Below are 258,525 nucleotides of genomic sequence, written 5' to 3' on the forward strand. Positions count from 1 at the left end.
AATCGTATTGAGCGCTTACTGTGTGCAGAGCACTGGACTAAGCGCTTGGGAAGTCCAAGTTGGCAACATCTAGAGACGGTCCCTCCCCAGCGGCGGGCTCACAGTCTAGAAGGGGGAGACAGAGAACCAAACCAAACATACTAACAAAATAAAATAAATAGAATAGGTAGGTACAAGTAAAATAAGTAAATAAATAAATAGAGTAATAAATATGTACAAACATATATACATATATACAGGTACAGAAATATATACAGAAACTCCATCATGTCCATCCACTGAGAGTTTACAGGCCCTTGGAGACGCCCTCTTGTAAGAACAGTAATTACAGTAGCAGATAAATGCCCTTATTATTATTATTATTAGATAATAATAATAATGATGGCATTTATTAAGCGCTTACTAGGTGCAAAGCACTGTTCTAAGCGCTGGGGCGGGGATACAAGGTGATCAGGTTGTCCCATGGGGGGGCTCCCAGTCTTCATCCCCATTTTCCAGTTAAGGCGGTACATATTTGTTTATACATGTTTGTACATATTTATTGTTTGTACATATTTATTACTCTATTTATTTATTTATCTTACTTGTACATATCTATTCTATTTTATTTTGTTAGTATGTTTGGTTTTGTTCTCTGTCTCCCCCTTTTAGACTGTGAGCCCACTGTTGGGTAGGGACTGTCTCTAGATGTTGCCGACTTGTACTTCCCAAGCGCTTAGTACAGTGCTCTGCACACAGCAAGCGCTCAATAAATACGATTGATTGATTGATTGATTGATTGATTGATTGAGAAATGCCCGGGGTCGGGGGGGGAGGGCGGCCCTGGGATCCCAAGAGATTGCATCCATCCATTCAAGTCGTATTTATTGAGCACCACCTGGGATCCCAAGAGATTGCATCCATTCATTCAGGTCGTATTTACTGAGCGCCACCTGGGATCCTAAGAGATTGCATCCATTCATTCAGGTCGTATTTATCGAGCACCACCTGGGATCCCAAGAGATTGCATCCATTCATTCAGGTCGTATTTATTGAGCGCCACCTGGGATCCCAAGAGATTGCATCCATTCATTCAGGATGTATTTATTGAGTGCCACCTGGGATCCCAAGCGATTGCATCCATTCATTCAGGTCATATTTACTGAGCGCCACCTGGGATCCCAAGAGATTGCATCCATTCATTCAGGTCGTATTTATTGAGTGCCACCTGGGATCCCAAGCGATTGCATCCATTCATTCAGGTCGTATTTACTGAGCGCCACCTGGGATCCCAAGAGATTGCATCCATTCATTCAGGTCATATGTACTGAGCGCCACCTGGGATCCCAAGAGATTGCATCCATTCATTCAGGTCGTATTTATTGAGCGCCACCTAGGATCCCGAGAGATTGCATCCATTCATTCAGGTCGTATTTATTGAGCGCCACCTGGGATCCCAAGAGATTGCATCCATTCATTCAGGTCGTATTTATTGAGCACCACCTGGGATCCCAAGAGATTGCATCCATTCATTCAAGTCGTATTTATTGAGCGCCACCTGGGATCCCAAGCTATTGCATCCATAACATTCAGGTCGTATTTATTGAGCGCCACCTGGGATCCCAAGCGATTGCATCCATTCATTCAGGTCGTATTTATTGAGCACCACCTGGGATCCCAAGAGATTGCATCCATTCATTCAAGTCGTATTTACTGAGCGCCACCTGGGATCCCAAGAGATTGCATCCATTCATTCAGGTCATATTTATTGAGCGCCACCTGGGATCCAGAGAGATTGCATCTATTCATTCATGTCGTATTTATTGAGCGCCACCTGGGATCCCAAGCGATTGCATCCATAACACTCAGGTCGTATTTATTGAGCGCCACCTGGGATCCCAAGCGATTGCATCCATTCATTCAAGTCGTATTTATTGAGCGCCCCTGGGATCCCAAGAGATTGCATCCATTCATTCAAGTCATATTTATTGAGCGCCACCTGGGATCCCAAGAGATTGCATCCATTCATTCAAGTGGTATTTATTGAGCGCCACCTGGGATCCCAAGCTATTGCATCCATTCATTCAAGTCGTATTTATTGAGCGCCACCAGGGATCCCAAGCGATTGCATCCATTCATTCAAGTCGTATTTATTGAGAGCCACCTGGGATCCCAAGAGATTGCATCCATTCATTCAAGTCATATTTATTGAGCGCCACCTGGGATCCCAAGAGATTGCATCCATTCATTCAAGTGGTATTTATTGAGCGCCACCTGGGATCCCAAGAGATTGCATCCATTCATTCAGGTCATATTTATTGAGCGCCACCTGGGATCCCAAGAGATTGCATCCATTCATTCAGGTCGTATTTACTGAGCGCCACCTGGGATCCCAAGAGATTGCATTCATTCATTCAGGTCGTATTTATTGAGCGCCACCTGGGATCCCAAGCGCTTGCATCCATTCATTCAAGTTGTATTTATTGAGCGCCACCTGGGATCCCAAGAGATTGGATACATTCATTCAGGTCGTATTTATTGAGCGCTCACTGTGCGCAGAGCGCTTCACTGGGCGCTTGGGAGAGTCCAATACAACAAGGGGCCGGCCGGGCGAGGGGCTACTTACAGCCTGGCTCTTAAGGGGGTGGTGGCCCTGTGGTGGCCACGGGCCCCACCCTCCGCACATCCTAATAATAATAATGATAATAATAATAATAATGATGATGATGATGATAATAATAATGATAATAATAATAATAATAATGTTGGTATTTGTTAAGCACTTACTATGTGCCAAGCACTGTTCTAGGCCCCGGGGTAGATACAAGGTAATTAGGTTGTCCGATGTGGGGCTCACAGTCTTCATCCCCATTTTCCAGATGAGGGAACTGAGGCCCAGAAAAGTGAAGTGACTCAACCAATCAATCAATTGTATTTATTGAGCGCTTACTGCGTGCAGAGCACTGTACTAAGCGCTTGGGAAGTACAAGTTGGCAACATATAGAGACTCGCCCAAAGTCACCCAGCTAAGCGGAGAGTCAGGATTTGAACCCACGACCCCTGACTCCAAAGCCCGCTGAGCCACGCTGCTCCCCCACACAGGCCCAGAGTGATAATGATAGCATTTATTAAGCGCTTACTATGTGCAAAGCACTGTTCTAAGTGCTGGGGAGGTGACAGGGTGATCAGGTTGGCCCACGGGGGCCTCACAGTCATCATCCCCATTTGACAGATGAGGGAACTGAGGCTCAGAGAAGTGAAGTGACTTGCCCAAAGACACCCAGCTGACAAGAGAAGCAGCGTGGCTCAGTGGTAATCAATCAATCAATCAATCAATCAATCGTATTTATTGAGCGCTTCCTGTGTGCAGAGCACTGTACTAAGCACTTGGAAAGTACAAGTTGGCAACATAGAGAGACTCACCCAAAGTCACCCAGCTAAGTGGAGAGTCAGGATTTGAACCCACGACCCCTGACTCCAAAGCCCGCTGAGCCACGCTGCTCCCCCACACAGGCCCAGAGTGATAATGATAGCATTTATTAAGCGCTTACTATGTGCAAAGCACTGTTCTAAGCGCTAGGGAGGTGACAAGGTGATCAGGTTGGCCCACGGGGGGCTCACAGTCATCATCCCCATTTGACAGATGAGGGCACTGAGGCTCAGAGAAGTGAAGTGACTCGCCCAAAGTCACCCAGCTGCCAAGAGAAGCAGCGTGGCTCAGTGGTAATCAATCAATCAATCAATCAATCGTATTTATTGAGCGCTTACTGTGTGCAGAGCACTGGACTAAGCGCTTGGGAAGTACAAATTAGCAACCTACAGAGACAGTCCCTACCCGACAGTGGGCTCACAGTCTAAAAGGGGGAGACAGAGAACAAAACCAAACATATTAACATAATAAAATAAATAGAATAGATATGCACAAGCAAAATAAATAAAGAAATAAATAAATAGAGTAATAAATATGTACAAACATCTATCCATCTATCCAGGTGCTGTGGGGAAGGGAAGGAGGTAAGATGGGGGGGGATGGAGAGGGGGAGGAGGGGGAGAGGAAGGACGGGGCTCAGTCTGGGAAGGCCTCCTGGAGGAGGTGAGCTCTCAGTAGGGCTGGACTGTCTGGACTGTTTGGAAAGAGCCCGGGCTTTGGAGTCAGAGGTCATGGGTTCAAATCTCGGCTCCCCCACTCATCAGCTATGTGACTTTGGGCAAGTCACTTCACTTCTCTGGGCCTCAGTTCCCTCATCTGTCAAATGGGGGTGAAGACAGCCCCACGTGGGGCAACCTGATCACCTTGTATCCCCGCAGCGCTTAGAACAGTGCCTTGCACATAGTAAGCGCTTAATAAATGCCATTATTATAATAAATACGATTGAACCTTCTAGACTGTGAGCTCACTGTTGGGTAGGGGCCGTCTCTCTATGTTGCCAACTTGGACTTCCCAAGCGCTTAGTCCAGTGCTCCGCACACAGTAAGCGCTCAATAAATACGATTGAATGAATGGATGAATGAACGGGAGCTGAGGGGAGGCTCTGAAGGAGTGGTGCTCGCACGCGGGGCTGGAGGGAAGGGGTTCCCTTCTAGACTGTGAGCCCACTGTTGGGTAGGGACCGTCTCTCTATGTTGCCAACTTGGACTTCCCAAGCGCTTAGTACAGTGCTCTGCACACAGTAAGTGCTCAAGAAATATGATTGAATGAACTTAACTTCTCTGTGCCTCAGTTCCCTCATCTGTAAAATGGGGATGAAGACTGTGAGCCCCCCGTGGGACAACCTGATCGCCTTGTAACCTCCCCAGCGCTTAGAACAGTGCTTTGCACGTAGTAAGCGCTTAATAAATGCCATTATTATAATAAATGAAGACTGTGAGCCCCCCGTGGGACAACCTGATCGCCTTGTGACCTCCCCAGTGCTTAGAACGGTGCTTTGCACGTAGTAAGAGCTTAATAAATGCCATTATTATAATAAATACGATTGAATTCTAGCCTGTGAGCCCACTGTTGGGTAGGGACCGTCTCTCTATGTTGCCAACTTGTCCTTCCCAAGCGCTTAGTCTAGTGCTCTGTACATAGTAAGCGCTCAATAAATAAGACTGAATGAATGAATGACTAGACTGTGAGCGCCCTGTTGGGTAGGGACCGCCTCCCTATGTTGCCAACTTGTCCTTCCCAAGCGCTTAGTCCAGTGCTCTGCACATAGTAAGCGCTCAATAAATACGATTGAATGAATGAATGAACTTAATTTCTCTGTGCCTCAGTTCCCTCATCTGTAAAATGGGGATGAAGATTGTTAGCCCCCCGTGGGACAACCTGATTGCCCTGTAACCTCCCCAGCACTTAGAACGGTGCTTTCTTGGCACGTAGTAAGCGCTTAATAAATGCCATTATTATAATAAATACGATTGAATTCTAGCCTGTGAGCCCACTGTTGGGTAGGCACAGCCTGTCTATGTTGCCAACTTGTCCTTCCCAAGCGCTTAGTCCAGTGCTCTGCACACAGTAAGCGCTCAATAAATACGATTGAATGAATGAATGAACTTAACTTCTCTGGGCCTCAGTTCCCTCATCTGTAAAATGGGGATGAAGATGGTGAGCCCCCCGTGGGACAACCTGATCGCCTTGCAACCTCCCCAGCGCTTAGAACGGTGCTTTGCACGTAGTGAGCACTTAATAAATGCCATTATTATAATAAATGAAGACTGTGAGCCCCCCATGGGACAACCTGATCGCCCTGTGACCTCCCCAGAGCTTAAAACGGTGCTTTGCACGTAGTAAGCGCTTAATAAATGCCATTATAATAAATGAAGACAACCTGATCGCCTTGTAACGTCCCCAGAGCTTAAAACGGTGCTTTGCACGTAGTAAGCGCTTAATAAATGCCATCATTATAATAAATGAAGACTGTGAGCCCTCCGTGGGACAACCTGATCGCCCTGTAACCTCCCCAGCGCTTAGAACGGTGCTTTCTTGGCACGTAGTAAGCGCTTAATAAATGCCATCATTATAATAAATACGATTGAATTCTAGCCTGTGAGCCCACTGTTGGGTAGGCACGGCCTCTCTATGTTGCCAACTTGTCCTTCCCAAGCGCTTAGTCCAGTGCTCTGAACACAGTAAGCGCTCAATAAATACGATTGAATGAATGAATGAACTTAACTTCTCTGTGCCTCAGTTCCCTCATCTGTAAAATGGGGATGAAGACGGTGAGCCCCCCGTGGGACAACCTGATCGCCTTGTAACCTCCCCAGAGCTCAAAACGGTGCTTTGCACGTAGTAAGCGCTTAATAAATGCCATTATGATAATAAATACGATTGAATTCTAGCCTGTGAGCCCACTGTTGGGTAGGGACCGCCTCTCTATGTTGCCAACTTGTCCTTCCCAAGCGCTTAGTACAGTGCTCTGCACACAGTAAGTGCTCAATAAATACGATCGAATGAATCGTATCGAGCCTTATCGAAGGCACATTCATTCATATAGTCATATTTATTGAGCGCTTACTGTGTGCAGAGCACTGTACTAAGTGCTTGGGAAGTACAAATTGGCAACATATAGAGACGGTACCTTCCCCACAACGGGCTTACAGTCTCCTGTAAGCCCACCTAAGCCCTCATCTCCTTTTCTCTCACTCGTTCATTCAATCGTATTTGTTGAGCGCTTGCTGTGTGCAGAGCACTGTACTAAGCACTTGGGAAGCACAAATCGGCAACATATAGAGACGGTCCCCACCCAACAATAGGCTCACAGTCTAGAACTCCTTCTGCATCACGCTGATTTGCTCCATTTATCCATTTATGCCCCTCAGCACTTTTTGTACATCCCGTAATTTATTCATTTATTTTAATGTCTGTCTCTCCCTCTAGACTGTGAGCTCACTGTGGGCTTAGTCCAGTGCTCTGCACACAGTAAGCGCTCAATAAATACGACTGAATGAATTGAAAGAGGGGAAGGGGGAGGGAGGCCCAATGAGTAGGTTGGCATTACGGGGGAAAAGTGTGCAATTTGGGATCTAGTAGGAAGTAGGAGAGGAATGAAGTTGTATTGGAAGTTGAGAGAGTGTGAGTATCCTACAGCTGACAGTAAGGAGTTTCTGTTTCATGGGGAATAGGGGCAGGAGAAGCTGGAGGCAGGGAGGTCTGCCCACGTCCTCCCCCTGGCCTGGAATGCCCAATCCCTCCACATATCTGCCAAACTAGCTCTCTTCCTCCCTTCAAAGCCCTACTGAGAGCTCCCCTCCTCCAGGAGGCCTTCCCAGACTGAGCCCCCTCCTTCCTCTCCCCCTCCTCATCCCCCCCCGCCCCACCTCCTTCCCCTCCCTACAGCACCTGTATATATGTTTGTACAGATTTATTACTCTATTTATTTTACTTGTACATATTTACCATTCTATTTACTTTATTTTGTTAATTTGTTTTGTTTCGTTGTCAGTCTCCCCCTTCTAAACTGTGAGCCCGTTGTTGGGTAGGGACCGTCTCTATATGTTGCCGACTTGGACTTGGGTGATGCGTTGGGGCGACGGTTTTTTGGAGCACGTGACTCTCTGCCCCTCGTCCCCCTCTCCAGCCCCCCATCTTACCTTCCCCACAGCACCTGTATATATGTTTGTACATATTTAATACTCTATTTAGCAGCGCGCATGCGCCCTGGAGGGAAGGGGGCTCTTCGATGTATGTACATATCTATTCTATTTATTTTATTTTGTTAGTATAATGTGATGCCAATTTGTACTTCCCAAGCGCTTAGTACAGTGCTCTGCACATAGTAAGCGCTCAATAAATGCGATTGATTGATTGATTGATTGATTGATTAGTATGTTTGGTTTTGTTCTCTGTCTCCCCCTTTTAGACTGTGAGCCCACTGTTGGGTAGGGACTGTCTCTATAGGTTGCCAACTTGTACTTCCCAAGCGCTTAGTACAGTGCTCTGCACATAGTAAGCGCTCAATAAATACGATTGATTGATTGATTGATTGATTGATTGTACTTCCCAAGCCCTTAGTCCAGTGCTCTGCACACAGTAAGCGCTCAATAAATACGATTGAATGAATGAATGAATGAATGAATGACTAGACTGTGAGCCCGCTGTTGCGTAGAGACCGCCTCTCTATGTTGCCAACTTCTTCCCAAGCGCTTAGTACAGTGCTCTTCACAGAGTAAGCGCTCAATAAATACGATTGAATGAATGAATGAACGGGCGCTGAGGGGAGGCGCGCATGCGCGCGCGGGGCGTGAAGGAAGGGGGGGAGGGGAGAAACGGCGGCGGCGGCACGTTCCGCGCAGGCGCAGAGGTCAGGCGGGCTCCAGGGCTCTAAGGGGGCGGGGGTACGTTCCGCGCAGGCGCAGGCGGGCTCCAGGGCTCTAAGGGGGCGGTGGCACGTTCCGCGCAGACGCAGAGGGAACGCGGGCACGTTCCGCGCAGGCGCAGAGGGCAGGCGGTCTCCAGGGCTCTAAGGGGGCGGTGGCACGTTCCGCGCAGGCGCAGAGGGCTGGCGGGCTCCAGGGCTCTAAGGGGGCGGGGGCACGTTCCGCGCAGGCGCAGAGGGCAGGCGGGCTCTAAGGGGGCGGTGGCACGTTCCGCGCAGGCGCAGAGGGCAGGCGGGCTCCAGGGCTCTAACGGGGCGGGGGCACGTTAGACGCAGACGCAGAGGGAACGCGGGCACGTTCCGCGCAGGCGCAGAGGGCAGGCGGGCTCCAGGACTCTAACGGGGCGGGGGTACGTTCCGCGCAGGCGCAGAGGGCAGGCGGGCTCCAGGGCTCTAACGGGGCGGGGGCACGTTCCGCGCAGGCGCAGAGGGCAGGCGGGCTCCAGGGCCCTAAGGGGGCGGTGGCACGTTCCGCGCAGGCGCAGAGGAGGGCAGGCGGGCTCCAGGGCTCTAAGGAGGCGGCGCGCGCCCTCCCGCCGTCCCCTCAACAGCTCGCGCGCGCGCGCGCGCCCGTGGAGCGCGGCGCCTGCGCGCCGAGGGGGCTGTGTGGCTGCGAGCGTCTGACGGGTTCAAAATGGCGCCGGTCGGCCCTGCGTGAGGGAAACAACACCCCTCGACGGAGGAGGAGGACGACGACGACGAAGAAGAGGAGGCCCGAGCGGCTTCCGCCGCCGCCGCCGCCAACGTCCTCCATCTTCTCCGTTTCCCGGGGGGCCGGTCCCCGTTGTGAGGGGGGGCGGCGAGGACGACGACGCCGCCGCCGGTGGTGGGGACGGGGGGGGGGCGGCTCCGCCCCGCGCCGACCGGTGAGCCCCGGCTTTCCCTCGCGAAGTTGGCCTCAGCGGGAACTTTGTTTCCGTCCCCTTTGATTCAGTATATATATATGCATTTGATTAAACATATATATATATATTTGATTAAATATATATATATATATATTCGGTCGTGGAGGGGACGGGACGACACAACGACGACGAGACCCTTCCCCGCGCCTCCCGCCTCGTGGGAAGAGAAGGGGTCGGGCCCCGGGCGGGGGGCGCCACACTTTTAGCTTCTGTTTTGTGGTCTGACGGTACTTATTGATTCTATTTCTTTAATATGTTCTGTTTTGTGTGGTTACTTATTCTATTTCTTTAAGACGTTCTGTTTTGTTGTCTGACGGTACACAGTCTGTTTCTTTAATATGTTCTGTTTTGTTGTCTGACGGTACTTAGTGATTCTAGTTCTTGAAGACGTTCTGTTTTGTTGTCTGACGGTACATAGTCTCTTTAATAGGTTCTGTTTTGTTGTCTGACGGTACTTATTGATTCCATTTCTTTAAGACGTTCTGTTTTGTTTGACGGTAGATAGTCTGTTTCTTTAAGATGTTCTGTTTTGTTGTCTGACGGTACTTATTGATTCTAGTTCTTTAATATGTTCTGTTTTGTGTGGCTACTTACTCTATTTCTTTAAGGTGTTCTGTTCTGTTTCTTTAATATGTTCTGTTTTGCTGTCTGACGGTACTTATTGATTCTAGTTCTTTAATACGTTCTGTTTTGTCTGACCACTTATTCTGTTTCTTTAAGATGTTCTGTTTTGTTTGACGGTACATAGTCTGTTTCTTTAATGTGTTCTGTTTTGTTATCTGACGGTACTTATTGATTCTAGTTCTTTAATACGTTCTGTTTTGTCTGACTGTACTTATTCTATTTCTTTAAGATGTTCTGTTTGACGGTACATAGTCTGTTTCTTTAAGATATTCTGTTTTGTTATCTGACGGTATTTATTTATTCTAGTTCTTTAATACGTTCTGTTTTGTCTGACTGTACTTATTCTATTTCTTTAAGATGTTCTGTTTTGTTTGACGGTACATAGTCTGTTTCTTTAAGATGTTCTGTTTTGTTATCTGACGGTACTTATTGATTCTAGTTCTTTAATACGTTCTGTTTTGTCTGACTGTACTTATTCTATTTCTTTAAGATGTTCTGTTTTGTTGTCTGACGGTACATAGTCTGTTTCTTTAAGATGTTCTGTTTTGTGGTCTGACGGTACTTATTGATTCTAGTTCTTTAATATGTTCTGTTTTGTGTGGCTACTTATTCTGTTTCTTTAAGATGTTCTGTTTTGTTGTCTGGCTGTACTTATTCTAGTTCTTTAATGTGTTCTGTTTTGTTGTCTGTCGATACTTATTGATTCTAGGTCTTTAATATGTTCTGTTTTGTGTGGCTACTTATTCTGTTTCTTTAAGACGTTCTGTTTTGTTGTCTGACGGTACATAGTCTGTTTCTTTAATATGTTCTGTTTTGTTGTCTGACGGTACACAGTCTTTTTCTTTAATATCTTCTGTTTTGTTGTCTGACGGTACTTACTGATTCTAGTTCTTGAAGATGTTCTGTTTTGCTGTCTGACGGTACATAGTCTGTTTCTTTAAGATGTTCTGTTTTGCTGTCTGACGGTACTTATTTTAGTTCTTTAAGATGTTCTGTTTTGTTGTCTGACGGTACTCATTCTAGTTCTTTAAGACGTTCTGTTTTGTTGTCTGATGGTACTTATCGATCCTAGTTCTTTAAGACGTTCTGTTTTGTTGTCTGACGGTACATAGTCTGTTTCTTTAAGATGTTCTGTTTTGCTGCCTGACTGTACTTATTTATTCTACCTCTTTAATATGTTCTGTTTTGTTGTCTGACGGTACTTATTGATTCTAGTTCTTTAATATGTTCTGTTTTGTTGCCTGACGGTACATATTGATTCTATTTCTTTAAGACGTTCTGTTTTGTTGTCTGACGGTACATAGTCTGTTTCTTTAATATGTTCTGTTTTGTTGTCTGACGGTACTTATTTATTCTACTTCTTTAATATGTTCTGTTTTGTTGTCTGACTGTACTTATTGATTCTAGTTCTTTAATATGTTCTGTTTTGTTTGACGGTACTCATTCTAGTTCTTTAAGATGTTCTGTTTTGCTGTCTGACTGTACTCATTTATCCTAGTTCTTTAAGACGTTCTGTTTTGTTGTCTGACGGTACGTATTCTGTTTCTTTAGTATGTTCTGTTTTGCTGTCTGACTGAACTTATTTATTCTAGTTCTTTAATATGTTCTGTTTTGTTTGACGGTACTTATTTATTCTAGTTCTGTAATATGTTCTGTTTTGTTGTCTGACTGAACTTATTTATTCTAGTTCTTTAATATGTTCTGTTTTGTTGTCTGACGGTACTTATTTATTCTAGTTTTTTAATATGTTCTGTTTTGTTGTCTGACTACTTATTTATTCTAGTTCTTTAATATGTTCTGTTTTGTTCTCTGGCTGTAGTTATTCTAGTCCTTTAATATGTTCTGTTTTGTTGTCTGACGGTACTTATTTATTCTGTTTCTTTAAGATGTTCTGTTTAGTTGTCTGACGGTACATACTCTGTTTCTTTAATATGTTCTGTTTTGTTGTCTGGCGGTATTTACTCTATTTCTTTAATATGTTCTGTTTTGTCTGACGGTACTTACTCTATTTCTTTAAGATGTTCTGTTTTGTTGTCTGACGGTACTTTATTTCTTTAAGATGTTTTGTTTTGTTGTCTGACGGTACATATTCTGTTTCTTTAATATGTTCTGTTTTGCTGTCTGACGGTACTTATTAATTGTAGTTCTTTAATAGGTTCTGTTTTGTTGTCTGACGTTATTTATTCTATTTCTTTAAGATGTTCTGTTTTGTTATCTGACGGTACATATTCTGTGTCTTTAATATGTCCTGTTTTGTTGTCTGACGGTACTTATTTATTCTATTTCTTTAAGATGTTCTGTTTTGTCTGACGGTACATATTCTGTTTCTTTAATATGTTTTGTTTTGTCTGACGGCACATATTCTGCTTCTTTAATATGTTCTGTTTTGTTGTCTGACGGTAATAATAATAATAGCAATGATGGCATTTATTAAGCATTTTTAAGCATTTATTAAGCGCTTACTATGTACAAAGCACTGTTCTAAGCGCTGGGGGTTACAAGGTGATCAGGTTGTCCCACGGGGGGCTCACAGTCTTCATCCCCATTTTACAGATGAGGGAACTGAGACCCAGAGAAGTTAAGTGACTTGCCCAAAGTCACACAGCTGACAGTTGGCGGAGCCGAGATTTGAACCCAGAACCTCTGACTCCAAAGCCCGGGCTCTTTCCACTGAGCCACGCTGCTTCTCTACCTATTCTAGTACTTATTTAGTCTATTTCTTTAAGATGTTCTGTTTTGTTGTCTGACGGTACATATTCTGTTTCTTTAATATGTTCTGTTGCCTGACGGTACTTATTTATTCTAGTTCTTTAAGATGTTCTGTTTTGTTGTCTGACGGTACTTATTCTATTTCATTCATCGATTCATTCATTCAGTCGTATTTATTGAGCGCTTACTGTGTGCAGAGCACTGTACTAAGCGCTTGGGAAGTCCAAGTTGGCAACAGATAGAGACGGTCCCTACCCAACAGCGGGCTGTTTCTGTTTTGTTGTCTGACGGTACATATTCTGTTTAATATGTTGTTTTGTTGTCTGACGGTACATATTTATTCTATTTCTTTAATATGTTGTGTTTCGTTGTCTGACGGTACATATCGATTCTATTTCTTTAATAAGTTTTGTCGTCCATCTCCCCCTTCTCGACTGTGAGCCCGCTGTTGGGGGTAGGGACCATCTCTATATGTTGCCCACTTGGACTTCCCAAGCGCCTAGCACAGTGCTCTGCACGCAGGAAGCGCTCCATAAATACGAATGAATGAGGGGACCCCCACCCCCCGCCAACTTGGACTTCCCAAGCGCTTAGCACAGTGCTCTGCACGCAGGAAGCGCTCCGTAAATACGATTGAATGAATGAGGAGACCCCCGCCCCGATTTAGGCCCCCTTTGGGGTGGCCGGCTTGGGTTCCCAAAGCGCTTAGGACGCAGGCAGCGCTCAGTAAGTAGGAGGGAGTGAATGGATTTAGCTCCCCCTCCCCCCCTTTTCTAGATTGTGAGCCCGTTGTTGGTCTCTATCCGGTGCTGGTTTAAGCTCCCCAAGCGATTAGGACAGTGGTCCGCACACAGTAAGCGCTCAGTAAGTAGGGTGGAAGGGATGGATTTAGGCCCCGCTCCCCCTTCTAGATTGTGAGCCCGTTGTTGGTCTCTATCTGGTGCCGATTTGGGCTCCCCAGGCGCTTAGGACAGTGCTCCGCACACAGGCAGCGCTCAGTAAATCCCACTCCTTCTTTTAGCTTGTGAGCCCGTTGTTGGTCTCTATCTGGTGCCGGTTTGGGCTCCCCAAGCGATTAGGACGGTGGTCCGCACACAGTAAGCGCTCAATAAGTAGGGTGGAAGGGATGGATTTAGGCCCCCCCCCCAATTCTAGATTGTGAGCCCGTTGTTGGTCTCCTATCAGGTGCCGGTTTGGGCTCCCCAAGCGATTAGGACAGTGGTCCGCACACAGTAAGCGCTCAGTAAGTAGGGTGGAAGGGATGGATTTAGCCCCCCCCCCCCACCCCCCAATTCTAGATTGTGAGCCCGTTGTTGGTCTCTATCCGGTGCTGGTTTAAGCTCCCCAAGCGATTAGGACAGTGGTCCGCGCACACAGTAAGCGCTCAATAAGTAGGGTGGAAGGGATGGATTTAGGCCCCGCTCCCCCTTCTAGATTGTGAGCCCGTTGTTGGTCTCTATCTGGTGCCGGTTTGGGCTCCCCAAGCGCCTAGGACAGTGCTCCGCACACAGGCAGCGCTCAGTAAGTCCCACTCCTTTTAGCTTGTGAGCCCCTTGTTGGTCTCTATCTGGTGCCGGTTTGGGCTCCCCAAGCGATTAGGACAGTGGTCCGCACACAGTAAGCGCTCAATAAGTAGGGTGGAAGGGATGGATCATCATCAATCGTATTTATTGAGCGCTTACTATGTGCAGAGCACTGTACTAAGCGCTTCTCCCCCTTTTAGACTGTGAGCCCACTGTTGGGTAGGGACTGTTTCTATATGTTGCCAATTTGTACTTCCCAAGCGCTTAGTACAGTGCTCTGCACATAGTAAGCGCTCAATAAATACGATTGATGATGATGATGATACAAATTGGCAACATATAGAGACAGTCCCTACCCAACAGTGGGCTCATAGGCCCCGCTCCCCCTTCTAGATTGTGAGGCCGTTGTTGGTATCTATCTGGTGCCGGTTTGGGCTCCCCAAGCGATTAGGACAGTGGTCCGCACACAGTAAGCGCTCAATAAGTAGGGTGGAAGGGATGGATTTAGGCCTCTCTCCCACTTCTAGATTGTGAGCCCGTTGTTGGTCTCTATCTGGTGCCGATTTGGGCTCCCCAAGCGCTTAGGACAGTGCTCCGCGCACAGGCAGCGTTTAGTAAATCCCACTCCTCCTTTTAGCTTGTGAGCCCGTTGTTGGTCACTATCTGGTGCCGGTTTGGGCTCCCCAGGCGCTTAGAACAGTGCTCCGCACACAGTAAGCGCTCAGTAAAATCCCACTCCCTCTTCTAGATTGTTAGCCCGTTGTTGGTCTCTACCTGGTGCCGATTTGTACTTCCCAAGCGCTTAGAACAGTGCTTTGCACACAGGCAGCGCTCAGTACATCCCGCTCCCCCTTCTAGAGTGTGAGCCCGTTGTTGGTCTCTATCTGGTGCCGGTTTGGGCTCCCCAAGCGATTAGGACAGTGGTCCGCGCTCAGTAAGTAGGGTGGAAGGGATGGATTTAGGCCCCCTCCCCTTTCTAGATTGTGAGCCCGTTGTTAGTTCTGTCTGGTGCCGATTTGGGCTCCCCAAGCGCTTAGGACAGTGCTCCGCGCACAGGCAGCGCTCAGTAAATCCCACTCCTAGAGTGTGAGCCCGTTGTTGGTCTCTATCTGGTGCTGGTTTGGACTCCCCAAGCGCTTAGAACAGTGCTCCGCACACAGTAAGCGCTCAGTAAAATCCCACTCCCTCTTCTAGATTGTTAGCCCGTTGTTGGTCTCTATCTGGTGCCGATTTGTACTTCCCAAGCGCTTAGAACAGTGCTCCGCACACAGGCAGCGCTCAGTACGTCCCGCTCCCCCTTCTAGATTGTGAGCCCGTTGGTGGTCTCTAGCTGGTGCCGATTTGGGCTTCCCAAGCGCTTAGGACAGTGCTCCGCACACAGTAAGCGCTCAATAAGTAGGGTGGAAGGGATGGATTTAGGCCCCGCACCTCCTTCTAGATTGTGAGCCCGTTGTTGGTCTCTATCTGGTGCCGATTTGGGCTCCCCAAGCGCTTAGGACAGTGCTCCGCACATAGGCAGCGCTCAGTAAATCCCACTCCTTCTTTTAGCTTGTGAGCCCGTTGTTCGTCTCTATGTGGTGCGGGTTTGGGCTCCCCAGGCGCTTAGAACAGTGCTCCGCACACAGTAAGCGCTCAGTAAAATCTCACTCCCTCTTCTAGATTGTTAGCCCGCTGTTGGTCTCTACCTGGTGCCGATTTGTACTTCCCAAGCGCTTAGAACAGTGCTCCGCACACAGGCAGCGCTCAGTACGTCCCGCTCCCCCTTCTAGATTGTGAGACCGTTGTTGGTCTCTATCTGGTGCCGATTTGGGCTTCCCTAGCGCTTAGGACAGTGCTCCGCACATAGTAAGCGCCCAGTAAGTAGGGTGGAAGGGGTGGATTTAGGCCCCGCTTCCCTTTCTAGGGTGGGAGCCCGTTGTTGGTCTCTGGTGCCAATTTGGGCTTCCCAAGCGCTTAGAGCAGTGCTCCGCACACAGTAAGCGCCCAATAAATACGATGGAATTACTGAATTTAGGCCCCTCTCCCCCTTCTAGGCTGTGAGCCTGTTGTTGGCCTCTATATGTTGCCGATTTGTACTTCCCAAGCGCTTAGTCCAGTGCTCCGCACACAGTAAGTGCTCAATAAATACGATTGAAGGGATGGATTTAATAATAATAAGAATGATGGCATTTGTTAATAATAATAATAATAATAATGGCATTTATTAAGCGCTTACTATGTGCAAAGCACTGTTCTAAGCGCTAAGTGCTTACTATGTGCGAAACACTGTCCTAAACACTGGATTTAAGGCCCCGCTCCCCCTTCGAGGCTGTGAGCCCGTTGTTGGTCTCTGTTGCCGATTTGTCCTTCCCAAGCGCTTAGAACAGTGCTCCGCACACAGTAAGCGCTCAGTAAATAGGATGGAATGAATGAATTTAGGCCCCGCTCGCCCTTCTGGGCTGTGAGCCTGTTGTTGGTCTCTATCTGTTGCCGACTTGTACTTCCCAAGCGCTTAGTACAGTGCTCTGCACACAGTAAGCGCTCAATAAATAGGATGGAATGAATGAATTTAGGCCCCGCTGTCCCTTCTGGGCTGTGAGCCCGTTGTTGGTCTCTATCTGTTGCCGACTTGTGCTTCCCAAGCGCTTAGTACAGTGCTCTGCACACAGTAAGCGCTCAATAAATACGATTGATTGATTGCTTGATTCCGCACACAGTAAGTGCTCAGTAAATACGATTGAAGGGATGGATTTGGGCCCCGCTCCCCCTTCTAGGCTGTGAGCCCGTTGTTGGTCTCTATCTGTTGCTGACTTGTACTTCCCAAGCGCTTAGTACAGTGTTATGCACACAGTAAGCGCTCAATAAATACGATTGAAGGGATGGATTTGGGCCCCGCTCCCCCTTCTAGGCCGTGAGCCCCGTTGTTGGTCTCTGAGTTTGCCCATTTGTACTTCCCAAGCGCTTAGAACAGTGCTTTGCACACAGTAAGCGCCCAATAAATGCGATTGAAAGGATGAATTTGGGCCCCACTCCCCCTTCGAGGCTGTGAGCCCATTGTTGGTCTCTGTCTGTTGCCGATTTGTACTTCCCAGGCACCTAGTACAGTGCCCCGCACATAGTAAGCGCTCAGTAAATAGGATGGAATGAATGAGGCGAAGCCCCCCGGGAGTTTGCTGCGGTCCTGAGTGGGAGAAGCCATTCATTCATTCATTCATTCATTCAATCGTCTTTATTGAACGCTTCCTGCGTGCAGAGCACTGTACTAAGCGCTTGGGAAGTTAGAGAAGCAGCGTGGCTCAGCGGAAGGAGCCCGGGCTTTGGAGTCAGGGGTCATGGGTTCAAATCCCGGCTCCACCACTTCATCATCAATCGTATTTATTGAGCGCTTACTGTGTGCAGAGCACTGTACTAAGCGCTTGGGAAGTACAAATTGGCAACATCTAGAGACAGTCCCTACCCAACAGTGGGCTCACACTTTAAAAGCCACTTGTCAGCTGTGTGACTTTGGGCGAGTCACTTCACTTCTCTGGGCCTCAGTTCCCTCATCTGTAAAATGGGGATGAAGACTGTGAGCCCCACGTGGGACAACCTGATCACCTTGTATCCCCCCCAGCGCTCAGAACAGTGCTTTGCACATAGTAAGCGCTTAACAAATACCATCATCATTATTATTATTATTATTATTACAAATTGGCAACATATAGAGACAGTCCCTACCCACCAGGCCCGGGCTGCATTCAGTCAGGGGTCTTGAGCGCTAACTGTGTGTGGAGCACTAGATGCCTTCATTTGTTCAGTCGTACTTATTGAGCGCCTCCTGTGCGCAGGGACCTGGGCGAAGCGCTCTGGTCAGGCCACCCGAAGGGAGGGGCCCTCCCCGGACGAGCCCAGCCTGCCATTCATTCATTCATTCATTCAATCGTATTTATTGAGCACTTACTGTGTGCGGAGCACTGGACTAAGCGCTTGGGAAGAACAAGTTGGCAACATATTCATTCATTCATTCAATCGTCTTTATTGAGCGCTTACTGTGTGCAGAGCACTGGACTAACGGCTTGGGAAGTCCAAGTCATTCATTCAATCGTCTTTATTGAGCGCTTAACTGTGTGCAGAGCACTGGACTAAGCGCTTGGGAAGTACAAGTTGGCAACATATTCATTCATTCAACCGTTTTGAGCACTTACTGTGTGCAGAGCACTGGACTAAGCGCTTGGGAAGTACAAGTTGGCAACATATTCATTCATTCAATCGTCTTTATTGAGCGCTTACTGTGTGCAGAGCACTGTACTAAGCGCTTGGGAAGTCCAAGTCGGCAACATCTAGAGACGGTCCCTACCCAACAGCGGGCTCACAGTCTAGAAGGGGGAGACAGACAAAACAGTGTGAGAAGCAGCGTGGCTCAGTGGAAAGAGCCCGGGCTTTGGAGTCAGAGGTCATGGGTTCAAATCCAGACTCCACCACTTGTCAGCTGTGTGACTTTGGGCAAGTCACTTCACTTCTCTGTGCCTCAGTTCCCTCATCTGTAAAATGGGGATGAAAACTGTGAGCCCCACGTGGGACAGCCTGATCACCTTGTATCCCCACAGTGCATTGCACATAGTAAGCGCTTAACAAATACCATCATGATTATTATTAAAACAAAACATATTGACAAAATAAAAGAAATGGAATATATATGTACAAATAAAATAAATAGAGTAATAAATCCGTACATACATCTATACAGGTGCTGTGGGGAGGACTATGAGCCCACTGTTGGGTCGGGACCGTCTCTCTATGTTGCCAACTTGGACTTCCCAAGCGCTTAGTCCAGTGCTCTGCGCACAGGAAGCGCTCAATAAATACGATTGAATGAAATGAATGAGTGAGGGGAAGGAGGTAAGGGGGGGAGGGGATGGGGAGACGATTGAGCGATTGACTGATTGAGCCCTCAGTAGGGCTCCTTCCTCTCCCCCTCCTCCCCCTCTCCACCCCCAAGCTTTACCTCCTTCCCTTCCCCACAGCACCTGTATATATGTATATATGTTTGTACGGATTTATTACTCTATTTATTTATTTATTGGAGAAGCCGCGTGGCTCAGTGGAAAGAGCCCGGGCTTTGGAGCCAGAGGTCATGGGTTCAAATCCCGGCTCCGCCAATTGTCAGCTGTGTGACTTTGGGCAAGTCAATCAATCAATCAATCAATCATATTTATTGAGCGCTTACTATGTGCAGAGCACTGTACTAAGCGCTTGGGAAGTACAAAGAGACAGTCCCTACCTAACATTGGGCTCACAGTCTAAAAGTCACTTCACTTCCCTGTGCCTCAGTGACCTCATGGGTAAAATGGGGATTAATCAGTCGTATTTATTGAGTGCTTACTGTGTGCAGAGTAAATAAATAAATATAAGTAAATAATAAAATAAGTAAATAATAAAAAAATAAGTAAATAAATAAAAATATTTATTTTATTTTGTTAGTATGTTTGGTTTTGTTCTCTGTCTCCCCCTTTTAGACCATGAGCCTACTGTTGGATAGGGACTGTCTCTATATGTTGCCGACTTGGACTTCCCAAGCGCTTAGTCCAGTGCTCTGCACACAGTAAGCGCTCAATAAATACGATTGATGATGATGATGATGCAGAGCACTGTACTAAGCGCTTGGGAAGTACAAGTTGGCAACATATATAGTCCCTACCCAACAGTGGGCTCACAGTCTAATTAAGATTAAGACTGTGAGCCCCTCATGGGACAACCTGATCACCTTGTAACCACCTCGGCGCTTAGAACACTGCTTTGCACATAGTAAGCGCTTAATAAATGCCATTATTATTATTATTATTATTATGATTTATTTTACTTGTGCATATCTCTGTTCTCTGTCTCCCCCTTCTTCTCTGTCTCCCCCTTCTAGACTGTGAGCCCAGTGTTGGGTAGGGACCGTCTCTATATGTTGCCTGCTTGTACTTCCCAAGCGCTTAGTCCAGTGCTGTGCACACAGTAAGCGCTCAATAAATACGATTGATTGATTGATTGATGTCTATTCTATTTATTTTATTGTGTTAATATGTTTTGTTTTGTTCTCTGTCTCCCCCTTCTAGACTGTGACCCCGCTGCTGGGTAGGGACCGTCTCTCGATGTTGCCGACTTGGACTGCCCAAGCGCCCAGCCCGGTGCCCCGCACACAGTCAGCGCTCGCCAAATACGATTGAGTGATCGATCTGGTGGCCGTGGCGACCCCCGGGCCCCGAGACCACCGACCCCCCGGGGCGGGACCGGGAGTTGGAGCATCTGACCGGAGCCTCTCGCCCTTGTTGCGCCCCAGGACCGCGCCCCGGGGCCGGAGGAGGGGGCAGCCGGCGGCGGCGGGACCGGAGGGGGTTCCCCCAGCGCGCCCCCCGCCAGGACCGAGCGATGGAACCGGAGGAAGAGAGGATCCGTTACAGCCAGAGACTGGTGGGAACCGTACGCGACCCCGCCGGGAAGGCCGGAGGGGACGGGTTGGGGGGGGGCGCAGCTCCGGCTTTAATACTAATAATGGCATTTATTAAGTGCTTACTATGTGCAAAGCACTGTTCGAAGCGCCGGGGAGGTTACAAGGCGATCAGGTTGTCCCACGTGGGGCTCACGGTCTTCATCCCCATTTGACAGATGAGGGAACTGAGGCCCAGAGAAGTCAAGTGACTTGCCCGAGGTCACGCAGTTTACAAGTGGCAGAGCCGGGATTTGAACCGGTGATGTGAGCCCACTGGTGGGTAGGGACTGTCTCTATATGTTGCCAATTTGTACTTCCCAAGCGCTTAGTACAGTGCTCTGCACACAGTAATCGCTCAATAAATACGATTGATGATGATGAAGTGGCAGAGCCGGGATTTGAACCGATGACCTCTGATTCCAAAGCCCAGGCTCTATCCACTGAGCCACGCTGCTTCCCATCCCCTCCCGGCCCCGGGGGGAGAGTCCCAAGTGGGACAACGTGATAGCCTCCTCATAATGACGGCATTTGTTAAGCGCTTACAACGTGAGAAGCAGCGTGGCCCGTTCATTCATTCAGTCGTCTTTATTGAGCGCTTACTGTGGACTAAGCGCTTGGGAAGTCCAAGTTGGCAACATCTAGAGACGGTCCCTACCCAACAGTGGGCTCAGAGTCTAGAATCAATCAATCGATCAATCGTATTTATTGAGCGCTTACTGTGTGCAGAGCACTGGACTAAGCGCTTGGGAAGTAAAAGTTGGCAACATACAGAGACAGTCCCTACCCAACAGTGGGCTCACAGTCTAGAATCAATCAATCAATCAATCGTATTTATTGAGCGCTTACTGTGTGCAGAGCACTGGACTAAGCGCTTGGGAAGGCCAAGTTGGCAACATCGAGAGACGGTCCCTACCCAGCAGTGGGCTCACAGTCTAGAAGGGCCCAGTGGAAAGAAACCGGGCTTTGGAGTCACAGGTCATGGGTTCAAATCCCGGCCCTGCTCCTTGTCGGCTGGGTGACTGGCAAGTCACTTCACTTCTCCGGGCCTCAGTTCCCTCATCTGTAAAATGGGGATTAAGACGGTGTGCCCCCCGTGGGACAACCTGATCACCTTGTAACCTCCCCAGTGCTTTTTTGCACATAGTAAGTGCTTAATAAATGCCATCATTATTATTATTATGTGCCAACCACTGTTCTAAGCACTGCGGGGGGTGGGGGGATACAAGCCACCTGTAAACTGTGTGACTTGGGGCAAGTCACTTCATTGTGCCTCAGTGACCTCATCTGTAAAATGGGGATTAGGACTGTGAGCCTCCTGTGGGACAACCTGATCACCTTGTAACCTCCCTAGCGCTTAGAACAGTGCTTTGCACATAGTAAGTGCTTAATAAATGCCATCATCATCATTATTATGCGTCAAGGACTGTTCTAAGCGCTGGGGGGGATACAAACCAACTGTAAACTGTGTGATTTGGGGCAAGTCACTTCACTGGGCCTCAGTGACATCTGTAAAATGGGGATTAGGATTGTGAGGCCCCCCCAGTGGGACAACCTGATCACCATGTAACCTCCCCAGTGCTTAGAACAGCGCTTGGCACATAGTAAGTGCTTAATAAATGCCATTATTATTATTATTGTTACAAGCCGATCCCGTTGTCCCACGGGGGGGCTCACAGTCTTCATCCCCGTTTTACAGACGGGGAACTGAGGCCCAGTGAAGTGACTTGCCCGAAGTTACACAGTAGTAATAATAATAGTAGTGGCGTTTATTAAGCGCTTACTATGTGCAAAGCACTGTTTTAAGCGCTGGGGAGGTTACAAGGTGATCAGGTTGTCCCACAGGGGGCTCACAGTCTTCATCCCCACTTTACAGATGAGGGAACTGAGGCCCAGAGAAGTGAAGTGACTTGCCCAAAGTCACACAGCTGCCAGGTGGCGGAGCTGGGATTTGAACCCATGACCTCTGACTCCAAAGCCCGGGCTCTTTCCCACTGAGCCACGCTTTGCTCAGCGTGGCTTTGCAAGCCGGGCCGTGATTGGCTGGGCGCGCTCCCCGGGACACACACAACACACACAACATGCACAACACACACCCCAGCAAGGAAAGCTACCGAGGCTGATAATAATGATGGCATTTCTTAAGTGCTTACTGTGTGCAAAGCACTGTTCTAAGCGCTGGGAAGGATACAAGGTGATCTCTTGTTAAGTAAGTGCTTATGGGCAGGATACAAGGTGATCACTTGTTAAGTGCTTAACAAATACCATCATTATTATTATCAGGTTGTCCCATGGGGGGGTCACAGTCTTCATCCCCATTTTACAGATGAGGGAAGTGAGGCCGAGAGAAGTTAAGTGACTTATCCAAAGTCACACAGCTGATGATGCTCTGGTTGTTCTCTCAGTGCTCAGAACAGTGCTTGGCACATAGTAAACACTTAACAAAGTGTTAACAACTGTTGCCAGCTGGTACTTCCCAAGCGCTTAGTACAGTGCTCTGCACACAGTAAGCGGTCAATAAATACGATTGATTGATTAACAAAGAGCATCATCATCATTGTGGCTCAGTGGAAGGAGCAGGGGCTTGGGAGTCTGAAGTCGTGGGTTCTAATCCCGGCCCCGCCACTTATCAGGTGTGTGACTTTGGGCAAGTCACTTCACTTCTCTGGGCCTCAGTTCCCTCATCTGTAAAATGGGGGTTAAGATTGTGAGCCCCATGTGGGACAACCAGATCACCTTGTATCCCCCAGCGCATAGAACAGTGCTTTGCACATAGTAAGCGCTTAACAAATACCATCATTATTATTGTGGAGAAGCAGCGTGGCTCTGTGGAAAGAGCCCGGGCTTGGGAGTCAGAGGTCGTGGGTTCTAATCCCACCTCTACCGCTTGTCAGCTGGGTGACTCTGGGCAAGTCACTTCACTTCTCCAGGCCTCCGTTTCCCCTGTCTGCAAAATGGGGATTAAGACTGTGAGCCCCATGTGGGAAAACCTGATCACCTTTTATCCTCCCCCCCCCCCCCCCCAAATGGTTAGAACAGTGCTTGGCACATAGTAAGCGCTTAACAAATGCCATTATTATTATTATTGTTGTTGTTGTTGTTATAGGAAGGGGAAGAGGGGGTGGGCCCGTTGCCTTTACCTTGGTAGAGTCATAATCATCATCATCATCAATCGTATTTATTGAGCGCTTACTATGTGCAGAGCACTGTACTAAGCGCTTGGGAAGTACAAATTGGCAACATGTAGAGACAGTCCGTACCCAACAGTGGGCTCACAGTCTAAAAGGGGGATTCACTCCTTGTCATTTGAGTGTGGAGACCAACGAATTGGGGGCAATGTGGGTGCCTGTATGCTTTTTGGGGTGCCGTTCACGTCCAGATGAGAGTTTCACTGCCTGAAGAAATGCCCCCCACCACAACCATCATCATCAATCGTATTTATTGAGCGCTTACTGTGTGCAGAGCACTGTACTAAGCGCTTGGGAAGGACAAGTTGGCACCACAACCCAACTATGGGGGGCCTTCAAAGCGCCACGAAAGCTCTTTCTCCCATATGGAACTCACCTAGTTCCCCCGGCACGCCTCCTTTTATTTATCCTCCTAAATTTAGATCCTAATTTTTCTTTTTTTTAAAAATCATACCTAATCCCCTTCCCCCCTTTTCCCCCCCCAGAGCCTTTGTTGATTTCCCGAGTGGTCTCGGTGGTCCCAAAACTTCCTCTCTGGGTCTTATTTATTTATTCATATTATTTTGTTAGTATGTTTGGTTTTGTTCTCTGTCTCCCCCTTTTAGACTGTGAGCCCACTGTTGGGTAGGGACTGTCTCTATACGTTGCCAACTTGGACTTCCCAAGCGCTTAGTCCAGTGCTCCGCACGCAGTAAGCGCTCAATAAATATGATTGATTGATTGCGGGTAGATAAAAGGTAATCAGGTCCCCCTCTCCATCCCCCCCATCTTACCTCCTTCCCTTCCCCACAGCACCTGTATATATGTATATATGTTTGTACATATTTATTACTCTATTTATTTATTTATTTTACTTGTACATATCTATTCTATTTATTTTGTTAGTATGTTTGGTTTTGTTCTGTCTCCCCCTTTTAGACTGTGAGCCCACCGTTGGGTAGGGACTGCCTCTATATGTTGCCAACTTGGACTTCCCAAGCGCTTAGTCCAGTGCTCTGCACGCAGTAAGCGCTCAAGAAATACGATTGATTGATTGATTGATTGGGGGTAGATAAAAGGTAATCAGGTCCCCCCTCCATCCCCCCCATCTTACCTCCTTCCCTTCCCCACAGCACCTGTATATATGTATATATGTTTGTACATATTTATTACTCTATTTATTTATTTTACTTGTACATATCTATTCTATTTATTTTGTTAGTACGTTTGGTTTTGTTCTCTGTCTCCCCCTTTTAGACTGTGAGCCCACTGTCGGGTAGGGACTGTCTCTAGATATTGCCAACTTGGACTGCCCAAGCGCTCAGTCCAGTGCTCTGCACACAGTAAGCGCTCAATAAATACGATTGATTGATTGATTGACATTCTGGCAGTGGAAGGGAGAGGGGGGAAAAGTTCAGAGATTCGCACCTGTGTCAATCGGGGCCCTTTGATCCGGAAAGCATTGGAAGCAGGCTGAAGCCCTTATTTTATGGTGGTTTTGTTGGATGGGGAGAAGGATCACTTTTGCATTTCCCACCCTTTTTAAGGTGTTCTGGAGCTTTGTTTCTTCAAGTGGCCATTTCCTGGAGAAAAGGTTCAGGGGGCTGCCACCCAATTGTGCATGATGGTTATTCTGGAGCCCCTGGGGGTGTTGGGTTTTTGTCCTGTTTCCTCTCCCCCCAACCCTTCCCACGCCCTTTGGGAGGGGAGTCTTCTAGACTGTGAGCCCACTGTTGGGTAAGGACTGTCTCTATATGTTGCCAATTTGTACTTCCCAAGCGCTTAGTCCAGTGCTCTGCACATAGTAAGCGCTCAAGAAATACGATTGATGATGAGTAAAGTCCGCGTCAACCAGAGCTCGTTGAGTGTGTGTGTGTTACGTTGTTGCATCGTCCTCTCCCAAGCACATACTACAGTGCTCGGCGCCCAGTAAGTGATCAGGAAATACGGTTGACTGACAGAGTGGGCCCACCAGGCTTGACTCCCCCTTTTATTATCATCATCATCAATCGTATTTATTGAGCGCTTACTGTGTGCAGAGCACTGGACTAAGCGCTTGGGAAGTCCAAGTTGGCAACATCTAGAGACAGTCCCTACCCAACAGTGGGCTCACAGTCTAAAAGGGAGAGACATCATCATCATCATCATCATCATCATCAATCGTATTTATTGAGCGCTTACTGTGTGCAGAGCACTGGACTATGGGTTCAAATCCCGGCTCTGCCAATCGTCAGCTGTGTGACTTTGGGCAAGTCACTTCACTTCTCTGGGCCTCAGTTCCCCCATCTGTAAAATGGGGATTGACTGTGAGCCCCCCGTGGGACAACCTGATCACCTTGTAACCTCCCCAGCACTTAGAACAGTGCTTGGCACACAGTAAGTGCTTAATAAATGCCATTATTATTATTAGAAGAACAATTGGAATGGTGAAATTGGGTCCAGGCTAAAAGTCCTAGCTTTTAGTGTGTGGTCTGTATATATGTCTTTTAGACTGTGAGCCCACTGTTGGGTAGGGACTGTCTCTATATGTTGCCATCTTGTACTTCGCAAGTGCTTAGTACAGTGCTTTGTGCATAGTAAGTGCTCAATAAATACGATTGATTGATTGATATATATGTGTATATATATATATATAGCTTTTAGTGTGTGGTCTATATCTATATATATCTGTGTATATATATATGTTTGTACATATTTATTACTCTATTTTACTTGTACATATCTATTTTATTTTGATTAGTATGTTTGGTTTTGTTCTCCATCTCCCCCTTCTACCATCATCATCATCATCATCATCAATTGTATTTATTGAGCGCTTACTGTGTGCAGAGCACTGTACTAAGCGCTTGGGAAGTCCAAGTTGGCAACATCTAGAGACAGTCCCTACCCAACAGTGGGCTCACAGTCTAAAAGGGGGAGACAGTGAACAAAACCAAACATACTAATAAAATAAATAGAATAGATATGTACAAGTAAAATAAATAAATAAATAGAGTAATAAATATGTACAAGCATATATACATATATATACAATGTATATATGGTTCTAGACTGTGAGCCCACTGTTGGGTAGGGACCGTCTCTGTATGTTGCCAACTTGGACTTCCCAAGCGCTTAGTCCGGTGCTCTGCACACAGTAAGCGCTCAATAAATACGATTGATTGATTGATTGGTCTCAACTCTGCTAGGGGCGTGGGGGGCCCCTTGACCCGGGTGGGCAGGCCCCCCACCCCGAAGCAGGACCGGCCGGTGAGGGGAGATAAGCCGAGATAAGCAACGGCAGCTTCTTCTCCTGGGGCAAATTCTGAGCCGCGTGAATGGAAAGATTAAGGCTTTTGCATACAGACTCCTAGGACAAAGGAAAAGGCCCCAGGCCAGTTAACACACCTGAGGAGCTCCTCTGGGACACCTCTTGTTGATGTTGTTTCAGACTGTTGCGTGGAGAGCCTAGTGCTGCGGCTACTGCAATCCATCAAGTCAATCGTACTTCATAATAATGGCATTTATGAAGCGCCTACTATATGCAAAGCCCTGTCTAAGCGCTGGGGAGGTGACATGTATATATGTTTGTACACATTTATTACATTATTATCTCCTCGCCCCCCTCTCCATCCCCCCATCTTACCTCCTTCCCTTCCCCACAGCACCTATATATATGTATATATGTTTGTACATATTTGTTACTCTATTTATTGTACTTGTACAGATCTATTCTATTGATTTTATTTTGTTAGTATGCTTGGTTTTGCTCTCTGTCTCCCCCTTTTAGACTGTGAGCCCACTATTGGGCAGGGGCTCAATCAATCAATCATATTTATTGAGCGCTTACTATGTGCAGAGCACTGTACTAAGCGCTTGGGAAGTCCAAATTGGCAACATCTAGAGACAGTCCCTACCCAGCAGTGGGCTCACAGTCTAAAAGGGGGAGACAGAGAAAAAAACAACAACAAAAAAACCAAACATACTAACAAAATAAAATAAATAGAATAGATATATACAAGTAAAACAAATAAATAAGTAGAGTAATAAATATGTACAAACATATATACATATATACAGGGGCTGTCTCTAGATGTTGCCAATTTGTACTTCCCAAGCGCTTAGTCCAGTGCTCTGCACACAGTAAGCGCTCAATAAATGCAATTGATGATGGTGATGATGATGACAGGGTGATAAGGTTGTCCCCCGGGGGGGGGCTCACAGTCTTCCTCAATCAAGCAATCAATCAATCGTTTTTATTTTATTTTTTTAATGGTATTTATTGAGCGCCTACTGTGTGCAGAGCACTGGACTAAGCGCTTGGGAAGTACAAGTTGGCAACATCTAGAGACAGTCCCTACCCAACAGTGAGCTCACAGTCTAGAAGGGGGAGACAGAGAACAAAACCAAACATATTAACAAAATGAAATAAATAGAATAGATATGTATAATCAATCATTCGTATTTATGGAGTGCTTACTGTGTGCAGAGCACTGTACTAAGTGCTTGGGAAGTCCAAGTTGGCAACATCTAGAGACTGTCCCTACCCAACAGTGGGCTCACAGTCTAGAAGTGGGAGACAGAGAACAAAACCAAACATACTAACAAAATAAAATAAATAGAATACATATGTTCAATCAATCAATCATATTTATTGAGCGCTTACTCTGTGTAGAACACTGTACTAAGCGCTTGGGAAGTCCAAGTTGGCAACATCTAGAGCCCAACAGTGGGCTCACAGTCTAGAAGGGGGAGACAGAGAATAAAACCAAACATATTAACAAAATAAAATAAATAGAATAGATGTGTACAATCAATCAATCGTACTTATTGAGCGCTTACTGTGTGCAGAGCACTGTACTAAGCGCTTGGGAAGTCCAAGTTGGCAACATCTAGAGACAGTCCCTACCCAACAGTGGGCTTACAGTCTAGATGGGGGAGACAGAGAACAAACCAAACGTATTAACAAAATGAAATAAATAGAATAGATATGTACAATCAATAAATCATATTTATGGAGCGCTTACTGTGTGCAGAGCACTGGACTAAGCGCTTGGGAAGTCCAAGTAGGCAACATATAGAGACAGTCCCTACCCAGTAGTGGGCTCACAGTCTAGAAGGGGGAGAAATAGGGGTTATTTAGTGATGGCATTTATTAAGCGCTTACTATGTGCAAAGCACTGTTCTAAGCGCTGGGGAGATTACAAGGTGATCAGGTTGTACCACGGGGGGCTCACAGTCTTCATCCCTATTTTACAGATGAGGTAACTGAGGCACAGAGAAGTGAAGTGACTTGCCTAAAGCCACACAGCTGACAATTGGCGGAGCTGGGATTTGAACCCCTAACCTCTGATTCCAAAGCCCGGGCTCTTTCCACTGAGCCACGCTGCTTCTTGAGCACTTACTGTGTGCAGAGCACTGTACTAAGCGCTTGGATTTGTACTGCGACAGCCTGTTGAAAAAGCAAGCACCGAAAGGCCCGCTCACGCCCGGCTGGTTTTGGGTGAAGGACACGGGGTGGGACCATTCATTCAGTCATCCAGTCGTATTTATTGAGTGCTTACTCATTCATTCAGTCATTCAATCGTATTTATTGAGCACTTACTGTGTGCAGAGCACTGTACTAAGCGCTTGGGAAGTCCAAGTTCGCAATACATAGAGATGGTCCCTACCTAACAGTGGGCTCACAGTCTAGAAGGGGGAGACAGGCAACAAAACAACACAGTAAGCACTTAACAGATACCACAGTTATTATTACCCCCGAGCGCTTAGTAATAATAATAATAATAATGATGGCATTTATTAAGCGCTTACTACGTGCAAAGCGCTGTTCTAAGCGCTGGGGAGATGACAAGGAGATCAGGTTGTCCCACGTGGGGCTCAGAGTCTCAGCCCCCATCTCCCAGATGAGGTCACTGAGGCCCAGAGAAGTGAAGTGACTTGCCCAAAGTCACCCAGCTGACAAGTGGCGGAGCCGGGATTTGAACCCACAGCACCTGCATATATGTTTGTACATATTTATTACTCTGTTTACTTGTACAAAGCTATTCTATTTATTTTATTGTGTTAATATGTTTGATTTTGTTCTCTGTCCCCCCCTTCTAGCCTGTGAGCCCACTGTTGGGTAGGGACTGTATCTATATGTTGCCAACTTGGACTTCCCAAGCGCTTAGTACAGTGTTCTGCACACAGTAAGCGCTCAATAAATATGATTGATTGATTGATTGGCTGGGGGGAGCACGTGAGGAAGGGGTCGGCGGTAAGGTGGACCAGATCGGGGCATGGCCAGTAAGGTGGCCCTTAGCAGAGCAAATTGTGTGGGCTGGGGTAGGAGAAGGCGAGTGAGCGAATGAGTGCTTTAAATCAATCAATCAATTGTATTTATTGAGCGCTTACTGTGTGCAGAGCACTGTACTAAGCGCTTGGGAAGTCCAAGTTGGCAACATATAGAGACAGTCCCTACCCAACAGTGGGCTCACAGTCTAAAAGGGGGAGACAGAGAACAAAACCAAACATACTGACAAAATAAAATAAATAGAATAGGTAAGGAGTTTCTGTCTGATGCGGAGGTCGGTGGGGAACTACTGGATGTTCTTGAGGAATGGGAAAATATGGACTGAATGTTTTCGGGGAAAAACGATCCAGGCAGCAGAGTGAAGTACGGACTGGAAACGGGAGAGGCAGGGAGCTCGGCAAGGAGACCGGAGTAGTCAAGGTGGGATAAGATTAATAATAATAATAACGGTGGCATTTATTAAGCGCTCACTATGTGCAAAGCGCTGTTCTAAGCGCTGGGGGGGTTACAAGGTGATGAGGTTGTCCCACGGGGGGCTCGGTGGAGGAGGATTGGGATGGAGGAGAGGCCGTTTGATGTGGCAAGAAGGAGATCATCGGTGTCCTTTGAGAGGGCAGTTTCCGTGGAATGAGGGATTGGAGGGGGTCCTGGAGAGAATTAATTTGCTTAATTAGAGAAGCAGCGTGGTTCGGTGGAAAGAGCCCGGGCTTTGGAGCCAGAGGTCATGGGTTCTAATCCCAGATCCACCCATTGTCAGCTGTGTGACTTTGGGCAAGTCACTTCACTTCTCTGGGCTTCAGTTACCTCCTCTGTAAATAGTAATGTTGGTGTTTGTTAAGCGCTTACTATGTGCAAAGCACTGTTCTCACCGTACCTCGTTCTCGCCTGTCCCGCCATCGACCCCCGGCCCACGTCACCCCCCGGGCCTGAAATGCCCCCAATCCCTCTGCCCATCCGCCAAGCTAGCTCCTTCCTCCCTTCAAGGCCCTATTGAGAGCTCACCTCCTCCAGGAGGCCTTCCCAGACTGAGCCCCTTCCTTCCTCTCCCCCCTCCATCCCCCCCTTCTTACCTCCTTCCCTTCCCCACAGCACCTGTATATATGTATATATGTTTGTACATATTTATTACTCTATTTTACTTGTACATATCTATTCTATTTATTTTATTTTGTTAGTATGTTCGGTTTTGTTCTCTGTCTCCCCCTTTTAGACTGTGAGCCCACTGTTGGGTGGGGACTGTCTCTATATGCTGCCAATTTGTACTTCCCAAGCGCTTAGTACAGTGCTCTGCACATAGTAAGTGCTCAATAAATACGATTGATGATGATGATGATGATTTATTACTCTATTTATTTTACTTGTACATATCTATTCTATTTATTTTATTTTGTTAGAATGTTTGGTTTTGTTCTCTGTCTCCCCCCTTTTAGACTGTGAGCCCGCTGCTGGGTAGGGACTGTCTCTATATGTTGCCAATTTGTACTTCCCAAGCGCTTAGTACAGTGCTCTGCACATAGTAAGCGCTCAATAAATACGATTGATGATGGTGATGGTGTTCTAAGCGCTGGGGGGATGACACAAGGAGATGAGGTTGTCCCATGTGGGGCTCACGGTCATAATCCCCATTTTGCAGATGAGGGAACTGAGGCACAGAGAAGTGAAGTGACTTGCCCAAGGTCACACAGCAGACATTCATTCAATCGTATTTATTGGGTGCTTACTGTGGGCACAGCACTGTACTAAGCACTGGGAAAGTACAATTCAGCAACAAAGAGACAATCCCTGGTGAGCACCTTAACATTGACTGTTCAGAACTTGAGCAAGTACAGCAGAATTGGTAGACACAGTACCTGCCCTCAAAGCATTTACAATTTAGCAGGGGGAGACGGACATGTGGGGGAGGTGGGATTCGAACCCATGACCTCTGCCTCGCTCTTTCCACTGAGCCATGCTGCTTCTCTAAAATGGGGCTGTAAAATGGGGATGGGGATGAAGACTGTGAGCCCCCCATGGGACAACCTGATCACCGTGTAACCTCCCCAGCGCTTAGAACAGTGCACATAGTACGCACTTAATAAATAATAATAATAATAATGGCATTTAAGTGAAGTGACTTGCCCAAAGTCACACAGCTGACAATCGGCGGAGCCGGGATTTGAACCCATGACCTCTGACTCCAAAGCCGAGCTCTTTCCACTGAGGCACGCTGCTTAAGTGCTTGGGTCAGCATAGTAGCAGTTTGGAAGAGAGGAAAGGGAGGATTTTAGGGATCACTAAATCTTCACACATCACATCAGCATTATCGTCATCATCAATCGTATTTATTGAGCGCTTACTGTGTGCAGAGCACTGTACTAAGCGCATTATCGTCATCACACTAAATCATCACCACATCCTCCTCATCACAGAAGCAGAAGCAGCGTGGCTCAGTGGAAAGAGCAAGGGCTTTGGAGTCAGAGGTCATGGGTTCAAATTCCGGCTCCGCCAATTGTCAGCTGGGTGACTTTGGGCAAGTCACTTCACTTCTCTGGGCCTCAGTTACCTCATCTGTAAAATGGGGATGAAGAGTGTGAGCCCCCCGTGGGACAACCTGATTACCTTGGAACCTTCCCAGTGCTTAGAACAGTGCTTTGCACATAGTAAGCGCTTAATAAATGCCATCATTATTATTATTATTGTCATCACAGGATCTGGGGACAGATTGAATGAGAGATGAGCCGTCAGGGTTACGGGCTTGTGAGACAGGGAGGTGGTGGTGCTGTCTACAGTGATGGGAAAGTAGGGGAGGGCAGGGATGGAGTGGGAAGGTGGAGTTCTGTTTGGGAAGTGTTAAGTTTCAAGTAGAGACGTCCCGAGGGCAGGAGGAAATGCGGAACTGCGGAGGAGAGAGACCTGGACCGGAGATGTAGATTTGGGAATCATCTGCATAGAAATAGGATTTGAAGCCATGGGAGTAAATGTTTCCCAAAGGAGTGGGTGTAGGCGGAGAATAAAAAGGAACCCAGAACTGAGTCATTCAGGAGTTAGAGAGAGAGAAGCAGCGTCGCTCAGTGGGAAGAGCACGGGCTTTGGAGTCCGAGGTCATGGGTTCAAATCCCGGCTCCGCCAGTTGTCAGCTGGGTGACTTTGGGCGAGTCACTTTGCTTCTCTGGGCCTCAGTGACCTCATCGGTAAAATGGAGATTAAGACTGTGGGCTTTGGAGTCAGAGGTTATGAATTCAAATCCCGGCTCCGCCAGTTGTCAGCTGGGTGACTTTGGGCGAGTCACTTTGCTTCTCTGGGCCTCAGTGACCTCATCTGTAAAATGGAGATTAAGACTGTGGGCTTTGGAGTCAGAGGTTATGAATTCAAATCCCGGCTCCGCCAATTGTCAGCTGGGTGACTTTGGGCGAGTCACTTTGCTTCTCCGGACCTCAGTGACCTCATCTGTAAAATGGAGATTAAGACTGTGGGCTTTGGAGTCAGAGGTTAGGGGTTCAAATCCCGGCTCCGCCAGTTGTCAGCTGGGTGACTTTGGGCGAGTCACTTTGCTTCTCCGGACCTCAGTGACCTCATCTGTAAAATGGAGATTAAGACTGTGGGTTTTGGAGTCAGAGGTTATGGGTTCAAATTCCGGCTCCGCCAGTTGACAGCTGGGTGACTTTGGGCAAGTCACTTTGCTTCTCCGGGCCTCAGTGACCTCATCTGTAAAATGGAGATTAAGACTGTGGGCTTTGGAGTCAGAGGTTAGGGGTTCAAATCCCGGCTCCGCCAGTTGTCAGCTGGGTGACTTTGGGCGAGTCACTTTGCTTCTCCGGACCTCAGTGACCTCATCTGTAAAATGGAGATTAAGACTGTGGGCTTTGGAGTCAGAGGTTAGGGGTTCAAATGCCGGCTCCGCCAATTGTCAGCTGGGTGACTTTGGGCAAGTCACTTTGCTTCTCTGGGCCTCAGTGACCTCATCTGTAAAATGGAGATTAAGACTGTGGGCTTTGGAGTCAGAGGTTATGGGTTCAAATGCCGGCTCCGCCAATTGTCAGCTGGGTGACTTTGGGCAAGTCATTTTGCTTCTCTGTGCCTCGTTTACCTCATCTGTAAAATGGAGATTAAGACTGTGGGCTTTGGAGTCAGAGGTTATGGGTTCAAATCCTGGCTCCGCCAGTTGTCAGCTGGGTGACTTTGGGCAAGTCACTTTGCTTCTCCGGGCCTCAGTGACCTCATCTGTAAAATGGAGATTAAGACCGTGGGCTTTGGAGTCAGAGGTTATGGGTTCAAATCCCAGCTCCGCCAGTTGTCAGCTGGGTGACTTTGGGCAAGTCACTTTGCTTCTCTGGGCCTCAGTGACCTCATCTGTAAAATGGAGATTAAGACTGTGGGCTTTGGAGTCAGAGGTTATGGGTTCAAATCCTGGCTCTGCCAGTTGTCAGCGGGGTGACTTTGGGCAAGTCACTTTGCTTCTCTGGGCCTCAGTGACCTCATCTGTAAAATGGAGATTAAGACTCTGGGCTTTGGAGTCAGAGGTTATGGGTTCAAATCCCGGCTCCGCCAATTGTCAGCTGGGTGACTTTGGGCAAGTCACTTTGCTTCTCTGGGCCTCAGTGACCTCATCTGTAAAATGGAGATTAAGACTGTGGGCTTTGGAGTCAGAGGTTATGGGTTCAAAATCCCGGCTCCGCCAATTGTTAGCTGGGTGACTTTGGGCAAGTCATTTCGCTTCTTTGTGCCTCGTTTACCTCATCTGTAAAATGGAGATTAAGACTGTGGGTTTTGGAGTCAGAGGTTATGAGTTCAAATCCCGGCTCCGCCAGTTGTCAGCTGGGTGACTTTGGGCAAGTCACTTTGCTTCTCTGGGCCTCAGTGACCTCATCTGTAAAATGGAGATTAAGACTGTGGGCTTTGGAGTCAGAGGTTATGGGTTCAAATCCCGGCTCCGCCAATTGTCAGCTGGGTGACTTTGGGCAAGTCACTTCGCTTCTCCGGGCCTCAGTGACCTCATCTGTAAAATGGGGATTAAGACTGTGAGCCCCACGTGGGACAACCTGATTACCTTGTAACCTCCCCAGTGCTTAGAGCAGTGCCTGGCACATAGTAAGTGCTTAATCAATGCCATTATTATTATTATTATTATTATTATTATTATTATTATAGGAGTGGCCCTTGAAAGAGACCCGAGAGGAGGAGAACCAAGAGATTATCCGAACCAAGTTCGAATAATGTTTCCAGGGGAAGGGGGTGATCCGCAGGGAGACTGTGAGCCCGTTGTTGGGTAGGGACTGTCTCTATGTGTTGCCGACTTGTACTTCCCAAGCGCTTAGTACAGTGCTCTGCACACAGTAAGTGCTCAATAAATACGATTGAAGGCAGCGAAAGGTCGAGGACGATTGGGATGGAGTGGAGACCGTTTGATTCGGCAAGAAGGAGATCATGGGTGTCCTTTGAGAGGGCAGTTTCTGTGGAATGAGGGGGATGGACGCTGGATTGGAGGGGGTCATCATCGATCGTATTTATTGAGCGCTTACTGTGTGCAGAGCACTGTACTAAGCGCTTGGGAAGTCCAAGTTGGCAACATATAGAGATGGGCCCTACCCAACAGTGGGCTCACAGTCTAAAAGGGGGTCATGGAGAGAATTGAAGAAGAGAAAGTAGGGAACTCGCTCCAGGAGTTTGGAGAGGAGTGGAAGGAGAGAAAGGGGTGATAACTCGGAGAAGCAGCGTGGCTCAGTGGAAAGAGCCCGGGCTTTGGAGTCAGAGGTCATGGGTTCAAATCCCGGCTCCGCCAACTGTCAGCTGGGTGACTTGGGGCGAGTCACTTCACTTCTCTGGGCCTCAGTTACCTGATGATGGTATTTGTTAAGCGCTTACTAGGTGCAAAGCACTGTTCTAAGCACTGGGGGGATACAAGGTGATCAGGTTGTCCCACGGGGGGCTCACAGTCTTCATCCCCATTTCCCAGATGAGGGAACTGGGGCCCAGAGAAGTGAAGTGACTTGCCCAAAGTCACACAGCTGACAATTGGTGGAGCCGGGATTTGGACCCGTGACCTCTGACTCCAAAGCCCGGGCTCTTTCCACTGAGCCGCGCTGCTTCTCTGTAAAATGGGGATTCATTCATTCATTCAATCATATTTATTGAGCGCTTACTGTGTGCAGAGCACTGTACTAAGCGCTTGGGAAGTCCAAGTTGGCAACATATAGAGACGGTCCCTACCCAACAGTGGGCTTACAGTCTGTTAGGTCCGTTAGGCCATGCCGCTTCTCCCCAAGGCTTTTTGGGATCTGTGAGCCCCCCGTGGGACAACCTGATCACCTTGTAACCTCCCCAAGCGCTTAGAACAGTGCTTTGCATATAGTAAGCGCTTAATAAATGCCATTATTATTATTATTATTATTATAACTGGAAGGAGCCGTGGGGTCAAGGGAGGGTCCATCAGGCCTAGGGGGTGTGGGGGATGGACGGACTAGTCCTGCAGGACACCTTGAAACCTTTGAGTGGATTCACACCCTACAGACATCAATCAATCAATCAATCGATCGTATTTATTGAGCGCTTACTGTGTGCAGAGCACTGTACTAAGCGCTTGGGAAGTACAAGCTGGCAACGTATAGAGACAGTCCCTACCCAACAGTGGGCTCACAGTCTAGAAGGGGGAGAACAAAACCATGCCGTGGACTATATGGTGTTGGGCTCAGTTTACCCCAGGGCCACGAAGGGTTGAGTGTCCCGGAAGGGTCCCCGTGCCGTGTTGTACTGGCCTCCTGTTGTCTTCGATTTGTACATTGCAGAGATGGGGAGGCCCCCGTGGTAACGGGTGAAATGACCCAAACAGTGCTCGGCACCCAGTAAGCGCTCAATAAATACGATTGAATGAATGAATGAATGAGTCCTGTTGCCAGATCTTTGTGGGAGAAGCAGCATGGTGTAGTGGCGTCTAATGCCGGCCCCGCCCCATGTCTGCTGGGTGACCTTGGGCAAGTCACTTCACTTCTCTGGGCCTCACTTACCTCATCTGTAAAATGGGGATTGAGACCGAGCCTCACGTGGGACCGGGACTGTGTCCTACCCAGTTTACTTGTGTCCACCCCAGCGTTTAGTACAGTGCGCAGCACATAATAATACTATTAATAATAATGGCATTTTTAAGCACTATGTGCCAAGCACATAACAAATACCATGATTATTATTATTATTATTATTGGTGCTGGGCTGGTCTTTTTGTGATGACGTTTGTCGGGGTGGGGACAGGGAACTGGTTGCCCAGCTTTGGGGCCATGGAAGGATTTGTACTTCCCAAGCGCTTAGTATGGTGCTCTGCACACAATAAGTGCTCAATAAATACGATTGAATGAATGAATGAATGAGTGCCGGCTCCACCCCATGTCTGCTGGGTGACCTTGGGCAAGTCACTTCACTTCTCTGGGCCTCACTTACCTCATCTGTAGAATGGGGATTGAGACCGAGCCTCACGTGGGACCGGGACTGTGTCCTACCCAATTTACTTGTGTCCACCCCAGCGTTTAGTGCAGTGCGCAGCACATAATAATGCTGTTAATAATAATGGCATTTTTTAAGCACTTACTATGTGCTGAGCACATAACAGATACCACGATTATTATTATTATTGATGCTGGGCTGGTCTTTTTGTGATGACATTTTTGGGAGGGGACAGGAAACTGGTTGCCCAGCTTTGGGGCCACAGAAAGATTTGTGCTTCCCGAGCGCTTAGTACAGTGCTCTGCACACAATAAGCGCTCAATAAATACGATTGATTGAATGAATGAATGAATGAGTGCCGGCTCCTCCCCATGTCTGCTGGGTGACCTTGGGCAAGTCACTTCACTTCTCTGGGCCCCACTTACCTCATCCGTAGAATGGGGATTGAGACCGAGCCTCACGTGGGACCGGCACTGTGTCCTACCCAATTTACTTGTGTCCACCCCAGCGTTTAGTACAGTGTGCAGCACATAAGAATACTATTAATAATAATGGCATTTGATAAGCACTTACTATGTGCCAAGCACATAACAAATACCACGATTATTGTTATTATTGATGCTGGGCTGGTCTTTTTGTGATGACGTTTGTGGGAGGGGACGGGAAACTGGTTGCCCAGCTTTGGGGCCATGGAAGGATTTGTACTTCCCGAGCGCTTAGTACGGTGCTCTGCACACAATAAGTGCTCAATAAATACGGTTGAATGAATGAATGAATGAATGAGTGCTGGCTCCTCCCCATGTCTGCTGGGTGACCTTGAGCAAGTCACTTCATTTCTCTGGGCCTCACTTACCTCATCCGTAGAATGGGGATTGAGACCGAGCCTCACGTGGGACCGGGACTGTGTCCTACCCAGTTTACTTGTGTCCACCCCAGCGTTTAGTACAGTGTACAGCACATTATAATGCTATTAATAATAATGGCATTTGTTAAGTGCTTACTGTGTGCCAAGCACATAACAGATACCACGATTATTATTATTATTATTGATGCTGGGCTGGTCTTTTTGTGATGACGTTTGTCGAGGGGGGGACAGGGAACTGGTTGCCCAGCTTTGGGGCCACGGAAGGATTTGTACTTCCCAAGCGCTTCGTACGGTGCTCTGCACACAGTAAGCGCTCAATAAATACGGTTGAATGAATGAATGAATGAGTGCCGGCTCCGCCCCATGTCTGCTGGGTGACCTTGAGCAAGTCACTTCACTTCTCTGGGCCTCACTTACCTCATCCGTAGAACGGGGATTGAGACCGAGCCTCACGTGGGACCGGGACCGCGTCCTACCCAATTTACTTGTGTCCACCCCAGCGTTTAGTACAGTGCGCAGCACATAATAATGCTATTAATAATAATGGCATTTTTTTAAGCACTTACTATGTGCCAAGCACATAACAGATACCGCGATTATTATTATTATTGATGCTGGGCTGGTCTTTTTGTGATGACGTTTGTCGAGGGGGGGGACAGGGAACTGGTTGCCCACCTCTGGGGCCACGGAAGGAGTGGAAATGACCACCCTAAGGCCTCTGAGCATCAGTGCAGTCCTTCCAGCAGCCATTCCTTCCCCCTCGGAGCGTGATGGGCACGGCGGGCCTCGGCTGGCTGCCAGCCAATGCTTTGGGAGTCGCCCTGGAAGCCGGGGAGCTCCCGGTCGGATGGACCGGAGTTCGGGGGGGAGGGGGGGGGTCTCACCAGGGGAATGGAGGAGACGTTTACGGCGGAGTGATGGACGCTTCCGCAGAGGGAACCGGTTGGAGTTCATTCATTCATTCAGTTGCATTTAGTGAGCGCTTACTGTGTGCAGAGCACTGTACTAATCGCTTGGGAAGTACAAGTTGGCAACACATAGGCGGAGTGATGGACGCTTCCGCAGAGGGAATGGGTTGGAGTTCATTCATTCATTCAATTGCATTTAGTGAGCGCTTACTGCGTGCAGAGCACTGTACTAATCGCTTGGGAAGTACAAGTTGGCAACACATAGGCGGAGTGATGGACGCTTCCGCAGAGGGAACGGGTTGGAGTTCATTCGTTCATTCAGTTGCATTTAGTGAGCGCTTACTGCATGCAGAGCACTGTACTAAGCGCTTGGGAAGTACAAGTTGGCAACATACAGGCGGAGTGATGGACGCTTCCGCAGAGGGAACGGGTTGGAGTTCATTCATTCATTCAATTGCATTTAGTGAGCGCTTACTGCGTGCAGAGCACTGTACTAAGCGCTTGGGAATTACAAGTTGGCAACACATAGGCGGAGTGATGGACGCTTCCGCAGAGGGAACGGGTTGGAGTTCATTCATTCATTCAGTTGCATTTAGTGAGCGCTTACTGCGTGCAGAGCACTGTACTAAGCGCTTGGGAAGTACAAGTTGGCAACATACAGGTGGAGTGATGGATGCTTCAGCAGAGGGAACGGGTTGGAGTTCATTCATTCATTCAGTTGCATTTAGACTGTGAGCCCACTGTTGGGTAGGGACTGTCTCTATGTGATGCCAATTTGTACTTCCCAAGCGCTTAGTACAGTGCTCTGCACATAGTAAGTGCTCAATAAATACGATTGATTGATTGATTGATAGTGAGCGCTTACTGTGTGCAGAGCACTGTACTAATCGCTTGGGAAGTACAAGTTCGCAACATACAGGCAGAGTGATGGACACTTCCGCAGAGGGAACGGGTTGGAGTTCATTCATTCATTCAATTGCATTTAGTGAGCGCTTACTGTGTGCAGAGCACTGTACTAAGCGCTTGGGAAGTACAAGTTGGCAACACATAAGCAGAGTGATGGACGCTTCCGCAGAGGGAACGGGTTGGAGTTCATCCATTCATTCAGTTGCATTTAGTGAGCGCTTACTGCGTGCAGAGCACTGTACTAATCGCTTGGGAAGTACAAGTTGGCAACATACAGGCGGAGTGATGGACGCTTCCGCAGAGGGAACGGGTTGGAGTTCATTCATTCATTCAGTTGCATTTAGTGAGCGCTTACTGTGTGCAGAGCACTGTACTAATCGCTTGGGAAGTACAAGTTGGCAACACACAGGCGGAGTGATGGACGCTTCCGCAGAGGGAACCGGTTGGAGTTCATTCATTCATTCAGTTGCATTTAGTGAGCGCTTACTGCGTGCAGAGCACTGTACTAATCGCTTGGGAAGTACAAGTTGGCAACATACAGGCGGAGTGATGGACGCTTCCGCAGAGGGAACGGGTTGGAGTTCATTCATTCATTCAGTTGCATTTAGTGAGCGCTTACTGTGTGCAGAGCACTGTACTAATCGCTTGGGAAGTTCAAGTTGGCAACACATAGGCGGAGTGATGGACGCTTCCGCAGAGGGAACGGGTTGGAGTTCACTCATTCATTCAATTGCATTTAGTGAGCGCTTACTGTGTGCAGAGCACTGTACTAATCGCTTGGGAAGTACAAGTTGGCAACACATAGGCAGAGTGATGGACGCTTCCGCAGAGGGAACGGGTTGGAGTTCATTCATTCATTCAATTGCATTTAGTGAGCGCTTACTGCGTGCAGAGCACTGTACTAATCGCTTGGGAAGTACAAGTTGGCAACATACAGGCGGAGTGATGGATGCTTCGGCAGAGGGAACGGGTTGGAGTTCATTCATTCATTCAGTTGCATTTAGTGAGCGCTTACTGTGTGCAGAGCACTGTACTAATCGCTTGGGAAGTACAAGTTGGCAACATGCAGGCGGAGTGATGGACGCTTCCGCAGAGGGAACGGGTTGGAGTTCATTCATTCATTCAGTTGCATTTAGTGAGCGCTTACTGCGTGCAGAGCACTGTACTAATCGCTTGGGAAGTACAAGTCGGCAACATATAGAGACGGCCCCTACCCAACAACGGGCATTTACTGAGTGCTTACTTTATGCGGAGCACTATACTAAGCGCTTGGGAAGTACAAGTTGGCAACATATAGGCGGAGTGATGGACGCTTCTGCAGAGGGAACGGGTTGGAGTTCATTCATTCATTCAATTGCATTTAGTGAGCGCTTACTGCGTGCAGAGCACTGTACTAAGCGCTTGGGAAGTACAAGTCGGCAACATATAGAGACGGCCCCTACCCAACAACGGGCATTGACTGAGTGCTTACTTTATGCGGAGCACTGAACTAAGCGCTTGGGAAGTACAAGTTGGCAACATATAGGCGGAGTGATGGACGCTTCCGCAGAGGGAACGGGTTGGAGTTCATTCATTCATTCAATTGCATTTAGTGAGCACTTACTGCGTGCAGAGCACCGTACTAAGCGCTTGGGAAGTACAAGTCGGCAACGTATAGAGACGGCCCCTACCCAACAACGGGCATTGACTGAGTGCTTACTTTATGCGGAGCACTGTACTAAGCGCTTGGGAAGTACAAGTTGGCAACATAGAGGCGGAGTGATGGACGCTTCCGCAGAGGGAACGGGTTGGAGTTCATTCATTCAGTTGCATTTAGTACAGTGCTCTGCACATAGTAAGCGCTCAATAAATATGATTGATGATGATGATGATTTAGTGAGCGCTTACTGTGTGCAGAGCACTGTACTAAGCGCTTGGGAAGTCCAAGTCGGCAACATATAGAGACGGCCCCTACCCAACAACGGGCATTGACTGAGTGCTTACTTTATGCGGAGCACTATACTAAGCGCTTGGCCAAATACAACACAATAGAATTGGCAACACAATCCCCGCCCACAAAGAGTTTAGAGGCTACCCGCTACTAATGAAGTCACTTAACTTCTCGGTGCCTCAGTTTTCTCATCTGCAAAATGGAGCTGGCTGGGAAGCCAGTGGAAAGGAGCAAGCTTGTCCCCGCCCCACCACAACCCCTACCCCTGGGGGACTGGGGCCCAGTCTGGAACTGGAAAGTGGGAAGGGACCAGCTTTTGAAACCGCCGTGAACAGCTGCGTGGGGTGGCAGGGTGGCACCCACCCTGACCGGGCAGGGGGGCCTTTCGGAGAGTGAGACATTATCCCTCATCAGTCGTATTTATTGAGCGCTTACTGTGTGCAGCGCACTGTACTAAGTGCTTGGGAAGTACAAATTGGCAACGTATAGAGACAGTCCCTACCCAACAGTGGGCTCACAGTCTAAAAATCTATCCCTGTCCCCCTCTTTCATGGGGGGGGGGGTCTCGGTAAATAATAATAATAATAATGATGGCATTTATTAAGCGCTTACTATGTGCAAAGCACTGTTCTAAGCGCTGGGGTGGTTACAAGGCGATCGGGTTGTCCCACGGGGGGGCTCACAGTCTTAATCCCCATTTTCCAGATGAGGTCACTGAGGCCCAGAGAAGTGAAGTGACTCGCCCAACGTCACCCAGCTGACAGTTGGCAGAGCCGGGATTTGAACCCACGACCTCGGACTCCAAAGCCCGTGCTCTTTCCCACTGAGCCACGCTGCTTCTCTATAATGATAGCATTTGTTAAGCGCTTACTATGTGCAAAGCACTGTTCTAAGCGCTGGGGAGATTACAGGGTGATCAGGTTGCCCCACGGGTGGGGGCTCATAGTCACAGTCACAGCTAGACTGTGAGCCCACTGTTGGGTAGGGACTGTCTATGTTGCCAACTTGTACTTCCCAAGCGCCAGTGCTCTGCACACAGGAAGTGCTCAATAAATACGATTGATTGATTAATCCCCATTTGACAGATGAGGGAACTGAGGCACAGAGAAGTCAAGTGACTTGCCCAAAGTCACCCAGCTGACAGCTGGCCGAGCCGTGAAAAGGGAAGGTTCCCCTGGGCTGGCTAACTCAGCCTCAGCTCCCCACCACCACCACCACCACCACCACCACCACCACCAGCACCACCGCCGCTCCTCACCCCCTCCCCGATTGGAGAAGGGCAGGTTTTCGCAGCCCTCGTTGGGAGGGGACTATGCGGGGGTCTTGGGGGCCACGCCACAGCACTCTGAGGGGCTTCTCGTGGCCTGCTGCCACGGGGCAAACATCCCCACTGTCCAGCCCCCCCCTACCATCGATCCCTATCTGCAGAGCACGTGCTGAGCGCTGGGGAGGGGGTACAGTGATGATGATGATGATGGCATTTATTTAGCGCTTACTGTGTGTTAAGCACTGTTCTAAGCACTGGGGAGGTTACAAGGTAATCAGGTTGTCCCACGTGGGGCTCACAGTCTTCATCCCCATTTTATCATCATCATCAATCATATTTATTGAGCTCTTACTGTGTGCAGAGCACTGGACTAAGCGCTTGGGAAGTACAATTTGGCAACATATAGAGACAGTCCCTACCCTACAGTGGGCTCACAGTCTAAGAGGGGGAGACAGAGAACAAAACCAAACATACTAACAAAATCAAATAAATAGAATAGATATGGACAAATGAAATAAATAAATAGAGTAATAAATCTGTACAAACATATATACATATATACAGGTGCTGTGGGGAAGGGAAGGAGGTAAGATGGGGGGGATGGAGAGGGGCGAGGGGGAGAGGAAGGAAGGGGCTCAGTCTGGGAAGGCCTCCTGGAGGAGGTGAGCTCTCAGCAGGGCCTTGAAGAGAGGAAGAGAGCGAGCTTGGCGGAGGGGCAGCGGGATTGGGGGCATTCCGGGCCCGGGGGAGGACGTGGGCCAGGGGTCGATGGCGGGACAGGCGAGAACGAGGTACGGTGAGGAGTTTTACAGATGAGGGAACTGAGGCCCAGAGAAGTGAAGTGACTTGCCCAAAGTCACCCAGCTGACAGTTGGCCGAGCCGGGATTTGAACCCACGACCTCGGACTCCAAAGCCCGGGCTCTTTCCACTGAGCCACGCCGCTTCTTCAGAATTTCAGTTTCTCACAGCCAGCACCCCACGGTGGGATTAGAGCCCCCATCCTCTGGCTCTGTAGCCTGCCATCTTGCCTGCTGCGCCACTGAGGGGAGGGAGTGGACGGGATCCCTGCCTTCAGGGAGGTTTCAGTCTAACAGGAGACAGATACTGAAATAAATTACAGGTAGGAGGACGCACTGGAGTGGAAAGATACGGACGTACAGAGATCTCGGAGTCGGGGTGAGGGGAGAACCCAAATGCTTAAGTGACGTGGAACTGTTGAGTTGGCAGCGTGGGGGTACATCATCATCATCAATCGTATTTATTGAGCGCTTACTATGTGCAGAGCACTGTACTAAGCGCTTGGGAAGTACAAATTGGCAACATATAAAGACAGTCCCTACCCAACAGTGGGCTCACAGTCTAAAAGGGGGAGACAGAGAACATAAACCAAACATACTAACAAAATAAAATAAATAGAATAGATATGTACAAATAAAATAAATAGAGTAAAAATATGTACAAACATATATACATATATCCAGGTGCTGTGGGGAAGGGAAGGAGCTAAGATGGGGGGGATGGAGAGGGGGACGAAGGGGAGAGGAAGGAAGGGGTACATAGGGTGGGGAGAGGAGGGCTTAATCAGGGAAGGCTTCCTGGAGGAGACTGGGATTCCCGGACGCGAAGGGGGGAGGGGGTCGGTGGAAGAGAAGACGAGGCACAGTGAACCCCCCCCTTTTAGACTGTGAGCCCGCTGTTGGGTAGGGACTACCTCTATATGTTGCCAATTTGTACTTCCCAAGCGCTTAGTGCAGTGCTTTTGCACATAGTAAGCGCTCAATAAATACGATTGATGATGAGTAGGTTGGCGTGAGAAGTAAGAGCATAAACTGGGGTATGTCAGAGAAGAGAATGGGGAAGTAGGGAGAGAGCTGTTTGAACCCCAGAGCCGGTGCCCAGGATGGTTCTGGAGGTTGGCACAGGAAAAAATCAACTCAATATGGGGATCGGTAAGGGGGAATCAATCAATCAATCAATCAATCGTATTTATTGAGCGCTTACTATGTGCAGAGTACTGTACTAAGCGCTTGGGAAGTACAAATTGGCAACACATAGAGACAGTCCCTACCCAACAGCGGGCTCACAGTCTAAAAGGGGGAGACAGAGAACAGAACCAAACATACCAACAAAATAAAATAAATAGGCTAGAAATGTAGAGGGGAAGAGTTGAGAGTACCAAGGGAAGGTTAGGTGGAGGAGAAGGTTTGGGAGGGAGAACGAGGAATTCCATTTTTGGGTCCGGCGAGTACGGTGTGCAGGCCCGGCATCCCTGCGGAGGTTTTCTGGAGACGGGGAGATGTGAGGTTGCGGAGGAGGAGAGGGGCCGGGGCGAGTGAGGTGGATTTGGGTGCTCTCCGTGCGGAGAGGTGATTGATTGGCAGAGGTGGTAATTGGCGCCGTGGGAGCCGGTGAGCTTCCCCGAGTGAGTGGGGGTAGATTGAGAAATAGAAGGGAACCCAGAATTGAGCCTTGAGGGACCCTCACAGCTACGGAGTAGGAGGCAGAGGAGGAGCCGGTGAAAGACTTGAACTGGGAGGCAACGAAGGCAGAAAAAGCAAGGTTAGGTGGTATCATCATCATCAATCATATTGAGAGCTTACTATGTGCAGAGCACTGTACTAAGCACTTGGGAAGTCCAAATTGGCAACATCTAGAGACATACCCTACCCAACAGTGGGCTCACAGTCTAAAAGGGGGTGACAGAGAACAAAACCAAACATGCTAACAAAATGAAATAAATAGAATAGATATGTACAAGTAAAATAAATTGAGTAATAAATATGTACAAACATATATACAGGTGATGTGGGGAAGGGAAGGAGGTAAGATGGGGGGGATGGAGGGGGGATGAGGCGGAGAGGAAGGAAGGGGCTGAGTGTGGGAAGGCCTCCTGGAGGAGGTGAGCTCTCAGCAGGGCCTTGAAGGGAGGAAGAGAGCGAGCTTGGCGGAGGGGCAGAGGGATTGGGGGCATTCCGGACCCCGGGGAGGACGGGGGCCGGGGGGCGATGGCGGGACGGGCGAGAACGAGGGACGGTGAGGAGATTAGCGGTGGCAGAGGAGCGGAGGGTGCGGGCTGGGATGGAGAAGGACAGAAGGGAGGTGAGGGAGGAGGGGGCCTGGGGATGGACAGCCTGGAAGCCCAGGGTGAGGAGTTTCTGCCTGATGCGCAGATTGATTGGTAGCCACTGGAGATTTTTGAGGTCGAAGAGCCAAAAGGCAGTGTGGCCCTTCCTCTCTTGTTCCTCCCTATTTACCCTCTTTCCCTCCCCTCCCTGCCCCCCTCCTTCCCAGCCTTTAAGGTTCGCCACCACGCCACAGACAAGCCGCAGACGGTTTTTCTTTCGGGGTCAGGCAACTGGTGGGGGATGGAGGAAATCTTCATTCTGGTCACTGGGTGATAAAGCTTGCAAACATCTGATAGAGGAGGAGGTGGTTGGGGGAGAAAATTTGTTTTCCCGTCCTTCCCAGCAGAGGGATGTTATCGACGTTTACAGTTGCTCTGAGACGCCCCATCCTCCCAGTTTAGTTTTTATGGTTGGTTCCTTGCGGAAAAGAGCACTAGCCAAGCAATGATTCTCTACTTTTCATCTCTCTCTCTCTCTCATTGGGGTAGGGACTGTCTCTATGTGATGCCAGTTTGTACATCCCAAGCGCTTAGTACAGTGCTCTGCACACAGTAAGCGCTCAATAAATACGATTGATGGTGATTGGGCTTTGAGATCCACTCTCAACACAGGGCTGGCCTCCCATCCTTTCATCTTTCTTTCTCCTTCTCTCTCTCATTGGGCTTGGAGATCCACTCTCAGATCACAGGGTTGGCCTCTCCACTGTCACAAGGAGGAAAGGCAACTCCCCGATGATTTCCCCGTGGGCCAAGGCCGAGTGGAGACCTCAGTGTCAAACCGGTCGAGACCGTGGCCTCTCGGCGATTCCGGTGGTGTTTCCCGTTGCGTAGCCTCCCTCCTCCCAGCCTAACAGCACTGATGTCCATATTGGTTATTGATTCCTATTCGTGTCTGTCTCTCCCTCTAGTCTGTAAGCTCGATGTGGGCCGGGACTATCTCTGTTTATTGTTACAGTGTGCTCTCCGAAGCGCTTAGTACAGTGCTTCACCTTCATCTCCCCCTCCTCCCCCTCCCCATCCTCCTCGCCTTACCTCCTTCCCCTCCCCACAGCACCTGTATATATGTATATATATACATATATATGTATGTACCTTATATATATGTACCTTCCTTCCTCTCCCCCTCGTCCCCCTCTCCATCCCCCCATCTTACCTCCCTCCCTTCCCCACAGCACCTGTATAAATGTATATATGTTTGTACATATTTTTTTACTCTATTTATTTATTTAATTTATTTGTACATATCTATTCTATTTATTTTATTTTGTTAGTATGTTTGGTTTTGTTCTCTGTCTCCCCCTTTAAGACTGTGAGCCCACTGTTGGGTAGGGACTGTCTCTATATGTTGCCAACTTGTACTTCCCAAGCGCTTAGTACAGTGCTCTGCACACAGTAAGCGCTCAATAAATACGATTGATGATGATGATGATAATGACGTATATATGTTTGTACATATTTATTACTCTATTTTACTTGTACATATGTATTTTATTTTGTTAATATGTTTTGTTTTGTTGTCTGTCTCCCCCTTCTAGACTGTGAGCCCGCTGTTGGGTAGGGACCGTCTGTATATGTTGCCAAATTGTACTTCCCAAGCGCTTAGTCCAGTGCTCTGCACACAGTAAGCGCTCAATAAATATGATTGAATTGAATGAATGAATGAAAAGTGCTCAATAAATGCCTGGCAGAAGTGCAGTGGCGGGGGTGGAGCAGCCGGAAGTGTGCCCAGCATTCATTCATAAATTCATTGAATCGTATTGAGCGCTTACTGTGTGCAGAGCACTGTACTAAGCACTTGGGAAGTACAAGTTAACATATACAGGTGGTCCCCACCCAACAACGGGCTCAATCAATCAATCGTATTTATTGAGCGCTTACTGTGTGCAGAGCACTGTACTAAGCGCTTGGGAAGTCCAAGTTGGCAACATCTAGAGACAGTCCCTACCCAACAGTGGGCTCACAGTCTGAAAGGGGCAGACAGAACAAAACCAAACATATCAACAAAATAAAATAGAATAGATATGTACAAGTAAAATAAAGTAATAAATATGTACAAATATATATACAGGTGCTGTGGGGAGGGGAAGGAGGTAAGATGGGGGGATGGAGAGGGGGAGAGGAAGGAGAGGGCTCAGTCTGGGAAGTCTGGCTCAGTCTAGGAGCACGGGCTCTGGAATCAGAGGTCATGGGTTCAAATCCCAGCTCCACCAATTGCCAGCTGGGTGACTTTGGGCAAGTCACTTAACTTCTCTGGGCTCAGTGACCTCATCTGGAAAATGGGGATGAAGCCTGTGAGCCCCCCGTGGGCCAACCTGATCACCTTGTAACCTCCCCAGTGCTTAGAACAGGGCTTTGCACATAGTAAGCGCTTAATAAATGCCATCCTTGTTGTTATTGTTGGGAAGGCCTCCTGGAGGAGGTGAGCTCTCAGTAGGGCCTGGGAAGGGCTCTTGCCTCTGGCTCCCACGCCCTAACTGTGGGAGACCCTCAGTGCTGGGTCCCTTTCTCTTCTCCATCTGCACCCAATCCCTTGGAGAACTCACTGGTTCCCACGACTTCAATTACCATCCCAATGCCGGTGATTCCCAAATCTCCCTCTCCAGCCCTGACCTCCCCCCCACCCCTTCCCAGCGGGTCTCCCATTTCCTCCTGCCTTCAGGGCATCTCTACTTTGATGTCCCACCTCCAACTTTACATGTCCAAAACAGAACGACTCCACTCCCAGGAAACCCTGGCTTTCCCCAACTTTCACCATCATCATCATCATCAATCGTATGAGCGCTTACTGTGTGCGGAGCACTGTACTAAGCGCTTGGGAAGTACAAATTGGCAACATCTAGAGACAGTCCCTACCCAACAGTGGGCTCACAGTCTAAAAGGGGGAGACAGAGAACAGAACCAAACATACTAACAAAATAAAATAAATAGAATAATATGTACAAGTAAAATAACAAGTCATCATCATCATCATCATCATCATCAATCGTATTTATTGAGCGCTTACTGTGTGCAGAGCACTGGACTAAGCGCTTGGGAAGTACAAATTGGCAACATATAGAGACAGTCCCTACCCAACAGTGGGCTCACAGTCTAAAAGGGGGAGACAGAGAACAAAACCAAACATACTAACAAAATAAAATTAATAGAATAGATATGTACAAGTAAAATAAATAGAGTAATAAATCTGTACAAACATATATCCATATATACAGGTGCTGTGGGGAAGGGAAGGAGGGAAGATGGGGGGATGGAGAGGGGGACGAGGGCGAGAGGAAGGAAGGGGCTCAGTCATCGTCATCATCATCAATCGTATTTATTGAGCACTTACTGTGTGCAGAGCACTGTACTAAGCGCTTGGGAAGTACAAATTGGCAACATATAGAGACAGTCCCTACCCAACAGTGGGCTCACAGTCTAAAAGGGGGAGACAAAACCAAGCGTACTAACAAAACAAAATAAATAGAATAGATATGTACAAGTAAAATAAATAGAGTAATAAATATGTACAAACATACATACAACTTTCCCATCACTGTAGACAACAGCACCATCCTGCTTGTCTAACAAGCCCATAACCTTGACTGTATCCTCAGCTTATCTCTTCCACCACACGTAATCAACCAAATCTTTTCCCTTCCACCTTCACAACGTTGCTAAAATCTGCCCTTTCCTCTCTGTCCAAACTGTTGTTATGCTGATTCAAAGGCTTTTATTAAAAAGAAAGGTATTAAGTGCATACTATGTGTCAGGCACTGTTAAGTGCTGGAATAATAATAATAATAATAATGGCATTTGTTAAGCGCTTACTACTTACAAATGTTCTAAGCGCTGGGGGGATACTTATTTATTATTATTAATTATTATTATTATTATTATTATTATTACTTATTTATTTTACTTGTACATATCTATTCTATTTATTTTATTTGGTTAGTATGTTTGGTTTTGTTCTCTTTCTCCCCCTTTTAGACTGTGAGCCCACTGTTGGGTAGGGACTGTCTCTGTATGTTGCCAATTTGTACTTCCCAAGCGCTTAGTACAGTGCTCTGCACATTGTAAGCGCTCAATAAATACGATTGATGATGATGATGATGATGATACAATGTGATCAAGTTGTCCCACGTAGGGCTCACAGTCTTAATCCCCATTTTTACAGATGAGGTAACTGAGGCCCAGAGAAGTGAAGTGACTTGCCCAAGGTCACACAGCAGACTTGTGGTGGAGCCGGGATTCGAACCCACGACCTCTGACTCCAAAGCCCGGGCTTTTTCCACTGAGCCACGCTGCTTCTCTTGAGCAGCTTCTCTTAACGAATAGTCATTCGTTCATTCAGTTGCATTTAATGAGCGCTTACTGTGTGCAGAGCACTGTACTGAGCGCTTGGGAAGAACAGTTTGGCCACAGATAGAGACAATCCCTCCCCAGAAACGGGCTCACAGTCTAGAAGGGGAGGAGGCAGACAACAAAACAAGTAGTCAGGCATCAGCAGCATCATTATAAATAAATAGGATTATAGATATATACACATCATTAATAAAATAAGTAGAATAAATAATAATGGCATTTATTAAGCGCTTACTATGTGCAAAGCACTGTTCTAAGCGCTGGGGAGGTTACAAAGTGATCAGGTTGTCCCACGGAGGGCTCACAGTCTTCATCCCCATTTTACAGATGAGGTAGCTGAGGCCCAGAGAAGTTAAGTGACTTGCCCAAATGAATCATCATCATCATCAATCGCATTTATTGAGCGCTTACTGTGTGCAGAGCACTGTACTAAGCGCTTGGGAAGTACAAATTGGCAACATATAGAGACAGTCCCTACCCAACAGTGGGCTCACAGTCTAAATGAATGAATGAATGAGCATTTGTTAAGCGCTTACTATGTGCAAAGCACTGTTCTAAGCGCTGGGGGAGTTACAAGGTGATCAGGTGGTCCCACGGTGGGGGCTCTCAGCTTTAATCCCCATTTTACAGATGAGGGAACTGAGGCCCAGAGAAGTGAAGTGACTTGCCCAAAGTCACCCAGCTGACAGTTGGTGGAGCCGGGATTTGAACCCATGACCTCTGACTCCAAGCCCGGGCTCTTTCCAGTGAGACACGCTGCTATACTCACAAGTAGTACGTACGAGTTAATCAGATTGGACACAGTTCATGTCCCACGTGGGACTTAGTCTTAATTCCCCTTTTACAGATGAGGTAAGCGGTGCACAGAGAAGTTAAGTGACTGGGCCAAGGTCACAGAGCAGACCAGCGGCAGAGCCGGGATTGGAACTCAGGTCTTCTGTCTCCAGGGCCTGTGCTCTTTCCATCTCCCCCTTCTAGACTGTGAGCCCACTGTTGGGTAGGGACCGTCTCTAGATGTTATCATCATCATCAATCGTATTTATTGAGCGCTTACTGTGTGCAGAACACTGGACTAAGCGCTTGGGAAGTCCAAGTTGGCAACATCTAGAGACAGTCCCTGCCCAACAGTGGGCTCACGGTCTAAAAGGGGGAGACAGAGAACAAAACCAAACGTACTAACAAAGTAAAATAAATAGACATGTACATGTAAAATAAATAAATAAATAGAGTAACAAATATGTGCCAACTTGTACTTCCCAAGCGCTTAGTCCAGTGCTCTGCACACAGTAAGCGCTCAAGAAATACGATTGATTGATTGATCAGGCCATGCTTATCGTTTCCCTCCTTCCTCTCCCCCTCCTCCCCCTTCCCCCCCGCCTTACCTCCTTCCCTTCCCCACAGCACCTGTATATATGTATAGATGTTTGTACAGATTTATTACTCTATTTATTGATTTATTTTACTTGTACATAGCTATTCTATTTATTTTATTTTGTTCTCTGTCTCCCCCTTCTAGACTGTGAGCCCACTGTTAGGTAGGGACCGTCTCTAGATGTTGCCAACTTGTACTTCCCAAGCGCTTAGTACAGTGCTCTGCACACAGCGCTCAATAAATACGATTGATTGATTGATCAGGCCATGCTTATCATTTCCCTCCTTCCTCTCCCCCTCCTCCCCCTGCCCCCCCGCCTTACCTCCTTCCCTTCCCCACAGCACCTGTATATATGTATAGATGTTTGTACAGATTTATTACTCTATTGATTTATTTTACTTGTACATAGCTATTCTATTTATTTTATTTTGTTAATATATTTTGTTGTCCATCTCCCCCTTCTAGACTGTGAGCCCACTGTCGGGTAGGGACCGTCTCTAGATGTTGCCAACTTGGACTTCCCAAGCATCATCATCATCATCATCATCAATCGTATTTATTGAGCGCTTACTATGTGCAGAGCACTGTACTAAGCGCTTGGGAAGTACAAATTGGCAACATCTAGAGACGGTCCCTACCCAACAGCGGGCTCACAGTCTAGAAGGGGGAGACATCATTTCCTACAGACCACCACTCTCCCCACCTTCAAAACCTTATTAAAATCACATCTCATCCCCCCTCTAGACCGTGAGCCCGTTGTTGGGTAGGGACCATCTCTCTATATATCCCCAAGCGCTTAGTACAGTGCTCTGCACACAGTAAGCGCTCAGTAAATACGATTGAATGAATGAGTGAATCTCATCTGTAAAATGGGGATGAAGATTGTGAGCCCCCCGCCATAGGACAGCCTGATCACCTTGTATCCCCCAGCGCTTAGGACAGTCTTTGGCACATAGTAAGCGCTTAACAGATGCCATCGTTGTTATTGTAGAGAAGCAGCGTGGCTCAGTGGAAAGAGCCCGGGCTTTGGAGTCAGAGGTCATGGGTTCAAATCCTGGCTCCGCCACTTGTCAGCTGTGTGACTTTGGGCAAGTCACTTCACTTCTCTGGGCCTCAGTTCCCTCATCTGCAAAATGGGGATTAAGACTGTGAGCCCCACGTGGGACAGCCTGATAATAATAATATAATAATAATAATGATGGTTTTTGTTAAGAGAAGCGGAGAAGCAGCGCGGCTCAGTGGAAAGAGCCCGGGCTTTGGAGTCAGAGGTCAAGGGTTCAAATTTCGGCTCCACCACTTGTCAGCTGTGTGGCTTTGGGCAAGTCACTTCACTTCTCTGGGCCTCAGTTACCTCATCTGGAAAATGGGGACTAAGACTGTGAGCCCCACGTGGGACAACCTGATCACCTTGTATCCCCCCCAGTGCTTAGAATAGTGCTTTGCACATAGTAAGCGCTTAATAAATGCCATCATTATTATTATTATTATTAAGTGCTTACTATGTGCAAAGCATTGTTCTAAGCGCTGGGGGGATACAAGGTGATCAGGTTGCCCCACATGGGGCTCACAGTCTTCATCCCTATTTGGCAGGTGAGGGAACTGAGGCCCAGAGATGTTAAGTGATTTGCCCAAAGTCACACAGCTGACAAGTGGCGGAGCCAGGATTTGAACCCATGACCTCAGACTCCAAAGCCCGGGCTCTTGCCACTGAGCCACGCTGTTTCTCTGATGACCTTGTATACTCTCCCCCCCAGCGCTTAGAAGAGTGCTTGGCACATAGTAAGCGCTTAAAAATAGACTGTGAGCCCGCTGTTGGGTAGGGACCGTCTCTATATGTTGCCAACTTGTACTTCCCAAGCGCTTAGTACAGTGCTCTGCACACAGTAAGCGCCCAATAAATACGATTGAATGAATGAATGAATAAATGCCATTATTGCATCTCTTCCATGAGGCCTTCCCGGATTAAGCCCTCATTTCCTCTCCTCTCTTTTGCACTTGAATTTGCCTCCTTTTTTCACCCCATCCTCAGCCCCGTGGCACTTAGGGCCATACCCAGTGAGCGCTCAATAAATACGATTGATTGAATGAATATCTTTCATTCATTAATCCCTTAGCCTGTGAGCCCCACGTGGGACAGGAACGGTCTGCCCCAATTATCATGTGCTTTGCCCCAGCGCTTAGTACAGTGCTTGACACATTTGCGAAATGCCAAAGTTGTTCTTCATGTGCTTCTGCCAAATGTTATTTTCTACTCTGCCAAAGACCTAGTACAGTGCGCAGATACTATATTAATTATTATGATGGAAAACATAAATCCGATTGATACCTGTGCTCTTTTCCTTGGAATGTGAACCCCATGCGCTAAGGAATTCCGTCCGACCTGATTATCTTCTTCCTACTGTGGTGTTTAGGACGGGGCTTGGATCTTAACCGGTATATTATTGTGATTTTTTTAATAGGGCTCCGAAGATGGGAAGAGTGGTGGTCTCTGTTGGATAGAGACCACCACTCCATCCCTCTCCATCCCCCCCATCTTCCCTCCTTCCCTTCCCCACAGCACCTGTATATATGCTTGTACATATTTATTACTCTATTTATTTATTTTACTTGTGCATATCTAGTCTATTTATTTTAATTAAACAAGTTTAATTAATTAAGGATGGCATTTATAAAGCATTTATAAAGTTTATTTTTCATTATTACTCTATTTTACTTGCACATATTTAGTCTATTTTATTCTGTTAATAGGTTTTGTTCTCTGTCTCCCCCTTCTAGACTGTAAGCCCACTGTTGGGTAGGGACTGTCTCTCTATGTTGCCAACTTGGACTTCCCAAGCGCTTAGTACAGTGCTCTGCACACAGTAAGCGCTCAATAAATACGATGGAATGAATGAATGAATTTATTTTATTTTGTTAGTATGTTTGGTTCTGTTCTCTGTCTCCCGCTTTTAGACTGGGAGCCCACTGTTGGGTAGGGACTGTCTCTAGATGTTGCCAACTTGTACTTCCCAAGCGCTTAGTACAGTGCTCTGCACACAGTAAGCGCTCAATCAATACGATGGAAGTAATGAATGAATTTATTTCATTTTGTTAGTATGTTTGGTTCTGTTCTCTGTCTCCCCTTTTAGACTGGGAGCCCACTGTTGGGTAGGGACTGTCTCTATATGTTGCCAACTTGTACTTCCCCGGCGCTTAGTACAGTGCTCTGCACACAGTAAGCGCTCAATCAATACGATGGAATGAATGAATGAATTTATTTTATTTTGTTAGTATGTTTGGTTCTGTTCTCTGTCTCCCCCTTTTAGACTGGGAGCCCACTGTTGGGTAGGGACTGTCTCTAGATGTTGCCAACTTGGACTTCCCAAGCGCTTAGTACAGTGCTGTGCACACAGTAAGCGCTCAATAAATACGATTGATTGATTGATAGGAGTTACAGGCCTTAGGGAGGACGTGAGCAAGGGATTAACGGCACGATGCGAGATCCGGGGTCCAATAAGTCGGTTGGCATTGGAAGAGCAAAGGCCGGGTTTTAGTGGGAGACAGCTACGTTAGGAATCAATCGTATTTATTGAGCGCTTACTGTGTGCAGAGCACTGTACTAAGCGCTTGGGAAGTGCAAGTTATTTCCTTTTAGAGACAGTCCCTACCCAACAGTGGGCTCACAGTCTAAAAGGAAGGAAGGAGGGGGAAAGCTGATCGAGTACCTTAAACGCAGTCGCAAAAATTTTTTTAGACTCCGATTTTTTGGACGGGCCGCCGTTGGAGTTGGGGGGAGACGTGTGCGGAGCAATTTTTTTTTTCAATCAATCAATCAATCAATCAATCGTATTTATTGAGCGCTTACTATGTGCAGAGCACTGTACTAAGCGCTTTTTCCCCTCTAAAGTGAACTGTGTAGCCGAGTGAAGTGTAGACTGGAGTGGGGAGCAGGGTGGGCTGAGGCAGGAATCCAGGCCTGTCTCTATATGTTGCCAACTTGTGCTTCCCAAGCGCTTAGTACAGTGCTCTGCACACAGTAAGCGCTCAATAAATACGATGGAATGAATGAATGAATTTATTTTATTTTGTTAGTATGTTTGGTTCTGTTCTCTGTCTCCCCCTTTTAGACTGTAAGCCCACTGTTGGGTAGGGACTGTCTCTAGATGTTGCCAACTTGGACTTCCCAAGCGCTTAGTCCAGTGCTCTGCACACAGTAAGCGCTCAATAAATACGATTGATGATGATGATGATATAATAAGCGCTTGGATCAGCGTGGAAGCTGTTCGGATGGGGAGGAAGTGGAAGTGTCACGGAGGTGAAACCGATAGGATTCTTTTAGACTGTGAGCCCACTGTTGGGTAGGGACTGCTCTATATGTTTCCAATTTGTACTTCCCAAGCGCTTAGTACAGTGCTCTGCACACAGTAAGCGCTCAATAAATACGATTGATGATGATAGGATTGGATGACAGGATGAATATGCGGGTCACACGAGAGAGGTTATTATTATTATTGTATTAAGGTTTTACTGTGCGGAAGCTTGTCTACCGACTGTTGTGTTGTGTTCTCCCATTCGCTCAGTACAGTGAGCAGCAGAGAAGCGGCGCGGCTCAGTGGAAAGAGCACACAGGCTTTGGAGTCAGATCATGGGTTCAAATTCCGGCCCCGCCAATTGTCGGCTGTGTGACTTTGGGGAAGTCACTTCACTTCTCTGGGCCTCAGTTCCCTCATCTGTCAAATGGGGATGAAGACTGGGAGCCCCCCGTGGGACAGCCTGATCACCTTGTAACCTCCCCAGCGCTTAGAACAGTGCTTTGCACATAGTAAGCGCTTAATAAGTGCCATTATTATTATTATTGTGTTGAGTTCTCCCATTCGCTCAGTACAGCGAGCAGTAGAGAAGCAGCGTGGCTCAGTGGAAAGAGCACAGGCTTTGGAGTCAGGTCATGGGTTCAAATCCCGGCTCCGCCAATTGTCAGCTGGGTGACATTCTCTGTGCCTCAGTTACCTAATCTGGAAAAGGGGGATGAAGACTGTGAGCCCCCCATGGGACAACCTGATCACCTTGTAACCCTCCCAGCGCTTAGAACAGTGCTTTGCACATAGTAAGCGCTTAATAAATGCCATCATTATTATTATTATTAGAAGCAGCGTGGCTCAGTGGAAAGAGCCCGGGCTTTGGAGTCAGAGGTCAGGGGTTCAAATCCCAGCTCCGCCAACTGTCAGCTGTGTGACTTTGGGCAAGTCACTTCACTTCTCTGGGCCTCAGTTCCCTCATCTGGAAAATGGTGATTAAGACTGTGAGCCCCCCATGGGACAACCTGATCACCTTGTAACCTTCCCAGCGCTTAGAACGGTGCTTTGCACATAGTAAGCGCTTAATAAATGACATTATTATTATTATTAGAAGCAGCGTGGCTCAGTGGAAAGAGCCCGGGCTTTGGAGTCAGAGGTCAGGGGTTCAAATCCCAGCTCCGCCAACTGTCAGCTGTGTGACTTTGGGCAAGTCACTTCACTTCTCTGGGCCTCAGTTACCTCATCTGGTAAATGGGGATGAAGACTGTGAGCCCCCTGTGGGACAACCTGATTACCTTGTAACCCTCCCATTGCTTAGAACAGTGCTTTGCACATAGTAAGCACTTAATAAATGCCATTATTATTATTATTAGAAGCATCATGGCTCAGTAGAAAGAGCCCGGGCTTTGGAGTCAGAGGTCATGGGTTCAAATCCCGGCTCTGCCAATTGTCAGCTGTGTGACTTTAGGTTACAAGGTGATCAGGTTGTCCCACGGGGGGCTCACAGTCTTTATCTTGGAGAAGCATCATGGCTCAGTGGAAAGAGCCCGGGCTTTGGAGTCCGAGGTCATGTGTTCGAATTCGGGCTCTGCCAATTGTCAGCTGGGTGACTTTGGGCAAGTCACTTCACTTCTCTGCGCCTCAGTTAGCCTCATCTGTAAAATGGGGATTAAGACTGTGAGCCCCCCGTGGGGCAACCTGATCACCTTGTAACCTCCCCAGCGCTTAGAGCGGTGCTTTGCACATAGTAAGCGCTTAATAAATGCCATTATTATCAAGCACTTAGTACAGTGCTCTTCAATCAATCGTATTTATTGAGCGCTTACTGTGTGCAGAGCACTGTACCAAGCGCTTGGGAAGTACAAGTTGGCAACATATAGAGATGGCCCCTACCCAACAGTGGGCTCACAGTCTCACACAGTAAGCGCTCAGTAAATACGATTGAATGAATGAAGGACCTGCGTTCTAATCGGGGCTGCTGTGTGACCTCGGGCAAGTGATGTCCCGTCCCTTGGCCTCAGTTACCTCATCTGGAAAGTGGGGATTAAGATTGGGAGCCCCATGAGGGGCAGGGACTCCGTCCAACCTGATTAGCTTGTATCTACCCCAGTGCTTAGAGCAGGGCTGGGCACGAGATAGGCGCTTATCAAATACCACCATTTGCTCATTCGTTTTTCCTGCTTCAGCGCTTAGAACAGTGCTATGCACATAGTAAGCGCTTAATAAATGCCATCGTCATCATTGTTCTCACTCCTTTTGGACCAAAGAACACGAGCGATTACTGCAGGATTTAGGGGACACGGTGTCCTGGGGTAGGAGTGGTTCCAGACATGCCAGGGGTCCCTTTAATAATAATAATAATAATAATAATAATAATGGCATTTATTAAGCACTTACTATGTGCAAAGCAGTGTTCTAAGCGCTGGGGAGGTTACAAAGTGATGGTTACAACCTGATGGCCTTGTACCCCCCCAGCGCTTAGAACAGTGCTTTGCACATAGTAAGCGCTTAATAAATGCCATCATCATCATTGTTCTCACTCCTTTTGGACCAAAGAACACGAGCGGTTACTGCAGGATTTAGGGGACACGGTGTCCTGGGGTAGGAGCAGTTCCAGACGTGCCAGGGGTCCCTTTAATAATAATAATAATAATAATAATAATAATAATAATAATAATGGCATTTATTAAGCACTTACTATGTGCAAAGCACTGTTCTAAGCGCTGGGGAGGTTACAAAGTGATGGTTACAACCTGATGGCCTTGTACCCCCCCAGCGCTTAGAACAGTGCTTTGCACATAGTAAGCGCTTAATAAATGCCATCATCATCATTGTTCTCACACCTTTTGGACCAAAGAACACGAGCGATTACTGCAGGATTTAGGGGACACGGTGTCCTGGGGTAGGAGTGGTTCCAGACATGCCAGGGGTCCCTTTAATAATAATAATAATAATAATAATAATAATGGCATTTATTAAGCACTTACTATGTGCAAAGCACTGTTCTAAGCGCTGGGGAGGTTACAAGGTGATGGTTACAATCTGATGGCCTTGTACCCCCCCAGTGCTTAGAACAGTGCTTTGCACATAGTAAGTGCTTAATAAATGCCATTATTATTATTATTATTATTTGAGGAGAGGCTTTTGGGCCTCGCCCATCTCCGACTTCTCGGCACCAGGGGCTTCTCCCTTGGCGGTTTCATTCGTTCCATCGTATTTATTGAGCGCTTACTGTGTGCAGAGCACTGGACTAAGCGCTTGGGAAGTCCAAGTTGGCAACATCTAGAGACGGTCCCTACCCAACAGCGGGCTCACAGGCTAGAAGGGGGAGACAGAGAACAAAACCAAACCTATTAACAGAATAAAATAAATAGAATAAATATGTACAAGTAAAAAACTTGTACTTTACAAGTACAACTGCCCTCATTTCTGCTTTCTAGACTGTGAGCCCCTGTTGGGTAGGGACCGTCTCTCTATGTTGCCAACTTGGACCTCCCAAGCGCTTAGTACAGTGCTCTGCACACAGTAAGCGCTCAATAAATATGATTGAATGAATGAATTCTTGGCAGGAAAGCAGGGAGGCAGGCAGGTGAGGGGGTTGGCGCTTTCTCGGGCTGGGGGACGACGCGTGGGGGTGACCCCATCGCCCCCCACCCTCCCTCCTTCCCCTCCCCACAGCACCTGTACATATGTTTGTACAGATTTATTACTCTATTTTACTTGTACATATTTACTATTCTATTTATTTGGTTAATGACGTGCATCTAGCTTTAGTTCTATTTATTCTGAAGACTTGACACCCGTCTACATGTTTTGTTTTGTCATCTGCCTCCCCCTTCTAGACTGTGAGCCCGTTGTTGGGGAGGGACTGTCTATGTTGCCAACTTGGGCTTCCCAAGCGCTTAGTCCAGTGCTCTGCACACAGTAAGCGCTCAGTAAATACGAATGAATGAATGGATGAATCTAGCTTTACCTCTATTTATTCTGACGACTTGACCCCCGTCCACATGTTTTGTTTTGTCGTCTGCCTCCTTCTAGACTGTGAGCCCGTTGTTGGGGAGGGACCGTCTATGTTGCCGACTTGGGCTTCCCAAGCACTTAGTCCAGTGCTCTGCACACAGTAAGCGCTCAATAAATGCGATTGAATGAATGAACTTATTTTGCTAATGATGCACATCTAGCTTTAGTTCTATTTATTCTGACGACTTGACCCCCGTCCACATGTTTTGTTTTGTTGTCCGTCTCCCCCTTCTAGACTGTGAGCCCGTTGTTGGGGAGGGACCGTCTATGTTGCCGACTTGGGCTTCCCAAGCGCTTAGTCCAGTGCTCTGCACACAGTAAGCGCTCAATAAATACGATTGAATGAATGAATTTATTTTGTTAATGATGCGCATCTAGCTTTAGTTCTATTTATTCTGACGACTTGACCCCCGTCCACATGTTTTGTTTTGTCGTCTGCCTCCCCCTTCTAGACCGTGAGCCCGTTGTTGGGGAGGGACCGTCTATGTTGCCGACTTGGGCTTCCCAAGCGCTTAGGCCAGTGCTCTGCACATAGTAAGCACTCAATAAATACGATTGAATGAGTGGATGAATCTAGCTTTACTTCTATTTATTCTGACGACTTGACACCCGTCCACATGTTTTGTTTTGTCTGCCTCCCTCTTCTAGACTGTGATCCCATTGTTGGGTAGGGACCGTCTATGTTGCCAACTTCGGCTTCCCAAGCGCTTAGTACAGTGCTCTGCACACAGTAAGCGCTCAATAAATGCGATTGAATGAATGAATGAATGTTAATGATGCGCATCTAGCTTTAGTTCTATTTATTCTGACAACTTGACACCCGTCCACATGTTTTGTTTTGTCGTCTGCCTCCCCCTTCTAGACTGTGATCCCGTTGTTGGGTAGGGACCGTCTATGTTGCCAGCTTGGGCTTCCCAAGCGCTTAGTCCAGTGCTCTGCACACAGTAGGCGCTCAATAAATACGAGTGAATGAATGGATGAATCTAGCTTTACTTCTATTTATTCTGACGACTCGACACCCGTCCACATGTTTTGTTTTGTCGCCTGCCTCCCCCTTCTAGACCGTGAGCCCGTTGTTGGGTAGGGACCGTCTTATGTTGCCGACGTGGACTTCCCAAGCGCTTAGTCCAGTGCTCTGCGCACGGTAGGCGCTCAATAAATGCGATTGAAATGAGTGATGGAGAGGAAAAGGGTGTGGGGCGGGAAATAGTGAGAGGCCGGGCTTCGGGGCGATTGTCAGCTTCAAGGGAGAGTTGAAAGTTGTACAAATAAAATAAGGAGGGTAATTCATATGTACAAACATATATACTGGTGCTGTGGGGAGGGGAAGGAGCCAAATGAAATAAATAGAGTAATTAATCTGTACAAACATCTACATATATACAGGTGGTGTGGGGAGGGGAAGGAGGGAAGGCGGGTGGGGGGGATGGGGTTGGTTAATTTTGCGGGCTGGGTGGTTGTAGGAGGGTAGTGAGGTAGAAACGGGTAGTGATTCATTCATTCGTTGTCGTATTTATTGAGCGCTTCCTGTGTGCAGAGCGCTGTACTGAGCGCTCGGGGAGTCCAAGTTGGCAACATGTAGGAGGGTAGTGAGGTAGAAACGGGTAGTGATTCATTCATTCATATTTACTGAGCGCTTACTGTGTGCAGAGCGCTGTACTGAGCGCTTGGGGAGTGCAAGTGCAAATGTGTTGCCAATTTGTACTTCCCAAGCGCTTAGTGCAGTGCTCTGCACATAGTAAGCGCTCAATAAATACGATTGATTGATTGATTGATTGCAAGTTGGCAACACCTAGAGACGGCCCCTACCCAACAGCGGGCTCACAGTCGAGAAGGGGGAGACGGACGACAAAACCAAACATGGGTGCCCTGGGGTGGCGGATCAATCAATCAATCGATCAGTCGTATTTGTTGAGCGCTTACTGTGTGCAGAGCACTGGACTAAGCGCTTGGGAAGTCCAAGTTGGCAACATGTAGAGACGGTCCCGACCCAACAGCGGGCTCACAGTCGAGAAGGGGGAGACGGATGACAAAACCAAACATAGGTGCCCTGGGGTGGCGGATCAATCAATCAATCGATCAGTCGTATTTATTGAGCGCTTACTGTGTGCAGAGCACTGTACTAAGCGCTTGGGAAGTCCAAGTTGGCAACATAGAGAGACAGTCCCGACCCAACAGTGGGCTCCCAGTCTAAAAGGGGGATCAGGCCTGCGGGGTCACCCGCCACGAGGAGGGGAAAAGTGGAGAGGAGGAAGAGGGGGAGGAGGTGTTTCTTACAGTGTCCGTCCCCCCCAAACCGTTCCAGCCCGGGAAAGTTCTCCTGGAACAATCCGGCCATTCCCTGGATCGGGCTGAGAAGTCCTTGAGCTCAAGCCCCGCTCGATCCGGATGGGGAAGAGAATTCCCCGGGATGGTGAGCCCCTCCACGGCCCCCCGGAGCCCCTCATCATCATCATCAATCGTATTTATTGAGCGCTTACTATGTGCAGAGCACTGTACTAAGCGCTTGGGAAGTCCAAATCGGCAACATACAGAGACAGTCCCCAGTGGGCTCACAGTCTAAAAGGGGGAGACCGAGAACAAAACCAAACATACTAACAAAATAAAATAAATAGAATAGATATGGACAAGGTCGAAGCTCCTCCGCGGCTCCTGGCATCCGCACCCTGACGGGGCCGGTGAGACTTCAGGCGCTTAGTACAGCGCTCTGCACACCGTAAGCGCTCAATAAATACGACTGAATGAATGGGCAGCGAGCTCCCGAGATGCGCAACGCACCTAAGCGGGCGTGCGGAGCCAAAGAGGCCGGTGCTGTGCTTGCACACGTGTTGCACACTCACACACACACTCAGTGGAGAGACCCCAGGCCTGGGAGTCGAAGGACCTGAGTTCTAATCCCGCCTCTGCCGTTCTCTTGCTGTGCAACTGTAGGCGAGTCCCTTACCTTCTCTGTGCCTCAGTTTCCTCAGCTGAAAAATGGGGACTGAACACTCGTTCTCCCTCCTGCTTCAGTCTGTGAGCCCGTTGCGGGCCGACCGAATGGGCTCGCACCCACCCCGGCGCTTAGTACAGTGTTTGACACATCATCGTAATAATAATGATGGCATTTATTGAGCGCTTACAGTGTGCCAGGCACTGTTGATGATGATGGGAAAGAGCCAGGGTTTTGGAGTCAGAGGTCATGGGTTCAAATCCCGGCTCCGCCAATTGTCAGCTGTGTGACTTTGGGCAAGTCACACTAAGCACTTAGTACAGGGCTCTGCACATAGTAAGCGCTCAATAAATACGATTGATGACGAAGTCACTTCACTTCTCCGGGCCTCAGTTCCCTCATCTGTAAAATGGGAATTAAGACTGTGAGCCCCCTGTGGGACACCCTGATCACCTTGTTACCTCCCCAGCGCTTAGAACAGTGCTTTGCACATAGTAAGCGCTTAACAAATACCATCATCATCATCATAATGGCATTTATTAATCACTTACTATGTGCAAAGCACTGCTCTAAGTGCTGGGGAGGTTACAAGGTGATCAGGTTGTTCCATGTGGGGCTCACAGTTTTAATCCCCATTTTACAGATGAGGTAACTGAGGCACAGAGAAGTGAAGTGTTCTAAGCACTGGGGAAGTTACAAGGTGATCAGGTTGTCCCACGGGGGGCTCTCAGTCCCATTTTCCAGACGAGGCAACTGAGGCCCAGAGAAGTTAAGTGACTAGCCCAAAGTCACACAGCTGACAGTTGGCGGAGCCGGGATTTGAACCCATAACCTCCGACTCCAAAGCCCGGGCTCTTTCCACCGAGCCACGAAATGTCTGCGCTTAACAAGTACCCCGCTGGAGAAGCAGCGTGGCTCAGTGGAAAGAGCCCGGGCTTTGGAGTCCGAGGTCATGGGTTCAAATCCCGGCTCCTCCAACTGTCAGCTGTGTGACTTTGGGCAAGTCACGTCACTTCTCTGGACCGTGAGCCCACTGTTGGGTAGGGACCGTCTCTCTATGTTGCCACCTTGTACTTCCCAAGTTGTACACACAATAAGCGCTCAGTAAATACGATTGAATGAATGAATGAATGAATGGGCCAGTTACCTCATCTGTAAATAATAATAATAATGATGGCATTTATTAAGCGCTTACTATGTGCAAAGCACTGTTCTAAGCGTAGGGGAGGTCACAAGGTGATCAGGTTGTCCCTTGGGGGGCTCACAGCAGTGTAGCTCAGTGGAAAGAGCCCGGGCTTTGGAGTTAGAGATCATGGGTTCAAATCCCGGCTCTGCCAACTGTCAGCTGGGTGACTTTGGGCAAGTCACTTCACTGCTCTGTGCCTCAGTTACCTCATCTGTGAAATGGGGCTTAAAACTGTGAGCCCCCTGTGGGACAACTTGATCACCTTGTCACCTCCCCCAGCGCTTAGAACAGTGCTTGGCACATAGTAAGCGCTTAACAAATGCCATCATCATCATCATCAATCCCCATTTTACAGATGAGGTAACTGAGGCCCAGAGAAGGGAGGTGACTTGCCCCAAGTCACACAGCTGACAGCTGGCGGAGCCGGGATTTGAACCCGTGACCTCTGACTCCAAAGCCCGGGCTCTTTGCCGCTGAGCTCACGCTCCGTGTAAAATGGGGGTGAAGACTGTGAGCCCCACGTGGGACAACTGGATCACCTTGTATCCACCACAGTGCTCTGCACATAGTAAGCGCTTAACAAACGGGACCGTCTCTCTATGTCAATCAATCAATCATTTATTGAGCGCTTACTATGTGCAGAGCACTGTACTAAGCGCTTGGGAAGTCCAAATTGGCAACATAGAGAGACAGTCCCTACCCAACATTGGGCTCACAGTCTAAAAGGGGGAGACAGAGGAAAAAAAAACCAAACATACTACCAAAATAAAATAAATAGGATAGATATGTACAAGTAAAATAGAGTAATAAATATGTACATACATATATACAGGTTGCTGACTTTGTACTTCCCAAGCGCTTAGTACAGTGCTCTGCACACAGTAAGCGCTCAATAAATACGATTGAATGAATGATTGAACGAACGCCCTCGTTCTTACGATAGACTGAGAGACAGGGACTGTATCTGACCCGATCGTCTCGAATCCACGGGGCCCCGACACGGTGTGCGTGTAATAAATACCACAATTAAGGGTTATTTTCGGAGGCACCACTTCCTCAACCTCCCCGCCGTTTTCAGTTTGTCGGTGGTGTTTAGCGCGGCAGCTGTTCGGGCATCCTGCCCTGGGCTGCTCTCCGTCCCCATCCCCCAGCTCAAGTTCCACCCGCTTCGTTCAGCGGTCTGACGTCTAATTAGTTCCAGCGCTCACCGGGCTGCTTTGCTCCGTGGCTCGATGGAAAAATCGATCAATCGTATTTATCGAGCGCTTACTGTGTGCCGAGCACTGTACTGAGCGCTTGGGAAGTCCAAGTTGGCAACACATAGAGACGGTCCCTACCCAGCAGTGGGCTCACAGTCTAAAAGTCTAAAATAAAGTAGTATACCGATGTGTTCTGAAATCACATCCCCTGCGTATTCTCTCATCACCCGGCTTATTTTCCCAATCGATCAATCGTATTTATTGAGCTCTTACTGTGTGCAGAGCACTGGACTAAGCACTTGGGAAGGACAAGTTGGCAACATATAGAGACAGTCCCTTCCCAACAGTGGGCTCACAGTCTAAAAGTCTAAAATAAGGTAGTATAGCCGATGTGTTCTGAAATCATATCCCCTGCGTATTCTCTCATCACCCATCTTATTTTCCCAATCAATCAATCAATCAATCGTATTGAGCGCTTACTGTGTGCAGAGCACTGGACTAAGCGCTTGGGAAGTCCAAGTTGGCAACATAGAGAGACAGTCCCTACCCAACAGTGGGCTCACAGTCTAAAAGTCTAAAATAAAGTAGTATAGCCGATGTGTTCTGAAATCACATCCCCTGCATATTCTCTCATCACCCGGCTTATTTTCCCAATCGATCAATCGTATTTATTGAGCGCTTACTGTGTGCAGAGCACTGTACTAAGCGCTTGGGAAGGACAAGTTGGCAACATATAGAGACAGTCCCTACCCAACAGTGGGCTCACAGTCTAAAAGTCTAAAATCAAGTAGTATAGCCGATGTGTTCTGAAATCACATCCCCTGCGTATTCTTTCATCACCCGGCTTATTTTCCCAATCAGTCAATCGATCAGTTGTATTTATTGAGCGCTTACTGTGTGCAGAGCACTGGACTAAGCGCTTGGGAAGTCCAAGTTGACAACACATAGAGACGGTCCCTACCCAACAGTGGGCTCACAGTCTAAAAGTCTAAAATCAAGTAGTATAGCCGATGTGTTCTGAAATCACATCCCCTGCGTATTCTTTCATCACCCGGCTTATTTTCCCAATCAGTCAATCGATCAATCGTATTTATTGAGCGCTTACTGTGTGCAGAGCACTGGACTAAGCGCTTGGGAAGGACAAGTTGGCAACATATACAGTCCCTACCCAACAGCGGGCTCACAGTCTAAAAGTCTAAAATAAGGTAGTATAGCCGATGTGTTCTGAAATCACATCCCCTGCATATTCTCTCATCACCCATCTTATTTTCCCAATCAATCAATCAATCGTTTTGAGCGCTTACTGTGTGCAGAGCACTGTACTAAGCGCTTGGGAAGCCAAAGTTGGCAACATAGACAGTCCCTACCCAACAGCGGGCTCACAGTGTAAAAGTCTAAAATCAAGTAGTATCACCGACCTGTTCTGAAATCACATCCCCTGCGTATTCTCTCATCACCCGGCTTATTTTCCCAATCAGTCAATCAATCGATCAGTCGTATTTATTGAGCGCTTACTGTGTGCAGAGCACTGGACTAAGCGCTTGGGAAGTACAAGTTGGCAACAACCCCGACTAGCAATTGCACATCACCCACATTATTCAGTCCACCTGTATATATGTACATATTTATTACTCTATTTATTTTACTTGTACCTATCTATTCTATTTTATTTTGTTAGTATGTTTGGTTTTGTTCTCTGTCTCCCCCTTTTAGACTGTGAGCCCACTGTTGGGTAGGGACCGTCTCTAGATGTTGCCAACTTGGACTTCCCAGGCGCTTAGTACAGTGCTCTGCACACAGTAAGCGCTCAATAAATACGATTGAATGACCCTCCCCATCCCCCCATCTTACCTCCTTCCCCTCCCCACAGCACCTGGATATATGTATAGATGTTTGTACGGATTTATTACTCTATTTTATTTGTACATGTTTATTCTATTTATTTTAATATGTTTTGTCATCTGTCTCCCCCCTCTAGCCTGTGAGCCCACTGTTGGGTAGGGACCGTCTCTAGATGTTGCCAACTTGGACTTCCCAGGTGCTTAGTACAGTGCTCTGCACACAGGAAGCGCTCAATAAATATGATTGATTGAATGAATGAATGAATAAATGACTGCTTGGCTCCCCCTGCTGGTCACTGCCGAGTAATAATAACCAGGTGCTAAGCACTGTTCTAAGCGCTGGGGGAGATAACAGGTTAATCAATCCCTGTCCCACATAATAATAATAATAATAATAATAATAATAATGATGATGATGATGGTAGAGAAGCAGCGTGGCTCAGTGGAAAGAGCCCAGGCTTTGGAGTCAGAGGTCGTGGGTTCAAATCCCAGCTCCTCCACATGTCTGCTGTGTGACCTTGGGCAAGTCACTTCGCTTCTCTGGGCCTCAGTGACCTCATCTGGAAAATGGGGGTGAAAACTGTGAGCCCCCCATGGGACAACCTGATCACCTTGTAACCTCCCCAGTGCTTAGAACAGTGCTTTGCACATAGTAAGCACTTAAGAAATACCATCATTATTATTAGTCCAGTGCTCTGCACACAGGAAGCGCTCAGTACATACGATTGAATGAATGAGTGAATGAATTTATTGAGTGCTTACTGTGTGCAGAGCACTGGACTAAGCACTAGATTTTGCCAGCTTGGACTTCCCAAGCGCTTAGTACAGTGCTCTGCACACAGGAAGCGCTCAATAAATACGATTGAATGAATGAATGAATGAATGACCAACTGGCTCCCCCTGCTGGTCACTGCCGAGTAATAATAACCAGGTGCTAAGCACTGTTCTAAGCGCTCGGGGAGATACAGGTTAATCAGTCCCTGTCCCACATAAGAATAATTATAATAATAATAATGATGATGATGATGATGATGATGATGATGGTAGAGAAGCAGCGTGGCTCAGTGGAAAGAGCCCAGGCTTTGGAGCCAGAGGTCGTGGGTTCAAATGCCGACTCCGCCACATGTCTGCTGTGTGACCTTGGGCAAGTCACTTTGCTTCTCTGGGCCTCAGTGACCTCATCTGGAAAATGGAGATGAAAACTGTGAGCCCCCCATGGGACAACCTGATCACCTTGTAACCTCCCCAGTGCTTAGAATGGTCTTCGCACGTAGTAAGCACTTAAGAAATACCATGATTATTATTAGTACACACAGGAAGCGCTCAGTACATACGATTGAATGAACGAGTGAGTGAATTTATTGAGCGCTTACTGTGTGTAGAGCACTGGACTAAGCACTAGATGTTGCCAACTTGGACTTCCCAAGCGCTTAGTCCAGTGCTCGGCACACAGGAAGCGCCCAATAAATACAATTGATTGAATGAATGAATGAATGAATGAATAAATGACCGCCTGGCTCCCCCTGCTGGTCACTGCCGAGTAATAATAACCAGGTGCTAAGCACTGTTCTAAGCGCTCGGGGAGATACAGGTTAATCAGTCCCTGTCCCACATAAGAATAATTATAATAATAATGATGATGATGATGATGGTAGAGAAGCAGCGTGGCTCAGTGGAAAGAGCCCGGGCTTTGGAGTCAGAGGTCGTGGGTTCGAGTCCCGGCTCCTCCACCTGTCTGCTGTGTGACCTTGGGCAAGTCACTCCACTTCTCTGGGCCTCAGTGACCTCATCTGGAAAGTGGGGATGAAAACTGTGAGCCCCCCATGGGACAACCTGATCACCTTGTAACCTCCCCAGTGCTTAGAACAGTGCTTTGCACATAGTAAGCACTTAAGAAATACCATCATTATTATTAGTCCAGTGCTCTGCACACAGGAAGCGCTCAGTACATACGATTGAATGAATGAGTGAATGAATTTATTGAGTGCTTACTGTGTGCAGAGCACTGGACTAAGCACTAGATTTTGCCAGCTTGGACTTCCCAAGCGCTTAGTACAGTGCTCTGCACACAGGAAGCGCTCAATAAATACGATTGAATGAATGAATGAATGAATGACCAAGTGGCTCCCCCTGCTGGTCACTGCCGAGTAATAATAACCAGGTGCTAAGCACTGTTCTAAGCGCTGGGGGAGATACAGGTTAATCAGTCCCTGTCCCACATAAGAATAATTATAATAATAATAATGATGATGATGATGATGATGATGATGATGATGGTAGAGAAGCAGCGTGGCTCAGTGGAAAGAGCCCAGGCTTTGGAGCCAGAGGTCGTGGGTTCAAATGCCGACTCCGCCACATGTCTGCTGTGTGACCTTGGGCAAGTCACTTTGCTTCTCTGGGCCTCAGTGACCTCATCTGGAAAATGGAGATGAAAACTGTGAGCCCCCCATGGGACAACCTGATCACCTTGTAACCTCAGTGACCTCATCTGGAAAATGGAGATGAAAACTGTGAGCCCCCCATGGGACAACCTGATCACCTTGTAACCTCCCCAGTGCTTAGAATGGTCTTCGCACGTAGTAAGCACTTAAGAAATACCATGATTATTATTAGTACACACAGGAAGCGCTCAGTACATACGATTGAATGAACGAGTGAGTGAATTTATTGAGCGCTTACTGTGTGTAGAGCACTGGACTAAGCACTAGATGTTGCCAACTTGGACTTCCCAAGCGCTTAGTCCAGTGCTCGGCACACAGGAAGCGCCCAATAAATACAATTGATTGAATGAATGAATGAATGAATGAATAAATGACCGCCTGGCTCCCCCTGCTGGTCACTGCCGAGTAATAATAACCAGGTGCTAAGCACTGTTCTAAGCGCTGGGGGAGATACAGGTTAATCAGTCCCTGTCCCACATAAGAATAATTATAATAATAATAATGATGATGATGATGGTAGAGAAGCAGCATGGCTCAGTGGAAAGAGCCCGGGCTTTGGAGTCAGAGGTCGTGGGTTCGAGTCCCGGCTCCTCCACATGTCTGCTGTGTGACCTTGGGCAAGTCACTTCGCTTCTCGGAGCCTCAGTTCCCTCATCTGTAAAATGGGGGTGATGACTGTGAGCCCCACGCGGGACAACCTGATCACCTTGTATCCCCCCAGCGCTTAGAACAGTGCTTTGCACATAAGTGCTTAAATGCCATCATTATTATTATTGTTGTTATTATTTATTAAGCGCTTACTATGTGCAAAACACTGTTCTAAGCGCTGGGGAGGGTACAAGGTGATGGGGTTGTCCCACGGGGGACTCACATGGGGCTCGCAGTCTTAATCCCCAATTTACCGGGGAGGGAACTGAGGCACGGAGCGGTGACTTGCCCAAGGTCACCCAGCCGACAAGTGGCAGAGTCAGGATTATACTAATAATATTAATGGTATTTATTAAGCACTTACTGTGTGCAAAGCACTGTTCTAAGCGCTGGGGAGGTTACAGGGTGATCAGGTTGTCCCACGGGGGGCTCACAGACTTGATCCTAGGCTGTGAGCCCGCTGTTGGGTAGGGACCGTCTCTATATGTTGCCAACTTGTGCTCCCCAACCGCTTAGTACAGTGCTCTGCACACAGTAAGCGCTCAATAAATACAATTGATGAAGATGACCGTCTCTATATGTTGCCAACTTGTACTCCCCAAGTGCTTAGTCCAGTGCTCTGCACACAGTAAGCGCTCAATAAATACGATTGAATGAATGAATGAATCCCCATCTTACAGATGAGGTCACTGAGGCCCAGAGAAGTGAAGTGACTTGCCCAAAGTCACCCAGCTGACAATTGGCAGAGCCTGCATTTGAACCCATGACCTCGACTCCAAAGCCCGGGCTCTTTCCACTGAGCCACGCTGCTTCCCGTGATGATGGTATTTATTAAGCGCTTCCTATGTTCAAAGCACTATTCTAAGCGCTGGGGGGATACATGGTGATCAAGTTGTCCCATTTGGGGCTCACAGTCTCAGTCCCCATTTCACAGATGAGGGAACTGAGGCCCCGAGAAGTGAAGTGACTTGCCCAAAGTCACCCAGCTGACAATTGGCAGAGCCGGGATTTGAACCCATGACCACCGACTCCAAAGCCCGGGCTCTTTCCACTGAGCCACGCTGCTTCCCATGATGATGGTATTTGTTAAGCGCTTCCTATGTGCCAAGCACTGTTCTAAGCGCTGGGGGGATACAAGGTGATCAAGTTGCCCCACTTGGGGCTCACAGTCCCAGTCCCCATTTCACAGATGAGGGAACTGAGGCACCGAGAAGTGAAGTGACTTGCCCAAAGTCACCCAGCTGACAATTGACAGAGCCGGGATTTGAACCCATGACCAGGTGATCAAGTTGTCCCACGTGGGGCTCACAGTCTCAGTCCCCATTTCACAGATGAGGGAACTGAGGCCCCGAGGAGTGAAGTGACTTGCCCAAAGTCACCCAGCTGCCAATTGGCAGAGCCGGGATTTGAACCCATGACCTCTGACTCCAAAGCCCGGGCTCTTTCCACTGAGCCACACGGCTTTGGCGGGGGCAGGAAGTTCGGTCCCCGCCTGCTCACGCTCAGCTTTGGCCTTGCCCGGGGACCGCTGCCGAATCCTCCCTCCTTAACGGCTGTCAATCAATCAATCAATCAATCAATCGTATTTATTGAGCACTTACTGTGTTTAGAGCACTGTACTAAGCGCTTGGGAAGTACAAGTTGGCAACATATAGAGACGGTCCCTACCCAACAGTGGGCTCGCAGTCTTCATCCCCATTTTCCAGATGAGGGAACTGAGGCACGGAGAGGTGAAGTGACTTCTCCAAGGTCACCCAACTGAGAAGTGGCGGGGTTGGGATTCGAACCCACGACCTCCGACTCCCAAGCCCGGGCTCTTCCCGCCGAGCCACGCTGCTTCTCCAGTTATAGAATCTATAATTCTATTTCGAGGTAAGTAGAGAAGCAGCGTGGCTCAGCGGAAAGAGCCCGGGCTTGGGACTCAAAGGTCAAGGGTTCGAATTCCGCCTCCATCTGCTGTGTGACCCCGGGCAAGCCACTTCTCTGGGCCTGTTACCTCATCTGTAAATATCTATTCTATTTATTTTATTTTGTTAGTATGTTTGGTTTTGTTGTCCATCTCCCCCTTCTAGACTGTGAGCCCGCTGTTGGGTAGGGACCGTCTCTCTGTGTTGCCAACTTGGACTTCCCAAGCGCTTAGTACAGTGCTCTGCACACAGTAAGCGCTCAATAAATACGATTGATTGATTGGTTAAAATGGGGGTGAAGACTGTGAGCCCCCCGTGGGACAACCTGATCACCTTGTAACCTCCCCCCCAGTGCTTAAAACGGTGCTTTGCACATAGTAAGTGCTTAACAAATGCCATTATTATTATTATTATTATTATTATTATTATTATTATTATTATTATTATTATTATTATTATTATTATTAACGGCCCCGGCCAGCTGATGGAGGCGGGTGTGACCGTCCTTCCTTGTAGCACTAAAGGAGGAGCCAGCCTCAGGCGCCGCTGTGCCCACAGGACTCGTAGGTGGGGCCCAGGGGTGGAGGCGTCCTGCCAGGGCTGTGTGTGACATAATAATAGCAATAATAATTAATAATAATAATAATAATAATAATGATAATAATGGCATTTATTAAGCACACACTATTTCTTCCTTGTAGCACTAAAGGAGGAACCAGCCTCAGGCGCCACTGTGCCCACAGGCCTCGTAGGTGGGGCTCAGGGGTGGAGGTGCCCTGCCAGGGCTGTGTGTGACATAATAATGATAATAATTAATAATAATGATAATAATAATAATGGCATTTATTAAGCACACACTGTTTCTTCCTTGTAGCACTAAAGGAGGAACCAGCCTCAGGCGCCGCTGTGCCCACAGGACTCGTAGGTGGGGCCTAGGGGTGGAGGTGTCCTGCCAGGGCTGTGTGTGACATAATAATAATAATAATGATAATAATAATGATAATGACAATAATAATAATGATAATGATAATAATAATAATAATAATAATAATGGCATTTATTAAGCACACATTATTTCTTCCTTGTACCACTAAAGGAAGAACCAGCCTCGGGCGCCGCTGTGCCCACAGGACTCTAGGTGGGGCCCAGGGCTGGAGGTGTCCTGCCAGGGCTGTGTGTGACATAATAATGATGATAATAATTAATAATAATAATAATAATAATAATGAAATTTATTAAGCACACACTATTTCTCCCTTGTAGCACTAAAGGAGGAACCAGCCTCAGGCGCCGCTGTGCCCACAGGACTCGTAGGTGGGGCCCAGGGGTGGAGGCGTCCTGCCAGGGCTGTGTGTGACATAATAATAGCAATAATAATTAATAATAATAATAATAATAATGGCATTTATTAAGCACACACTATTTCTTCCTTGTAGCACTAAAGGAGGAACCAGCCTCAGGCACCGCTGTGCCCACAGGACTTGTAGGTGGGGCCCAGGGTTGGAGGTGTCCTGCCAGGGCTGTGTGTGACGTAATAATGATAATAATAATAATAATAATAATAATAATAATAATAATAATGATAATAATAATAGCTTTTATTAAGCACACACTATTTCTCCCTTGTAGCACTAAAGGAGGAACCAACCTCAGGCGCCACTGTGCCCACAAGACTCGTAGGTGGGGCCCAGGGTTGGAGGTGTCCTGCCAGGGCTGTGTGTGACATAATAATGATAATAATAATAATAATAATAATAATAATAATAGCTTTTATTAGGCACACACTATTTCTTCCTTGTAGCACTAAAGGAGGAACCAGCCTCAGGCACCGCTGTGCCCACAGGACTCGTAGGTGGGGCCCAGGGCTGGAGGTGTCCTGCCAGGGCTGTGTGTGACAGAATAATAATAATAATAATAATAACAATAATAATAATAATAATAATAATAATAATGGCATTTATTAAGCACACACTATTTCTTCCTTGTAGCACTAAAGGAGGAACCAACCTCAGGCGCCACTGTGCCCACAAGACTCGTAGGTGGGGCCCAGGGTTGGAGGTGTCCTGCCAGGGCTGTGTGTGACATAATAATGATAATAATAATAATAATAATAATAATAATAATAGCTTTTATTAGGCACACACTATTTCTTCCTTGTAGCACTAAAGGAGGAACCAGCCTCAGGCACTGCTGTGCCCACAGGACTCGTAGGTGGGGCCCAGGGATGGAGGTGTCCTGCCAGGGCTGTGTGTGACATAACAATAATAATAATAATAATAATAATAATAATGGCATTTATTAAGCACACACTATTTCTTCCCTGTAGCACTAAAGGAGTAACCAGCCTCAGGTGCCGCTGTGCCCACAGGACTCGTAGGTGAGGCCCAGGGGTGGAGGCGTCCTGCCAGGGCTGTGTGTGACATAATAATAATAATAATAATAATAATAATAATAATAATAATAATAATAATGGCATTTATTAAGCACACACTATTTCTTCCTTGTACCACTAAAGGAGGAACCAGCCTCAGGCACCGCTGTGCCCACAGGACTCGTAGTTGGGGCCCAGGGGTGGAGGCATCCTGCCAGGGCTGTGTGTGACATAATAATAATATAATAATAATAATAATAATAATAATGGCATTTATTAAGCACATACTATGTGCAAAGCACTAGTTCTAAGTGCTGGAGAGGTTCCAAGGTGTCCTGCCAGGGCAGGGCTGCAGCTGGAAAGGAGCAGACGTAGTTGGCAGGGACGTATTGATTGACTTCTAGACTGTGAGCCCACTGTTGTATCCTCCCCAGCGCTTAGAACAGTGCTTTGCGCATAGTAAGCGCTTAATAAATGCCATTATTATTATTATTATTATTATTATAATTATCATTATTATTATTGAGTAGGGACCGTCTCTACATGTTGCCAGCTTGGACTTCCCAAGCGCTTAGTCCAGTGCTCTGCACCCGGTAAGCGGTCAATAAAGATGATTGAATGAATGAATGAATGAATACGTAGCCAACTTGGACTTCCCAAGCGCTTAGAGAAGCAGCGTGTCTCAGTGGAAAGAGCCCGGGCTTTGGAGTTAGAAGTCATGGGTTCAAATCCCGGCTCTGCCGACTGTCAGCTGGGTGACTTTGGGCAAGTCACTTCACTTCTCTGGGCCTCAGTTCCCTCATCTGGAAAATGGGGATTAAAACTGTGAGCCCCCCGTGGGACAACCTGATCACCTTGTAACCTCCCCAGTGCTTAGAACAGGGCTTTGCACATAGTAAGCGCTTAAGAAATGCCATCATTATTATTAGCACAGTGCTCTGCACACAGTAAGCGCTCAATAAAAACGATTGAATGAATGAGTGGATGAATTTATTGAGCGCTTACTGTGTGCAGAGCACTGGACTAAGCACTTGGGAAGTACAAGTTGGCAACATAGAGAGACGGTCCCTACCCAACAGCGGGCTCACAATCTAGTCATTCATTCATTCAGTCGTATTTATTGAGCGCTTACTGTGTGCAGAGCACTGTACTAAGCGCTTGGGAAGTCCAATTTGGCAACATATAGAGATGATTCATTCATTCAATCATATTTATTGAGCGCTTACTGTGTGCAGAGCACTGTGCTAAGCGCTTGGGAAATCCAAGTTGGCAGCACAGAGAGACGGTCCCTACCCAACAGCGACCGACCCAGCTGGCTTCATTCATTCATTCATTCAGTCGTATTTATTGAGCACTTACTGTGTGCAGAGCACTGTACTAAGCGCTTGGGAAGTACAAGTTGGCAACATATAGAGACGATTCATTCATTCAATCATATTTATTGAGCGCTTACTGTGTGCAGAGCACTGGACTAAGCGCTTGGAAAGTTCAAGTTGGAGATGGTCCCTACCCAACAGCGACGGACCCAGCTGGCTTCATTCATTCATTCATTCAGTCGTATTTATTGAGCGCTTACTGTGTGCAGAGCCCTGGGCTAAGCGCTTGGGAAGTCCAAGTCGGCAACATATAGAGACGATTCATTCATTCAGTCTTCTTTATTGAGCGCTTACTGTGTGCAGAGCACTGTGCTAAGCGCTTGGGAAGTCCAAGTTGGCAACGTAGAGAGACGGTCCCTTCCCAACAGCGGGCTCACAGTCTAAAAGGGGGAGACAGAGAACAGAATGAAACATATTAACAAAATAAAATAAATAGAATATGTACAAATAAAATAGAGTAGTAAATATGTACAAACATATAGACATATATACAGGTGCTGTGGGGAAGGGAAGGAGGTAAGATGGCGGGGATGGAGAGGGGGACGAGGGGGAGAAGAAGGAGGGGGCTCAGTCTGGGAAGGACTCCCGGAGGGGCTAGCGTGGCTCAGTGGAAAGAGCCCGGGCTTTGGAGTCAGAGGTCACGGGTTCAAATCCCAGCTCTGCCAATTGTCAGCTGGGTGACTTGGGGCAAATCACTTCACTTCTCTGGGCCTCAGTTCCCTCATCTGGAAAATGGGGATGAAGACTGTGAGCCCCCCGTGGGACAACCTGATCGCCTTGTAACCTCCCCAGCGCTTAGAACAGTGCTTGGCACATAGTAAGCGCTTAATAAATGCCATCATCATCATCGTTATTATTATTCAGTCAGTCAGGCGTGGTCGTTGAGCACTTACTGTGCAGAGCACTGTTTTAAGCGCTTGGGAGAATATGACATAACAGAGTTGGTAGGCGGCGTTCAGGCTACTTCCCCCCCGCCGGGGCCCCTGGGTTCTCGGCGAGTCACAGTCTTCTCGACTGTGAGCCCACTGTCGGGTAGGGACCGTCTCTCTATGTTGCCAACTTGGACTTCCCAAGCGCTTAGTACAGTGCTCTGCACACAGTAAGCGCTCAATAAATACGATTGATTGATTGATTGATTTTTATTTTGGTAATATGTTCTGTTTTGTTCTCTGTCTCCCCCTTCTAGACTGTGAGCCCGCTGTTGGGTAGGGACCGTCTCTCTATGTTGCCAACTTGGACTTCCCAAGCGCTTAGTCCAGTGCTCTGCACACAGTAAGCGCTCAATAAATAGGATTGATTGATTGATTGAAGGAAAAGTTGAAGTGGGAATTTTTCTCCCTTCCCTCCCCCCCGCCCGCCCCGAGTTCAAATTGGACTTCCTCTTCCGGGGGCACCCTCCCTCCGCTCCTCTGCCACCGCTCACCTCCTCACCGTCCCTCGTTCTCGCCCGTCCCGCCGTCGACCCCCGGCCCACGTCCTCCCCTGGGCCCGGAACGCCCTCCCTCCACACATAATAATAATAATAATGTTGGTATTTGTTAAGCGCTTACTATGTGCAAAGCACTGTTCTAAGCGCCCGGGTAGATACAAGGCAATCAGGTTGTCCCACGAGGGGCTCACGGTCTTCATCCCCATTTTCCAGATGAGGGAACTGAGGCCCAGAGAAGTGAAGTGACTTGCCCAAAGTCACCCCACTGACAGTTGGCATTTTATTAAGCGCTTACTACGTGCCAAGCACTGTTCTAAGCACCGGGGTGGTTACAGGGTGATCAGGTTGTCCCACAAGGGGCTCACAGTCTTCATCCCCATTTTCCAGATGAGGGAACTGAGGCCCAGAGAAGTGAGGTGACTTGCCCAAAGTCTCACAGCTGACCATTGGCAGAGCCGGGATTTGAACCCGTGACCTCTGACTCCAAAGCCCGGGCTCTTTCCACTGAGCCACGCTGCCTAACCCGTGATATGGCCTGAGCGTGGCTCAGAGTGGTAATAATAATAATAATAATAATGGCATTTGTTAAGCACTTACTATGTGCAAAGCACTGTTCTAAATGCTGGGGAGGATACAAGGTGATCAGGTTGTCCCCCGGGGGGCTCACAGTCTTAATCCCCATTTTACAGATGAGGTCACTGAGGCCCAGGGAAGTGAAGTGACTTGCCCAAAGTCACCAAGCTGACAAGTGGCGGAGCCGGGATTTGAACCCACGGCCTCTGGCTCCAAAGCCCAGGCTCTTTCCACTGAGCCACGCTGCCTAACCTGTGATATGGCCTGAGCGTGGCTCAGAGTGGTAATAATAATAATAATAATGGCATTTGTTAAGCACTTACTATGTGCAGAGCACTGTTCTAAGCGCTGGGGAGGATACAAGGTGATCAGGTTGTCCCCCGGGGGGCTCACAGTCTTAATCCCCATTTTACAGATGAGGTCACTGAGGCCCAGAGAAGTGAAGTGACTTGCCCAGAGTCACACAGCTGACCATTGGCAGAGCCGGGATTTGAACCCGTGACCTCTGACTCCAAGGCCCGGGCTCTTTCCACTGAGCCACGCTGCCTAACCCGTGATATGGCCTGAGCGTGGCTGAGAGTGGTAATAATAATAATAATAATGATGGTATTTGTTAAGCGCTTACTATGTGCAGAGCACTGTTCTAAGCGCTGGGGAGGATACAAGGTGATCAGATTGTCCCACGGGGGGCTCACAGTCTTAATCCCCATTTTACAGATGAGGGAACTGAGGCCCAGAGAAGTGAAGTGACTTGCCCAGAGTCACACAGCTGACCATTGGCAGAGCCGGGATTTGAACCCGTGACCTCTGACTCCAAAGCCCGGGCTCTTTCCACTGAGCCACGCTGCTTCTCAATGCGCTGGAGGAGGCGGCGGCAGGGCCCGAGATCGGCCCCCAGTACTCTTTAGTGCCCAGTGGTCAGCTCCATTAGAGAAGCAGCGCGGCTCAGCGGAAAGAGCCCGGGCTTTGGAGTCAGAGGTCACGGGTTCGAATCCCGGCCCCGCCAACTGCCAGCTGGGGGACTCTGGGCAAGTCACGTCACTTCTCTGGACCTCAGTTCCCTCATCTGGAAAATGGGGATGAAGACTGCGAGCCCCCCGTGGGACAACTTTATCACCTTGTAACCTCCCCAGCGCTTAGAACGGTGCTTTGCACATAGTAAGCGCTTAATAAGTGCCATCATTATTATTATTGTTAATGGCAGGGAGTAGCCGTGCCTAAAATACACATGTAATAGCAATATATTTTTTTTGTTGTTGTCTGTCTCCCCCTTCTAGACTGTGAGCTCACTGTTGGGTAGGGACCGTCTCTAGATGTTGCCGATTTGTCCTTCCCAAGCGCTTAGTACAGTGCTCTGCACACAGTAAGCGCTCAATAAATACGAATGAATGAATGAATGAAGGCCTGTTCTCAGTGGCCGCTCGGACCCTGCCTTCTCTGGAGTGTGAGCTCGTTGTGGGCAGGGATTGTCACTACTGTCGGACTTTCCCAAGCGCTCAGTACAGTGCCGTGCACATAGTAAGTGCTTAATGCATACGATTGATCGAACTAGTGAATCACCAGGGACTCCGGGGGCCCCGGAACACCTCCGGTGGCACGTTAAGCAGCGCTTAGTACAGTGCTCTGTGCATAGTAAGCGCTCAATAAGTACGATTGATGATGATGCTCTGCGCACAATAAGCGCTCAATAAATACGATGGATTGATTTGGGCCTCGCCTGACCCTCCCCACGCCGCCCTCTCTCTCTCCCCAGCGGGGTACGATGAGGCGACGCTATGAGGACGACGGCATCTCGGACGACGAGATCGAGGGGAAGCGGACCTTCGACTTGGACGAGAAGCTGCACACCAATAAATACAACGCCAGCTTCGTCACCTTCATGGAGGGGAAAGGTCAGTTTGGGGGTCGCGGGGGGGGGGGGGGGAAGCAGGAGGGCTCGGGCCTGGGGTCTTAACAGGACCCCCTTTCTGGGGTCGGCCCCGCGGACGACGTCCGGCGTCGGTTCTCGGTCCCCGGTAGCCCCGGCGTGCACGGATCATCATCATCGTCATCAGTCGTATTTATTGAGCGCTTACTGGGTGCAGAGCACTGGACTAAGCGCTTGGGAAGTCCAAGTTGGCAACATCTAGAGACAGCCCCTACCCAACGGCGGGCTCACAGTCTAGAAGGGGGAGACAGAGAACAAAACCAAACATACTAACAGAATAAAATAAATAGAATAGATATGCACAAGCAAAATAAATAAATAGAGTAATAAATATGTACAGACATATCATCAATCGTATTTATTGAGCGCTTACTATGTGCAGAGCACTGGACTAAGCGCTTGGGAAGTACAAATTGGCAACATCTAGAGACCGTCCCTACCCAACAGCGGGCTCACAGTCTAGAAGGGGGAGACAGAGAACAAAACCAAACATACTAACAAAATAAAATAAATAGAATAGATATGCACAAGTAAAATAAAATAGAGTAATAAATATGTACAAACATATCATCAATCGTATTTATTGAGCACTTACTATGTGCAGAGCACTGGACTAAGCGCTTGGGAAGTCCAAATTGGCAACATCTAGAGACAGCCCCTACCCGACAGCGGGCTCACAGTCTAGAAGGGGGAGACGGAGAACAAAACCAAACATACTAACAGAATAAAATAAATAGACTAGATATGCACAAGTAAAATAAATAGAGTAATAAATATGTACAAACATATCATCAATCGTATTTATTGAGCGCTTACTATGTGCAGAGCACTGGACTAAGCGCTTGGGAAGTCCAAATTGGCAACATCTAGAGACAGCCCCTACCCGACAGCGGGCTCACAGTCTAGAAGGGGGAGACAGAGAACAAAACCAAACATACTAACAAAATAAAATAAATAGAATAGATATGCACAAGCAAAATAAATAAATAAATAGAGTAATAAATATGTACAAACATATCATCATCATCAGTCGTATTTATTGAGCACTTACTGTGTGCAGAGCACTGGACTAAGCGCTTGGGAAGTACAAATTGGCAACATAGAGAGACAGTCCCTACCCAAAAGTGGGCTCACAGTCTAAAAGGGGGAGACAGAGAACAAAACCAAACATACTAACAAAATAAAATAAATAGAATAGATATGGACAAGTAAAATAAATAAATAAATAAATAGAGTAATAAATCTGTACAAACGTATATCCATCTATACAGGTGCTGTGGGGAAGGGAAGGAGGTAAGATGGGGGGGATAGAGAGGGGGATGAGGGGGAGAGGATGGAAGGGGCTGAGTGTGGGAAGGCCTCCTGGAGGAGGTGAGCTCTCAGTAGGGCCTTGAAGGGAGGAAGAGAGCGAGCTTGGCGGATGGGCAGAGGGATTGGGGGCATTCCAGGCCCGGGGGGATGACGGATCAATCTATTTATTGAGCGCTTACTGCGTGCAGAGCACTGGACTAAGCGCTTGGGACGTCCAAGTTGGCAACACACATCCGATCCCATCCCGCCGGCCGATTTAGACTGTGAGCCCGCCGTCGGGTAGGGACCGTCTCTAGACGTTGCCAACTTGGACTTCCCAAGCGCTGGGTCCAGTGCTCTGCACGCAGTAAGCGCTCAATAAATACGATTGATGACGATGATGATTCCAACCACTCATGCCAGCGCCACGACCCTCTAAAATCCCCAACCGGAAACGATTCTGCCCGGTTTTCCGGCGTCTGCGGGGAGCCTCCCGCAACCCCAAATCCGTCTCTTCCCTCCCTTACTCCGCCTTCCCTCCCCGTCCAGACTTCAACGTGGAGTACATCCAGCGGGGCGGGCTGAGGGACCCGCTCATCTTCAAGAATTCGGACGGCCTGGGCATCAAGTGAGTCCTTTCGGGCCTCGGGGGGCTGTCGGGGGGCTGTCGCCCGGCCCCCCGGGTAAGGAGGAACGGGGACGACGGTGGGCGTATCTATTAAAGATATCTAGAGAAGCAGCGTGGCTCAGAGGAGAAGAGCCCGGGCTTTGGAGTCAGAGGTCACGGGTTCAAGCCCCAGCTCCAATTGTCAGCTGGGTGACTTGGGGCAAGTCCCTTCACTTCTCTGGGCCTCAGTGACCTCCTCCGGAAAATGGGGGTGGAGACTGGGAGCCCCCCGTGGGACAACCCGATCGCCTGGTAACCTCCCCAGCGCTCAGAACGGTGCTTGGCGCGTAGTAAGCGCTTGATAGGTGCCGTCGTGATTATTGTTAAGCGCTTCTGGCTGTTTATCCTCCAGGATGCCGGACCCGGACTTCAGCGTGAACGACGTGAAGATGTGTGTGGGTAAGCGGCTCCCTCGGGGTCTCCGGGTGGGCAGGGGTCCGCCGACCGGGGCGCGGCGAGGGGGGCCACGTGCGCGATTCCGGGGGCGGTTGTGGGGCCTTGAATCCCCTCTTCCCTCCTCCAACCCCTTTCCGGGACCCCTAGCATCCCGAGACCCCCGCCCCTTGTCTCCCCGCAAGCCCAGTTCCCCCCTCTCCCCGTCCGGTGCTCCTCTTCCAAACCCCTCCTTTTAGACTGCGAGCCCACTGTTGGGTAGGGACCGTCTCTCTATGTTGCCAACTTGGACTTCCCAAGCGCTTAGTCCAGTGCTCTGCACATAGTAAGCGCTCAATAACTATGATTGATGATGATGATGATGCAGGTGCTGTGGGGAGGGGAAGGACGTAAGACGGGGGGGATGGGGAGGGGAAGGGGCGGGGGGGGTCATTCATTCAATCGCATTTATTGAGCGCTTCCTGTGTGTAGAGCACTGTACTAAGTGCTTGGGAAGTCCAAGTTGGCAACATCTAGAGACGGTCCCTACCCGACAGCGGGCTCACAGTCTAGACGGGGGAGACAGACAACAAAACCAAACATACTAACAACATAAATAGAATGAACATGTACAAATAAAATAAATGAATAGAGTAATAAATCCGTACAAACTTATATGCATCTATGCAGGCGCTGTGGGGAGGGGAAGGAGGTAAGGCGGGAGGGGGGGGGTCATTCATTCAATCGTATTTATTGAGCGCTTCCTGTGTGCAGAGCACTGGACTAAGCGCTTGTCAGAGCCCCCCTCCTGCCCCGGTGCCCCACTCCCCCCCACCGAGCGAAGGCAACCGCCCCGTCTGTCCCGGCAGGGAGCCGGCGCATGGTGGACGTCATGGATGTGAACACGCAGAAGGGCATCGAGATGACCATGGCCCAGTGGACGCGCTACTACGAGACCCCGGAGGAGGAGCGGGAGAAGCTGTACAACGTCATCAGCCTGGAGTTCAGCCACACCAGGCTGGAGAACATGGTGCAGCGGCCCACCACGGTCAGTCTGCCCCTCGGCCCGGGGTGGGGGGATCTTCTCAATCAATCAATCAATCAATCAATCGTATTTATTGAGTGCTTACTGTGTGCAGAGCACTGGCCTAAAAGCGCTTGGGAAGTCCAAGTCGGCAACACATAGAGGCGGTCCCTACCCAACGGCGGGCTCACGGTCTAGAAGGGGGAGACGGAGAACAAAACCAAACATATTAACCAAATAAAATAAATAGAATAGGTATGTACAATCAATCAATCAATCGTATTTATTGAGCGCTTACTGTGTGCAGAGCACTGGACTAAGCGCTTGGGAAGTCCAAGTCGGCAACACATAGAGGCGGTCCCTACCCAACGGCGGGCTCCCAGTCTAGAAGGGGGAGACAGACGACAAAGCATATTAACCAAATAAAATAAATAGAACAAATACGTAGAAATAAAATAGAGTAATAAATCCGTACAAGCATCTATACAGGTACTGAGGGGAGGGGAAGGAGATAAGGCCGGGGGGGTGGGGAGGGGTTAATGATGGTATTTATTCATTCAATCGTATTTATCGGGCCTTGGTTTCCTCATCTTTAAAATGGGGATCAGATACTTACCTGCCTGCCCTCCTTTCATTCATTCATTCAGTTGTATTTATTGAGCGCTTACTGTGTGCAGAGCACTGGACTAAAAGCGCTTGGGAAGTCCCAAGTTGGCAACACATAGAGGCGGTCCCTACCCAACGGCGGGCTCACAGTCTAGAAGGGGGAGACAGAGAACAAAACCAAACATATTAACCAAATAAAATAAATAGAATAGGTACAATCAATCGATCGTATTTATTGAGCGCTTACTGTGTGCAGAGCACTGGACTAAAAGCGCTTGGGAAGTCCAAGTCGGCAACACATAGAGACGGTCCCTACCCAACGGCGGGCTCACAGTCTAGAAGGGGGAGACAGACAACCAAACATATTAACCAAATAAAATAAATAGAACAAATATGTAGAAATAAAATAGAGTAATAAATCCGTACAAGCATCTATACAGGTACTGAGGGGAGGGGAAGGAGATAAGGCAGGGGGGTGGGGAGGGGATAATGATGGTATTTGTTCATTCATTCATTCAGTCGTATTTATTGGGCCTTGGTTTCCTCATCTTTAAAATGGGGATCAGATACCTGCCTGCCCTCCTTTCATTCATTCATTCAGTTGTATTTATTGAGCGCTTACTGTGTGCAGAGCACTGGACTAAGCACTTGGAAAGCCCAAGTTGGCAACATCTAGAGACAGTCCCTACCCAACAGTGGGCTCCCAGTCTAGAAGGGGGAGACGGAGAACAAAACCAAACATATTAACCAAATAAAATAAATAGAATAGGTATGTACAATCAATCAATCAATCGTATTTATTGAGCGCTTACTGTGTGCAGAGCACTGGACTAAGCGCTTGGGAAGTCCAAGTCGGCAACACATAGAGGCGGTCCCTACCCAACGGCGGGCTCCCAGTCTAGAAGGGGGAGACAGACAACCAAACATATTAACCAAATAAAATAAATAGAACAAATATGTAGAAGTAAAATAGAGTAATAAATCCGTACAAGCATCTATACAGGTACTGAGGGGAGGGGAAGGAGATAAGGCAGGGGGGTGGGGAGGGGATAATGATGGTATTTGTTCATTCATTCATTCAGTCGTATTTATTGGGCCTTGGTTTCCTCATCTTTAAAATGGGGATCAGATACCTGCCTGCCCTCCTTTCATTCATTCATTCAGTTGTATTTATTGAGCGCTTACTGTGTGCAGAGCACTGGACTAAGCACTTGGAAAGCCCAAGTTGGCAACATCTAGAGACAGTCCCTACCCAACAGTGGGCTCCCAGTCTAGAAGGGGGAGACGGAGAACAAAACCAAACATATTAACCAAATAAAATAAATAGAATAGGTATGTACAATCAATCAATCAATCGTATTTATTGAGCGCTTACTGTGTGCAGAGCACTGGACTAAGCGCTTGGGAAGTCCAAGTCGGCAACACATAGAGGCGGTCCCTACCCAACGGCGGGCTCCCAGTCTAGAAGGGGGAGACAGACAACCAAACATATTAACCAAATAAAATAAATAGAACAAATATGTAGAAGTAAAATAGAGTAATAAATCCGTACAAGCATCTATACAGGTACTGAGGGGAGGGGAAGGAGATAAGGCAGGGGGGTGGGGAGGGGATAATGATGGTATTTGTTCATTCATTCATTCAGTCGTATTTATTGGGCCTTGGTTTCCTCATCTTTAAAATGGGGATCAGATACCTGCCTGCCCTCCTTTCATTCATTCATTCAGTTGTATTTATTGAGCGCTTACTGTGTGCAGAGCACTGGACTAAGCACTTGGAAAGCCCAAGTTGGCAACATCTAGAGACAGTCCCTACCCAACAGTGGGCTCCCAGTCTAGAAGGGGGAGACGGAGAACAAAACCAAACATATTAACCAAATAAAATAAATAGAATAGGTATGTACAATCTATCAATCAATCGTATTTATTGAGCGCTTACTGTGTGCAGAGCACTGGACTAAAAGCGCTTGGGAAGTCCAAGTCGGCAACACATAGAGGCGGTCCCTACCCAACGGCGGGCTCACAGTCTAGAAGGGGGAGACGGAGAACAAAACCAAACATATTAACCAGATAAAATAAATAGAATAGGTATGTACAATCAATCAATCAGTCATATTTATTGAGCGCTTACTGTGTGCAGAGCACTGGACTAAGCGCTTGGGAAGTCCAAGTCGGCAACACATAGAGGCGGTCCCTACCCAACGGCAGGCTCCCAGTCTAGAAGGGGGAGACGGAGAACAAAACCAAATATATTAACCAAATAAAATAAATAGAACAAATATGTAGAAATAAAATAGAGTAATAAATCTGTACAAACATCTATACAGGTACTGAGGGGAAGGAGATAAGGCGGGGGGTTGGGGAGGGGATAATGATTGTATTTGTCCATTCATTCATTCATTCAGTCGTATTTATCGGGCCTTGGCTTCCTCATCTTTAAAATGGGGATAAGATACTTACCTGCCTGCCCTCCTTTCATTCATTCATTCAATTGTATTTATTGAGCGCTTACTGTGTGCAGAGCACTGGACTAAGCGCTTGGGAAGTCCAAGTCGGCAACACATAGAGGCGGTCCCTACCCAACGGCGGGCTCACAGTCTAGAAGGGGGAGACGGAGAACAAAACCAAACATCCTGACAAAATAAAATAAATAGAATAGATAGGTACAAGATAAATAAATGAATAAATAGAATAATAAATATATATAAACATATATCCAGGTGCTGTGGGGAAGGGAAGGAGGAAGATGGGGAGGATGGAGAGGGGGACGAGGGGGAGAGGAAGGAAGGGGCTCAGTCTGGGAAGGGGCTGTCCAGCGGGAAGCCCGTAGCTCAGTGGAAAGAGAGTGGAAAGCTCCCGGGTTCAAATCCCGGCTCCGCCACTTGTCAGCTGGGTGACCTTGGGCAAGTCACTTCACTTCTCTGGGCCTCAGTGCCCTCATCTGGAAAATGGGGATGACGACCGGGAACCCCCCCGTGGGACAATCTGATCATAATAATAATAATCATCATCATCAATCGTATTTATTGAGCGCTTACTATGTGCAGAGCACTGTACTAAGCGCTTGGGAAGTACAAATTGGCAACATATAGAGACAGTCCCTACCCAGCAGTGGGCTCACAGTCTAAAAGGGGGATAATAATAATGATGGCATTTGTTAAGCGCTTACTATGTGCAAAGCACTGTTGTAAGCGCTGGGGAGGTTGTCCCACGTGGGGCTCACGATCTTCATCCCCATTTTACAGAAGAGGTCACTGAGGCCCAGAGAATAATAATAATGGTGGCATTTATTAGGCGCTAACTGTGTGCAAAGCACTGTTCTAAGCGCTGGGGAGGATACAAGGCGATCAGGTTGTCCCACGGGTGGCTCACAGTCTTCATCCCCATTTTCCAGGTGAGGTCACTGAGGCCCAGAGAAGTGAAGTGACTTGCCCCAAGTCACCCAGCTGACAATTGGCAGAGCCGGGATTTGAACCCACGACCTCGGACTCCAAAGCCCGGGCTCTTTTCCACTGAGCCAGGCTGCTTCTCTTGTAACCTCCCCAGCGCTTAGAACAGTGCTTTGCACATAGTAATCAATCGATCAATCAATCAATCGTATTTATTGAGTGCTTACTGTGTGCAGAGCACTGGACTAAGCGCTTGGGAAGTCCAAGTCGGCAACACATAGAGACAGTCCCTACCCAACAGCGGGCTCACATCTAGAAGTGGGTAAGCGCTTAGAACAGTGCTTTGCACATAGTAAGCGCTTAATAAATGCCATTATTATTATTATTATTAAGCACACTACTCAGTCTAGTTGGCACCCGAGACCGGGGCAGGTGGCTGTTTCCCAGGGGTGCTCACAGGTGCCCATTCTTATTATTAATAATAATAATAATAAAGATGTCATTTTTAAGCGCTTACTATGTGCAGAGCACTGTTCTGAGTGCCGGGGGGGGGGAATACAAGGTGATCAGGTTGTCCCACGTGGGGCTCACAGTCTTCATCCCCATTTTCCAGATGAGGGAACTGAGGCTCAGAGAAGTGAAGCGACTTGCCCAAGGTCACACGGCAGACGTGTGGCGGAGCCGGGATTCGAACCCACGACCTCTGACTCCAAAGCCCGGGCTCTTTTCCACTGAGCCACGCGGCTTCTCTAGAATTCTCAGTCCGGATTTCCAGTCCGGTGGCTTTAGCAGAGAATAATAATAATAATAATAATAATAATGGCATTTATTAAGCGCTTACTCTGTGCAAAGCACTGTTCTAAGCGCTGGGGAGGTTACAGGGTGATCAGGTTGTCCCACGTGGGGCTCACAGTCTTCATCCCCATTTTACAGAGAAGCAGCGTGGCTCAGTGGAAAGAGCCCGGGCTTGGGAGTCAGAGGTCATGGGTTCCAATCCCGGCTCCGCCACATGTCTGCTGTGTGACCTTGGGCAAGTCACTTCACTTCTCTGAGCCTCAGTTCCCTCACCTGGAAAATGGGGATGAAGACTGTGAGCTCCCCGTGGGACAACCTGATCACCTTGTATCCCTCCCAGCGCTTAGAACAGTGCTTGGCACATAGTAGGCACTTAGCAAATGCCATCATTAATTTCGGGGCAACCAAGGGTGCAGTGGCTGGGGTGTCTCCATTCGCGGGGGCCTCACGTTCGCTAATAATAATAATTACGGTAGTGATAATAATAATAATGATGGCATTTATTAAGCGCCTACTATGTGCTAAGCACTGTTCTAAGCGCTGGGGAAGTTACAAGGAGATCAGGTTGTCCCACGGGGGGCTCACAGTCTTAATCCCCATTTTACAGATGAAGGAACTGAGGCATAGAGAAGTGAAGTGACTTGCCCAAAGTCACACAGCTGACAATTGGCAGAGCCGAGATTTGAACCCATGACCCCTGAAGCAGCGTGGCTCAGTGGAAAGAGCCCAGACTTGGGATTCAGAGGTCATGGGTTCTAATCCCGGCTCCGCCACACGTCTGCTGTGTGACCTTGGGCAAGTCACTTCACTTCTCTGAGCCTCAGTTCCCTCACCTGGAAAATGGGGATGAAGACTGGGAGCCCCCCGTGGGACAACCTGATCACCTTGTATCCCTCCCAGCGCTTAGAACAGTGCTTCGCACATAGTAAGCGCTTAACAAATGCCGTCATTAATTAATTAATTTCGAGGCAACCAAGGGTGCAGTGGCTATGGGGGTCTCCATTCACTGGGGCCTCACGTTCGCTAATAATAATAATGGTAGTGATAATAAAAATAATGGCATTTATAATAATAATAATAGTAATAATAATGGCATTTATTAAGCAATTACTCTGTGCAAAGCACTGTTCTAAGCACCGGGGTGGCGCCACCCCATTGGACTCGTCTGTCCTTAATAATAATAATAATAATAGTAATAATAATGGCATTTATTAAGCAATTACTCTATGCAAAGCACAGTTCTAAGCGCTGGAGTGGCGCCACCCCGTTGGACTCGTCTGTCCTTCAGAATAATAGTAATAATAATAATAATAATGGTAATAATAATGGCATTTCTTAAGCAATTAGTCTATGCAAAGCACTGTTCTAAGCGCTGGGGTGGCGATTGAATGAATGAATGAATGAACTCGGTGGCGCGTGGCCTCTGACGGAGCCCCTTGAATTTCCCAAGCGCTCATTTTGCCCGGCTCTTGGGCTCTCATGGGGGCTCCGGCCTTTTCCCGCCTCCCCGGTGTCAGAGGGGAGTGGGAAAAAGACCCCCGGACCCCAAAATGCGGCCGAGCCCCAACGGCTTTGGGGCGCGGGCAGCATTCATTCATTCATTCAATCGCATTTACCAGGCGCTTACTGCGTGCAGAGCACTGGACTAAGCGCTTGGGAAGTCCAGGTTGGCAACATCGAGAGCCGGTCCGTACCCGACAGTGGACTCACAGTCTAGAAGGGGGAGACGGAGAACTAAGTGACACGTATTAATAAAATAAATGGAATAAATATGTACAAGTAAAATAAATATATAGAGTATACATATATCCAGGTTCACGGTCTAGAAGGGAAGTAGAAATAAATCAGCAACATAGAGAGCCGGTCCCTACCCGACAGCGGGCTCACGGTCTAGGAGGGGGAGATGGAGAACAAAATGAAACGTATTGATAAAATAAATGGAATAGATATGTACAAATAAAATAGAGTATACATATATCCAGGTTCACGGTCTAGAAGGGAAGTAGAAATAAATCGGCAACATGGAGAGCCGGTCCCTACCCGACAGCGGGCTCACGGTCTAGAAGGGGGAGACGGAGAACAAAATGAAACGTATTGATAAAACAAGTGGAAAGATATGTACAAATAAAATAGAGTATACATATATCCAGGTTCACGGTCTAGAAGGGAAGTGGAAATAAATCGGCAACATGGAGAGCCGGTCCCTACCCGACAGCGGGCTCACGGTCTAGGAGGGGGAGACGGAGAACAAAATGAAACGTATCGATAAAGTAAATGGAATAGATATGTACAAATAAAAGAAATAAATAGAGTATACATATAGCCAGGTTCACGGTCTAGAAGGGAAGTAGAAATAAATCAGCAACATAGAGAGTCGGTCCCTACCCGACAGTGGGCTCACGGTCTGGAAGGGGGAGACGGAGGACAAAACGAAACATATCGATAAAATAAATGGAATAGATATGTACAAATAAAATAAATAAATAGAGTATGCATGTATCCAGAGGGCTCACGGTCTACAAGGGGGAGACGGAGAACAAAACGGAGCATATTGATAAAATAAATGGAATAGATATGTACAAATAAAATAAATAGAGTATACATATATACAGCGGGCTCACGGTCTAGAACGGGGAGATGGAGAACAAAACAAAATGTATCGATAAAATAAATGGAATAGATATGTACAAATAAAATAGAGTATACAAATATCCAGGTTCACGGTCTAGAAGGGAAGTAGAAATAAATCAGCAACATAGAGAGCCGGTCCCTACCCGACAGCGGGCTCACGGTCTAGAAGGGGGAGACAGAGGACAAAATGAAACTTATGGAATAGATATGTACAAGTAAAAGAAATAAATAGAGTATACTTATATCCAGGTTCACGGTCTAGAAGGGAAGTAAAAATAAATCAGCAACATAGAGAGCCGGTCCCTACCCGACAGCGGGCTCACGGTCTAGAAGGGGGAGACGGAGAACAAAACGAAACGTATTGATAAAATAAATGGAATAGATTTGTACAAATAAAATAAATAGAGTATACATATATCCAGGTTCATGGTCTAGCAACATAGAGAGCCGGTCCCTACCCGACAGCGGGCTCACGGTCTAGAAGGGGGAGACGGAGAACAAAATGAAACATACGGAATAGATATGTACAAATAAAATAAATAGCGTATGCGTATATCCAGGTTCATAGAGTATGCATATATCCAGGTTCACGGTCTAGAAGGGAAGTAGAAATAAATCAGCAACATAGAGAGCCGGTCCCTACCCGACAGCGGGCTCATGGTCTAGAAGGGGGAGACGGAGGACAAAATGAAACGTATCGAAAAAATAAATGGAATAGATATGTACAAATAAAATAAATAAATAGAGTATACATGTATCCAGCGGGCTCACGGTCTAGAAGGGGGAGACGGAGAACAAAACGGAACATACTGATAAAATAAATGGAATAGATATGTAGAAATAAAATAAATAGAGTATACACATATCCAGGTTCACGGTCTAGAAGGGCAGTAGAAATAAATCAGCAACATAGCCAGTCCCTACCCGACTGCGGGCTCGCGGTCTAGAAGGGGGAGACGGAGAACAAAACGAAACATATCGATAAAATAAATGGAATGGATATGTACAAATAAAATAGAGTATACATATATCCAGGTTCACGGTCTAGAAGGGAAGTAGAAATAAATCAGCAACATAGAGAGCTGGTCCCTACCCGACAGCGGGCTCACGGTCTAGAAGGAGGAGATGGAGAACAAAACAAAACATATCAATAAAATAAATGGAATAGATTTGTACAAATAAAATAGAGTATACGTGTATCCAGTGGGCTCATGGTCTAGAAGGGGGAGACGGAGAACAAAACGGAACATATTGATAAAATAAATGGAATAGATATGTACAAATAAAATAGAGTATGCATATCTCCAGGTTCACGGTCTAGAAGGGCAGTAGAAATAAATCAGCAACATAGAGAGCCGGTCCCTACCCGACAGCGGGCTCACGGTCTAGGAGGGGGAGATGGAGAACAAAATGAAGCATATGGAATGGATATGTACAAATAAAATAGAGTATACATCTGTCCAGGTTCACTGTCTAGAAGGGAAGTAGAAATAAATCAGCAACATAGAGAGCCGGTCCCTACCCGACAGCGGGCTCACGGTTTAGGAGGGGGAGATGGAGAACAAAATGAAACATATGGCATAGATATGTACAAATAAAATAAATAAATAGAGTATGCATATATCCAGGTTCACGGTCTAGAAGGGAAGTAGAAATAAATCAGCAACATAGAGAGCCGGTCCCTACCCGACAGCGGGCTCACGGTCTAGAAGGGGGAGACGGAGAACAAAACGAAACGTATTGATAAAATAAATGGAATAGATTTGTACAAATAAAATAAATAGAGTATACATATATCCAGGTTCATGGTCTAGCAACATAGAGAGCCGGTCCCTACCTGACAGCGGGCTCACGGTCTAGAAGGGGGAGACGGAGGACAAAATGAAACGTATCGATAAAATAAATGGAATAGATATGTACAAATAAAATAAATAGAGTATACATGTATCCAGGTTCATGGTCTAGCAACATAGAGAGCCGGTCCCTACCCGACAGCGGGCTCATGGTCTAGAAGGGGGAGACGGAGGACAAAATGAAACATACGGAATAGATATGTACAAATAAAATAGAGTATGCATATATCCAGGTTCATAGAGTATGCATATATCCAGGTTCACGGTCTAGAAGGGAAGTAGAAATAAATCAGCAACATAGAGAGCCGGTCCCTACCCGACAGCGGGCTCACGGTCTAGAAGGGGGAGACGGAGGACAAAATGAAACGTATCGATAAAATAAATGGAATAGATTTGTACAAATAAAATAAAGAGTATACATGTATCCAGGTTCATGGTCTAGCAACATAGAGAGCCGGTCCCTACCCGACAGCGGGCTCACGGTCTAGAAGGGGGAGACGGAGAACAAAATGAAACGTATGGCATAAATATGTACAAATAAAATAAATAGACTATACATATATCGAGGGGAAGGAGGGGGCTGAGTGCGGGAAGGCCTCCTGGAGGAGGTGAGCGCTCAGTAGGGCCTTGAAGGGAGGAAGAGAGCGGAGGGAGGGGAGGACCGGAGGGGGGGGGCGGGGGGCGGCAGGGCTCCCGGCCCCGTGACCTCTGACCCCCGCCCTCCCCCCCCCCCGGCAGGTGGACTTCATCGACTGGGTGGACAACATGTGGCCGAGGCACCTGAAGGAGAGCCAGACGGAGTCCACCAACGCCATCCTGGAGATGCAGTATCCCAAAGTGCAGAAGTAGGCGTCCCCTCCCGCCCCCGCCGCCGCCGCGGGGGCACGGGCCGGGCGGCGAGGCGAGCGAGGGCGCCGGCGGCGGGAGGCCCCCTCACCCCTCAGCACCGCCTCTCTCCCCGCCAGGTACTGCCTGATGAGCGTCCGCGGCTGCTATACCGACTTCCACGTGGACTTCGGCGGCACGTCCGTCTGGTATCACATCCACCAAGGGGGAAAGGTACGGCAGCGGCCCGTGCCCCGACGGGACGGGTTGGGGGCGGAGGGGGGGGGACCCTGGGCAGGCTCTTGGGGGGGCCGGGGCCGCGGGCGAGGGCCTGGGGGCGGCCAGGCTGTCCCAGAGGAGGGGACCGCCGGATTCGTTCGTTCATTCGTTCTTTCAATCGGATTTATTCACTCATTCAGTCGGATTTAGTGAGCGCTTACTGACCAGATTCATTCATTCAATCAATCGGATTCATTCATTCATTCCATCGGATTTAGTGAGTGTGGATTTAGTGAGCGCTTACTGACCAGATTCATTCACTCATTCAATCGGATTCATTCATTCATTCAATCGAGCGCAGATTTGGTGAGCGCTTACTGACCAGATTCATTCATTCATTCAGTCGGATTCATTCATTCATTCCATCGGATTCAGTGACGCTTACTGACCAGATTCATTCATTCCTTCCATCGGATTCATTCATTCCTTCCATCGGATTCGTTCATTCATTCATTCCATCGGATTTAGTGAGTGCTTACTGACCAGATTCGTTCATTCATTCAGTCGGATTCATTCATTCATTCCATCGGATTTAGTGATGCTTACTGACCAGATTCATTCATTCAGTAGTGACGCTTACTGACCAGATTCATTCATTCCTTCCATCGGATTCATTCATTCCTTCCATCGGATTCGTTCATTCATTCATTCCATCGGATTTAGTGAGCGCTTACTGACCAGATTCGTTCATTCATTCAGTCGGATTCATTCATTCATTCCATCGGATTTAGTGATGCTTACTGACCAGATTCATTCATTCAGTAGTGACGCTTACTGACCAGATTCATTCATTCCTTCCATCGGATTCATTCATTCCTTCCATCGGATTCATTCATTCATTCCTTCCATCGGATTTAGTGAGCGCTTACTGACCAGATTCATTCATTCATTCAATTGGATTCATTCATTCAATGGGATTTTAGACTTTTAGACTGTGAGCCCACTGTTGGGTAGGGACTGTCTCTATATGTTGCCAATTTGTACTTCCCAAGCGCTTAGTACAGTGCTCTGCACATAGTAAGCACTCAATAAATACGATTGATGATGATGATGATTTAGTGAGCACTTACTGACCAGATTCATTCATTCATTCAATCGGATTCATTCATTCAATGGGATTTAGTGAGCGCTTACTGACCAGATTCATTCATTCATTCAATCGGATTCATTCATTCAATGGGATTTAGTGAGCGCTTACTGACCAGATTCATTCATTCATTCAATCGGATTTAGTGAGCGCTTTACTGTGTGCAGAGCACTGGACTAAGCGCTTGGGAAGTACTTAATAATAATAATGATAAGCGCTTACTGACCAGATTCATTCATTCAATTGGATTTATTCACTCATTCAGTCGGATTTAGTGAGCGCTTCCTGACCAGATTCATTCATTCATTCAGTCAGATTCGTTCATTCATTCCATCGGATTTAGTGAGTGCCTACTGGGCAGATTCATTCATTCATTCAATCGGATTCATTCATTCAGTGGGGTTTAGTGAGCGATTACTGACCAGATTCATTCATTCATTCAATCGGATTCATTCATTCAGTCGGATTTAGTGAGCGCTTACTGACCAGATTCATTCATTCATTCAATCGGATTCATTCATTCAGTCGGATTTAGTGAGCGCTTACTGACCAGATTCATTCATTCATTCAATCGGATTCATTCATTCAATGGGATTTAGTGAGCGCTTACTGACCAGATTGATTCATTGTCGGATTTAGTGAGCGCTTACTGAACAGATTCATTCATTCATTCAATCGGATTTAGTGAGCGCTTACTGAACAGATTCATTCATTCAATCAGCCGGATCTAGTGAGTGCTTTACTGTGTGCAGAGCACTGGACTAAGCGCTTGGGAAGTACTTAATAATAATAATGATAAGCGCTTACTGACCAGATTCATTCATTCATTCAATCAGATTTATTCACTCATTCAATTGGATTTAGTGAGCGCTTACCAGATTCGTTCATTCATTCAGTCGGATTCATTCATTCATTCAGATTTAGTGAGCGCTTACTGTGTGCAGAGCACTGGACTAAGCGCTTGGAAAGTACTTAATAATGATAAGTGCTTACTGACCAGATTCATTCATTCATTCAATCGGATTCATTCATTTATTCCATCGGATTTAGTGAGCGCTTACTGTGTGCAGAGCACTGGACTAAGCGTTTGGGAAGTACTTAATAATAATAATAATAATAAGCGCTTACTGACCAGATTCATTCATTCATTCATTCAATCGGATTTAGTGAGCGCTTACTGTGTGCAGAGCACTGGACTAAGCGCTTGGGAAGTACTTAATAATAATAATAATGATAAGCGCTTACTGACCAGATTCATTCATTCATTCAATCGGATTCATTCATTCAGTCGGATTTAGTAGCGCTTACTGTGTGCAGAGCACTGGACTAAGCACTTGGGAAGTACTTAGTAATAATAATAATGGCATTTATTAAGCACATACTATGCGCAAAGCACTGTTCTAAGCACTGGGGGGGGATACAAGGTGATCAGGTTGATTATTATTAGGGGCTCAGCTCAGGGTTTAGGCGAATGCCGTCATTATTATTATCATTATTATTATTAGGGGCTCAGCTCAGGGTTTAGGTGAATGCCATCATTATTATTATAATGATCATTATTATTATTATTATTAGGGCTCAGCTCAGGGTTTAGGTGAATGCCATCATTACTATTATAATTATCATTATTATTATTATTATTATTAGGGGCTCAGCTCAGGGTTTTAGGCGACCTTATTGCTGTGGTTTCCCTCCTGAAGTGGATGGAAAGTCTTTTAGTCGTTTAGACTGTGAGCCCACTGTTGAGTAGGGACCGTCTCTCGATGTTGCCGACTTGGACTTCCCAAGCGCTTAGTCCAGTGCTCTGCACCCAGTAAGCGCTCAATAAATACGATTGATTGATTGATTGATGGGAAAAATCTCTGCTGGCTCCTAAAGGGGGAGAGATGCTCCTGTTGTCCGTCTCCCCCTTCTAGACCGTGAACCCGCTGTCGGGTAGGGACCGGCTCTCGATGTTGCCAACGTGGTCTTCCCAAGCGCTTAGTCCAGTGCTCCGCACAGAGTAAGCGCTCAATAAATACGAATGAATGAATGAAAACTTTCCGATAAATGCGATCGATCGAATGAATGAATGAAGGAAGGAATGAAAACTTTCCAAACTGAGCTTTTAGAGCAGTGCCGAGGCCCCGGGCGGGGACTGGCTCCCCGGAAAGGAGGCTGGGAAGTTGGCGGGGCCCCCGGGAGAGGGGAGTGGGGTGGCCGCCGTCGTCCTCCCAACCCTCCGGGCTCCTCCCTGAGCCCGGCCCGGCCCGCTCGGCGGGAAGAGGAAGGGCCACGGCCGGGGGCTGGCGGGGCAGTTGCCGGGAGAGTCGGTCCCGCTCCCTCAATCAATCAATCAATCAATCGTATTTATTGAGCGCTTACTGTGTGCAGAGCACTGGACTAAGCACTTGGGAAGTACAAGCTGGCAACATCTAGAGACGGTCCCTACCCAACAGTGGGCTCACAGTCTAGAGGGGGGAGACAGAGAACAAAACAAAACTTACTGACAAAATAAAATAAATAGAATAGTTAGGTACAAGTGAAATAAATAGAGTAATAAATGTGTACAAACATATATACAGATATACAGGTGCTGTGGGGAAGGGAAGGAGGTAAGGTGGGGGGGATGGAGAGGGGGATGAGGGGGAGAGGAGCGCTTACTTTGTGCAGAGCACTGGACTAAGCGCTTGGGAAGTACAAGCTGGCAGCATAGAGAGACAGTCCCTACCCAACAGTGGGTTTCACAGTCTAGAAGGGGGAGACAGGGAACAAAACTAAACATACTAACAAAATAAAATAAATAGAATAGATAGGTACAAGTAAAATAAATAAATAGAGTAATAAATATGTACAAACATATATACATATATACAGGTGCTGTGGGGAAGGGAAGGAGGTAAGATGGGGGGGATGGAGAGGGGGGCGAGGGGGAGCGGAGCGCTTACTTTGTGCAGAGCACTGGACTAAGTGCTTGGGGAGTACAAGCTGGCAACATCTAGAGACGGTCCCTACCCAACAGTGGGCTCACAGTCTAGAAGGGGGAGACAGAGAACAAAACCAAACATACTAACAAAATCAAATAAATAGAATAGATACGTACGAGTAAAATAAATAAATAAATAGAGTAATAAATATGTACAAACATATATACATCTATACAGGTGCTGTGGGGAAGGGAAGGAGGTAAGATGGGGGGATGGAGAGGGGGACAAGGGGGAGAGGAGCGCTTACTGTGTGCAGAGCACTGGACTAAGTGCTTGGGAAGTACAAGCTGGAAACATAGAGAGACAGTCCCTACCCACCAGTGGGCTCACAGTCTAGAAGGGGGAGACAGAGAATAAAACCAAACATACTAACAAAGTAAAATAAATAGAATAGATAGGTACAAGTGAAATAAATAAATAAATAGTGATAAATATGTACAAACATATATACAGGTGCTGTGGGGAAGGGAAGGAAGTAAGATGGGGGGGATGGAGAGGGGGACGAGGGGGAGAGGAAGGAAGGGGCTCAGTGTGGGAAGGCCTCCTGGAGGAGGTGAGCTCTCAGTAGGGCCTTGAAGGGAGGAAGAGAGCGAGCTTGGCGGAGGGGCAGAGGGATTGGGGGCATTCCGGGCCCGGGGGAGGACGTGGGCCGGGGGTCGATGGCGGGACGGGCGAGAACGAGGCCTAACGGTGAGGAGATTAGCGGCGGAGGAGCGGAGGGTGCGGGCTGGGCTGGAGAAGGACAGAAGGGAGGTGAGGTAGGAGGGGGCGAGGTGGTGGATGGCCAGCCTGGAAGCCCGGGGCGAGGAATTTCTGCCTGATGCGCAGATTGATTGGGAGCCACCGGAGATTTTTGAGGAGGGGAGTGACACGCCCAGAGCGTTTGTGGCCAGAGACAATCCGGGCAGCGGGGCGAAGTAGGGACTCCCGCGCGGGGGGCGGCGCGGTGGGCGGCCGGGCCGGGCCGGGCCGTGCCAATGGCTGTTAACGGACTGGAGGTCTTCAACTCACAGGTCTTCTGGCTCATCCCCCCTACAGCCCACAACCTGGAGCTGTACGAGAACTGGCTGCTGTCAGGGAAACAGGGAGACATCTTCCTGGGGGACCGGGTGGCCGAGTGCCAGCGCATCGAGCTCAGGCAGGGATACACTTTCGTCATCCCGTCAGGTGAGGCCCGCCGCCGCCGCCGCCCGCCGGAGGGTGGGTGGGGGCCGCCGCCGCCGCCGCCATGGCCGCCTGACGGGCTCCTCCCGCCCCCCGTTTCCTCCCCCAGGCTGGATCCACGCCGTCTACACGCCCACAGACACGCTGGTGTTCGGCGGCAACTTCCTGCACAGCTTCAACATCCCCATGCAGCTTCGCATCTACACGATCGAAGACCGCACGCGGGTGAGGGCCGGGGCCGCCTACGTGGCTGCTCGCCCGGGAGCCTTCCTGGGGCGCTCCCCTTCCGCCCCTGTGTCCGCGCGTTGGCGGGGCGGGGGGCCTCGGGGCCCGCCGCCCCTTAATAAGAATAATAATTCGAGACTGTGAGCCCACCGTCGGGCAGGGACCGTCTCTCTGTGTTGCCAACTTGGACTTCCCAAGCGCTCAGTACAGTGCTCTGCATGGCTCTCTCCTTCCGTCCTTGTGTCTGCACATTGGCGGGGTGGGGGGCCTCGTCTGTCCTTAATAAGAATAATAATTCAAGACTGTGAGCCCGCCGTTGGGCAGGGACCGTCTCTCTATGTTGCCAACTTGGACTTCCCAGGCGCTCAGTACAGTGCTCTGCATGGCTCTCTCCTTCCGTCCTTGTGTCTGCACGTTGGCGGGGTGGGGGGCCTCGTCTGTCCTTAATAAGAATAATAATTCAAGACTGTGGGCCCGCTGTTGGGCAGGGACCATCTCTCTATGTTGCCAACTTGGATTTCCCAGGCGCTCAGTACAGTGCTCTGCATGGCTCTCTCCTTCCGTCCTTGTGTCTGCGCGTTGGCGGGGCGGGGGGCCTCGGGGCCCGCCGCCCCCATCAGACTCGTCTGTCCTTAATAAGAATAATAATTCGAGACTGTGAGCCCACCGTCGGGCAGGGACCGTCTCTCTTATGTTGCCAACTTGGACTTCCCAAGCACTCAGTACAGTGCCCTGCATGGCTCTCTCCTTCCGTCCTTGTGTCTGCACGTTGGCGGGGCGGGGGGCCTCGGGGCCCGCCGCCCCGTCGGACTCGTCTGTCCTTAATAAGAATAATAATTCGAGACTGTGAGCCCGCTGTTGGGCAGGGACCGTCTCTCTATGTTGCCAACTTGGACTTCCCAGGCGCTCAGTACAGTGCTCTGCATGGCTCTCTCCTTCCGTCCTTGTGTCTGCACGTTGGCGGGGTGGGGGGCCTCGTCTGTCCTTAATAAGAATAATAATTCCAGACTGTGAGCCCGCTGTTGGGCAGGGACCGTCTCTCTGTGTTGCCAACTTGGATTTCCCAGGCGCTCAGTACAGTGCCCTGCATGGCTCTCTCCTTCCGTCCTTGTGTCTGCGCGTTGGCAGGGCGGGGGGCCTCGGGGCCCGCCGCCCCCATCAGACTCGTCTGTCCTTAATAAGAATAATAATTCCAGACTGTGAGCCCACCGTCGGGCAGGGACCGTCTCTCTATGTTGCCAACTTGGACTTCCCAAGCGCTCAGTACAGTGCTCTGCATGGCTCTCTCCTTCCATCCTTGTGTCTGCACGTTGGCGGGGCAGGGGTCCTTGTGGCCCGCCGCCCCATTGAACTCATCTGTTCTTAATAATAATAATAATAATTCTAGACTGTGAGCCCGCTGTTGGGCAGGGACCGTCTCTCTATGTTGCCAACTTGGACTTCCCAGGCACTCAGTACAGTGCTCTGCATGGCTCTCTCCTTCCGTCCTTGTGTCTGCACGTTGGCGGGGTGGGGGGCCTCGTCTGTCCTTAATAAGAATAATAATTCCAGACTGTGAGCCCACCATCAGGCAGGGACCGTCTCTCTGTGTTCCCAACTTGGACTTCCCAAGCGCTCAGTACAGTGCTCTGCATGGCTCTCTTCTTCCATCCTTGTGTCTGCACATTGGCGGGGCGGGGGGCCTCGGGGCCCGCCGCCCCCATCGGACTCATCTGTCCTTAATAAGAATAATAATTCTAGACTGTGAGCCCGCCGTCGGACAGGGACCGTCTCTCTATGTTACCAACTTGGACTTCCCAGGCGCTCAGTACAGTGCTCTGCATGGCTCTCTCCTTCCGTCCTTGTGTCCGCGCGTTGGTGGGGCGGGGGGCCTTGGGCCCCGTCGGACTCATCTGTCCTTAATAAGAATGATAATTCCAGACTGTGAGCCCGCTGTTGGGTAGGGACCGTCTCTCTCTGTTGCCAACTTGGACTTCCCAAGCGCTCAGTACAGTGCCCTGCATGGCTCTCCCCTTCCGTCCTTGTGCCTGTGCATTGGCAGGGCGGGGGGCCTCGGGGCCCGCCGCCCCATTGGACTCATCTGTTCTTAATAATAATAATAATAATTCTAGACTGTGAGCCCGCTGTTGGGCAGGGACCGTCTCTCTCTGTTGCCAACTTGGACTTCCCAGGCGCTCAGTACAGTGCTCTGCATGGCTCTCTCCTTCCATCCTTGTGTCTGCACGTTGGCGGGGCAGGGGTCCTTGAGGCCCGCCACCCCGTTGGACTCATCTGTCCTTAATAAGAATAATAATTCGAGACTGTGAGCCCACCGTCGGGCAGGCACCGTCTCTCTCTGTTGCCAACTTGGACTTCCCAAGCGCTCAGTACAGTGCTCTGCATGGCTTTCTCCTTCCGTCCTTGTGTCTGCACATTGGTGGGGCGGGGGGCCTTGGGGCCCGTCGGACTTGTCTGTCCTTAATAAGAATAATAATTCGAGACTGTGAGCCTACTGTCGGGTAGGGACCGTCTCTCTATGTTGCCAACTTGGACTTCCCAGGCGCTCAGTACAGTGCTCTGCATGGCTCTCTCCTTCTGTCCTTGTGTCTGCACGTTGGCGGGGTGGGGGGCCTCGTCTGTCCTTAATAAGAATAATAATTCCAGACTGTGAGCCCACCGTCGGGCAGGGACCGTCTCTCTATGTTGCCAACTTGGACTTCCCAAGCGCTCAGTACAGTGCTCTGCATGGCTCTCTCCTTCCGTCCTTGTGTCCGCGCGTTGGTGGGGCGGGGGGCCTTGGGCCCCGTCGGACTCATCTGTCCTTAATAAGAATGATAATTCCAGACTGTGAGCCCGCTGTTGGGTAGGGACCGTCTCTCTGTGTTGCCAACTTGGACTTCCCAAGCGCTCAGTACAGTGCCCTGCATGGCTCTCCCCTTCCGTCCTTGTGTCTGTGCATTGGCAGGGCGGGGGGCCTCGCCCCATTGGACTCATCTGTTCTTAATAATAATAATAATAATTCTAGACTGTGAGCCCGCTGTTGGGCAGGGACCGTCTCTCTCTGTTGCCAACTTGGACTTCCCAGGCGCTCAGTACAGTGCTCTGCATGGCTCTCTCCTTCCATCCTTGTGTCTGCACGTTGGCGGGGCAGGGGTCCTTGAGGCCCGCCACCCCGTTGGACTCATCTGTCCTTAATAAGAATAATAATTCGAGACTGTGAGCCCACCGTCGGGCAGGCACCGTCTCTCTCTGTTGCCAACTTGGACTTCCCAAGCGCTCAGTACAGTGCTCTGCATGGCTTTCTCCTTCCGTCCTTGTGTCTGCACATTGGTGGGGCGGGGGGCCTTGGGGCCCGTCGGACTTGTCTGTCCTTAATAAGAATAATAATTTGAGACTGTGAGCCCACTGTCGGGTAGGGACCATCTCTCTATGTTGCCAATTTGGACTTCCCAAGCGCTCAGTACAGTGCTCTGCATGGCTTTCTCCTTCCGTCCTTGTGTCTGCAAGTTGGCGGGGTGGGGGGCCTTGGGGCCCACTGCCCTGTTGGACTCATCTGTCCTTAATAAAAATAATAATTCTAGACTGTGAGCCCACCGTCGAGCAGGGACCGTCTCTCTCTGTTGCCAACTTGGACTTCCCAAGCGCTCAGTACAGTGCTCTGCATGGCTCTCTCCTTCCATCCTTGTGTCTGCGCGTTGGCGGGGCGGGGGGCCCTTGGGGCCCGCCGCCCCGTTGGACTCATCTGTCCTTAATAAGAATAATAATTCGAGACTGTGAGCCCACCGTCGGGCAGGCACCGTCTCTCTATGTTGCCAACTTGGACTTCCCAAGCGCTTAATACAGTGCTCTGCACACAGTAAGCGCTCAATAAATACAATTGAATGAGTAATGCCATTTATTAAGCAATTACTCTGTACAAAGCACTGCTCTAAGCACTGGGGTGGCGCCACCCCGTTGGACTCGTCTGTCCTTAATAATAATAATAGTAATAATGGCATTTATTAAGCAATTACTGTATGCAAAGCACTGTCCCAAGCACTGGGGTGGGCCACCCCGTTGGACTCGTCTGTCCTTAAGAATAATAATAATAATAGTGATGCCATTTATTAAGCAATTACTCTATGCAAAGCACTGTTCTAAGCGCTGGGGTAGCGCCACCCCTTTGGACTTATCTGTCCTTAATAATAACAATAATAATAATAGTAATAATAATGGCATTTATTAAGCAATTACTCTATGCAAAGCACTGTTCTAAGCGCTGGGGTGGGCCACCCCGTTGGACTCATCTGTCCTTAATAACAATAATAATGATAATAGTAATAATAATGCCATTTATTAATTACTCTATGCAAAGCACTGTTCTAAGGGCTGGGGTGGCGCCACCCCATTGGACTCGTCTGTCCTTAATAATAGTAATAGTAGTAATAATAATAGTAATGGCATTTATTAAGCAATTACTCTATGCAAAGCACTGTTCTAAGCGCTGGGGTGGGCCACCCCGTTGGACTCATCTGTCCTTATTAATAATAATAATAATAATAATAATGGCATTTATTAAGCAATTACTCTATGCAAAGCACTCTTCTAAGCGCTGGGGTGGCACCACCCCATTGGACTCATCTGTCCTTAATAATAATAATGGTAATAATGGCATTTATTAAGCAATTACTGTATGCAAAGCACTGTCCCAAGCACTGGGGTGGGCCACCCCGTTGGACTCGTCTGTCCTCAATAATAATAATAATAATAATAATGATGGCATTTATTAAGCAATTACTCTATGCAAAGCACTGTTCTAAGCGCTGGGGTGGGCCACCCCGTTGGACTCATCTGTTCTTATTAATAATAATAATGGCATTTATTAAGCAATTACTCTATGCAAAGCACTGTTCTAAGTGCTGGGGCGGCACCACCCCATTGGACTCGTCTGTCCTTAATAATTATAATAATGATAATGGCATTTATTAAGCAATTACTCTATGCAAAGCACTGTTCTAAGCGCTGGGGCGGCACCACCCCATTGGACTCGTCTGTCCTTAATAATTATAATAATGATAATGGCATTTATTAAGCAATTACTCTATGCAAAGCACTGTTCTAAGGGCTGGGGCGGCGCCACCCCATTGGACTCGTCTGTCCTTAATAATAATAATAGTAATAATGGCATTTATTAAGCAATTACTGTATGCAAAGCACTGTCCCAAGCACTGGGGTGGGCCACCCCGTTGGACTCGTCAGTCCTTAATAATAATAATAATAATAGTGATGCCATTTATTAAGCAATTACTCTATGCAAAGCACTGTTCTAAGCGCTGGGGTAGCGCCACCCCGTTGGACTTGTCTGTCCTTAATAATAATAATAATAATAATAATAACGGCATTTATTAAGCAATTACATTATGCAAAGCACTGTTCTAAGCACTGGGGTGGGCCACCCCGTTGGACTCGTCTGTCCTTAATAATAATAATAATAATAATAATAATAATAATAATAATAATGGCATTTATTAAGCAATTACTCTATGCAAGGCACTGTTCTAAGCGCTGGGGTGGCGCCACCCCGTTGGACTCGTCTGTCCTTAATAATAACAATAATAATAATAGTAATAATAATGGCATTTATTAAGCAATTAATCTATGCAAAGCACTGTTCTAAGCGCTGGGGTGGGCCACCCCGTTGGACTCGTCTGTCCTTAATAACAATAATAATGATAATAGTAATAATAATGCCATTTATTAAGCAATTACTCTATGCAAAGCACTGTTCTAAGGGCTGGGGTGGCGCCACCCCATTGGACTTGTCTGTCCTTAATAATAGTAATAATAGTAATAATAATAGTAATGGCATTTATTAAGCAATTACTCTATGCAAAGCACTGTTCTAAGCGCTGGGGTGGGCCACCCCGTTGGATTCATCTGTCCTTAATAATACTACTAATAATAATAATGGCATTTATTAAGCAATTACTCTATGCAAAGCACTGTTCTAAGCGCTGGGGTGGCACCAACCCTGTTGGACTCATCTGTCCTTATTATTAATAATAATAATAATAATAATGTCATTTATTAAGCAATTGCTCTATGCAAAGCACTGTTCTAAGCGCTGGGGTGGGCCACCCCGTTGGACTTGTCTGTCCTTAATAATAATAATAATGGTATTTATTAAGCAATTACTCTGTGCAAAGCACTGTTCTAAGCGCTGGGGAGGCTACAAGGTGATCAGGTTGTCCCACGGGGGAGCTCCAGGTCTTCACCTCCATTTTACAGATGAGGTCACTGAGGCCCAGAGAAGTTGTTTAATAATAATAATGATGGTATTTGTTAAGTGACTCGCCCAAGGTCACACAGCTGACGGGTGGACGAAGGGCAGCCCGCCCGATCCCCAGGACTTGAGCCCGTTGTGGGCAGGGAATGTTACTGTAGCATGGCTCAGTGGGAAGAGCCCGGGCTTTGGAGTCAGAGGTCCTGGGTTCAAATCCCGGCTCTGCCAGGGGTCAGCTGGGTGACTTTGGGCAAGTCACGTCACTTCTCTGGGCCTCAGTGACCTCATCTGGAAAATGGGGATGAAGACTGTGACCCCCCCCTGTGGGACCGCCTGATCACCTTGTAACCTCCCCAGCGCTTAGAACGGTGCTTTGCACATAGTAAGCGCTTAATAAATGCCATCATCATTATTATTATTAGGGAATGTAACTTTAGCGTGGCTCAGTGGGAAGAGCCCGGGCTTTGGAGTCAGAGGTCCTGGGTTCAAATCCCGGCTCTGCCAGGGGTCAGCTGGGTGACTTTGGGCAAGTCACTTCACTTCTCTGGGCCTCAGTGACCTCATCTGGAAAATGGGGATGAAGACTGTGACCCCCCCTGTGGGACCGCCTGATCACCTTGTAACCTCCCCAGCGCTTAGAACGGTGCTTTGCACATAGTAAGCGCTTAATAAATGCCATCATCATTATTATTATTAGGGAATGTAACTGTAGCGTGGCTCAGTGGGAAGAGCCCGGGCTTTGGAGTCAGAGGTCATGGGTTCAAATCCCGGCTCTGCCAATGGTCAGCCGGGTGACTTTGGGTGAGTCACTTCTCTGGGCCTCAGTTCCCTCATCTGGGAAATGGGGATTAAGACTGAGCCTCCCGTGGGACAGCCTGATCACTTGTAACTTCCCCAGCGCTTAGAACGGTGTTTTGCACATAGTAAGCGCTTAATAGTCTTCTAGCCTGTGAGCCCACTGTTGGGTAGGGACCGTCTCTCTATGTTGCCAACTTGCACTTCCCAAGCGCTTAGTACAGTGCTCTGCACACAGTAAGTGCTCAATAAATACGATTGAATGAATGAATGCCATCATTCTTATTATTACTGTACTTTCCAAAGCGCTTAGTAGAGTGCGCTGCACACAGAAAGCGCTTAATAAATACAACTGAAAGAATGACTGAATGAAGAGTTGGGGTGAGGAGGTCGGGACCAAAACCCCACAATTAATTATTGTGTATATACCTGGCTTAGTAATAGTAATAATAATAATGATGGTATTTGTTAAGCGCTTACTATGTGCCAAGCACTGTTCTAAGCCCTGGGGAGGTTACAAGGTGATCAGGTTGTCCCATGTGGTGGGGGGATCACAGTTTTAATTCCCATTTGGCAGATGAGGGAACTGAGGCCCAGGGAATCAATCAATCAGTTGTATTTATTGAGCGCTTACTGTGTGCAGAGCACTGTACTAAGCGCTTGGGAAGTCCAAGTTGGCAACATCTAGAGACGGTCCCTCCCCAGCAGTGGGCTCACAGTCTAGAAGAAGTGAAGTGACTTGCCCAAAGCCACACAGCTGACAGTTGGCGGAGCCGGGATTTGAACCCATGACCTCAGACTCTTTCCACTGAGCCATGCTACAACACTAATAATAATAATAATAATGGCATTTGTTAAGTGCTTACAATGTGCAAAGCCCTGTTCTAAGCGCTGGGGAGGTTACAAGGTGATCAGGTTGTCCCACGGGGGGCTCACAGTTTTAATCCCTGTTTTCCAGATGAGGGAACTGAGGCCCAGGGAATCAATCAATCAGTCAATCAGTTGTATTTATTGAGCGCTTACTGTGTGCAGAGCACTGTACTAAGCGCTTGGGAAGTCCAAGTTGGCAACATATAGAGACAGTCCCTACCCAACAGTGGGCTCACAGTCTAGAAGAAGTGAAGTGACTTGCCCAAAGCCACACAGCTGACAGTTGGCGGAGATGGGATTTGAACCCATGACCTCAGACTCTTTCAATCAATCAATCAATCAATCGTGTTTATTGAGCGCTTACTGTGTGCAGAGCACTGGACTAAGCGCTTGGGAAGTCCAAGTTGGCAACATGTAGAGACAGTCCCTACCCAACAGTGGGCTCACAGTCTAAAAGGGGGAGACAGACAATGAAACCAAACATACCAACAAAATAAAATAAATAGAATAGATATGTACAAGTAAAATAAATAAATAAATAGAGTAATAAATATGTACAAACATATACATATATACGGGCATATATACTGATATATATATATATATATATATATATATATATACACCACTGAGCCATGCTACAACACTAATAATAATAATAATAATGGCATTTATTAAGCGCTTACTATGTGCAAAGCACTGTTCTAAGCGCCGGGGAGGTTACAAGGTGATCAGGTTGTCCCACGGGGGGGCTCCCAGTCTTCATCCCCATTTTCCAGATGAGGTCACTGAGGCCCAGAGAAGTGACTCGCCCAAAGTCACAGAGCTGACAGTTGGCGGAGCCGGGATTTGAACCCACGACCTCCGGCTCCAAAGCCCGGGCTCTTTTCCACTGAGCCACGCCGCTTCTCGCGGCCCAAAGAAAGCGCTTAACGGATTCCGCGATTATTGTCACTGTCGTCGTGTTAAGTGGACTTCATCGTCATCATCGATCGTATTTATTGAGCGCTTCCTGTGTGCAGAGCACTGGACTAAGCGCTTGGGAAGTCCAAGTTGGTGACACAGAGAGACGGTCCCTACCCAACAGTGGGCTCACGGTCTACTGTGAGTCTACACGGACTTTCTGTCTTGGATCCCGAGTCCAGCCCAGGGAAAGGGCTCCGGAATGGGCGGGCCGGAGGACGCCCCGCATCCCGTCGGGAGCGGCCAGCACACGGGGTGGGGGGAGAGACGGAGGGGGAGAGAGTCGCCCCCCCAAGCTCCCCGGGGCTGAGCTTTAGAGATAATAATAATAATAATAATAATAATAATAATAATAATAATGGCATTTATTAAGCGCTTACTATGTGCAGAGCACTGTTCTAAGCGCTGGGGAGGATACAAGGTGATCAGGGTTGTCCCACGGGGGGCTCACAGTCTTCATCCCCATTTGACAGTTGAGGGAACTGAGGCCCAGAGAAGTGAAGTGACTTGCCCAAAGTCACCCAGCTGACAAGTGGAATTTGAACCCATGACCTCTGACTCCAAATAATACTAATAGTAATGGTGGCATTTGTTAAGCGCTTACTACGTGCAAAGCACTGTTCTGAGTGCTGGGGAGGATGCAGGGTGATCGGGTTGTCCCATATGGGGCTTACGGTCTTAATCCCCATTTGACAGATGAGGGAACTGAGGCCCAGAGAAGTGAAGTGACTTGCCCAAAGTCACCCAGCTGTCCAGTGGGATTTGAACCCATGACCTCTGACCCCAAATAATAATAATAATAATGATGGCATTTGTTAAGCACTTACTATGTGCAAAGCACTGTTCTGAGCGCTGGGGAGGATACAGGGTGATCGGGTTGTCCCACATGGGGCTTACAGTCTTAATCCCCATTTGACAGATGAGGGAACTGAGGCCCAGCGAAGTGAAGTGACTTGCCCAAAGTCACCCAGCTGACCAGTGGGATTTGAACCCATGACCTCTGACCCCAAATAATAATAATAATAATGATGGCATTTGTTAAGCACTTACTATGTGCAAAGCACTGTTCTGAGCACTGGGGAGGATACAGGGTGATCGGGTGGTCCCACATGGGGCTTGCGGTCTTAATCCCCATTTGACAGATAAAGGAACTGAGGCCCAGAGAAGTGAAGTGACTTGCCCAAAGTCACCCAGCTGACCAGTGGGATTTGAACCCATGACCTCTGACCCCAAATAATAATAATAATAATGATGGCATTTGTTAAGCACTTACTACGTGCAAAGCACTGTTCTGAGCACTGGGGAGGATACAGGGTGATCGGGTGGTCCCACATGGGGCTTACAGTCTTAATCCCCATTTGATAGACGAAGGAACTGAGGCCCAGAGATGTGAAGTGACTTGCCCAAAGTCACCCAGCTGACAAGTGGGATTTGAACCCGTGACCTCTGACTCCTTATAATACTAATAATAATGATGGCATTTGTTAAGCGCTTACTGTGTGCAAAGCACTGGTCTGAGTGCTGGGGAGGATCGGTGTTTACGGTCTTAATCCTCATTTTACAGATGAAGGAACTGAGGCCCAGAGAAGTCAAATGACTTGCCCAAAGTCACCCAGCTGACAAGTGGGATTTGAACCCATGACCTCTGACTCCAAATAATACTAATAGTAATGATGGCATTTGTTCAGCGCTTACTACGTGCAAAGCACTGTTCTGAGCGCTGGGGAGGATACAGGGTGATCGGGTGGTCCCACATGGGGCTTACGGTCTTAATCCCCATTTGACAGATGAAGGAACTGAGGCTCAGAGAAGTGAAGTGACTTGCCCAAAGTCACCCAGCTGACAAGTGGGATTTGAACCCGTGACCTCTGACTCCTTATAATACTAATAATAATGATGGCATTTGTTAAGCGCTTACTGTGTGCAAAGCACTGGTCTGAGTGCTGGGGAGGATCGGTGTTTACGGTCTTAATCCTCATTTTACAGATGAAGGAACTGAGGCCCAGAGAAGTCAAATGACTTGCCCAAAGTCACCCAGCTGACAAGTGGGATTTGAACCCATGACCTCTGACTCCAAATAATACTAATAGTAATGATGGCATTTGTTCAGCGCTTACTACGTGCAAAGCACTGTTCTGAGCGCTGGGGAGGATACAGGGTGATCGGGTGGTCCCACATGGGGCTTACGGTCTTAATCCCCATTTGACAGATGAAGGAACTGAGGCTCAGAGAAGTGAAGTGACTTGCCCAAAGTCACCCAGCTGACAAGTGGGATTTGAACCCATGACCTCTGACTCCAAATAAAAATAATAATAATGATGATGGCATTTGTTCAGCGCTTACTACGTGCAAAGCACTGTTCTGAGCACTGGGGAGGTTACAGGGTGATCGGGTGGTCCCCAGGGGGTTTACGGTCTTAATCCCCATTTGACAGATGAAGGAACTGAGGCTCAGAGAAGTGAAGTGACTTGCCCAAAGTCACCCAGCTGACCAGTGGGATTTGAACCCATGACCTCTGACTCCAAATAATACTAATAGTAATGATGGCATTTGTTAAGCGCTTACTATGTGCAAAGCACTGTTCTGAGCGCTGGGGAGGATACAAGGTGATTGGGTTGTCCCACATGGGGTTTACGGTCTTAATCCCCATTTGACAGATGAAGGAACTGAGGCTCAGAGAAGTGAAGTGACTTGCCCAAAGTCACCCAGCTGATAAGTGGGATTTGAACCCGTGACCTCTGACTCCAAATAAAAATAATAATAATAATGATGGCATTTGTTAAGCGCTTACTATGTGCAAAGCACTGTTCTAAGCACTGGGGAGGATACAAGGTGATCAGGTTGTCCCACAGTCTTAATCCCCATTTTACAGACGAATCAATCAGTCGTATTTATTGGGCACTTACTGCGTGCAGAGCACTGTACTAAGCACTAAGATGTACTAAGATGAAGGAACTGAGGCTCAGAGAATCAATCAGTCGTCTTTATTGAGCGCTTACTGTGTGCAGAGCACTGTACTAAGCGCTAAGATGTACTTAAGATGAAGAAACTGAGGCTCAGAGAATCAATCAATCAGTTGTCTTTATTGAGCGCTTACTGTGTGCAGAGCACTGTACTAAGCGCTAAGATGTACTAAGATGAAGGAACTGAGGCTCAGAGAATCAATCAATCAATCATCTTTATTGAGCACTTACTGTGTGCAGAGCACTGTACTAAGCGCTTGGGAAGTCCAAGTTGGCAACATAGAGAGATGGTCCCTGCCCAACAGCGGGCTCACAGTCTAAAAGAGAAGTCATCATCATCATCATCAATCGTATTTATTGAGCGCTTACCGTGTGCAGAGCACTGGACTAAGCGCTCGGGAAGTCCAAGTTGGCGACATAGAGGGACGGTCCCTGCCCAATGATGATAGTAAGTAATGATGATGATTGCACATAGTAAGCGCTTAACAAATGCCAACATTATTATTATAGAGAGATTATATATAGATATATATATAGATAATAATATATATTATTATAGAGAGATTATATATAGATATATATAGATAACTATATATATTATTATATTATTATAGAGAGATTATATATAGAGATATATAGATATATTATTATATAGAGACGGTCCCTACCCAACAGTGGGCTCCCAGTCTAAAAGAGAAGTCATCACCATCATCATCAATCGTATTTATTGAGCGCTTACCGTGTGCCGAGCACTGGACTAAGCGCTCGGGAAGTCCAAGTTGGCAACATAGAGAGATGGTCCCTACCCAATGATGATAGTAAGTAGTGATGATGATTGCACATAGTAAGCGCTTAACAAATACCAACATTATTATTATAGAGAGATTATATATAGATAACAATATATATTATTATAGAGAGATTATCATCATCAATCGTATTTATTGAGCGCTTACTGTGTGCAGAGCACTGGACTAAGCGCTCGGGAAGTCCAAGTTGGCAACATAGATGGTCCCTACCCAAGGGTTATAGTAAGTAATGATGATGATTGCACATAGTAAGCGCTTAACAAATACCAACATTATTATTATAGAGAGATTATATGTAGATAACAATATATATTATTATAGAGAGATTATATATAGATATATATAGATAGCAATATATATATTATTATAGAGAGATTATATATAGATATATTATTATATCGAGACGGTCCCTACCCAACAGCGGGCTCCCAGTCTAAAAGAGAAGTCAGAGAAGTGAAGTGACTTGCCCGGGGTCACACAGCAGACACTGTGTGTGGGGGGGGGGAGCCGGGATTCGAACCCACGACCCCTGGCTCCGAAGCCCGGGCTCTTCCCAGCGAGCCACGCTGCCTCTCCTGTGACGGACGTCCCCGGGCCGGGCGGTGACGGTGACCGGCCCATCCCTCCCGTCCCTCCCGTAGGTGCCCAATAAGTTCCGCTACCCGTTCTACTACGAGATGTGCTGGTACGTCCTGGAGCGCTACGTCTACTGCATAACCAACCGCTCCCACCTGACCAAGGACTTCCAGAAGGAGTCGCTCAGTATGGGTGAGCCCTGCCCCTCATGCGTTCGGCCGTATTTATTAATAATAATAATAATAATAATAATAATGGCATTTATTAAGCGCTTACTATGTGCACAGCACTGTTCTAAGCGCTGGGGATTTATTAATAATAATGATAAGGATGATGGCATTTATTAAGCGCTTACTATGTGCACAGCACTGCTCTAAGCGCTGGGGATTTATTAATAATAATAATAATAATAATGACATTTATTAAGCGCTTACTATGTGCAAAGCACTGTTCTATGCGCTGGGGATTTATTGATGATGATGATGATGATGATGGCATTTATTAAGCGCTTACTATGTGCAAAGCACTGTTCTAAGCGCTGGGGATTTATTAATGATGATGATGATGGCATTTATTAAGCACTTACTATGTGCAAAGCACTGTTCTAAGCACTGGGGATTTATTAATAATAATGATGATGATCGCATTAAGCACTTACTATGTGCAAAGCACTGTTCTAAGTGCTGGGGATTTATTAATAATGATGACAATGATGATGGCATTTATTAAGCGCTTACTATGTGCAAAGCACTGTTCTAAGCGCTGGGGATTTATTAATGATAATAATAATGATGATGGCATTTATTAAGCGCTTACGATGTGCAAAGCACTGTTCTAAGCACTGGGGATTTATTAATAATAATAATAATGGCATTTATTAAGCGCTTACTATGTGCAAAGCACTGTTCTAAGCGCTGGTGATTTATTAATGATAATGATGATGATGGCATTTATTAAGCGCTTACTATGTGCAAAGCACTGTTCTAAGCGCTGGGGATTTATTAATAATAATGATGATGATGATGGCATTGAGCACTTACTATGTGCAAAGCACTGTTCTAAGCGCTGGGGATTTATTATGATGACGATGATGGCATTTATGAAGCGCTTGATGATGATGATGATGATGATGGCATTTATTAAGCACTTACTATGTGCAAAGCACTGTTCTTAGCGCTGGGGATTTATTAATAATAATGATGATGATGATGGCATTTATTAAGCACTTACTGTGTGCAAAGCACTGTTCTGAGCGCTGGGGATTTATTAATAATGATGATGATGATGGCATTTATTAAGCGCTTACTATGTGCAAAGCACTGTTCTAAGCGCTGGGGATTTATTATGATGATGACGATGATGGCATTTATTAAGTGCTTACTTGATGATGATGATGATGATGATGGCATTTATTAAGCGGCTACTATGTGCAAAGCACTGTTCTAAGCGCTGGGGATTTATTGATGATGATGATGATGATGATGGCATTTATTAAGCACTTACTATGTGCAAAGCACTGTTCTAAGCACTGGGGATTTATTAATAATAATGATGATGATGATCGCATTAAGCACTTACTATGTGCAAAGCACTGTTCTAAGTGCTGGGGATTTATTAATAATGATGATGATGATGATGGCATTTATTAAGCGCTTACTATGTGCAAAGCACTGTTCTAAGCGCTGGTGATTTATTAATGATAATAATAATGATGATGGCATTTATTAAGCGCTTACGATGTGCAAAGCACTGTTCTAAGCACTGGGGATTTATTAATAATAATAATGGCATTTATTAAGCGCTTACTATGTGCAAAGCACTGTTCTAAGCGCTGGTGATTTATTAATGATAATGATGATGATGGCATTTATTAAGCGCTTACTATGTGCAAAGCACTGTTCTAAGCGCTGGGAATTTATTAATAATAATGATGATGATGGCATTTATTAAGTGCTTACTATGTGCAAAGCACTGTTCTAAGCACTGGGGAGGTTAGAAGGTGATCAGGTTGTCCCACGGGGGGCTCCCGGTCTTCATCCCCATTTTCCAATTGAGGGAACTGAGGCCGGAGAATAATAATAATAATAATGATAATAATAATAATAATAATGGTATTTGTTAGGCACTTACTATGTGCAAAGCACCGTTTTAAGCACTGGTGGGGGGATACAAGGTGATCAGGTTGTCCCACGGGGGGCTCACAGTCTTCATCCCCATTTTCCAATTTAGGGAACTGAGGCCAGAGAATAATAATAATAATGCTGATGGTATTTGTTAAGCGCTTACTATGTGCAAAGCACTGTTCTAAGCGCTGGGGAGGTTCCAAGGTGATCAGGTTGTGCCACGGGGGACTCCCGGTCTTCATCCCCGTTTTCCAATTGAGGGAACTGAGGCCAGAGAATAATAATAATAATGATGGTATTTGTTAAGTGCTTACTATGTGCCAAGCACTGTTCTAAGCGCTGGGGGGGGATACAAGGTGATCAGGTTGTCCCACGGGGGGCTCACAATCTTAATCCCCATTTTCCAGATGAGGGAACTGAGGCCCAGAGAAGTGAAGTGACTTGCCCAAAGTCACCCAGCTGACAGTTGGCGGAGCCGGGATTTGAACCCATGACCTCTGACCCCAAAGCCCGGGCTCTTTCCACTGAGCCGCGCTGCTTCTCTGCTTTATTGAGCGCTTACCGTGTGCAGAGCACCGGACTAAGCGCTTGGGAAGGACTCAAAGATCCTCCATCCCCACCGCCTTACCTCCCTCCCCTCCCCACGGCGCCTGTATAGATGTTTGGACAGATTTATTACTCTATTCATTTTATTTGTACATATTTATTTTATTTTGTTAACATGTTTCGTTTTGTCGTCCGTCTCCCCCTTCTAGACTGCGAGCCCGCCGTCGGGTAGGGACCGTCTCTCTATGTCGCCAACTTGGACTTCCCAAGCGCTTAGTCCAGTAAGCGCTCAGTAAACAGCGCTTAGTCCAGTGCTCTGCACACAGTAAGCGCTCAATAAAGACGATTGAGTGAATGAATGAATTTAGACTGTGAGCCCACTGTTGGGTAGGGACCATCTCTAGATGTTGCCAACTTGGACTTCCCAAGCGCTTAGTCCAGTGCTTCTGCACACAGTAAGCGCTCAATAAATACGATTGATGATGATGATGATGATAACTGTCTCTATATGTGGCCAATTTGTACTTCCCAAGCGCTTAGTCCAGTGCTCCGCACACAGTAAGCGCTCAATAAATACGATTGAATGAATGAGTGAATTTAGACTGTGAGCCCACTGTTGGGTAGGGACCGTCTCTATATGTTGCCAATTTGTACTTCCCAAGCGCTTAGTCCAGTGCTTCTGCACACAGCAAACGCTCAATAAATACGATTGATGATGATGATGATGACTGTCTCTATATGTTGCCAATTTGTACTTCCCAAGCGCTTAGTCCAGTTCTCCACACACAGTAAGTGCTCAATAAAGACGATTGAATGAATGAATGAATTTAGGCTGTGAGCCCACTGTTGGGTAGGGACCGTCTCGATATGTTGCCAATTTGTCCTTCCCAAGCGCTTAGTCCAGTGCTTCTGCACACAGTAAGCGCTCAATAAATACGATTGATGATGATGATGATAACTGTCTCTATATGTGGCCAATTTGTACTTCCCAAGCGCTTAGTCCAGTGCTCCGCACACAGTAAGTGCTCAATAAAGACGAATGAATGAATGAATTTAGACTGTGAGCCCACTGTTGGGTAGGGACCGTCTCGATATGTTGCCAATTTGTCCTTCCCAAGCGCTTAGTCCAGTGCTTCTGCACACAGTAAGCGCTCAATAAATACGATTGATGATGACTGTCTCTATATGTTGCCAATTTGTACTTCCCAAGCGCTTAGTCCAGTGCTCTGCACACAGTAAGCGCTCAATAAATACGATTGACGATGACTGTCTCTATATGTTGCCAATTTGTACTTCCCAAGCGCTTAGTCCAGTGCTCTGCACACAGTAAGCGCTCAATAAATACGATTGATTGATTGATTGATTGAATGAACGACACGTCGGCCACAGATAGAGACGGTCCCTCCCCAACAGCGGGCTCACGGTCTAGAAGGGGGAGGCGGACGACAAGACAAAACACGCGGACGGGTGTCAAGTCGTCAGAACAAATAGACGTAAAGCCAGATTCATTCATTCAATCGTATTTATTGAGCGCTTACCGTGTGCAGAGCACTGTACTAAGCGCTTGGGAAGTCCAAGTTGGCAACATACAGAGACGGTCCCTCCCCAACGGCGGGCTCAAGGTCTAGAAGGGGGAGGCGGACGACAAGACAAAACACGCGGACGGGTGTCAAGTCGTCAGAACAAATAGACGTAAAGCCAGATTCATTCATTCAATCGTATTTATTGAGCGCTTACTGTGTGCAGAGCACTGTACTAAGCGCTTGGGAAGTCCAAGTTGGCAACATACAGAGACGGTCCCTCCCCAACGGCGGGCTCAAGGTCTAGAAGGGGGAGGCGGACGACAAGACAAAACACGCGGACGGGTGTCAAGTCGTCAGAACAAATAGACGTAAAGCCAGATTCATTCATTCAATCGTATTTATTGAGCGCTTACTGTGTGCAGAGCACTGTACTAAGCGCTTGGGAAGTCCAAGTTGGCAACATACAGAGACGGTCCCTCCCCAACAGCGGGCTCAAGGTCTAGAAGGGGGAGGCGGACGACAAGACAAAACACGCAGACGGGTGTCAAGTCGTCAGAACAAATAGACCTAAAGCCAGATTCATTCATTCAATCGTATTTATTGAGCACTTACTGTGTGCAGAGCACTGTACTAAGCGCTTGGGAAGTCCAAGTTGGCAACATACAGAGACGGTCCCTCCCCAACAGCGGGCTCACGGTCTAGAAGGGGGAGGCGGACGACAAGACAAAACACGCGGACGGGTGTCAAGTCGTCAGAACAAATAGACGTAAAGCCAGATTCATTCATTCAATCGTATTTATTGAGCGCTTACTGTGTGCAGAGCACTGTACTAAGCGCTTGGGAAGTCCAAGTTGACAACATAGAGAGAGAGTCCCTCCCCAACAGCGGGCTCACGGTCTAGAAGGGGGAGACGGACGACAAAACAAAACATATTAACCAAATAAAATAAATAGAATAAATATGGTCAGCAGCCTCGGGTTCATTCAGTCTTTCATTCAGTTGTATTTATCAAACGCTGACGGTGTGCAGAGCACTGTACTAAGCGCTTGGGAAGTCCAAGTTGGCCACATACAGAGAAGCAGTGTGGCTGGCTCAGTGGAAAGGGCCTGTGCTTTGGAGTCAGAGGTCACGGGTTCAAATCCCGGCTCCGCCACTTGTCAGCTGGGTGACTTTGGGCAAGTCACGTCACTTCTCTGGGCCTCAGTCACCTCATCTGTAAAATGGGGATGAAGACTGGGAGCCCCCCGTGGGACAACCTGATCATCCTGTAACCTCCCCAGTGCTTAGGACAGTGCTTTCGTTCATTCAATCGTATTGAGCGCTTACTGTGTGCAGAGCACTGTACTAAGCGCTTGGAAAGTACAAGTTGACAATCAATCAGTCGTATTTATTGAGCACTTACTATGTGCAGAGCACTGTACTAAGCGCTTGGAAAGTACAAGTTGACAATCAATCAGTCGTATTTATTGAGCGCTTACTGTGTGCAGAGCACTGTACTAAGCGCTTGGAAAGTCCAAGTTGGCAACGTAGAGAGACGGTCCCTACCCAACAGCGGGCTCACGGTCTAGAAGGGGGAGACGGATGACAAAACAAAACATATTAACCAAATAAAATAAATAGAATAAATATGGTCAGAGGCCTCGGGTTCATTCAGTCTTTCATTCAGTTGTATTTATCAAACGCTGACTGTGTGCAGAGCACTGTACTAAGCGCTTGGGAAGTCCAAGTTGGCCACATATAGAGAAGCAGCGTGGCTCAGTGGAAAGGGCCCGGGCTCTGGAGTCAGAGGTCACGGGTTCAAATCCCGGCTCCGCCACTTGGCAGTTGGGTGACTTGGGGCGAGTCACGTCACTTCTCTGGGCCTCGGTCACCTCATCTGTAAAATGGGGATGAAGACTGGAAGCCCCCCGTGGGACAACCTGATCATCCTGTAACCTCCCCAGTGCTTAGGACAGTGCTTTCGTTCATTCAATCGTATTTATTGAGCACTTACTATGTGCAGAGCACTGTACTAAGCGCTTGGAAAGTACAAGTTGACAATCAATCAGTTGTATTTATTGAGCGCTTACTGGGTGCAGAGCACTGTACTAAGCGCTTGGAAAGTACAAGTTGACAATCAATCAGTCGTATTTATTGAGCGCTTACTGTGTGCAGAGCACTGTACTAAGCGCTTGGAAAGTCCAAGTTGGCAACGTAGAGAGACGGTCCCTCCCCAACAGCGGGCTCACGGTCTAGAAGGGGGAGACGGACGACAAAACAAAACATATTAACCAAATAAAATAAATAGAATAAATATGGTCAGAGGCCTCGGGTTCATTCAGTCTTTCATTCAGTTGTATTTATCAAACGCTGACTGTGTGCAGAGCACTGTACTAAGCGCTTGGGAAGTCCAAGTTGGCCACATATAGAGAAGCAGCGTGGCTCAGTGGGAAGGGCCCGGGCTCTGGAGTCAGAGGTCACGGGTTCAAATCCCGGCTCCGCCACTTGCCAGCTGGGTGACTTGGGGCGAGTCACGTCACTTCTCTGGGCCTCGGTCACCTCATCTGGAGAATGGGGATGAAGACTGGGAGCCCCCCGTGGGCCAACCTGATCATCCTGTAACCTCCCCAGTGCTTAGGACAGGGCTTTCGTTCATTCAATCGTATTTATTGAGCGCTTACTGTGTGCAGAGCACTGTACTAAACGCTTGGAAAGTACAAGTTGACAATCAGTCGTATTTATTGAGCGCTTACTGTGTGCAGAGCACTGGACTAAGCGCTTGGGAAGTCCAAGTAGGCAACATCTAGAGATGGTCCCTACCCAACAGTGGGCTCACAGTCTAGAGGGGGGAGACGGACAACAAAACGTATTAACAAAATAAATAGAATAAACATGTCTAAATAATTTTTTTGCACATAGTAAGTGCTTAATAATAATACTGATAGCATTTATTAAGCAGAGGGCTAGTAAATAATAATTAATAATAATAAATTATATTATATGTTTTGATGTTATTAATAAATTATTATAATATTATTATGGCTTAATAAATGCCATCGTTATTATTACTATACAGAGATGGTCCCTACCCAACAACAGGCTCACAGTCTAGAACGGGGAGACGGACAACAAAACAAAACAAAACAAAACATGGAGATGGGGTTCGTGGGTAGGGGGGTGCCCCCTCCACTTGGGCCCTGCCTGACACCTCGCGTCAGGTGCCTTTCATTTGTAATAATAATAATAATAATAATAATAATAATGGCATTTATGAAGTGCTTACTATGTGCCAAGCACTGTTCTAAGCACTGGGGAAGTTACAAGGTGACCAGGTGGCCCCCCCGGGGGCTCCCAGTCTTCATCTCCATTTTCCAGATGAGGTCACTGAGGCCCAGAGAATAATAATAATGCCATTTATTAAGCCCTTACTATGTGCAAAGCACTGTTCCAAGCGCCGGGGAAGTTACAAGGTGACCAGGTGGTCCCATGGGGGGCTCCCAGTCTTCATCCCCGTTTTCCAGATGAGGTCACTGAGGCCCAGAGAATAATAATAATGGCATTTATTAAGCCCTTACTATGTGCAAAGCACTGTTCCAAGCGCTGGGGAAGTGACAAGGTGACCGGGTGGTCCCCCGGGGGCTCCCAGTCTTCATCCCCGTTTTCCCGATGAGGTCACTGAGGCCCAGAGAATAATAATAATAATGATGGCATTTATTAAGCCCTTACTATGTGCAAAGCACTGTTCCAAGCGCTGGGGAAGTGACAAGGTGACCGGGTGGTCCCATGGGGGGCTCCCAGTCTTCATCCCCGTTTTCCAGATGAGGTCACTGAGGCCCAGAGAATAATAATAATGCCATTTATTAAGCCCTTACTATGTGCAAAGCACTGTTCCAAGCGCTGGGGAAGTTACAAGGTGACCAGGTGGTCCCATGGGGGGCTCCCAGTCTTCATCCCCGTTTTCCCGATGAGGTCACTGAGGCCCAGAGAAGCGAAGTGACTTGCCCAGTTCTTTGCCCGTTTTTTGGTCCCGACTCACTCCCCCGAGCGCTTCTCTTCCCCACAGCACCTGTATATATGTGTATGTGTTTGTACATATTTATTACTTTATTTATTCAGCACCTGTATATATGTGTTTGTACAGATTTATTACTCTATTTATTTATTCATTTTACCTGTACATATCTATTCTATTTATTTTATTTTGCCAGTATGTTTGGTTTTGTTCTCCGTCTCCCCCTCTTAGCCTGTGAGCCCACTGTTGGGTAGGGACCGTCTCTATATTGCCGACTTGGCCTTCCCAAGCGCTTAGTACAGTGCTCTCACCTCACCTCGCCCCCTCCTCCCTCCCCTCCCTTCTGTCCTTCTCCATCCCAGCCCGCACCCTCCGCTCCTCTGCCGCCGCTAATCTCCTCACCGTCCCTCGTTCTCGCCCGTCCCGCCATCGACCCCCGGCCCCCGTCCTCCCCCGGGCCCGGAATGCCCCCAATCCCTCTGCCCCTCCGCCCAGCTCGCTCTCTTCCTCCCTTCAAGGCCCTGCTGAGAGCTCACCTCCTCCAGGAGGCCTTCCCACACTCAGCCCCTTCCTTCCTCTCCCCCTCGTCCCCCTCTCCATCCCCCCATCTTCCCTCCTTCCCTTCCATACAGCACCTGTATATATGTATATATGTTTGTACAGATTTATTACTCTATTTATTTTACTTGTACATATCTATTCTATTGATTTTATTTTGTTAGTGTGTTTGGTTTTGTTCTCTGTCTCCCCCTTTTAGACTGGGAGGCCACTGTTGGGTAGGGACTGTCTCCAGATGTTGCCAACTTGTACTTCCCAAGCGCTTAGTACAGTGCTCTGCACATAGTAAGCGCTCAATAAATACGATTGATGATGATGATGATGATGCTCTGCACACAGTAAGCGCTCAGTAAATACGATTGATTGATAGTACAGAGGTCAGCGCTCGGGAACTAAAAACCGGCAGACTGAGCGTCTCCCTCTGTGTCGGGCGCAGACCTAGAGCTGAACGGGCTGGAGCCGGGAGCCGCGGAGGAGGAGGAGGAGGAGGAGGCGGCACCTCGAGTCGGGCGCCTTTTATTTATAATGATAATAGTAATGATGGCATTTATTAAGCCCTTACTATGTGCAAAGCACTGGTCTAAGCGCTGGGGAAGTTACATGGTGACCAGGTGGTCCCAGGGGGGGCTCACAGTCTTCATCCCCGTTTTCCAGGTGAGGTCACTGAGGCCCAGAGAAGAAGAATAATGGCATTTATTAAGCCCTTACTTTGTGCAAAGCACTGTTCTAAGCGCTGGGGAAGTTACAAGGTGATCAGGTGGTCCCCCGGGGGCTCCCAGTCTTCATCCCCGTTTTCCAGATGAGGTCACTGAGGCCCAGAGAATAATAATAATAATAATGATGGCATTTATTAAGCCCTTACTATGTGCAAAGCACTGTTCTAAGCACTGGGGAAGTTACAAGGTGACCAGGTGGTCCCCTGGGGGCTCCCAGTCTTCATCCCCATTTTCCAGATGAGGTCACTGAGGCCCAGAGAATAATAATGATGGCATTTATTAAGCCCTTACTATGTGCAAAGCACTGTTCTAAGCACTGGGGAAGTTACATGGTGATCAGGTTGTCCCCCGGGGGCTCCCAGTCTTCATCCCCGTTTTCCAGATGAGGTCACTGAGGCCCAGAGAATAATAATAATGGCGTTTATGAAGCGCATACTATGTGCAAAGCACTGTTCTAAGCACTGGGGAAGTTACAAGGTGACCAGGTGGTCCCCCGGGGGCTCCCAGTCTTCATCCCTGTTTTCCAGATGAGGTCACTGAGGCCCAGAGAAGCGACTTGGGCAATTCTTTGCCCGTCTTTTTGTCCCGATTCACTCCCCCGAGCGCTTAGTACAGAGCTCAGCGCTCGGGAACTAAGAAGCGGCGGGCTGAGCGTCTCCCTCTGTGTCGGGCGCAGACCTGGAGCTGAACGGGCTGGAGCCGGGAGCCGCGGAGGAGGAGGAGGAGGAGGAGGCGGCACCTCGAGTCGGGCGCCTTTTATTTATAATGATAATAGTAATGATGGCGTTTATTAAGCGCTTACTATGTGCAAAGCACTGTTCCAAGCGCTGGGGAAGTTACAAGGTGACCAGGTGGGCCCCCGGGGGCTCCCAGTTTTCATTCCCGTTTTCCAGAGGAGGTCACTAAGGCCCAGAGAATAACAGTAATAATAATAATGGCATTTATTAAGCCCTTACTTTGTGCAAAGCACTGTTCTAAGCGCTGGGAAAGTTGCAAGGTGATCAGGTTGTCCCACGAGGGCTCCCAGTTTTCATCCCCGTTTTCCAGATGGGGTCACTGAGGCCCAGAGAATAATAATAATGGCATTTATGAACCCCTTACTATGTGCAAAGCACTGTTCTAAGTGCCGGGGAAGTTACAAGGTGACCAGGTGGTCCCATGGGGGGCTCCCAGTCTTCATCCCCGTTTTCCAGATGGGGCCACTGAGGCCCAGAGAAGCGACTTGCCCAGTTCTTTGCCTGGTTTCTTTGTTCCGACTCACTCCCCCGAGCGCTTAGTACAGAGCTCCGCGCTCGGGAACTAAGAAGCGGCGGGCTGAGCGTCTCCCTCTGTGTCGGGCGCAGACCTGGAGCTGAACGGGCTGGAGCCGGGAGCCGCGGAGGAAGAGGAGGCGGCGGCGGCGGCGGCGGCGGCGGCGGCGGCGGAGCGGGAGCCCCGGCGCCCCACCACGCGCCGCACCCAGCTGCTCCCCGTGGCCAACGGCGGCGGCCGGCTGGACTGCGAAGAGCTGGGGGGCCGGGCCTGCCGGCCCCCCAAGAGGACCCCGTCGGCGGACTCCTCCCCGGACTCGGCCCGGGGCTCCCCGAACGGGCGGGGCTGGGACCCCCAGGGGAGCCCCCGCAAGGAGCGGCCGGTACACCTCACCCACTTCGAGCTGGAGGGGCTCCGCTGCCTCGTGGACAAGCTGGAGGCCCTGCCGCTGCACAAGAAGTGCGTGCCCACCGGCATCGACGACGAGGACGCCCTCATCGCCGACGTCAAGGTAGGCTCGGCGCGCCGCCCCCGCCGCCGCCCTTTCCCCTTCTCCGGCCTGCGGGAAGCCCCTGGATTCATTCGGTCATTCAGTCGTATTTATCGAGCGCTTACCGTGTGCAGAGCACTGGACGAAGCGCTTGGGAAGTTGGCAACATAGAGGGAGCCAGGCGGTCATTCATTCATTCATTCAATGGGGGGCACCTGGATTGTTGCGTCACCCCCGACTCCCGGCCCCGGCAGCGGCTTCCCTTTCTTCTTCTCCGGCTTGCAGAAAGCCCCTGGATTCATTCGTTCGTTCAGTTGTATTTATCGAGCGCTTACCGTGTGCAGAGCACTGGACTAAGCGCTTGGGAAGTTGGCAGCATAGACATAGGGGGAGCCAGGCGGTCATTCATTCATTCATTCATTCATTCATTCAATCCCCCCACTCCCGGCCCCGGCAGCAGCTTCCCTTTCCTCTTCTCCGGCTTGCGGGAAGCCCCTGGATTCAATCGTTCGTTCAGTCGTGTTTATCGAGCGCTTACCGTGTGCAGAGCGCTGGACTAAGCGCTTGGGAAGTTGGCAACATAGAAGGAGCCAGGCGGTCATTCATTCATTCATTCATTCATTCATTCATTCAACGGGGGACATCTGGATTGTCGCATCGCCCCCAACTCCCGGCCCCGGCGGCGGCTTCCCTTTCCCCTTCTCCGGCTTGCGGAAAGCCCCTGGATTCATTCGGTCGTTCAGTCGTATTTATCGAGCGCTTACCGTGTGCAGAGCACTGGACTAAGCGCTTGAGAAGTTGGCAACATAGACATAGGGGGAGCCGGGCGGTCATTCATTCATTCATTCATTCATTCATTCAATCCCCCCACTCCCGGCCCCGGCAGCGGCTTCCCTTTCCTCTTCTCTGGCCTGCGGGAAGCCCCTGGATTCAATCGTTCGTTCAGTCGTGTTTATCGAGCGCTTACCATGTGCAGAGCACTGGACTAAGCGCTTGGGAAGTTGGCACCGTAGACATGGGGGAGCCAGGCGGTCATTCATTCATTCATTCAATGGGGGGCACCTGGATTGTCGCGTCGCCCCTGACTCCCGGCCCCGGCAGCGGCTTCCCTTTCCTCTTCTCTGGCCTGCGGGAAGCCCCTGGATTCAATCGTTCGTTCAGTCGTGTTTATCGAGCGCTTACCATGTGCAGAGCACTGGACTAAGCGCTTGGGAAGTTGGCACCGTAGACATGGGGGAGCCAGGCGGTCATTCATTCATTCATTCAATGGGGGGCACCTGGATTGTCGCGTCGCCCCTGACTCCCGGCCCCGGCGGCGACTTCCCTTTCCTCTTCTCCGGCCTGCGGGGAGCCCCTGGATTCAATCGTTCGTTCAGTCGTATTTATCGAGCGCATACCGTGTGCAGAGCACTGGACTAAGCGCTTGGGAAGTTGGCAACATAGACATAGGGGGAGCCGGGCGGTCATTCATTCATTCATTCATTCAGTCCCCCCACTCCCGGCCCCGGCAGCGGCTTCCCTTTCCTCTTCTCCGGCCTGCGGGAAGCCCCTGGATTCAATCGTTCGTTCAGTCGTATTTATCGAGCGCTTACCGTGTGCAGAGCGCTGGACGAAGCGCTTGGGAAGTTGGCACCATAGACATAGGGGGAGCCAGGCAGTCATTCATTCACTCATTCATTCATTCAACGGGGGGCACCTGGATTGTCGCGTCGCCCCCGACTCCCGGCCCCGGCGGCGGCTTCCCTTTCCTCTTTTCCAGCTTGCGGAAAGCCCCTGGATTCAATCGTTCGTTCAGTCGTATTTATCGAGCACTTACCATGTGCAGAGCACTGGACTAAGCGCTTGGGAAGTTGGCAATATAGACATAGGGGGAGCTGGGCGGTCATTCATTCATTCATTCATTCATTCATTCAATGGGCCGTTCCGACCCCGGGGGGCACCTGGATTGTCGCATCGCCCCCCACTCCCAGCCCCGGCGGCCACTTCCCTTTCCTCTTCTCCGGCTTGCGGGAAGCCCCTGGATTCATTCATTCAATTGTATTTATCGAGCACTTACCGTGTGCAGAGCACTGGACTAAGCGCCTGGGAAGTTGGCAACATAGACATAGGGGGAGCCAGGCGGTCATTCATTCATTCATTCATTCATTCATTCATTCAATGGGCCGTTCCGACCCCGGGGGGCACCTGGATTGTTGCGTCGCCTCCCACTCCCGGCCCCGGCGGCCGCTTCCCTTTCCTCTTCTCCGGCTTGCGGGAAACCCCTGGATTCAGTTGTTCGTTCAGTCGTATTTATGGAGCGCTTACTGTGTGCAGAGCACTGGACGAAGCGCTTGGGAAGTTGGCACCGTAGACATAGGGGGAGCCGGGCGGTCATTCATTCATTCATTCATTCATTCATTCAATGGGGGGCACCTGGATTGTCGCGTCGCCCCCGACTCCCGGCCCCGGCGGCGGCTTCCCTTTCCTCTTTTCCGGCTTGCGGGAAGGCCCTGGATTCAATCGTTCATTCATTCGTATTTATCGAGCGCTTACCGTGTGCAGAGCACTGGACTAAGCGCCTCGGAAGTGGGCAACATCGAGAGACGGTCCCTACCCAGGGCTGAAGCAGGGCGGGCTTCCCCCGCACCCTCGGTTGGGTCCCTCTCTCTAAATGCCACCCGAGGGCCGGGCAAAGGCCAAGTCAATCAATCGATCAATCAGTCGTATTTATTGAGCGCCTACTGTGTGCAGAGCACTGGACTAAGCGCTTGGGAAGTCCAAGTTGGCAACATCTAGGGCTGGTCCCTACCCAACAGTGGGCTCCCAGTCTAGAAGGGGGAGACAGAGGACAAAACCAAACATACTAACAAAATGAAATAAATAGAATAGATATGTACAAGTAAGATAAATAGAGTAATAAATCCGTACAAATATATATACATATATACAGGTGCTGTGGGGAAGGGAAGGAGGTAAGACGGGGGGGATGGAGAGGGGGACGAGGGGGAGAGGAAGGAAGGGGCTCAGTCTGGGAAGGCCTCCTGGAGGAGGTGGGAGAGCGGGAGCGCGGTGTGTCCGGCGGGAAGTCGGGGCCGGCGCATCTCCGCGGGCATCAACGGGATCGCCGCGGCTCCTTGCGGAAGTAGGAGCCATTGGCGGGAACGGACCGGGCAACGGAGAGGTGACTCCCAAACCCGGACAGCAGTCGGGCATTTGCGTCACTCAGCGGTCACGTTAGAGGGCACGGGTTCAAATCCCGGCTCCGCCGCTTGTCGCTTCACTTCCGTGTGCCTCAGTCGCCTCGTCTGGGAAATGGGGGTTAAGACCGCGAGTCCCACGTGGGACCTTGTAACCTCCCCAGCGCTTAGAACAGCGCTTTGCACGTAGTAAGCGCTTAACAGATACCGAAATTATTTATTGAGTGCTTACCGTGCGCGGAGCGCAGCGTCGGCGCGGCCAGGAGGGGCGTGGATTGGGAAAGGTCCCCCCGGCACGTCGGGAACGGGGTCCTCGGGACTCGGTTTCCCACGTGCGCGGGGGCCGAGGCGAGGTCGGAGCCGGCGAGTTTCCCCGGCGTAGGGAATGTAGCTTAAATGTCGCCCACTTCCGAGGCGCTTAGTCCAGTGCTCTGCACACGGTAAGTGCTCAGTAAATACGACTGAATGAATGAATAACATCTGTCCGTCTCTGTCACTGAGGGGAGCCCGGGCTTTGGAGTCAAAAGTCACGGGTTCCAATCCCGGCTCCGCCGGTTGTCAGCTGGGTGACTTTGGGCAAGTCACTTCATTCATTCATTCGTATTTATTGAGCGCTTACTGCGTGCGGAGCACTGGGCGAAGCGCTCGGAAAGTCGAGCTCGGCAACAGAGACGATCTCTGCCCACAACGGGCTCACGGTCTAGAAGGAGGGAGAGAGACATCGAAAGAAGTAAACAGGGATCAATAGAAATAAATAGAATTAGTGATATATACACATCATTGATGTAAATAAATAGAATTATAAATACGCACATATGTAGAAGAAGCGTGGCTCAGTGGGAAAGAGCCCGGGCTTTGGAGTCAGAGGTCACAGGTTCCAATCCCGGCTCCGCCACTTGTCAGCTGGGTGACTTTGGACAAGTCACTTCAATCAATCAATCAATCAATCAATCGTATTTATTGAGCGCTTACTATGTGCAGAGCACTGTACTAAGTACTGTACTTCACTTCTCTGGGCCTCAGTTCCCTCATCTGGAAAATGGGGATGGAAACTGTGAGCCCCCCGTGGGACCACCTGATCACCCTGTAACCTCCCCAGCGCTTAGAACAGTGCTTGGCACATAGTAAGCGCTTAATAAATGCCATCATTATTTTGAGGAGTAGCGTGGCTCAGTGGAAAGAGCCCGGGCTTTGGAGTCAGAGGTCGTGGGTTCAAATCCCAGCTCCACCAACTATCAGCTGGGTGACTTTGGACAAGTCACTTCACTTCTCTGGGCCTCAGTTCCCTCATCTGGAAAATGGGAATGGAGACTGTGAGCCCCCCGTGGGACAACCTGATCACCTTGTAACCTCCCCAGCGCTTAGAACAGTGCTTTGCACATAGTAAGCGCTTAATAAATGCCATCGTTATTTTGAGAAGCAGCGTGGCTCAGTGGAAAGAGCCCGGGCTTTGGAGTCATTCATTCATTCATTCATTCATTCAATCGTATTTATTTATTTTTTTTTAATGGTTAAGCGCTTACTATGTGCAAAGCACTGTTCTAAGCGCTGGGGGGATACAAGGTGATCAGGTTGTCTTACGTGGTGGGAGCTCACAGTCTTCATCCCCATTTGGGGATGGGGTTCAAATCCCGACTCCCCGCTTGTCAGCTGTGTGACTTTGGGCAAGTCACTTCACTTCTCTGGGCCTCAGTTCCCTCATCTGTAAAATGGGGATGAAGACTGTGAGCCCCCCGTGGGACAACCCGATCGCTTTGTAACCTCCCCAGCGCTTAGAACAGTGCTTCGCACCTAGTAAGTGCTCAATAAATTCCAAACGCTTTGTCCAGTGCTCTGCACACAGTAAGCGCTCAATAAATACGTTTGATTGATTTGGCAGATGAGGGAACTGAGGCCCAGAGAATAATAATAAGAATAATAATGTTGGCATTTGTTAAGCGCTTACTATGTGCAGAGGGAACTGAGGCCCAGAGAATAATAATAAGAATAATAATGTTGGCATTTGTTAAGCGCTTACTATGTGCAGAGCACTGTTCTAAGCGCTGGGGAGGGGGGGATACAAGCTGATCAAGTAGTCCCACGGGCTCACAGTCTTAATTCCCATTTTCCAGATGAGGGAACTGAGGCGCAGAGAAGTGAAGCGACTTGCCCAAGGTCACCCAGCAGACAGGTGGCGGAGCCGGGATTCGAACCCACCACCTCCGACCCCAAAGCCCGGGCTCTTTCCGCTGAGCCACGCTGCTGAGCGCTTACCGTGTGCGGAGCACTGTACTAAGCGCTTGAGAGACGGTCCCGACCCAACAACGGGCTCACGGTTCTAGAAGGGGGGAGGCGGATGACAAAATAAAAATAAAAACGTGGACATTCATTCATCATCATCATCATCAATCGTATTTATTGAGCGCTTACTATGTGCAGAGCACTGTACTAAGCGCTTGGGAAGTACAATTCATCCATTCATTCAATCGTATGAATTGAAGGGGGAGACGGACAGCAGGACAAAACATATAAACCAAATAAAATAAATAGAATAAATACGTACAAATAAAATAAATGAACAGAGTCATAAACCAAATAAAATAAATAGAATAAATATGTACAAATAAATAAACAGTCATAAATCCGTACAAACATATATACAGGTGCTGTGGGAAGGGGAAGGAGACAGCGCTCAGAACAGTGCTTTGCACATAGTAAGCACTTAACTAAGTGTTAACAACTGTTGTCAGCTTGTACTTCCCAAGTGCTTAGTCCAGTGCTCTGCACACAGTAAGTGCTCAATAAATACGATTGATTGATTGATAGAAAGCGCTTAACAAATACCAACATTATTATTATTATAAGGCAGGGGGGATGGGGAGCGGATAATGATGGTATTAGTTCATTCATTCATTCAGTCAGTCGTATTTATTGAGCGCTTACCGTGTGCAGAGCACTGTACTAAGCGCTTGGGAAGTCCAAGTTGGCGGCATCATCATCATCATCAATTGTATTTATTGAGCGCTTACTGTGTGCAGAGCACTGTACTAAGCGCTTGGGAAGTACAAGTTGGCAACATCATCATCAATCGTATTTATTGAGCGCTTCCTGTGTGCAGAGCACTGGACTAAGCGCTTGGGAAGTACAAATTGGCAACTTATAGAGACGGTCCCCACCCAACAGTGGGCTCACAGTCTAAAAGGAAGCAGTGTGGCTCAGTGGAAAGAACACAGCCTTTGGAGTCCGAGGTCATGGGTTCAAATCATGGCTCCACCACTTGTCAGCTGTGTGACTTTGGAGTCCGAGGTCATGGGTTCAAATCCTGGCTCCACCACTTGTCAGCTGGGTGACTTTGGGCAAGTCACTTCACTTCTCTGGGCCTCAGTTCCCTCATCTGTAAGATGGGGATGAAGACTGTGAGCCCCCCGTGGGACAACCTGATCACCTTGTAAACTCCCCAGTGCTTAGAACAGTGCTTGGCACATTGTAAGCACTTAATAAATGCCATTATTGTTATTATTATTAGAAGGGGGAGACGGACGACAAAACAGAACGGGCGGACAGGTGTCAAGTCGTCAGAAAAAATAGAATTAAAGCTACATGCACATCATTACCAAAATAAATAGACTAGGAAATATGTCTTTTTAGACTGTGAGCCCACTGTTGGGTAGGGACTGCCTCTATATGTTGCCAATTTGTCCTTCCCAAGCGCTTAGTCCAGTGCTCTGCACACGGTAAGCGCTCAGTAAATACGATTGATGATGATGTCCAAGCCCAATAAATAGAGTAATCAATCAGTACAGACCTCTATGCAGGGGCTGCGGGGAGGGGAAGGAGGTAGGGCGGGGGAGAGGGAAAAGGGGGCTCAGTCGGGGAAGGCCTCCAGGAGGAGGTGAGCGCTCTAATAATGATAATGGCATTTATTAAGCGCTTACTATGTGCCAAGCACTGTTCTAAGCGCTGAGGGCTTTGAAGGGAGGAAGAGAGCGGAGGGAGGGCAGAGACTCCTCACCCTGGGCTTCCAGGCTGTCCATCCATCCCGTCGCTCCCTCCTCCCTCCCGTCCCTTGTGTCCTTCTCCATCCCAGCCGGCACCCTCCGCTCCTCCACCTCCGCCGCTAATCTCTTCACCGTCCCTCGTTCTCGCCCGTCCCGCCATCGACCCCACTCGCTACCCTCCCTGCCCTCTCTAAGACAACGCTCCTCCTGTCACCAGCGCCCCCCGTCATTTCTCCCCACCCTCCTACCCGCAGCTCGATTCACTGTCGTGCACCAGCCCCTCTGCCCCTTCTGCATCCATTTATTATTATTATTATTATGATGGTTATTGTTAAGCATCTCCATCCCAGCCCGCACCCTCCGCTCCTCTGCCACCGCTAATCTCCTCACCGTCCCTCGCTCTCGCCCGTCCCGCCATCGACCCCCGGCCCCCATCCTCCCCCGGGCCCGGAATGCCCCCAATCCCTCTGCCCCTCCGCCAAGCTCGCTCTCTTCCTCCCTTCAAGGCCCTGCTGAGAGCTCACCTCCTCCAGGAGGCCTTCCCACACTGAGCCCCTTCCTTCCTCTCCCCCTCGTCCCCCTCTCCATCCCCCCGTTTGACCTCCTTCCCTTCCCCACAGCACCTGTATATATGCATATGTGTTTGTACATATTTATTACTCTATTTATTTATCTATTTTACTTGTACATATCTATTCTATTTATTTTATTTTGTTAGTATGTTTGGTTTTGTTCTCTGTCTCCCCCTTTTAGACTGGGAGCCCGCTGTTGGGTAGGGACTGTCTCTATATGTTGCCCACTTGGACTTCCCAAGCGCTTAGTACAGTGCTCTGCACACAGTAAGCGCTCAATAAATACAATTGATGATGATGATGATGATTGGAGGCCTTCCCAGACTGAGCCCTTTCCTTCCTCTCCTCCTCATCCCCCTCTCCATCCCCCCATCTTACCTCCTTCCCTTCCCCACAGCACCTGTATATATGCATATATGTTTGTACATATTTATTACTCTATTTATTTATCTATTTTACTTGTACAAATCTATTCTATTTATTTTATTTTGTTAGTATGTTTGGACAAATCTATTCTATTTATTTTATTTTGTTAGTATGTTTGGTTTTGTTCCCTGTCTCCCCCTTTTAGACTGTGAGCCCGCTGTTGGGTAGGGACTGTCTCTACATGTTGCCAGTTTGACCTTCCCAAGCGCTTAGTACAGTGCTCTGCACATAGTAAGTGCTCAATAAATACAATTGATGATGATGATGATGACCCCCGGCCCACGTCCTCCCCCGGGCCCGGAATGCCCCCAATCCCCCTGCCCATCCGCCAAGCTCGCTCTCTTCCTCCCTTCAAGGCCCTGCTGAGAGCCCACCTTCCCCAGGAGGCCTTCCCAGACTGAGCCCCTTCCTTCCTCTCCCCCTCGTCCCCCTCTCCATCCCCCCATCTTACCTCCTTCCCTTCCCCACAGCACCTGTATATATGCATATGTGTTTGTACATATTTATTACTCTATTTATTTATGTATTTTACGTGTACATATCTATTCTATTTATTTTATTTTGTTAGTATGTTTGGTTTGGTTCTCTGTCTCCCCCTTTTAGACTGGGAGCCCGCTGTTGGGTAGGGACTGTCTCTATATGTTGCCCACTTGGACTTCCCAAGCGCTTAGTACAGTGCTCTGCACACAGTAAGCGCTCAATAAATACAATTGATGATGATGATGATGATTGGAGGCCTTCCCAGACTGAGCCCTTTCCTTCCTCTCCTCCTCATCCCCCTCTCCATCCCCCCATCTTACCTCCTTCCCTTCCCCACAGCACCTGTATATATGCATATATGTTTGTACAGATTTATTACTCTATTTATTTATCTATTTTACTTGCACATATCTATTCTATTTATTTTATTTTGTTAGTATGTTTGGTTTTGTTCTCTGTCTCCCCCTTTTAGACTGTGAGCCCGCTGTTGGGTAGGGACTGTCTCTACATGTTGCCAATTTGTCCTTCCCAAGCGCTTAGTACAGTGCTCTGCACATAGTCAGCGCTCAATAAATACGACTGATGATGATGATGATGACCCCCGGCCCACGTCCTCCCCCTGGCCTGGAATGCCCCCAATCCCTCTGCCCATCCGCCAAGCTCGCTCTCTTCCTCCCTTCAAGGCCCTGCTGAGAGCTCACCTCCTCCAGGAGGCCTTCCCACACTCAGCCCCTTCCCTCCTCTCCCCCTCGTCCCCCTCTCCATCCCCCCATCTTACCTCCTTCCCTTCCCCACAGCACCTGTATATATGTATATATGTTTGTACATATTTATTACTCTATTTATTTTACTTGTACATATCTATTCTATTTATTTTATTTTGTTAGTATGTTTGGTTTTGTTCTCTGTCTCCCCCTTTTAGACTGTGAGCCCATTGTTGGGTAGGGACTGTCTCTATATGTTGCCAATTTGTACTTCCCAAGCGCTTAGTCCAGTGCTCTGCACATAGTAAGCGCTCAATAAATACGACTGATGATGATGATGATTTCGGGCCAGGGGGAGGACGGGGGCCAACGGGACGGGCGAGAACGAGGCCCGGTGAGGAGGCGAGCGGCCTAACCAATAGCTCTGGAGCCACGGGACGCCCTTTCGTTCATTCAGCGCTTAGAACAGTGCTCTGCACATAGTAAGTGCTTAATAAATGCCATCATTATTATTATTATTATTATTATTCATTCATTCACTCGTATCTATTGAGCGCTTACTGTGTGCAGAGCACTGGACTAAGCGCTTGGGAAGCCAACCAGCGGCTCCTGGCAGGCCAGGGGCCGGAATGTCCTGGCTCTCCCCTTCCCGCCACCCCCCAAGTCCTCCCGTCCACCCCCGGGCCTCCAAGGCCCGAGGGCCTTGGGCGAACACCGGACAGAGGGGCGCTTAGTCCAGTGCTCTGCACACAGGAAGCGCTCAGTAAATACGACTGAATGAATGATTGGGCTCGGCCGTCGGGGTGGGGGCCGGCCCACCATCTCCGTACGTTGCCGCCTTGTCCTTCCCAAGCGCTTAGTACAGTGCTCTGCACGCAGCAAGCGCTCAGTAAGTACGATTGAATGAATTCCCAAGCACTTAGTACAGTGCTCTGCACACAGGAAGCGCTCAATAAGTACGATTGAATGAACTCCCAAGCGCTTAGTACAGTGCTCTGCACACAGGAAGCGCTCAATAAGTACGACTGAATGAATTCCCAAGCGCTTAGTACAGTGCCCTGCACACAGTAAGCGCTCGATAAATGCGATTGAATGAATGAATGAATCCCCCCACCCTACCTCCCCACAGCACCTTTATATATTTGTACGTACTTATTACTCTATTTACTTATTTTATTTGTGCGTATTTATACTATTTTATTATTAATAAATAATTCTATTTTATTTGTACATCTTTATTCTACTTTATTTTGTTATTAATAAATAATTCCATTCTATCATTTACTCCATTCTATTCTATTATTTATTTTATTTTATCCCCTGCCTCTAATTCATTCATTGTCGTATTTATTGAGCGCTTACTGTGTCTATACGTTTGTACGTATTTATTGCTCTATTTCATTTGTCCATATTTATTCTATTTATTTTATTTGGTGAATATGTTTTGTCGTCCGTCTCCCCCTTCTAGACCGTGAGCCCGCTGTTGGGTAGGGACCGTCTCTATACGTTGCCAACTTGGACTTCCCAAGCGCTTAGTCCAGTGCTCTGCACTCAGTAAGCGCTCAATAAATACGATTGAATGAATGAATGAGGGAGAAGGGGTTGAGAGAACAGTGCTTTGCACATAGTAAGCGCTTAATAAATGCCATCATTATTATTATTATTTAGAGAAGTGGGAGGTGGCGGCAAGAGCCTCCGGGCAGAGCGAGTTGAGGTTCCGGGGAACTCGAGAAGAAGGCCAAAAGGGAACAGACTCGCCGGCCAGAAAGTCCCAGGAAATGAGCCGTCACCGCCCCCTCAATCGGTCGTATTTATTGGGCGCTTTCTGTGTGCCGAGCACTGTACCATTCATTCATTCAGTCGTCTTTATTGAGCGCTTACTGTGTGCAGAGCACTGTACCATTCATTCATTCATCCAGTCATCTTTATTGATCACCTTCTGTCTGCAGAGCACTGTACAATTCATTCAGTCATCTTTATTGAGCACTTTCTGTGTGCAGAGCACTGCACCATTCATTCATTCATTGTCGCCTTTGTTGAGCACTTTCTGTCTGCAGAGCACTGTACCATTCATTCAGTCGTCTTTATTGAGCCCTTACTGGGTGCAGAGCACTGTACCATTCCTTCATTCATTCAGTCATCTTCATTGAGCGCTTTCTGTGTGCAGAGCACTGCACCATTCATTCATTAATTGTCGCCTTTATTGAGCGCTTTCTGTCTGCAGAGCACTGTACCATTCATTCAGTCGTCTTTATTGAGCACTTTCTGGGTGCAGAGCACTGTACCATTCATTCATTCATTCATTCAGTCGTCTTTATTGAGTGCTTTCTGTGTGCAGAGCACGGCACCATTCATTCATTCATCCAGTCGCCTTTATTGAGCACTTTCTGTCTGCAGAGCACTGTACCATTCATTCAGTCGTCTTTATTGAGCACTTTCTGGGTGCAGAGCACTGTACCATTCATTCATTCATTGTCGTCTTTATTGAGTGCTTTCTGTGTGCAGAGCACTGTACCATTCCTTCATTCATTCAGTCATCTTTATTGAGCACTTACTGTGTGCAGAGCACTGTACCTTCATTCATTCAGTCATCTTTATTGAGCGCTTTCTGTGTGCAGAGCACTGTGCCATTCATTCATCTATTGTCATCTTTATTGAGCGCTTACTGTGTGCAGAGCACTGTACCATTCATTCATTCAGTCATCTTTATTAAGCGCTTACTGTGTGCAGAGCACTGTACCATTCATTCATTCATTCAGTCGTCTTTATTGAGCGTTTACTGTGCAGAACACTGTACCATTCATTCATCCAGTCGTCTTTATTGAGCGCTTTCTGTGTGCAGAGCACTGCACCATTCATTCATGTATTCAGTCGTCATTATTGAATGCTTTCTGTGTGCAGAGTCCTGGACCATTCATTCATTCAGTCGTCTTTATTGAGCGCTTTCTGTGTGCAGAGCACTGTACCATTCATTCATTCATTCAGTCGTCTTTATTGAGCGCTTTCTGTGTGCAGAGCACTGTACCATTCATTCATTCATTCAGTCGTCTTTATTGAGCGCTTTCTGTGTGCAGAGCACTGTACCATTCATTCATTCATTCAGTTGTCTTTATTGAGCACTTTCTGTGTGCAGAGCAGAAGCAGTGTGGCTCAGTGGAAAGAGCCCAGGCTTTGGAGTCAGAGGTCATGAGTTCAAATCCCGGCTCCGCCAATTGTCAGCTGTGTGACTTTGGGCAAGTCACTTTACTTCTCTGGGCCTCAGTGACCTCATCTGTAAAATGGGGATTAAGACTGTGAGCGCCCCATGGGACATCCTGGTCACCTTGTAACCTCCCCAGCGCTTAGAACAGTGTTAGAGAAGCAGCGTGGCTCAGTGGAACGAGCCCGGGCTTTGGAGTCAGAGGTCGTGGGTTTGAATTCCAACTCCGCCACATGTCTGCTGTGTGACCTTGGGCAAGTCACTTCACTTCTCTGAGCCTTAGTTACCTCATCTGTAAAATGGGGATTAAGACTGTGAGCCCCCCGTGGGACAACATGATCACCGTGTATCCCCCCAGCACTTATGCTCTGCACATAGTAAGCGCTTTATAAATGCCATCATTATTATTATTATTATTCATTCAGTCAGTCATCTTTATTGAGCGCTTTCTGTGTGCAGAACACTGTACCATTCATTCATTCCGTCGTCTTTATTGAGCGCTTTCTGTGTGCAGAGCACTGTACTAAGCGCTTGGGAAGTCCAAGTTGGCAACATAGAGAGACGGTCCCTACCCAACAGCAGGCTCACAGTCTAGAAGGGGGAACAGTTTATTAAGCGCTTACTATGTGCAAAGCCCTGTTCTAGGCGCTGGGGAGGTCACAAGGTGATCAGGTTGTCCCATGGGGGGCTCACAGTCTTCATCCCCATTTTCCAGATGAGGGAACTGAGGCCCAGAGAAGTGAAGTGACTCGCCCCAAGTCACACAGCTGACAATTGGCGGAGCCGGGATTTGAACCCATGACCTCTGACTCCAAAGCCCGGGCTCTTTGCACTAAGCCACGAAACAAAATTCGGTCGTCTTTATTGAGGCTTACTGTGTGCAGAGCACTGTACTATTCATTCATTCAGTCGTCTTTATTGAGCGCTTTCTGTGTGCAGAGCACTGTACTAAGCGCTTGGGAAGTCCAAGTTGGCAACACATAGAGACGGTTCCTACCCAACAGCGGGCTCACGGTCTAGAAGGGGGAGACAGACAACAAAAAACATATTAACAAACTAAAATAAATACAGGAACTTGGGCGTGTGCAATGTCAGTTAGTACTAATAATTATAATAATGGTGGCATTTGTTAAGCGCTTACTACGTGCAAGGCACTGTTCTAAGCGCTGGGGAGGATACAAGGGGGGCTCACAGTCTTCATCCCCATTTAACAGACGAGGTGACCGAGGCACAGAGAATTCATTCATTCATTCAATCGTATTTATTGAGCGCTTACTGTGTGCAGAGCACTGGACTGAGCGCTCGGGAAGTCCAAGTTGGCAACATCTAGGGACGGCCGCTACCCAACAGTGGGCTCACAGTCTAGAAGGGGGAGGCAGACGACACAAAACACATTAACAAAATAAAATAATTACAGAAACTTGGGCGTGAGCAATGTGAGTTAGTACTACTAATTATAATAATGAGTTTGTACTACTAATAATACGATGGCATTTGTTAAGCACTTACTGCGTGCAAAGCACTGTTCTAAGCGCTGGGGAGGATGCAAGGTGATCAGGTTGTCCAAGGGGGACTCACAGTCTTCATCCCCATTTTACAGATGAGGTAGCCGAGGCACAGAGAATTCATTCATTCATTCAGTCGTATTTATTGGGCGCTTACTGTGTGCAGAGCACTGGACTAAGCGCTTGGGAAGTCCAAGTCGGCAACATCTAGAGACAGTCCCTACCCAACAGCGGGCTCACAGTCTGGAAGGGGGAGACAGACAACAAAAGACACATTAAATAAATTAAATTTATTATTTAATAATAATTTAATATAAATTAAATTAAATTAAATAAATACGATTGATGATTAACAAAATAAAATAAGTACAGGAACTTGGGCGTGTACAGTGTGACTTAGTACTAGTAATAATAATAATGGTGGCATTTGTTAAGCACTTACTACGTGCAAAGCACCGTTCTAAGCGCTGGGGAGGATACAAGGGGGGCTCACAGTCTTCATCCCCATTTAACAGACGAGGTGACCGAGGCACAGAATTCATTCATTCATTCAGTGGTATTTATTGAGCGCTTACTGTGTGCAGAGCACTGGACTAAGCGCTTGGGAAGTACAAGTTGGCAACATCTAGAGACGGGCCCTACCCAACAGCGGGCTCACAGGCTAGAAGGGGAAGACAGACAACAAAACTAAACATACTAACAAAATAAAATAAATAGAATAAATATGTACAAGTAAAATAAATTCCTTTATTCATTCATTCAATCGTATTTATTGAGTGCTTACTGTGTGCAGAGCACCTTACTAAGCGCTTGGGAAGTCCAAGTTGGCAACATCTAGAGACGGTCCCTACCCAACCGCGGGCTCACAGTCTAGAAGGGGAAGACAGACAACAAAACTAAACATAGTAACAAAATAAAATAAATAGAATAAATATGTACAAGTAAAATAAATTCATTCAATTGTATTTATTGAGCACTTACTGTATGCAGAGCACTGTACTAAGCGCTTGGGAAGTCCAAGTTGGCAACATCTAGAGACGGTCCCTACCCAACAGTGGGCTCACAGTCTAAAAGGAGGGAGACTGACAACAAAACAAAACATATTAACAAAATAGAATAAATATGCACAAGTAAAATAAATAAATAAATAGGGTAATAAATCCGTACAAACATATATACATATATACAGGTGCTGTGGGGAGGGTTAGGGTTAGGGAGGGAGAGAAAGGAGCGCTTACTCTGTGCCAAGCACTGTTCTAAGCCCTGGGGAGGTTACAAGGTGATGAGGTTGTCCCACGGGGGGCTCACAGTCTTCATCCCCATTTTCCAGATGAGGGAACTGAGGCCCAGAAAAGTGAAGCTTCTCCAGCAGCGTGGCTCAGTGGAAAGAGCCCGGGCTTTGGAGTCCGAGGTCATGGGTTCAAATTCCGGCTCCACCAATTGTCCGCTGTGTGTCTTTGGGCAAGTCACTTCACTTCTCTGGGCCTCAGTGACTGCATCTGTAAAATGGGGATGAAGACTGTGAGCGCCCCATGGGACAACCTGATCACCTTGTAGCCTCCCCAGCACACAGTACAGTGCTTTGCACATAGTAATTGCTTAACAAATGCCATTATTATTATTATTATTATTATTATTATTATTATTATTATTTGGAGTCAGAGTCATGAGTTCAAATACCAGCCCTGCCGATTGTCAGCTGTGTGACTTTGGGCAAGTCACTTCACTTCCCTGGGCCTCAGTGACCGCATCTGTAAAATGGGGATAAAGACTGTGAGGCCCCCCATGGGACAACCTGATCACCTTGTAGGCTCCCCAGCACTCAGTACAGTGCTTTGCACATAGTAATTGCTTAACAAATGCCATTATTATTATTATTATTATTATTATTTGGAGTCAGAGTCATGGGTTCAAATCCCCGCCCCGCCGATTGTCAGCTGTGTGACTTTGGGCAAGTCACTTCACTTCCCTGGGCCTCAGTGACTGCATCTGTAAAATGGGGATGAAGACTGTGAGCGCCCCATGGGACAACCTGATCACCTCGTAGGCTCCCCAGCACTCAGTACAGTGCTTTGCACATAGTAATTGCTTAACAAATGCCATTATTATTATTATTATTATTATTTGGAGTCAGAGTCATGGGTTCAAATCCCGGCCCCGCCTATTGTCAGCTGTGTGACTTTGGGCAAGTCACTTCACTTCTCTGGGCCTCAGTGACCGCATCTGTAAAATGGGGATGAAGACTGTGAGCGCCCCATGGGCCAACCTGATCACCTTGTAGCCTCCCCAGCACACAGTACAGTGCTTTGCACATAGTAATTGCTTAACAAATGCCATGATTATTATTATTATTATTATTATTTGGAGTCAGAGTCATGGGTTCAAATCCCGGCCCCGCCTATTGTCAGCTGTGTGACTTTGGGCAAGTCACTTCACTTCTCTGGGCCTCAGTGACCGCATCTGTAAAATGGGGATGAAGACTGTGAGCGCCCCATGGGCCAACCTGATCACCTTGTAGCCTCCCCAGCACACAGTACAGTGCTTTGCACATAGTAATTGCTTAACAAATGCCATGATTATTATTATTATTATTATTATTATTTGGAGTCAGAGTCATGGGTTCAAATCCCGGCCCCACCGATTGTCAGCTGTGTGACTTTGGGCAAGTCACTTCACTTCTCTGGGCCTCAGTTACGGCATCTGTCAGATGGGAAGGAAGACTGTGAGCCCCCCGTGGGACAACCTGATCGCCTTGTAACCTCCCCAGCGCTTAGAACAGGGCTTTGCACATAGTAAGCACTTAAGAAATACTATTATTATTATTAATTATTATTATTATCATTATATGACACATTTCCTGCCCCCCAACAAGCCTACAGTGTAGGCATAGTCCCCTTCCCTCACAGGGGCGTCCAGTCTCAGACGGAGGGAGGGAGAGCAGGCATGTAATCCCCGTTTTTACGGATGAGGAAACTGAGGCCCAGAGAAGGCGAGTGACATCCTCAAGGTCACACTGCTGGCTGAGTGGACCTTGGGACCCAGGTAATAATAATAATAATAATAATAATAATAATAATAGCATTTATTATCATCAATCGTATTTATTGAGTGCTTACTATGTGCAGAGCACTGTACTAAGCGCTTGGGAAGTACAAATTGGCAACATATAGAGACAGTCCCTACCCAACAGTGGGCTCACAGTCTAAAAGGTCTAAAAGTCTAAAATGTATTAAGCGCTTACTATGTGCAAAGCACTGTTCTAAGCGCTGGGGAGGATGCAAGGTGATCAGGTGATCCCAAGGGGGGCTCACAGTCTTAATAATAAAAATAATGATGGCATTTATTAAGCATTTACTATGTGCTGAGCACTGTTCTAAGCGCTTGGGGAGGTTACAAGGCAATCAGGTTGTCCCACGGGGGGCTCACAGTCTTAATAATAATAATAAAAATAATGATGGCATTTATTAAGCACTTACTATGTGCCAAGCACTGTTCTAAGCACATGGGGAGGTTACAAGGCAATCAGGTTGTCCCACGGGGGGCTCACAGTCTTAATAATAATAATAAAAATAATGATGGCATTTATTAAGCACGTGCAAAGCACTGTTCTAAGCGCATGGAGAGGTTACAAGGCGATCAGGTTGTCCCACGGGGGGCTCACAGTCTTAATAATAATAATAAAAATAATGATGGCATTTATTAAGCACTTACTATGTGCTAAGCACTGTTCTAAGCGCTGGGGGAGGTTACAAGGCAATCAGGTTGTCCTACGGGGGGCTCACAGTCTTAATAATAATAATAATAATAATAATGGCATTTATGAAGCACTTACTATGTGCTAAGCACTGTTCTAAGCGCTTGGGGAGGTTACAAGGCAATCAGGTTGTCCTACGGGGGGCTCACAGTCTTAATAATAATAATAATAATAATAATGGCATTTATGAAGCACTTACTATGTGCAAAGCACTGTTCTAAGCGCGTGGGGAGGTTACAAGGCGATCAGGTTGTCCCACGGGGGGCTCACAGTCTTAATAATAATAATAAAAATAATGATGGCATTTATTAAGCATTTACTATGTGCAAAGCACTGTTCTAAGCGCTGGGGGAGGTTACAAGGCGATCAGGTGTCCCACGGGGGGCTCACAGTCTTAATAATAATAATAAAAATAATGGCAGCATTTATTAAGTGCTTACTATGTGCAAAGCACTGTTCTAAGCGTGTGGGGAGGTTACAAGGCCATCAGGTTACCTCACGGGGGGCTCACAGTCTTAATAATAATAATAATGATGGCATTTATTAAGCACGTGCAAAGCACTGTTCTAAGCGCATGGAGAGGTTACAAGGCGATCAGGTTGTCCCACGGGGGGCTCACAGTCTTAATAATAATAATAAAAATAATGATGGCATTTATTAAGCACTTACTATGTGCAAAGCCCTGTTCTAAGCATGTGGGGAGGTTACAAGGCGATGAGGTTGTCTTATGGGGGACTCACAGTCGTAATAATAATAATAAAAATAATGATGGCATTTATTAAGCACTTACTATGTGCAAAGCACTGTTCTAAGCGCATGGGGAGGTTACAAGGCGATCAGGTTGTCCCACGGGGGGCTCACAGTCTTAATAATAATAATAAAAATAATGATGGCATTTATTAAGCACTTACTATGTGCAAAGCCCTGTTCTAAGCGCGTGGGGAGGTTACAAGGTGATCAGGTTGTCCCACGGGGGGCTCACAGTCTTCATCCCCATTTTCCAGATGAGGGAACTGAGGCCCAGAGAAGTGAAGTGACTTGCCCAAAGTCACCCAGCTGACAAGTGGCGGAGCCGGGATTTGAACCCATGACCTCTGACTCCAAAGCCCGGGCTCTTTCCACTGAGTCACGCGGCTTCTCTAACGTTTGGAGACAGTCCCGACCCAACAGTGGGCTCTATCAATCCATCAATCGTATTTATTGAGCGCTTACTGTGTGCAGAGCACTGTACTAAGCGCTTGGGAAGTCCAAGTTGGCAACATAGAGAGACGGTCCCTACCCAACAGTGGGCTCACAGTCTAGAAGGGGGAGACAGAGAACAAAACCCAACATATTCACAAAATAAAATAAATAGAATAGATATGTAGAAGTAAAATAAATAAATAGAGCAATAAATATGTACAAACATCTATACATATATACAGGGGCTGTGGGGAGGGGAAGGAGGTAAGGTGGGGGGGATGGAGAGGGGGACGAGGGGCAGCCATGCTGCTTCTCTAACATGTAGAGACAGTCCCTACCCAACAGCGGGCTCCCAGTCTAGAAGGGGGAGACAGAGAACAAAACCAAACATATTCACAAAATAAAATAAATAGAATAGATAGGTACAAGTAAAATAAATAGAGTAATAAATCCGTACAAACATCTAACAAACAGAGAAGCAGCGTGGCTCAGTGGAAAGAGCCCGGGCTTTGGAGTCAGAGGTCACGGGTTCAAATCCCAGCTCCGCCAACTGTCAGCTGGGTGACTTTGGGCAAGTCACTTCACTTCTCTGGGCCTCAGTGACCCCATCTGGAAAATGGGGATGAAGACTGAGCCCCCCCGTGGGACAACCTGATCACCTTGTATCCTTCCCAGCGCTTGGAACAGTGCTTTGCACATAGTAAGCGCTTAATAAATGCCATAATTATTATTATTATTATCTAGACATATATGCAGGTGCTGTGGGGAAGGGAATCAATCAATCAATTGTATTTATTGAGCGCTTACTGTGTGCACAGCACTGGACTAGGCGCTTGGGAAGTCCAAGTTGGCAACATATAGAGACAGTCCCTACCCAACAGTGGGCTCACAGTCTAAAAGGGGGAGACAGAGAACAGAACCAAACATACTAACAAAATAAAATAAATAGAATAGATATGTACAAGTAAAATAAATACATAAATAGAGTAATAAATCTGTACAAACATCTATACATATATACAGGTGCTGTGGGGAAAGGAAGGAGGTAAGGCAGGGGGGATGGAGAGGGGGGGAGGGGCAGCCACGCTGCTTCTCTAACATCTTAGAGACGGTCCCTACCCAACAGCGGGCTCCCAGTCTAGAAGGGGGAGACAGACAACAAAACCAAACATACTAACAAAATAAAATAAATAGAGTAGGTATGTACAAGTAAAATAAATAAGTAGAGTAATAAATATGTACAAACATGTATACATATATACAGGTGCTGTGGGGAAGGGAAGGAGGTAAGGCTGGGGGGGGATCAATCAATCAATCAATTGTATTTATTGAGCGCTTACTATGTGCAGAGCACTGTACTAAGCGCTTGGGAAGTACAAATTGGCATCACATAGAGGCAGTCCCTACCCAACAGCGGGCTCACAGTCTAAAAGGGGGAGACAGAGAACAGAACCAAACATACCAACAAAATAAAATAAGTAGGATAGAAATGTACAAGTAAAATAAATAAATAAATAAATAAGTAAATAGAGTAATAAATATGTACAACCATATATCCATCTATACAGGTGCTGTGGGGAAGGGAAGGAGGTAAGACGGGGGGATGGAGAGGGGGACGATGGGGAGAGGAAAGAAGGGGCTCAGTGTGGGAAGGCCTCCTGGAGGAGGTGAGCTCTCAGCAGGGCCTTGAAGGGAGGAAGAGAGCGAGCTGGGCGGAGGGGCAGAGGGATTGGGGGCATTCCGGGCCCGGGGGAGGACGGGGGCCGGGGGTCGATGGCGGGATGGGCGAGACCGAGGCCTAACGGTGAGGAGATTAGCGGTGGCAGAGGAGCGGAGGGTGCGGGCTGGGCTGGACAAGGACAGAAGGGAGGTTAGGTAGGAGGGGGCGAGGGGATGAATGGACAGCCTTGAAGCCCAGGGTGAGGAGTTTCTGCCTGATGCGCAGATTGATTGGTAGCCACTGGAGATTTTTGAGGAGGGGAGTGATATGTCCAGAGCGTTTCTGGACAAAGATAATCCGGGCAGCAGCATGAAGTATGGATTGAAGTGGAGAGAGACACGAGGATGGGAGATCAGAGAGAAGGCTGGTGCAGTAGTCCAGACGGGATAGGATGAGAGCTTGAATGAGCAGGGTAGCGGTTTGGATGGATGGAGAGGGATGGAGAGGAAGGGGGGCAGCCATGCTGCTTCTCTAACATACAGAGACGATCAATCAATCAATCGTATTTATTGAGCGCTTGCTGTGTGCACAGCACTGTACTAAGCGCTTGGGAAGTACAAGTTGGCAACATATAGAGACGGTCCCCACCCAACAGCGGGCTCCCAGTCTAGAAGGGGGAGACAGAGAACAAAACCAAACATATTCACAAAATAAAATAAATAGAATAGATACGTACAAGTAAAATAAATACATAGAGTAATAAATCTGTACAAACATATATACATATATCCAGGTGCTGTGGGGTAGGGAAGGAGGTAGACTGTGAGCCCCCTGTGGGACAACCTGATCACCTTGTGTCCTCCCCAGTGCTTAGAACAGTGCTTGGCACATAGTAAGCGCTTAATAAATGCCATTATTATTATTATTATTATTATTATTATTATTATTATCTAACATCTAGAGATGGTCCGTACCCAGCGAGTGGGCTCCCAGTCTAGAAGGGGGAGACAGAGAACAAAACCGAACATATTCACAAAATAAAATAGAATAGATATCATCATCATCATCAATCGTATTTATTGAGCGCTTACTATGTGCAGAGCACTGTACTAAGCGCTTGGGAAGTACAAATTAGCAACCTACAGAGACAGTCCCTACCCAACAGTGGGCTCACAGTCTAAAAGGGGGAGACAGAGAACAAAACCAAGCATACTAACAAAATAAAATAAATAGGATAGATATGGACAAGTAAAATAAATAAATGGAGTAATAAATCTGTACAAACATCTATACATATATACAGGTACTGTGGGGAAGGGAAGGAGGTAGACTGTGAGCCCCCCGTGGGACAACCTGATCACCTTGTATCCTCCCCAGTGCTTAGAACAGGGCTTGGCACATAGTGAGCCCTGAACAAATGCCATCATTATTATTAAGAGAAGCAGCATGGCTCAGTGGAAATAGCCCGGGCTTTGGAGTCAGAGGTCATGGGTTCGAATCCCAAACTCCGCCACATGCCTGCTGTGTGACCTTGGGCAAGTCACTTCACTTCTCTGGGCCTCAATTCCCTCATCTGTAAAATGGGGATTAAGGCTGTGAGCCCCCCGTGGGACAACCTGATCACCTTGTATCCTCCCCAGCGCTTAGAACAGTGCTTGGCACATAGTGAGTGCTTAACAAACGCCATCATTATTATTATTATCATTATCTATGATGCCAATTTGTACTTCCCAAGCGCTTAGTCCAGTGCTCTGCACACGGTAAGTGCTCAATAAATATGATTGATGGTGATGATCATTACTTGTACATATCTATCCTATTTATTTTATTTTGTTAGTATGTTTGGTTTTGTTCTCTGTCTCCCCCTTTTAGACTGTAAGCCCACTGTTGGGTAGGGACTGTCTCCAGATGTTGCCAATTTATACTTCCCAAGCGCGCTTAGTCCAGTGCTCTGCGCACAGTAAGCGCTCAATAAATACGATTGATGATGATTGATTGATTGATTTTTTAGACTGTGAGCCCACTGTTGGGTAGGGACTGTCTCTAGATGTTGCCAATTTGTACTTCCCAAGCGCGCTTAGCCCAGTGCTCTGCACACAGTAAGCGCTCAATAAATACGATTGATGATGATTGATTGATTGATTGATTGATCTTTTAGACTGTGAGCCCACTGTTGGGTAGGGACTGTCTCTCGATGTTGCCAATTTGTACTTCCCAAGCGCTTAGCACAGTGCTCTGCACATACTAAGCGCTCAATAAATAGGATTGATGATGATTGATTGATCTTTTAGACTGTGAGCCCGCTGTTCGGTAGGGACCGTCTCTAGATGTTGCCCACTTGGACTTCCCAAGCACTTAGCCCAGTGCTCTGCACATAGTAAGTGCTCAATAAATACGATTGATGATTGATTGATTGATTGATCTTTTAGACTGTGAGCCCACTGTTGGGTAGGGACCGTCTCTAGATGTTGCCAGTTTGTACTTCCCAAGCGCGCTGAGTCCAGTGCTCTGCACACAGTAAGCGCTCAATAAATATGATTGATGATGATTGATTGATTGATTGATTGATCTTTTAGACTGTGAGCCCACTGTTGGGTAGGGACCGTCTCTAGATGTTGCCAATTTGTACTTCCCAAGTGCTCAGTCCAGTGCTCTGCACATAGTAAGTGCTCAATAAATAGGATTGATGATGATGATCATTACTTGTCCATATCTATCCTATTTATTTTATTTTGTTAGTATGTTTGGTTTTGTTCTCCGTCTCCCCCTTTTAGACTGTGAGCCCACTGTTGGGTAGGGACTGTCTCTACATGTTGCCAATTCGTACTTCCCAAGCGCGCTTAGCCCAGTGCTCTGCACACAGTAAGCGCTCAATAAATACGATTGATGCTGATTGATGGATTGATTGATCGATCTTTTAGACTGTGAGCCCACTGTTGGGTAGGGACTGCCTCTAGATGTTGCCAACTTGTACTTCCCAAGCGCTTAGCACAGTGCTCTGCACATAGTAAGCGCTCAATAAATACGATTGATGATGATTGATTGATCTTTTAGACTGTGAGCCCACTGTTGGGTAGGGACTGTCTCTAGATGTTGCCAATTTGTACTTCCCAAGTACGCTTAGCCCAGTGCCCCGCACACAGTAAGCGCTCAATAAATAGGATTGATGATGATGATCATTACTTGTCCATATCTATCCTTGATCATTACTTGTCCATATCTATCCTATTTATTTTATTTTGTTAGTATGTTTGGTTTGGTTCTCCGTCTCCGCCTTTTAGACTGTGAGCCCACTGTTGGTTAGGGACTGTCTCTAGATGTTGCCAATTTGTACTTCCCAAGCGCTCAGCACAGTGCTCCGCACAAAGTCAGCGCTCAATAAATACGATTGATGATGATGATGACGATGATCTATCCAGGTGCTGTGGGGAAGGGAAGGAGGGAAGGCGGGGAGGGGGCGGGGCTTCGGGCCGGCCAATCAGGGGCGGGGCTCGGAGCCGGCCAATCAGAGCGGGAGGGGGCGGGGCTTCGGGCCTGCCAATCAGAGGGGAAGGGGCGTGGCTTCGGAGCCGGCCAATCAGGGGCGGGGCTCGGAGCCGCCCAATCAGAGGGGGAGGGGGCGTGTCCGGGAGCCGGCCAATCGGGGCGGGGCGCGGGGGCGTGGCCGGGAGCCGGCCAATCAGGGGGCGGGGGGCGAACCGGGTCTCCCGCCCCGGGGGCGCTGCAGCAGAACGGCCGGGGCCCCGCCCGGCGGACGGACGCGTCTCCCCGCCGCTCCGCTCCGCGCCGCCCCCCCCACCCCCCCCCCCCCCCCGCACACCGACGGACCGACGGGGGACCCCCCACACACACACACCTCCGCCTCCGCACCCCGGGACACCCCCCCCCCCGCCGCCGCCGCCGCCGTCCTCCTTCCCGCCCTTTTCCCTCCCTCCCTCCCTTCCGCTGCAAAGCACTGCTGGGAGCTGCATGTGCGTGACGCAGCAGCATTGTTCGCCGACGACGCCCAGCAAGCTCCCGGTTCCCCCCCCTTCCTCCCCTTCTTCCTCCTCCTCCTCCTCCTCCTCCTCCCCCCCCCCCCCCCCCCCCCCCCACCGGCCGCGGCGCGACAAAGGACCCGACGGGGCCGACACCGCCGCCGCAAGGTCAGCCCGGGTTGGGGGGGATGGTGGGCTGGGGGGGTGGGGAGCAGGCAGGAACACACACACACACACACACACACACACCCGGGGCCCACGTGGCGCCCACACAGTCACCCCCGGCCTGGCGCTCAGTCAGTCAGTCAGTCGATTTAGTGAGCGCCCAGAGCACCGCCCTAACCGCTTAGGAAGGAGAAGCCCTTCCATCAGCCGTGCACAGCACTGCGCTAACCGCTAAGGAAGGACGAGGCTTTCCATCAGTTCTGCTGAGCGCTCCCTGTGTGCACAGCACTGCGCTAACCGCTTAGGAAGGACGAGGCCTTCCGTCAGCTCCACTGAGCACTCACTGTGTGCACAGCACTGCACTAATCGCTTAGGAAAGACGAGGCCTTCCGTCGGCTCTGCTGAGCGCTCCCTGTGTGCACAGCACTGCCCTAACCGCTTAGGAAGGACGAGTCCTTCCGTCAGCTCCACTGAGTGCTCACTGTGTGCACAGCACTGCCCTAGCCGCTTAGGAAGGACGAGGCCTTCCATCGGCTCCGCTGAGCGCTCACTGTGTGCACAGCACTGCGCTAACCGCTTAGGAAGGACCGTCAGCTCTGCTGAGCACTCACTGAGTGCGCAGCACTGCGCTAACCGCTTAGGAAGGATGAGTCTTTCCGTCGCCTCTGCTAAGCGCTCCCTATGTGCGCAGCACTGCGCTAACCGCTTAGGAAGGACGAGTCCTTCCGTCACCTCCACTGAGCGCTCACTGTGTGCACAGCACTGCGCTAACCGCATGTGCACAGCACTGCGCTAACCGCTTAGGAAGGACGAGTCTCCCCATCGGCTCTGCTGAGTGCTCACTGTGTGCACAGCGCTGCGCTAACCGCGTGTGCACAGCACCGCCCTAACCGCTTAGGAAGGAGAAGCCCTTCCATCAGCTGTGCACAGCACTGTGCTAACCGCTAAGGAAGGACGAGGCCTTCCATCGGCTCCGCTGAGCGCTCACTGTGTGCACAGCACTGCGCTAACCGCCTGTGCACAGCACTGCACTACTGCTTAGGAAGGACAAGTCTCCCTATTAGCTCTGCTGAGCGCTCACTGTGTGCACAGCACTGCGCTAACCGCTTAGGAAGGACGAGTCTTCCCATCGGCTCTGCTGAGCGCTCACTGTGTGCACAGCACTGCGCTAACCGCTTAGGAAGGACGAGTCCTTCCGTCGGCTCTGCTGAGCGCTCACTGTGTGCACAGCGATGCACTAACCACTTAGGAAGGATGAGTCTCCCCGTCGGCTCTGCTGAGCGCTCACTGTGTGCACAGCACTGCGCTAACCGCCTGGGAAGGACAAGGCCTTCCATCGGCTCTGCTGAGCGCTCACTGTGCGCACAGCACTGCGCTAACCGCCTGGGAAGGACAAGGCCTTCCATCGGCTCTGCTGAGCGCTCGCTGTGTGCGCAACACTGCGCTAACCGCTTGGGAAGGGCAAGTCCTTCTGTCAGCTCTGCTGAGCGCTCCCTGTGCGCACAGCACTGTGCTAACCGCTTGGGAAGGACGAGGCCTTCTGTCGGCTCTGCTGAGCGCTCACTGTGCGCGCAGCACTGCGCTAACCGCTTGGGAAGGACAAGCCCGCAGCCCACGTGCCCACACCGCCCCACACTCACTCACCCACTCGCCCTGTCCCTCACGCCCACCCCCAGAGACACCCACTCAGACACCCCCCCACAGAGACACACACACAGACACACACTCACACTCCCACAAACAGTCCCCACACTCACCCACTCGCCCTGTCCCTCACGCCCACCCACAGAGACACCCACACAGACACACACTCACACTCCCACAAACAGTACCCGCCCTCTCCCTCACGCCCACCCACAGAGACACAGAGACACACACCCTCACTCCCACAAACTGTCCCCACACTCACCCACTCGCCCTCTCCCTCACGCCCACCCACAGAGACACGCACACAGACACACACTCACACTCCCACAAACAGTCCCCACACTCACCCACTCGCTCTCTCCCTCACGCCTACCCACAGAGACACACAGATACACACCCTCACTCCCACAGTCACCACACTCACCCACCCACTCGCTCTCCCTCTCACACCCACCCACAGAGACACACAGACACCCATAGAGACACACAGACTCACACCCTCGCTCCCACAAACAGTCCCCACACTCACCCACTCGCTCTCTCCCTCACACCCACCCAGCGACACACACACACACTCACACTCCCACAAACAGTCCCCACAATCACCCACTCGCTCTCTCCCTCATGCCCACCCACAGAGACACACAGGCGCACACCCTCGCTCCCACAAACAGTCCCCACACTCACCCACGCGCTCTCTCCCTCACGCCCACCCAGCAACACCCACAGACACACACTCACACTCCCACAGACAGTCCCCACACTCACCCACCCACTCTCTCCCTCACGCCCACTCACGGAGACAGACACCCACCCTCGCTCCCACAAACAGTCCCCACGCTCACCCACTCGCTCTCTCCCTCACGCCCACCCAGCGACACACACTCCCACAAACAGTCCCCACAATCACCCACTCGCTCTCTCCCTCACGCCCACCCACAGAGACACACAGACGCCCACCCTCGCTCCCACAAACAGTCCCCACACTCACCCTCTCGCTCTCTCCCTCACGCCCACCCAGCGACACACACACACTCACACACCCCACAAACAGTCCCCACACTCACCCACTCGCTCTCTCCCTCATGCCCACCCAGAGACACACACAGACACACACTCACACTCCCACAAACAGTCCCCACACTCACCCACTCGCTCTCTCCCTCACGCCCGCCCACAGAGACACACAGACACCCACCCTCGCTCCCACAAACAGTCCCCACGCTCACCCACTCGCTCTCTCCCTCACGCCCACCCAGCGACACACACACAGACACACACTCCCACAAACAGTCCCCACAATCACCCACTCGCTCTCTCCCTCACACCCACCCAGAGACACACACAGAGACACACACTCACACTCCCAGAAACAGTCCCCACACTCACCCACTCGCTCTCTCCCTCACGCCCACCCAGAGACACACACAGACACACACCCTCGCTCCCACAAACAGTCCCCACACTTACCCACTCGCTCTCTCCCTCACGCCCACCCACAGAGACACACACACACACACCCCCACAGAGACACTGACACACACACTTTCCCACAAACAGTCCCCACGCTCACCCACTCGCCCTGTCCCTCACGCCCACCCACAGACGCCCACTCACACCCTCGCCCCCACCGACAGCCCCCACACTCACCCACTGGCACAGAGAGGCTCACAGACGCGCGCACCCACCCACCCACCCCCGGGGACACACGACGCACAGCCACACACCCGCAAGCGGTCCCTCCCACGCTGCGGCTTCGGAGCAGAAGCCCCCCCCGCTCCCCGGGTGCGCCGCCATAGCAACACCGAGTAAATAAAGCCCACCCGCCCGCGGAGTCGTTGCCCCCACCGCTCGCCCAAGGTCACCCGAGGGGCCCGGGCACCCGGAGCTGGGCAGCGGCCAGCCCGGAAGGACCGGCCGGCCGCCACGGCCGAGAGCCTCCGTTGTCGGGGCGCGCGGTGTTGGGGGCCCCGGGCCCGCAGCCACCCTGCGATAAACGCTCGGGACCCCCAAGGCGCCCGGGGGTAGCGCTGGGAAAGGCCCGGAGACGTGCCCGGTCCTCTTCCTCCTCCCGGCCGGTGAAGGGGGTGGCCAGTCCACACTCCGCCTCCGCGCGGGGAAGGGACCCCCACCCCTCTCCATCCCCCCCGCCTTACCTCCTTCCCTTCCCCCCAGCACCTGGATAGATGTCTCTCTGTTTGTACGCATTTATTACTCAATTTATTTCACTTGTACATATCTATTTTGTTAACATCTTTGGTTCTCTGCCTCCCCCTTCTAGACTGTGAGCCCACTGGTGGGTAGGGACCGTCTCTCTATGGTGCCAACTTGGACTTCCCAAGCGCTTAGTACGGTACATGCTCCATAAATACAATCATCATCATCAACATCAATCGTATTTATTGAGCGCTTACTGTGTGCAGAGCACTGGACTAAGCGCTTGGGAAGTACACATTGGCAACATCTAGAGACAGTCCCTACCCAACAGTGGGCTCACAGTCTAAAAGGGGGAGACAGAGAACAAAACCGCCCTTCCCCACAGCACCTGGATAGATGTCTCTATGTTTGTACGCGTTTATTACTCGATTTATTTCACTTGTACATATCTATTTTGTTAACATGTTTGGTTCTCCGTCTCCCCCTTCTAGACTGTGAGCCCACTGTTGGGTAGGGACCGTCTCTAGATGGTGCCAACTTGGACTTCCCAAGCGCTTAGTACGGTACACGCTCCATAAATACGATCATCATCAACATCAATCGTATTTATTGAGCGCTTACTGTGTGCAGAGCACTGGACTAAGCGCTTGGGAAGTGCAGATTGGCAACGTCTAGAGACAGCCCCTACCCAACAGTGGGCTCACATCTAAAAGGGGGAGACAGAGAACAAAACCACCCTTCCCCACAGCACCTGGATAGATGTCTCTCTGTTTGTACGCGTTTATTACTCGATTTATTTCACTTGTACATATCTATTTTGTTAACATGTTTGGTTCTCCGCCTCCCCCTTCTAGACTGTGAGCTCACTGTTGGGTAGGGACCGTCTCTAGATGGTGCCAACTTGGACTTCCCAAGCGCTTAGTACGGTACACGCTCCATAAATACGATCATCATCAACATCAATCGTATTTATTGAGCGCTTACTGTGTGCAGAGCAGAGCACTAAGTGCTGAGAGCTCACCTCCTCCAGGAGGCCTTCCCAGACTGAGCCCCTTCCTTCCTCTCCCCCTCTCCATCCCCCCATCTTACCTCCTTCCCTTCCCCACAGCTACCTGTATATATGGATATATGGTTGTACATATTTATTACTCTATTTATTTATTTTACTTGTACATTTCTATCCTATTTATTTTATTTTGTTGGTCTGTTTGGTTCTGTTCTCTATCTCCCCCTTTTAGACTGTGAGCCCACTGTTGGGTAGGGACCGTCTCTATGTGTTGCCAATTTGTACTTCCCAAGCGCTTAGTCCAGTGCTCTGCACATAGTAAGCGCTCAATAAATACGATTGATTGATTGATTGATTGATACAGATTGGTAACATCTAGAGACAGTCCCTACCCCGCAGTGGGCTCACATCTAAAAGGGGGAGACAGAGAACAAAACCAAACCTACTAACAAAATAAAATAAACGGGATAGATTGTGCGGCGGCCCGGGCGCCTCCGTGGGGACCGGGCCCGCGCGTGCCCCGCCGCCGGTCCCGCTCTCCTCCCCTCCCTTCTCCTTCTTCCCCCCCGCAGGTCCTCCTGGAGGAGCTGGCCAGCAGCGACCCCAAGCTTGCCCTCACCGGTGTCCCCATCGTGCAGTGGCCGAAGAGGGACAAGGTGAGCTCCCCGGGGGCGGGGAAACGGGGCTCGCGCCGCGAGGCGCTCAGTAAATCGCCCCGGCCGCGGGGCGATCGGGCCCCACGTGGGGACCGTTCATTCGGTCGTATTTCCCGAGCGCTCACTGCGTGCAGGACGAAGCGCTTTCGCGGCGGTCGTTTTTGCGGTCCCCCGGGGCCGAGGAGGGAGGGGGGCCGACCCTGGGCCCGGCCCTGACCCGCCCTCCCTCCCTCCCGCGCCTGCTGTTGCGGCTCCCAGCTGAAGTTCCCTCCGCGGCCCAAGGTGCGCGTGCCCGCCATCCCCATCACCAAGCCGCACACGATGAAGCCGGCCCCGCGGCTGACCCCGGTCAGGCCCGCCGCGGCGGCCTCGCCCATCGCCTCGGGGGCCCGGCGCCGGCGGGTGCGCTGCCGCAAGTGCAAGGCCTGCGTGCAGGGCGAGTGCGGCGTCTGCCACTACTGCCGGGACATGAAGAAGTTCGGGGGGCCCGGGCGCATGAAGCAGTCGTGCGTCCTCCGCCAGTGCTTAGCGGTGAGTGGGCTGGGGTTGGGGGGGGGGGACGGGGGACCGGGGCCGGTCCCCGGGGACGGCCCCGCTGAGCCCGCGCCCCCCGCAGCCCCGGCTACCCCACTCGGTGACGTGCTCCCTGTGCGGGGAGGTGGATCAGAACGAGGAGACGCAGGACTTTGAGAAGAAGCTGATGGAGTGCTGCATCTGCAACGAGATCGTCCATCCCGGATGCCTGCAGGTGAAGGGGGGGGGACGGCGGGCGGGGGTCCCGGCCGAGGTCCGGGGCGGCTCTTAGCGGCGGAATCGGCGGCCTCCGCGGAGACCGAAAAACGAACCGTCGCCGGCATCGACGCGGGCACCTTCGGCGCTCGGGGAGCGCCGTGGCGGTAGACCTGTTCGTTCGTTCGATCGTATTTATTGAGCACTTGGGAAGTCCGAGTTGGCCGCATCTAGAGACGGTCCCTACCCAACAGCGGGCTCACCGTCCGGAAACCCACGATCTCGGGAACTCGCGGGCCGCCGAGGGAGACGGGCCCGCTGCAACCTAGGGAAGTCAATCAATCAATCGTATTTATTGAACGCTTACTGTGTGCAGATGACTGGACTAAGCGCTTGGGAAGTCCAAGTTGGCAACATCTAGAGACGGTCCCTACCCAACAGCGGGCTCACCGTCTAGAAACCCACGATCTCGGGAACTCGCGGGCCGCCGAGGGAGACGGGCCCGCTGCAACCTAGAGAAATCAATCAATCAATCAATCGTATTTATTGAGCGCTTACTGTGTGCAGAGCACTGGACTAAGCGCTTGGGAAGTCCAAGTTGGCCACATATAGAGGCGGTTCCTACCCAACAGCGGGCTCACAGCCTTCTAGAAACCCATGATCTCGGGAACTCGCGGGCCGCCGAGGGAGACAGGCCCGCTGCAACCTAGGGAAATCAATCAATCAATCAATCGTATTTATTGCGCGCTTACTGTGTGCAGAGCACTGGACTAAGCTCTTGGGAAGTACAAGTTGGCAACATAGAGAGACGGTCCCTACCCAACAGCGGGCTCACAGCCTTCTAGAAACCCACAATCTCGGAAACTCGCGGGCCGCCGAGGGAGACGGGCCTGCTGCAACCTAGGGAAATCAATCAATCAATTGTATTTATTGAGCGCTTACTGTGTGCAGAGCACTGGACTAAGCGCTTGGGAAGTACAAGTTGGCCACATAGAGAGACGGTCCCTACCCAACAGCGGGCTCACAGGCTTCTAGAAACCTACGATCTCGGGAACTCGCGGGCCGCCGAGGGAGACGGGCCCGCTGCAACCTAGGAAAATCAATCGATCAGTCGTATTTATTGAGCGCTTACTGTGTGCAGAGCACTGGACTAAGCGCTTGGGAAGTCCAAGTTGGCCACATATAGAGACGGTCCCTACCCAACAGCGGGCTCACCGTCTAGAAAACCATGATCTCGGGAACTCGCGGGCCGCCGAAGGAGATGGGCCCGCTGCAACCTAGGGAAATCAATCAATCAATCATATTTATTGAGCGCTTCCTGTGTGCAGAGCACTGGACTAAGCGCTTGGGAAGTCCAAGTTGGCCACATATAGCCACGGTCCCTACCCAACGGCGGGCTCACCGTCTAGAAACCCACGATCTCGGGAACTCGCGGGCCGCCGAGGGAGACGGGCCCGCTGCAACCTAGGGAAATCAATCGATCAGTCGTATTTATTGAGCGCTTACTGTGTGCAGAGCACTGGACTAAGCGCTTGGGAAGTACAAGTTGGCAACATATAGAGACGGTCCCTACCCAACAGCGGGCTCACAGCCTAAAGGGGGGAGACAGAGAACAAAACCAAACGTACTAACAAAATAAATAGAATAGATATGGACAAGTAAAATAAGTAAATAGGAAAGGAAAGGCGGCTCGCGGAGGGCTTGCCACGTACCGAGACCCGTACGGACAATTGGCCCCTTTTCCTCTCCTCTTCCCCCATCCCCCCCGCCCTATCTCCTTCCCCCTCCCCACAGCACCTGTATATAATAATTATTAAGCGCTTACTATGTGCAAAGCACTGTTTTAAGCGCTGGGGAGGTTACAAGGTGATCAGGTGGCCCCACAGTCTTAATCCCCATTTTACAGATGAGGTAACTGAGGCCCAGAGAAGTGAGGTGACTTGCCCAAAGTCACCCGGCTGACAATTATAATAATAATAATAATAATTCTGGCATTTTGTTAAGCGCTTACTATGTGCAAAGCGCTGTTCTAAGCGCTGGGGAGGATACAAGGTGATCAGGTTGCCCCACGTGGGGCTCACAGTCTTCATCCCCATTTGACAGATGAGGTCACTGAGGCCCAGAGAAGTGAAGTGACTTGCCCAAAGTCACCCGGCTGACAATTATAATAAAAATAATAATAATAATAATTCTGGCATTTTGTTAAGCGCTTATTATGTGCAAAGCACTGTTCTAAGCGCTGGGGAGCATACAAGGTGATCAGGTTGCCCCACGGGGGGCTCACAGTCTTCATCCCCATTTGACAGATGAGGTCTCTGAGGCTCAGAGGAATGAAGTGACTTGCCCAAGGTCACACAGCAGACATGGGGCGGAGCCGGAATTCGAACCCATGACCTCTGACTCCAAAGCCCGGGCTCTTTCCGCTGAGCCACGCTGCTTCAGACATTGGCAGTGCCCGGATTTGAACCCGTGACCTCTGACTCCAAACCCCGGCGGATGCAGGAGACTTGAGCCAGACGCGGTCCCCGTCCCGTGGCTCAGAGGCACCAGCCCGGGCTTGGGAGCCGAGGGGGCGCGGGTTCTAATCCCAGCCCCGCCGCTGGTCTGCTGGGTGACCTTGGGGAGGTCACTTCACCTCTCTGGGCCTCGGTTTCTTCATCCGTAAAATGGGGATTGAGGCCACGAGCCCCCTATGGGACGGGGACTGCGTCCAGCCTGATGACCTCGTGTCTTCCCTGGCGCTCAGAACAGTCCTTGGCACATTGTCTTCTAGCCTGTGAGCCCACTGTTGGGTAGGGACTGTCTCTCTATGTTGCCAGCTTGGACTTCCCAAGCGCTTAGTACAGTGCTCTGCACACAGTAAGTGCTCAATAAATGCGATTGATTGATTGATTTGATTAAGTGTTCAAGAAATACCATTATTGTTATTATTAGTTACGTTGTTATGGTGGCGATGTGGGGCGCCCGCTCCTGGGTAGGGACCGTCTCTCTATGTTGCCAACTTGTCCTTCCCAAGCGCTTAGTACAGTGCTCTGCACACAGTAAGCGCTCAATAAATACGATGGAATGAATGAATAGAGGGAGGGAGAAGCGGGTATTTAACCCCCACTTTATGGCTCAGTGGAAATTTGTCCATATTTATTCTATTTATTTTATTTTGCTAGTATGTTTTGTTTTGTCGTCTGTCTCCCCCTTCTAGACTGTGAGCCCGCTGTTGGGTAGGGACCGTCTCTAGATGTTGCCAACTTGGACTTCCCAAGCGCTTAGTCCAGTGCTCTGCACACAGTAAGCGCTCAATAAATATGATTGAATGAATGGAGGGAGGGAGAAACGGGTATTGAACTCCCCACTTTATGGCTCAGTGGAAATTTGTCCATATTCTATTTATTTTATTTTGTTAATATGTTTTGTTTTGTTGTCTGTCTCCCCCTTCTAAACTGTGAGCCCACTGTTGGGTAGGGACCGTCTCTAGATGTTGCCAGTTTGTACTTCCCAAGCGCTTAGTCCAGTGCTCTGCACACAGTAAGCGCTCAATAAATACGATTGATGATGATGATGATGATGACCATCTCTATATGTTGCCAACTTGGACTTCCCAAGCGCTTAGTACAGTGCTCTGCACACAGTAAGCGCTCAATAAATGCGATTGATTAAGTGTTCAAGAAATACCATTATTGTTATTATTAGTTACGTTATTATGGTGGCGATGTGGGGCGCCCGCTGTTGGGTAGGGACCGTCTCTCTATGTTGCCAACTTGTACTTCCCAAGCGCTTAGTCCAGTGCTCTGCACACAGTAAGCGCCCAATAAATACGACTGAATGAGTGAATAGAGGGAGGGAGAAATGGGTATTGAACCCCCACTTTATGGCTCAGTGGAAATTTGTCCATATTTATTCTATTTGTTTTATTTTGTTAATATGTTTTGTTTTGTCGTCTGTCTCCCCCTTCTAGACTGTGAGCCCGCTGTTGGGTAGGGACCGTCTCTAGATGTTGCCAACTTGTCCTTCCCAAGCGCTTAGTACAGTGCTCTGCACACAGTAAGCGCTCGATAAATACGATTGATGATGATGATGATGACCGTCTCTATATGTTGCCAACTTGGACTTCCCAAGCGCTTAGTCCAGTGCTCTGCACACAGTAAGCGCTCAATAAATATGATTGAATGAATGAATAGAGGGAGGGAGAAACGGGTATTGAACCCCCACTTTATGGTTCAGTGGAAATTTGTCCATATTTATTCTATTTATTTTATTTTGTTAATATGTTTTGTTGTCTGTCTTCCCCTTCTAGACTGTGAGCCTGCTGTTGGGTAGGGACCGTCTCTATATGTTGCCTACTTGGACTTCCCAAGCGCTTAGTACAGTGCTCTGCACACAGGAAGCGCTCAATGAATGAATGAAGGAACGGTCATGGGTTCAAAGCCTGGCTCCGCTGTTCATTCATTCATGGTCGTATTTATCGAGCGCTTACTGTGTGCAGAGCACTGTACTGAGCGCTTGGGAAGGCCGGGTCGGCGACATAAAGAGACGGTCCCTCCCCAACAACGGGCTCACGGTCTAGAAGGGGGAGACGGACGACAAAAGGAAACGTGTGGACAGGTGTCAAGTCGTCAGAATAAATAGAATTGAAGCTAAATGCACGTCATTAACAAAATAAATAGAATAGTTAATATGTACAAGTAATTATTAATTAGCAAATCAGTTCAGTTGTATTTACTGAGACCTTACTGTGTGCAGAGCACTGTACTAAGCACCCTGGAGAGGACAGTAGAACAATTAACAGACACAGCCCATGACGAGCTTACAGTCTTGAGCAGCGTGGCTCAGTGGAGAGAGAGCGGGATTTTAGACTGTGAGCCCACTGTTGGGTAGGGACTGTCTCTATATGTTGCCAATTTGTACTTCCCAAGCGCTTAGTACAGTGCCCTGCACATAGTAAGCGCTCAATAAATACGATTGATGATGATGATGATGATTTGGAGTCAGAGGTCACGGGTTCAAATCCCGCCTCCGCCAGTTGTCAGCCGGGTGACTTTGGGCAAGTCATTTCACTTCTCTGGGCCTCAGTTACCTCATCTATAAAATGGGGATTAAGGCTGTGGGACCAGCTGATTACCTTGTAACCTCCCCAGTGCTTAAAACAGTGCTTTGCACATAGTAAGCGCTTAATAAACGCCATTATTATTATTATATACAGGTGCTATGGGGAGGGGAAGGTGATAGGGCAGGGGGGTGGGGAGGAGGAGAGGAAAAGGGGCCTATTGTCAGCTGTGCGGCCTGGGCGAGTCACTTAACTTCTCTGGGCCTCAGTTAATAATAATAATGATAATAATGGCATTTATTAAGCGCTTACTATGTGCAAAGCACTGTTGTAAGCGCTGAGTTCCCTCATCTGCAAAATGGGGATTAACACCGAGCCCCCCGTGGGACAACCTGATCACCTTGTAGCCTCCGCAGCGCGTAGAAGAGTGCTCTGCACATAGTAAGCGCTTAATAAATGCCATCATTATTATTATATACAGGTGCTGTGGGGAGGAGGAGAGGAAAAGGGGCCAATTGTCAGCTGTGTGGCCTGGGCGAGTCACTTAACTTCTCTGGGCCTCAGATAATAATAATAATGATAATAATGGCATTTATTAAGCGCTTACTATGTGCAAAGCACTGTTCTAAGCGCTGAGTTCCCTCATCTGCAAAATGGGGATTAAGACCGAGCCTCCCGTGAGACAACCTGATCACCTTGTAGCCTCTGCAGTGCGTAGAACAGTGCTTTGCACATAGTAAGCGCTTAATAAATGTGATTATTATTATTATATACAGGTGCTGTGGGGAGGGGAAGGAGATAGGGCAGGGGGGCTGGGGAGGAGAAGAGGAAAAGGGGCCAATTGTCAGCTGTGTGGCCTGGGCGAGTCACTTAACTTCTCTGGGCCACAGTTGTTAATAATTAATAATAATAATAATAATAATGGCATTTATTAAGCACTTATTATGAGTTACCTCATCTGCAAAATGGGGGTTAACACCGAGCCCCATGTGGGACAACCTGATCACCTTGTAGCCTCCGCAGCGCGTAGAAGAGTGCTTTGCATATAGTAAGCGCTTAATAAATGCCATCATTATTATTATATACAGGTGCTGTGGGGAGGAGGAGAGGAGAAGGGGCCAATTGTCAGCTGTGTGGCCTGGGCGAGTCACTTAACTTCTCTGGGCCTCAGTTAATAATAATAATGATAATAATGGCATTTATTAAGCGCTTACTATGTGCAAAGCACTGTTCTAGGCGCTGAGTTACCTCATCTGCAAAATGGGGATTAAGACCGAGCCCCACCGTGAGACAACCTGATCACCTTGTAGCCTCTGCAGCACGTAGAAGAGTGCTCTGCACATAGTAAGCGCTTAATAAATGCTATTATTACATACAGGTGCTGTGGGGAGGGGAAGGAGGAGAGGAAAAGGGGCCAATTGTCAGCTGTGTGGTTTGGGCGAGTCACTTAACTTCCCTGGGCCTCAGTTAATAATAATAATAATGATAATAATGGCATTTATTAAGCGCTTACTATGTGCAAAGCACTGTTCTAAGCACTGAGTTACCTCATCTGCAAAATGGGGATTAACACCGAGCCCCCCGTGGGACAACCTGATCACCTTGTAGCCTCTGCAGCGTGTAGAAGAGTGCTTTGCACATAGTAAGCGCTTAATAAATGCCATCATCAGCAGCAGCAGAAGGAAACTGAGGCCCAGAAAAGCCACGGGGCACGTCCAGGGCCTCACCCAAGGCAGGGGATGGGGCCCCGGCCCTTGTTTTATTTTTATTTTTTCCACCTGCTTTCCCTGGTGGTGCCGGTTGCGGGGCGTGACCTGGTGGAGAAGAGAATTCACCGGGAAAGACCCCACTCGCTCCCTAACCCCTCACCCCCCATCATCATCACCATCATCATCATCAATCGTATTTATTGAGCGCTTACTGTGTGCAGAGCACTGGACTAAGCGCTTGGGAAGTCCAAGTTGGCAGCACATAGAGACAGTCCCTACCCAACAGTGGGCTCACAGTCTAAAAGGGGGAGACAGAGAACCAAACCAAACGTACTAACAAAATAAAATAAATAGAATAGATATGTACAAGTAAAATAAATAGAGTAATAAATCTGTACAAACATATATCCATAGATACAGGTGCTGTGGGGAAGGGAAGGAGGTAAGATTGGGGCTCCGAATCTGAAGGTGGGCAGAGCTGGGGGTCTGCCGGCTGGCGAGGGGGATGGAAGTTGTTGCCAACTTGTCCTTCCCAAGCGCTTAGCACAGTGCTCTGCACGCAGTAAGCGCTCAATAAATACTATTGAACGAATGAATCGTCTATGTTGCCAACTTGTACTTCCCAAGCGCTTAGCACAGTGCTCTGCCCGCAGTAAGCGCTCGGTAAATACGATTGAACGAATGAATCGTCTATGTTGCCAGCTTGTCCTTCCCAAGCGCTTAGCACAGTGCTCTGCCCACAGTCAGCGCTCAATAAATACGATTGAACGAATGAATCATCTCTCTATGTTGCCAGCTTGTCCTTCCCAAGCGCTTAGCACAGTGCTCTGCCCGCAGTAAGCGCTCGGTAAATACGATTGAACGAATGAATCGTCTATGTTGCCAGCTTGTCCTTCCCAAGCGCTTAGCACAGTGCTCTGCCCACAGTCAGCGCTCAATAAATACGATTGAACGAATGAATCATCTCTCTATGTTGCCAGCTTGTCCTTCCCAAGCGCTTAGCACAGTGCTCTGCCCGCAGTAAGCGCTCAATAAATACAATTGAATGAATGAATCGTCTCTCTATGTTGCCAACTTGGACTTCCCAAGCGCTTAGCACAGTGCTCTGCCCGCAGTAAGCGCTCAATAAATACGATTGAATGAAAGGGAGACCGGAGCAGGATGTCACGGCGGGGTGGGTGTAACGAGCGAGGCACCGTGTCTCGGGCGAAGAGCGAGGGCTGCGGGGTAATCGTTGAGCTCTTATTACATACTATATTGAGAAGCAGCGTGGCTCAGTGGAAAGAGCCCGGGCTTTGGAGTCCGAGGTCACGGGTTCAAATCCCGGCTCCGCCAACTCTCAGCTGTGTGACTTTGGGCGAGTCACTTCACTTCTCTGGCCCTCAGTGACCTCATCTGGAAAATGGGGATTAAGACTGTGAGCCCCACCATGGGACAACCTGATCACCTTGTAACCTCCCCAGCGCTTAGAACAGTGCTTTGCACATAGTAAGCACTTAATAAATGCCATCATTATTATTGTTGTTATTATTATTATTACTAAGCATTGGGGAGGAGCAGGGGATGAAACAGAGCCAGCAGACACATTCCCCGCTCATTCCCTTCAAGGCCCTACTGAGAGCTCACCTCCTCCAGGAGGCCTTCCCACACTCAGCCCCCTCCTTCTTCTCCCCATCCCCCCCACCTTACCTCCTTCCCCTCCCCACAGCACCTATATATATACATATGTATATATATATATATATATATATATGTATTTATTACCCTTATTTTATTTGTACATATTTATTCTATTTGACTTTGTTAATATGTTTTGTTTTGTCGTCCGTCTCCCCCTTCTAGACTGTGAGCCCACTGTCGGGTAGGGACCGTCTCTAGACGTTGCCAACTTGTACTTCCCAAGCGCTTAGTCCAGCGCTCTGCACACAGTAAGCGCTCAATAAATACGATTGAATGAATGAATGAAAGAAGTGACTTGCCCAGACATCTCTAGATGTTGCCAATTTGGACTTCCCAAGCGCTTAATACAGTGCTCTGCACACAGTAAGCGCTCAATAAATACGATTGAATGAATGAATATATGTATATATGTTTGTACATGTTTACTACTCAGTTTATTTATTTTACTTGTACATATTTACTCTAGTTTATTTTGTTAATATGTTTTGTCTTGTCGTCTGTCTCCCCCCGTCTAGACTGTGAGCCCGCTGTTGGGTAGGGACCATCTCTCAATGTTGCCAACTTGTACTTCCCAAGCGCTTAGTCCAGTGCTCTGCACACCGTAAGCGCTCAATAAATACGATTGAATGAATGAAAGAAGTGACTTGCCCAGACATCTCTAGATGTTGCCAACTTGGACTTCCCAAGCGCTCAATACAGTGCTCTGCACACAGTAAGCGCTCAATAAATATGATTGATTGAATGAATGAATGAATGAAAGAAGTGACTTGCCCAAACATCTCTAGATATTGCCAACTTGGACTTCCCAAGCACTTAATGCAGTGCTCTGCATACAGTAAGCGCTCAATAAATACGATTGAAGGAATGAATGAATATATGTATATATGTTTGTACATATTTACTACTCTATTTTACTTGTACATATTCTATTTAGTTTATTTTGTTAATATGTTTTGTTTTGTTGTCCGTCTCCCCCATCTAGACTGTGAGCCCGCTGTCGGGTAGAGACTGTCTATATGTTGCCAGCTTGTACTTCCCAATCGCTTAGTCCAGTGCTCTGCACACAGTAAGCGCTCAATAAATACGATTGAATGAATGACTGAACAAGCATCCGGTCTAGAGCGGTAGGTGGAGGAGAGAGGGAATGAGGAGGAGGAAGAGGGCCGGCGGGGTGGCCACCCGCCGGGGTCAGGAGCAGATCAATCAATCAATCAGTCGTATTTATTGAGCGCTTACTGTGTGCAGAGCACTGGACTAAGCGCTTGGGAAGTCCAAGCTGGCAACATAGAGAGACGGTCCCTACCCAACAGTGGGCTCATTCATTCATTCAATCGTATTTGTTGAGTGCTTACTGCAGTGTGGCTCAGTGGAAAGAGCCCGGGCTTTGGAGTCAGAGGTCATGGGTTCAAATCCCGACTCCACCAATTGTCAGCTGTGTGACTTTGGGCAAGTCACTTCACTTCCCTGGGCCTCAGTTCCCTCATCTGTAAAATGGGAATTAAGACTGTGAGCCCCCCGTGGGACAACCTGCTCACCTTGTATTCCCCCCAGCGCTTAGAACAGTGCTTTGCACAGAGTAAGCGCTTAACAAATACCATTATTATTATCATCATTATTATTATTACTGTGTGCAGAGCGCTGGACTAAGCGCTTGGGAAGTCCAAGCTATAGAGAGACGGTCCCTACCCAACAGTGGGCTCATTCATTCATTGTCGTATTTATTGAGCGCTTACTGTGTGCAGAGCGCTGGACTAAGCGCTTGGGAAGTCCAAGTTGGCAACATCGAGAGATGGTCCCTACCTAACAGTGGGCTCATTCATCCATTCATTCAATTGTATTTATTGAGCGCTTACTGTGTGCAGAGCGCTGGACTAAGCGCTTGGGAAGTACAAGTTGGCAACATAGAGAGACGGTCCCTACCCAACAGTGGATTCATTCATTCATTCAGTCGTATTTATTGAGCGCTTACGGTGTGCAGAGCGCTGGACTAAGCGCTTGGGAAGTCCAAGTTGGCAACATAGAGAGACGGTCCCTACCCAACAGTGGGCTCATTCATTCATTCATTGAATTGTATTTATTGAGTGCTTACTGTGTGCAGAGCACTGGACTAAGCACTTGGGAAGTCCAAGTTGGCAACATAGAGAGACGGTCCCTACCCCACAGTGTATTCATTCATTCATTCAGTCGTGTTTATTGAGCGCTTACTGTTTGCAGAGCACTGGACTAAGCGCTTGGGAAGTCCAAGTTGGCAACATATGGAGACGGTCCCTACCCAACAGTGGGCTCATTCATTCATTCATTCATTGAATCGTATTTATTGAGCGCTTACTGCGTGCAGAGCGCTGGACTAAGCGCTTGGGAAGTCCAAGTTGGCAACATATGGAGACGGTCCCTACCCAACAGCGGGCTCACAGTCAAGACGGGGGGGGGGTGGGGGGGGGGGAGAGCGGCAGGTGGGAGCCCCGCCCCGGCTTCGGGGGTCCGGTCTGACCTCCCCGTCCTCCCCTCCCAGATGGACGGCGAAGGACTGCTGAGCGACGAGCTGCCCAACTGCTGGGAGTGTCCCAAGTGCTACCAGGACGACGGCTCGGACAAGGGCCAGGTGAGAGCCGTCCCCTCTCCCCGCCATTGATTCATTCATTCATTCATACTTATTGAGCGCTCCCTGTGTGCAGAGCACTGGACTAAGCGCTTGGGAAGTCCAAGTTGGCGACGTAGACACCCACGCGCACCTTGCTGTGAGCCGGGTGGGTGGGCAAGGGTTGTGTGCTTGGATTTTGTGTGTATGTGGGGGGGTGACCAACCCCGTGGACGCGTCCGTGGGGGTGTCTCGTACGTGTGCCCAGCTGCACGTGGGCGTCTAGGCAGTTGGAGTGTGGTGGCTCGTCATCGTTGCGGCGCGCGTTTGTGCGTCCGCCCAGCGCGGCTCCGACCTGTGTGTAGGGGAGGGTTGGTGTGTGGGGGCCCAGCCCTGATCTGCAGGGAGTGTGTGTGTGTAAATAATGATGGCATGTATTAAGCGCTTACTATGTGCCAAGCACTGTTCTAAGCGCTTGGGGGGATACAAGGTGATCAGGTTGTCCCCCGGGGGGCTCGCAGTCTTCATCCCCATTTGACAGATGGGGGAACTGAGGCCCAGAGAAGGGAAGTCACTTGCCCAAAGTCACACAGCTGGCCGTTGGCAGAGCCGGGATTTGAACCCGTGACCGCTGACTCCAAAGCCCGGGCTCTTTTCCACTGAGCCACGCTGCGTGTGTGTGTGTGTAAATAATGATGGCATTTATTAAGCGCTTACTATGTGCCAAGCACTGTTCTAAGAGCTGGAGGGATACAAGGTGATCAGGTTGTCCCACCTGGGGCTCGCAGTCTTCATCCCCATTTTCCAGATGAGGGAACTGAGGCCCAGAGAAGTGAAGTCACTTGCCCAAAGTCACACAGCTGGCCGTTGGCAGAGCCGGGATTTGAACCCGTGACCGCTGACTCCAAAGCCCGGGCTCTTTTCCACTGAGCCACGCTGCTTGTGTGTGTGTGTGTAAATAATGATGGCATTTATTAAGCACTTACTATGTGCCAAGCACCGTTCTAAGCACTGGGGGGATACAAGGTGATCAGGTTGTCCCACAGGGGGCTCGCAGTCAATCCCCATTTTCCAGATGAGGGAACTGAGGCCCAGAGAAGTGAAGTCACTTGCCCAAAGTCACACAGCTGGCCGTTGGCAGAGCTGGGATTTGAACCCGTGACCGCTGACTCCAAAGCCCGGGCTTTTTTCCACTGAGCCACGCTGCTTCTCTGTGTGTGTGTGTGTGTGTGTGTGTGTGTGTGTGTGTGTGTGTGTGTGTGTGTGTGTAGTGTGTTTTCACGCCTGTGTGTCTGTCCAGCCCCGCTCTCATCGGGGGGGGGGGGCGTAAGGGTTTTATTTGTACATATTTATTTTATTTTGTTAATATGTTTTGCTTTGTCGTCGTCTATCTCCCCCATCTAGACTGTGAGCGCGCGCGTGTGTGTGTGTGTGTGTGTGTGTGTGTGTTTTCACGCCTGTGTGTCTGCCCAGCCCCGCTCTCATCTGGGGGGTGTAAGGGTTTTATTTGTACGTATTTATTTTATTTTGTTAATATATTTTGCATTGTCGTCTGTCTCCCCCATCTAGACTGTGAGTGCGTGTGTGTGTGTGTGTTTTCATGCCTGTGTGTCTGCCCAGCCCCGCTCTCATCTGGGGGGCGTAAGGGTTTTATTTGTACGTATTTAATTTATTTTGTTAATATATTTTGCTTTGTCGTCTGTCTCCCCCATGTAGACTGTGAGCCTGTGTGTGTGTGTGTGTGTGTGTGTGTGTGTGTGTGTGTGTGTGTGTGTGTGTGTGTGTGGAGCGTGTTTTCATGCCTGTGTGTCTGCTCAGCCCCGCTCTCATGTGGGGGGCGTAAGGGTTTTATTTGTACGTATTTATTTTATTTTGTTAATATATTTTGCTTTATTGTCTGTCTCCCCCATCTAGACAGTGAGCGTGTGTGTGTGTGTGTGTGTGTGTGTGTGTGTGTGTGTAGTGTGTGGTGTGTTTTCATGCCTGTGTGTCTGTCCAGCCCCGCTCTCATCTGGGGGGCGTAAGGGTTTTATTTGTACATATTTATTTTAGTTTGTTAATATATTTTGCTTTGTCGTCTGTCTCCCCCGTCTAGACTGTGAGCCTGTGTGTGTGTGTCTGTGTGTCTGTGTGTGTGGAGTGTGGTGTGTTTTCATGCTTGTGTGTCTGTCCAGCCCCACTGTCATCTGGGGCCGTAAGGGTTTTATTTGTACATATTTATTTTATTTTGTTAGTATGTTTGGTTTTGTTCTCTGTCTCCCCCTTTTAGACTGTGAGCCCGCTGTCGGGTAGGGACTGTCTCTATATGTTGCCAAATTGGACTTCCCAAGCGCTTAGTACAGTGCTCTGCACACAGTAAGCGCTCAATAAATACGATTGAATGAATGAATGAAAGTATATATGTATAAATTATGTATATATTTTTGTACATATGTATATATTTTTGTACATTTATTACTCTATTTTACTTGTACATATCTATTCTATTTATTTTATTTTGTTAGTATGTTTGGTTTTGTTCTCTGTCTCCCCCTTTTAGACTGTGAGCCCACTGTTGGGTAGGGCCCGTCTCTAGATGTTGCCAACTTGTCCTTCCCAAGCGCTTAGTCCAGTGCTCTGCACACAGTAAGCGCTCAATAAATACGATTGAATGATTGATTGATTAGTCCAGTGCCCTGCACACAGTAAGCGCTCAATAAATACGATTGATTGATTAGTCCAGTGCTCTGCACACAGTAAGCGCTCAATAAATACGATTGATTGATTGATTGATTAGTCCAGTGCTCTGCACACAGTAAGCACTCAATCAATACGATTGAATAATAATAACAATAATAATGGCATTTATTAAGCGCTTACTATGTGCAAAGCACCATTCTAAGCGCTGGGGAGGTTCCAAGATGATCAGGTTGTCCCACGGGGGGCTCCCAGTCTTCATCCCCATTTGACAGATGAGGGAACTGAGGCCCAGAGAAGTGAAGTGACTTGCCCAAAGTCACACAGCTGACAGTTGGCGGGGCCGGGATTTGAACCCATGACCTTGGACTCCAAAGCCCGGGCTCTTTCCACCGAGCCACGCTGAAGGATTGAATGAGTGAGTGAGTGAATGGTCCGTCCCGACTGTGGATTTTCTGCGAACTTGGTGCGTCTGCGTCCCCGACCGGCCCTGCCCTGATGATGATGATGATGATGATGGTGGCATTTGTTAATCAATCAATCCATCAATCGTATTTATTGAGCGCTTACTGTGTGCAGAGCACTGCACTAAGCGCTTGGGAAGTACAAGTCGGCAACACACAGGGACGGTCCCTACCCAACAGCGGGCTCACAAAGCGCCTACTATGTGCCAAGCACTGTTCTAAGCGCTGGGAGGATACAAGGTGATCAGGTTGTCCCCCGGGGCGGGGGCTGGCGAGGAGATGGGCAGGGGGTCCGGCCTGGGCCGTGTGCGAGTCCCCTTTTAGACTGTGAGCCCACTGTTGGGTAGGGACTCTATATGTTGCCAACTTGTACTTCCCAAGCGCTCAGTACAGTGCTCTGCACCCAGGAAGCGCTCAATAAATACGATTGATTGATTGAGCGGGGTTGTGGGGTTGCGGCCGTGCGAATGTCCGGCCCCGCTCCCGGCATCCACCCCGTCTCGTTTATGATGACGGCATTTATTAAGCGCTTACTATGTGCCAAGCACTGTTCTAAGCACTGGGGGGGGGGGGATACAAGGTGATCGGGTTGTCCCACGGGGGGCTCACAGTCAATCCCCGTTTTCCAGATGAGGCAACTGAGGCCCAGAGAAGTGAAGTGACTTGCCCAAGGTCACGCAGCTGACCGTTGGCGGAGCCGGGATTTGAACCCACGACCGCTGACTCCAAAGCCCGGGCTCTTCCCACTGAGCCACGCTGCTTCTCCTATTTATTTATTCAGTTCAGGCCGTTTATTCAGTCGGCGTATGTTGAGCGCTTGCCGTGTGCAGAGCACTGGACTAAGCGCTTGGGAGAGGACGGCAGAGCGGTAAACGGGCCCATTCCCTGCCCACGCCGAGCTTACGGTCCAGAGGAGCAGCAGGGCGGCTCGGTGGAAGGAGCCCCGTCTTGGGCGTCGGAGGTCGTGGGTTCTAATCACTTCTCTGGGCCTCAGTTCCCTCATCTGTCAAATGGGGATGAAGACCGTGAGCCCCCCCGTGGGTCAATCCGATCGCCTTGTATCCCCCCCCAGCGCTTAGAACAGTGCTTGGCACATAGTAAGCGCTTAACAAATACCATCATTATTATTATTACTGTCGGTTGTGTGACTGTGGGCAAGTCGCTTCGCTTCTCTGGCCTCAGTTCCCTCATCTGTAAAATGGGCCTCGGTCCCCTCATCTGTAAAATGGGGATGAAGACTGTGATCCCCAAGTGGGACAACCTGATCACCTTGTATCCCCCCAGCACTTGGAACAGTGCTTGGTACGTAGTAAGCGCTTAACAAATACCATCATTATTATTATTATTATTGTCAGCTGTGTGACTGTGGGCAAGTCGCTTTGCTTCTCTGGGCCTCAGTTCCCTCATCTGTAAAATGGGGATGAAGACTGAGCCCCCCATGGGACCTGATCACCTTGTATCCCCCCAGCGCTTAGAACAGTGCTTGGCACATAGTAAGCACTTAACAAATACCATCATTATTATTATTATTATTATTATTATTGTCGGCTGTGTGACTGGGCAAGTCGCTTCGCTTCTCTGGGCCTCAGTTCCCTCATCTATAAAATGGGGATGAAGACCGTGAGCCCCCCGTGGGACAACCCGATCGCCTCGTATCCCCCCCAAGGGCTTAGAACAGTGCTTGGCACGTAGTAAGCGCTTAACAAACACCCTCATCATTATTATTATTATTATTATTGTCGGCTGTGTGACTGGGCTTCTCTGGGCCTCGGCTCCTTTGTCTGTAAAATGGGGATGAAGGCCGTGAGCCCCCCGTGGGACAACCCGATCGCCTTGTATCCCCCCCCAGCGCTTAGAACAGTGCTTGGCACATAGTAAGCGCTTAACAAACACCCTCATCATTATTATTATTATTATTATGGTCGGGTGTGTGACCGGGCTTCTCTGGGCCTCGGCTCCCTCGTCTGTAAAATGGGGGTGAAGGCCGTGAGCCCCCCGTGGGTCAACCCGATCGCCTTGTATCCCCCCCAAGGGCTTAGAACAGTGCTTGGCACGTAGTAAGCGCTTAACAAACACCCTCATTATTATTATTGTCAGCTGTGTGACTGTGGGCAAGTTGCTTTGCTTTTCTGGGCCTCGGGTCCCTCATCTGTAAAATGGGGATGAAGGCTGTGAGCCCCCCGTGGGACAACCCGATCGCCTCGTATCCCCCCCAGCGCTTAGAACAGTGCTTGGCACGTAGTAAGCGCTTAACAAACACCCTCATCATTATTATTATTATTATGGTCGGGTGTGTGACCGGGCTTCTCTGGGCCTCGGCTCCCTCATCTGTAAAATGGGGATGAAGGCCGTGAGCCCCCCGTGGGACAACCCGATCGCCTCGTATCCCCCCCAGCGCTTAGAGCAGTGCTTGGCACGTAGTAAGCGCTTAACAAACACCCTCATTATTATTATTATGGTCGGGTGTGTGACCGGGCTTCTCTGGGCCTCGGCTCCCTCGTCTGTAAAATGGGGATGAAGACCGTGAGCCCCCCGTGGGACAACCCGATCGCCTTGTATCCCCCCCAGCGCTTAGAACAGTGCTTGGCACGTAGTAAGCGCTTAACAAACACCCTCATCATTATTATTATTATTATGGTCGGGTGTGTGACCGGGCTTCTCTGGGCCTCGGCTCCCTCGTCTGTAAAATGGGGGTGAAGGCCGTGAGCCCCCCGTGGGACAACCTGATCGCCTCGTATCCCCCCCAAGGGCTTAGAGCAGTGCTTGGCACGTAGTAAGCGCTTAACAAACACCCTCATTATTATTATTATGGTCGGGTGTGTGACCGGGCTTCTCTGGGCCTCGGCTCCCTCGTCTGTAAAATGGGGATGAAGACCGTGAGCCCCCCGTGGGACAACCCGATCGCCTTGTATCCCCCCCGGCGCTTAGAACAGTGCTTGGCACGTAGTAAGCGCTTAACAAACACCCTCATTATTATTATTATTATTATTATGGTCGGCTGTGTGCCTGGGCCTCGGCTCCCTCGTCTGTAAAATGGGGGTGAAGGCCGTGAGCCCCCCCCCCCCCCCCCGTGGGTCAGCCTGGTCACCTCGTATCCCCCCCCCCCCCGCCCGCCCGGCGCATAGTAAGGGCCGGACAAACGCCGTCCTCGTGATCGGGGGGCGGGGGTCCGTGGGGGTCCCGGGCCGAGGAGCCCCCCGGCCCTGACCCCGCCCCGGCCCCCGCAGAAGCGGAAGATGGAGGACGGCGAGGAGGAGGCGGCGCAGGCCAAAGTGCTGCGGCCCCTGCGGGGCTGCGCCGAGCCCCTGGCTGCGCCCCCGCCCCCGCACTCGCCCCCGGCCATGCTGCAGCTGCTGCACGACCCCGCGTCCCCCCGGGGCATGGTGACCCGCTCCTCCCCGGGGGCCGGGCCCAGCGACCCCCAGCACGGCGCCAGCCGCGACGAGCGCTTCAAGAGGCGGCAGCTGCTGCGGCTGCAGGCGGCGGCCGACCGCGCCCTGGTGCGCGAGAAGGAGAACAACCCCAGCGGCAAGAAGGAGCTGTCGGAGGTGGAGAAGGCCAAGATCCGCGGCACCTACCTCACCGTCACCCTGCAGCGGCCCAGCAAGGAGCTGCACGGCACCTCCATCGTGCCCAAGCTGCAGGCCATCACCGCCGCCTCCGCCAACCTGCGCCACGGCCCCCGCCCGCCGCCGGGCCCGCCCCCCCCGCCGCCCGGCCCCGCCCCCGCCGCGGCGGCCGCGGCGGCCCCGGCGACGAGGACGACGACGACGACGACGACGGCGAGGAGGACGGCGGCGGCGGGGAGGACGGCGAGGAGGACGGCGGGGAGGAGGGCGGGGCGGCCCGCCTCAACGGCCGCGCCGGCCGGGCCCAGGACGGGGACGACGGCTGGATGCAGCGGGAGGTGTGGATGAGCGTCTTCCGCTACCTCGGCCGCCGCGAGCTCTGCGAGTGCATGCGCGTCTGCAAGACCTGGCACAAGTGGTGAGTCGGGCCGGTCCCTTCCCCGCGGACCCCCGCCGGGGCGGCTCGCCGCGACCTCGGCCCCCCCCCCGCCGGGTCCGATCCGGCGGCTCGCCGCGACGTCCCGGGGGGGGGCCCCGAGGAGAAGCGGCGAGGCGTGCGCACGGCCCACCGCGGTGGAAACGTGGGCCTTGTCCCCGGCCCGGGAAGCGGGGCGGGCGTGGGGGTCCGGGCCGCCGCCGCTCACCGGGCCGTCCTCCCCGGGGGCCCAGGTGCTGCGACAAGAGGCTGTGGACGAAGATCGACCTGAGCCGGTGTAAGGCCATCGTCCCCCAGGCCCTCAGCGGCATCATCAAGCGGCAGCCCGTCAGCCTCGACCTCAGCTGGACCAACGTCTCCAAAAAGCAGCTCTCCTGGCTGGTCAACCGGCTGCCCGGTGGGTGGGGGGGGGGGGGATAGGTGGGGCGGGCGGGCGGCCCCGGGGGGGCGCGGGCGGCGCTCCCGCCGACCGCCCGGCCCTGTCTCCCGCAGGCCTGAAGGACCTCCTCCTGGCCGGCTGCTCCTGGTCGGCCGTCTCCGCTCTCAGCACCTCCACGTGCCCCCTTCTCAGGACCCTCGACCTGCGGTGGGCGGTGGGCATCAAGGACCCCCAGATCCGGGACCTGCTCACCCCGCCGACCGACAAGCCCGGTACGGGGCGGGGAGCGGGAGGCCGGGGAGGGGTCCGGCCGCGGCCGCGGCCGCCGCCCGGGGAGGCTGACCGCCGGCCGGCCGCCCCCCCGCCCCCCCGCCCAGGCCAGGACAATCGCAGCAAACTCCGCAACATGACGGACTTCCGGCTGGCCGGCCTGGACATCACGGACGCCACGCTGCGCCTCATCATCCGCCACCTGCCCCTGCTGTCCCGCCTCGACCTGAGCCACTGCGGCCACCTGACGGACCAGTCGGCCAACCTCCTCACCGCCGTCGGCTCCTCCACCCGCAACTCCCTCACCGAGATCAACATGGCAGGTGGGCGGGCGGGCGGCCGGGGCGGCGGCCGGGTCCCCCCCGTCCGTCCGTCCGTCCGCGCATCCGTCCATCCCGTCCCCCCCCACAGGCTGCAACAAGCTGACGGACCAGTCCCTGCTGTACCTGCGGCGCATCGCCAACGTCACCCTGATCGACCTGCGCGGGTGCAAGCAGATCACCCGCAAGGCCTGCGAGCACTTCATCTCCGACCTGTCCATCAACAGCCTCTACTGCCTGTCCGACGACAAGCTCATCCAGAAGATCAGCTAAGGCCGGGGCGGGCAGGCCGGGGGGCGGCCGCGCCGGCGACCGCTCGCCCGCCCCGCTGGGGCCGGCGGGGGGTCCGGGTGGGGGGGACGCGTCCGCCGTCCGCCCGCGCCGCCCGCGCCGCCCCTCCGGCCTCCCTCCCTCCCCTGCGCACTTCACCCCGGGTCGGCGGAGAGACGCGGTTGCACTTAGAGGGACTCGGAGGACGGAGGCGGCGGCCGGTCCAAAGATCCCCCGTCTCTTGGGCAGCAGAGCCTTTTTGCACTTTAAACAAAAAAAAAGGAGAGAGGAGAAATTTAAAAAACAAAAAAAAAGAGAGAGAAGGGCCGGAGCTCCTCTCGGGTCCGGCGTGCGAGACTCGGAAGCGCCCCGCGCGGATTCGCACTCTGCTCCCCCCCCCCCCGCTCCGGAAGCGTAGCGATAGCACAACCCGGTCCCCCCTCCCCGCTTCCCCCCACCTCCATCCCGGGCCCCCCACCGTGTGGGGTGCGGACCGGAGGACGCGCCGGCGGCTTTTTTCCGCGCCCCCCCCCCCCGAGTGCCTCAGTGAGGGGGTCTCCTCTGGGATCGAGCCAAAAAACCTCAGTTCCTCGCGTTGCCGCGCTCGGGGGGCGCGGGCGGGTGGGCGGGCGCGGGCCGGGGGTCCGGGGGGGGTCTTTCGATTTGGAAAACGGCCGGGGACGAGCGCGGCACCCCCCCCCCCCCCCCCCGCCCCGTCCGCGGCGGGCGGCCCGGCTCCGGCGGCGAGGGCCGGGCGTCCCCCCCGACAGGAAAGGAAGACAAATGATATATATATATAATATAAAAATCACTTGGTGATTAAAAAGAATTACTGCTCCATAAATAAAACTCCTAAAAAGTCACTATGTTTCAAAGGGTTTGGTTGTGTTTTCGTTTTTTTTTTTTTTTTGGTTTTTTTTTTTTTTTTTTTTGGAGAAATATTGTAAATATCTATTTTTTGTTGCCGATTTAGAGTCGATCTCCAACGTTGTGCGGAATTTAAATTAAATGTAAGCATTAAGGGGACGAGGGCACCCGTCGTCGGTCAGCGATCGCCGCCGCCGCCGCCGCCGGACTCTCGGGCGGGGAGGGGGGCGGCGGCCGGGCCCCCCCGAGGCTCGCTTCGACTGGGGTTTCGGGAAGGAGCGAAAGGACGGCTTTCCTCTGGACACGTTATTATGGGAACGGGAGATATTTGTGTAATAAAATTTAAGAAAAAAAAGGAAAAAAAAAAAATAAGATGCCAGCCTCTGAAGGGAAATATTTTGATTTTTGGGGGTCTTTTGGAATAAAAAAAGTTTTTAAAAATCCCGCCTGTGGGTGTGTGTCCGCACGCGCGTCTCCGCACGCGGCGGGGGGAGCGACCGGGTCGGTTCCCCGTCAGGCCTCTCGCTGCCCATCACGTACGTCGGGCAGACCCCCCTTTCATCATCATCATCATCATCAATCGTATTTATTGAGCGCCTACTGTGTGCAGAGCACTGGACTAAGCGCTTGGGAAGTACAAATTGGCAACATCTAGAGACGGTCCCTACCCAACAGTGGGCTCACAGTCTAAAAGGGGGAGACAGAGAACAAAACCAAACGTACTAACAAAATAAAATAAATAGATATGTACAAGTAAAATAGAGTAATAAATGTACAAAAGTATATACATAATTTATACATATATACGTTCATTCATTCAATCGTATTTATTGAGCACTTACTGTGTGCAGAGCACTGTACTAAGCGCTTGGGAAGTACAAGTTGGCAACATCTAGAGACAGTCCTTACCCAACAGTGGGCTCACAGTCTAAAAGGGGGAGACGACAGAGAACAAAACCAAACATACTAACAAAATAAAATAAATAGAATAGATATGTACAAGTAAAATAAATAGAGTAATAAATGTACCAAAATATATACATTTGTACAAAAATATATACATAATTTATACATATATACTTTCATTCATTCAATTGTATTTATTGAGCACTTACTGTGTGCAGAGCACTGTACTAAGCGCTTGGGAAGTACAAATTGGCAACATCTAGAGACAGTCCTTACCCACCAGTGGGCTCACAGTCTAAAAGGGGGAGACAGAGAACAAAGCCAAACATACTAACAAAATAAAATAAATAGAATAGATATGTACACGTAAAATAGAGTAATAAATGTACAAAAATATAAACATTTGTACAAAAATATATACATAATTTATACATATATACTTTCATTCATTCATTCAATCGTATTTATTGAGCGCTTACTGTGTGCAGAGCACTGTACTAAGCGCTTGGGAAGTACAAGTTGGCAACATCTAGAGACAGTCCCTACCCACCAGTGGGCTCACAGTCTAAAAGGGGGAGACAGAGAACAAAACCAAACATACTAACACAATAAAATAAATAGAATAGATATGTACAAGTAAAATAGAGTAATAAATGTACAAAAATATATACATTTGTACAAAAATATATACATAATTTATACATATATACTTTCATTCATTCAATCGTATTTATTGAGCACTTACTGTGTGCAGAGCACTGTACTAAGCGCTTGGGAAGTACAAATTGGCAACATCTAGAGACAGTCCTTACCCAACAGTGGGCTCACAGTCTAAAAGGGGGAGACAGAGAACAAAACCAAACATACTAACAAAATAAAATAAATTAGAATAGATATGTACAAGTAAAATAGAGTAATAAATGTACAAAAATATATACATTTGTACAAAAATATATACATAATTTATACATATATACTTTCATTCATTCATTCAATTGTATTTATTGAGCGCTTACTGTGTGCAGAGCACTGGACTAAGCGCTTGGGAAGGACAAATTGGCAACATCTAGAGACGGTCCCTACCCGACGGCGGGCTCACAGTCTAGAAGGGGGAAAGGCAATTGAAGATGGCAGTTAGGGTGGGAAGAAGGGGAAGGGGGCAAACGTTATGATAAGGCGAGAAGGAATGGGGCCGGATACACAGGTGGAGGGGATGGATTTTGAGACAAAGGGGTTCCTCGTTGATTGAGCGCTTACTATGTGCAGAGCGCTGGACTAAGCGCTTGGGAAGGACAAGTTGGCAACATCTAGAGACGGTCCCTACCCAACAGTGGGCTCACAGTCTAAAAGGGGGAGACGGAGAACAAAACCAAACATGTAGACGGGTGTCCAAACCCTCAGAATAAATATTATAGCTATAATGTATATATATATATATATACACACACACACACATACATGTGCATATACATACACACACACATATATATGTATATGTGTGTGTGTGTGTGTGTGTGTGTATATATATATATATATATATATATATATATCTCTACACAGCGTGGCTCAGTGAAAAGAGCCCGGGCTTTGGAGTCAGAGGTCATGGGTTCTAATCCCGGCTCCGCCGCTTGTCAGCTGTGTGACTTTGGGCAAGTCACTTCACTTCTCTGGGCCTCAGTTCCCTCATCTGGAGAATGGGGATGAAAACTGTGAGCCCCCCGGGGGACAACCTGATCACCTTGTAACCTCTCCAGCGCCTAGAACAGTGCTTTGCACATAGTAAGCGCTTAACAAATGCCATTATTATTATTATTATTATTATTATTATTATTATTATTATTATTTCTAGACTGTGAGCCCACTTCTGGGTAGGGACCGTCTCTATATGTTGCCAGCTTGTACTACCCAAGCGCTTAGTACAGTGCTCTGCACACAGGAAGCGCTCAATAAATACGATTGATTGATTGATTATTATTATTATCACCCAACAACGGGCTCACAGTCTAGAAGGGGGAAACAGACAACAAAACAAAACATGTAGACAAGTGTCAAAACCCTCAGAATAAATAGTATTATAGCTATAATATATATCTATATATATATACACACCCACATACAAACACATACATACGCGTATACTTATATGCATATATATACACATATATATATATACACACACATATATACATATGTGTGTGTTAAAGAAGTAGCGTGGCTCAGTGGAAAGAGCATGGGCTCTGGAGTCCGAGGTCATGGGTTCAAATTCCTGCTCCGCCAATTGTCAGCTGGGTGACTTTGGGCGAGTCACTTCACTTCTCTGGGCCTCAGTGACCTCATCTGGAAAATGGGGATGAAGATTGTGAGCCCCCCGTGGGGACCACCTGATCACCTTGTAACCTCCCCAGTGCTTAGAACGGTGCTTTGCACATAGTAAGCGCTTAATAAATGCCATCGTTATTATTATTATTATTATCACCCAACAACAGGCTCACAGTCTAGAAGGGGGAGACAGACCACAAAACAAAACATGTGGACAGGTGTCAAAACCCTCAGAATAAATAGTATTATAGCTATAATATATAATATATATATACATACACCCACATACAAACACATACATATGCATATACACATATATAATACACACCCACATACAAACGCATATACATATATATATAATACACACCCACATACAAACATATACATATGCATATACATACACATGTGTGTGTCTGTGTGTTAGAGAAGTAGCGTGGCTCAGTGGAAAGAGCAGGGGCTCTGGAGTCCGAGGTCATGGGTTCAAATTCCTGCTCCGCCAATTGTCAGCTGGGTGACTTTGGGCGAGTCACTTCACTTCTCTGGGCCTCAGTGACCTCATCTGGAAAATGGGGATGAAGATTGTGAGCCCCCCGTGGGGACCACCTGATCACCTTGTAACCTCCCCAGTGCTTAGAACGGTGCTTTGCACATAGTAAGCGCTTAATAAATGCCATCGTTATTATTATTATTATTATCACCCAATAACAGGCTCACAGTCTAGAAGGGGGAGACAGACCACAAAACAAAACATATAGACAGGTGTCAAAACCCTCAGAATAAATAGTATTATAGCTATAATATATATATATACACATACACCAACATACAAACACATACATATGCATATACACATATATAATATACACCCACACACAAACACATACATATGCATATACATATATATATAATACACACCCACTACACACATACATATGCATATACATATATATACACATACACACATATATATATATACAGATATATATATACACATACACATATATATACACACACATACATATATATGTATACACACACATATATATACATACACACACACACACACACACATATATATATATATATATATATACACTAGACTGTGACTAGACCCTTCTAGACTGTGAGCCCGCTGTTGGGTAGGGACCGTCTCTATATGTTGCCAACTTGGATTTCCCAAGCGCTTAGTACAGTGCTCGGCACACAGTAAGCGCTTAATAAAGGCGATCGAATGAATGTATGCACACACACACACACACACACACACACACACGTATATATATGTATATATATATATATATATATATATATATATATATATATATATATATATATATATATATATATATATATACGCACACACATATACAGTGTCCTCCATTGTAAAATGGGGATTAAGACTGGAGCTCCATGTGGGACAGGGACTGTTTGTTTCCAACCTGATTGGTTTTTCTCTTTCCCAGCGCTTAGTACAGTGTCTGGCACATAGTAACCGGCTTAACAATTTCCATTGAAAGTGCACTCACCTAAATACCTTTTGTCTGTAGTTTCTGTCGGTCTTCCTTTACCAGGGTATAAGAGTCATAATATTTGTTAAGCGCCTACTATGTGCCAAGCACTGTTCTAAGCGCTGGGGGAGATACAAGGTGATCAGGTTGGCCCACGGGGGGCTCACGGTCTTCATCCCCATTTGACAGATGAGGTCACTGAGGCAACTGAGGAATAATAATAATGATAATAATGGCATTTATTAAGCGCTTACTATGTGCAAAGCACTGTTCTAAGCGCTGGGGAGGTTACAAGGTGATCAGGTTGTCCCACGGGGGGCTTACAGTCTTCATCCCCATTTGACAGATGAGGGAACTGAGGCCCAGAGAATAATAGTAATATGATGGCATTTGTTAAGCGCTCACTATGTGCAAAGCACTGTTCTAAGCGCTGGGGAAGATACAGGGGGATCAGGTGGTCCCACGGGGGGCTCACAGTCTTCATCCCCATTTGACAGACGAGGTCATTGAGGCCCAGAGAATAATAGTAATATGATGGCATTTATTAAGCCCTTACTATGTGCGAAGCACTGTTCTAAGCGCTGGGGAGGTTACAAGGTGATCAGGTTGTCCCACGGGGGGCTCACAGTCTTCATCCCCATTTGACAGACGAGGTCACTGAGGCCCAGAGAATAATAGTAATATGATGGCATTTATTAAGCACTTACTATGTGCGAAGCACTGTTCTAAGCGCTGGGGAGGTTACAAGGTGATCAGGTTGTCCCACGGGGGGCTCACAGTCTTCATCCCCATTTTTCAGATGAGGGAACTGAGGCCCAGAGAAGTGAAGTGACTTGCCCAAAGTCACACAGACTGTGAGCCCGCTGTCGGGTAGGGACCGTCTCTCTATGTTGCCGGCTTGTCCTTCCCAAGCGCTTAGTCCAGTGCTCTGCACACAGTAAGCGCTCAATAAATACGATTGAATGAAGGCACGAATAATTATTATCATGCTACTTAAGCGCTTACTATGTGCCAAGCCCCTTTCTAAGCCAGACTGAGCCCCCTTCTTCCTCTCGCCCTCCTCCCCATCCCACCCACCTTACCTCCTTCCCCTCCCCACAGCACCTGTATAGATGTATATATGCTTGTACGGATTTATTACTCTATTTATTTTACTTGTACATATTTATTCTATTTATTTTATTTTGTTACTATGTTTTGTTATGTTGTCCATCTCCCCCTTCTAGACTGTGAGCCCGCTGTTGGGTAGGGACCGTCTCTCGATGTTGCCAACTTGGACATCCCAAGCGCTTAGTCCAGTGCTCTGCGCACAGTAAGCGCTCAATAAATACGATTGATTGAATGAATGAACGAGTAAGCACTGGGGTAGTCCCCGTTTGGGACTCAAACTCTTAATCCCCATTGTACACATGAGGTAACTGAGGCCCCCCGAGAGCTAAAATCATTTCCCCAGGGTCACTCAGCAGGTGAACGGGGGAGTGGGATTGGAACCCAGGTCCTTCTGATTCCCAGGCCTGGGCTCTAGCCATTCATTCATTCATTCAATCGTATTTATTGAGCGCTTACTGTGTGCAGAGCACTGGACTAAGCGCTTGGGAAGTACAAGTCGGAAACACTTAGAGACGGTCCCTACCCAACAGCGGGCTCATAGTCTAGACTGGGGAGACAGAGGATAAAACAGAATATATTAACAAAATAAAATAAATAGAATAAATATGTACAAGTAAAATAAATTGAGTAATAAATATGTAGAAACATATATGCATGTATACATATATTCATTCAATCGTTTACTGAGCACTTACTGTGCGCAGAGCACTGGACTAAGTGCTTGGGAAGTACAAGTTGGCAACATATAGAGACGGCCATTCATTCATTCAATCGTATTTATTGAGCACTTACTGCGTGCAGAGCACTGGACTAAGCGCTTGGGAAGTACAAGTTGGCAACATATAGAGACGGTCATTCATTCATTCAATGGTATTTATTGAGCGCTTCCTGTGTGCAGAGCACTGGACTAAGTGCTTGGGAAGTCCAAGTTGGCAACCTAGAGAGACGGTCCCTACCCAAAAGCGGCTCACAGTCTAGAAGGGGGAGGCAGACAACAAAACAAAACGTATTAACAAGATAAAATAAATAGAATAAATATGTCCAAGAAAAATAGAGTAATAGAGTAATAAATAGGTACAAACATATATTTAGACTGTGAGTCCACTGTTGGGTAGGGACTGTCTCTATATGTTGCCAATTTGTATTTCCCAAGCGCTTAGTACACTGCTCTGCACATAGTAAGCGCTCAATAAATACGATTGATGATGATGATGATGATGATATACATATGTTCATTTATTCATTCATTCAATCCTATTAATTGAGCAACGCGAGGGCCGGAGGTGGGGCGGGAGCGGCACCGGACTGAGGCAAGGCCGGGCCTGCCCGCTAGGGGGCGGCCTGCTCAGAATAATAATAATAATAATAATAATAATCAATCAATCAATCAATCAATCAATCGTATTTATTGAGCGCTTACTATGTGCAGAGCACTGTACTAAGCGCTTGGGAAGTACAAATTGGCATCACATAGAGACAGTCCCTACCCGATAGTGGGCTCACAGTCTAAAAGGGGGAGACAGAGAACAGAACCAAACATACCAACAAAATAAAATAAGTAGGATAGAAATGTACAAGTAAAATAAATAAATAAACAGAGTAATAAATATGTACAACCATATATACATATATACAGGTAAATAAATAATAAATAATAATAATAGTAATAAATAATAATAATAATCATAATGGCATTTGTTAAGGGCTTACTATGTGCAGAGCACTGTTCTAAGCGCTGGGGGGGTGACACAAGGTGATCAGGTTGCCCCTCGTGGGGCTCACAATCAATCCCCATTCTACAGATGGGGTACCTGAGGCTCAGAGAAGTTAAGTGACTTGCCCAAGGTCACACAGCCGTCGTGTGGTGGAGTCGGGATTCGAACCCACGACCCCTGACTCCAAAGCCCGTGCTCTTTTCGCAGAGCCAAGCTGCTTCTCATCTAGTGATGGCATCTAATGAAGTGCATACTATGTGCAAAGCACAGTTCTATGTTCCCTGTCTTCAGCCCCATTTTACAGATGAGGTAACTGAGAAGTGAAGTGACTCGCCCAAAGTCACGCAGCTGACAATTGGTGGAGCTGGGATTTGAACCCATGACCTCTGACTCCAAAGCCCGGGCTCTTTCCACTGAGCCGCGTTGCTTCCGCTGCCGCTAGGGGGCGGCCTGCTCAGAAGGGCCCCCCCGGGGCGAGGCCGGGCCTGCCCGCTAGGGGGCGGCCTGCTCAGAAGGGCCCCCCCGGGGCAAGGCCGGGCCTGCCCGCTAGGGGGCGGCCTGCTCAGAAGGGCCCCCCCCGGGGCAAGTCCGGGACTTCCCGCTAGGGGGCGGCCTGCTCAGAAGGGCCCCCCCGGGGCAAGGCCGGGCCTGCCCGCTAGGGGGCGGCCTGCTCAGAAGGGCCCCCCCGGGGCAAGGCCGGGCCTGCCCGCTAGGGGGCGGCCTGCTCAGAAGGGCCCCCCCGGGGCAAGGCCGGGCCTGCCCGCTAGGGGGCGGCCTGCTCAGAAGGGCCCCCCCCCGGGGCAAGTCGGGGCCTGCCCGCTAGGGGGCGGCCTGCTCAGAAGGGCCCCCCCCCGGGGCGAGGCCGGGCCGGCCCGCTAGGGGGCGGCCTGCTCAGAAGGCCCCCCCCCCCCGGGGCAAGGCCGGGCCTGCCCGCTAGGGGGCGGCCTGCTCAGAAGGCCCCCCCCCCCCCGCGGGGCAAGGCCGGGCCGGCCCGCTAGGGGGCGGCCTGCTCAGAAGGCCCCCCCCCCCCCCCCCCCCGGGGCGAGGCCGGGCCTGCCCGTGGGTGCAAAGCACTGTTCTAAGCGCTGAGCACTGTTAGAAAGGCCGGGCCGGGCCGCTAGGGGGCGGCCTGCCCAGAAGGCCCCTGGGGCCCCGGACCGCCCCGCCCACACGCCAAACGAGCCACGCCCGCGGCCACAGAGTAAGGGCTCAACAAATACTATTATTATTAATTATTATTATTATTATTATTACTACTACTTTGATTATTACTGTTCAGGCCCCGCCCCGCTCAGGCCCCGGCCCGCGGGCAGTAGTCACGCCCCCATCATGGCCCGCCCCCTTCAGGCCCCACCCCGCTCCTTCCGGTCGTGGCCCCGCCCCCTCAGGCCCCGCCCCCCCGGCAGTGGCCACGCCCCCTCTTGCCTTCCGGCCGTGACTCCCTCAGGCCCTGCCCCGCCCCCCCGCGCTTCCAGCCTGTGGCCCCGCCCCCCTCAGGCCCCGCCCTTGCTCCTTCCGGAAGTGGCACCACACACACACACACACACACACACACACACACACGCCCCGCCCCAGACGACTTCCGGTCGCGGCCCCGCCCCCTGCGCGCCTTCCGGCCGTGAGTCCCTCAGGCCCCGCCGCCCCTCCCCCCTCGGGCCTTCAGCCTGTGACCCCGCCCCCTCAGGTCCCGCCCTCACGCCTTCCGGAAGTGGCCACACACACACACACACACACACACACCCCTCATGTCCCGCCCCCGTGACTTCCGGTGGCGTCCCGCTCCCCTGAGGCCCCGCCCCCGCGCCCTCCGATGCTGGCCCCTCATTATCATCATCAATCGTATCGATTGAGCGCTTACTGTGTGCAGAGCACTGTACTAAGCGCTTGGGAAGTGCAAGTCGGCAACATAGACGGGTCCCTACCCAACAGCGGGCTCACAGTCTAAAAGGGGGAGACAGACAACAAAACAAAGCATACTAGCAAAATAAAATAAATAGAATAGATATGGACAAGTAAAATACATAAATACATAGAGTAATAAATCTGTACAAACATCTATACATATATACAGGTGCTGTGGGGAAGGGAAGGAGGCAAGATGGAGGGGGTGGGGGCGGGTCCTCCGCCATGATGCCCCGCCCCCGTTTACTTCCGGTCGTGCCCCCGCCCCCCGTGGTGCCCCGCCCCTAGCAGGGCCCGCCCCCGGCGACTTCCGGTGGCACCACGCCCCCCTGAGGCCCCTCCCCCTCGTGAGGCCCAGCCCCCGGTGACTTCCGGTGTGGTCCCGCCCCGCCCCCGCCCAGACGACTTCCGGCCGTGGCCCCTCCCCCCACGATGCCCCGCCCCCCACGGGGCCCGCCCACCGGTGACTTCCGGTCGCGGCCCCGCCCCCCGTGGTGCCCCGCCACTCGCCACGCCCCCCTGAGGCCCCGCCCCCTCACCTTCCAGGCTTGGCCCCTCCCCGCATGATGCCCCGCCCCTCGCGGGGCCCGCCCCCGACGACTTCCGGTCGCGGCCCCGCCCCACACGATGCCCCGCCCCCCGAGGCCCCGCCCCCTCGCGACTTCCGGCCGTGGCCCCTCCCCCCCCACGTTGCCCCGCCCCTCGCAGGGCCCGCCCCCGGCGACTTCCGGTGTGGTCCCTCCCCCCGAGTCCCCGCCCCTTCCCTTCCGGTGCCGTCCCGCCCCCACGATGCCCCGCCCCTCTCGGTCCCCGCCCCCGATGACTTCCGGTGTGGTCCCGCCCCCCCTGAGGCCCCTCCCCCGCTCCTTCCGGCCTTGGCCCCGCCCCCACGGGGCCCCGCCCCTCGCGGGGCCCGCTCCCGGTGACTTCCGGTGGTGGCCACGCCCCCTGAGGCCCCCGCCCCCCGCGCCTTCCGGCCGTGGCCCCGCCCCCCACGAGGCCCCGCCCCTCTCGGTCCCCGCTCCCGGTGACTTCCGGTGCGGTCCCGCCCCCCGAGGCCCCGCCCCCCTCACATTCCGGCCTTGGCCCCTCCCCCCTCGATGCCCCGCCCCTCTCGCGCCCCGCCCCCGATGACTTCCGGCCGTGGCCCCTCCCCCCTGAGGCCCCTCCCCCCGGAGGCCCCGCCCCCCTCACCTTCCGGCCTTGGCCCCTCGCCGCCCCCGCCCACCGGTGACTTCCGTTCGCGGCCCCTCCCCCCACGATGCCCCGCCCCTCTCGGGGCCCTCCCACCGGCGACTTCCGGTCGCGGCCCCGCCCTCCACGGTGCCCCGCCCCCCGCAGGGCCCGCCCTCGGTGACTGCCGGTGACGTCACGCTCCCCATGAGGGCCCCGCCCCCCACGATGCCCCGCCCCCCGAGGCCCCGCCCCCCGAGGCCCCGCCCCCCTCACCTTCCGGCCTCGGCCCCTCTCCGCCCCCGCCCACGACGGCTTCCGGTCGCGGCCCCTCCCCGCACGACGCCCCGCCCCCCTCGGGGCCCGCCCACCGGTGACTTCCGGTCGCGGCCCCGCCCCCTCCCCGAGGCCCCGCCCCCCCCGGCGGTCGGTCCGTCTGTCTCTCTGTCTGTCCGTCGGCGTCCCCGTCCGTCGGTCGGTGTCCCCGCCCGCCCGTCCGTCCTCCCGGGAGGGTCCGGAGGAGCGTCCGCGCGGGGCCGAGAGCGGGCGGCGCCAAGATGGCGGACCTGGAGGCCGTGCTGGCCGACGTGAGCTACCTGATGGCCATGGAGAAGAGCAAGGCCACCCCCGCCGCCCGCGCCAGCAAGAAGATCCTCCTGCCCGAGCCCAGGTGACCCCTGACCCCCGACCCCCAACCCCCCCCCCCCCACTGGGGCCCAGCCCACCGCGATGATCGATCGATCGATCAATCAATAAGTCGTCTTTATTGAGCCCTTCCTGCGTGCGGAGCACTGGCCTGAGCGCTTGGGAACTCCAAGTTGGCAACATCTAGAGACGGTCCCTAATGATAATAATGATGGCATTTATTAAGCGCTTACTATGTGCAAAGCACTGTTCTAAGCGCTGGCACTGCACAGTCTAGAAGTCCTCAATCAATCAATCAATCAGTCGCATTTATTGAGCGCTTACTGCGTGCGGAGCACTGGCCTAGGCGCTTGGGAAGTCCAAGTTGGCAACATCTAGAGACGGTCCCTAATGATAATAATGATGGCATTTATTAAGCGCTTACTATGTGCAAAGCACTGTTCTAAGCGCTGGCACTGCACAGTCTAGAAGTCCTCAATCAATCAGTCAATCAGTCGTATTTATTGAGCGCTTACTGCGTGCGGAGCACTGGCCTGAGCGCTTGGGAACTCCAAGTTGGCAACATCTAGAGACGGTCCCTGATAATAATAGTGATGGCATTTATTAAGCGCTTACTGTGTGCAAAGCACTGTTCTAAGCGCTGGCACTGCACAGTCTAGAAGTCCTCAATCAATCAGTCAATCAGTCGCATTTATTGAGCGCTTACTGCGTGCGGAGCACTGGACTAAGCGCTTGGGATGTCCAAGTTGGCAACATCTAGAGACGGTCCCTGATAATAATGATGGCATTTATTAAGCGCTTACTATGTGCAAAGCACTGTTCGAAGCGCTGGCACTGCACAGTCTAGAAGTCCTCAATCAATCAATCAATCAGTCGCATTTATTGAGCGCTTACTGCGTGCGGAGCACTGGCCTGAGCGCTTGGGAAGTCCAAGTTGGCAACATAGAGAGACGGTCCCTAATGATAATAACGATGGCATTTATTAAGCGCTTACTATGTGCAAAGCACTGTTCTAAGCGCTGGCACTGCACAGTCTAGAAGTCCTCAATCAATCAATCAGTCGTATTTATTGAGCGCTTACTGCGTGCGGAGCACTGGACTAAGCGCTTGGGAAGTCCAAGTTGGCAACATAGAGAGACGGTCCCTAATGATAATAACGATGGCATTTATTAAGCGCCTACTATGTGCAAAGCACTGTTCTAAGCGCTGGCACTGCACAGTCTAGTCCTCAATCAATCAATCAGTCGTATTTATTGAGCGCTTACTGCGTGCGGAGCACTGGACTAAGCGCTTGGGAAGTCCAAGTTGGCAACATAGAGAGACGGTCCCTAATGATAATAACGATGGCATTTATTAAGCGCCTACTATGTGCAAAGCACTGTTCTAAGCGCTGGCACTGCACAGTCTAGAAGCCCTCAATCAATCAGTCGTATTTATTGAGCGCTTACTGCGTGCGGAGCACTGGACTAAGCGCTTGGGAAGTCCGAGTTGGAAACATCTAGAGACGGTCCCTACCCGACAGTGGGCTCACAGTCTACAAGTCATCAATCAATCAATCAATCGTATTTATTGAGCGCTTACTGCGTGCGGAGCACTGGACTAAGCGCTTGGGAAGTCCAAGTTGGCAACATAGAGAGACGGTCCCCACCCGACAGTGGGCTCACAGGCTAGAAGGGGGAGACCAGAGCGATGATCAATCAATCAGTCAATCAACCATATTTATTGAGCGCTTACTGCGTGCGGAGCACTAGAGTAAGCGCTTGGGAAGTCCCAGTTGGCAACATCTAGAGACGGTCCCCACCCGACAGTGGGCTCACAGGCTAGAAGGGGGAGACCAGAGCGATGATCGATCAATCAATCGTATTTATTGAGCGCTTAATGTGTGCGGAGCACTGTACTAAGCGCTTGGGATGTTGGCAACATCTAGAGACGGTCCCCACCCGACAGTGGGCTCACAGTCTAGAAGGGGGAGAATGGGGGATGATGATGATGATACTGATGGCCCTTGGCAACCCCTTACTACAATAATAATGGCATTTATTAAGCGCTCACTATGTGCCGAGCGACGTGCTGAGCGCCGCGCTACACGCAGGGTAATGGGGTCGGGTTTTTGTTAGTATGTTTGGTTTTGTTCTCTGTCTCCCCCTTTGAGACTGTGAGCCCGCTGGTGGGTAGGGACTGTCTCTAGATGTTGCCAACTTGGACTTCCCAAGCGCTTAGTACAGTGCTCTGCACACAGTAAGCACTCAATAAATACGATTGATTGATTGGTTGATTGTGGGCTGGGTGATCTTGGGCGAGTCGCTTCACTTCTCCCCCGGGCCTCAGTTATCGGAAAAATGGGGGTTCATAAGGGCGGTGGTACATAATAATGGCATTTGTTGAGCGCTTACTATGTGTGAAGCAGCATGGCTCAGTGGAAAGAGCACGGGCTTTGGAGTCATCATCAAGCTCTTAGTACAGTGCTCTGCGCACAGTAAGCGCTCAATAAATACAATTGATTGATCATCATCATCAATTGTATTTATTGAGCGCTTACTGTGCGCAGAGCACTGGACTAAGCGCTTGGGAAGTACAGGGGTCAGGGGTTCGAATCCCATCCCCGCCACTTGTCAGCTAGGTGACTTTGGGTAAGTCACTTCACTTCTCTGGGCCTCAGGTCCCTCATCTGTAAAATGGGGGTGAAGACAGCCCCACGTGGGACAACCTGATCTCCTTGTAACCTCCCCAGCGCTTAGAACAGTGCTTTGCACACAGTAAGCGCTTAATAAATGCCATTGTAAATGTGCAATGAACTGTTCTAAGCGCTGGGGTAATAATAATAATAATGATGGTGTTTGTTAAGCGCTTACTATGATGTGCCAAGCACTGTTCTAAGCGCCGGTGGAGTAATAATAATAATGATGTGACTGTGAGCCCACTGTTGGGTAGGGACTGTCTCTATATGTTGCCAATTTGTACTTCCCAAGCGCTTAGTACAGTGCTCTGCACATAGTAAGCGCTCAATAAATACGATTGATGATGATGATGATGATGATGGTATTTGTTCAGCTCTTACTATGTGCCAAGCACTGTTCTAAGCACCGGTGGAGTAATAATAATAATGATGATGGTATTTGTTAAGCGCTTACTATGATGTGCCGAGCACTGTTCTAAGCGTTGGTGGAATAATAATAATAATGATGATGGTGTTTGTTAAGCGCTTACTATGATGTGCCGAGCACTGTTCTAAGCATTGGTGGAATAATAATAATAATAATAATAATAATGATGATGGTATTTGTTAAGCGCTTACTATGATGTGCTGAGCACTGATCTAAGCACTGGTGGAATAATAATAATAATAATAATGATGATGGTGGTATTTGTTAAGCGCTTACTATGTGCCAAGCACTGTTCTAAGCGCAGGGGGAGATCTAGGGTCATCAGGTTGTCCCACGTGGGGCTCACAGCCTTCACCCCCCATTTCACAGATGAGGTCACTGAGGCCCAGAGAAGGGAAGCGACTTGCCCAGGGTCACACAGCAGCCAAGTGCGGGGTTGGGATTAGAACCCACGACCCCTGACTCCCAAACCCGGGCTTAATAATCGTGGTATTTGTTAAGCGCTTACTGTGGGTTAAGAGGGTGAGCCCCGTGTGGGACAGCGACTTGGTCCCACCTGATTGCCTTGTGTCTACCCCAGTGCTTAGAACAGGGCTTGGCACGTAGTAAGCGCTTAACAAATAATAATAATAATGATGATAGCATTTATTAAGCGCTTACTATGTGCAAAGCACTGTTCTAAGCGCTGGGGAGGTTACAAGGCAATCAGGTTGTCCCACAGGGGTCTTAATCCCCATTTGACAGATGAGGGAACTGAGGCCCAGAGAAGTGAAGTGACTTGCCCAAAGTCACACAGCTGACAAGTGGTGGAGCCGGGATTCGAACCCATGACCTCTGACTCCAAACCCCGGGCTCTTTCCACTGAGCTACGCTGCTTCTCTACAAATGCCATCATTGTTATTATGCGGGCTCCCGGAGCCCCTTGCTGCTCCATCTTCGTGCCTGAGGGCCTGGGATAATAATAATAATGGCATTTATTAGGCGCTTACTATGTGCAAAGCACTGTTCTAAGCGCCGGGGAGGTTACAAGGTGATCAGGTTGTCCCGCGGGGGGCTCACAGTCTTCAGCCCCATTTTACAGATGAGGTCACTGAGGCCCAGAGAAGTGAAGTGACTTAGCCAAAGTCACCCAGCGGACCGTTGGCGGAGCCGGGATTTGAACCCGTGACCTCTGCCTCCAAAGCCCGGGCTCTTTCCACCGAGCCACGCTGCTTCTCGTGACACCCCCAGACTCACACCTCAGTCCCTGAGAGGTTTGTCGGCAGGGGCCCAGGAGGCCGGCCCGCTGGGTTATCGTCATCATCATCATCATCATCCTCAATCGTATTTATTGAGCGCTTCCTGTGTGCAGAGCACTGTACTAAGCGCTTGGGAAGTCCAAGTTGGCAACATAGAGGGACGGTCCCTACCCAACAGCGGGCTCACAGTCGAGAACTGTGCTAAGGGCTGGGGTGGAGACAAGACAACCAGATTTATTTATTTTACTTGTACGTACTTATTCTATTTATTTTATTTTGTTAATATGTTTTGTCGTCTGCCTCCCCCTTCTAGACTGTAAGCCCGCTGTTGGGTAGGGACCGTCTCTATACGTTGCCAACTTGGACTTCCCAAGCGCTTAGTCCAGTGCTCCGCACACAGTAGGCGCTCAATAAATACGATTGAATGAATGAATGAATACTAAGCGCTAAGCCAGTCTAGACTGTGAGCCCACTGTTGGGTAGGGACCGTCTCTATACGTTGCCAACTTGGACTTCCCAAGCGCTTAGTCCAGTGCTCCGCACACAGTAGGCGCTCAATAAATATGATTGAATGAATGAATGAATACTAAGCGCTAAGCCAGTCTAGACTGTGAGCCCACTGTTGGGTAGGGACTGTCTCTAGATGTTGCCAACTTGGACTTCCCGAGCGCTTAGTCCAGTGCTCCGCACACAGTAGGCGCTCAGTAAATACGATTGAATGAACCAGATGGCCCAGCTCGATTCCCCGTCCCATACGGGGTCTCCCGGACCGAGGGGGAGGGAGAGCAGATTTTAATCCCCGTATTACGGATGAGGAAGGTGAGGTACAGAGGGGCTCAGTGGCTTCCCCAAAGTCACACAGCAGGCCAGCGGGGGACCTGGGCCTGGAACCCAGGACTCTTGACCCCCAGCCTCCATCAATCAATCGTATTTATTGAGCGCTTACTGTGTGCAGAGCACTGGACTAAGCGCTTGGGAAGCCCAAGTTGGCAACATAGAGAGACGGTCCCTATGCTGCCCCTTTTCCGTCTCCCTCGGGCAGTAGAAACGGGGGGGGTTCACCGCTAGAAAAGTCATAAAGAGAAGCAGCGTGGCTCGGTGGAAAGAGCCCGGGCTTTGGAGTCAGAGGTCCTGGGTTCAAATCCCCGCCCTGCCAATTGTCAGCTGGGTGACTTTGGCAAGTCACTTCGCTTCTCTGGGCCTCAGTGACCTCATCTGGAAAATGGGGTTCTTCTCGACTGTGAGCCCACTGTTGGGTAGGGACCGTCTCTCTATGTTGCCAACTTGTACCTCCTTCCCTTCCCCACAGCACCTGTTTATATGTATATATGTTTGTATATATTTATTACTCTAGTTATTTCTTTATTTGTTTTACTTGTGCATATCTATTCTATTTATTTTATTTTGTTAGTATGTTTGGTTTCGTTCTCTGTCTCCCCCTTTTAGACTGTGAGCCCGCTGTTGGGTAGGGACCGTCTCTCTATGTTGCCAACTTGTACCTCCTTCCCTTCCCCACAGCACCTGTTTATATGTATATATGTTTGTACATATTTATTACTCTAGTTATTTATTTATTTATTTTGCTTGTCCATATCTATTCTATTTATTTTATTTTGTTAGTATGTTTGGTTTCGTTCTCTGTCTCCCCCTTTTAGACTGTGAGCCCGCTGTTGGGTAGGGACCGTCTCTCTATGTTGCCAACTTGTACCTCCTTCCCTTCCCCACAGCACCTGTTTATATGTATATATGTTTGTATATATTTATTACTCTAGTTATTTCTTTATTTGTTTTACTTGTCCATATCTATTCTATTTATTTTATTTTGTTAGTATGTTTGGTTTCGTTCTCTGTCTCCCCCTTTTAGACTGTGAGCCCGCTGTTGGGTAGGGACCGTCTCTCTATGTTGCCAACTTGTACCTCCTTCCCTTCCCCACAGCACCTGTTTATATGTATAGATGTTTGTGCATATTTATTACTCTAGTTATTTATTTATTTATTTTGCTTGTCCATATCTATTCTATTTATTTTATTTTGTTAGTATGTTTGGTTTCGTTCTCTGTCTCCCCCTTTTAGACTGTGAGCCCGCTGTTGGGTAGGGACCGTCTCTCTATGTTGCCAACTTGTACCTCCTTCCCTTCCCCACAGCACCTGTTTATATGTATATATGTTTGTATATATTTATTACTCTAGTTATTTCTTTATTTGTTTTACTTGTACATATCTATTCTATTTATTTTATTTTGTTAGTATGTTTGGTTTCGTTCTCCGTCTCCCCCTTTTAGACTGTGAGCCCGCTGTTGGGTAGGGACCGTCTCTCTATGTTGCCAACTTGTACCTCCTTCCCTTCCCCACAGCACCTGTTTATATGTATATATGTTTGTACATATTTATCGCTCTAGTTATTTTTTTTTTTATTTTACTTGTACATATCTGTTCTATTTTATTTTGTTAGTATGTTTGGTTTCGTTCTCTGTCTCCCCCTTTTAGACTGTGAGCCCACTGTTGGGTAGGGACTGTCTCTCTATGTAGCCAACTTGGACTTCCCAAGCGCTTAGTCCAGTGCTCTGCACGCAGTAAGCGCTCAATAAATACGACTGATTGATTGATTGGACTTCCCAAGCGCTTAGTTCAGTGCTCTGCACGCAGTAAGCGCTCAATAAATACGACTGATTGATTGATTGGACTTCCCAAGCTCTTAGTTCAGTGCTCTGCACACAGTAAGCGCTCAATAAATATGACTGATTGATGAAGACTGTGAGCCCCCCGTGGGACAACCTGATCAGTCAGTCGTATTTATTGAGCGCTTACTGTGTGCAGAGCACTGGACTAAGCGCTTGGGAAGTACAAGTGGGCAACATATAGAGACGGCCCCTCACCTTGTAACCTTCCCAGTGCTTAGAACGGTGCTTTGCACATAGTAAGCGCTTAATAAATGCCATCATTATTATTATTATAAAGGCCCCCCCCCACCCCACTTGAGAGAGTTGTGTACCCCATGGCCGGGCCGCTCGTGGCAGGGAAGGGGCCCAACTGGAGGGTATTTATGTATCAGGGGGCAGAGCCCGGCTGTGGGCTGTAGGGAGAATCAATCAGTCGTATTTATTGAGCGCTTACTGTGTGCAGAGCACTGTACTAGGCGCTTGGGAAGTCCAAGTTGGCAACATCGAGAGACGGTCCCTACCCACAGCGGGCTCACAGTCTGGAAGGGGGAGAAGTACCCCACGTGGCACCCCGGCCGCCCAGGGGCAGACCCGCCGTCCCCAAGCGGGCCCATCCCGGGGCCGAGCGGGTCCGGGGGTCCGAGCGGGCCGCCATCCGGGGCCTCCCCGCCCGCCCCCGGAGCGGGCGGCGAAAACAGGAACCGGGGTCAGGGGAGCGGAGGCGGTTGGGGAGGAAGTGGCCGGCTCCCGCAGATGACCGGCCCTGGCCCTGGCCCTGCTGCTGGTGGCGGCGGGGGACGGCTGGTGGGGGAAGGGGCCGGAGGGGTGGCACCGAGCCCCCCGGGGGCCACAGCTCTACCTGGGGGCCTCTGGCTTGGGTCATCATCATCATCATCATCAATCGTATTTATTGAGCGCTTACTGTGTGCGGAGCACTGGACTGAGCGCTTGGGAAGTCCAAGTTGGCAACACATAGAGACGGTCCCTACCCAACAGTGGGCTCACAGTCTAAAAGGGGGAGACAGAGAACCAAACATACGAACAAAATAAAATAAATAGAATAGATAAATAAATAGAGTAATAAATATGTACAAACATATACCAAACCAATTCACTCGGGTCTACCCCAGCGCTCAGAGCAGGCCTTCAAGGCCCTGCTGAGAGCTCGCCTCCTCCAGGAGGCCTTCCCAGACTGAGCCCCCTCCTTCCTCTCCCCCTCGTCCCCGTCTTACCTCCTTCCCCTCCCCACAGCACCTGTATATATGTTATATATCATCATCATCATCATCAATCGTATTTATTGAGCGCTTACTGTGTGCGGAGCACTGGACTAAGCGCTTGGGAAGTACAAGTTGGCAACATATAGAGACGGTCCCTACCCAACAGTGGGCTCACAGCCTAAAAGGGGGAGACAAAACCAAACATACGAACAAAATAAAATAAATAGAATAGATATGTACAAGCAAAATAAATAGAGTAATAAATATGTACAAACATATACCAAACCAATTCACTCGGGTCTACCCCAGCACTCCGAGCAGGCCTTCAAGGCCCTACTGAGAGCTCGCCTCCTCCAGGAGGCCTTCCCAGACTGAGCCCCCTCCTTCCTCTCCCCCTCGTCCCCGTCTTACCTCCTTCCCATCCCCACAGCACCTGTATATATGTGTATATATGTTATATATCATCATCATCAATCATATTTATTGAGCGCTTACTGCGTGCGGAGCACTGGACTGAGCGCTTGGGAAGTGCAAATTGGCAACATCTGGAGACGGTCCCTACCCAGCAGTGGGCTCACAGTCTAAAAGGGGGAGACAAAACCAAACATACGAACAAAATAAAATAAATAGAATAGATATGTGCAAGTAAAATAAATAAATAAAGAGTAATAAATATGTACAAACATATACCAAACCAATTCACTCGGGTCTACCCCAGCGCTCAGAGCAGGCCTTCAAGGCCCTACTGAGAGCTCGCCTCCTCCAGGAGGCCTTCCCAGACTGAGCCCCCTCCTTCCTCTCCCCCTCGTCCCCGTCTTAGCTCCTTCCCCTCCCCACAGCACCTGTATATATGTGTATATATGTTATATATCATCATCATCATCAATCGTATTTATTGAGCGCTTACTGTGTGCAGAGCACTGGACTAAGCGCTTGGGAAGTCCAAGTTGGCAACGTATAGAGACGGTCCCTACCCAGCAGTGGGCTCACAGTCTAAAAGGGGGAGACAAAACCAAACATACGAACAAAATAAAATAAATAGAATAGATATGTACAAGTAAAATAAATAAATAAATAAATAGAGTAATAAATATGTACAAACATATACCAAACCAATTCACTCGGTTCTACCCCAGTGCTCAGAGCAGGCCTTCAAGGCCCTACTGAGAGCTCGCCTCCTCCAGGAGGCCTTCCCAGACTGAGCCCCCTCCTTCCTCTCCCCCTCGTCCCCGTCTTACCTCCTTCCCCTCCCCACAGCACCTGTATATATGTGTATATATGTTATATATACACTGTACTAAGCGCTCAAGCACTATCCCGGCTCCCGGCCCGCTCTCCCACGTGGCCGGGTGGCCTTCCCTCGGTTGCGGGGCAGGACGGATGCTCGGCATCTAGGACGACGTCCCCCTCTCCATCCCCCCCCATCTTATCATCATCAATCGTATTTATTGAGCGCTTACTGTGTGCAGAGCACTGTACTAAGCGCTTGGGAAGTACAAGTTGGCAACATAGAGAGACAGTCCCTACCCAACAGTGGGCTCACAATCTTACCTCCTTCCCCTCCCCACAGCACCTGTATGTATGTATATATGTTTGTACAGATTTATTACTCTGTTTTTTTATTTATTTATCTTGTACATATTTATTGTACTTATTTTATTTTGTTAATTTGTTTTGTCGTCCGTCTCCCCCTTCCAGACTGTGAGCCCACTGCTGGGTAGGGACCGTCTCTCTATGTTGCCAACTTGTCCTTCCCAAGCGCTTAGTACAGTGCTCTGCACACAGTAAGCGCTCAATAAATACGATTGAATGAATGAATGAATGAATGTATACATGTTTGTACGTATTTATTACTCATTTTTTTATTTATTTATCTTGTACATATCTGTTCTACTTATTTTATTTTGTTAATATGTTTTGTTTTGTCGTCCATCTCCCCCTTCTAGACTGTGAGCCCACTGTTGGGTAGGGACCGTCTCTCTATGTTGCCAACGTGGACTTCCCAAGCGCTTAGTCCAGTGCTCTACACACAGTAAGCGCTCAATAAATACGATTGATTAAATGAATGAATGAATGTATACATGTTTGCACGTATTTATTACTCTTTTTTTATTTATTTATCTTGTACATATCTATTCTACTTATTTTATTTTGTTAATATGTTTTGTTTTGTCGTCTGTCTCCCCCTTCTAGACTGTGAGCCCACTTTTGGGTAGGGACCGTCTCTTTATGTTGCCAACTTGTCCTTCCCAAGCGCTTAGTCCAGTGCTCTGCACACAGTAAGCGCTCAATAAATACGATTGAATGAATGAATGTATAGATGTTTGTGCATATTTATTACTCCATTTTTTTATTTATTTATTTTACTTGTACATATCTATTCTGTTTTATTTGGTTTATATGTTCTGTTTTGTCGTCTGTCTCCCCCTTCTAGACTGTGAGCCCGCTGTTGGGCAGGGACCGTCTCTCTATGTTGCCAACTTGGACTTCCCAAGCGCTTAGCCCGGTGCTCTGCACACAGTAAGCGCTCAATAAATATGACTGATTGATTGAGCAGCGTTTGACCCTTAGTAAGCACCTAATAGGTGCCGTTGGAAAAAAAAAGTCTAGCCATTAAGTGTCAAGCATTGGGCAGGGGGGAGGGGAGGAGGAGGGTGCTCCGGGCTCCGCCACGTGCTCCCTAAGGGGACCGGTGTGGTGGCCTCAGACTTCCGGTTCCCCCGACTGCATCAATCAATCGTATTTATTGAGCGCCTACTGTGTGCAGGGCACTGTACTAAGCGCTCAAGTATTATCCCGGCTCCCGGCCTGCTCTCCCACGTGGCCGGGCGGCCTTCAATCAATCAATCAATCAATCAATCGTATTTATTGAGCGCTTACTATGTGCAGAGCACTGGACTAAGCGCTTGGGAAGTACAAATTGGCAACACATAGAGACAGTCCCTACCCAACAGTGGGCTCACGGTCTAAAAGGGGGAGACAGAGAACAAAACCAAGCATACCAACAAAATAAAATAAATAGGATAGAAATGTACAAGCAAAATAAATAAATAAATTAGAGTAATAAATATGTACAACCATATATAAATATATACCGGTGCTGTGGGGAAGGGAAGGAGGTAAGATGGGGAGATGGAGAGGGGGACGAGGAGGAGAGGAAGGAAGGAAGGGGCCTTCCCTAGGCTGTGGGGCAGGACTGATGCTCGGCATCTAGGACAACATCCCCCTCTCCATCCCCCCCATCTTCCCTCCTTCCCTTCCCCACAGCACCTGTAAATATGTTTGTACATGTTTATTACTCTATTTATATATTTATTTTACTTGTCCATATCGATTCTATTTCTTTTATTTTGTTAGTATGTTTGATTTTGTTGTCTGTCTCTCCCTTCTAGACTGGGAGCCCGCTGTTGGGTAGGGACCGTCTAGATGGTGCCAACTTGGGCTTCCCAAGCGCTTAGTCCAGTAAGCGCTCGATAAATCCGATTGATTGATTGATTGATTGATTGATTGACGGGCCTGGGATGGACCTCTCCTGCCCCGCCTGGACTCTCCCACATCCCTCTCCCAGCTTCTTCCAGCAGCCGCCGGACCCTCTCGGCCTCTCTTCCCGGCCCTCTCCCGTCCTCTTCCAGACTCTCTCGGACCCTTCCGGCCTCTCTTCCCGGCCCTCTCCCGTCCTCTTCCAGACTCTCCCGGACCCTTCCGGCCTCTCCCGGACTCCGTCACGTTCTCCCGACCTCCCCCGAGCTTCTTCCAGGCTCCTCCCGGCTTCCCTCGGCGTCTTGTAGGCGGTGGCGGCCCGGCTTGGCCAAGCGGAAAGGGCCCGGGCCCGGGATTCGGAGACCTGTGTTCCCATCCCGACTCTGTCCCTTCTCAATCCCTGTTCTCCCTTCAACTGGAGACTGTGAGCCCTTTATTATTATTATTATAATAATAATAATGATGGCATTTATTAAGCCCTTACTGTGTGCAAAGCACCGTTCTAAGCACTGGGGAGGTTACAGGGTGATCAGGTTGTCCCACAGGGGGCTCACAGTCTTCATCCCCATTTTCCAGATGAGGTCACTGAGGCCCAGAGAAGAAGAATAATAATAATAATGGCATTTGTTAAGTGCTTACTATGTGCAAAGCACTGTTCTAAGCACTGGGGAGGTTACAGGGTGATCAGGTTGTCCCACGGGGGGCTCACAGTCTTCATCCCCATTTTACAGATGGGGGAACTGAGGTCCAGAGAAGTAGAAGTGACTTGCCCAAAGTCACCCAGCTGACAATTGGCGGAGCCGGGATAATAATAATGATGACGTTTGTTAAGCGCTTACTATGTGCAAAGCACTGTTCTAAGCGCTGGGGAGGATACAAGGTGATCAGGTTGTCCGACAGGGGGTTCACAGTCTTCATCCCCATTTGACAGATGAGGTCACTGAGGCCCGGAGAATAATAATAATAATAATGATGGCATTTATTAAGCCCTTACTATGTGCAAAGCACTGTTCTAAGCGCTGGGGAGGTTACAAGGTGATCAGGTTGTCCGACGGAGGGCCCACAGTCTTCATCCCCATTTGACAGATGAGGTCACTGAGGCCCGGAGAATAATAATAATAATAATGATGGCATTTATTAAGCCCTTACTATGTGCAAAGCACTGTTCTGAGCGCTGGGGAGGTTACAGGGTGATCAGGTTGTCCCACGGGGGGCTCACAGTCTTCATCCCCATTTGACAGATGAGGTCACTGAGGCCCAGAGAATAATAATAATAATAATAATGATGATGGCATTTATTAAGCACTTACTATTTGCAAAGCACTGGTCTAAGCGCTGGGGAGGTTACAGGGTGATCAGGTTGTCCCACGTGGGGCTCACAGTCTCAATCCCCATTTTACAGATGAGGGAACTGAGGCACAGAGAAGTGAAGTGACTTGCCCAACGTCACACAGCTGACAATTGGCAGAGCCGGGGTTTGAACCCATGACCTCTGACTCCAAAGCCTGGGCTCTTTCCACTGGAAAAGCGCCTTGCACATAGTAAGCGCTTAATAAATGCCATCACTGCAACTGAACCATGTTGCTTCTCAAGACCTGATGATGTTGCAGCGTGACTCAGTGGAAAGAGCCCGGGCTTGGGAGCCGGAGGTCATGGGTTCGAATCCCGACTCCACCACTTGTCAGCAGGGTGACTTTGGGCAAGTCACTTAGCTTCTCTGGGCCTCAGTTCCCTCATCTGTGAAATGGGGATGAAGACTGTGAGCCCCCCGTGGGACAACCTGATCACATTGTATCCCCCCCAGCGCTTAGAACAGTGCTTGGCACATAGTGAGCGCTTAACAAATGCCATCGTTATTATTCTCGGAGCCTCAGTGACCTCATCCGTAAAATGGGGACGAAGACCGTGAGCCCCACGGGGGCCAACCTGATCACCTCGTAGTCGAGAAGCGGCGTGGCTCAGTGGGAAGATCACAGGCTTGGGAGTCCGAGGTCCTGGGTTCTAATCCCGCCTCTGCCGTTTGTCAGCTGTGTAACTTTGGGCAAGTCACTTCTCTGAGCCTCAGTTCCCTCATCTGGAAAATGGGGAGGAAGACCGTGAGCCCCACGTGGGACAACCTGATGACCTTGTATCTCCCCAGCGCTTAGAACAGTGCTGGGCGCGTAGTAAGCGCTTAACAAATACCATCGTTATTATTGTGTATCCCAGCACTTAGAGCAGTGCTTGGCACAACATAGTAAGCGCTTAACAAAGAAACAAAGACCATCATTATTACCCCAGCGCAGACCATCATTATTACCCCAGCGCAGAGTACGGCAGTCCATAGTATTTATCGAGTGCTTATTGTGTGCAGAGCACTGTACTAAGCGCTTAGGAGGGTACACTCTAACGGTCGGTAGACGCATTCCCTGCCGACGAGGAACTTAAGATGGAGAGGAAAACCAATTTCAACGCCAGACGGCCCGGGAAATTTCACCACAACCCACCCCCACCAAAGAGCTTCCTCTTGCAATCATGAGTTTTACTTAAACTTCTTAATACCTTTAACCCCCACAAGGTATTTGCGTAATAATGGTGGCATGTATTAAGCGCTTACTATGTGCAAAGCACTGCTCTAAGCGCCGGGGAGGTTACAAGGTGATCAGGTTGTCCCACGGAGGGCTCACAGCGTGGCTCCGTGGAAGGAGCACGAGCTTTGGAGTCAGTAGAAGCAGCGTGGCTCAGTGGGAAGAGCACCGGCTTTGGAGTCAGAGGTCCTGGGTTCAAATCCCGGCTCCGCCACTTGTCAGCTGTGTGACTTTGGGCGAGTCACTTAACTTCTCTGAGCCTCAGTTCCCTCATCTGGAAAATGGGGATGAAGACTGTGAGCCCCCCGTGGGACCACCTGATCACCTTGTAACCTCCCCGGCGCTTAGAACAGTGCTTTGCACAGAGTAAGCGCTTAATAAATGCTATTAAAAAAAAAAAGGGTCATGGGTTCAAATCCCGGCTCCGCCACTTGTCAGCTGTGTGACTTTGGGCGAGTCACTTCCCTTCTCTGAGCCTCAGTTCCCTCATCTGTAAAATGGAGATTAAAACTGAGAGCCCCCCGTGGGATAATCTGATCACCTTGTAACCTCCCCAGCGCTTAGAACAAGTGCTTTGCACAGAGTAAGCGCTTAATAAATGCTATTAAAAAAAAAGGTCATGGGTTCAGATCCCGGCTCCGCCACTTGTCAGCTGTGTGACTTTGGGCAAGTCACTTAACTTCTCTGAGCCTCAGTTCCCTCATCTGTAAAATGGGGATGAAGACTGTGAGCCCCCCGTGGGACCACCTGATCACCTTGTAACCTCCCCAGCGCTTAGAACAGTGCCTTGCACAGAGTAAGCGCTTAATAAATGCTATTAAAAAAAAAAAAGGTCATGGGTTCAAATCCCGGCTCCGCCACTTGTCAGCCGGGTGACTTTGGGCAAGTCACTTAACTTCTCTGAGCCTCAGTTCCCTCCTCTGTAAAATGGGGATTAAGACTGTGAGGCCCACGTGGGACAACCTGATCACCTTGTAACCCCCCCTCCCAGCGCTTAGAACAGTGCTTTGCACATAGTAAGCGCTTAATAAATGCCATCATTATTATTATTATTATTAATCTTTATTTTCCCGATGAGGTCACTGAGGCCCAGAGAAGTTGCCAACTTGTACTTCCCCAGCGCTTAGTCCAGTGCTCTGCACACAGTAAGCGCTCAATAAAGACGATCGATGAAGTTAGGTGGCTTGCCCAAAGTCACACAGCTGACAGTTGGCGGAGCCAATAAGTAGTAAGCAGCGTGGCTCAGTGGAAAGAGCCCGGGCTTTGGAGTCAGAGGTCATGGGTTCGAATCCCGGCTCCGCCACGTGTCTGCTGTGTGACCTTGGGCAAGTCACTTAACTTCTCCAAGCCTCAGTTCCCTCATCTGTCAAATGGGGATTAAGACCGTGAGCCCCATGTGGGACAACTTGATCACCTTGTATCCCCCCCAGCGCTTAGAACAGTGCTCTGCGCATAGTAAGCGCTTAACAAATGCCTTTTTTTTGTTTTTTTTAGTGCTTAACGGAGAGCACAGTTGTCATTATTTTGATCTTTGAGGGGGGAGGCTGGAGGCCAGGAGGCGTCTGGCCGTGACTGTGAGCCCACTGTTGGGTAGGGACTGTATATGTTGCCAACTTGGACTTCCCAAGCGCTTAGTCCAGTGCTCAGCACGCGGTAAGCGCTCAATAAATGCGATTAATTGATTGATCTGGGCCGTCGCCGACCTCGGGGCCCAGCCGGAAGGGCTTGGGTACCAGAGCGAGCATCCCCACGCTGGCGTTGACCAGCTGACCAGAGCCTGGCTCGGGGGAGAGGACCGCTCCGAAGGGACTGCTGTGGACGTCGGGGAGACGGGGGCTCCGTCCCCGGCCCACCGGGTCCAGCCGTCCGACCGCGGACCCTTCCTGTCCCCCCAGCATCCGCAGCGTCATGCAGAGATACCTGCAGGACCGGGGAGAGATCACGTTCGAGAAGATCTTCTCGCAGAAGCTAGGTGAGGCGGGCGGGGAGGGAGGGAGACCCCGGCCTCGGGGGTCCGGCGCGCGTGGAGACCCCTTGGGAGCTGGGGGGCTACCGGGAGGCGGGGGGGGGTGTCCGTGCGGAGCTGGGGGAGCTGGGACGGTGCCCCGCACGCGGAAAGTGCTCAACAAATGCACGGGCCGGGCGAGTTCACGGGGGGCCAGGCCGCCGTTAGGCCCGGGAGAGGGCTGTGGGGGGGGACGTTTCCGAGAGTCGCAGCTGTTCGGGCCGTTGGTGGAGCGGGCAGGAAGAGGCGGGGCGCTTCCTGTGGGTGCAACCTCTTCCCTGTGGTCGCCCAGCCCTACCCCCACCTCCAGGCTCCCACGCCCCCGCCTTCCCGGACCCCTCGGGCCCGTTGCCCGGGCGACGGCGGGGATGTGGGGTGGGGGGGATACACGGGGGACACCCGGGCCCGAGCTTTGTCAGCACACCTCCCCTTCACACCTCACCCCCCGCGCCCCGGGATGCCAATTAGGGCCGGGGCGGGGGGCCGGGAGCGGGCCCAGAGGGGCCTCACGCGGGCGGCCGGACTTCCAGGCTACCTGTTGTTCAAGGATTTCTGCCTAGCCCTCGGGGATGAGGCCAAGCCCCAGGTGGAGTTCTACGAGGAGGTGAGAACAGGGGCGGGGGCGGGCCGGGGGGCACGCCTGGGCAGCGGCTGGCACCCCGCTGACCCCCCCCGCCGCCCCCCCACCCCGTCCCCCAGATCAAGAAGTACGAGAAACTGGACTCGGAGGAGGAGCGCGGCACCAAGAGCAAGGAGATCTTCGATCTCTACATCATGAAGGAGCTGCTGGCCTGCTCCCACGTGAGCGCCCGCCCGCGTCCCGCCCCTCCACCGGGCCTTAACTCTCATCGTCATCATCGTCGATCGTATTTATTGAGCGCTTACTGTGGGCAGAGCACTGTAGTAAGCGCTGGGGAAGTCCAAGTTGGCAACATCTAGAGACGGTCCCTACCCAACAGCGGGCTCACGGTCTAAAAGGGGGAGACAGAGAACAAAACCAAACGTACTAGCAAAATAAAATAAATAGAATAGATATGTACAAGTAAAATAAATAAATATGTACAAACATATATACATATATACAGGTGCAAATTATTCATTTTCTTTATAAGCCCAAGAGATGACAATGAAGCTGAGAGAAGTAGCGTGTGGTTTAGCAAAAAGAGCACGGATTTGGGAGCCAGGAGACCTGGGTTCTAATCCCTGCTTTTCCACTTGTCCACCGGGTGATCTTCGCTAGGCCTCAGTTTCCTCACCTGTAAAAGGGAACGAAATACCCGTTCTCCCTCTCCCTTAGACTGCGAGCCCCACGTGAGGCACTGAGCCCTCCGCCCGAGCCGCGTCCCTCCGCCGGATTCGTTCATTCATTCAGTCGTATCGATTGAGCACCTACTGCGTGCCGAGCACTGGACTGAGCGCTTGGGAAGCCCAAGTCGGCGGCATAGACGGCCCCTACCCAACAACGGGCTCACGGTCTAGAAGGGGGAGACGGGACGACAAAACAAAACGTGTGGACGGGGGTCGAGTCGTCGGAACAAGCAGAATTAAAGCCAGACGCACATCATTAGCGAAATAAATAGAATAGGAAATACGTACAAGTAAAATAGAGTAATCAATCGGTACATTCAAATATACAGGTGCGGTGGGGAGGGGAAGGAGGAGAGGTATACAGATATACAGGTATATATGTGTGTACATATTTATTACTCTATTTTACTTGTACATATCTATTCTATTTATTTTATTTTGTTAGTATGTTTGGTTTTGTTCTCCGTCTCCCCCTTTTAGACTGTGAGCCCACTGTTGGGTAGGGACTGTCTCTATATGTTGCCAATTTGTACTTCCCAAGCGCTTAGTACAGTGCTCTGCACATAGTAAGCGCTCAATAAATACGATTGATGATGATGATGATGATGAGAGGAAAAGGGGCTCAGTGTGGGAAGGCCTCCTGGAGGAGGTGAGCTCTCAGTGGGGCTTTGAAGGGAGGAAGAGAGCGGAGGGAGGGCATTCCGGGCCAGGGGGAGGACGTGGGCCGGGGGTCGACGGCGGGACGGGCGAGAACGAGGCCCCGTGAGGAGGTGAGCGGAGGCAGAGGAGCGGAGGGTGCGGGCTGGGCCGGAGAAGGACAGAAGGGAGGGGAGGGAGGAGGGGGCGACTGGATGGACGGCCTTGAAGCCAAAGATCTGGATCTTGTCCATCTGCCTGGGCCATGTCCCTCTGCCCGGGCCGCATCCCTCCCCCCGGGGGTCCGCCCGTCCGTGCCTCGGGGGGCAAGGAGGGGCACCGGCCCTGACTTCATGCTGCTGCCCAGATTGTCTTTGTCCAGAAACACTCTGGACATGTTACTCCCCTTCTCAAGAATCTCCAGGGGCTACCAGTCAATCTGCGCATCAGGCAGAAACTCCTCACCCTGGGCTTCCAGGCTGTCCATCCATCCCCTGGCCCCCTCCTCCCTCCCCTCCCTTCCGTCCTTCTCCAGCCCAGCCCGCACCCTCCGCTCCTCCGCCGCTAATCTCCTCACCGTTAGGCCTCGTTCTCACCCGTCCCGCCATCGACCCCCGGCCCCCGTCCTCCCCCGGGCCCGGAATGCCCCCAGTCCCTCTGCCCCTCCGCCAATCTAGCTCTCTTCCTCCCTTCAAGGCCCTGCTGAGAGCTCACCTCCTCCAGGAGGCCTTCCCACACTCAGCCCCTTCCTTCCTCTCCCCCTCGTCCCCCTCTCCAACCCCCCCATCTTCCCTCCTTCCCTTCCCCACGGCACCTGTATAGATGTATATATGTTTGTACAGATTTATTACTTGTACCTATCTATTCTATTCATTTTATTTTGTTAGCATGTTTGGTTTTGTTCTCCGTCTCCCCCGTCTAGACCGTGAGCCCACTGTTGGGTAGGGACCGTCTGTAGATGTTGCCGACTTGGACTTCCCAAGCGCTTAGCACAGTGCTCTGCAGACAGTAAGCGCTCAATAAATACGATTGATTGATCGATTCCTCCCACCCTCCTCCCTCAGACGTTCTCCAAGAGCGCCACGGAGCACGTGCAGAGCCACCTGATGAAGCACCAAGTGCCGCCCGATCTGTTCCAGGTGCGCCCCTGGCCCGCCCGGCCCTCACCCCCCGGGAACGTGTCCCGTCCCTCCGGGTCGCTGCCCACGCGCCCCTCCGCCCCCCGACGCGCCGGGCCCCCTGGGCTGGGGAGGGGCCGGGCGGGACCCCGGGGACCGAGCCGTGCCCGGTCACCCGCCTCTCGCACCCACAGCCCTACATCGAGGAGATCTGCCAGAGCCTGCGGGGGGCCGTCTTCCAGCGGTTCATTGAGAGGTGGGTGCGGGGCTGGGGTCAGGTCTGCGCGCCCACCCGCCGGAGCCCCGGAGGGTGGGGGCTGAAGTCGGGGGGTGGGGACCCGACCCTCGGGGGGCCGGGGCCTGAGCCCGCTCTTGCCGTTCCAGTGAGAGGTTCACCCGCTTCTGCCAGTGGAAGAACGTGGAGCTGAACATCCACGTGAGTAATCAATCAATCAATCATCATCATCAATCGTATTTACTGAGCGCTTACTGCGTGCAGAGCACCGTGCTAAGCGCTTGGGAAGGACAAGTTGGTAACATATAGAGACAGTCCCTACCCAGCAGTGGGCTCACAGGCTAAAAGGGGGAGAATCAATCAGTCATCATCATCATCAGTTGTATTTATTGAGCGCTTACTGCGTGCAGAGCACCGGACTAAGCGCTTGGGAAGTACAAGTTGGCAACATATAGAGACAGTCCCTACGCAGCAGTGGGCTCACAGTCTAAAAGGGGGAGAATCAATCAATCAATCATCATCATCATCAGTCGTATTTATTGAGCGCTTACTGCGTGCAGAGCACTGTGCTAAGCGCTTGGGAAGTACAAGTTGGTAACATATAGAGACAGTCCCTATCCAGCAGTGGGCTCACAGGCTAAAAGGGGGAGAATCAATCAATCATCATCAATCGTATTTATTGAGCGCTTACTGCGTGCAGAGCACCGGACTAAGCGCTTGGGAAGTACAAGTTGGTAACATAGAGAGACAGTCCCTACCCAGCAGTGGGCTCACAGGCTAAAAGGGGGAGAATCAATCAGTCAATCAATCATTATCATCATCAATCGTATTTATTGAGCGCTTACTGCGTGCAGAGCACCGGACTAAGCGCTTGGGAAGTACAAGTTGGTAACATATAGAGACAGTCCCTACCCAGCAGTGGGCTCACAGTCTAAAAGGGGGAGAATCAATCAATCATCATCATCATCAGTCGTATTTATTGAGCACTTACTGCGTGCAGAGCACCGGACTAAGCGCTTGGGAAGTACAAGTTGGTAACATATAGAGACAGTCCCTACCCAGCAGTGGGCTTACAGGCTAAAAGGGGGAGAATCAATCAATCATCATCAATCAGTCGTATTTATTGAGCGCTTACTGCGTGCAGAGCACCGGACTAAGCACTTGGGAAGTACAAGTTGGTAACATAGAGAGACGGTCCCTACCCAGCAGTGGGCTCACAGGCTAAAAGGGGGAGAATTAATCAGTCATCATCAATCGTATTTATTGAGCGCTTACTGCGTGCAGAGCACCGGACTAAGCGCTTGGGAAGGACAAGTTGGTAACATATAGAGACAGTCCCTACCCAGCAGTGGGCTCACAGGCTAAAAGGGGGAGAATCAATCAATCATCATCATCATCAATCGTATTTATTGAGCGCTTACTGAGTGTAGAGCACCGGACTAAGCGCTTGGGAAGTACAAGTTGGCAACATATAGAGACAGTCCCTACGCAGCAGTGGGCTCACAGTCTAAAAGGGGGAGAATCAATCAGTCAATCAATCATCATCATCATCAATCGTATTTATTGAGCGCTTACTGCGTGCAGAGCACTGTGCTAAGCACTTGGGAAGTACAAGTTGGTAACATAGAGAGACAGTCCCTACCCAGCAGTGGGCTCACAGGCTAAAAGGGGGAGAATCAATCATCATCATCATCATCAGTCGTATTTATTGAGCGCTTACTGCGTGCAGAGCACCGGACTAAGCGCTTGGGAAGTACAACTTGGTAACATATAGAGACAGTCCCTACCCAGCAGTGGGCTCATAGTCTAAAAGGGGGAGAATCAATCAGTCAATCAATCAATCAATCGATCGTACTTATTGAGCGCTTACTGCGTGCAAAGCACCGTGCTAAGCGCTTGGGAAGGACAAGTTGGTAACATATAGAGACAGTCCCTACCCAGCAGTGGGCTCACAGTCTAAAAGGGGGAGAATCAATCAATCAATCATCATCATCATCAATCGTATTTATTGAGCGCTTACTGCGTGCAGAGCACTGGACTAAGCGCTTGGGAAGTACAAGTGGGAATCGGGGGGGAGAGGAGGAGGGCGGGAGGCCGGAAGGAGAAGTGGGGGGTCCGCACGGGGAGGGATGCCGCAAAGGGGGAGGGAGGGAGGGAGAGAGGTCAATGCCCAACGGCGGGCGCTGGGAAGGGGGGCACCGTCCAGGGGCCGGGGTTGTGGGGGGCACCCAGGGGGCCGATCGGCGACCGGCTGCCCCTCGCCCCGCAGCTGACCATGAACGACTTCAGCGTCCACCGCATCATCGGCCGCGGCGGCTTCGGCGAAGTGTACGGCTGCCGCAAGGCCGACACGGGCAAGATGTGAGTGGTCCCTGGGCGCCCCGAGAGCGGCGGCGGGGGGCGGGGGGGGGTCCCACTCACCCACCCGGTCCCCGGACCGGGCCCGGCCCCCGGCATTCGCGGCCCAGCTCCGCCAGGTGACCTTGGACAAGTCACTTCTCTCGTAATTAACCATCGTGGCGTTTATTAAGGGCCCGCTGCGTGGCAAGCACTGTTCTAAGCGCCGGGATACATCCAAGCGGATCAGATCGGACGGAGTCCCGGTCCCATTCATTCATTCATTCAGTCGTATTTATTGAGCGCTTACTGCGTGCAGAACACTGTACTAAGCGCTTGGGAAGTCCAAGTTGGCAACAGAGACGGTCCCTGCCCAACAACGGGCTCACGGTGTGGAAGTCCCACCTCGGGGGCTCACAGGAGGGAGAGCGGGTACCGAATCCTCATTTCTCAGGTGAGGCGGGCACCTGGCGGAGCCGGGATTAATCAATCAATCAATCGTATTTATTGAGCGCTTACTATGTGCAGAGCACTGTACTAAGCGCTTGGGAAGTACAAATTGGCATCACATAGAGACAGTCCCTACCCAACAGTGGGCTCACAGTCTAAAAGATTAAAAGATCTGGGATTAGAACCCAGATCCTCCGACACCCAAGTCCAAGCTCTTTCCACTGGGCCGTGCTGCTTTCCCTCTCCTCATCCGCGAAGCGAGGGTTCGATCCACGTTCTTCATCAGTCCTCCCCCTCCTACGGAAAATAAAATAAGCGATGGCATTCGTTAAGCGCTTAGTACGTGCGAAGCACCGTTCTAAGCGCTGCGTGGGGATACAAGGTGATCAGGTTGTCCCCCGTGGGGCTCACAGTCTCCATCCCCATTTGACAGCTGGGGTAACTGAGGCTCGGAGGAGTGAAGCGGCTTGCCCCGAGTCCCACAGCTGACAAGTGGCGGGGCCGGGATTCGAACCCGGGACCTCCGACTCCCAAGCCCAGGCCTCACACTTCTCTCCCCTAATGCCCATTTGCTCACCGTACCTCCAGCTCGTCTCTCTCGCCGCCAACCTACCCCCTCATATCCGCAAGACGATCGCTCTCCCCACTTTCAAAACCTTATCAAATAATAATAATAATAATAATTAATGGCATCTGTTCAGCGCTCAACTATGTGCCAGACACTGTACTAAGCGCCGGGGTGGACGTAAGCGGATCGGGTCGGACACGGTCCCTGTCCCGCGTGGGGCTCACGGTCCTAATCCCCCTTTTCCAGATCAGGTAACTGAGGCCCAGAGAAGTGAGGCGACTTGCCCGAGGTCACACAGCAGACAAGGGGCGGAGCCGGGATTAGAACCCGTGACCTCCTGACCCCCGGGCTCTATCCCACCCCGCCCTGCTGCTTCTCATCTGGTCAAAATCGCATCTCCTCCAAGAGGCCTTCCAGGCTTAGAAGCAGCGTGGCTCAGTGGAAAGAGCCCGGGCTTTGGAGTCAGAGGTCACGGGTTCAAATCCTGGCTCTGCCCATTGTCAGCTGTGTGGCTTTGGGCAAGTCATTTCACTGCTCTGGGCCTCAGTGACCTCATTGGGAAAATGGGGATGCAGACTGTGAGCCCCAGGAGGGACAACCTGATCACCTTGTAACCTCCCCAGCGCTTAGAACAGTGCTGTGCACATAGTAAGCGCTTAATAAATGCTATTATTATTTTTATTCCCACATTCCCCTCACTCCTCCTCCCTTCCGCTTCGCCCCTGCGTTCGGATGTGCCTCCTTTATTCATGCCATCCCCGCGGCACTTATGTTTGTAGCCGATAGTAAGCACTTAATGAATGCTATTGTTATTATTATTATCGTTATTATTATTATTAGGCCCACATTCCCCTCACTCCTCCTCCTTTCCGCTTCACCCCTGCGTTTGGATGTGCCTCCTTTATTCATGCCATCCCCGCGGCACTTAAGTTCGTAGCCGATAGTAAGCACTTAATGAATGCCATTATTATTATTATCATTATTATCATTATTATTATCATTATTATTATTATCATTATTATTAGGCCCACATTTCCCTCACTCCTCCTCCCTTCCGCTTCGCCCCTGCGTTCGGATGTGCCACCTTTATTCATTCCATCCCTGCGGCACTTACGTTCGTAGCCGATAGTAAGCACTTAATAAATGCTATTATTATTATTATTATTATTATCATCATCATCATCATCATCATTATTATTATTAGGCCCACATTCCCCTCACTCCTCCTCCCTTCCGCTCCGCCCCTGCGTTCGAATGTGCCACCTTTATTCATTCCATCCCCGCGGCACTTACGTTCGTAGCCGATAGTAAGCACTTAATAAATGCTATTATTATTATTATTATTATTATCATTATTATCATTATTATTATCATTATCATTATCATTATTATTATTATTAGGCCCACATTCCCCTCACTCCTCCTCCCTTCCGCTTCGCCCCTGCGTTCGGATGTGCCTCCTTTATTCATTCCATCCCCGCGGCACTTACGTTCGGAGCCGATAATAAGCACTTAAAAAATGCTATTATCATTATTATCATTATTATCATTATTATCATTATTATTATTATTATTATTATTATTATTAGGCCCACATTCCCCTCACTCCTCCTCCCTTCTGCTTCGCCCCCGCGTTCGTATGTGCCTCCTTTATTCATTCCATCCCCGCGGCACTTCCGTTCGTAGCCGATAGTAAGCACTTAATAAATGCTATTATCATTATTATTATTATTATTATCATTATTAGGCCCACATTCCCCTCACTCCTCCTCCCTTCCGCTCCGCCCCTGCATTCATATGTGCCTCCTTTATTCATGCCATCCCCGCGGCACTTAGGTTCGGAGCTGTAACCTATTAACGTCTTGTCTCCCTCTCCGTCTCCCCGAACTCCTTGCGGACAGGGGCCGTGCCTAGCAACCGTTGCATCGTTCCCTCCGCAGCGCTCAGTACAGCGCTCCGCGCCCAGTAAGCGCCCTGTAGGGACCCTTGATGGATTGAATGAATGTATCCGACCCAGGGTAGAGCCCGCTCCCCCCCTCCCCGGGCCTCCATCTCGCCCGTCTCGCCGCCGGCCCGCGTCCTGGCCCCGGGCCCGGCGCTTGGCCCCGACTGAGCGCTTAACGGACTCCCAAAATGGTCACCATCAGGTACGCCATGAAGTGTCTGGACAAGAAGCGCATCAAGATGAAGCAAGGGGAGACGCTGGCCTTGAACGAGCGCATCATGTTGTCGCTCGTCAGCACCGGGGTGAGCCTCCCCCCGCCTTCCCTCCCTCGCCGGGTCCTCCGCTTGGTTTTAACGGCATTTATTAAGCGCTTACTACGCGCCAAGCACTGTTCTAAGCGCTGGGGAGGTTACAGAGTGATCCGGTTGTCCCACGGGGGGCTCACGGTCTCAATCCCCATTTGGTCCTCCCGCCTCGACCTTTTTAGACCGTGAGCCCACTGTCGGGTAGGGACCGTCTCTCTATGTTGCCGACGTGTACCTCCCAAGCGCTTAGCACAGCGCTCTGCGCACAGTAAGCGCTCAATAAATGCGATCGATGATGATGACGACCTCCCCTCTGATTGCCCCCGCTCCCCCCAGGATTGCCCCTTCATCGTCTGCATGTCCTACGCCTTCCAGACGCCCGACAAGCTCAGCTTCATCCTGGACCTCATGAACGGTGAGAGCCTCCTCCCGCCCCGTCCTTTTCAATCAATCAGTCAATCAATCAATCGATCGTATTTATTGAGCGCTTACTATGTGCAGAGCACCGTCCTAAGCGCTTGGGAAGTACACATTGGCAACACATAGAGACAGTCCCTACCCAACAGTGGGCTCACAGTCTAAAAGGGGGAGACAATTCACTCGTTCATCCCTCCAGTCGTATTTCCCGAGCGCTCACTGGGTGCGGAGCACTGTACTGAGCGCCGGGGAAGCCCAAGCCGGCGGCGCGGGGAGGCGGTCCCCACCCGCAGCGGGGAAGACGGGCGGCGGGGCGAACCCCGTGGACGGGTGTCAAGTCGTCGGAATCGATAGGATTTAGACTGTGAGCCCACTGGCGGGTAGGGACCGTCTCTATGTGTTGCCAATTTGTACTTCCCAAGCGCTTAATACGGTGCTCTGCACATAGTAAGCGCTCAATAAATACGATTGATGATGATAGGATGAAGGCTAAATTGGCCCTGAGCATGCGCGTGTCCGCCCCTCCCCGCCCCCGTCCGTTGGCAGGGGGAGACCTCCACTATCACCTGTCCCAGCACGGCGTCTTCTCCGAGTCCGACATGCGCTTCTACGCCGCCGAGATCATCCTGGGCCTGGAGCACATGCACAACCGCTTCGTCGTCTACCGCGACCTGAAGGTGAACTGGACGCCCCCGCTCCCACCCGACGCGGGCTCATTCCTCCGTGATGATAATAATACTAACGGCGGCGTTTATTAAGCGCTTCTCTGTCTCCCCGTTTTAGACCGTGAGCCCGCTGTTGGGTAGGGACCGTCTCTCTACGTTGCCAATCTGTACTTCCCAAGCGCTTAGTACGGTGCTCTGCACACAGGAAGCGCTCAATAAATACGATTGATGATGATGATGTGCCAAGCAATCAATCAATCAATCGTATTTGTTGAGCGCTTGGGAAGTACAAGTTGGCAACATATAGAGACAGTCCCTACCCAACAGTGGGCTCACGGTCTAAAAGGGCGCCCGTCCTTTTAAAACAGCCTAAAAGCACTGTTCTAAGCGCTGGGGAGGTCACAGGGTTGCCCCACGGGGGGCTCACGTTAATCCCCATTTTCCAGATGAGGGAACTGAGGCCCAGAGAAGGCAAGTGACTTGCCCCAAGTCACCCAGCTGACAGTCGGCGGAGCCGGGGTTTGAACCCGTGACCTCTGACCCCAAAGCCCGGGCTCTTTCCGCTGAGCCACGCTGATCCATTCATCCGATCATTCGGTCGTATTTATTGAGCGCTTAGTGGGTGCGGAGCACTGGGCTCGGAGCTTGGGAAGTCCAAGTCGGCGACATAGAGAGACGGTCCCTACCCGACAACGGGCTCACGGTCTAGAAGGGGGAGACGGACGACAGAATCAATCAATCAATCAATCAATCGTATTTATTGAGCGTTTACTGTGTGCAGAGCACTGGACTAAGCGCTTGGGAAGTCCAAGTTGGCAACATATAGAGACAGTCCCTACCCAACAGTGGGCTCACAGTCTAAAAACGCCACGTGGAGACGGGTGTCAAAATCGTCGGAACAAATCATCATCAATCGTATTTATTGAGCGCTTACTATGTGCAGAGCACTGTGCAGAGCAACAAATAGAATTAACGCACACGCGAGCCTTCACCCGTTGGCCCCTCGGAACCGGTCAGAGAGCCCGGTGTCCCCGACGTCCACCAGGTTCCCTCCGGACCCGAGTCCCGGGCCCCCCCCCCCCCCCATGCCGTTGGTTCCCAGCTCACGCGGGGCGGTTTTTGGAGGCCAGGCCCGTGTCCCGGCCGACGTACAAGCGCTTAGTGCAGTGCTCTGCACATAGTAAGCGCTCAATAAATACGATTGATGACGTACAAGGTCAGCGCCGAGCAGTGTCCCAGTGGCCACCGGTCTGGCCCCCAGGGACCCAGCGGGGACCCGCCTAGACCCCCTGACTCTCTCCTCTCCATCCCTGACTCTCCCCCAGTGACCCCGCAGAGACCACCCTACATCCCTACATTTCTAGACTGTGAGCCCACTGTTGGGTAGGGACCATCTCTGTATGTTGCCAACTTGGACTTCCCAAGCGCTTAGTCCAGTGCTCTGCACACAGTAAGCGCTCAATAAATACGATTGAATGAATGAATCCCTGACTCTCCCCCGCTGATCCAGCACGGATCATCCGCCAAGCTAGCTCTCTTCCTCCCTTCAAGGCCCTACTGAGAGCTCACCTCCTCCAGGAGGCCTTCATTCCTTCCTCTCCCGCTCGTCCCCCTCTCCATCCCCCCATCTTACCTCCTTCCCTTCCCCACAGCACCTGGATATATGTTTGTACATATTTATTACTCTATTTATTTTACTTGTACATATCTATTCTATTTATTTTGTCAGTATGTTTGGTTTGGTTCTCTGCCTCCCCCTTTTAGACTGTGAGCCCACCATTGGGTCGGGACCGTCTCTATATGTTGCCAACTTGGACTTCCCAAGCGCTTAGTCCAGTGCTCTGCACACAGTAAGTGCTCAATAAATACTATTGATGATGATCCTCCACCCCCGACTCTCCCCTCTCCATTCCCGACTCTCCCCGTGCGTATCCAGTACAGGCCATCCCACGCCCCTGACTCTCCCCCCTCCATCCTCATCATCATCCATCGGATTTATCGAGCGCTTACTATGTGCAGAGCACTGGACTAAGCGCTTGGGAAGGACAAATTGGCGACATATAGAGACAGTCCCTGCCCAACAGTGGGCTCACAGTCTAAAAGATCCCCGACTCCCCCGGTGATCCAGCACCCCTGACTCTCCCCTCTCCGTCCCCGCCTCAACCCGGACCCCCAACCCTCCCCTCTCCATCTCTGCCCCGCGGTTCCCGGAGTCCGGCGGGGTCACTCTAGGGCCTCGAGGGAGGCTCCCCACCTGTCCATCCGGCCGCATCCCGACCCATCCCGGTCTCCCCCTTCCCTGCAGCCGGCCAACATCCTGCTGGACGAGTTCGGCCACGTGCGCATCTCGGACCTGGGCCTCGCCTGTGACTTCTCCAAGAAGAAGCCCCACGCCAGCGTGTCAGTGCCAGCTACGCCTAACCCGCCCTCCCTCCCTCCTCTCTCCTTCCTTCCATCCACCCGGCCTTCCCTCTTCCCCCCACTCCCCGAGGCCCGCCATCCCTCCCTCCCTCCCCCGCCGTCGGTGCCCCCTGACCGGTGCCCGCGGGGCTCTCCGCAGGGGCACCCACGGGTACATGGCCCCGGAGGTGCTGCAGAAGGGGGTGGCCTACGACAGCAGCGCGGACTGGTTCTCCCTGGGCTGCATGCTCTTCAAGCTGCTGCGGGGGTGAGCGGGGGGTCCCGGGGGCCAGGCCGCGGACCCCTGGCCGGGGAAGAGGGGGAGGCTCGGTCCGGGGCTGGGACGGGGGGCGGCGGGGTTCGGGGGGAAGCCGGTCTGGGGTCTCTGTCGTCGTCGTCATCGTCCCCCCGGACCGCAGGCACAGCCCCTTCCGGCAGCACAAGACCAAGGACAAACACGAGATTGACCGCATGACTCTGACCACGGTGAGCGACTTGGGGGGGGTGAGGCCGCGGCGGCGTGGGGGGGACTCGTTCAGTCGTACTTACTGAGCGCTTACTGTGTGCAGAGTGTGGAAGGACAAACTGTTGCCAATTTGGACCTCCCAAACGCTTAGTCCAGTGCTCTGCACACAGTAAGCGCTCAATAAATACGATTGATGATGATGATGATGATGCAGAGCACCGGACTGAGCGCTCGGGCAAGTCGGCGACACAAAGAGACGGTCCCGACCCAACGGCGGGCTCGGAGTCTAGACGGCATTAACGAAACATGCGGACAAGTGTCTGAGAATAAACAGAAGTAAAGCTCAATGCACATCGCGGACAAAATAAATAGAATAAGAAATACGTGGACAACTGCCCAGGAATAAATAGAAGTAAAGCTAAATGCACATCGTTAACAAAATAGAATAGGAAATATGTCCAAGTAAAATAGAGGACTAAGTCATCATCATCAATCGTATTTATTGAGCGCTTACTGTGTGCAGAGCGCTGGACTAAGCGCTTGGGAAGTACAAATTGGCAACATCTAGAGACGGTCCCTACCCGACAGTGGGTTCACAGTCTAAAAGGGGGAGACAGAGAACAAAACCAAACATACTAACAAAATAAAATAAATAGAATAGATACGTACAAATAAAATAAATAGAGTAATAAATGTGTACATACATATATACAGGTGCTGTGGGGAGGGGAAGGAGGTAGGGCGGGGGAGAGGAAAAAGGGGGCTCAGTCGGGGAAGGCCTCCTGGAGGAGGTGAGCTCTCAGGCTTTGAATCAATCAATCGTATTTATTGAGCGCTTACTGTGTGCAGAGCACTGTACTAAGCGCTTGGGAAGGACAAAGGGAGGAAGAGAGCGGAGGGAGGGCATTCCGGGCCAGGGGGAGGACGTGGGCCGGGGGTCGACGGCGGGACGGGCGAGAACGAGGCCCGGTGAGGAGGTGAGCGGCGGCGGAGGGGGTGAGGATGCCAGAAAGAGGCTCTGAGCTGCCTGCGGCCCCCGGGCCGGGAGCCGGACGTTAACGATGGGGGAGGCGGACCGTTGCCCCTCAGGGAGCCGGTCCCTCCCCGGAGGAGGCCGGGATTTAGGGGCTCCCCGCCTCCGCAGACCGTGGAGATGCCGGACTCGTTCTCCCCGGAGCTGAGATCTCTGCTGGAGGGTTTGCTGCAGAGGGACGTGAACCGCAGGCTGGGCTGTCTGGGCCGGGGGTGAGTACCCGGGAAGGGATGGGAGCGGGGGGCCGGACAGGCGGTCCCGTTTTCCTAGTCCCGGCACGGCCCGGGGGGATAGGGGGCTCAGGACCCCCACCCCTCTCTGTCTCTCTCTTCCCTGTCTCCCCCTTTTAGACTGGGAGCCCACTGTTGGGCAGGGACTGTCTCTAAATGTTGCCAATTTGTACTTCCCAAGCGCTCAGTCCAGTGCCCTGCACACGGTAAGCGCTCAATAAATACGATTGATGATGATGATGACCCCAGGCCGAGCCCCACCGACCCAGCCCGTGCCTCTGAGAAGCAGCAGAGCCCGGGCTCGGGAGTCGGAAGGTCCTGGGTTCTAGTCCCGCCCCCGCCACTAGTCTGCCGGGTGACCTCGGTCAAGTCACTTCTTTTAGACCGCGAGCCCACTGTTGGGTAGGGCCTGTCTCTATATGTTGCCATCTTGTACTTCCCAAGCGCTTAGTACGGTGCTCTGCACACAGTAAGCGCTCAATCAATACAACTGATTGATTGATTGATTTAATCGTATTTATTGAGCGCTTACTGTGTGTGTACGAAGCTCTTGGGAAGTCCAAGTTGGCAACATCTAGAGACGGTCCCTACCCAACACCGGGCTCACAGTCTAGACGGGGGAGACAGACAACAAAACAAAACATATTAATAAAATAAATAGTCTTTTAGACTGTGAGCCCACAGTTGGGTAGGGACTGTCTCTGGATGTTGCCAATTTGTACTTCCCAAGCGCTTAGTACAGTGCTCTGCACATAGTAAGCGCTCAATAAATACGATTGATGATGATTAATAAAATAAATAGAATAAATATGTACAAGTAAAATAAATAAGTTGAGTAATAAATATGTACAAACATATATACATATATTAACTTCTCTGTGCCTCAGTGACCTCATCTGTAAAATGGGGATGAAGACTGTGAGCCCCCCGTGGGACAACCCGATCACCTTGTAATCTCCCCAGCGCTTAGAACAGGGCTTTGCTCATAGTAAGCGCTTAATAAATGCCATCATCATTATTATTATCACAAGGCGATCAGGTTGTCCCACGGGGCGTTCACATCCTTAATCCCCATTTTGCAGATGAGGTCACTGAGGCCCAGAGAAGTGAAGGGACTTGCCCAAAGTCGCCCAGCTGACAAGTGGCGGAGCCGGGATTTGAACCCATGACCTCTGACTCCAAAGCCCGGGCTCTTCCCCCGGAGCCACGCTGCTTCTCAGTGCCTGGCGCGCAGTAAGCACTTAGCAGATACCCCGGCTATTAGAGAAGCAGCGTGGCTCAGTGGAAAGAGCCCGGGCTTTGGAGTCGGAGGTCATGGGTTCAAATCCCGGCTCCGCCACTTGTCAGCTGTGTGACTTTGGGCAAGTCACTTCACTTCTCTGGGCCTCAGTTCCCTCATCTGTAAAAATGGGGATGAAGGCCGTGAGCCCCCCGTGGGACAACCTGATCACCTTGTATCCTCCCCAGCGCTTAGAACAGTGCTTGGCACATAGTAAGCGCTTAATAAATACTATCATTATCATTATTATTATTATTCTCTGGGCCTCAGTTCCCTCATCTGGAAAATGAGGATTAAAACTGTGAGCCCCCTGTGGGACAACCTGATCACCTTGTAACCTCCCCAGCGCTTAGAACAGTGCTTTGCACATAGTAAGTGCTTAATAAATGCTATCATTATTATTACTATTCTCTGGGCCTCAGTTCCCTCATCTGTAAAAATGGGGATGAAGACCCCCGTGGGACAACCTGATCACCTTGTATCTCCCCAGCGCTTAGAACGGTGCTTTGCACATAATAAGCGCTTAATAAATGCTATCATTATTATTATTATTCTCTGGGCCTCAGTTCCCTCATCTGTAAAAACGGAGATGGAGACCCCCGTGGGACAGCCTGATCACCTTGTATCTCCCCAGTGCTTAGAACAGTGCTTTGCACATAGTAAGCGCTTAATAAATACTATCATTATTATTATTCTTTGGGCCTCAGTTCCCTCATCTGTAAAAATGGGGATGAAGACCCCTGTGGGACAACCTGATCACCTTGTATCTCCCCAGCGCTTAGAACGGTGCTTTGCACATAGTAAGCGCTTAATAAATACTATCATTATTATTATTATTATTATTCTCTGGGCCTCAGTTCCCTCATCTGTAAAAATGGGGGTGGAGCCCCCCATGGGACAACCTGATCACCTTGTATCTCCCCAGTGCTTAGAACGGTGCTTTGCACATAGTAAGCGCTTAATAAATGCTATCATTATTATTATTCTCTGGGCCTCAGTTCCCTCATCTGTAAAAACGGGGATGGAGACCCCCGTGGGACAGCCTGATCACCTTGTATCTCCCCAGTGCTTAGAACAGTGCTTTGCACATAGTAAGTGCTTAATAAATACTATCATTATTATTACTATTCTCTGGGCCTCAGTTCCCTCATCTGTAAAAATGGGGCTGAAGACCCCCGTGGGACAACCTGATCACCTTGTATCTCCCCAACGCTTAGAACAGTGCTTTGCACATAGTAAGCGCTTAATAAATACTATCATTATTCTCTGGGCCTCAGTTCCCTCATCTGTCAAAATGGGGCTGGAGCCCCCCGTGGGACAACCTGATCACCTTGTATCTCCCCAACGCTTAGAACAGTGCTTTGCACATAGTAAGTGCTTAATAAATACTATCATTATTATTACTATTCTCTGGGCCTCAGTTCCCTCATCTGTAAAAATGGGGCTGAAGACCCCCGTGGGACAACCTGATCACCTTGTATCTCCCCAACGCTTAGAACAGTGCTTTGCACATAGTAAGCGCTTAATAAATACTATCATTATTCTCTGGGCCTCAGTTCCCTCATCTGTCAAAATGGGGCTGGAGCCCCCCGTGGGACAACCTGATCACCTTGTATCTCCCCAACGCTTAGAACAGTGCTTTGCACATAGTAAGTGCTTAGTAAATGCTATCATTATTATTATTATCTGGGCCTCAGTTCCCTCATCTGTAAAAATGGGGATGGAGCCCCCCGTGGGACTGCCTGATCACCTTGTATCTCCCCAGCGCTTAGAACGGTGCTTTGCACATAGTAAGCACGTAATAAATACTATCATTATTATTATTATTATTATTCTCTGGGCCTCAGTTCCCTCATCTGTAGAAATGGGGATGAAGACCCCCCGTGGGACCACCTGATCACCTTGTATCTCCCCAGCGCTTAGGACGGTGCTTTGTGCATAGTAAGCGCTTAACAAATGCCGTCATTGTTATTATTTTTATTATTAATATGTACCCCCGCAGGGCCCAGGAGGTGAAGGAGGACCCTTTCTTCAGCACCGTCGACTGGCAGATGGTTTTTCTACAGAAGGTGACGGGGGGCCGGGGGAGCGGGAGAGGCGGGCCGGGCCGGGCCGGAGGGCGGCGGGCAGTCCGGTGATGGCGTCCGTGCCCGTCGTCTCCCCAGTGCCCGCCCCCGCTGATTCCGCCCCGCGGGGAGGTCAACGCGGCCGACGCCTTCGACATCGGCTCCTTCGACGAGGAGGACACCAAGGGGATCAAGGTGCGCCGCCGTCGCCGGGGGTCCCGGCCCCGCTTCCCACCCCTCGCCCCGGCCCGTCGCCGAAGGAAAGAGCGGGGCGGCGTTGGTCCGTGAAGGGCATGCGACGTCGTCGGGGCGTCCGCAAGTAGCCGGAGGAACCCCCAGAAGGGGATTTTGGGACGGGCGGGGAGTGGGAGCTGGGATACGGAGGCCAGAGAGCAGTCGACTGGACGGACTGAGAAGCAGCGTGGCTCTGTAGAAAGAGCCCGGGCTTTGGAGTCACGGGTCATGGGTTCGAATCCCGCCTCCGCCACTTCATTCAGCCGCATTTATTGCGCGCTTACCGTGTGCGGAGCGCCGTACTAAGCGCTTGGGAAGTACAAGTTGGCAACATATAGAGCTGAGCCCCTTCCTTCCTCTCCCCCTCTCCATCCCCCCATCTTACCTCCTTCCCTTCCCCGCAGCACCTGGATAGGTGTTTGTACATATTTATTACTCTATTTATTTTACTTGTCCATATCTATTCTATTGATTTTATTTTGTCAGTATGTTTGGTTTTGTTCTCTGTCTCCCCCTTTTTAGACTGGGAGCCCACTGTTGGGTACGGACTGTCTCTATATAATAATACATACATTGTATGTATTATACATACATACATAATAATACATTGTACATATTTATTACTCTATTTTACTTGTACATTTCTATCCTATTTATTTTATTTTGTTGGTACGTTTGGTTCTGTTCTCTGTCTCCCCCTTTTAGACTGTGAGCCCACTGTTGGGTAGGGACTGTCTCTATGTGTTGCCAATTTGTACTTCCCAAGCGCTTAGTACAGTGCTCTGCACATAGTAAGCGCTCAATAAATGCGATTGATTGATTGATTGATTAATAATAATTGGCATTTGTTAAGCGCCTGCTATGTGCAAAGCACTGTTCTAAGCGCTGGGGAGGATACGGGGTGATCAGGTTGTCCCATGTGGGGCTCACAGTCTTAATCCCCATTTTACAGATGAGGGAACCGAGGCCCAGAGAAGTTAAGTGACTTGCCCAAGATCACACAGCAGACATGCGGTGGAGTCGGGATTCGAACCCATGACCTCTGACTCCAAAGCCCGGGCTCTTTCCACTGAGCCACGCTGCTTCTTGCCAACTTGTACTTCCCAAGCACTCAGTCCAGTGCTCTGCACACAGTAAGCGCTCAATAAATACAATTGATTGATTGATTGATTGAAGTGACTTGCCCAAAGTCACACAGCTGACAATCGGCGGAGTCGGGATTTGAACCCATGACCTCTGACCCCAAAGCCCGGGCTCTTTTCCACTGAGCCACGCTGCTTCTCTTATGGCAGGTAGATTCATTCATTCATTCAGTCGTATTTATTGAGCGCTTACTGTGTGCGGAGCACTGTACTAAGCGCTTGAGAAGTACAAGTTGGCAACATATAGAGACGGTCCCTACCCAACAGTGGGCTCACAGTCTAGAGCTTGTCAGTGAAGTCAACTTGTACTTCCCAAGCGCTTAGTACAGTGCTCTGCACACAATAAGCGCTCAATAAATACAATTGATCGATTGATTAGAAGGGGGAGACAGACAACAAAACAAAACATAGTAACAAAATAAAATAAATAGAATAAATATGTACAAATAAAATAGAGTAATAAATACATACAAACATATATACATGTTTTAGACTGTGAGCCCACTGTTGGGTAGGGACTGTCTATGTTGCCAATTTGTACTTCCCAAGCGCTTAGTACAGTGCTCTGCACACAATAAGCGCTCAATAAATACAATTGATCGATTGATTAGAAGGGGGAGACAGACAACAAAACAAAACATAGTAACAAAATAAAATAAATAGAATAAATATGTACAAATAAAATAAATAGAGTAATAAATACATACAAACATATATACATGTTTTAGACTGTGAGCCCACCGTTGGGTAGGGACTGTCTCTATATGTTGCCAATTTGTACTTCCCAAGCGCTTAGTCCAGTGCTCTGCACATAGTAAGCGCTCAATAAATACGATTGATTGATTGATTAGAAGGGGGAGACAGACAACAAAACAAAACATAGTAACAAAATAAAATAAATAGAATAAATGTGTACAAATAAAATAGAGTAATAAATACATACAAACATATATACATGTTTTAGACTGTGAGCCCACTGTTGGGTAGGGACTGTCTCTCTATGTTGCCAACTTGTACTTCCCAAGCGCTTAGTCCAGTGCTCTGCACACAGTAAGCGCTCAATAAATACGATTGATTGATTAGAAGGGGGAGACAGACAACAAAACAAAACATAGTAACAAAATGAAATAAATAGAATAAATATGTACAAATAAAATAGAGTAATAAATACATACAAACATATATACATGTTTTAGACTGTGAGCCCACTGTTGGGTAGGGACTGTCTCTAAATGTTGCCAACTTGTACTTCCCAAGCGCTTAGTACAGTGCTCTGCACACAGTAAGCGCTCAATAAATACGATTGATTAGAAGGGGGAGACAGACAACAAAACATAGTAACAAAATGAAATAAATAGAATAAATATGTACAAATAAAATAGAGTAATAAATACATACAAACATATATACATGTTTTAGACTGTGAGCCCACTGTTGGGTAGGGACTGTCTCTATATGTTGCCAACTTGTACTTCCCAAGCGCTTAGTCCAGTGCTCTGCACACAGTAAGCGCTCAATAAATACGATTGATCGATTGATTAGAAGGGGGAGACAGACAACAAAACAAAACATAGTAACAAAATAAAATAAATAGAATAAATATGTACAAATAAAATAGAGTAATAAGTACATACAAACATATATACATGTTTTAGACTGTGAGCCCACTGTTGGGTAGGGACTGTCTCTCTATGTTGCCAATTTGTACTTCCCAAGCGCTTAGTCCAGTGCTCTGCACACAGTAAGCGCTCAATAAATACGATTGATCGATTGATTAGAAGGGGGAGACAGACAACAAAACAAAACATAGTAACAAAATAAAATAAATAGAATAAATATGTACAAATAAAATAGAGTAATAAGTACATATAAACATATATACATGTTTTAGACTGTGAGCCCACTGTTGGGTAGGGACTGTCTCTCTATGTTGCCAATTTGTACTTCCCAAGCGCTTAGTACAGTGCTCTGCACACAGTAAGCGCTCAATAAATACGATTGATGATGATCATCATCATCCTCCACCCCTGACTCTCCCCTCTCCATTCAGTAAATACGACTGATGATGATGATGATACATAAGTGGAAGGTAGAAGCAGCATGGTGGAGTAGATAGAGCCCCAGCCCGGAGGTCATGGGTTCTAATCCCGACTCCGCCACCCACTTGCCTGCCGTGTGGCCTTGGGCAAGTCACTTCGGTTCTGTGCCTCAGCTGCCTCATCTGTGAAACGGGGATGAAGATGGTGAGCCCCACGCGGGACGGGGACTGCGTCCAACGCAACTTGCAGGGCTCCATGCCGGCGCTTAGTACAGAGCGCTTAGTACAGTGCTCTGCACATAGTAAGCGCTCAATAAATACGATTGATTGATTGATTGGCACATAGTAGGCGCTTAGCGGGTATCATCGTTAGTATTATCGTCATGAGATTGAGGGGGACGGTCGCGCGGTGGGGCCGTTCTCATCCCTCCCTCCCCAACGCCGGTCCGGACGCCCCGCCACCCCCCCAGAGGGGCGAGAGCCCATCTTGGTGCCCGCGCCCCTCGGTGCCCACCCCCCTTTGCCCCCTCTCTTCCCGTGCAGTTGCTGGACAGTGACCAGGAACTCTACCGCAACTTCCCCCTCACCATCTCGGAGCGGTGGCAGCAGGAGGTGGCCGAGACGGTCTTCGACGCGGTCAACGCCGAGACGGACCGGCTGGAAGCCCGCCGGAGGGCCAAGAACAAGCAGCCGGGCCACGAGGAGGGTGACTGGACTACTGCACTAGCCTTCTCTCTGATCTCCCATCCTCGTGTCTCTCTCCACTTCAATCCATACTTCATGCTGCTGCCTGGATTATCTTTGTCCAGAAACGCTCTGGGCGTGTTACTCCCCTCCTCAAAAACCTCCAATGGCTACCGATCAATCTGCGCATCAGGCAGAAACTCCTCACCCTGGGCTTCAAGGCTGTCCATCCATCCCCTGGCCCCCTCCTACCTCCCCTCCCTTCTCTCCTTCTCCAGCCCAGCCCGCACCCTCCGCTCCTCTGCCACCGCTAATCTCCTCACCGTCCCTCGCTCTCGCCTGTCCCGCCATCGCCCCCCGGCCCCCGTCCTCCCCCGGGCCCGGAATGCCCCCAATCCCTCTGCCCCTCCGCCAAGCTCGCTCTCTTCCTCCCTTCAAGGCCCTGCTGAGAGCTCACCTCCTCCAGGAGGCCTTCCCAGACTGAGCCCCTTCTTTCCTCTCCCCCTCGTCCCCCTCTCCATCCCCCCGTCTTACCTCCTTCCCTTCCCCACAGCACCTGTATATATGTATATATGGTTGTACATATTTATTACTCTATTTATTTATTTTACTTGTACATTTCTATCCTACTTATTTTATTTTGTTGGTATGTTTGGTTCTGTTCTCTGTCTCCCCCTTTTAGACTGTGAGCCCACTGTTGGGTAGGGACGGTCTCTATGTGATGCCAATTTGTACTTCCCAAGCGCTTAGTACAGTGCTCTGCACATAGTAAGCGCTCAATAAATACGATTGATTGATTGATTGAGCCCGGGACCGTCCAGTACAGCGCCCGGCACCTAGTGAGCGATATCCCCGTTTTTGCGGGCGCCCCCCCCGAATCCCAGACCACCGGGCCGCCGCGCCCGCCTCCTCACTCCGGTCCGCACCTCGCTCCGCCGCCGGGACCGGTTTTCCAAAAAAAAACGGTTCGGCGCACGCGTCCCCTCCCCTCCAAAACCTCCACTGGTTGCCCATCGATCACTCAATCGATCCATCATATTTATTGAGCGCTTACTGGGTGCAGAGCACACACACCCGTCTCGCCCTCGAGCTGCAACGCCTCCCCGTTGGCTTTAAGGGCCTCATCATCATCAGTCGTATTTATTGAGCGCTTACTATGTGCAGAGCACTGTACTAAGCGCTTGGGAAGTACAAATTGGCAACATAGAGAGACAGTCCCTACCCAACAGTGGGCCCACCCCAAGGCAACACTAGAGACCCTCTATCAATCAATCAATCAATCATATTTATTGAGCGCTTACTATGTGCAGAGCACTGTACTAAGCGCTTGGGAAGTACAAATTGGCAACACAGAGAGACAGTCCCGACCCAACAGGGGGCCCACCCCAAAGCAACACTAGAGACCCTCTAGGGAAGCAGCGTGGCTCAGTGGGAAAGAGCCCGGGCTTTGGAGCCGGAGGTCGTGGGTTCAAATCCCGGCCCCGCCACTTGTCAGCTGTGTGTGACTTTGGGCAAGTCACTTCGCTTCTCTGGGCCTCAGTTCCCTCGTCTGGAAAATGGGGATGAAGACTGTGAGCCCCACATGGGACAACCTCATCACTTTGTATCCCCCCTCCAGCGCTTAGAACAGTGCTTTGCACATAGTAAGCGCTTAATAAATGCCATCACCATCATCAGCAGCTCTCGCCCTTTTCCCCTTCCCTCTCCCACCCACCCCCAGTTCGCCCTCGGCGCTCTTCCCAGTCGAATCTCCTCCCTGTGCCCCGTTTTCGTCTCTCGCATCGCTGACTCCCGCCTCTCTCCCTTCCCCGCCCTCCCGAACCACCCTCGGCCAAAATTGTCCCCATCCTAAAGGCTCCCGAAGTCTCACCTCCTCCAGGAAGCCTTCCCCCATTAGATCACCAGAGAGGCAGCGTGGCCTAACGGATGGAGAGTGGACTTGGAAGTCCGAAGGACCTGGTTTCTGATCGTGGTGCCACCGCTAGTCTGTTGCGTGACCTTGGGCAAGTCACTTGGCTTCTCCGTGCCTCAGTTCCCTCGTGCGTAAAATGGGGATAAAGACCGGGGGACGGAAACGGCGTCCGACCCAATGATCTCGTATCCACCCCAGCACTTAGTGTAGTGCCCGGCTCGTAGTAGGGGCTAAAAGAACACCACAATCATCAGCACGCAGTAAGGGCTTAACGGGTGCCATCGTTATTATTAGTCGTTATTGTTGTTGTCATTATTATCAGTCCCTTGAGGGTAGGGACCGTGGCTCTTCATTGTCAGGTGGCCTCCCGAGTGGCCGGCCACGTGCCAAAGTGAGGCTCGGGGGTCCCAGGCCGGAGGGGTGGGGCTCACCCCGTCTGTCTCCCCAGAGTACGCCTTGGGAAAGGACTGCATCATGCACGGCTACATGTCCAAGATGGGCAACCCCTTCCTCACCCCTTGGCAGCGCAGGTATTTCTACCTGTTCCCCAACCGGCTGGAGTGGCGGGGCGAGGGCGAGTCTCCGGTAAGGACCCGGGCGCGGGCTCACGCCGGGGGCGGGGGGCCGTGGCGGGGCGGAGGGCGACGGGGGAGAGACGCCCTAGGCGGTGCCCGCCGCCTGAGCGCCCGTCTGCCGCCCTGCAGCAGAGTCTTCTGACCCTGGAGGAGATCCAGGCCGTGGAGGAGACGCTGGTCAAGGAGCGCAGGTGCCTTCTGCTCAGGATCCGAGGAGGGAAGCAGTTCGTCCTGCAGTGCGATGTGAGTGCCCGTGCCGGGAGGGAGGGACGGAGGGGCACACGGGCAGAACGAGGGAAGGGGGGAGGGCGAGGCGGGAGGAGGGACAAATGGCTGGCGGTGGGGGGAGGGAAGGAGGGAGGGAGGGAGAATCGGCCGCGTGGGGCGGTGGGAGAGGATGGGTGGCACCGAAGGAGGGAGAATCGGCCGCCCCGGGTGGAGGGAAGGAAGGGAGAAAAGGCGGGAAGGAAGGGTGGAAGGAGGGAGGGTGGACAGGTGGGGCGGAGGGAGGAGGGGAGGGCGAGGTTGAAGGAGGGAGAACTGGCCGGCGATGGGGGAAGGGAGATAGGGAAGGAAGGAAGGAGGGAGGGAGAATCAGCCACGTGGGGCGGTGGGAGAGGACGGGGGGGACCGAAGGAGGGAGAATCAGCCGCCCCGGGTGGAGGGAGGGAGGGAAGGAAGGAAGGGAGAAAAGGTGGGAAAGAAGGGTGGAAGGAGGGAGGATGGACAGGTGGGGCGGAGGGAGGAAGGGAGGACCTGACAGGTGGGGCGGGAGGAGGGCGAGGTTGAGGGAGGGAGAACTGGCCGGCGATGGGGGAAGGGAGATAAGGAAGGAAGGAGGGAGAATCAGCCACGTGGGGTGGTGGGAGAGGACGGTGGGGCCGAAGGAGGGAGAATCGACCACCCCGGGTGGAGGGAAGGAAGGGAGAAAAGGTGGGAAAGAAGGGTGGAAGGAGGGAGGATGGACAGGTGGGGCGGAGGAAGGAGGGGAGGGCGAGGTTGAAGGAGGGAGAACTGGCCGTCGATGGGGGAAGGGAGGTAGGGAAGGAGGGAGGGAGAATCAGCCACGTGGGGTGGTGGGAGAGGACGGGGGGGACCGAAGGAGGGAGAATCAGCCTCCCCGGGTGGAGGGAGGGAGGGAGGGAAGGAAGGAAGGGAGAAAAGGTGGGAAAGAAGGGTGGAAGGAGGGAGGATGGACAGGTGGGGCGGAGGGAGGAGGGGAGGGCGAGGTTGAAGGAGAGAGAACTGGCCGGCGATGGGGGAAGGGAGCTAGGGAAGGAAGGAGGGAGGGAGAATCGGCCTTGTGGGGTGGTGGGAGAGGACGGGGGGGGGGGGGGGGGGGGGGGGACCGGAAGGAGGGGGAATCGGCTGCCCTGGGTTGGGGGAGGGAGGGAAGGAAGGGTGAAAAGGTGGGAAAGAAGGGTGGAAGGAGGGAGGATGGACAGGTGGGGCGGAGGGAGGAGGGAAGGGCTGGACAGGTGGGGCAGAGGGAGGGAGGGATGGACAGAAGGCAGGAGGAAGAAGGGAAAAGCAGCCGCACGGGGTGGAGAGAGGGCATTTGGTGTGGGGCCTCTCTGTGGGAGGGGAATCCTACCCCTCCGTCCCCCAGCGGGAGACCTCGCCCTTCCACCCGCCCTCCGAGACAAGGCGGCCCGCTGACCTGGCCGGGTCTCCCCGTGTGTGTCCGTATGTGCGTCCGTGGGCCGATGCGGTGCCCCGTCCGTCCGTCCGTCCATCCGTCCGTCCGTGCCCGTGGGCCCCGGGGGCAGAGCGACCCGGAGCTGGACCAGTGGAAGAAGGAGCTGCGGGAGGCCTACCGCCAGGCCCAGCAGCTGCTGCAGCGGGTGCCCAAGATGAAGGACAAACCGCGCTCGCCCGTGGTGGAGCTCAGCAAGATGCCCCTGGTCCAGCGGGGCAGCGCCAACGGCCTCTGACGCCCCGCCCAGCCCCGGCCCGCCCCAGCCTTTTTGTAAACCTCTAATTTATTCGGTTGGATTTTTATTAAGTTAGCCGCGAAGCGGAAAATGTTTTATTTTATAATTATCGTGCTCCCGTGGGCCCGGCTCCTCCCTCCCGTTGCCCACGCGGGCGCAGGGGAAGGGGAGAAGCCCCCCCGAGCCAACCGGCCTCGGCCACTGCCGTGGGGGGGATGCCCCCAGCCCCGTGTGCCAACGCGCCCGCCCCGTGCCAAGAAGCCACTCGTTCTTTCGGCCCCGTCGGGGCAGGGGGTCTGCCGGCCCACACGCAGAGAGATGGTTGCCGGGCCTGGACCGTCCCCTGCCCCTCTTGCCCCCGTTGTGTCCCCCCGATCCCTGGGCCCCGCGGAGCGGACCCAGGTGGTGAGTGCCAATCCACCCCCCGGCCAGGCCGGGCTCTCCCGGCTTGCCAAACTCGGGCGCGGCCTAGCCAGCTGTCCGAAGCCCGAGCCGCGCCCGCCCGCCATGCCCAGCCGTGCCCGCCGGCCCCCGTGTGCCCCGTTTCCGTGCCAACCCCGAGCCCCCCGGGTGCCGCCCCGCGCTGCATGCCCCCTGCCCGCGTCGTGCCAACCGTGCTACCGCGTGTGGTGTCTTCTCGGGGGGCAGGGAGGGGACCCCACCCCGGACCCTCCGCGCCCCCCGGTGCGTTTCCGCCGATTTTTGAATGTGGTTTTAAAGAGTGAAAAAAGACAGAGTTTTTATATAAAAAAAAAAAGAAAACAGCGCCCGGCCACCCCGGCTGCGTCTGCCTCCTTTATCCCCCGGGCCGGGCCAGCCTTGCGAAGGGGGTTCAGGGTGGGTTTTTTCCTTCCCGTCGTCGTCGTCATCATCGATCGTATTTATTGAGCGCTTACTGTGTGCAGAGCGCTTGGGAAGTCCAAGTTGGCAACACATAAGAGACGGTCCCGACCCAACGGCGGGCTCACAGTCTAAAAGGGGGAGACGACAGAGAACAAAACCAAACATATTAACAAAAAATAAATAGAATAGATATCATCAATCGTATTTATTGAGCGCTTACTGTGTGCACAGCACTGGACTAAGCGCTTGGGAAGTACAAATTGGCAACATATAGAGACAGTCCCTACCCAACAGTGGGCTCACAGTCTAAAAGGGGGAGACGGAGAACAAAACCAAACATACTAACAAAATAAAATAAATAGAATAGGTATGTACAAGTAAAATAAATAGAGTAATAAATATGTACAAACATATATACATATATACAGGTGGGCTCACAGTCTAAAAGGGGGAGATGGAGAACAAAACCAAACATATTAACAAAATAAAACAGAATAGATACCATCGTCAATCGTATTTATTGAGCGCTTACTGTGTGCAGAGCACTGGACTAAGCGCTTGGGAAGTCCAAGTTGGCAACACCTAGAGACGGTCCCGACCCAACAGTGAGCTCACAGTCTAAAAGGGGGAGACGGAGAACAAGACCAAACGTTAATAAAATGAAATAAATAGAATAGATATCATCATCAATCGTATTTATTGAGCGCTTACTGTGTGCAGAGCACTGGACTAAGCGCTTGGGAAGTCCAAGTTGGCAACACCTAGAGACGGTCCCTACCCAACAGTGGGCTCACAGTCTAAAAGGGGGAAACGGAGAACAAAACATATTAACAAAATAAAATGAATAGATGTCATCATCAATCGTATTTATTGAGCGCTTACTGTGTGCAGAGCACTGGACTAAACGCTTGGGAAGTCCAAGGTGGCAACACATAAGAGACGGTCCCGACCCAACAGTGGGCTCACAGTCTAAAAGGGGGAGACGGAGAACAAAACCAAACATATTAACAAAATAGAATAGATATCATCATCAGTCGTATTTATTGAGCGCTTACTATGTGCAGAGCACTGTACTAAGCGCTTGGGAAGTACAAATTGGCAACATCTAGAGACAGTCCCTACCCAACAGTGGGCTCACAGTCTAAAAGGGGGAGACAGAGAACAAAACCAAACATACTAACAAAATAAAATAAATAGAATAGATATGTACAAGTAAAATAAATAGAGTAATAAATATGTACAAACATATATACATATATACAGGTGGGCTCACAGTCTAAAAGGGGGAGACGGAGAACAAAACCTAACATTAACAAAATAAATAGAATAGATACCATCGTCAATCGTATTTATTGAGCGCTTACTGTGGGCAGAGCACTGGATTAAGCGCTTGGGAAGTCCAAGTTGGCAACACCTAGAGACAGTCCCGACCCAACAGTGGGCTCCCAGTCTAAAAGGGGGAGACGGAGAACAAAACCAAACATACTAACAAAATAAAATAAATAGAATAGATATGTACAAGTAAAATAAATAAATAAATAGAGTAATAAATATGTACAAACATATATACAGGTGGGCTCACAGTCTTAAAGGGGGAGACGGAGAACAAAACCAAACATATTAACAAAATAAATAGAATAGGTAAAATCGTCAATCGTATTTATTGAGCGCTTACTGTGTGCAGAGCACTGGACTAAGCGCTTGGGAAGTCCAAGTTGGCAACACATAAGAGACGGTCCCTACCCGACAGCGGGCTCACAGTCTAAAAGGGGGAGACGACAGAGAACAAAACCAAACATATTAACAAAATAAAATAAATAGAATAGATATCATCATCAATCGTATTTATTGAGCGCTTACTGTGTGCAGAGCACTGGACTAAGCGCTTGGGAAGTCCAAATTGGCAACATCTAGAGACAGTCCCTACCCAACAGTGGGCTCACAGTCTAAAAGGGGGAGACAGAGAACAAAACCAAACATACTAACAAAATAAAATAAATAGAATAGATATGTACAAGTAAAATAAATAGAGTAATAAATATGTACAAACATGTGCACATATATACAGGTGGGCTCACAGTCTAAAAGGGGGAGACGGAGAACAAAACCAAACATATTAACAAAATAAAATAAATAGAATAGATATCATCATCGATCGTATTTATTGAGCGCTTACTGTGTGCAGAGCACTGGACTAAGCGCTTGGGAAGTCCAAGTTGGCAACACCTAGATACGGTCCCGACCCAACAGTGGGCTCACAGTCTAAAAGGGGGAGACAGAGAACAAAACCAAACATACTAACAAAATAAAATAAATAGAATAGAAAATAAATAAATAAATAAATAGAGTAATAAATATGTACAAACATATATACATATATACAGGTGGGCTCACAGTCTTAAAGGGGGAGACGGAGAACAAAACCAAACATATTAACAAAATAAAATAAATAGAATAGATATCATCATCAATCGTATTTATTGAGCGCTTACTGTGTGCAGAGCACTGGACTAAGCGCTTGGGAAGTCCAAATTGGCAACATCTAGAGACAGTCCCTACCCAACAGTGGGCTCACAGTCTAAAAGGGGGAGACAGAGAACAAAACCAAACATACTAACAAAATAAAATAAATAGAATAGATATGTACAAGTAAAATAAATAAATAGAGTAATAAATATGTACAAACATGTGCACATATATACAGGTGGGCTCACAGTCTAAAAGGGGGAGACGGAGAACAAAACCAAACATATTAACAAAATAAAATAAATAGAATAGATATCATCATCAATCCTATTTATTGAGCGCTGACTGTGTGCAGAGCACTGGACTAAGCGCTTGGGAAGTCCAAGTTGGCAACACATAGAGACGGTCCCTACCCAACAGTGGGCTCCCAGTCTAAAAGGGGGAGTCGGAGAACAAAACCAAACATTAACAAAATAAAATAAATAGAATAGATATCATCATCAATCGTATTTATTGAGCGCTTACTGTGTGCAGAGCACTGGATTAAGTGCTTGGGAAGTCCAAGTTGGCGACACATAGAGACGGTCCCGACCCAAAAGCGGGCTCACAGTCTAAAAGGGGGAGACGGAGAACAAAACCAAACATATTAACAAAATAAAATAAATAGCATAGATACCATCATCAGTCGTATTTATTGAGAGCTTACTGTGTGCAGAGCACTGGACTAAGCGCTTGGGAAGTCCAAGGTGGCAACACATAGAGACGGTCCCTACCCAACAGTGGGCTCACAGTCTAAAAGGGGGAGACGGAGAACAAAACCAAACATACTAACAAAATAAAATAAATAGAATAGATACGTACAAGTAAAATAAATAGAGTAATAAATATGTACAAACATATATACATATATACAGGTCATCGTCGTCCCTGGAACAGGGCGGCCGATTATTCCGAGCAGGGAAAACGGCCCCCCGGGATTCCCCAGGCTGCCGGGCGACTTCCCCCTTTGAGCTTGCCAACTTGGACTTCCCAAGCGCTTAGTCCAGTGCTCTGCACACAGTAAGCGCTCAATAAATATGATTGATTGATTGATTGTGGGTTGTGCGGGGTGGGGAGAGGAAGATGGGCCCCAAGGGGAGAGGCCTCGATTGAGAGCCGGAGGTCGTGGGTTCGAACCCTGGCTCAAACAATCCATAATAATAATAATAATGGCATTTATTAAGCGCTTACTCTGTGCAAAGCACTGTTCTAAGCGCTGAGGGGGTTACAAGGTGATCAGGTTGTCCCACGGGGGGCTCACAGTCTTAATCCCCATTTTCCAGATGAGGGAACTGAGGCCCAGGGAAGTGAAGTGACTTGCCCAAAGTCACCCAGCTGACAATTGGCGGAGTCGGAATTTGAACCCATGACCTCTGGCTCCAAAGCCCGGGCTCTTTCCACTGAGCCACCCCGCTTCTCCATTAGAGTAATCAATCCGTACAAACCAATCAATCGTATTTATTGAGTGCTTACTGTGTGCAGAGCACTGGACTAAGCGCTTATAAGAATAATAATAATAATAGTATTTGTTAAGCGCGTACTATGTGCGAAGCACTGTTCTAAGCGCTGGGGAGGTTACAAGGTGATCAGGTTGTCCCACGGGGGGCTCACAGTCTTCACCCCCATTTTACAAGATGAGGTAACTGAGGCACGGAGAATTGAGGTGGAACGCCCAAGGTCACACAGCTGACAAGTGGTGGAGGCAGGATTCGAACCCATGACCTCTGACTCCCAAGCCCGGGTTCTTTCCACTGAGCCACGCCGCTTATCTGAGCTCCGCCACTTAATAACAGCATTTATTAAGCGCTTACTATGTGCAAACCACTGTTCTAAGCGCTGGGGCGGAGAAGCAGCGTGGCTCAGTGGAAAAGAGCCCGGGCTTTGGAGTCGGGGGTCGTGGGTTCAAATCCCGGCTCTGCCCATTGTCAGCTGTGTGACTTTGGGCAAGTCTACTTCACTTCTCTGGGCCTCAGTCACCTCATCTGGAAAATGGGGATGAAGACCGTGAGCCCCCGTGGGACCACCTGATCACCTTGTATCCTCCCCAGCGCTTAGAACAGTGCTTTGCACATAGGAAGCGCTTAACAAATGCCAAAATTATTATTATTATTACAAGGTGATCAGGTTGTCCCACAGTCTTAATCCCCATTTTCCAGATGAGGGAACTGAGGCCCAGAGAAGTGAAGTGACTTGCCCAAAGTCACACAGCTGACAAAGGTTGTGGGTTCGAATCCCAGCTCCGCCACTTAGCATTTATTAAGCGCTTACTATGTGCACAGCACTGTTCTAAGCGCTGGGGAGGTTACAAGGTGATCAGGTTGTCCCACAGTCTTAATCCCCATTTTACAGGTGAGGTAACTGAGGCCCAGAGAAGTGAAGTGACTTGCCCAAAGTCACACAGCTGACAAAGGTCGTGGGTTCGAATCCCCGCTCTGCCACTTAATAATACTAATAGCATTTATTAAGCACTTACTGTGTGCACTGTTCTAAGCGCTGGGGAGGTTACAAGGTGATCAGGTTGTCCCATGGGGGGCTCACAGTCTTCATCCCCATTTTACAGATGAGGGAACTGAGGCCCAGAGAAGTGAAGTGACTTGCCCAAAGTCACACAGCTGACAAAGGTCGTGGGTTCGAATCCCAGCTCCACCACTTAGCATTTATTAAGCGCGTACTATGTGCAAAGCACTGTTCTAAGCGCTGGGGAGGTTACAAGGTGATCAGGTTGTCCCACAGTCTTCATCCCCATTTTACAGATAAGGTAACTGAGGCCCAGAGAAGTGAAGTGACTTGCCCAAAGTCACACAGCTGACAAAGATCGTGGGTTCGAATCCTGCTCCGCCACTTAATAATAGCATTTATTAAGCACTTACTATGTGCAAAGCACTGTTCTAAGCGCTGGGGAGGTTACAAGGTGATTAGGTTGTCCCACATCTTAATCCCCATTTTACAGATGAGGGAACTGAGGCCCAGAGAAGTGACTTGCCCAAAGTCACACAGTTGACAATGGGCAGAGCCGGGATTTGAACCCATGACCTCTGACTCCGAAGCCCGGGCTCTTTCCACTGAGCCACGCTGCACTTGTCAGCTGTGTGAGCTTGGGCGAGCCACTTCACTACTCTGGGCCTCAGTTCCCTCATCTGTAAAATGGGGATGAAGACTGTGAGCCCCGCATGGGACAACCCGATCACCTTGTATCCCCCCAGCGCTTAGAACAGTGCTTCGCACATAGTAAGCGCTTAACAAATGCTGTCATTATTATTATTATAGTGGGCACTTAACAAATACAGTGTGAGAAGCAGCGTGGCTCAGTGGAAAGAGCCTGGGCTTGGGAGTCGGAGGTCGTGGGTTCAAATCCTGACACCTCCACTTGTCAGCTGTATGACTTTGGGCAAGTCACTTCACTTCTCTGGGCCTCAGTTACCTCATCTGTAAAATGGGGATGAAGACTGTGAGCCCCGCACGGGACAACCCGATCACCTTGTATCCCCCCAGCGCTTAGAACAGTGCTTCGCACATAGTAAGCGCTTAACAAATGCCGTCATTATTATTATTATAGTGAGCGCTTAACAAATACAGTGTGAGAAGCAGCGTGGCTCAGTGGAAAGAGCCCGGGCTTGGGAGTCGGAGGTCATGGGTTCAAATCCTGGCACCACCACTTGTCAGCTGTATGACTTTGGGCAAGTCACTTCACTTCTCTGGGCCTCAGTTCCCTCTTCTGTAAAATGGGGATGAAGACTGTGAGCCCCCTGTGGGACAACCCGATCACCTTGTATCCCCCCAGCGCTTAGAACAGTGCTTTGCACATAGTAAGCGCTTAACAAATGTTATCATTATTATTATTATTATTATAGTGAGCACTTAACAAATACAGTGTGAGAAGCAGCATGACTACTAAGAAGCAGCGTGGCTCAGTGGAAAGAGCCTGGGCTTGGGAGTCGGAGGTCATGGGTTCAAATCCCGTCACCACCACTTGTCAGCTGTATGACTTTGGGCAAGTCACTTCACTTCTCTGGGCCTCAGTTACCTCATCTGTAAAATGGGGATGAAGACTGTGAGCCCCACATGGGACACCCTGTTCACCTTGTATCTCCCCAGCGTTTAGAACAGTGCTTTGCACATAGTAAGCACTTAACAAATATCATTATTATTATTATTATTAATGAATACTAACATTAATATTATTGAACCCACCCAGGCCCTCCCTACAGCTCTCGGCCTGCACATAGGTGAGAGGCTGCATGTCAATCAATCAATCGTATTTATTGAGCGCTTACTGTGTGCAGAGCACTGGACTAAGCGCTTGGGAAGTCCAAGTTGGCAACATATAAAGACAATCCCTACCCAAAGTGGGCTCACAGTCTAGAAGGGGGAGACAGAGAACAAAACAAAACATAGTAACAAAATAAAATAAATAGAATAGGTATGTACAAGTAAAATAAATATCCTGTTCGAAAGATCTTCCGACCTGTGGGTCGTGAATTCTGAGTTCTAATTCCACCCTCTGCCACTTGCCTGCCGGGTGACCTCGGGCAAGCCACTTAGCTCCCTTGTGCCTCAGTTTCCTCATCTGTAAAATAAGGCTAAGGTACCTGTTCTCCTACCCCTTTGGACTGTGAGCCCCACGTGAGGCAGGGACTGCATCCAATCTACCGCAGCGCTTAGTTTCAGTCAACCGATCGATGATATTGATTGATTGAGCGCTTACTCTATGCAGAGCACTGTACTAAGCGTGTGGGGGAGTTGAATTCAGAATAATAATGAGGATGGTATTTGTTAAGCGCTTACTATGTGCGAAGCCCTGTTCTAAGCACCGGGGGGGATACAAGGTGATGAGGGTGTCCCATGGGGGGCTCGCAGTCTACATCCCCATTTTACAGGTGGGGGAGCTGAGGCCCAGAGAAGTGAAGCGACTCGCCCAACGTCACACGGCTGACAAGTGGCGGAGCCGGGATTCGAACCCATGACCTCTGGCTCCCAAGCCCGGGCTCAAGGTAGACTGTGAGCCCTATGTGGGATAAGAACTAATTTGACCTTGTCTCTACCCCAGTGCTTAGTACAGAGCTTGGCCCATAGCGTGTAATTCATTCATTCATTCATTCATTCATTCAATCGTATTTATTGAGCGCTTACTGTGTGCAGAGCACTGGACTAAGCGCTTGGGAAGTCCAAGTTGGCAACATATAGCGACGGTCCCTACCCAACAGCGGGCTCACAGTCATTCATTAGAGAAGCAGCGTAGCTCAGTGGAAAGAGCCCGGGCTTTGGAGTCAGAGGTCATGGGTTCAAATCCCAGCCCTGCCAATTTTCAGCTGTGTGACTTTAGGCAATCAATCAATCAATCAATCAGTCGTATTTATTGAGCGCTTACTGTGTGCAGAGCAAGTCACTTCACTTCTCTGGGCCTCAGTTCCCTCATCTGTCAAAAGGGGATGAAGACTGTGAGTCCTCCGTGGGACAACCTGACTGCTCTGTAACCTCCCCAGTGCTTAGAACAGTGCTTTGCACATACTAAGTGCTTAATTCATTCAATCGTCTTTATTGAGTGCTTACTGTGTGCAGAGCACTGTACTAAGCGCTTGGGAAGTCCAAGTTGGCAACATATAGGCCTCCAGGAGGCCTTCCCAGACTGAGCCCCTTCCTTCCTCTCCCCCTCGTCCCCCTCTCCATCCCCCGCATCTTACCTCCTTCCCTTCCCCACAGCACCTGTATATATCTATATATGTTTGTACATATTTTTTTTACTCTATTAATTTATTTATTTTATTTGTACATATCTATTCTATTTATTTTATTTTGTTAGTATGTTTGGTTTTGTTCTCTGTCTCCCCCTTTTAGACTGTGAGCCCACTGTTGGGTAGGGACTGTCTCTAGATGTTGCCAATTTGTACTTCCCAAGCGCTTAGTACAGTGCTCTGCACATAGTAGGCGCTCAATAAATACGATTGATGATGATGATGATATAGAGACGGTCCCTACCCAACAGTGGGCTCACAGTCTAGAAATGCAAGTCACTTAACTCTGAGCCTCAGTTCCCTCATCTGTAAACTGGGGATGAAGACTGTGAGCCCCCCGTGGGACCACCTGATCACCTTGTAGCCTTCCCAGCGCTTAGAACAGTGCTTTGCGCATAGCAAGTGCTTAATAAATGCCATTATTATTATTCGTTCGTTCATTCAATCGTCTTTATTGAGCGCTTACTGCGTGCAGAGCACTGGACTAAGCGCTTGGGAAGTCCAAGTCGGCAACGTAGAGAGACGGTCCCTACCCGACAGTGGGCTCACGGTCTAGAAGAGCGTATTTAAGCGTAATAATTGAGAAGCAGCGTGGCTCAGAGGTCATGGGTTCGAATCCTGGCTCTGCCACATGTCTGCTGTGTGACCTTGGGCAAGTTACTTAACTTCTCTGAGCCTCAGTTACCTCATCTGGAAAACGGGGATTAAGACTGTGAGCCCCACATGGGACAACCTGATCACTTTGTATCCCCCCCAGCGCTTAGAACAGTGCTTTGCACATAGTAAGTGCTTAACAAATGCCACCATCATTATTATTATTATTATTATTACTTAGCTGTGTGACTTTGGGCAAGTCACTTCACTTCTCTGGGCCTCAGTTCCCTCATCTGGAAAATGGGGATTAATTAAGACTGTGAGCCCCCCGTGGGACAACCTGATCATCCTGTAACCTCCCCAGCGCTTAGAACAGCGCTTTGCACATAGTAAGCGCTTAATAAATGCCATTTAAAAATAATAATAATAAGCTTAAAGGTCAGTGGGGTTCCGAAGGTGTGGAGTGTGATGGTCTGTTCGATGATGCAAAGGGGGAGGAAGGTCCTGACCAGAGTCAGGACGTGGCCAAGAAGTTGGTGAGGAGAAAGATGAGGAACGGAGCCCAGCGCTTAGAACAGTGCTTTGCACATAGTAAGCGCTTAATAAATGCCATCGTCATTAGTATTATTATGAGGCTGAGATCCAGGGAATAGGTTGAACGGGTTGAGTTGTACTAGAAAAAATGGTAAATTGAGGGAGGAGGAGGAGCTGATTGAGTACCTTGAAGTCAATGATGAGGAAATTTCTGTCTGATGTGGAGGTGGAATGCCAACTACTGGAGCTTCTTAGAGAGTGGGGAGACGTGAAATGAATACTTTCATTTATTTTATTATTTTTTTTTTAGAAAAATGATCCAGGCCGCAGCTGGAGTGGGGAGAAACAGGCCCTACTGAGAGCTCACCTCCTCCAGGAGGCCTTCCCAGACTGAGCCCCTTCCTTCCTCTCCCCCTCTCCATCCCCCCATCTTACCTCCTTCCCTTCCCCACAGCACCTGTATAGATGGATATATGTTTGTACAGATTTATTACTCTATTTATTTTACTTGTACATATCTATTCTATTTATTTTATTTTGTTAGGATGTTTGGTTTTGTTCTCTGTCTCCCCCTTTTAGACTGTGAGCCCGCTGTTGGGTAGGGACTGTCTCTATGTGTTGCCAATTTGTACTTCCCAAGCGCTTAGTCCAGTGCTCTGCACACAGTAAGCGCTCAATAAATACGATTGATGATGATGATGATGAGAAACAGGAGGCAGGGAGAAGCAGCGTGGCCTGTTAATAATAATGATGATAGTATTTGGTAAGCGCCTTGTATCTCCCCAGCGCTTAGAACAGGGCTTGGCACTTAGTAAGCGCTTAACAAATACCATCATTATGATTATTATTACCTTGTATTTTTCCCAGTGCTTAGAACGGTGCTTGGCACTTATTAAGCACTTAACAAATACCATCATTATTATTATTGCCTTGTATCTCTCCCAGCGCTTAGAACAGTGCTTGGCAATTAGTAAGCGCTTAACAAATACCATCATTATGATTATTATTACCTTGTATCTCTCCCAGCGCTTAGAACGGTGCTGGGCACTTAGTAAGCACTTAACAAATACCATCATTATGATTATTATTATTACCTTGTATCTCTCCCAGTGCTTAGAACGGTGCTTGGCACATAGTAAGCACTTTACAAATACCATCATTATTATGATTATTATTACCTTGTATCTCTCCCAGCGCTTAGAACGGTGTTTGGCACTTAGTAAGCGCTTAACAAATACCATCATTATTATTATTATTATTGCCTTGTATCTCTCCCAGGACTTAGAACAGTGCTTGGCACTTAGTAAGCGCTTAACAAATACCATCATTATGATTATTATTACCTTGTATCTCTCCCAGTGCTTAGAATGGTGCTTGGCACAAAGTAAGCGCTCAACAAATACCATCATCATTATTATTATTATTACCTTGTCTCTCTCCCAGCACTTAGAAGAGGGCTTGGCACATAGTAAGTGCTTAACAAATACCATCATTATTATTATTATTACCTTGTATCTCTCCCAGCGCTTAGAACGGTGCTTGGCACTTAGTAAGTGCTTAACAAATACCATTATTAGTATTATTATTATTACCTTGTATCTCTCCCAGCGCTTAGAATGGTGCTTGGCACTTAGTAAGCGCTTAACAAATACCATTATTATTATTATTACCTTGTATCTCTCCCAGTGCTTAGAACAGTGCTTGGCACTTAGTGAGCGCTTAACCAATACCATCATTATGATTATTATTACCTTGTATCTCTCCCAGCGCTTAGAATGGTGCTTGGCACTTAGTAAGTGCTTAACAAATACCATTATTAGTATTATTATTATTACCTTGTATCTCTCCCAGCGCTTAGAATAAGCGCTTAACAAATACCATCATCATTATTATTATTACTATGTGCTAAGCACTCAGGTAGATACAAGGTAATCAGGTTGTCCCACGTGGGGCTCACAGTCTGAATCCCCATTTTTTTTTTTATGGTATCTGTTAAGCGCTTACTATGTGCAAAGCACTGTTCTAAGTGCTGATGAGGTAACTGAGGCACAGAGAAGCCAAGTGACTTGCCCCAAGTCACACAGCTGACTGGCGTCGGAGCCGGGATTAGAACCCACGACCTCTGAATCCCAAGCCCAGACTCTTTCCACTATTAAGCGCTTAGTCCAGTGCTCTGCACCAAGTAAGCGCTCAATAAATACGATTGATTGATTGATTGATTTCCACTAAGCCCCGCTGCTTCTCCTGATGGATAGAGAAGCAGCGTGGCTCAGTGGAAAGAGCACGGAAAGACCCCGGCGCTTAGAACAGTGCTTGGCACATAGTAAGCGCTCAACAAATACCACCACCATTATTATTATTATCACTTCACTTTCTCTGTGCCTCAGTTACGCTATCTGTAAAATGGGGATTAAGACTGTGAGCCCGATGTACAGTGCCCGGCACGTGGTAAGCGCTTAACAAATACCACAATTATTATTAGTTCAGCGACGATCTGCTTGGACTTCCCAAGCGCTTAGTACAGTGCTCTGCACACAGTAAGCGCTCAATAAATACGATTGATTGATTGATTGATTGATTGACGAGGCTGAAGGAGCAGCGGAGGCCTGAGTTTCCGTTCCTCCTGGAGTCCACCTCCACAGGCCAACGGCAGAAGAACTTATACCTGTATATATGTTTGTATGTATTTATTACACTATTTATTTATTTTATTTGTCCATATTTATTCTATTTATTTTATTTTGTTAATATGTTTGGTCGTCTGTCTCCCCCTTCTAGACTGTGAGCCCGCTGTTGGGTAGGGACCGTCTCTAGATGTTGCCAACCTGGACTTCCCAAGCGCTTAGTACAGTGCTCTGCACACGGTAAGCGCTCAATAAATACGATTGAATGAATGAATGACCGTCTCTCTATGTTGCCAACTTGGACTTCCCAAGCGCTTAGTCCAGTGCTCTGCCCACAGTAAGCACTCAATAAATACGATTAAATGAATGAATGAACAAATACCACCATTATCCCCTCCCCATCCTCCCCCGCCTTATCTCCTTCCCCTCCCCTCAGCACCTGTATATATGTTTGTACATATTTATTACTCTATTTTATTTCTACATATTTATTCTATTTATTTTATTTTGTTAATATGTTTTGTTTGGTTGTCTGCCTCCCCCTTCTAGACTGTGAGCCCGCTGTTGGGTAGGGACCGTCTCTAGATGTTGCTAATCTGGACTTCCCAAGCGCTTAGTACAGTGCTCTGCACACAGTAAGCGCTCAATAAATACCATTGAATGAGTGAATGATGGGGGGGGTCATGACACCGGGGTCCCCCGGGTGGGAGCAGGGCAGGGCCAGGCCGCAGTTCCTGTGTGGGCGGCTGCAAGCGTGACCCCTTGCGAAACGGTTTTTCCTCCCACGGGCTAATGGGGCGGGTGCCAAGAAACCAACCAATTTGTAATAATAATAATAATGATAATAATAATAATAATGGCATTTGTTAAGCGCTTACTATGTGCCAAGCACTGTTCTAAGCACTGGGGGGATACAAGGTAATCAGGTTGTCCCCCGTGGGGCTCCCAGTCTTCATCCCCATTTGACAGATGAGGGAACTGAGGCCCAAAGAATAATAAGAATAATAATGATCCATCAATCAATCAATCAATCAATCGTATTTATTGAGCGCTTACTGTGTGCAGAGCACTAGTACTAAGCGCTTGGGTTGTCCAAGTTGGCAACATAAAGAGACAGTCCCTACCCAACAGTGGGCTCACAGTCTAGAAGGGGGAGACAGAGAACAAAACCAAACATACTAACAAAATAAAATAAATAGAATAGATAGGTACAAGTAAAATAAATAGAGTAATAAATATGTACAAACATATAGACATCTATACAGGTGCTGTGGGGAAGGGAAGGAGGTAAGATGGGGGGGATGAAGAGGGGGCGAGGGGGAGAGGAAGGAAGGGGCGCAGTCTGGGAAGGCCTCCTGGAGGAGGTGAGCTCTCAGTAGGGCATTTGATGGCATTTGTTTATATATTTATTTTGTTTATTTGTTTATTTATTTTACTTAACTTGTTTGTTTATTTGTTTCACTTGTACATATCTATTCTATTCTATTTAACCTGATCACCTTTGTATCCCCCGCAGCGCTTAGAACAGTGCTGTGCACATAGTAAGCACTTAATCAATGCCATTATTATTATTATTTATTTCATTTTGTTAATATGTTTGGTTTTGTTCTTTGTCTCCCCCTCCTAGACTGTGAGCCCACTGTTGGGTAGGGACCGTCTCTAGATGTTGCCAACTTTTGGGCTTCCCAAGCGCTTAGTACAGTGCTCTGCACACAGTAAGCGCTCAATAAATATGACTGATTGATTGACTGATTTGTTAAGCGCTTACTATGTGCCAAGCACTGTTCTAAGCACTGAGGGGATACAAGGTAATCAGGTTGTCCCCCGTGGGGTTCCCAGTCTTCATCCCCATTTGACAGATCAGGAAGGCCCTGAGAATAATAATAATAATAATAATGATAATGGCATTTATTAAGCGCTTACTATGTGCAAAGCACTGTTCTAAGCACTAGGGAGGTCACAAGGTGATCAGGTTGTCCCACGGGGGGGCTCACAATCTTCATCCCCATTTGACAGATGAGGGAACTGAGGCCCAGAGAAGTGAAGTGACTTGCCCAAAGTCACCCAGCTGACAACTGGTGGAGTCGGGATTAGAACCCATGACCTCTTTACTTCCCCAGCGCATAGTACAGTGCTCTGCACGCAGTAAGTGCTCAATTCATTCATTCATTCAATCGTATTTATTGAGCGCTTACTGTGTGCAGAGCACTGTACTAATCAATCAATCAATCAATCGTATTTATTGAGCACTTACTGTGTGCAGAGCACTGGACTAAGCGCTTGGGAAGTCCAAGCTGGCAACACAGAGAGACGGTCCCTACCCAACAGCGGGCTCACAGTCTAAAAGGCTCCGCCAGTTGTCAGCTGTGTGACTTTGGGCAAGTCACTTAACTTCTCTGTGCCTCAGTGAGCTCATCTGGAAAATGGGGATTAAGACTGTGAGCCCCACGTGGGACAACCTGATCACCTTGTATCCCCCCTGCGCTTAGAACAGTGCTTTGCACATAGTAAGCGCTTAACAAATGCCATCATCATTATTATTAACAATAAATGTCATTATTATTATTATTAATAAATGTCATTATTATTATTATTAATAAATACGACTGAATGAATGAATGAATGAGTGACCCAAACAGCCGAGACCCCCGGGGAGGAGAGGGGTGAAGGGGGCGAAGGAGGGAGGAGGAGGAAGATGGGGAAAGGGGGAGGATTGTGAAGAGGAAGCAGAGGGAGAGGCAGCGGGGCTCAGTGGAAAGAGCCCCGGCTTGGGAGTCAGAGGTCATGGGTTCAAATCCCGCCTCCGCCACGTGTCCGCTGGGTGACTTTGGGAAAGTCACTTCACTTCTCTGAGCCTCAGTTCCCTCATCTGTCAAATGGGGATGAAGACTGTGAGCCCCACGGGGGACAACCTGATCACCTTGTATCTCCCCAGTGCTTAGAAAAGTGCTTTGCACATAGTAAGCACCTAATAAATGCCATGATTATTATTATTATTATTATTATCATTATTATTATTCTCTGGGCCTCAATTCCCTCATCTGTCAAATGGGGATGAAGACCGTGAGCCCCACGGGGGACAACCTGATCACCTTGTATCTCCCCAGTGCTTAGAACAGTGCTTTGCACATAGTAAGTGCCTAATAAATGCCATTATTATTATTATTATTATTATTATTATTATTACTATTCTCTGGGCCTCAATTCCCTCATCTGTCAAATGGGGATGAAGACTGTGAGCCCCCCGTGGGACAACCTGATCACCTTGTATCTCCCCAGCGCTTAGAACAGTGCTTGGCACATAGTAAGCGCTTAACAAATGCCATCATTATTATTAGGAGGGAGGAGGAAGGAGGGAGAGGGGGGAAGGGGGAGGAGTGTGAAGAGGAAGCAGAGAAGCAGCGAGGCTCAGTGGCAAGAGCTTGGGAGTCAGAGGTCGTGGGTTCTAATCCCGACTCTGCCACTTGTCAGCTGGGTGGTTTTGGGCGAGTCACTTCACTTCTCTGGGCCTCAGTTCCTGCATCTGTAAAATGGGGATTAATAATAATAATAATGGCATTTATTAAGCGCTTACTATGTGCAAAGCACTGTTCTAAGCTCTGGGGAGTTCACAAGATGATCAGGTTGTCCCACGTGGGGCTCACAGTCTTAATCCCCATTTTACAGATGAGGTAACTGAGGCACAGAGAAGTGAAGTGACTCGCCCCAAGTCACACAGCTGACAAGTGGCGGAGCCGGGATTTGAACCCATGACCTCTGACTCCAAAGCCCAGGCTCTTTCCACTGAGCCACGCCGACTGAGACTGTCAGCCCCACGTGGGGCAACCTGATCACCTTGTAACCCCCCTGCGCTTAGAACAGTGCTTTGCACATAGTAAGCGCTTAACAAGTACCATCATCATTATTATTTTCATTATTATTCACTTCTCTGAGCCTCAGTGACCTGTAAAATGGTGACTGACACTGTGATCCCCAAGGGGGACAACCTGATGACAGTGCTTTGCACATAGTAAGGTGCTTAGCAAGTACCATCATCATTATTATTATCATTATTATTAATTTCTCTGAGCCTCAGTGACCTGTAAAATGGTGACTGACACTGTGATCCCCAAGGGGGACAACCTGATGACAGTGCTTTGCACATAGTAAGGTGCTTAGCAAGTACCATCATCATTATTATTATCATTATTATTAATTTCTCTGAGCCTCAGTGACCTGTAAAATGGTGACAGACACTGTGATCCCCAAGGGGGACAACCTGATGACAGTGCTTTGCACATAGTAAGGCGCTTAGCAAGTACCATCATCATTATTATTATCATTATTATTCACTTCTCCGAGCCTCAGTGACCTGTAAAATGGTGACAGACACTGTGATCCCCAAGGGGGACAACCTGATGACAGTGCTTTGCACATAGTAAGGCGCTTAGTGAGTACCATCATCATTATTATTATCATTATTATTCACTTCTCTGAGCCTCAGTGACCTGTAAAATGGTGACAGACACTGTGATCCCCAAGGGGGACAACCTGATGACAGTGCTTTGCACATAGTAAGGCGCTTAGCAAGTACCATCATCATTATGATTATCATTATTATTCATTTCTCTGAGCCTCAGTGACCTGTAAAATGGTGACAGACACTGTGAGCCCCAAGGGGGACAACATGATGACAGTGCTTTGCACATAGTAAGGCGCTTAGCAAGTACCATCATCATTATTATTATCATTATTATTCACTTCTCTGAGCCTCAGTGACCTGTAAAATGGTGACTGACACTGTGAGCCCCAAGGGGGACAACCTGATGACAGTGCTTTGCACATAGTAAGGCGCTTAGCAAGTACCATCATCATTATTATTATCATTATTATTAATTTATCAGAGCCTCAGTGACCTGTAAAATGGTGACAGACACTGTGAGCCCCAAGGGGGACAACCTGATGACAGTGCTTTGCACATAGTAAGGTGCTTAGTAAGTACCATCATCATTATTATTATCATCATTATTCACTTATCTGAGCCTCAGTGACCTGTAAAATGGTGACAGACACTGTGATCCCCAAGGGGGACAACCTGATGACAATGCTTTGCACATTGTAAGGCGCTTAGCAAGTACCATCATCATTATTATTATCATTATTATTCACTTCTCTGAGCCTCAGTGACCTGTAAAATGGTGACAGACACTGTGAGCCCCAAGGGGGACAACCTGATGACAGTGCTTTGCACATAGTAAGGCGCTTAGCAAGTACCATCATCATTATTATTATCATTATTATTCACTTCTCCGAGCCTCAGTGACCTGTAAAATGGTGACTGACACTGTGAGCCCCAAGGGGGACAACCTGATGACAGTGCTTTGTACATAGTAAGGCGCTTAGCAAGTACCAGCATCATTATTATTATCATTATTATTAATTTCTCTGAGCCTCAGTGAGCCGTAAAATGGTGACTGAGACTGTGATCCCCAAGGGGGACAACCTGATGACAGTGCTTTGCACATAGTAAGGCGCTTAGCAAGTACCATCATCATTATTATTATCATTATTATTAATTTATCTGAGCCTCAGTGAGCCGTAAAATGGTGACTGAGACTGTGAGCCCCGCTTTGCACATAGTAAGCGCTTAATAAATGCCATCATTATTATTAAGGGAGACAACCTGATGACAGTGCTTTGCACATAGTAAGGCGCTTAGCAAGTACCATCATCATTATTATTATTATTATTATTCACTTCTCCGAGCCTCAGTGACCTGTAAAATGGTGACAGACACTGTGATCCCCAAGGGGGACAACCTGATGACAGTGCTTTGCACATAGTAAGGCGCTTAGCAAGTACCATCATCATTATTATTATCATTATTATTCACTTCTCCGAGCCTCAGTGACCTGTAAAATGGTGACAGACACTGTGATCCCCAAGGGGGACAACCTGATGACAGTGCTTTGCACATAGTAAGGCGCTTAGCAAGTACCATCATCATTATTATTATCATTATTATTAATTTATCTGAGCCTCAGTGAGCCGTAAAATGGTGACTGAGACTGTGAGCCCAGCTTTGCACATAGTAAGCGCTTAATAAATGCCATCATTATTATTAAGGGAGACAACCTGATGACAGTGCTTTGCACATAGTAAGGCGCTTAGCAAGTACCATCATCATTATTATTATTATTATTATTCACTTCTCCGAGCCTCAGTGACCTGTAAAATGGTGACAGACACTGTGATCCCCAAGGGGGACAACCTGATGACAGTGCTTTGCACATAGTAAGGCGCTTAGTGAGTACCATCATCATTATTATTATCATTATTATTCACTTCTCTGAGCCTCAGTGACCTGTAAAATGGTGACAGACACTGTGATCCCCAAGGGGGACAACCTGATGACAGTGCTTTGCACATAGTAAGGCGCTTAGCAAGTACCATCATCATTATTATTATCATTATTATTAATTTATCAGAGCCTCAGTGACCTGTAAAATGGTGACGGACATTGTGATCCCCAAGGGGGACAACCTGTTGACAGTGCTTTGCACATAGTAAGGCGCTTAGCAAGTACCATCATCATTATTATTATCATTATTATTCATTTCTCTGAGCCTCAGTGACCTGTAAAATGGTGACAGACACTGTGAGCCCCAAGGGGGACAACCTGATGACAGTGCTTTGCACATAGTATGGCGCTTAGTAAGTACCATCATCATTATTATTATCATCATTATTCACTTATCTGAGCCTCAGTGACCTGTAAAATGGTGACAGACACTGTGATCCCCAAGGGGGACAACCTGATGACAATGCTTTGCACATAGTAAGGTGCTTAGCAAGTACCATCATCATCATTATTATCATTATTATTCACTTCTCTGAGCCTCAGTGACCTGTAAAATGGTGACTGAGACTGTGAGCCCCAAGGGGGACAACCTGATGACAGTGCTTTGCACATAGTAAGGCGCTTAGCAAGTACCACCATCATTATTATTATCATTATTATTAATTTATCTGAGCCTCAGTGAGCCGTAAAATGGTGACTGAGACTGTGAGCCCCAAGGGGGACAACCTGATGACAGTGCTTTGCACATAGTAAGGCGCTTAGCAAGTACCATCATCATTATTATTATCATTATTATTAATTTATCTGAGCCTCAGTGAGCCGTAAAATGGTGACTGAGACTGTGAGCCCAGCTTTGCACATAGTAAGCGCTTAATAAATGCCATCATTATTATTAAGGGAGACAACCTGATGACAGTGCTTTGCACATAGTAAGGCGCTTAGCAAGTACCATCATCATTATTATTATCATTATTATTCACTTCTCTGAGCCTCAGTGAGCTGTAAAATGGTGACTGAGACTGTGAGCCCCATGGGGGAAAACCTGATGACCCTGTGTCCAAAACAGTGCTCGGCACATAGTAAGCGCTTAACAAATGCCATCGTTATTAAGAGGAAGTAGAGAGAAGAGGGGAGGAGGAGGGTGAAGAGGAAGGAGAGGGGAGGAGGAGGAAGATGGAAAGGGGGAGGAGTGAGAGGAGGGGAGGAGGAGGAGGAGGAAGGGGAAGGGGGGAGGAGCCTTTTAGACTGTGAGCCCACTGTTGGGTAGGGACTGTCTATATATGTTGCCAATTTGTACCTCCCAAGCGCTTAGTACAGTGCTCTGCACACAGTAAGCGCTCAATAAATACGGTTGATGATCATGATGAGTGAGAAGAGGGGAGGGGGGAGGAGGAGGAGGAAGGGGAATCAATCAATCGTATTTATTGAGCGCTTACTGTGTGCAGAGCACTGGACTAAGCGCTTGGGAAGTCCAAGTTGGCAACATCATCATCATCATCATCATCAATCGTATTTATTGAGCGCTTACTATGTGCAGAGCACTGGACTAAGCGCTTGGGAAGTACAAATTGGCAACATATAGAGACAGTCCCTACCCAACAGTGGGCTCACAGTCTAAAAGGGGGAGGCAGAGAACAAAACCAAACATACTAACAAAATCAAATAAATAGAATCGATATGTACAAGTAAAATAAATAAATAGAGTAATAAATATGTGCAAACATATATCCATATATACAGGTGCTGTGGGGAAGGGAAGGAGGGAAGATGGGGGGGATGGAGAGGGGGACGAGGGGGAGAGGAAGGAAGGGGCTCAGTCTGGGAAGGCCTCCTGGAGGAGGTGAGCTCTCAGTAGGGCCTTCACTTCTCTGGGCCTCAGTTACCTCATCTGTAAAAATGGGGGTTAAAACTTGTGAGCCTGTCTCTATGTTGCCAATTTGTACTTCCCAAGCGCTTAGTACAGTGCTCTGCACATAGTAAGCGCTCAATAAATACGATTGATGATGAGCCCCCCCCCCCCCCCCCACCGTGGGACAACCTGATCACCTTGTAACCTCCCCAGCGCTTAGAACAGTGCTTTGCACATAGTAAGCGCTTAACAAATACCATTATTATTATTATAAAGAAGAAGAAGAGGGGAAGAGGAGTTAGACGGAAAGAGGGAGGAGTGAGAAGAGGGGAGGAGGAGGAGGAGGAAGACAGAAAGGGGGAGGAGGAAGAACAGGGCCAGGAGGCCTTCCCAGACTGAGCCCCCTCCTTCCTCACCCCCTTCTTACCTCCTTCCCCTCCCCACAGCACCTGGATATAATGTATATATGTTTGTACGGATTTATTACTCTATTTATTTTCTTTGTACATATTTATTCTATTTATTTTATTTTGTTAATATGTTTGGTTCTGTTGCCCATCTTCCCCTTGTGGACTGTGAGCCCGTTGTTGGGTAGGGACCGTCTCTGGGTGTTGCCAACTTGGACTTCCCAAGCGCTTAGTCCAGTGCTCTGCGCACAGTAAGCGCTCAATAAATACGATTGAATGAATGAATGAATGGGAAAGGGGGAGGAGTGTGAAGAGGGCGAAGAGGGGAGGAGGAGGAAGAAGAGGGGAGGAGGAAGAGGGCGAGAAGGGGAAGGCGGGCGGGGAGTAATAATAATGATGGTATTTGTTAAGCACTTACTATGTGCAAAGCACTGTTCTAAGCGCTTGTGGGGGATACAAGGTGATGAGGTTGTCCCACGTGGGGCTCACAGTCTTCATTTATTTTACTTGTACCTATCTATTCTATTTATTTTATTTTGTTAGTATGTTTGGTTTTGTTCTCTGTCTCCTCCTTTTAGACTGTGAGCCCACCGTTGGGTAGGGACTGTCTCTAGATGTTGCCAACTTGTACTTCCCAAGCGCTCAGTACAGTGCTCTGCACACAGTAAGCACTCAATAAATACAATTGATTGATTGTACATATCTATTCTATTTATTTTATTTTGTGAATATGTTTGGTTTTGTTCTCTGTCTCCCCCTTTTAGACTGTGAGCCCACCGTTGGGTAGGGACTGTCTCTAGATGTTGCCAACTTGTACTTCCCAAGCGCTCAGTACAGTGCTCTGCACACAGTAAGCGCTCAATAAATACGATTGATGATGATGATGATGATGATGATGATCCCCATTTTACAGATGAGGTAACTGAGGCTCAGAGAAGTGAAGTGACTTGCCCAAGGTCACACAGCAGACACGTGGCAGAGCCGGGATTTGAACCCATGACCTCTGACTCCAAAGCCCGGGCTCTTTCCACTGAGCCACGCTGCTTCCCCATTTGTCCCCATCTGTCCTGGGTTGATTGACGTGTCTGCCCTCCACACACACAGACACACAAACAAAGACACACACACTCTCTCCAAGTTGGCAACATCTGGAGACAGCCCCTACCCAACAGCGGGCTCACTGTCTAGAAGGGAGACGCAGACAGCAAAACAAAACATATTAACAAAATAAACTAAATAGAATCAATCAATCAATCGTATTTATTGAGCGCTTACTGTGTGCAGAGCACTGTACTAAGCACTTGGGAAGTACAAATTGGCAACATCTAGAGACAGTCTCTACCCAACAGTGGGCTCACAGTCTAAAAGGGGGAGACAGAGAACCAAACCAAACATACTAACAAAATAAAATAAATAGAATAGGTATGTCCACGTAAAATAAATAAATTAATAGGGTAATAAATCTGTAGAAACATCTAGACATGTGTATGCGGGGGCACATCACCGTTCCAGCCGCTGATGGTCCTCGCCTGGGCCAGCGCTTCGCACGGGGCCACCTGCAGGGGGCGCAGCTTCGGGCGACGACGAGCCCGGGACACGCCCTCCCTCGGGCGCGGCCCCGCTCCCTTGCTCGGCCTCACCCCGCCCTCTCCACGTGATCCCACCCCGCCACGTGATCCTTCCCCACCACGTGACTCCACCGACACCACGTGACCCCATCTACGTGACCCTCTGCCCCTGACGCTCGGCCCCGCCCCTTCTCGGCTCACCCGCCCCCTCCGTGTGACCCGCCCCCATCACGTGACCCCGCCCCCACCACGTGATTCTTCCGCCCCTCCCGCTCAGCCCTGCCCTTTTCGCATGCGCTCGCTCTCTTCCTTTTCATTCATTCATTCATTCATTCATTCATTCATTCATTCATTCATTCATTCATTCATTCATTCAATAGTGTTTATTCATTCATTCAATCGTATTTATTGAGCGCTTACTGTGTGCGGAGCACTGTGCTAAGCGCTTGGGAAGTCCAAGTTGGCAACATAGAGAGACGGTCCCTACCCAACAGTGGGCTCACAGTCTAAAAGGGGGAGACAGACAACAAAACAAAACATATTAACAAAATAAAATAAGTAGAATAGAAATGTACAAGATAAATAAATCAAAAAATAGAGTAATAAATCTGTACAAACATATATACATATATACAGGTGCTGTGGGGAGGGGAAGGAGGTAAGATTGTGAGCCCACTGTTGGGTAGGGACTGTCTCTATATGTTGCCAACTTGTATTGAGCGCTTACTGTGTGCAGAGCACTGTACTAAGCGCTTGAGAAGTACAAGTTGGCAACAGTGGGCTCACGGTCTTCCTCCCTTCCGAGCCCTACAGAGACCTCACCTCCTCCAGGAGGCCTTCCCACACTGAGCCCCCTTTTCCCTCTCCTCCTCTCCCTCTCCACAGCACCTGTATAGATGTTTGTACAGATCGATGACTCTATATATTTCACTTGGACATACTATTCTGTTTATTACTCCATTTATTTTATTTGTACATATTTATTCTATTTATTTTACTTTGTTAGTATGTTTTGTTCTCTGTCTCCCAATCAATCATATTTATTGAGCGCTTACTGTGTGCAGAGCACTGTACTAAGCGCTTGGGAAGTCCAAGTTGGCAACATCTAGAGACAGTCCCTACCCAACAGTGGGCTCACAGTCTAAAACCGTCTATGTTGCCAACTTGGACTTCCCAAGCGCTTAGTCCAGTGCTCTGCACACAGTAGGCACTCAATAAATACGATTGAATGAATGAATGAATTTCGTTAATTTGTGTTGTTTTGTTATGTACTTCTCTTTCTCCTCCACTTCCCTTCCCCCTCCCCCACTTCTCCTCCTTCCTCCTCCCCTCCCTCCCTCCTCCCTCCCCCTTCCCTCCTCCTCCTCCCCCTTTCCCCCTGCTCCTCCTCCCCTTTTCCCCTTCACCTCTCCGTTTCTCATCCCCTCCCCGTTCTCCCCCATCCACCTTTTCCTTCTCTCCCCATTTTCCTCCTCTCCCTCGCCCCTCCCCGCTTCTCCTTTGCCAAACCTCCTTCTCTCCCCCTCCTCCTTTCCCCCAACTTCCTCTTTCCTCCTCCCCTTCTTCTTCCCCCCCCCGTCCCTCCCCCTTTCTCCTTTCCCAAACCTCCTTGTCTCCCCCGCCTCCTTTCCCCCCAGTTCCCCTTTTTCTTTCTCCCCTCCTTCTCCTCTCCCTCTTCCCTCCCCCTTCTCCTTTCCCAAACCTCCTCCTCTTTCCCCCTCCCCCTTTCCTCCTCTCCCTCGCCCCTCCCCCTTCTCCTTTCCCAACCCTCCTTCTCTCCCCCGCCTCCTTTCCCCCAGCTTCCTCATTCCTCCTCCCCTTCTTCTTTCCCCCAACTTCCTCATTCCTCCTCCCCTTCTTCTTTCTCCCCTCCTCTTCCTCCTCCTCTCCCTCCCCCCTCGCCCCTTCTTTCCCAAACCTCCTTCTCTCCCCCGCCTCCTTTCCCCCCCACTCCTTTCCTCCTCCCCTTCTTCTGTCCCACCCTCCTGTCCCACCATCGACCCCCGGCCCACGTCCTCCCCCGGGCCCGGAATGCCCCCAATCCCTCTGCCCATCCGCCAAGCTAGCTCTCTTCCTCCCTTCAAGGCCCTACTGAGAGCTCACCTGCTCCAGGAGGCCTTCCCAGACTGAGCCCCTTCCTTCCTCTCCCCCTCGTCCCCCTCTCCATCCCCCCATCTTACCTCCTTCCCTTCCCCACAGCACCTGTATAGATATATATATATGTTTGTATAGATTTATTACTCTATTTCACTTGTACCTATCTATTCTATTTATTTTATTTTGTTAGTATGTTTGGTTTTGTTCTCTGTCTCCCCCTTCCAGACTGTGAGCCCACTGTTGGGTAGGGACTGGCTCTAGATGTTGCCAGCTTGTACTTCCCAAGCGCTTTGTACAGTGCTCTGCACACAGTAAGCGCTCAATAAATACGATTGATTGATTGATTCTTTCCTCCTCCCTTTCTTCTTTCTCCCCTCCTCCCCTTCTTCTTTCTCCCCTCCTCCTCCTCTCCCTCTTCCCTCCCCCTTCTCCTTTCCCAAACTTCCATCTCTCCCCCGCCTCCTTTCCCCCCACTTCCTCTTTCCTCCTCTCCTTCTTCTTTCCTCCTCCCTTTCTTCTTTCTCCCCTCCTCCTCCTCTCCCTCTTCCCTCCCCCTTCTCCTTTCCCAAACTTCCATCTCTCCCCCGCCTCCTTTCCCTCCCCTTCCTCTTTCCTCCTCCCCTTCTTCTCCCCTCCTCCCCTTCTTCTTTCTCCCCTCCTCCTCCTCTCCCTCTTCCCTCCCCCTTCTCCTTTCCAAACCTCCTTCTCTCCCCACCTCCTTTCCCTCCCCTTCCTCTTTCCTCTCCCCTTCTTCTTTCTCCCTCCCCTTCTCCTCTCCCCAACCTCCTCCTCTCCCCCTTCTCCCTATCCTCCTCCTCTCCCCCCCCCTCCTCCCCTCCTTCTCCTCTCCCTCAATCATTCATTCAGTCGTATTTATTGACTGCTTACTGTGTGCAGAGCACTGGACTAAGCGCTTGGGATGTACAAGTTGGCAACATAGAGAGACGGTCCCTACCCAACAGCGGGCTCACAGTCTAGAAGGGGGAGACAGAGAACAAAACAAAGCATATTAACAAAATAAAATAAATAGAATAAATATGTACAAATAAAATAGAGTGATAAATACGTACAAACATACAAGAGAAGCAGCGTGGCTCAGTGGGAAGAGCTCGGGCTTCGGAGTCAGAGGTCATGGGTTCAAATCGTGCTCCTCCAATTGCCAGCTGTGTGACTTTGGGCGAGTCGCTTCACTTCTCTGGGCCTCAGTTCCCTCATCTGGAAAACGGGGTTGAAGACTGTGAGCCCCCCGTGGGACAACCGGTTTACCTTGTATCCCCCAAGTGCTTAGAACAGTGCTTTGCACATAGTAAGCACTTAATAAATGCCTTATTATTATTATTATATATACATATATACTTCCTCTCCCCCTCCTCCCCTTCTCCATCCCCCCGCCTTACCTCCTTCCCTTCCCCACAGCACCTGTATATATGTATATATGTTTGTATGGATTTATTATTCTATAGATTGATTTATTTTACTTGTACATATCTATTCTATTTTATTTTGTTAATATGTTTTTGTTTTGTTCTCTGTCTCCCCCTTCTAAACTGTGAGCCCACTGTTGGGTAGGGACCGTCTCTAGATGTTGCCAGCTTGGACTTCCCAAGCGCTTAGTACAGTGCTGTGCACACAGTAAGCACTCAATAAATACGATTGATTGATTGATTGATATTCTATTTATTTTATTTCTTCGAGTCTTCCCAGTCTTCTAGACTGTGAGCCCACTGTTGGGTAGGGACCGTCTCTAGATGTTGCCAACTTGGACTTCCCAAGCGCTTAGTACAGTGCTGTGCACACAGTAAGCACTCAATAAATACGATTGATTGATTGATTGATATTCTATTTATTTTATTTCTTCGAGTCTTCCCAGTCTTCTAGACTGTGAGCCCACTGTTGGGTAGGGACCGTCTCTAGATGTTGCCAACTTGGACTTCCCAAGCGCTTAGTCCAGTGCTGTGCACAAGGTAAGCGCTCAATAAATACGATTGATTGATTGATATTCTATTTATTTTATTTTGTTAATACGTTTTTGTTTTGTTGTCTGTCCCCCCCTTCTAGACTGTGAGCCCGCTGTTGGGTAGGGACCGTCTTTAGATGTTGCCAACTTGGACTTCCCAAGCGCTTAGTCCAGTGCTCTGCACACAGTAAGCGCTCAATAAATACGATTGAATGAATGAATGAATGAATGATGCATGATTATATGCCAACTGGGGGCAAGGCATGATGATGCATGATTATATCTCGGGGCCACAGCGGTTAGAGAACAACGGTCAAAGCAGTCAGTTAATCCCCAAAGCCCTGTTGTGGGCTGATGGGTTGACCAGACCCGGATGTTGACCGTTGGGGATTAATAATAATAATAATAATAATAGATAATTGATAATAATAATGACATTTATTAAGCACTTACTATGTGCCAAGCACTGTTCTAAGCGCTGGGGAGGTTACAAGGTGATCAGGTTGTCCCATGGGGGGCTCACAGTCTTCATCCCCATTTTCCAGGTGAGGTAACTGAGGCCCAGAGAATCAGTCAATCAATCAGTCATATTTATTGAGCGCTTACTGTGTGCAGAGCACTGTAGTAAGCGCTCGGGAAGTCCAAGTTGGCAACATCTGGAGACAGTCCCTACCTAACAGTGGGCTCACAGTCTAGAAAGTGAAGTGACTTGCCCAAAGTCACACAGCTGACAAGTGGCGGGGGCGGGATTCGAACCCATGACCTCCGACTCCAAAGCCCGGGCTCTTTCCACTGAGCCACGCTGCTTCTGTAATAATAGTATTTGATAAGCGCTTACTATGTGCCGGGCACTGCTTCCCATGGGAACTTGGGGTTCATTCATTCAATCCTGTTTATTGAGTGATGACTGTGTGCAGAGCACTGTAATAATAATAATAATAATAATAATAATAATAATGGCATTTATGAAGCGCTTACTATGTGCAAAGCCCTGTTCTAAGCGCTGGGGAGGTTACAAGGTGATCAGGTTGTCCCACGGGGGGCTCACAGCAGCGTGGCTCAGTGGAAAGAGCCCGGGCTTTGGAGTCAGAGGTCGTGGGTTCAAATCCCGGCTCCGCCAACTGTCAGCTGTGTGACTTTGGGCAAGTCACTTCACTTCTCTGGGCCTCAGTTACCTCATCTGTAAAGTGGGGATAAAGGCTGTAAGCCCTCGGTGAGACAACCTGATCACCTTGTAACTTCCCCAGGGCTTAGAACAGTGCTTTGCACATAGTAAGCACTTAAGAAATGCTATTATTATTATTATTATTATTATCATTATTATTCATCCCTATTTGAGGGAACTGAGGCCTGGAGAAGTGAAGTGGCCCCAAGTCACCCAGCTGATGGACGAGGCAGGATTTGAACCCATGACTTCTGACTCCGGGCTCTTTCCATCGAGCCACACTGCTTCCCATGGGAACTTGGGGTTCATTCATTCAATTCTGTTTATTGAGTGATTACTGTAGTAATAATAATGACGATGATGATGGCATTTATTAAGCGCTTACTAGGTGCCAAGCACTGTTCTAAGCGCTGGGGAGGTTCCAAGGTGATCAGGTTGGCCCACGGGGGGCTCACAGGCTTCATCCCCATTTGACAGATGAGAGAACTGAGGCCCAGAGAAGTGAAGTGGCCCCAAGTCACCCAGCTGATGGACGAGGCAGGATTTGAACCCATGACTTCTGACTCCGGGCTCTTTCCATGGAGCCACACTGCTTCCCATGGGAACTTGGGGTTCATTCATTCAATCCTGTTTATTGAGTGATTACTGTAATAATAATAATAATAATGATGATGATGGCATTATTAAGCACTTACTACTACTACTAATAAAGATGGCATTTATTAAGCGCTTACTATGTGCAAAGCACTGTTCTGAGCGCTGGGGAGGTTCCAAGGTGATCAGGTTGTCCCACGGGGGGCTCACAGTCTAAATCCCCATTTTCCAGAGGAGGTCACTGAGGCCCAGAGAAGTGAAGTGACTTGCCCAAAGTCACCCAGCTGACAATTGCCGGAGTCGGGATTTGAACCCGCGACCTCTGACTCCAAAGCCCGGGCTCTTTCCACAGAGCCACGCTGCCTCTCACGGTGCCAAGCCCTGTTCTAAGCGCTGGGGAGGTTCCAAGGTGATCAGGTTGGCCCACGGGGGGCTCACAGGCTTCATCCCCATTTGACAGATGAGGGAACTGAGGCCCGGAGAAGTGAAGTGGCCCCAAGTCACCCAGCTGATGGACGAGGCAGGATTTGAACCCATGACTTCTGACTCCGGGCTCTTTCCATCGAGCCACACTGCTTCCCAAGGGAACTTGGGGTTCATTCATTCAATCCTGTTTATTGAGTGATTACTGTAATAATAATAATAATGATGATGATGATGGCATTATTAAGTGCTTACTATATGCCAAGCACTGTTCTAAGTGCTGGGGAGGTTCCAAGGTGATCAGGTTGGCCCACGGGGGGCTCACAGGCTTCATCCCCATTTGACAGATGAGGGAACTGAGGCCCGGAGAAGTGTAGCGGCCCCAAGTCACACAGCTGATGGACGAGCCAGCATTTGAACCCATGACTTCTGACTCCGGGCTCTTTCCATCGAGCCACACTGCTTCCCATGGGAACTTGGGGTTCATTCATTCAATCCTGCTTATTGAGTGATTACTGTAATAATAATAATAATGATGATGATGGCATTATTAAGCGCTTACTACTACTACTAATAATAATAATGATGGCATTTATTAAGCGCTTACTATGTGCCAAGCACTGTTCTAAGCGCTGGGGAGGTTACAAGGTGATCAGGTTGGCCCACGGGGGGCTCCCAGGCTTCATCCCCATTTGACAGATGAGGGAACTGAGGGCCGGAGAAGTGA

The 258,525-nt window shown here is 49.4% G+C and overlaps 2 protein-coding genes across 3 annotated transcripts; both read left to right on the top strand.

Moving 5' to 3' along the window:
- The first annotated feature begins 20,281 nt into the window (after positions 1-20,281).
- On the top strand, positions 20,282-174,236 carry KDM2A (lysine demethylase 2A). The gene is given in 21 exon segments (XM_038764673.1): positions 20,282-20,511; positions 80,046-80,184; positions 82,059-82,137; positions 82,529-82,575; positions 83,418-83,596; positions 93,584-93,690; positions 93,811-93,904; positions 99,016-99,169; positions 99,276-99,391; positions 112,674-112,800; positions 123,409-123,827; positions 153,966-154,049; positions 154,308-154,580; positions 154,666-154,797; positions 165,721-165,810; positions 172,154-172,633; positions 172,636-172,913; positions 173,165-173,328; positions 173,424-173,582; positions 173,688-173,903; positions 173,992-174,236. Coding segments are annotated over 21 exon segments (3,561 nt in total). The 5' UTR covers positions 20,282-20,469; the 3' UTR covers positions 174,174-174,236.
- An 11,929-nt stretch (positions 174,237-186,165) lies between these two features.
- Positions 186,166-229,050, top strand: GRK2 (G protein-coupled receptor kinase 2). 2 transcript variants are annotated; one of them, XM_038764969.1, is made up of 21 exons: positions 186,166-186,340; positions 202,480-202,556; positions 203,120-203,193; positions 203,289-203,390; positions 205,598-205,672; positions 205,846-205,907; positions 206,036-206,087; positions 208,156-208,247; positions 211,389-211,488; positions 211,828-211,906; positions 212,455-212,585; positions 214,879-214,973; positions 215,134-215,241; positions 215,393-215,459; positions 216,584-216,684; positions 219,984-220,050; positions 220,147-220,242; positions 224,005-224,167; positions 226,506-226,642; positions 226,762-226,875; positions 228,402-229,050. In XM_038764969.1, exons 1-21 carry the CDS (start codon positions 186,228-186,230, stop codon positions 228,564-228,566), a joined length of 2,070 nt encoding a protein of 689 aa, XP_038620897.1. In that variant the 5' UTR covers positions 186,166-186,227; the 3' UTR covers positions 228,567-229,050. The 2 variants fall into 2 exon arrangements, with proteins under 2 accessions (XP_038620897.1, XP_038620898.1); XM_038764970.1 differs by lacking the exon at positions 186,166-186,340 and having other exon boundaries at positions 202,495-202,556; positions 203,137-203,193.
- The last annotated feature ends 29,475 nt before the right edge of the window (positions 229,051-258,525 follow it).

Source organism: Tachyglossus aculeatus, chromosome 22 (genome assembly GCF_015852505.1).
Source record: "Tachyglossus aculeatus isolate mTacAcu1 chromosome 22, mTacAcu1.pri, whole genome shotgun sequence".
Classification (NCBI taxonomy): domain Eukaryota; kingdom Metazoa; phylum Chordata; class Mammalia; order Monotremata; family Tachyglossidae; genus Tachyglossus; species Tachyglossus aculeatus.

Excerpts from the sequence above, each read along its gene's own strand:
- GRK2 (XM_038764969.1), top strand. The coding sequence starts at position 186,228 with ATGGCGGACCTGGAGGCCGTGCTGGCCGACGTGAGCTACCTGATGGCC. Across the intron at positions 205,908-206,035 it reads TTCCAGCGGTTCATTGAGAG|TGAGAGGTTCACCCGCTTCT; the intron begins GTGGGTGCGGGG and ends TTGCCGTTCCAG. Across the intron at positions 206,088-208,155 it reads ACGTGGAGCTGAACATCCAC|CTGACCATGAACGACTTCAG; the intron begins GTGAGTAATCAA and ends CTCGCCCCGCAG.